The sequence below is a fragment of the Delphinapterus leucas genome, chromosome 6 (genome assembly GCF_059928025.1).
Source record: "Delphinapterus leucas isolate spDelLeu-1000000601 "Yukka" chromosome 6, BTC_Dleu_Yukka2, whole genome shotgun sequence".
Taxonomy (NCBI): domain Eukaryota; kingdom Metazoa; phylum Chordata; class Mammalia; order Artiodactyla; family Monodontidae; genus Delphinapterus; species Delphinapterus leucas.
Window position 1 is genome coordinate 60,832,762 of NC_143134.1, and position 244,731 is coordinate 61,077,492.

General features: G+C 38.9%; 1 protein-coding gene across 2 annotated transcripts; it reads left to right on the forward strand.

Moving 5' to 3' along the window:
- Positions 1 to 59,542: 59,542 nt before the first annotated feature.
- FREM1 (FRAS1 related extracellular matrix 1) lies at positions 59,543 to 237,772 on the forward strand. 2 transcript variants are annotated; one of them, XM_089913219.1, is made up of 37 exons: positions 59,543 to 75,891; positions 80,740 to 80,834; positions 83,545 to 83,846; positions 85,440 to 85,636; positions 89,958 to 90,281; positions 90,680 to 90,788; positions 108,918 to 109,049; positions 111,149 to 111,493; positions 117,292 to 117,434; positions 128,955 to 129,151; positions 129,867 to 129,957; positions 131,291 to 131,458; positions 135,012 to 135,220; positions 138,105 to 138,198; positions 141,323 to 141,575; positions 151,246 to 151,425; positions 155,210 to 155,395; positions 160,660 to 160,856; positions 164,322 to 164,544; positions 169,126 to 169,270; positions 174,024 to 174,165; positions 176,737 to 176,932; positions 180,903 to 181,167; positions 188,953 to 189,367; positions 194,994 to 195,195; positions 195,913 to 196,057; positions 204,771 to 204,900; positions 207,463 to 207,535; positions 213,667 to 213,816; positions 215,283 to 215,521; positions 216,234 to 216,281; positions 216,554 to 216,718; positions 216,900 to 217,028; positions 217,096 to 217,098; positions 217,466 to 217,578; positions 225,969 to 226,054; positions 227,859 to 237,772. In XM_089913219.1, exons 1-37 carry the CDS (start codon positions 75,652 to 75,654, stop codon positions 228,056 to 228,058), a joined length of 6,531 nt encoding a protein of 2,176 aa, XP_089769345.1. In that variant the 5' UTR covers positions 59,543 to 75,651; the 3' UTR covers positions 228,059 to 237,772. The 2 variants fall into 2 exon arrangements, with proteins under 2 accessions (XP_089769345.1, XP_089769346.1); XM_089913220.1 differs by lacking the exons at positions 59,543 to 75,891; positions 80,740 to 80,834; positions 83,545 to 83,846; ... (19 more) ...; positions 180,903 to 181,167; positions 217,096 to 217,098 and having other exon boundaries at positions 187,706 to 189,367.
- Positions 237,773 to 244,731: the final 6,959 nt, after the last annotated feature.

The window sequence follows — 244,731 nt, forward strand, 5'->3', positions numbered from 1 at the left end:
CACAAGGGTCTTTTAAAGTGACTGTTTGATCATGGAGTCCTAAAGATTTAAGTTGAGAGGCAGGCAACCAAGATATGCTCAGTATAAGTTGAAAAATTGGGGCCTGATTTACTGTAGGACTTTGCCTGAATTGAGCCAATGGTATAGGGAACTGTTACTGTTCCCTCAGTCTCTAGACTGACTTACTTTATAGACCCAGAGCCCTTTGAAAAGGAGGCAGGCACACTTGAGGAAGACACTTCAGTAATATCACAGGCACATAAGGGGACTCCCCTTCCCCAGTGGGACCTGTAGACATTTTTCATGGTCACTGCACACTGAGGCTAGGCAACTACCTCAAACTTCTAGGAATTACTGAACACCGACTTTGCAACAACACTGGTACCTGGAGACACAGGATGCCATTGTAGCGGGAGTTCACGGAGTCTGCGTTTAGGAGATAAATGGATTTTTAACCAGGATATCTCTCAGCGGTCTCAGTGGAACCCTGATTATCACTCATGGTTTATTTTCTAGTTTCTGTGTGGTAGTTTAAATAGTGACCCTCAGCAGATAGTAGAATCCTCACTTTAGCTCCCAGACTCTTCCAGTAAAGGCTATTATGGTCTAAAAGACCAAAGGAAGCATGTGGTATTTCACTTGCCTAAAAAAATAATAAATCAAAAGCAATACTACCTTCCTTGGGGGAACCTCAGGTATTAGAACCACCACCAAAGATGTGAAAAGAGTGGTGCGGTCTTACCACATCCTCATTTTTTATTTATTTACTTACTTACATTTATTTTTTTCAAAAAAATTTATTGCAGTATAGTTGATTTACAGTGTTGTGTTAGTTTCAGGTGTACAGCAAAATGATTCAGTTATACATATATTCATTCTTTTTCAGGTTCTTTTCTCATATAGGTTAACACATAATATTGAGAAGAGTTCCCTGTGCTATACAGTAGGTCCTTGTTGGTTATCTATCTTATATATAGTAGTGTGTGTATGTTAATCCCAAGCTCCTGATTTAACCCTCCCCCGCTGCATGTTTCCCCTTTGGTAACCATAAATTTGTTTTCAATATCTGTAAGTCTGTTTCTGTTTTGTAAATAAGTTCATTTGAATCATTTTTAAGGTTTTTTTTTTTTTTTTTTGTGGTACGCGGGCCTCTCACTGTTGTGGCCTCTCCCGTTGCGGAGCCCAGGCTCCAGACGCACAGGCTCAGTGGCCATGGCTCACAGGCCTAGCCGCTCCACGGCGTGTGGGATCCTCCCAGACCAGGGCACGAACCTGTGTCCTCTGCATTGGCAGGCAGACTCTCAATCACTGTGCCACCTGGGAAGCCCCATTTGAATCATTTCTAAAAATTAGATTCCACATATGACTGATATCATATGATATTTGTCTTTGTCTGACTTACTTCGCTTAGTATGATAATCTCTAGGTCCATCCATGTTGCTGCAAATGGCATCATTTCATTCTTTTTTCTGTCTGAGTAATATTCCATTGCATATATGTACCACATCTTCTTTATCCATTCCTCTGTCAGTGGACATTTAGGTAACTTCCATGTCTTGTCTATTATAAGTAGTGTTGCAATGAACACTGGGGTGCATGTATCCTTTCAGATTATGGTTTTCTCTGGATATATGCCCAGGTGTTGGATTGCTGGATCATATGGTAGTTCTATTTATAGTTTTTTAAGGAACCTCCATACTGTTCTTCATAGTGGTTGTACCAATTTACGTTCCCACCAACAGTGTAGGAGGGTTCCCTTTTCTCCATACCCTCTCCAGCATTTATTGTTTGTAGACTTTTTGGTAACGGCCATTCTGACCAGTGTGAGGTGATACCTCATTGTAGTTTTGATTTGCATTTCTCTGATAATTAGTGATGTTGAGGATCTTTTCATGTGCCTATTGGCCATCTTTATGTCTTCTTTGGAGAGGTGTCTATTTAGATCTTCCACCCATTTTTTAATTGGGTTGTTTGTTTTCTTGATATAGAGCTGTGTGAGCTATTTGTGTATTTTGGAGATTAATCCCTTGTTGGTCACATCATTTGCAAATATTTTCTCCCATTCTGTGGGCTGTCTTTTCATTTTGTTGATGGTTTCCTTTGCTGTGCCTAAGCTTTTGAGTTTAATTAGGTCCCATTTGTTGTTTTTTTAAATTCTCATTACTCTAGGAGATGGATCAAAGAAGATATTGCTGTGATTTATGTCAAAGAGTGTTCTGCCTGTGTTTTCCTCCAACAGTTTTATATGGTCCAGCCTTACATTTAGGTCTTTGATCCATTTTGAGTTTATTTTTGTGTATGGTGTTAGAGAATGTTCTAATTTCATTCTTTTACATGTATCTGTCCAGTTTTCCCAGCACCACTTATTGAAGAGGCTGTCTTTCCTCCATTGTATATTTGTGCCTCCTTTGTCATATATTAATCGACCATAGGTGTGTGAGTTTATTTGTGGGCTTTCTCTCCTGTTCCATTATATATATTTCTGGTTTTGCACCAGTACCATACTGTTTTGATTGATTGAGCTTTGTGGTGTAGTCTGAAATCAGGGAGCCTGATTCCTCCAGCTCCGTTTTCCTTCCTCAGGATTGCTTTGGCTCTTCAGCATCTTTTGTGTTTCCATACAAATTAAAAATTTTTTTCTTCCCAGTCTGTGAAAAATGCCATTGGTAATTCAATAGGGATTGCACTGAATTTGTATATTTTCTTTGGTCCACATCCACATTTTAAATCTCCTGTTTGGCCAATGCCACAGACAGAAGGATTTTGGAGACTAATAATGGATTTTCTTAATCTTAATTAAGAGATGACTTCAACTGCATCCTGAATATAATGGCCAATGCCACAGACAGAAGGATTTTGGAGACTAACAATGGATTTTCTTAATCTTAATTAAGAGATGACTTCAACTGCATCCTGAATATAGTTTCCTTACCTGGAACAAATTGATTCTGTCTTGGCTACTGGATTTAACAATTGAATTGGCATTTCTCTCCAGTATTCAATTAGTAGAAAATATCAGGAAACATTTGCTTCCAACTGGAACAACAATAAACTGCCTAAATCACATCACGTGATACCAACTTCATGACTTTATGCCACTCCACAGTGGTCTTGGGACCTTGGCCATTCCCACGTTTCAACAAGATGTTATGGTATGCCCACTACACTGATGATGTCATACTGGTAAGACCTGAGGTGCAGGAAGTAATGAACACCATGGATGCTTTGGTAATACACTTATGTGTTGGTTGTGAGACAATTGTGTGTCAAAGGGTAGGAAACAAAGTCCTAAAATATACAGAGCTTTCTTGTTTATACTTTAAATCCTCTCCGCCTCATTGACCACTGTAGAATAAGATCACCAGATGTGTGTGGGCAGTGACCAGCATCATGCAGTTACAACCTGACAGTGCCTCAACCTGGGCCTCAGGCACGTGCCTCTTACTCCTTACACTGGAGATTGTCTCACACTCTTACCTGGGATACCTGCAGGTGCCACTGTGACATTCATGCATATGTAAGCTGTTAGGGTGAGGGAGTTATGGCTCCATAGCAATGTGACCCTGGATTAATTCAGTTGGCCACTCCTGCCTAGGACTTTGACTCTTCCAGGCGTAGCACAGAGATGCAGGGACAGCCAGAGATTATTCATATGGTAGTGGAGGTAAGAGTCCTGCGGTGTAATGATGAGTGTTCAGTGTTGGCACCCCCAGTGGTAGAGTCCAAAACAGTTCCTGTGGAATGAATCTGGCTGTGTCTCACTTGGCTACCTTCCTTGGTTCCTGACCATTGTTTCAGCTTTGTTTTTCAGTCTTCATGTTGATTCTATGAGCTCTCCAGTACTTGTTGTTTCCAACAACTTTTCTGCTTAAGTAGTTTCTGCTGTTTGCCACCCTGAACCCTGACTCTGTAAAGTAAGAGAGTTAGACTAAATGACCTCTGCAATGATTACCTCATCTTTTTTTTTCCAGTCTATTATTATGCTGTTCCATTTCATCAATGGGTATGCTTTTGTGAAGTTTTTTTAAGAAATAAAAGCATCTGAAATGAATATGATGTTGTAAATCAGCTATACTTTGATGATAGTTAATGAAGAATTAGAAGTTATGCTCTAATAGGCTTAAGTTTTTAATTTTTCTTGGGGTTGTCTTTTGAGAAGATGTGTGTAAAAAGCAGAGAATTTGTAAATATCAGTATGATTCTTAACACTCATGAGGCTTTTTTTACTGGACGTTTTGAAATAATTTTATTAATTAAAACCCAACTGGGTGATTTATTTTAGAATTAATGGTGTGACATTTTATCAGGAGGTTAGTTCTGGTTGTTAATGACCACAAAGGCAGAATGTAAAACTTTCGACAAGAAAATTTTGTGAGCAAGAAAAAAGCAAGATTTTGTTGTTGTTGTTGTTACTATTGTTATATACTATTAACTCAATTTAACGCTTGGTGACTGAAGGATCTGATGTTTGCTGGTCTTTTCACACATGAAGATAGTATGAAGGATCTGGTTAAAACAAGAGAGAGATGTGGGGAGGCCCAGAGGAAAGATCACAGCCAGGTGCTACAGCTTGAGGTGATTTGAAGTCTACATGGGGAAAGCTAGAGAGAGAGGCAACCCTTTGGATGGTAGCTGAGGATACATTTTGGAGAAATGGAGATGTAGGATGGGGATTTTTGGAGAGAAATACTTTGTGTGTGATAAAAACAATCTCCATCTCCCCCAAGAAGTCATAAATTCCATATTGCTTACTGATGCCTGTGGGTGGAAGTCTCTTTATTTTAAAGGAGATAGGAGAAGTGTAGGGTGAAAATAGAGACAACATGCAAAGGTAGTCAACACTTGGATTACAGAAATCATATTTATAAAATCCTGTAAATGTCATTTTTCACTGTCCTTAACTGAGGCTCAGTTGAACTCTAGTAGGATTCTTGCTCAGAGGCTCTTTCCTTAAGATACATCTATTTTCACAGATTTGGCTCATTTCCACCAAGAAAGGAGTAGCATTTCCTGAGGTCCTACAATGCACTAGTCACTAAGCCAGTTGCGTACCAAGGTCGGGGAGGAGCACAGTGGGAGTTGCCTGCCTGGGTGAGAGAAGTAGCTGATCACTGAGCTTCTTTAGGGTTGTCTGTGGATTATAATAATAAAAAGCAAGTAAATTTTAGTTGGTTTTATTATTGTTTTAAAATTCTCTGCAGATAATGTACCCCCTTTTGACTTGCACCTGGGTGCACATCTCCCAGTACCCCTTTGGTATGCCACTGCTCTCTATATTATCTGTTTTACCACTTAGAATAACTCTACAAGGCATTGTCACCCTATATTATAGATGAGCCTTGAAGAGATTAAGAACTTCATTGGAGACAAGAGCGGAGTCAAGATTTCAACCCAGCACCTTGGCATGAAAACCTTTTCTGTCCCCAGTACATTGCCCTGTCCTCCTCAAGGCAGCCCGGACAGTATATCAGGGGGCGGGTTTTCTTCTAGCCTAGGATTTGATAGATGACCACTCCACTTTGGGCAATGGGCAAGTACTCATTGTGTCCCTGGTGACAAAAATAATTTGGTTATCTTTGGTCTATAAAGCTCTTAGAATGTCAGCTTTGATTGTGAAAAGGACTTTATAAAAGTAGTGACTAAATTCGGAGCCACAGGACAGGAAAGCTGTCCTACTTCCTAATGCATTTACCTCATCCTCAAGAAATAAACATACATAGCACTGTAGCTTGTTTATGATTAAAGGCAAGTGTCTTGCATGAAAAAGTTGATCTTTTAAAAAAGAGCTTAAAGCAATCCAACTATCCTGATGAAGTATCAAAAGTAATTTACCCTTGGTTAAAATGTGCCCTTTATATATGCCCCCAGTGAAAGGATGGATGCACGAGAGCAGTAAATTAAGAGTTCAAAATACTTGGGAATGTTTGCTTTGAACCGAACTAAACATTAAGCAGCAATAGAAAAAAACGCTTCTTAACTGCTTTTGAATTGCAGCCTTCTTTTTCCTGTTTTCCCCATTTTAGGCCTCCTGTCTTCAATTCTGAATATTTATTGTTAAAATATACTTACCAAAGATAGATTAATTCTTCTTTGCAGTTTTCTTGGTTAAGTGTTTCTCTTGCTTATAGATTAACAGGCAAAATATTTTTGACTCAAGTCTGAACAAGACAAACATATGGATTATATTTGTTTTGAAATAAACATGGCTTTAAGGCTTGTCTGTGGCAGTAACAGCACAAACAGAGGGAGAGAAAAATACATTCTGGCCTTTTCTAACATCAAAACACTTAGAAATATTTGGGGTCAGTCATAACCCCAGCAGCACAGATGTTTTCATTCTTTGAGTTATCCTGCCATTCAGCCAGAATCCTACAACTCTAGTCAGTTGTAGGGGATTGGTTGAAAACTTTCCTGCTCACTTTCCATCTGCCTCCTACCCCCTGGCCCTCCTTATTTTATGGTGGAAGTTAACTAGAGCTATCAACTTCTTAATCTAATTTCAGATTAAATTATGCTGCTGCCCTTAGTATCATATTTGTCCAAGTGTGATCTATAGACCCCCTGCATCAAATGACCCAAGGAGCGTATTAGAAATGCAGAGCCCCAGGCTCCATGCCAGTCCTAACGAATCCATACCTTCATGGGTAGAGCTCAGGGATCTGCATTTTAACCGGATTCCCAAGCACACCAAAGTTTGAGATCTACTGTTCCAATCACTTAGTGTTAGCTAAAGGTTTCCTCTTGTTAAATTGTTAGCCTATTGAAATCCTTGGGCTGTTATCTCCGTAACAACAGTTTTAGTACTGCTTAAGCTTTCTCTTCCACTAGTATTTATTGATCCCCTACATTTGTGCCAAGACTTTTCATGTTCATGATTTCAGGTAATGATAAATTGGCCAGTGAAGTATTTTATTCCACAATAAAGATGAGGAAACTGAGGCTCCCAGATATTAAGTGACTTGCTCACCGAAGTTTACACAACTAGCTAACGGTGGAAGTAAGATTTGCATCAGGTTTGACTTCATAGCTCAACTTATATTTCTATTATAGCTGTTCTTTTGGTGAAATACAGGTGTTTATTGAACTTCTACTACAGACCAGGCACTGTTCTAAATGATGGAGATGGAGTGAGAGCAGGTGAGACCCCCAGACCACATTCCAGTGGGAGGAGACAGACAGTAAAAAGCTCAAATGCACATAAATACCCGCATTAAAGAACACGTGACAAATGGAGATTCTAATTCAGAAAAAATGTCATTCTTATAATCTTTATTGTCACATAAAACTAAATAAGACATTATTAGTGTTTAGGGCTAATAAAGTTCTCAGTTATATCTAGCAGACAATGTAAGAATTGCCCATAAATGTTAATTAATGAGAATTGTTACCAAGGAAATACATAATCTGGAAATTCACTTCTATCTCATCAGTAATCGTAGTTACCAATCAACTGGTCAGACTGGAAAGAATTTTCAAAGTTTTTAAGCACTTAACCATGTAACACATCAGGCAAACATTCTTCACCAATCACCTTGAGCATCTCAGCCTCCAGAAATGGATTTGAAAAAGGACAGAAGTAACTGTCTCCACGCTTGAATTAGTCATGGAGTCACATGGGCTTAATGCTCATTATATTTTGAAGCAAGCTTGAACAAATGCCTTTCTAGCACTCACCAGAGAGCACTTTTATTTATTTATTTTACCTCATTTGTGGTTCTGTTCCTCCTGAAAGCGAAATTAAGATGAGTGGCTAGTGAGAGGGAGAGAGAGAGATCTCCCACATGTTTCCTTGAATCCAATGAGGTTGCCTGAAAACAAAGCACTTAAATTCCCTTCACCTAGTTCCCGGCTGAAGTTCCTTCTTTGAGTTTCACTTCTCCATGCTGTTGAGGGAGTCCATGTAAGAAATAATCAGTTGAGGACTCTTTCTGCCTCCTCTCAAAATGGCTTTTGAGACATTGCTCCTTCTGTTTTCCTGAGCTGCTCTAAAGAGTTATTGGAACTTAATGCTCAGAGCAGTTTTGTTGTCTGACGAACTCTGCCTGGTATGTCTTTCTCTTTGTGAACACCTGCCTAAACCTTTCCTTCAGCTCAGTCCCCTCTTACTTGCCGTCCCCCTTCTAAGGAGCTAATCATCCCACCTGCCTACCCAAGCTCTGCATCTTGAACACAGCTTCTGCAGCTGAGATTTTCACAGTTTCCTTGTCTATCTTCTTCAGCGTTACCCTGAGTTACCGTAAGGATCATAATCATGACTTAGCCATCTCTGAGTTCTTTGCATTCATCACAGCAGGAGCCACATATAACATTTTTTGAATTCAATCCAATTGGTGTAAGTTTGAGAATAGGATTAGGCTTTGAATACTGGGAAGAAGTTCTGATAACTGAGAGCAACTGGGAAGGTATAGAATCTGTCCCAGATGTCACCAAGGGACCTACAACTCGGTGGGAAAGGGGGCACAGCACAATCAGGGGGTATCTAATGGAAGAAATTGATCTCTTTCTTGTGAATACTGCTAGACGGTTGAGACTGCTCAACAAACTGGTTGCAGTCAGGGTGGCTGTAAGTTACTTTATTCTTCTTGCTGCAGTGGTAAATGGGATTGTTTCCTTAATTTCTCTTTCTGATCTTTTGTTGTCAGTGTATAGGAATGCAAGAGATTTCTACGTATTAATTTTGTATCCTGCAACTTTGCCACATTCCTTGATGAGCTCTATTAGTTTCCTGGTAGCGTTTTTAGGATTTTCTATGTATAGTGTCATGTCATCTGCAAACAGTGACAGTTTTACTTCTTCTTTTTCAATTTGTATTCCTTTTATTTCTTTTTCTTCTCTGATTGCCATAGCTAGGACTTCCAACACTATGTTGAATAAAGGTGGTGACAATGGACATCCTTGCCTTGTTCCTGATTTTAGAGGGAATGCTTTCAGCTTTTCACCATTGAGAATGATGTCAGCAGTGTGCTTTTCATGTATGGCCTTAATCATGTTGAGATAAGTTCCCTCTAGTCCCACTTTCTGGAGAGCTTCTATCATAAATGGGTGTTGAATGTTGTCAGAAGCTTTTTGTGTATCTATTGAGATGATCATATGATGGTTTTTATTCTTCAGTTTGTTAATGTGGTGTATCACACTGATTGATTTGCTGATATTGAAGAATCCGTGCATCCCTGGGATAAATCCCACTTGATCATGGTGTATGATCCTTTTAATGTGCTGTTGGATTCTGTTTGCTAGCATTTTGTTGAGTGTTTTTATGCCCATGTCCATCAGTGATATTGGCCTGTAATTTTCTTTTTTTGTGGTATCTTTGTTGGGTTTTGGTATCAAGGTGATGGTGGCCTCATAGGATGAGCTTGAGGGTGTTCCTTACCCTGCAACTTTTTGGAAGAGTTTCAGAAGAATAGGTGGTAACTCTTCTCTGAATGTTGCATAGAATTCACCTGTGAAGCCACCTGGTCCTGGACTTTTGTTTGTTGGAAGTTTTTTAATCATTGTTTCAATTTCAGTACTAGTGATTTGTCTGTTCATATTTTCTGTTTCTTCCTGTTCAGTCTTGGAAGGTTGTATCTTTCTAAGAATTTGTCCATTTCTTCTAGGTTGTCCATTCTATTGGCATATCGTCGCTTGTAGTTGTTTCTTATGAGCCTTTGTATTTCTGTGGTGTCAGTTGCAACTTCTTTTCCATTTCTAATTTTATTGATTTGAGTCTTATTTATCTTCTCAAAGAACCAGCTTACTACAGTGTATTTTATGCATAGTTGAAGGCTAAGGTCCATCACTGGACTATGGCCTCTCCAACACAATGCTTGGGTAAGATGGGCCACTAGCCCCAGTTTTCTGGATGTTTCTGAAGTTGCCTCATCTTTGAAGTAGCTGGTGGAAGAGAAAAAGCTATCTGGAGCTTAACCTCCTTGCTGTACCTCAGTTTCCCTCTATATTCCATCTCCTCCTCGATCCAGGAAGGGTGGATATTTTTGTGCCTCTCCTCCCTGATAGGCTGGAACTTTGCCTCTCTCATTTTCTCCTCCTTCCTAGCCACATGGCTTGTTTAGCTTTTATGGTAAAAGGGGATCAGGAAGAAAAACTAGCTTCTCCATAAAGGAAAAAAAATTAGGAAGCAATTAAAAATATTTGCTGTACTGTCCCTGATTATAAATCAGAAGCTCCTAGAATAGGTAGCCTATTGAGTCATACCATTAATATTTACCTTACTGGGAACAAATGAACAAAGGTATTTTCTTTGAGAGTTGGTTTTGATAGAAGGAGGGGAAAAGAAATGTTAAAGTCAGAAGTATCTATGACCAAGAAAAGTGCAAATGAGAGGTTAGGGAGATAAACTCACCCACTTCCTGCTGAAGATACCAAATGTATCTGACCCTACTGGTAAAATTCATGTTTTCCTCCCTAGATTCAGATGTGGGACAAGCCTTATTCATTTATAATATTTATTTAGGACAGTGCTTCATGCTGAGCTGTTTGAGAATCCAGTTGTGTTTTATTTTCTGGTATTTTGAGCTAAGTGAGGATTTTTCATCCCCTAACATTTCAGTGATAAGAATACTTTATTTTCCAGACACAGGATTTTACAGACATTTCCATTCTGTGCATTGCCTGGTCTGGCTTTTGTCTAGAAAAGACAGTCCAGTCAAGCCCTTGCCAAATGAGAGATAACGATGGAGACTTTCTTTATGCCCCTGGGGTAGCACTTTGAGAAGAACTAATGGGGGAAGCGTGGTGTGTGTGCGTGCGTGTGTGTGTGCGTGCGTGTGTGTGTGCGTGTGTGCGTGTGCGCGCATGCACGCGCGCGTACATGAGATCTTTGGTTTCTCCATTCTTTAAATCTCAGTTTAATACTTTAGTTGGGAGTAAACATGGGAATTTCCTGGTTCACCCATAGGAAGGATGAGAAGCCTGGGAAAGCAGAGTCTTCATATGTTTAGGAATAAGTGAAGTCCTAATAGCTGCTCATAAAATGGGTGGGTTATTTTTCCTGATGGAGAATAAGTGATTCCATTACTGGTACAAATAACAGTATAGGTAGAAGTCTGGCCTCCACTGCTTCACTCCAGTGGGTAAAGGCCATCTTTCTCTGGGAGTGAAAGGGAATAATCAATTGCTTTGGAAAATGTGGGGTCATGGCCATTACCTGGTGGATGAGAAAGGCGTGGTCTTTGGGTTCAGACCTGGGTTCCAGTCCAGGCTCTATTACACACTAGCTGAGTGACTTTGGGCAGGTTACTCACCTACTCTGAACTTCTGTTTCTTCATGAGTACGAAGGCAAAAATAGTACATACCTCACAGAATTGTAAAAAGGGGATAGTTACAGAGCCTGCTTCCTAAAAGGGCTTCATTGAACACCTTTCTGTTGTGGATGCTGCTTTTCTTTGCAAAGGAGGAAAGCTAACATCCAGAAAATTAGTGAAGACAAACTCCCAAGAGCTGATTTTCTCATAATAATCATCTACAGTAAATGGCAGGCGACTATTTTCTCAATGCAAGGAGTTTTATTCTATGAACTCTCCTCCTCGATAATCTTAGAGGTCTCTCTGAAAATTTGGTGTGTCATGTCTCATAGAAGTTAGTTTTAAGAAAATGCTAAAAGTTTCATATTGTGCTAAAGGGGAAGAAAATGAGAAACACTGGGCATGTACATAACAAATGGTGTCTTAGTTCAAGGACTGAGTGGTTTATAAACAACAGAAATTTATTTCTCACAGTTTTGGAGGCTGGAAGTTTGAGATCAGGGTGCCAGCATGGCTGGGTTTTGGTGAGACCCCTCTTCCGGGTGGCAGTCTGTCATTTTCTCATTGGATCTTCCCATGATGGAAGGCGGCGAGTGAGATTTCTGGGGTTCCTTTTCCATTCATGAGGGTGTTGCTCTCATGATCTCATTACCTCGCAAAGGCCCCCCTTGCTAATACGATCACACTGGAGTTTAGGATTTTAACAATGAATTTTGTGGGGGGCAGGGGTACACAGACATTCAGTCCACAACAAATGGTGATTTTGTACCGAATTTGCCCACATTTGGTAGTTTCTCCTTGGAAAGGAAATCACCAATAATAACAGGCCGTCTACTACATGCTAGGTATTTTCATTACACATACCCTCTTTCTAATCAATGTGAAATACATATAAGAGTTATTTTTAAACATTTGCCTGTGACCCTTAGCAAGAAATACATTTGAATTATGTGTGTGTACATATGTAACATAATTATATATGAAGTTAAAGCAAAAATTTCAGGAAACAATACTCTTATGCCATGAAATGAAGCCTTGATATTTTCTATTCTATACCATTTCATTTGGTTAAAATGTTGATTGTAACTCAAACTGGTGTTATGACCTGCTAATGTGTAGCAAATTGCATTTTGAAAACCCCTGCCCTACATTCTAGGTACTGCTATCCACGTATTGTTTTTTATAGCGGAAAGGACGTTCCAAGAGTGTGTAAGGTATGCCTGAGGCCACATGGCCGGGAGGTGTCAGAGTATGGATTTGAATCCAGAGTTCTGATTCTGACCTCCATGTAGCTTATACCATACAATGCTGCCTTTTGTGGAATTTTCCTCTCTTCTTTTGTGTGTGTGTATGTGTGTGTATTTACCTCCCAAACACACTTAGCTATTCAGAGACCATGAAGCCGTTTGTTAAACCAATCCTGGAAGCTATTAAAATAATTCCACTAGACACAAAAAGCACAGTCTCTATAACTTTTCTCCTTTGCAGGGTTCTCACTAAACATGCTCTATATGCAGAAAAACTGGTCTCTTTATTTATTTTCTTTCCAAAGGGATGCACAAGTTGCTGGTTTAAACTGAAGAGAAAAATATCTGCTTTGTGTTTGCCTTTTATTTTGCACCCACTTGGCCTAGAAAAATGAACGAAACCGACACCAAAGTAATGAGGGCAATGTTGCACCCCTGGATTCATTCTGATGATGTTTTACTAACACCTTAAAGCAAATCAGAGAATATGACACACCCACATTTTATAGCCTATCATGATATTCCAGTACCATGTTATTTTCTGGAATTCTTAAATATAGTAAGGTTTGCATATACAATGTGAAGAATAGCTAGTGTGTTTATTTAAAAAATATTTTATTTGAAGAGTCTGGAAAGACCGTTACATGGCCTTTCCTCATTTGCAGTTAGATGGAGAGACTTACCTTATCTGTGTGATTTTTCATTAAAGAGCTGTAAGAGTCTGACAAGCGAAAGCCCACCAATGCCTCACAGACAGCAACTGCCTTGATAACCCTGTTATGTCTAGACCAGAGCTAAGCCTGGTTAAGTCAGGCATATATTTTTTTTTTTTTTGCAGCACGCGGGCCTCTTACTGTTGTGGCCTCTGCTGTTGCGGAGCACAGGCTCCGGACGCGCAGGCTCAGCGGCCATGGCTCACGGGCCCAGCTGCTCCGCGGCATGTAGGATCTTCCCAGACCGGGGCACGAACCCTTGTCCCCTGCGTCAGCAGGTGGACTCTCAACCACTGCGCCACCAGGGAAGCCCAGGCATATATTTTGACATTCTAATTCTAAGCCTTCTAATTGAAATGGCCAGAATGTATATGTGATTACTGCAAAATACTATAGTTTGTTTTAAAAAAAGAACAAAAAAGAAATGAAAGAGATTGCAGGCTTTGATATAACTCAATAGCTACTAAAGATTGGACTACTGCCCAGAAGACCAGAAAAATCTCCATTATGACTGGTCATTCATTCAGTCAATGAATATGTATCAAGTATTGGGACTTCCCTCGTGGCGCAGTGGTTAAGAATCCGCCTGCCAATGCAGGGGACACGGGTTAGAGCCCTGGTCCGGAAAGATCCCATGTGCTGTGGAGCAGCTAAGCCCATGCGCCACAATTACTGAGCCTGTGCTCTGGAGCCCACGAGCCACAACTACTGAGCCCACGTGCCACAACTACTGAGCCTGTGCACCACAACTACTGAAGGCTGCATGCCACAACTACTGAGACTGCGTGCTGCAACTACTGAAGCCCTTGTGCCTAGAGCCTGTGCTCCTCAACAAGGGAAGCCACGGCAATGAGAAGCCTGTGCACTACAATGAAGATCCAATGCAGCAAAAAAAACCCCAACACACTATGTATCAAGTATTTACAATCAGCCCTTCATATTCCCAGATCCTGCATCCATGGATTCAAGCAACCATGGATAGAAAATATTCATAAAAAAAAATTACAGAAAATTCCAAAAAGCAAAACTTGAGTTTACTGCATGCTGGTAATTATTTACATGATATTTACATTGTATTTTCAACTATTTACATAACATTTACATTGTATTAGGTATTATAAATAATCTAGAGATGATCTAAAGTATATGGGAGGATGCACCTAGGTTATTATGCAAATGCTATGCCATTTTATATAAGGAACTTGAGCATCTGTGGATTTTGGTATCCACGGGAGTCCTGGGACCAATCGCCCATGGATATTGAGGGTTGACTGTACTATGTGCTGTATTTTGTGGCAGGCTGTTTATTCTCAAGGAGTGTATTCATTGCAAAATTAATTTCTTTATGCCTCCTCTGTTCAGAAAGCATTTTGGGTGATTGGGAGCTTCTTCTGAGCACATTTCTGGTTCTGATGAAATGGCATCTCATGGGAGGTCACTGGAGGCAGAGTTGAGGTTATAGCAGAAGTGGAGTTGAGCAGTCTCCTTTCCTCTTATCTCGTTTACTGGGTAGTTGTCTCCGTGCATGAGGGTGAGAGCAGCGACTATTAAAATTCACTTTGCTCTGTAGAGTAAGAGCCCTGTTCTTAGACCTTTAGAGTTCAGAGAGGTTTGGGAAGGGATCCTGAGTAAGTATGGCCTTCGGGATCTGTGTATGTGTGTATTTTCATTCATTCATTTATCTGTAAAAAAGAGACAAACAAAATTAAAAACCAAAACAAAACACCTCTACCCTCAGGAGCATCTGTTTACTTTTGACATGGTGGTACTTAATCCAGGAGCCATGTTCCTGGGGAAAACTAGTTGTTTCATATGCTTCTTTACAGACTTTCGGTTTCTTTGGAATAAAGAATTCCAGGAAACAATGGGCTACAAGTAAGAGAGCACAACAGGGCTTTTTAAAGGTTCACTGAACTGACCATTGTGTTGCAATTGACTTTTAGGGCCAGAATCAAGAGTTCTTTTAAATAAATTTTATTGAACTTCTGCTTTGTCTGAAATAGATCCTACATGGGCAAAATACCTGGAACACAATAGAAGCCTAATAAATATGTTTTGAAAAAATAGATGGATGGTTAATTCTTGGTCCCAATCTCAGTGAAGCTTGAAATCTAGTGTTGAAAACAGACACTGATTTTCAGTGAATCATTTATTCAACAAATATTTATTAAGTGTCTACTATTTTTTTTTTTGCGGTACATGGGCCTCTCACTATTACGGGCTCTCCACATTGCGGAGCACAGGCTCCGGATGCGCAGGCTCAGCGGCCATGGCTCACGGGCCTAACCGCTCTGCAGCATGTGGGATCCTCCCGGACCGGGGCACGAACCCGTGTCCCCTGCATCGTCAGGCGGACTCTCAACCACTGTGCCACCAGGGAAGTCCTGAGTGTCTACTACTGACTGGTACTTTTCTGAGTTCTAGGCAACAAGATTATGTTAACAGTGAGGAAAGTATTACCTTTGAGACCATTAACCAACCTTGAAATTGTAAGTTGAAACCTTAGTGTCATAGTAATGTCTATAACAGATAGCTATTGTTCAGTGATTTTTATGTACCAGCTACCATACAAAATGTTTTACATAATTATCATATGTTTTACATAATTATCATATGTAATCCTTATGACACTCCTGGGGGGTACTGTTATACTATTTTAATTATTATGTCATTTTTACTGTTGAGGAAACTGAGGCTTAGAGAGGTGAAGTAACTTACCCAAAGTCATAAAGCAAAGAAGCAGTGAAACTAGGATTTTAATCTTTGTGGGATTTTTCCATTCCTAATAATTTTTTAACCTAAAAGCTAAAAGTAACTCTTTGCAATTAAAAAGCAGTCTCAAAAAAAAAAAACCCTAAGAAAAAAGTAGTCTCATATTCTTTTACTGAAATCATTCTGTAAGTGAGGAAGCAACACTTTAGTTGATGGTTGATTCTGCTCCGTCTTATTAACATAGGAGTCCAGGCCAGTGCCCGCATTTAGAGACCTTGAGTAATACCACATGAGTTTTATTAATGACTGCTCTTTAGTTAAACTTTATGAGTCTATGTAAATCTCATGACAAATGAGACTGAGCCTTGTTTTGAAATATTTCCTTTCTTTTTTTTTTTTTCAAGTACTTAAAGGCTTCTCCTGCCAAATCTGGAGCTTTTAATTAAAAGTGCAGTGCCCTGGAAAGGATGAATTCTCTCCCCGGCCCTGCTCAGACCTACAGTTTATGGCCTCATTGGAGGAGAAAGAGCTTATGCAGCTGTAAGAAGAGTGAAATGGTGGTCAGAGAGAAATAGCTTTTGCTTTCCTTCATTTTCTACTCATCTGATCCTCAAGCACCCACGCCAAATGCTAGGGTGGCTGCAGACTACTGTTAGGTATTGGAGTTTAGTCAGATCATAGGCTGAAAAAACTACTGGTACAACTACTGGGGAGAGTATCTGTGACTTTCAATAGTCTTGCTTCATGAGAAACAGAGAGAGAAGATTAATAATATTTATAATCCTCTGTGCTGGGCTGATAATTATTTCCTTGGGTTACACTATCTGAAACCATTTACTCTACCTCAATCCCTCTTTCCCTATCAAAGGGCAAAAAAAGAAAGGTCCAGCTGAGTTTTACTTATTTTTATTTTTTAATATATTTAAAATTGAATTGTAGTTGATGTATAATATTATATAAGTTGCAGGTATACAATATAGTGATTCACAAGTTTGAAAGGTTATATACTCCATTTTATAGTTATTGTAAAATATTGGCTACATTCTCTGTGCTGTACAATATATCCTTGTAGTTCATTTTATACGTAATAGTTTGGACCTCTGCCTCTATATTGCCCCCCCCGCCCACCTTGGGGATTGGTCAGAGTGGCACAGGTACCTCTGGCTCCTCTTCTCCATCTTCTCTCTCTCTTCCTCTTCTGGTCCTTCTGTCAGTCCCTTTCCACCATTCACTTAGAGCAAAACCTTTCTTTGTTTGATGCCTAAATGTCTAGTTTTTATAAGTATCTACCTCATGCATTAATGAGAATGCAGTGAAATAAATAAGAAGTGAAGAACTTAGAAAGAATTCTGAAGATGTCAGTCGCAGGATTGACATTGTGGGTGGAAGTCCTGTGAATTTGCCCAGAAACCTGGACTTAGTCTGATGCCCTATTGTCACTGTCTTGAAATTATTAATAATTTTTGAATAAAGGGACCCACATTTTCATTTTGTAACTGCATTCCACACATCCTGGAGCTGGTTCTGCTTAGCGGTAAAGAGGCAAGACCATGCTCTTCCCAAGTGCTGTCATTTAACGCAATGATTGTTTTTGACAGTAACATGACTTAATATACTAAAGATTTACCTTTGTGAATGTGTGTTAGCACACCAAACTTCCTTTCCCTCTGTGGCCACTACAAGAGAGCTAAAAAATAATTGCCTTGTGGTATGTTTGACATAACTGGCTTTCACATACCACAAAGAAATTTGAGCTCCTTTAAAACTGAAGGATCAGCATTGTTAGGGGATTTACAGCATTTTCAAAAAGCATGCCCCCAGGTTCACATGCTTTCCTGATTCCCAGCACAGAGGAAATTCTGTAGAGAAGCAGTGAGAGCCCCTGCTCTCACCTTATAAAAAGAACCACTGTGGAGTGTCATCTTTATTCATGAATTCATAAATCCCACAAATATCTTTTGGGTGCCTATGAGGTGCAAGACACTCTCTTACCCACTGGGGTTCTAACCATGAACAGGACAGACCTGGCCCCTGCCCTCCCCAAGCCCCCAGTCTAGTGGGAGAGATCAGATGTTACAAGAGGTGCTGTGAGGAAGAGGTATTGAGTGCTGAACCAAACTTGGGTTCGCTCCCCTGTGTGCAGTAAAGCCAATCTGCTGACACCAGGTTGTGGTGAAGGAAAGTGCAGCGTTTATTGCAGGCACCAAGCAAGGAGTCCGGGGCAGCTAGTGCTCAGAACACTCAAACTCCCTGATGGGTTTCAGGAAAGCATTTTTAAAGACAAGGTGAGAGAGGGGAGTCCCAGGGTAAGTCATCAACTTGTGCACAATTCTCTGATTGGTTGATGGTGAGGTAACAGGGTGGTGTCATAGGGTTAACATCAGTCCTTAGGTCTGGGGGCTACATGTTCATGGTCATCAATTAGTTAATTTCTTCCATTTGGTGGTGGTTTTAGCAACTGTAAAACAACTCAGGAAATGTGCATCCGATACTATTATCTAGGTACTTCAGAGAGGAGCTACAGCAGAGGGTATGGGTGAGGGGATCTGTCCTGGAAAGGCCCCATATGGTCCTGCTCAGGTACACTATAGGAGTACATGAGGAAACCTAAAGCAAGTAGGGAATCAAGGGGGACTCCTGGAGGAGGGGACTTCTAAGTTGATACCTGAAAGATGAAAGGACAAGAGGAATGTGATCCCCTTAGAGCTGACTTTAGGGACAGCTGGCCCAGGGGAGTGACAGGACCTTGTATAGCGCTACACTAAGCATGGTTTTCAGGTCAAGTTGAACTGAGTGTTCTTTTTGCTGCTAACTAGCTGTGTGACCACATAGAAGTTACATAACTTCTCTGAGCCTTTATTTATCATCTGTGAAATGGGCATAATTATGGTACCTACTTCACCTGGGTGTGGTGAAGATTAAGGAGCTAATTTCTCCAAAATCTAGCAGAGTGCTTGGCAAAATTTAAGTGTTAAATAAATATTGGCTATATTGTTTCAAGACATATTAGCTGTTTTCCTGGCATAGCAGCTGTTACTTTTATGATTAAGATATGAAGTTCTAAAGCAATACCACAGAGACTTACTAATAAGCTTGGCTTCTTGTCATTTATGGTTTGGGCACACATTCGCTGCTTTTTAGAGCCTCACCATATCTGAGCAGCATTTCTACTGCAAAGAAGGGGTTTTCCCTTGTCAGTGGGGAAATGCAGTGGCCAGGGACCTCAATGAGAGGGTCAGTCAAGACATGAGAGCTGCTGTCCTGCGGGAGCCAGAGGTCTGAATCTCATTCACTGTGCTCAGTTGTGTTGCAAACAGGAAATGATGTGGTCATTCTCAAAGGATTAAAACCAGGGATGCTTTTTAATATGGGTATTCAAGATGTTGAGGTCATAGCCCTGAGAAAGAACTGGGAACCCTCATAATCCCTTTGAAAAGCATTGGTTTTATGCAATTTAGTTGTGGTTTTAGCATATGGCATCTAAAGGATGCTGGAAACATGAACGTCAGTACTCACCCCTGTCACCTGGTCTCCTGATTATTACCATCTGTCCTCACTTCATTGATTCCCTGTGACAGAGTCATACCTGCTCCATGATGGCCTAACCAGGTCAGCTGGAACAACAGCAAAAACCATGACTGATGTTTGTGGCGCTCTGCCTAACAGTCTGCTCATCAGAGTTGATTTCCTCCCAGAAATAGGATGCAGGACTGTTTGGTTTTTCTGGCCTAAGGTTTACAAAAGTTCTAAGAGTAGGGCCAGGAACCTTTGGCTCTGATCTGGATCATCTACTTTGCAGAATTTGTTCTGAAATATCAGTTTCAGTTTTTTTTTTTTGCGGTACGCGGGCCCCTCACTGTTGTGGCCTCTCCCGTTGCGGAGCACAGGCTCCGGACGTGCAGGCTCAGCGGCCATGGCTCACGGGCCCAGCCGCTCCGCGGCATGTGGGATCTTCCCGGACCGGGGCACGAACCCGTGTCCCCTGCATCGGCAGGCGGACTCTCAACCATTGTGCCATCAGGGAAGCCCCAGTTTCAGTTTCTTGAAACACTTTGGACTTTCTGTCCATAGGTTTGTTTTTTTTTTGCTTCTTACTCATCTACTGATAAATAATCAAAACCTATATCCAAAGCACTCTAGAAAAAGGAAGCTCTATTCTCTGTGATCAAGGAGTTACAATCTGATTGCAGAGATGGAGCAAGCCTGTATGAATGGTAATTTGTCCATCTGTGGCTGATATATGGGCTATTAAATCCCTCAGTTAATACAGTGGAAGATGGAATTCATGCTGCAGCTTTGATTCATATGTAATTCTAAGATTTCATTGGTCAAGAATCCAAGGGTCTGAGGGAGAAGGCTGATTCACCACCTTAGTAAAGCTGAGTGATTTAACAATGATACTGCTGCTGGTAATAACATCTGGGTTATCTGTTACTTACCCAGTGCCCATCTCAGCTGTTATATGTGTAATCTTCCCAACAACACATGTACTATTATTACCTTTTCACAGAAGAGGAAGTCATCTCAGAGAGACTGAGCAATTTATTCAAGTCCACACAGCAAAAAAGTGGCAAAGCCAGGGTTGGAACTCATGTCTACCAGTCAGTGATTCATGAAACGTGTTTCTTCCTGTCTGTGTGATGTTGTAGACACCTTGAAGACAGCATTTCCTTTTCTGTAAATGGGATAAAAAGACAATTGGGGGGCTTCCCTGGTGGCGCAGTGGTTGAGAGTCCGCCTGCCGATGCAGGGGCGCAGGTTCGTGCCCTGGTCCGGGAAGATCCCACATGCCGCGGAGTGGCTGGGCCCGTGAGCCATGGCCGCTGAGCCTGCGCGTCCGGATCCTGTGCTCCGCAACAGGAGAGGCCACAACAGTGAGAGGCCCGCGTACCGCAAAAAAAAAAAAAAAAAAAAAAAAAAAAATTGGGTTGTTGTGAAGATTAAAAGAATTGATACATTTAAAAGGGCTTGGAAAACTGTAGAGTGCTATCAATATATAACTTAATATTATAAAGAAAACTTACATATGATCTCCCAAACTCATAAAGTGAGCTGGTTTATGCCAAAGCAGGCCTGGGCTCCCTCCCTTAGAATCTGTTGGTGACACAGCTCTACACATGTTCAGCAACTTCTGTGATATTTGCCACCAGATGAATAGGTCACTGGTCCCATTTGAGAAACGTTTATTGAGCTCATTTGTGTGTCAAGCAAAATGCTGGTTGCCTGCTATGTGATGGGGCAGACCTGCTTTCCTGGAACTTGTAGCTTTGTGGGGGAGGTTAGGATTAAATCCATAAATTTGCATATATATATATGAAAAATTTGATGACTTCTCCAAGAGGGAAAAATGCCATTTTTTTGAGAGAAAACCAGGAGAATAGGCCTAATTCAAATGGGCCAGGAAGTAACTTTTGAATAAGTGATGTATAAGCTGAAACTTGAAGGTTGAGTAGAAGTAAGTTGAATGCGGAGCAGGCAGCATAATCCAGGCATAAGGGCAAACCTGAAGGCCCAGTGTAAGGAAATAATAATAATAATTATAGTAATTATAAAAGCTAACATTTAGTGAACTCTGATTTGTGTGCCAGCTACTATACCAAGTGCTTTACCAGTATTATCTCATTTCAGCCTCACATGCCCTCTGGGGTAGATGCTATTTTTATTCCTGTTCTACAAATGAGAAAACTGAGACTAAAGAGATGAAGTATCTTATCCAAGGTCATATAGTATGTGAGTCCTGGAACCAGGATGATTACAAGCTCACATTCTAAGCCATGATCTTGGTTCAGCTAAATAAGGAAAAGTTGGTCAGTCCATCTGTTAGGGCTCAGTTGCAGACAACAGAAACCACCTTAGCTAGTTTGAGGAAGGAGAGATTTACCAGGTACTCAGTGGTTTACAAAATCACTGAAGGAGCTGAAAGGGAAGCTCCTGGGCTTAGAGTCCCGGCCAAGCTTGCAGAGACAGCCTCTTACCCCCAGAACCACAGTGTTACTTCTGTGATTAGGAAAACTGCTGCTGCAGCAGCAAATAAAATCTGGAAGCCAGTGACTGCAGAACTGTGCTGATTCTGGCCCAGTTTGTACCAGCAAAAGGGATTCCTCATCCTCTGCCCCTCCCCTGCTTAACTGGGCCCTCAGGTCAAGTCTCACACAAGTGCTTGTGATTGGCACAATGAAATCACATGCTGGTTTCTAGCAGCAAAGGGGATCCAGGAACTGCAGTCCTTAGCTTTCCTGACATGCGTTGCAGGGAGGCATGCTCAACGGGAGTGGGCTCCCGTCAGTGGGCAGTCAGTCCATGGGCTCCAGCTCACCAGTGGGGCTGGACTGCAGGAGTGATGGGAAGGGTAGATGGGACCACATCACGAAGGCCTTTGGGCTATGTTAAGGAATTTATATTCTATGTAGAATACAAGGGGGAGCAGGAGACTGTCAAAGTCAGATAATTTTTTAAACAGACTAACCTGGCTGATGTGTGGAAGGTGGATTGGAGGAGACAGGAGTGAATGCAGGAAGATTATTTACAGGCTGTAAGATGGAAAGAATTGGACAGATTTGAAATATGTTTTGGATACTGAATCAATGTGGTATGGTGTTGAGTTAGATATGGGAAGATGGGAAAACCAGTTTTCAGGCTTGAGAAACTGGGAGGATTGGGGAGAATTTGCTGAGACAGAAAAGGCTGGGGAGTGACTTGCTTATTAGGTGAGTGTTGGGGGAAGAATTGGAGAATCAGGAGTTCTGTTTTGTAGATCTCAAGTTTGAGATCTCTCTTATGCCAGTGGAAATGTTAAATGATCAGTTGTGAATGACTCTGGAGTCCGGAGAATCAGGACTAGAGATAGAAATTTAGGCGTCATCAGTATATTTATTTAAAGTCAAGAGACTGGATGGAATCACCTACGTACAGAGGATGGTGCAAGAGGAGAAGGGAGCACAGGGCTGAGCCCTGAGCCATTCCAGCTGTTATACGGTTAGGGTAGAGGAGGTGGGACCAGCACAGTAGAATGAGAAACAAACACAGAGGTAGGAGGAGAACAGAAGAAAGTGGGAGAAAGTGAAGGAGAGTGTGACTTTTTAAGAAGACAGTTGTTCATTGGACTAGACAGAATGGAGGGCTTTGGTGACTTCTGGTATCTTGGAGAGGGCTGAAGAGTAAGTTGAGGTAAGGAAGTGCAGAGAAGGTTTGTAGGCAACATTTCTGAGAGTCTCAGCTGTGAAGGAGAACAGCTGATGTGCTTAGGGGACTGTGAGGCCAAGGGCAGTTTGTTTTGTATGTGCTTTGAACTCAGTAGAGAAGGGGTTCCCAAGTCCCCAGGCCGCAGACTGGTGCAGGTCTGTGGCCTGTTAGGATCTGGGCCGCACAGCAGGAGGTGACTGGTGGGCCAGCGAGTGACGCTTCATCTGCCGCCCCCCACGCTCGCATTATCGCCTGAACTATCCCCCCACCCTGGTCCATGGAAAAATTGTCTTCCACGAGACTGGCCCCTGGTGCCAAAAAGCTGGGGACTACTGCACTAGAGCATGGAGGATGCTATGGGAATGATCTTATGGAAAGGAAAGAGGAGGATACTGCTGGATGGGGTGCAGCAAAGTGAAAAAGTGAAGTTCTTGAGAGGGAGAGGGGGCTGGGATCCTGGCCCACAGTGCGAAGTGGCCTTTGATAGTCTCTCTTAACAGGAAGCAATTAACAAAGGGGAGCCACAGTCTTGAACGAGCCAGGGATTTGGTGGTGAAAGCATGTTGGGAGGTTTGTCTGTTGGTTTCTGTTTTCCCACTAGCGCAGGAGGCAAGGCTGAGGCATCGGTAATTTGAGGAGAGCATCCTGGTCCCTCTGTCTGAAGAGACAGAGCTGGAGGTCTGGTTCAATCCCAAAGGCTGCTTCCATGTTCCCAGCCAGAACACTGTGACCAATGGATCATTCTGGTATCTGGCCCTGATAAAAGGATCTCTACTCCGAAATGAGTTATCCTTTCCACCTCTGGAAACCAAAACTACCCAGCAAAACCCAGTCATTTCCTTACCATAATAAAGGAATTTAAGTTCTCTTCATCAGGCACATCAGTACATGTGTAACATGTATTTACTGTGGACACTGGGTACTTGCACTTGGATGGGAGAAATAGGAATAAACAGAACAATACAGAGAAATCCTGGGGTGGAAGGGGGGTGAATGCTGGGCTTCTAGAGAACAAGAAGGAAACCCAACCCACTTACTTCCAGACATATTTTGGTCCCCAGTTTCTGTGTTCTTTCCAAAATCTCCATCCCCATTATTCACAGCTTCCTTCTTTCCTGGTGGGGGAACTCCTTCTCTGAGGGTGGTAGAGAAACTCACTAATGAGAAATATTAGAATATTAAGAGCAGAAGACAAGCATTACAGAGAATCTTCTGGCAGTGGATCCTAATGGAGGAAATGCTGTATATCCAGGTGGAGAATAAAGAAATCACACCCCCTGAAGCAGTTAAAAGGAGCAAGTAGCCAGACTATACAGGGTGTGGGTACCCTGTCCTGGCCCCAGGCAAGATGTCAAAATGACTGTTTCCAATCAGAAGTTCCCAAAATATTGATACTATGATTTAATGCCTGTTAGAAGGCCCGTGTGAGTTGTGATTGAGTATGAAATGGGACACGTGATTTGCTTTATAATCCATCTGAAGCCCTTATAAAGGCCAAATGTTTTGGAGAATATTTTAAGCTCTGGTGAAGGTCACAAGGCTTTAATTGGCAGGAAACTCAGGAGAACTTTATTAAAATAGCGGTTCTTGTGTAGCTCCCTGAACTAGAAGAAATGGTACAACAAAGAAGAGGAGGAGCACAGGTAATTATATTTCACTTACTTTTTCCAGTTCCTTTCTTTAATTTATTAGTCAGTCTTTCTTTAGAAACTGCTTTTGCTATTACATTAGCTGTTGGCTTGTTACCTCAGCGATTCGTGGTCAGAAGACATCTCACTATCTCACTCTGGATAGTTTCACTGTTTTTCCTCCTTCCTCACCTCTACAACATTGGGTGTCAACTTCTCTGCCCCTTTCCAGAAGATTTGTCATTATTTTGTACGTGGACTTGGGAAGAAAAATCCTATTTTTTTTTTTTTTAGTGCTTTCTTCCCTCTGTCTCCTCTAATTATTGTTGTTGGACATCTCTCTGGGTTTTCTATTTTTTGCGTTTTCCCCCCTTTACAATTCACTTTGAGTGTGTTTCCTTTGAGCTGAAATCCCCAGAAGCTGGAGGACAGGTGAGGTGGCATCAGCTATACCCTTTCATTAAGGGTAAACTAAGAACTGGGGAGCAGTGCTCATTTCTCCAGCCTCCATCAGGAATGGAAAGGGTTCCTGGGAGCAGGTGGAAGCTATTCTCCACCAGATGACTCAAGGTCACTGGGATTTCTCCTTACCCTTCTGAACTCAGGGCCTCACAACTCCCAAACTTCCAGTCCATTTTTAGGGTGTGTGAAGTTTCCTGGAGGCTGAGTTGGTAATCCTTGGTCCTCTGATGCCTGTGTAACCCCACTCACTCCACCCCATAGCTGTGTAATGTTCAGGACAACGAGGGAACAGAGGAACGACTGATTGGTTCAGGTCCTGGGGCTTGGTCTTCAGTGAATTTTCTCATTGCTTAAACCTCTGAATGTTTGTAAAGTAGGGTGTTTGTGCATATGTATGTTTTTTAATAGCAGTATTATAATTACAAATTTTGAAAATGGGATATCTTCACGGTTACAAAGGAAGGAAGCCAGGATGGTGGTGTGTGTGCAATGCCGCAGTCAAACTCCCTTCCTGAACTTGGTCACCTTTGAGAAGCTAAAGTGGGCTCTCAGTAACAGTTGAAGCAAGAGCCTTTGTTTTTCTCTAAGCCCGTTCCTCGGATTCCCTAAACTTTCCCCAAAACATGCCACAGAGGACACCACTTTTCATTTGGAAAAAACAGGTTTGGGAATAAATATTGCTGGTTAGGAGAAACAGAGACCTTCCTCTAAAGAGGATGTGGTAATGTGAGAACAAATTCATTTTCTCTAATTGCATTTCTTTGAAGAAACTTTTGCTACAGGTAGGGGTTGGAGGAGAATTTGCTGACTCACCCAAGAGACAGAGTCTGGGGCTCTGGTGAGTGTGGCATTATGGCTTGGGCATCCCTGGTCTAGGCTGTCAAGGCTTAGCTGGGGACATAGGGTCCCAGGGAGCATGGAAGAGGGTTTTTCAAACGTAGATGCTCATGCCGTGTGGTTTTCTGCCTCTCTCTGTGGTCAGCATTATGCTTAGTGCACTCAGACCCTTAGGTTGCAGGATGTGGCCCTGAACCCTACCTTTGCTCAGGGAAGGAAGGAGCCCTGTCATTGCAGGAATTTGTATATTTGGCTCTGCTGGGTGCTCAAGTTCACTCAAGGAAGGACTCTCTTTCCTTGCGTTATCTTCACACACACACACACAAGTGCCACTTTCTTCCTTAGGATCTGGCCATAGGTAGGCTTGTTCTTTGTGAGTTTCAATATTCCCTTGGCCCACAGAGGCAACTCCAATATCTAGTGGGCCTGGGCTGGGCACAGAGATGGCCGTTGTTTAGTCTTTGAGCTGTAGGTCTTCTTGTCACTTCTCTTTCATCTAAGGATGAAACCTGTGAAACAAATGCCTCGTGCTATTGTAAAATTTACTCTTTGATGGAGACTCTGGCAGGACCTGGGTGTCAGGTTGTGCTTTCCTTCCTATGTGCCTCTCCTTGAAAGGCTCTGCTTTTTAAGGACCAGCTCTAGGAATTGACATCTTCAGCCATGGTGGCCCTGGGACCTCATGGAAAGGAGAGATGAAAGATAACCCTGTTAGAGACAGGGGTTGAATAGTAGAACCTTACCTTTTAAAGTTCCCATTTTGTTCTTCCTGCCTCTACATTGATGCTGAAAGACAAAGAAAATGAGAGGCTGGGACCCATTATTCACTCTCCTCTTTCTAAGCAGGTAGAAGACATTCATTATGGAATGAATGATGTGATGTTCATTAATGAATTATGTGACTTTCTGCATTGATTTAATTGTGACTCTTTCCATGCTATTCATTGTTAAAGTGGATAAAAATATTTTCTACTGACCTTCCTGGAAAATTCAAATGAAGAAGGGTTTTCTGCATGTGGTCCTGATTGGTATTTCAGAGAGTGGTCCTCTACCAGAGAAAGATAGAATCTCAGGTCTTCAGCAACATGTATGTTCCTTTCTATAGGATTCTGCTTTCTTAGCACAGGTGGAGTAGTATCTGATCTCAGGGGCTCAGCATTGCTCACAGATCAGCTCTAACAAAATGGGGAGGCTTGGCTCACAGACACCTAAGATGAGAAGATGGCTGATGAGCCATTTTGAGGACCCGTTCACCTCAGGTGTTCTGAACTCTCCTAATAAGCCGTTCAATGGCCCCTGAATCACAGTGTTTGGGGTTACTCTGGAGCCCTCTGCCACATGCAGGTGGATGGTCTGTGAGCTTTGGAAAGAAGCCCTGGTCCCTGTTGCCTTTTCCCAGCTATTCTCCTTGACTAGATGTCCTCATCTTTCCCTGGAGTTCCCATTTCTGATGTCATTCTGTTTCAATGATTGATTTAGAAAAACGCGAAGGAAGAGAAAAAGAAACAAGAGTCAGTCTCTTCTGTGAGATGGACCTAGAGTTCCTCTACCTGATTGGTGTCATGGTCTTTTTCAAACATGGAATGCCACTGAATTCAGTAGCAATACAGAAGGAAGACCCTGACCCCACACAAAACAAAAGCCCCAGGACTCACTAAAAGGCAGAAGAAACCAGCCAACGTTCTGCATCATCTGACGTGCATTGCTGTCTCAGGTGATGGGGCACAGAGAATGCGTGCTCCAGTCTGAGTTCCAGGCCCCCATCAGAAGGCTACGGGACAGTCGCAGAGGGCTCCTGAGGACAAATGAGAGGCCAGCCCCTCTGCCACCATCCAGCCTAGCGCATCCCACCACCAGCTCATGGCTGCTAGATATCTCCACCCTCCCCTGGTCGTTCCTGTTTTCCTCAGCATACTGTAAATTTATATGTATACACCTGAACACACAAAAAAATTAATCATAGTCAACCTAAGAAAGTAATGGAAAGTTTTATTTGAGCCAACCGGAGGATTATAATCCAGGAGATGGTCATTCAGAAAACTCTGAGGACTGTTGTTACTGTTAAAGGTCAAGGCACAGTTCTATGAGTTTTGGAGACAAAGGGTTATATACCAGAGTAACATATTGACAGTTTGCGTAGTCCAACAAGGCAAGTAGTGGGTTATTGTGACCCCTTACAGGATTGAGACAGGAATGTCTTCTCTTAAGGAGCTACCTTGCTGGTGTCAGGAGGAAACTGCTTTTGTTTTTGGCGAGCAGACTTCCCTGTGTCTCCTAAGTTAATGTATGATCAGATGCACACTGCACACTAAAGGGCAAGGGGTAGTGGCTCAAATGGGCAGAGGGAGGATTTCATGTTTAAAAATGTTCTTGTCCTGCTTTAAAATAATTTTATTTCATCACACCTTAGTGTAATTTTCTCTCTGCTCCACCTGTAATCCAGTTACTACTTGGTTCCCTTTTACTCCTTCAAAATACAGGTTTGGACACCACCATTTCCACAGCCTTTGGAGGTCTGAAGATCTCTCAGGAATTTTTACTAATTCCCAGGGACCGATTTTTGTTTTCCCTTTTATAAAGTTCATTATTAGACGGGAAGAATACTATAGACTCTAGGGTTTGAAAAAGTATAACAGGTGACAGATGAAGAAACGTGAAATTAGAGATAATATTTTTATAAAACCTTTCATTAATGAATATTGTCAATCATTAACACTATCTTTTAAATACAATTATTACATTTATATGGTATTGTGACTTTTTTCCTGATCATTTTTACACTCATTATCTGGTTTGCTTTCACAACTATTCTATATTATAACTACTATTATAATTACTTTCCTCATCTTAAAGTTGAAAAAGCAAAGGACCTTTGTCAAAGATGTTATAATATTCACAAAAGTATATACATATATATATATACACACAGACACACACACACATACATGCACACATACACTCAGAAGTGTATTCTAATATATTGGAGACATTCAGAAAGTCCTGATTTGGTTTTGCTGTTGATTATTTAAGATCAACTATGTCTACAAAATTTATTTAATACTGTTTATTAAGTGCATGCAGTATGAACGGCATTGTTCCAGAGACTATGGTAAATATAGAAAGAATAACGTAGCCTCTGATATCAAGACTTATATAACTTAATTGGAGAGAAAGCCATATGAATATGTGATTTTAAGGAAAGACTAAACAAAATAAGTAGCATAATAAAATATTAGTCCAAAATTAGCAATTATAGGGAAATTAAAGTCATGTTATCTTAGTTGACAGGGATCGTTGTTTTAAAAACTTTTCTTGGGAAACACAATACAGTTATGATCTAATCATGTATAGAATCTACAGTACATTTTGTTTGGAAATAGATCCTACACATTAGATTTATAAGGATCTTGTACACATCTTAATAATGGCTCTTATTACTTTCCTGATTTCTTCAAAGTTTTTTTCTTTTCACTATAGCAGCCAACATCTCCGATACTCCTCACCTCTCCAAACGTTTTCATTCTCTGCATTTTTTTATTTAGAAAGGCAAAACCCTTTCTTCCAAAATATTAAACTTCTTGAAGATTTAGATATTGTTGCTTTTCCCTGGGTTAGGGGTAAAAGTAAATATTTGCAGGTTGTGCAAAGAACTAAGAACGAACTGCTTGGTACAGATGGAGAAATGTCAAGGATTCATTCAGTTCTTCCTGGAAGAAGGTGGACATGCATATTTACAAATAGAAATACATATTGAGTGAAGTGGGGATTTCTGGCAAGTCTCCATTTCCTTTTTCATATGTTTTCTAACTCAGTTTGCAGACTCTGTTTTGCAGTGAAAAGTATCCACCCAGATTCCATCAAATGCTAGCAGTTCTGAGTGCCCGCAAACTCCAATTACTATGGGAAATTGTATGCGATGGGAGAGACTCTGGCTATCTCTCATTCAGGTGTTCAGTTGGTATATCTTAGTCTTTTGTTTTTAGATTTTCTCACTGAATGATAAAACAGGAGCGTACAAGCTCCTGGAAGCAATGAAACCCTGCATGTCATGAAAAGGATTGTAAGCTCAGATCACATCCATTATCATGGGTAAAAAGTCTTTGATACTGTCTGTGTAATTCCTTCTGTGTAATTACATACACGACTCAGGTTTATGGTATATAGAGATTGAATTACAATCCTTGGCTACATGCTTACGAGTTTTTGTTGTCTCCATCAGAAAGAAATTTTTAGAGTCTATAACTCATGAACTACATATTTAATAAGCGCCACTAATGATTCTTTCAATTTGTTTGTGTGCAGAACTGGCTCTAACTGACTGAACAAGCTATTTTTGCTCCAATTTCTTTATACTTGTTGAAATAGACAATTGTTACTAACTTAACCACGGGAAGAATAATTTCATTTGTATTGCGTGAAAAATATTGACTGGTTTCTAGTTTTATTATAGGTGTTTTCCAGTAAAAATTATTAAAACATGTAGATAATGCTTGCCAGTGCTAACTCAATAAGTAGAAAATAATTAGGATTATCATTAAGCTAGAGATCTCTACGTGTGTTGAGCAAATTTGGAGGCTGCACTGCTATACCCTCTATAACACTAGAAGCTATCTAGCAAATCGTAGGTGTTGTAACAGATTTGTAGTGTAGAAAAGAGTTAGTGCAGGGCTTCCCTGGTGGCGCAGTGGTTGAGAGTCTGCCTGCCGATGCAGGGGACATGGGTTCGTGCCCCGGTCCGGGAAGATCCCACATGCCGCGGAGCGGCTGCGCCCATGAGCCATGGCAGTTGAGCCTGTGCATCCAGAGCCTGTGCTCTGCAACGGGAGAGGCCACAACAGTGAGAGGCCCGCGTACCGCAAAAAAAAAAAAAGAGTTAGTGCAAAACTGAGTGAGAGGATGACATAAAGGGTAGGTAAAAGCTTAGCAAGTCAGAAGGGCTCTGATGAACCCACAAAAATTGTATTAAACTTTTTCAGGGATTCTTCTACTGATGGCATTAAAAGAAAAAAAAAAAAAAGAAACACGCAAACAAAACAAACCAAGAAAATCCCCCAAAGAAAAGACAAAAATCATCCCATATAGCCCCAATTCCAAAGCGGAAAGAGGTATCCCTTGGTTTGTGGCTACATGATTCCAGTGTCTGCGTCTGTGGTCATGTCACCTGCTCCTTTTCTGTGTCTATTCTTCCTTTGCCTCCCTCTTATAAGAGCTTTCGTGATTGCATTTAGGACTCACCTGGATAATCTCTCTGTTTCAAAATTCTGAATTTAATCACACTTGCAAAGTCTCTGTTCCCATATAAGGCAATTCATTCACAGGTTCCAGGAATGAGGACCTGGATGTCTTTGTGGGTCTTTATTCAGTCTACCCACCCCCACCTCTATCTTTATTCTTTTTCTGAACACTAAGTAGTTGGATTGACTCTTTACTTACCTCCTCTCTCCTATTTTCCTCATCTGTCTTTGTGTTCTACCTTCTGTCTTTCTTATTCTCAATTATATTTTCTAAACCTTCTTTTGAAATTTTAATTTCTCCTGTCATATATTTAGTTTCCAATATTACTTCTTGCTTTCTTAATACTCTTTAAAATATGGCATTGTGTTCTTATTTCATGGGTGTAATATTTCCTCAAATGTCTTGTGGATTTTTGGCTATCAATTTCATTCATATTTAAGAGTGAGGCATCTAAAGGTCATTTCTGTCTATGGTTTATTGACAGGTAAGAAGGTGCTAAGACTTCATGGGTAGTTACTTTTTACTCAGCTGTTAATCTTCCCTAGAGAAGAAACCTCCTACATCGCACATGTAAGTTTTCATTTACTCTGTAAGTCAATTGTCATTTGTCCATTTATTTGCCATCTTCTAGATTTTGTATTCATCTCTCATCTGGTGTCATCTTTAAAAAAGTGAGATAAAATTCACATAACATCAAAGTAACCATTTAAAAGTATATAATTCATTGGTATTTTGTACATTCACAGTGTTGTGTGACCACCACCTCCATCTAGTTCAAAATATTTTTATCATCCCTCAGAGAAACTCCGTACCCATTAAACAGTCATTCCCCATTTCCCCCATAACCACCCAGCCCCTGGCAGCCACTAAGCTGCTTTTGGTCACTATGGATGTACCTTTTTAGATATTTCATGTAAATGGAATCATAAAATATGTGACTTCTGTGACTGGCTTCTCTCGCTTAGTGTTAAGTTTTCAAGGGTCACCCATGTTGTAGCATGGATTAGCATTTCATTATTTTTATGGCTGAGTACTATTCAATTGTATGGCTGTGGCACATTTTGTTTATCCATTCATCAGTTGATAATCTTACTATTCTGTTTGGCTGAGTGGACTTGTGCCACTTAATACTTTTATTGACATTTTTGTAGGATTTGGGAAAGAAGCAAAGAAAAATGTATGTGTTCCAATCTGCCATACTTAACCCAAAGTGTATGCCATTGTTTTAAACTAACAATACAGACATATTGTGCTTCTCTTGAATAACACACAAATAAAAAATTGAGGTTGTACAAAACAACCTGGAATGGGCATTGTCCTCTAACAGACCACAGCTGCAAGCAACAAATAATGACTCATACTGGTATTCCTTATCAAAAATTCATATTCATATTCTTTAATATACTAGAGTTGGCTTTTCAAATAGCCCCTTTAAAATACTTTATTCTTATTTCTTTGTTTTTACTTTTCAGTTACATGTAGTTATATGTTACGTCATCATTAATTTTCAAATTAGGGAGGACTGGCTCTAAAACTGGTCGCACCCAAGAAACTTCAGTTGCTAGAAGAATCAGACTAATTTAACAGCCCCACTCACCCTCCAGCATAATTCTGGATCATAAAAATAGGATGGATTCTAGATAGAAACTGTTAGATTCATTTAATTGGAAATATGTTGCATAATGATTTTAAAGATTTTATATATATTGTGTCCTTTATAATTCATTGTCAAGACAATACTGTAACAATAATGATAATCGAATACCCAAAAATCAGCCACAGTCTCTCAATTACAACAGATTAAGAGTTTTTAACATTCCCATCTAGCTCTTAGTTATTAACATTCCTAATGCTTACATAATTATAATCATTTAGATAGATATAATTCAATATTCTGCTTTATTTCACATATATTATATCATAAGCATTTGTTTTTATTGCTTTAAAATCTTCATAATCGTCATTCAGTGGCTGAATTATATTTCATTATGTGGGCATACCATAATTTACTTAATCATTCTCCTAAGATTAGGCATTTGGGCTATTATGAGTTCTTTTGAATAACTGTGAGACTTGAATGGAAGCAGTTAATACACAGCTAGAAGGAAAGTGGTCCTATTTATAGCTCTTAGACTTTGTCTCAGACAAGCCTGGGTTCTCTTGTTTTGGCTCAACTGCTAGCTTTGTGCCTTGAGTGAGTTTCCTTTTATTTATTTTTGTAATTACAGTACTCGATTGAGGTCTCTTTTACATACAATAAAATGCACAGATCTCAAATGCCTAACAATGAACTTTTACATATGTACACACCTATGTGACCACATAAACCCCTCCCCACCAAGTGTAACCACTCTTCGATTCCTGGCACCGTGAATTAATTTTGTCTTTCAAAATTCATATAAATGGAAGCACACAATATGTGTTCTTTTGTATCTGTCTTATTTTCTTTGAAATGTCGTTGAAATTTTTCCATGTTGTTGTGTATATCAGTTTGGAAGTTTGTTCCTTTTAATAGCTGAGTAGTTTTTCAGGGTGTGGGTATCCCACAATTTGTTTATCCTTTCTTCTGCTAATGGACTTTAGTGTTGTTTCTACTTTGGGGCTATTATGGATAGAATTGCTCTGGTTGCTATGAACATTCTTGCACAAATGTTTTTTTAGATACAGGCACTCAGTTCTCTTGGGAGTCTATCTAAGAATGGAATTGTATTATAAAGTAAGTATAGTTGGTGAAGTTGACAAACATGGAACAACATGGTGCAATCACAATACTGAATGGAATGGAAAATATGCCAAGACCTGACTTGAGTAAATCTTTCAATCTCTCTGAACTTTAGTTTCGTCAGCTTTAAAATAAAAATGATAATACCTTCCCTGAAGAGTTGCTATGAAGATTAGAATATATGTGAAGAGTGTAAAGCACCTGGCATAGGATCTGGGGCACAGTAGGGATTCACTAAATGGGAGCTATGTTGATGATGACGGTGGTGTTTGTGTAGTGGTGGTGGTGGTGGTGACAATGAAGAAGATGATGGTAATATGATCTCTTTACAGGCACTGTTGAGTAGACTTGTTGAATTAAATATAGAGCTGACCTCTTTCTCTAAACCTTGAAAGAAAGTCTGAAAACGTTCAAGAAGGTCCCTCTTGCATTATACATCGGCTAGACCTTTGGTTCTTAAAAAGATGCCAGCAGCCCATCCCTGAGATTCCTCTTTAATTTTCCGGAGACGGGGCCCAGATGTTCCTCTGGTGGCGTTAATCTGCTGTTAGGGCTGAGGACCACTGCTTAGCAGAAGAATTAATTTATAGCTCACCGTGTCAGACTTTGCCATTCCTCAGTTCTTCGAGGTAGCAGACTGACTGTGTTACTTTTACACTCTTCTCTGTGCTGACCACTTCACCCTTGTCACCTCTGAGACCCTGAAGCCATCTCTGAGATTTATGTCTTATTGGTAAGCTGCCTCTCCTCCTTTTCTCTTGCTTCTCTTATGAATCTCAAGCTGTTGATTTTAGAAGATGTGCCTTTGTTCCCCATTTGCTGTTTGGCCTCAATATGCAGTCTCAGTCTTCTCAGATGTCACCTTCTCAATATTTTCTTCCTATTTCTCCCGATGTTTTTACCTTTTCATTTAAAATAAACACAAATATGGCAAACTCCTGCAGCCTCTGGTAGCTGGCAGCCTGCAAACCTGGCTGTTCCCACCTTGGAGGTACAGATTATCCTGGCAGACTGTTGAAAGTTGTTGTGACTTAAGGAGCAGCTGGTTTTTCTTCTCCTTCTTTCTTTTTTAAAATATTTAAACCTTAGTTTATTTTCACTTTCAATTGTCAAATTAATGTATGTTTACTGTGGCAGAAAATTTGGAGAATTAAGTCTAAAGATCCAAAAACAACAACAAAAATAATTTGTGTAACTTTGTCCCTTATATAGTCAACATCCAGTTTCAGCTCCAGCGACTCCTACATGTATGGCCCTGGGTTACTTCTCTTCCTGAGTCTGTAGCCTCATATGTTAAAGAGGGAGGATAACAAAAACCTGATAGAAAAATGGGAAAAGACATGAATGATAACTCACCAAAAAACAGATAAAAATGGCTACTGAACATATGAAAAAACATTCAATTTCTCTTATCTTCAATAAGATAAATGCAAATTAATGGCAAAAAGTTTAAGCCTTGACAACACACTTTGTCGGTGAGGTAGGGGACAAACAGGCACTCTCAGATACTGCACACCCTTATAGAGAGGAATTCGGCAATTCTTAAACAGACATATACATATATGTTTACATTTTGATCCAATAGTCCTACTGCGAAGAATTTACTCTGAAGATGTATCTTCACAATATGAAATATACATGCACAAGATTACTCATTGCAACATTATTCATGATTGCAAAATATTGAAAATAAGCTAAATCCTCAGATGTAGGAAATTTTTATTGAATAAACCGTGAAACATTTAAATTAAGAGGAACCATGCAAGTCTAAGAGAAAAGGATAAATAACTCCATAAACAGAAATGAAGTAATGTCTTGTGAAAGACGCAAAAGGCAAGGGAATACTATATATACAGTGTACTACCTTTGTGTAAGAAATGTAGGTAATAATAAAATATACATTGCAAGAAGGATAAATCGGAAACTAATGAGACTGATTACCTACGGGGGTGGATGGGAACAGAGTAGAAAGTACAGGACAGTGAGTGACACTTCTTTGAGTATATTCTCTTGTGTAGTTTTGATTTTGGGCATCATGCTGATGTTATTTCACCCTCAAAAAATTTGAATCAACAAGAATGTAGGGGAAAATAACCTTAAAGTGGAATATAAACAGAAGTAGATGAACGCAATTTTCAATAAATTAATATAACCGCTTAGAAGGGTGAAGAAGAGCTAAATCGAGTAACTTTGAACATGGTATTTTGGCTATTGTTAGTCAAAAGACATTTTTTTTTTCTTTTATACATTTATTTATTTATTTTTGGCTGTGTTGGGTCTTTGTTGCTGCTTGTGGGCTTTCTCTAGTTGTGGCGAGTGGGGGCTACTCTTCATTCCAGTGCGCAGGCTTCTCATTTAGGTGGCTTCTCTTGTTGTGGAGCACAGGCTCTAGGTGCGCGGGCTTCAGTAGTTGTGGCATGTGGGCTCAGTAGTTGTGGCACACAGGCTTGGTTGCTCCGCGGCATGTGGGATCTTCCCCTACCAGGGCTCGAACCCACGTCTCCTGCATTGACAGGCGGATTCTTAACCACTGCGCCACCAGGGAAGCCCCCAAAGGCATTTTTGAACTATATTTATTAGGTTACTTTTTTTTTTTGCATTGTATGGGTTTAGCAATTCTGAAATTACTTTCTGTATATGGTAGGACTGAGCAGTTGAGTAAATATATTGATGATGCTGGCAGCCAGACTTCTCACAGTTGGGGAAGAGGGATACAAGTACGGAACAGGGGAAGGCTGGGAAGAACACTGTGGTGATTGGTGTTGGACTGCAATTAGAGGTATCAGTAGGAATGTCTATATATCTATACATATACATATGTGTTGTTTAAGTCTGTTAGACCGCTATAAAAAATTACCATAGAGTAGGTGGCTTGTAAACATCAGAAATTTCTTTCTTACAGTTCTAGAGGCTGGGAAGTCCAAGATCAAGGAGTCAGCAGAGTCAGTGTCTGGTGAGAACTGCATCCTCATAGACAGCTGTCATCCGACTTTAATCTCACATAGCGGAATGGACTAGGGAGCTCTGTGGGGCCTCTTTTATAAAGCACTAATCTCATTCATGAGAGCCTCACCCTCATGATCTGAGTACCTCTCAAAGGCCCCACTTCTATCATCACTTTGGGCATTAGGTTTCAACATAAGAATTCTGGAGGGAATACAAATGTATGTAATCATACATACATACATATTATACATATGTAAGTGTATTTATATATACTTAGGTATTTATATATACTCACGCTATTTATATATACATATATAAATAGTGTATATTTACACATATGTAGATACACACATATGTGAATGTATACACACGCATTTCTTAAATACACACTGAAAAGACTTAGAAGCAACCCCTGCCCCCAACAGATTTTGGTTTTCAAATATCATACCACATTAAAAATAGTTAGTGCTTCTTGAATTAATGGCCAATTCCAGGGCCAGGGAAGAGAAACAGGGCATGGGACATATTTTTGTCTAAAAAGTAAGGATGTACTTAAGGAATAATGGGAACTTGTATTACTCAGGGTTCCCCAGAGAAACAGAACCAATAGGATTTATATATTTATATAATATAAAATTTTGTATATTTATTAGAAGGAATTTAAGAATATATTTGGTAGTATATTTACTGTAAAGAATTAGCTCATGTGATTATGGAGGCTGGCAAGTCCCAAGATGTGCAGAGTGAGTAACCAAGCTGGAGATTCAGGGGAGCTGAGGTGTAGTTCCAGTCCAATGGCTGGCAGGCTTGAGACCTAGGAATAGACAGTGTTTCAGTTCGAATCCAAAGGCAATAAAAAGATGATATCCCAGTTTGAAGACCACCAGGCAGGAATTATTCTCCTTACCTGGGAAAGGGTCAGCATTTTTATCCTATTCAGGCCTTCAAGTGATGGGAGGTGACCCACTCACATTATGGAGGGCAATCTGCTTTACTCAGTCTACTGATTTAAATGTTAATTACATCCAAAAACACCCTCCCAGAAACACCCAGAATAATGTTTAACCAAATATGTGAGCACCCTGTGGCCGAGTCAAACTGAAATGAAAATTAACCATCATAAGAGCTATGAAAAAAGAAAATAATGAGAGCAATGGATTATAATTCATTGAATAAAATATAGATTGTGAGTCCATAGAGACAATAAATAAACAAATAAGTAAAAGAAAAAGCAAATCTCTTCATTAAATGAGAAAGCCAGGAATGATGGAGGTAGCTCACTGTTTTATGACCATTATAGTAAAAACTGATTCAGACAAATATCTATAAATATTACAATAGTAGGTGAAAGTTTGTTGAGGTGATGCATATATACATACTCTCAAAGAATCCCCCTATAAAGAAAGGTAACTATAGTGGAGAAATCTGGCTGACACTACCTGATGGTTTCAGCCTTATCTAACATCTCCAATTATGTGATAAATGGACGTCATGTACCTCCTGATGTGATGCACTGAGGACACAATATCACATATATAGCATTCTTGCCAAACATGAAAGAAAAACAGATTGTGGGGAAATCTACACAATACATGGCCCATGCACTTAAAACATGTCCATGTCATGAAAAACAAAAGTTGAGGAGCCGCTTCAGATCAAACGAGACTAACTCTTTGGTCCAAACATCTGAATGCAGTGAGTGATCCTGGATTGGATCCTGGATCTGAAAAAAAAAAAAAAAAAGTGCTTTGTAGGGGACAGTATAGTGTATAGTATGAATGTGAAATTTTCTGACTTAGTAGAAATTATGGGGACAATATAGTGTATAGTATGAATGTGAAATTTTCTGACTTGATCATTATACTGTGGGTATGAAACAAAATGCCTGTTGTAAGGAAACACACAGTGAAGTGCTTAGGAGTAAGGGGGCATGATGTATGCAACTTACTCAAGTTGTTCAGAAAATGTATATGTGCCTACGGAGAGAGAGACAAAAAGAGAAAGATAAAGCAAACATGGCAGAATGTTAATTGGTAAATCCAAGTGAAGGGTATAGAAGTGTTCTTTGTAATATTCATGAAAGTTTTCTTTAAGTGCAAAGTTATTTCAAAATAGTTATTAAAGACAGAATAAGAGTACCTATACTATTTTTATAAGGACTAAATAGAATAATCTATAAAAGTATTTTAACACAGGGCCTGGCATAGAGGGGAAAACTCAATTAATTGCTAGATATTATTAAACTAAAATGAATATAATATCACCATATTAATATTTTATTAATATAGCAATTGATAGTCACTATCAATCTTAATATCAACATATATCAAAACACTTGATATCAATATTATATTAGTAGTTGATCAACATATATATTTACTATGTTGATAATAGCATTGATACATTAATATTACTACTACTAATATCAATATACAGATATTTACTGTTGCAGTAGCTAATTTTATTAAAATAATATTACAAAATAATTATGCTTTTTCACTTAAATTATATCATGAGTAATTTGATTTTTAATGATGTGTGATATTTTATTGTTTGTATATTTCACAGTGAAAATCTTTTCTAATTTTGAATGTTTATGTTGTCTCTACTTTTTAAATTCTTTTATAAGTAACATCTTGCTTATAAATTTATAAAATAATTTATAAAAAGTAATATAAATTTCTGTCCCTCTTCCTGATTGTGTAGGACAGGGAGTAATATTGCAAAGTCAAAGGGACAGACATTTTAAAAACTCTTTTGTTAGCTGCCAGAGGCTTTCCAGAAAGATTTTCCCCCCTTTCTCTTTCACTAGCAGGATATAAATATGTCTCTTTTATCAGTCCTCACCAACATTGCATATTATCAATTATCCTCCTTTAGAAGGAGCTTATTTTTAGGAATTAAACTGTTTCTGAGTGGTAGAATTTTGTTAGTTTTTAAAACTTTCCATTTTATACTTCTGCTTATTGCTTGACATTTTCCTAAGAAGAATTACCAAAAAAGAACCCCAATGAAATAATTAAAAAAAAAAAAAAGATGAGCTTAGTAGGCCAAAGTAATAATGGGACCAATGTAGATTGTATGGTTTCTATATTCACAAGGAAAATCATGCTGTCACCAAGGAAAATTAGCTTCACAGGTGACTAGACTTGAGATAGATTCCCCATGAGGACAATAGGTTTTTGGCATCAGATAGGCACGGGTTCAAATCTTGATTCTCTCATCTACTAGCTTCTCACTTTGGGCAAGTTATTGGACTTTTCTAAGCTTTTGTTTTCTACTGGCAAAATAAGAATAAAACCACCTACCTCATAGTGTTTTGGGGAAGTTTAAGTAATGTGGGAAAAATGCTTGGTAACTTACTGAATGCTTTATAAATATTAGTTTAAAAATTTATCATGCAGTTGACAATGTTTTCAGTTACAATCTTGTAATAAATAAAATAGTGGGTACTGTAAGCTTATAGGCAGTGTCTCTTAATCTGAGTCAGGAGGAGAATATTGCCAAAGTGTAACTCAGAAAGTGAATTATCTGGGAGGTTAAAAGTTGTCCTGGTATCAGGATCCATGACTCCAGTGATTGTAGTTTAATAATGCACTGAACCAAAGGTCTGCAGGTCGGATGACCACATCCTAAATGTTTAATTATCTTCCTGCACTTGCCCAGGAGAGAGACCACCAAAAAACAACTTCTTGCTAATTTGATGCTGACCTAAGACTTTTAGATAGGAGAACATTGATTTGATTTGATTCTGAAAGTAACAAAACCCACGGCTTTGCTTGTATCTAAAAATGCTGTAAAATGGTACTTAGATTGCTTAGGAATCAAACATGTTAGAAAAGATATGGCCATTTCAAGTTTCTGTAAATCAACATTGCCTTGGGGTTAGATTGTGTAATATATTCCACCACCAAAAGACCTCTTCAAAAGGCGATTGTCTATTTTTAGGTGGCTGGAAAAAAAAATATTTCCCCTATCACTAGGTTATCATTGTAAAGCTGGATTATCAGTTGTAAAAGTGCTCTTAATTTAAGGTTTAAAGGGAATGGATGTTGAAAAATTAAGTTTCTATTTATCTTTCCAGTAAACAGCCATCATAAAATACATTCCCCTGCTTCTTGATAATTAGCAGATGCTACTAACCCCTCACAAAATATGCCCCCAAAGCCTTAGCCAATGGAGCAGAATCTGCCACAAATGTCAGAGGATATTTACCTGGCCCAGATTTATGCTACACATTGAAATTAAGTCTAATATTAAGGGAAATAATCTATTTGATTAATATTTATGCATACTAGTGAATAATTTGAAAACACATGCTACAAACTTCTAAGGTAGAGTGGTAAGACAGTGTGTCAGAAATATGCACTGATGCATAGGCGTAGAAATGGAACTTGGTTTGAAAAAGAAATTCCATCCCTCTTTGGATAGTGCCTCTTTTTTGAATTCCCTTTTCAATCTGTGGAATAGGGTGCCATTAATCTACACTGATGATAACTTGTTTTAAATGTCGAAATAAACTCAGTGATACCTGAAAATACCAACGTGAAGGGCCTCTCTTTGTGGGAAGCTATGGAAAGAGATGGAAAATTTCATCAGCGTCTCTAGTGAATTGCCTCCCTCACTAAATATCCAGGAGCATTTCATTATGGTGGTAGTTTGGGGAGTGTGCAAAAGCAGTGTAGTTCACGGTTTCAAAGCTTGCATTATCTTCAAATTCCCCAGTGATCAAGTGGCCCAACTGGTGACTGTGGTGGTTGGCCTTTTGAAGAAGGGAATTTATGATTATTTTTGCTGAAACTAAATTACTTCTGAAATGTTGTGACTTGCTTGGGGGAGAGTACAACTTGGTGTTGACCGGCCATTCCCTTGCAAATATAAGAGCACTTCATTAAGAGACTGAGGGGTTTCTCCCTTCCCACTCTCTTGTTTTGTTCTTGGCAAGTTGAGTGTTGCATCATTCTGTTATAAAAACAGCTCCAAAGCACCAAAATTTGGCAAATTCGTCATCTTCCTTTGTAATCATGATGGGGATAGTTTGGGATTACTCTAGTCAAATTTGAGAAAGTAGTTTCAAAAGAAAAATTATTACCTCACTTTCCATTCCAGCCCTCAAACCCCACTCCTTCTCTCTAATTCCAATTTTAATTATAATACCAAGATGACTAATACCATCTGAATTTTTTCTAATATAAAAGTTGGAGATTCACACTTCACATGTTTGACATTTATTTGGAGAAGTCAGAAAAGCTCCATGTTAGTCCAAGGTATTGACATATTTTAAAAGTGATTGATAATTCGTTAATAAGTGTTAAAATTGAAGAGACTGTCTTTCCACCATTGTGTAGTCTTGCTTCCTTTGTCATAGATTAATTGACCATAGCTGCGTGGGTTTATTTCTGGGCTTTCTATCCTGTTCCATTGATCTATATTTTTATGCCAGTACCATACTGTTCTGATGACTATAGCTTTGTAGTATAGTCTGAAGTCAGGGAGCCTGATTCCTCCAGCTCTGTTTTTCTTTCTCAAGATTGCTTTGGCTATTCAGTGTCTTTTTTGTTTCCATACAAATTTTAAGATTTTTTTGTTCTAGTTCTGTGAAAAATGCCATTGGTAATTTGATAGGGATTGCACTGAATCTGTACATTGCCTTGGGTAGTATAGTCATTATGACAATATTGATTCTTCCAATCCATGAACATGGTATATCTTTCCAACTGTTTGTGCCTTCTTCGATTTCTTTCATCAGCATCTGGGAAGACTGGACAGCTACATGTAAGAAAATGAAATTAGATCATTCTTTAACACGATACACAAAAATAAGCCCCAAATGGATTAAAGACCTAAATGTGAGACCAGACACTATAAAACTCCTAGAGGAAAACATAGGCAGAACACTCTCTGACGTAAATTGCAGCAATACCTTTTGTGATCTGTCTCCCAGAATAATGCAAATACAAACAAAAATAAACTAATGGGACCTAATTAAACTCAAAAGCTTTTGCACAGCAAAGGAAACCATAAACAAAATAAAAAGACAACCCACAGATTGGGAGAAAATATTTGCAAATGATGTGACTGACAGGGGATTGGTCTCCAAGATTTACAAACAGCTCATGAGGCTTAATATCATCAAAACAAACAACCCAATCAAAAAATGGGCAGGAGACCTAAATAGACATTTCTCCAAACAAGACATACAGATATCCAAGAGGTACATGAAAAGATGTTCAACATTACTAATTATTAGAGAATGCAAATTAAAACTACAATGAGATATCACCTCACACCAATCAAATTGGCTATCATCAAAAAACCCACAAAGAATAAAGGCTGGAGAGGGTGTGGAGAGAAGGGAACACTCCTACACTGTTGGTGGGAATGTAACTTGGTACAGCCACTATGGAGAACAGTATGGAGGTTCCTTAACTAAAAATAGAGCTACCATATGACCCTGCAATCCTACCCCTGGGCATATATCTGGAGAAAAACATGATCTGAAAGGATACATGTACCCCAGTGTTCATTGCAGCACTGTTTACAATAGCCAGGACATGGAAGCAACCTAAATGTCCATTGACAGAGGAATGGATAAAGATGATGTGGTATATATATATGATGGAATATTACTCAGCCATTAAAAAGAATGAAATAATGCCATTTGCAGTAACATGGATGGACCTAGAGATGGTCATACTGAGTGAAGTAAGTCAGGCAGAGAAAGAGGAATATCATATGATATCCCTTATATGCGGAATCTAAAAAGAAATGATACAAATGAACTTATTTGCAAAAGAGAAACAGACTCACAGATTTAGAGGATGAACTTATGGTTACCAGGGGGAAAGAGTGGGGAGTAAGGATAGTTAGGGAGTTTGGGATCGAGATGTACACACTACTATATTTAAAATGGATTACCAACCAGGACCTACTGTATAGCACAGGGAACTGCTCAATGTTATGTGGCATACCTGGATGGGATGGAATTTGGGGGGAGAATGGATACACGTATATGTATGGCTGAGTTGCTTTGCTGTGCACCTGAAACTATTACAACATTGTTAATCGGCTATACTCCAATATAAAATAAAAAGTTTAAAAAAAGAAAAAATCTTAATGATTATGAAGCTTAATTAGAAGAAATTTTACAAAATAAAAAATATGGAATAATGAAAGAAAAAATGTTAAAATTCTTTTATATTTAAGAATATTTGAAGCCTTTCTATCAACCTTGTTGTTTACCTATGTTAAAGATTCTCCTGGCTCTACCTGGTTCAGCCTCTTCAATTTATTGGTATTCCTGTGAATATGGAAATAATAGAACTTGTCTTCATGATTTGAATCTCTTGTTCACCTAACCTCAAATTGAAAGTAAGATCCTTGTCTGCTTAAAGCCAGACAACCTTAGTCAGCAAAGAGGATTAAATTTTTCTATTTATATGCCATTTTTTGTTGATTCCTTAAATTAGAAGTTGACATGCCATTAATCTCAAGTAGAAATAGAAGCATCAGGCATCACTTAATCATTCGCTTAGGAAATTAATCATATTATAGGGGAAAATCCATCAAACTATGCAGAACATTAGAGAAAAAATGAAATTATCAGTATATCACAAAACAACCAATGGCTGATTTTAGAAAATAATTGCAAAATCTGACTTTTTAAATTTAAAAACTCACTTGGTTTTCATAAGGTATTTAACTGCTATCAGTTTGCTGTGTTAAAGAGACAGCTTGCATTCTTTTTATCCAATATATAAGCTTAACATGTAGTCTGTCTCAGAAGATATATATTTGCTTCTAACCCAAATTAGACCATACTTACTTCTAGTGAATGCAAAGACAAAATGGACATCTGATTTTTTTTTTTTACCCTTGAAGGATAAAGATACTTCCAGATAATTCGCATCTTTGAAGATACTTTCAGGTTTGGTAAAGGTAGGTTTTAGAGAAAAGATGATCTTGATTATTTAGAGACTATTCAGATACAGTTCTTTCCTTCTGTTACATGGAAAGCACGCTAGATTGGGAATCATAAACATCTACATTCCAATCCCAGTCCAGCCAGTTGGACTCACGGCCATGGATCCATCATGAATTTCTCTAGGTCAGTTTCATCATCAGTAAAATTGGAAGGATAATGCCTTCTCTATTACCTCAAAGTTTTGAGGATTAAATAAAATCATGAATGTAAATGTGGAATCATGAACCATGCACTATTTATGGAGACAGGAAAAAATATATGCCCAATATTCTTTGAGGAGAAAGTATAAACTCTATATTCTTTAATTTATTCCTTGCTTTGCAGAAGCCCTATTTTCTTTGATTCAATGTTGGCTAATGTAATCACAGCTAAAGCCAGGCTCTTGATCCAGGACTTGTTACATAAGGAGATTGGGAATGTTTGCAAGACATTGGCTTAGATCAATAGTTCTCAAACTTTTTGGTCTCGGGGTTGCTTTACACGCTCAAAAAATTATTGAAGGTCCTGGGACTTCCCTCGTGGTCCAGTGGGTAAGACTCCACCCTCCCAATGGAGGAGGCCCGGGTTCGATCCCTGGTCAGGGAACTAGATCCCACATGCATGCTGCAACTAAGAGTCCGCATGCTACAACTAAAAGATTCTGCATGCTGCAACGAAGATTCCCAGGTGACCTGGGGCAGCCAAAATAAATAAAAATAAAAAAAAATTATTGAAGGTCCTAAAGAGCTTTCATTTATTTGAGTTATACCTATATTTAGTATATTAGAAATTAAAACTGAGAAATATTTAAATACCTATTAATTTCAAAGGAACAACAATAAATTTATTATATGTTAACATAAATAAATATTTTGGTGGAAAATAACTATATTTTTGAAAGCAAAAAAACCCTGCAAAAGTGGTGGTGGTTTACATTTTTGCAAATCACTTTAATGTCTGACAATGCAAAACAGCTGGATTTTCACAGCTGCTTCTGCATTCAATCTCTTGCAACATCACATAGCCTCTGGAAAACTATGTTTTATACTCATGAGAGAATGTGAATGAATAAGGAAGAGAATATCTTAATATTATAAAAATAATTTTGATATCATAGAGGCCCTGAAATGATCTTGGGAACCTCCAGGTATTCCTGGCTACTTTTGAGACTGCTGGTTTAGAAGATACTTAAAAACAAACGTTCTTCCTGTGTTGTGATGAGGGTAAATCCTATTAACATGATACCTGAATCTGATTTAGTAATCAAAAACATTTTTTCTAGGCTGCTGTTTAAAGACCCATTAATGATAATCTCCTATGAATTTAACAATTATTCTTTTTAAAAATTGAGAGGTAATTGAGATATAACACTGTAAGTTTGTGTACAATGGGTTGACTTGGTACATTTGTGTTTTGTGAAATGATTACCACTGTAGTGTTAGCTAACCCTTAACAATTATTCTTATAGCTAAACATACTAATTTGTTTTCGGGGAACTGAGTTTTCTGTACTTCACTTGTATATAAAGGAATTAAAACTATCTTTTTATTGTCAGAGAACTATCGGTACTTCTCTGACTTTTTTCTCTAGTGGCTTTTTGTATAACTGATGACTAGATTATAGACTTATTTATCCAAACAATTTAAGAGGAACAACTTACTCTGATACAAATGTAAAATGGTATTATTATTGTGAGTGAGACCCAGGAAGGTAAGAGATTTGCCTCAAGTCACACAGCTGCCTGATGGGAAAACTACAATAGAACCTGATCTTCTGACACCTGATTTAGCGCTTATATCACAACTCATTCTTAACTCTGTTGGAACTCTTTTAGTAGAAGCAGGGAAATGCCCCCGGCTTCAGACCAGTCAGACCCCTTGTTTGTATGCTCCCATAGTGCCTTTTACTTCCCCCTTCATAATACCCATCATGTTCTAATTTCTAGTTCACTGTTCACCACCCACCAGATGGTGAGCTTCATGAAGGCAGGGTTCACATCTGCCTCTTTCACTGCTATGTTCCTGATATGTAGCAGACTCTGAACAAATTTTTATGGAGTGAATAGCATTGTGCGGAATCCACAGAATTTAAAGTCAGGTTAGGTTTGACTGGACTTGGAAGTTAATATTGTTATTTAAAATTCTGCTTAAAATACTGTAGCTAAAATATACATTATTTTATGACATAGCAATTTCAGACCTGAAATATACCCAAGAGAAATTAGTACGTAGGTCCACCTAAAAACAGGTACAAGAATGTTCACAGCAACTTTATTCATAATGGTCCCAGCCTGGAAACAGCCCAAAAAAGAGAAATAAATTGTTGAATATTCATACAATGCTATAATATACTGTAATAAAAAAAGAGAAACTATTGGTGAAAAACATGGATGAATGTCACAGAACTTACGCTGAGTGAAAGAAACCAGACACAATATAACATACACTATATGATTCCATGTATACAAAGTTCAAGAAATGGCAAAACTCATCTATAGTGATTGAGGCCAGAATAGTGGACACCTCTGAGTTGGGGAGGAGGGTGTTGACTGGACAGGGAAATGAGGGAACCATTGAGAGTGCTGAAAATGTTCTCTGACTTGATCTGGGTGGTAGTTACATGAGTGAATGTGAGCATGTAAATTCATCATGCTCTATACTTAAGGTGAATGTACTTTACTATATATGGATGGTCATTTTGGTTGTTTCCACTTCTTGGCAACTGTGAATAGTACTGTTATGAATACACGTATGCAAATATCTCTCAGAGATCCTGCTTTCATTTTTTTTGGGGGGGTGGGGTATATATCTAGAGGTGGGATTGCTGGACCATGTGTTAACTCTATGACTAACATTTTTGTTTTTGTTTTTGTTTTTTTGCGGTACACAGGCCTCTCACTGTTGTGGCCTCTCCCGTTGAGGAGCACAGGCTCCGGATGCGCAGGCTTAGCGGCCATGGCTCACGGGCCCAGCCGCTCCGCGGCATGTGGGATCTTCCCGGACCGGGTCATGAACCCGTGTCCCCTGCATCGGCAGGTGGACTCTCAACCACTGCGCCACCAGGGAAGCCCTGATTAACTTTTTTGAAGAACCTCCATGCTGTTTTCTATAGTGGTTGCATCATTTTACAATCCCGTCAACAGTGCATAAGGGTTCCAATTTCTCCATGTGTAATTCTTAAAGACTTTCTTTCCTCCTTGAGAGATTCTCTGGGGATTGTGACCAGAGGTACCATTTTTTTTTCGACACTTTTGAATTTTAAAAATATGCTTATTAGATTTTATTTTTTAAAGAAGTTTTAGGTTCACAACAAAATTGAGTGGAAGGTACAGTGATTTTCCTTATACCTACTGCCCCAACACATGCATAGCCTCCCCCATTATAAATATCCCTCACCAGAGTGGTATCAGTATCACCCAGAGTCTATAGTCTATGTTAAGTTTCACTCTTTTTTTTTTTAAAGATTTATTTATTATGTATTTATTTATTTTATTTACTTTTGGCTGCATCAGGTCTTAGTTGCAGCATGTGAGATCTTCGTTGAGGCATGAGGAATCTTTTGTTGCGGCGCGCGGGCTACTTCTCTAGTTGGGTGCGTAGGTTCCAGAGTGCATGGGCTCTGTAGTTTGCGGAACTCGGGCTCTCTTATTGAGGCGCACAAGCTCAGTAGTTGCGGCGTGCAGGCTTAGTTGCACCGCGGCATGTGGGATCTTAGTTCCCTTACCAGGGATTGAACCTGTATCCCCTACATTGGAAGACGGATTCTTTATCACTGGACCACCAGGGAAGTCCCACAAGGTTCACTCTTGGTGTTGTATGTTCTGTGGGTTTGGACAAATTTATAAAGACATCTATCTACCATACAGAGTAGTTTTGTTGCCTTAAAAATTTTCTGTGTTCTACTTATTTATCCCTCCTTTTCCCTATCCCCTTATTTTTTATTGTCTCCATAATTTGGCCTTTTGCAGAAGTCCTGCAGTCGGAATGATACAGTATGTAGCCTTTCAGAATGGCTTCTTTCACTTAGAATCATGAACTTAAATTTCTTCCCTGTCTTTTCATGGCTTGATTACTCACTTCTTTTTTAAGCCCTAGAGATCTAATGTACAATGTAGTCAAAAGAGAAAATAATTTTGTATTATAACCATCAAACTTGCTAAGAAACTAGAACTTAATTATTCCAACCACTAAAAGGAAAAGATAATTATATGAAGTGATAGCGGTGCTAATTATCACTACAATAGCAATCATATTACAATATATAAGTCTAACAAATTAACATGTTGTACACCTTCAATTTACGCTGCATTATATGTCAGAAATATTTCAATAAGAAAGGGCTCCTATTGCCTCAAAGATTGAAACGGATGTCTCTCATGGTGCCTGACTGTCCTGCCCAGCTGCTTCCCCATCCCTATTCCTTGTTCCCATTCGGAAAATCTTTCCCCACTCTACCTTGTCCTGTTGAGCCCCTAGATCCATTCAAGGTATTAAAGAATTGTCTAGATTAAATGAATTAATAAATGCATGTAAGTAAAAATGTACATTAGGGATACATGTTCAATAATTATTAGTGATCCTTAATCATATCTCAGTATATAACATCTCTATATAGTTTTGTTTTTCCAACTGCATTGTAAGGTTTTTGAGAGCAGACGCTAGGTCCTACTCATCTCTGTTCCTCCCAAGATTAGCACGCTGCCTACCTTATACCAAGGTACAGTAACTCTTGTTGAAGAGAATTTAACAGATAAGCATGTTCTGGTTTCTGTGAGACATATTTGTGTGACGTTAGCCTCATCTTTCTAAACAAGTCTTGGATTTAGTTAGTAGATTTATGCCGTTTACTCCTAAGATGAGAAAATCATCTTTTGCCTGTGGGTGTGTTTTGTTACTTTCAGTTTACCCCGCTTAGACTAAGCTGCCATGAATTTTTTAAATGTAATAACTGGGTTTTTTTGACTTTTTTTTTTTTTTTTTTTGCGGTACGCGGGCCTCTCACTGTTGTGGCCTCTCCCATTGTGGAACACAGGCTCTGGACGCGCAGGCTCAGCGGCCATGGCTCATGGGCCCAGCCGCTCCGCGGCATGTGGGATCTTCCCGGACCGGGGCACGAACCTGTGTCCACTGCATCAGCAGGCGGGCTCTCAACCACTGCGCCAACAGGGAAGCCCTATTTTGACTCTTTATGTTACAAAATACATTGTCTTTTGAGACAGTGGAGTTAGACTTTTTTTCAGAATCAGTAAGCAAAGACTCCCAACTGCTTGAGTTATGCTTGGAAATATAAAATTGTTCTTGGTGCTAAGCTTGTAAAGAGCAAATCACTCCCAAATCTCACAAAGATAGTGAAATGTAAAACATCTTAAAATTAAATTGTTTATGCTGCTTCTGGTGCATTTCCCCCTTTGCTGTAAAAGGTGGAGATAAAAAGGATTCTTGATGATTTTTTCATGTTTTTAATGTATGTGTGGTAATCCTAATGTCTGTTTACTTTTTTCTTATTTATTAAAGTATATTTGATTTACAATGTTCTGCCAATCTCTGCTGTACAGCAAAGTGACTCAGTTATACACATATATACATTCTTTTTAAATATTCTTTTCCATTATGGTTTATCACAGGATATTGAATATAGTTCCCTGATGTCTGTTTACTTTAATGCTAGCATTTGAAGCTGTGTTCAAGTTAATTATTAATGAGAAAAATGCAGCACACTGGAATGAAATGAGTCAGTTTATTGTGATTCCTGTCTCAGTTTAGTGGACAAATGTGGAAATGATAATGCGATGAGTAAAATTTTTAGTCTAAAGTTTCCATTTCCACAAGCAATAGCCTTGAATATGGAGGATGGGAAACATTTTCTCAAATAGATTCCATGAAGCACATGTAATCTGAGTATTAGTCCTCATAAAATAAAAGAACCTGAATCTTTCATTCTTTCAGATCTCCAGCTGGACCACTGGCTCCAGACATAAAACAAAGTGCTAGGAGAAGGATTTCTTTTTTATTAACAGCTGTACTGCTGAGTGTGTACATGTGTGTATTTGGAAAAGGCTGTCCTTTCAGTGTCTCTCCTGTCAGGACACTCTCTTCCAGTACCCTCATTCAGAAGATTTCTTTAATATATTTTATAAGGAGATTCTTTTAGAAATCTTTTATAAATATCTTTTAGATTTTTAAAAAATAAAGTCTTTTTTAAGAAAAAGTTTTAGAAGTATAAGGTTTATTTTCTTCCTTTCCAATCCTCATGCCTCATTTTTTTTTTTTTTCTTGACTTATTGTATTGGCTAGGGTCTCCTATCCAATATTGAACTGTGGGCATTATAGCAGGCATTTTTGTCCTCTTCCCTCTTAAGTGGTTACTAAAAATTTACCATTAAGGATGAAATTTCTGATAGAGGCCTTTGATTTGGTAAAAAGATTTCCATTCTATTCTTAGCTGGCTAATAGTGTTTTCTGGTTTGTGTGTTTAGTGAATCAGTGTTGACTTTTACTGAATACCACTTTTCTGCATTTATTAAGATGATCAGATGGCTTTTTATCTCCTTCAATATATTAAACTGCGAGATGTTTTTATTTTTGAACCATCCTTGCAATCATGAAATAAACCCTATTTGGGTACAATATATTGAACAACACATAGGTAGATTAGCTTTGCAAATGTGTTATTTAGAATTTTGCACTTATGTTTAAAAAAGTGATCTTGGTCTGTACTTCTCAAATTTCAAGCAGAGTGCATGGCTCTTCTTCCTTCCTTGCTGGGGTTTGTTTCATTCCCTGTTATCCCCTAGCCACCCTGAACTTTGAGGTCTGCAAGTCTCTGTCTCTAAACACACTTGCTGGGTTGTGTTTCTGTTCTTTTCTGGTACACAGGGGTGTTGATCTTACTTTAATTTCACTGACTTCTAAAAAAATTTTTTATTGGAGTATAGTTGATTTACAATGTTTACTTATTTGTTTTAAGTTGATCTATTTAAAGTGTGAGCCCTTCCACTCCCGGCCAATAGTCTTCTTTGTTTCAGCATTGCTTCCCATAGCCATCGGGTTTTATAGATTCTGTAGAAAACCATCTTCACAATGTGTTGGATAACACCTCTGTGCTTGGTGCCATCAACAACATTTAATAGACCCAGTCCTAATATTTTTATATGGGCTTTTGGTGAAGGTGTTGGCTGTGCTCCTTACAGAATGCTATATTCTACAGCAGTTCAACAAAATCATTCATGTTTACAATCCAAAAAGGTATGGTCATCTCCAACACATGACATTTTATATTTTTCATATCATGTCAACCCTAAGGTTAGAAATAGAATGATTTCTTTAAAATGTGTTTCATTTCAGCACTAAGTTCAACAGTACATGCTTTTAGGGAAAGAATTCTTTGTTGTTTCTATGGCTAGCTCTTTTAAAATATTCTGGCTTTGCATTTCAACTTGTTTAAAGATTACTTTAGTAAAGTTGATAATTGTATTATTTCAACAGCCCCTATCCATCTGTGGAAGATATAAGAGAAAGACTGTATTTATATAAGCAGGCACTTCAGATTTCAAGATATTTGGGCTAACCTAAGTCTAGCTCTGTTTATTCTAGAATATGTTCAGCACAAAGTTAGGCCAAGCATCATGTATATAATTAACTTAATGAAAATTACATTTCTTGCAGATATTTTGAAACATGTTGCAATTTAAGTTTTGGGGTTTTTTTTTTTTTTTGCTTAGAATGCTGAAGTTATTTTTTCCCATAGAAGTGGCATGAAACATTTATTTCTGTTTCTAGATGAATCCATAAACTTTATTTAGCCCAGATGTTAGAAGAAGCACATCAACGCAACTACCTACTATCATTCCTTTTTTTGTTGTTGTTGTTGTTTTTTGTTTTTTGTTTTTTTTTCGGTACTTGGGCCTCTCACTGTTGTGGCCTCTCCCGTTGCGGAGCACAGGCTCCGGACTCGCAGGCTCAATGACCATAGCTCACGGGCCCAGCCGCTCCGCGGCATGTGGGATCTTCCCGGACCAGGGCACGAACCCGCGTCCCCTGCATCGGCAGGCGGACTCTCAACCACTGCGCCACCAGGGAAGCCCTATCATTCCTTTATCAAAAGAGTTTTGTGGGGCTTCCTGCCAATGCAGGGGACACGGTTTCATGCCCTGGTCCGGGAAGATCCCACATGCCGCGGAGCGGCTGGGCCTGTGAGCCATGGTCACTGAGCCTGCGCGTCCGGAGCCTGTGCTCCGCAACGGGAGAGGCCACAACAGTGAGAGGCCCAAGTACAGCAAAAAAAAAAAAAAAAAAAAAGTTTTGTGTCTCAACTAATAGCATCTAGAATCATCTTCATTTCTTTTCAGGTGAGATATTCATAAGCTGGGAAATTTTTTTTTTTTAGCTTTATTCTAGACATAGAATATTTATTTACAGATAAAAGGATAGATAGAACAAAAATTAACATACTATAATAAAATTTTGAAATAAATAAAATAGAATTTTACTTGGAAGAAAAGAAATTAAAGCTATGCTGAACTTTAGATAATTAACTTCCTTACCCCATGACATGTTCTATTTTTTAAATTAAATTAATTTTTTTATACAGCAGGTTCGTATTAGTCATCCATTTTATACACATCAGTGTATGCATGTCCATCTCAATCTCCCAATTCATCCCCCTCCACCCCCCCCCCCCACAGCTTTCCCCCCTTGGTGTCCATATGTATTTTCTCTACTTCTGTGTCTCTATTTCTGCTCTGCAAACTGGTTCATCTGTACCATTTTCTAGGTTCCACATATATGCGTTAATATACGATATTTGTTTTTCTCTTTGTGACTTACTTCACTCTGTATGACAGTCTCTAGATGCATCCACGTCTCTACAAATGACCCAATTTCATTCATTTTTATGGCTGAGTAATATTCCGTTGTATATATGTACCACCTCTTTTTTATCCATTCGTCTGTTGATGGGCATTTAGGTTGCTTCCGTGACCTGGCTATTGTAAATAGTGCTGCAATGAACATTGGGGTGCATGTGTCTTTTTGAATTTGAATTTGGTTTTCTCAGGGTATATGCCCAGTAGTAGGATTGCTGGGTCATATGGTAATTCTATTTTTAGTTTTTTAAGGAACCTTCATACTGTTGTCCATAGTGGCTGTGTCAGTTTATATCCCGCCAACAGTGCAAGAGGGTTCCCTTTTCTCGACACCCTCTCCAGTATTTATTGTTTGTAGATTTTCTGATGATACCCATTCTAACTGGTGTGAGGTGGTACCTCATTGTAGTTTTGATTTGCATTTCTCTAACAATTAGTGATGTTGAGCAACTTTTCATGTGCCTCTTGGCCATCTGCATGTCTTTTTTGGAGAAATGTCTATTTAGGTCTTCTGCCCATTTTTGGATTGGGTTGTTTGTTTTTTTTAATATTGAGCAGCATGAGCTGTTTATATATTTTGGAGATTAATCCTTTGCCGGTTGATTCGTTTGCAGATATTTTCTCCCATTCTGAGGGTTGTCTTTTCACCTTGTTTATGGTTTCCTTTGCTGTGCAAATGCTTTTAAGTTTCATTAGGTCCCATTTGTTTATTTTTGTTTTTACTTCCATTACTCTAGGAGGTGGGTCAAAAAGGATCTTGCTGTGATTTATGTCAAAGAGTGTTCTTCCTATGTTTTCCTCTAAGAGTTTTATGGTGCCTGGTCTTACATTGAGGTCTCTAATCCATTTTGAGTTTATTTTTGTGTGTGGTGTTAGGGAGTGTTGTAATTTCATTCTTTTACATGTAGCTGTCCAGTTTTTCCAGCACCACTTATTGAAGACACTGTCTTTTCTCCATTGTATATCCTTGCCTCCTTTGTCATAGATTAGTTGACCATAGGTGCGTGGGTTTATCTCTGGGCTTTCTATCCTGTTCCATTGATCTGTATTTCTGTTTTTGTGCCAGTACCATATTGTCTTGATTACTGTAGCTTTGTAGTATAGTCTGAACTCAGGAAGTCTGATTCCTCCAGCTCTGTTTTTTCCCTCAACACTGCTTTGGCTATTCGGGGTCTTTTGTGTCTCCATACGAATTTTAAGATTTTCTGTTCTAGTTCTGAAAAACATGCCATTGGTAATTTGATGGGGCTTGCATTGAATCTGTAGATTGCTTTGGGTAGTATAGTCATTTTCACAATATTGATTCTTCCAATCCAAGAACATGGTATATCTCTCCATCTGTTGGTGTCATCTTTAATTTCTTTCATCAGTGTCTGATAGTTTTCTGCATTCAGGTCTTTTGTCTCCTTAGGTAGGTTTATTCTTATGTATTTTAATCTTTTTGCTGCAATGGTAAATGGGAGTGTTTCCTTAATTTCTCTTTCAGATTTTTCATCATTAGTGTATAGGAATGCAAGAGATTTCTGTGAATTAATTTTGTATTCTGCTACTTTACCAAATTCATTGATTAGCTCTAGTAGTTTCTGGTGGCATCTTTAGGATTCTCTATGTATAGTATCATGTCATCTGCAAACAGTGACAGTTTTACTTCTTCTTTTCCAATTTGTGTTCCTTTTCTTTCTTTTTCTTCTCTGATTGCCGTGGCTAGGACTTCCAAAACTAAGTTGAATAATAGTGGTGAGAGTGGACATCCTTGTCTTGTTCCTGATCTTAGAGGAAATGCTTTCAGTTTTTCACCATTGAGAATGATGTTGGCTGTGGGTTTGTCATATATGGCCTTTATTATGTTGAGGTAGGTTCCCTCTATGCCCACTTTCTGGAGAGTTTTTATCATAAATGGGTATTGAATTTTGTCAAAAGCTTTTTCTGCATCTATTGAGATGATTGTATGGTTTTTATTCTTCAATTTGTTAATATGGTGTATCACATTGATTGATTTGCATATATTGAAGAATCCTTGCATCCCTGGGATAAATCCCACTTAATCATGGTGTAAGATCCTTTTAATGTGTTGTTGGATTCTGTTTGCTAGTATTTTTTTGAGGATTTTTGCATCTATATTCATCACTGATATTGGTCTGTAGTTTTCTTTTTTTGTGTATCTTTGTCTGGTTTTGGTATCAGGGTGATGGTGGCCTCATAGAATGAGTTTGGGAATGTTCCTTCCTCTGCAATTTTTTGGAAGAGTTTGAGAAGGATGAGTGTTAGCTCTTCTCTAAATGTTTGACAGAATTCACCTGTGAAGCCATCTGGTCCTGGACTTTCAGTTGTTGGAAGATTTTTAATCACAGTTTCAATTACATTACTTGTGATTGGTCTGTTCATATTTTCTATTTCTTTCTGGTTCAGTCTTGGAAGGTTATACCTTTCTAAGAATTTGTCCATTTCTTCCAGGTTTTCCATTTTATTGGCATAGAGTTGCCTATAGTAGTCTCTTAGGATGCTTTGCATTTCTACAGTGTCTGTTGTAACTTCTCCTTTTTCATTTCTAATTTTATTGATTTGAGTCCTCTCCCTGTTTTTCTTGATCGTTCTAGCTAATGGTTTATCAATTTTGTTTATCTTCTCAAAGAACCAGCTTTTAGTTTTATTGATCTTTCCTATTGTTTCCTTTGTTTCTGTTTCATTTATTTCTGCTCTGATCTTGATGATTTCATTCCTTCTGCTAACTTTGGGTTTTGTTTGTTCTTCTTTCTTTATTTCCTTTAGTTGTAGCGTTAGATTGTTTATATGAGATTTTTCTTGTTTCTTGAGGTAGGCCTGTATAGCTATAAAAGTCCCTCTTAGAACTGCTTTTGCTGCATCCCATAGGTTTTGGATTGTCGTGTTTTCATTGTCATTTGTCTCTAGGTATTTTTTGATTTCCTCTTTGATTTCTTCAGTGATCTCTTGGTTATTTAGTAGCATATTGTTTAGCCTCCACGTGTTTGTGCTTTTTACGTTTTTTCCCCTGTAATTGATTTCTAATCTCATAGTATTGTGGTTCGAAAAGATGCTTGATATGATTTCCATTTTCTTAAATTTACTGAGGCTTGATTTTTGACCCAGGATATGATCTATCCTGGAGAATGTTCTGTGTGCACCTGAGAATAAAGTATAATCTGCTGTTTTTGGATGGAATGTCCTATAAATATCAATTAAATCTATCTGGTCTATTGTGTCATTTAAAGCTTGTGTTTCCTTATTAATTTTCTGTTTGGATGGTCTGTCCATTGGTGTAAGTGAGGTGTTAAAGTCCCCCACTATTATTGTGTTACTGTCAATTTCCTCTTTTAGAGCTGTTAGCAGTTGCCTTATGTATTGAGGTGGTCCTATGTTGGGTGTATATATATTTATAATTGTTATATCTTCTTCCTGGATTGATCCCTTGATCATTATGTAGTGTCCTTCCTTGTCTCTTGTAACATTCTTTATTTTAAAGTCTATTTTATTTGATATGAGTATTGCTACTCCAGCTTTCTTTTGATTTCCATTTGCATGGAATATCTTTTTCCATCCCCTCACTTTCAGTCTGTATGTGTCCCTAGGTATGAAGTGGGTGTCTTGTAGACAGCATAGATATGGGTCTTGTTTTTGTATCCATTCAGCAAGCCTGTGTCTTTTGGTTGGAGCATTTAATCCATTCACGTTTAAGGTAATTATCGATATGTATGTTCCTATGACCATTTTCTTAATTGTTTTGGGTTTGTTTTTGTAGGTCGTTTTCTTTTCTTGTGTTTCCCACTTAGAGAAGTTCCTTTAGCATTTGTTGTAGAGTTGGTTTGGTGGTGCTGAATTTTCTTAGCTTTTGCTTGTCTGTAAAGCTTTTGATTTCTCCATCAAATCTGAATGAGATCCTTGCCGGGTAGAGTAATCTGGTTGTAGGTTCTTCCCTTTCATCACTTTAATTATACCATGCCATTGCCTTCTGGCTTGTAGAGTTTCTGCTGAGAAATCAACTGTTAACCTTATGGGAGTTCCCTTGTATGTTATTTGTCATTTTTCCCTTGTTGCTTTCAACAATTTTTCTTTGTCTTTAATTTTTGCCGGTTTGATTACTATGTGTCTCGGTGTGTTTCTCCTTGGGTTTATCCTGTATGGGACTCTCTGCACTTCCTGGACTTGGGTGGCTATTTCCTTTCCCATGTTAGAGAAGTTTTTGACCATAATCTCTTCAAATATTTTCTCTGGTCCTTTCTCTCTTTCTTCTCCTTCTGGGACTCCTATAATGCGAATGTTGTTGCATTTAATGTTGTCCCAGAGGTCTCTTAGGCTGTCTTCATTCTTTGCATTCTTTTTTCTTTATTCTGTTCTGCAGCAGTGAATTCCACCATTCTGTCTTCCAGGTCACTTATCCGTTCTTCTGCCTCAGTTATTCTGCTATTGATTCCTTCTAGTGTATTTTTCATTTTAGTTATTGTATTGTTCATCTCTGCTTGTTTGTTTTTTAATTCTTCTAGCTCTTTGTTAAACATCTCTTGCATCTTCTCAATCCTTGCCTGCATTCTTTTTCTGAGGTCCTGGATCATCTTCACTATCATTGTTTTGAATTCTCTTTCTGGAAGATTGCCTATCTCCACTTCATTTAGTTGTTTTTCTGGGGTTTTATCTTGTTCCTTCATCTGGTACATTTTATCTTGTTCCTTCATCTGGTTCATAGCCCTCTGCCTTTTCATCTTGTCTGTCTTTCTGTGAATGTGGTTTTTATTCCACAGGCTGCAGGATTGTCGTTCTTCTTGCTTCTCACAAGCTAGGAAATTTTTAAATTTTATCTGAGAAAAGATTGTCTGTCACACTGTTTCCTGTTATCATTAAGGCTTTATTTCTTATTTTTCAAGATCAGTACATGAATCATACACTGTCACTATATTTTGTGTGTTTAGTAAATCGTGTTTGTTTACTTATAAAGAACCTAGTGATTCTTGGAGAGGTTTCACCCATTATTCTTCGAGCAAATGGAATGAATCAAGAGATTCTTGAAGATTTTAAATTTCTTGTGACTTTGAGTAAGGGTATATGTACCTTTCCTTGCTAAAGTATCTATAAAGCATGTTTTAAAATGAAATAATTGTTTTCTCTCTCCTTTTGAATTCTTTTTCATTTTTTTCTTTGCTTTATTCCTTCTTCACATAATCTGCTTCCCTTTCTTTTCCATTTTCTTTTCTCTTCCTCTCATTTTTTCCAAGAGAGAGGGTAGTATGTGGTGACCTTGTTAAGGGAAACCACAATCTAGGCTGAATTGGATTTACAGTGCCTTGTACTTCTGGTTAAGGTTTAGAATAGCCAGACGTGTCTTGATATAAACATTTTCCCCAAAGCAAGATAATACTCCTACTTCTCTATTTATGGTCAGTTTAAAAGTTAGCCCAGATACTATGCCATTATTATTATTTTTTCTGGTGGAGATGAAATACAGGAAAGCATTTTATTATGCAGTTGTTAAGGAACAAGACTTTCACCCACCCACGGAATCCTGCCCAGTTTCACTGAATGAATCTGTGCTGAGAGGACATGTCTTGACCTGTGATAGAGCTGAATCAGTGGGGTCATAAACTATATGCAAATGAAATGAGATTAATAGAGGTTTTTCTGGATTTTTAAAAAAGAACCAGACACATTAAAAGCCTTATAAACTGAAGAACTAAGGTGGTACTTAAAAACAGCCCCCTAGAATCTCCTCTTTTCCTTTAAAGGCTGTGACCAAATTTCAGAGGGGCCAGGTCTCCTCTCTCCTCCCTTCTGAATGCTGGACATCTTGTCTGAATTTGAATAAAAATCTTTCAGGATGGGAATTTGTTCCAAGAAAGGTTCAGGAAGAGTTTGAAGTTTCTGGAAAAAAACTTGTGTGAGTATGAGTGTGGGTGGGTATAAGCAATGTGTGTGTGCACCTACGTGTATGTGTGTTTGCATGCACATGGGTGTGAGGGTGTGCACACGTGTGCCTGTGAACTCGTTTGTATGTGGGTGTGTGCGTGCACGTGTGTGGATGCCCGTGTGTGGTGTGTTTGGGTGATTGTGTGTATGGGGCGTGGGTGTGTGCCAATGTGTGTGTCTGTGAGCGCGTGTGCCTGTGCACTGAGGGCGGGAGAGGCAGCTTCAGCTCAGCCAGTGGCGGAGCAGTTAGTACAGAACTAATAGTGAGAAAGGAAGCTGGGGAGAGACTAGGAAGAGACGCAACCAACCTTATTAACGAAAGCTCAGTTTTGTCCCTGCGGACCCAGCCAGCAGAAGGGACTGGAGAGCTTGGCTCTCTGCCAGGGAGGTCGGGCTCCCTGCAAGCAGTTGCAGGCATCCTTGATCATGCCCTTCTCCCAGGGAGCCCTGAGCTTGGCAATCGGGAAGTTTTCAAAGCCGCAGAAGCTGCAGCCCCGGAGAAGACCAGCAAAGACAGTGGAGTGTGTATGTGACCTTCAGTTTTCTATTTTCTTGTTGGGTGGGTTAATGGATTTTTAGTACAAAGAAAGCTAAAACTCAGCTGACCTGAAAGACTGGAATTTCAGCTCTCTTTCCCTCCCTGGGCTGTTTTTCCTCCCCCTTCCTCTCAAAGCCCTTTAAACCAGAGATTACCGGGTCAGTGACTCTTATCCTGCCTGCCTGCGCCAATGGTTTCTAGCTCTTTGGCTTGGCAAGGAAAACCACTACCTGTAAGTATCTGCTTTATGTATTTCCTCTCATCTTGACTGTGAATGTTCAGCTAGAATGCCCCAGAGGTTATCTGTGTGGTAGCTTCACTCGAGTCTGCTTGCAAAAGTTTAATTCTCATGTAAACTCCCAAGGTGGCAAATTGCGGTGTTAAAAAGCCATATGCCCCAAGTGGGAGGCTCTTTATTATGTAACACAACTTTATAACTCTCTTCTGAATCCATCCCCAGTAGCACTCATAAACATTTTTACATTCTGTAATTGTCCCCCTCAAATCAGAATATTTCTTTTCAGCGAAATGAAATGGCAAAAAGAAAAGATGCCAAAATTAACAAAATAGATAATATTCTCATGGTATAAAGATATAGAAATTTGGAGGAGGTGATTTTTGGATACCTTTGCTTTAGTTTAGTTATCTTTGGATATGTATTTCTTAAAGCATGGTTTCTGTTTTTATGGGGATGAGAGCCGGTGTTGGAGAGGTAACGAATCGCATTGTTCTGAAGTTTCTGACCGATTTTTAAGCTCTTTCTTCTCATTCCTCGGATTTGGTCCAGAGACTTTGGTGCTGTAGTAAATAGTTTCCTTTAGTTGTCATCTGGATCCCCCAAATAATTTTCAAGGCATTTAATTTTTGTTTCTTTTTTTTTTTAAACGATGGTGTGCAGTCTTCTTGTGTGGTGTGAATTAGAAAGCTTCAAAAGAGCATTTCCGAGGGCTGGTTGGAGTTTATGGCCTGGGAATCTTGCTGGAGAGATTAACCTTTTCAGGACTGTTTCACAGACCAGAGCTAGAGATCCAAATGCTTTTCAGGTTTCTGCTCCACAAAACTGATACCACCATCCGCTGCTCCGGTTAAAGCTTGAAGATTTGCTTCTTAGTCCCCCGCCTTCGTGTGATACAAGTGCCTTCAGCATAACACTAAGAAAATGTTAACTACTCTTCCTCTTTCTCTCCATCCGAGGTCCTCATAACCCAGTGTACCTAAGAACCACTTGGGTGCTTGGTGTAAGGCAGGTGCTTAGGCCACACCCCGAGATGAGTTTACATTTTGGGTAGAGCTGAGAATTTACCCAGGTGATTCTGCTGCAGGCGTGATCACACTTGGATGAGCAGTGCTCTGCATCGTCCGTCCTTGGCAATTAAATTCTTGTCACGTCCTTGGTTAATGTTAAACCTCATACCTAAATAATAAACTTGAGTTTGAGCTGATGTTGAACATAAGTTACATGAAGCATGGTTTGGCATGCTTGGCCGGCAAACCAGAACTTTTAACCAGCTCTCCCACCAAACTCTTTTTTTTTTTTTCCTTTGCTCCCCCTTTCCATCCTGCCTCTCCATTCCCATGAGTGAGAAAGGGAGTCAGGGAAAGGTACCCCAATTCCATGTGGCTATGTGGTCTGACCTGCTCTGCATGGATAAGCTATGTTTGTCTTGGAAACTTTAAACCCAAGGGTATTCTTAATTCTTTATCAACTTGCAGGGGATACTGTGCTCCTGGGGCTGAGTTGGGCTGAACTGAGCTGGATTATTTCTGGGGACCGTTCAGGAGCAGTTTAATTCCTAGAAATTTGTTTTGATGGGACCAACCCACAAGGATCGGGAGAAATAGGAAATGATACCTCCATCATGTTGAGGTCCTCGTTTGACAGCATATGACAGTAAGAACTCAGCTTCCATCCTCATCCCCAATGACATTGAATGGCTTGTATATTTATAGTAAAAAGAAAATAGGATGTGGTCACCAGTGCCCCTTCCTTTTTTTCCCTCTCCTCATTCCAAATATTTGTAGGTGCCTGCTACATGGCAGGCTCTGTGTTAGTGCCAAGGACTTAGAAAGATCAGTGTGTATAATATGGATAGACGCTGTCTTCTTGGTGTTTCACATCTTAGGTGTTGCTAACCAATCTTGGATGAATCACCTATTCTTTTTATTTATTTTTTCACATTTTACAACATCTTTATTGAGATATAATTTCTATGCCATGAAATGCACCATGAAATTCATTATAAAATGTACAATTCAGTGGTTTTTGTATATTCACAAAGTTGCACGACCATCACCACAATTTGTTTTGAACACTTTTGTCACTCCAGGAAGAAACCCTATATTAACAGTCACTCCCCATTCCTCCCCACCCCCTCCCCTAGGCAACCCCTAATAAATCTATTTTCTGTCTCTATAGATTTACCTATCCTTGACTTTTCATATAAATGAAGTCATGTAATACGTAGTCTTTTGGAATCACCTATTCTTGCTAACCTTCTCTTCCTCTGTTAATATAACAAAAGGGTTGAATTCAGTGAGTTTTGATATCTTTCTAGCTCTGACATTCTGACATTGATGGATATAGCTCAGTTTCACTGTTTGCTTTGACAGCAGGCCCAAAGATTTGGCTTACAGCTTTTCTTAAAAATTTAAAAAAATACCTTTAAGGTTTTTTTTCTCTCACAAGGAACCAAGACCACTGATCTAGTGAGTTAGACAAATGCCACCTTTCAGAGCACACAGTCATTCCACACAATGGGATCCTGTAACTCTCTAGAAAGGCTTTTTCCCTGGGCCAGGTTACATGGGATGGCAGCCTCTTATCTTGTCTGAATCTGGTGTTGCTCCCCCTTTGGAGAGCTGGGTGGTCTGAACAGGGCTTGCTGGCTTCCATACTTGCACAGCTTGCTCCCTGACCCTTTCATTCAAGTGATTTAATAGCTTTTGTACGACTAGGTGAGAGGCTCAAACAGAGACCTTTGAGGGGCTGGAGGAAAAAAAAAAACAACAACTCCCTAATGAAATCTCGCCTTTTGTCTGTACTCGAGTTTCTCTTACTGCAGTGACTGGGGCAACATTTCAAAGGGTTCTAAAACTTGGCCATCAAGATAAGAATATCAAAATATAGCTGTGATCTATGTATTTTTCTGACAAACATAGCCTCCAGCTGTCTGAAGATACTGTGTTTGGATGGGAAAGTGCTCACTGGAGGACAGAGTACAGGGATCTTGCAAAGTTAGGATATCTTTGACAAAACGTTCTTGGCTTCTCATTGGTAAGCTTAATGGAGATGGCAGAATAGACTTTGGTTTCCCTTTTATCCCTCCCTATTTCTGGGTTTGCTGATACGGCGTCAATTTACTCCTTTGGTGCATCATCAAAAGCTGCTAAGATTGTTTGTCACTCTTCACTCTCAATTTTATCCTTGAAACCTTCCTATCTGGCTTCCTTAGCGACGCGGGCAGGTAACACTCCAGGACTCACTAAGCTCCAAGTCCTTCCACTAGCGCAGTCCACTTCCCTGGGATCCCATCTCTGCATACTATCAAGTGTTACCAGCTGCTCAGTCCTTATAGATGCTCCCTGAATCCTTCTCTTACAATAAATAAACCAGGGCTTTGCCTCATGAGGTCACACTCAATGCCATGGTATTTTCATTCCAAAGTCTACATTTCTTGTTAGCACAAAAATTCTTAATAAATTATTGATAATTATTGATATAATTCTTATAAATTATTGATATAAGCCAAAATCATTAAGTAGTTAGGATAATTTCAGAAAGGATCAGAATTCCCAGATGAGGATTCATCCAAATGTTTAAAAGTTGTTGTTTCCTATCAAATCCTGTTCATTGCCTAGATTTCCTTTTTTTTTTTCTGTGAAAGTGATTCTTCTCATAAAAACAACACAGCAACAACAGAAGAGCAGTGCTTTAGTTGTTTTATATAAATCTTCTCTTTTGTTATAACGTGATAGGATGAAATAGTTTGTCAAATAGGCATTAGTGATTTTTTTGAAATCAAAAGGTAGTGTTGATAGGAGAGCCCTATCAAATTTTGAATCAGAGTGTGGTGTAGTAGAAAAAAAGAATGGCCTTTGAATAAATTTCAACTGGGTTCCAACCCTAGGCTGTGATGTTCTTTGGTTCTGTGACGTTGGCCAAATTACTTACCAGTTTCCTTGGGAGTAAAACAAATACATTTATACTTACCTCACCAGGTGTTTGGAAGGGCTAAAAGACATTTGGAAAGCACCCAGCATGGTGCATGACATATGATAAGTTCTCAATAAATATTTCTTTTTTAGGAGAGGACTAACAGGTGTGAAGCCTGGAAAGAATCAAACGTGTGGCGAGCCAGGCAATTTATAGGTGAAAAGAAAAGGGAAATGGGAAATAGAACTTTCTTCCAGACCTCATGGACTGGGCAGGATAGATCTCCATCCACCACTTCCTCTGCCTATAACTCTGGGCAGCAGCCTTGTACTCCCTTGATTCCTTCTTCCAGATTAAGTGGAAGCATGAAACAAATCCATGAGCTCACACACTACCAAAGGGATTTGTTAAGGAGAAAACAAAGGCAATGTGAATATCATTCTGTCCTTTTCTTCCTGACCCTTCAGAACTGGAGACTTGTATAGCCATTGCACAGTAAATATCTGAGAAGAATCATTTTGTTTCTCTTGGGATTTTTCTCCACTGTAGCAAGCGGCCTAACCTCAGGGGAAAGTATTTGTTTGAGATTTTGAAACTCTGCAATTGCCCCATGGTCAGCCTACGAGCTATCACCAAGTGGAAAGACACAGCCATTCAAGCATGTGGCGTGAGCTCTTGCTCTCCCTCTCTGTCTCTGTCTCTCTCTGTCTCTCACTCTTCTACCAGTTTTTCTTTTAAGTCCAAAGTTTGCATTGGGGTAAGTCAGTCTCTCAACTGATACGTATTGATCTTCTCTGTGCCAAGCCCTGTGACCAGGACTGGAGATGTTTGAGTGAGCAGAACAATTATGGTTGTTATCGTCAAGAAGCTTACAGACTAAGGTCAAAGGCAGACATGTATAAATGACTGCAAATAAACATTTAAATGCCTGTAGGTGTGCAACATGTGGTAAGGGGTATTGCAGGATTCTATGCAAGCAGTTAAAACTGGTCTGGGAGGTTGAGACCTGAAGGATGGGTAGAATTTAGCCAAATGGAGTGGTAGGTGGGAGAGGGGAAAAGGGCATTCATGGCAGATGGGACAACATGGATGAAACATGTAAAGGCCTAGAATGGGCAGTGCCGCGAGTTTAAGGAAGGAACGAAGACCTGAGTGACTAGCTTGTCCGTGGCAAGGAGGAGAGTCGTGTGAGAAAAGGCTGGAGAGGTGGCAGGGGACAACCATACAGGGAAATCCAGTCTCACAGTTAAAAGGGACCCCAGAAAGCGCCTAATCCACACTCCCTCCCTGAGACAAAGACCCCTTCCTGTGTCTGTACCTCAGCCCTCACCATTACTGGACAGCTCTGAAGGAAAGTTCTTTCTGAGGGGAAGCTGAGATTCACCCATCCTTCCTGTTTCTGCACACGGGAACCACAGAATAAAGTCACTCCTCCTGCAGGTGTTTGAAGACAATTTTCTTTTTTTTCATAAATTACTGCCCAAGTAAATCTTCTCTTTCCCATATATTTGCAATTGATTTTTTGGGATGTAAATTTATATGTTTGTGCTTGTTGAAAGTGAACTTGCTGGCTTCAGCCCATCATTCCAACCTCCATTATCCAGGACGTCGATCTTGATTATGCCCTCAGTGGTAACAGTTAACCTTCCTGGATTTTTGCTGTCTGTGAATCAGATAAGCTTGTTTCTATATCTTTGTTTAGGAATTTGGAAAATTGTTTAACCAGAAGGAGCCAAAAATGGAGCTATGGGCACCACTCAAGATGTTACTCACAGAAATGTCCAGGTATAAATGAGAAGAGCTCAAAGATGTTAATGTGTGTTGATAGTCTTGTTTTGACAAGAATGCTAAAAGCACAGTTCAACTATCATTGCTGATTTCATTTATTGATACATGTGTTGAATGTGTATCACATGCAACAGACAGTTCTGTCCTCCTGCTTTCAAAACACTTAGTCACACCATCATGTAGGATATGATAAATGCCCCATGATGGGTTTCAGTAAAATGTGACTTTTCTGCAATCGCAGAAACCAAATGGAATGATCAGGTCTTGGGGCATCTTGGAGGAGGCATTTCACAAGGCATTGATATGTGAGAAAGATTTTAATAAGGATGGAAGCAAAGACATGCAGGGGGCAGACATGAGCAGGGGCTTACAGGTGGGAAGTGTCAAGCAGGTCACTGTGAATGTGTAACTGAGGTTACGGGAGAGGGAGGGCTGTGGTTTGGGGCTACATGAGCCTAGAGGTGATGGCCAAAGACCATGGGAGTGGATATGTAGTGAGAAGCCAGTTGAGGTCAGATTATTAAAAAATGTCATATTTTCAATGATACAGTGTAACCAAGAGAGGAGAAAACAGAGGGTGGAAAGAAAAGGAAGAGAAGATGAAAGAGAAAGAAGCATTGGTGAGGTAGAAGGAGAAGCAGGGAGTATACTGAGTCCATAAACTAGGGGAGAAGAAATTGTGCAGAAAGTGTGGGTGTAGCGCATTGTTGGGCGCTATAGAGATCAGAGAGGATTGTTGGAGAAAAGTTCAATTTGCTGTAACAATTAGGAGGTCACTGGCAGCCTTTGAGACAGCTGTTTCAGTGGACTGGGGGCAATCAAAATCAAGGGTCCTTTTAGGAAATACAAGGCTGGTGAAGGAGTGGGTAGAGACAGCGTTTTAAGGAGATAGGATAGTTGGTCAAGACGAGGTATATAATGGGAAAGGGGAAAAGAAAGTGTTTGATGAGAATTAATAGTTAATAGTCACAATAACAATGTGCTTAGATGTGCCCACCCTAATGACCTCATTTTCATTTTCATTTTCCTCCTTACAGACTCTATCTCTAAATATAGTAACATTCTGAGGTACTGGGGGTTAGGAATTCAATATATGAATTTGGGGGGAACAAAATTCAGCCTATAACACCATACCAGCACATCAAGGCCTCCTCCTGGCGTTAATTAGCTGATCTTCCAAATTCTCTAGACATTACTGCAGCAAAAGAAAATAGAATGAAACCTGTAGCCACACAAACCCACATTTAAAAATCAGTTTCGTTTCTGCTTTATAGATGTTAAAAAAAAAAATCAGTTTATAGTGCACTCTGGATTTAGAGTTTGTCTTCAGGATGAGGTGACAGAGAAACTTCCTCAAGCAGGACTACCTTTGCACTTTCTGGGTTTTTTAATTTAAAAAAAATGGTTTTCTGTAAGTTTGCAAACTTTGGGCTTAAAGGTTTTCTTTCTGCAGGAATTCTTAGAGCCTTTAGTAAGCTAATATTACATTGTAAATCTTTAAAAGAAGATTTTGGCATTCTGTGCTTCACATATATTTGGATATAGAAGGCTTATGCAGAAAACTTTTTAACGTCTCCAACATGTGCATTTAAAAAAAATAGTTTGCAAAATGTGGCCTTTATCAGCCAGATAGACATTGAAGTGTTGAAAAATCTAGGAAAGGAGACCTTCTAATGAGTTTGTGTGGTGGTCAAAGATTCATCTTTGCAATCTTGCCCTAGATGGTACAGCCTGAGGGACACTTTCTCTCCACAGAGTTAAAATTAGGGTGTAAATTAGTACCATCTTTCCAAGTAGCATGCATCAAGAGCCTCAAAATAAGTTTTATACCCTTTGATCTTATGATTCCACTTCCAAAAAACTATCAGAGGGAAATAACTAGAAAAATAAGCTGATTTAATGAAGGATTTTTTCATCACAATCTATTGACATAGTAACTAGTTCAACACAACAATGGAATGACTCTAGAAATCCATGTAGAGGATGTAGTGCACAGATGAAAAGTAAGATCACAAGGGACGTTTAATAATACGGAAAATGGTTAGAATAGAATGTAATGTAACTGGAAAAGAATGGTACACTACTCTTTTTGTAGTGCGGTTCTAATTAAGTTTAAAAACTGTAGATACATATACATACTTAAGAAAACCGAAGGGCATTTTCTTTGGGTGTTGGGAAAGTGTAATTTTTTCCTTTTCTTTATGTTTTTATATTTTTATCCTTTAGTTAATGAGCATGCATTTCTTTTATACACATAAAAGGAAGTTATTTTCAGAAAAAAACAGGTAAATAGATAAAATGAAGGATATGGACTAGTTGATTTCTGAGTTTTCTCCTAAACCACACATCTGTGATTTAGATTACATTTTAGAAAAAGTTTCAGAGTGAAGGAAGCAGAATGTTATAAACAAAATCAACATGTGTTTTATTAATTTAATAGACTGGAATTTTGAAGTGGCTTGTTTGCCTCGAGGCCTTTAAACTGTGCTTGTAGTGTAAGAAGTTGGAGCACTCAGATGCTGGTAGGCAAGATATCTGCATTAATTATATGTTCTTAAAGTAACAGCTACTTCCTTGAGAGAACATTGCCTCCACTGAAATATTTTTTTTTATAATTTTATTTATTTATTTTGCCTGCATTGGGTCTTTGTTGCTGCGTGCAGGCTTTCTGTAGTTGCGGTGAGTGGGGACTATTCTCGGTGCGGTGCACGGGCTTCTCATTGTGGTGGCTTCTCTTGTTGCGGAGCATGGGCTCTAGGTGCGTGGGCTTCAGTAGTTGTGGCTCGTAGGCTCTAGAGAGTAGGCTCAGTATTTGTGGCTCACGGGCTTTGTTGCTCTGCAGCATGTGGGATCTTCCCAGACCAGGGATCGAATCCATGTCCCCTGCATTGGCAGGTGGATTCTTAACCACTGAGCCACTAGGGAAGACCGCCTCCAGTGATACTTTAACTCCTGCCAACAGCCATCAGTTGCTGTCTGGGACCATAAAGGAAGTTGTTAAGTGTTTGCATACTGTAGGAAAAAGACTCCAGGGATAGTGAAGGAATTGTAAAGAGTATATGATTTTGTTGTAATGCAAAGTGGTATAATATAGCAGTTAAATGCACAGGTCCTGGGGTCGGCAAATATGGGTTATAAGACTCTGGAGTCAAGCTGATGACTTTAGGCAGGTAACTTAAACCTCTTTGTACCTCATTTTCCAAACCTGTAAAATCACTGTCTACTTCCTAAAACCGTTATAGGAATTAAACAAGATAATGTATGTAAAGTCCTTTGAACAACACCTAATCCATAGTAAGCACTTAATAAATGTTCGTTTTTATGATGATTATGATGTCACTTCCTTAAGTCACTGTTTATCTATAAAATCAGAATAATAATAGAAACTGCTTTATAGGTTTGTTGTGAGAAATAAATGAAAACAAATATATAAAGAATATAGCCCAGTACCTGTATACAGTAAGTAAAAAGTACTAGTAGACATAAAATGAGAAAAGGAAGATACAGTCAGCCTTCCATATCTGTGCATTCTACATCCGTGGATTCAGCCAACTACGATTTAAAATATTTGGAAAAAAAACTCCAGAAAGTTCCAAAAAGCAAAACTTGAATTTGCCTGGCAACTATTTACACAGCATTTACCTTGTATTTACAACTATTTACATAGCATTTACATTGTATTAGGTATTATAAGTAATCTAGAGATGATTTAAAGTGTGTGGGAAGATGTTCATAGGTTATACACATAAACACTTCGCCACTTTATATAAAGGACTTGAGCATCATCGTGGCGTTTGGTATCTGTGGAGGGTTGGGGGGTTACTGGAACCAACCCCTGTGGATACTGAGGGACAACTGTACTATAAATTGTTAAGGAAAATCAATCTTAGAAGTCACAAGCTATTTTTTTCTTCTCCACGATTCTATTCTCCCCGGAAATCCTGTGTTGGGTAAGATCGCCACGGATTCTCCACCCCTGTGGGGAGCATTGAACAATTAAAGCTCCATAAGAGGTGATGAGCTTCTTGAAAGAGAAGAACCTGTTTTGTATTTGTGTGTTCCCAGGGCTGCTTTTACAGTGAGACTGTCAGCATAGAGGAGGACAGAGCCCTTCCCCAGGGTGCCAGAGACCTGCTTCTCCCAGGCTGTGCTGCTTCCGGCTGTGACCTTGGGCCAGCCTTAGACTGACTCCTTGTTGCTTATGACAAGGTGCAGTTAGACTTCTCTGTCTCTCTCAGGGAAGGAAAGTCAGAGGAGGCAGTGGATCTGAAGTCCTTGGTAAAATCTAAGTCTTAATTTCCTCAACTACTACACAAAGAAGAGAGCCACTTTCTCTGAGTTTAGACAGTTAGTTGTTCCCTTGGGGGACAGTTCTCCTCATTTCCAGTTCATTGCTCTTGGGTGAATCAATTTATGTCACATATGATTCAGAATCATTTCAGTTATTCTATGGATAATTATATGCAGCCATGAGTTTATGCCTGAAACTTTTACATTTGATTCATATGAATTATTTTGGAAATCAATTTGAGTGAAAATCATGATGATTTAAAAAATTCATTATAAGTAATTCCACGATGGCTTCTCTGTTTCTTCTGACTGGTGTTTTAAAGATTTTAATGTAGAATACAAGTCAGAAAATCTTCACGGGCTTTCTTACCAGTCTAGTCAAGGATATCACAATCTCTCTGTGTTTGAGTGGGTGGGAATGGGTTGATCCTGAGTTGGCTACTTTTTTTTTTTACTCAAAATGCCACTTCTCTATTAGTTTATTTTCTTTCTTAAAGACTATAGGGTACTTGTAGGATCTGAAGCTGTGAGTCATGAGGTAATAGCTTCAAGCACAGGGAAGATAAAATGTTCCATTGTTTACATCATCTTTGGTTGATTGGTAATAACTACCTGGAGTGCTGAGAAGAGTATCAGACCAGTAGGAGTTCTGCAAATAGCAGAGCAAGCCAGCAAAATGTTATGATAGATTATTGATATCTTTTGTTTTTTTAAATTAATTAATTAATTAATTTTTGGCTGCGTTGGGTCTTTGTTGCTCCGCGCGGGCTTTCTCTAGTTGCGGCGAGCGGGGACTACTCTTGCTGTGGTGCGTGGACTTCTCATGGCGGTGGCTTCTCTTGTTGCGGAGCACGGGCTCTAGGTGCACAGGCTTCAGTAGTTGTGGCTCGCGGGCTGTAGGCACGTGGGCTTCAGTAGTTGTGGTTCACACGCTTAGTTGCTCCGTGGCATGTGGGGTCTTCCTGGACCAGGGCTTGAGCCTGTGTCTCCTGCATTGGTGGGTGGATTCTTAACCACTGCGCCACCAGGGAAGTCTGATTATTGATATCTTGATATCTGTGCTGGGTGCAGGATGGGGAAGGTGCTTCTCTTGTGTCATGTAGCTTCCATTGTAAAATTACACAGAGGAACAATAGTAAATATGATTCTCTTCAGGGCACATCGTTAACATTGACCATCAAGAAGTTCCATTGCAGAGAGAGCCTGGGAGGACAGCTGGGATCCTGCTTTTCCTGTTGTGCACAGATTACCTAAGATAAATGACAGGAGTACCATGTTTATATCAGCATGAAGAATACATCCTCCTGTGGTTAAACTGAACGTGTAATTATGAAATGAAAACCAGCTCAGCTCTACCAGATGAAATGTTACTGAATCATTTTCTTCTGTTCAGGAATTTACTAAGAAAGAAAGAAATTTACTAAGAAAGAAAACTTTTTGAATTTTTATAAGGAAGAACTCAGAGCAGGATGGTTTTCCACTTTCCAAAACAGCTTTTCACATTTTTGTTGGCTTGTAGAGATATCCTTCGAATACATGATTTCCACATGAAGGAAAAAGGCAAGGGTGGGAAATGGCCTGTAAGAGCATAACTGATTTGCAGGATGACGTGAGGATTGTGAAATGCTGAGAAGCAGCTGAATCACACGAGCAAGCAGACAGGATTTGTTTCTATTGCAGCATCAAATTAAGTCCCATGTGGCTAAAAGTCAGTTGGTTTACAAGCTCCCTTGTAGAATCTGGCCACCTTTCCACTTCCCCTTCCAAAGCTCCCACTGATTCTGCTGACGCTGTGGCTGCCCACATCAGTGATGAGAGCAAGCTACAGACAGCTGGATTCTGAGGATCTGACTTGGCCCTATGTGGGGATTAAGCAAACAGAGTTCTCAAGATGTGTTAGGTTTCCCACCAGGGTGTTGTCAAGTAAATGTTGGCTGCCTCTGGACACTGTAATTTCGTACCAGAAACAAGACAATTCTGTCATCTTCTTTGGTGGAGATAAAAAATCCATCATCATCTGAAGTCTTGTTTGACTTAGAATCCTGATTTCCATTGCTGTTGTTCTGTGTGGTTTTTGGTTTTTTGTTTTGCCTTTTCCCTCTCTGTTCATCCAAATCCTTTTCTCTTTCCCCTCCACTGCCACCTTCTTCATGTGAAAAATCAGAGCAATATTTTCCGTGGAATGTCTACATACTTGGCATTTTCTAACACCAACAGAAAAATGCAAGCGCAAAATTAGAATGTAAATAAAACACAAATAAAGCATACTCTTTTTGATCTTTATGGCACCTAATTTGGTAGCCCAGTTGATTGAAGGCTGAGTTTTGTTTGATTTTGAACTTAGAAATTGTTACTCTTGCACTGTTTACCTCCCAGCAGGGTTGCTTCAGGTTGTTTCTGAAATATTAGCATTCAGTTTCTTACTTCGACCTCCTGTTTTAAGACTGTGAGGAAGAAAAAGAGAAATTTTGAATGTCGTTAAAACACACTTTGACTTTTACTGAACCTAATTCTGCCCCCTTCATCCAGGACCAGTTCCTGCCATTCTGTTTTTCTCGAGACAAGCTTTACTCTCGTATTCCTTTGACATATTTTGTAATAATAACATTACATTTATATGGAGCTTTGTAGTTAAAATTTCCACATGGACTATTTCATTTGGCCTCACAGGAGAACTGGAACAGGCAAGACGGATGGCCCCATTTTTGAAAGAGAAAACAGATGTTCAGAAAAACCAGGGTTAGAATCCAGATCTTCAGATTCAGGTGTTCCCTTCCCATATCACTGTGGCACGGGAAGCCACAGAAATAGATTTCCTTTTCTTTCTCTCTTGTCTCTTCCTGGTAGATGAACATTAGAAGCTTGGTCTTTGACCTTATCAGCTCATTAAGGACTTACTATGCTATAATTAGAGAATGAGCTATTTCCCCATCTGCTGTAGGTAAGAAGTTAAAATATTTACCTGATTTGTGACTAAACAAAATTAACAGAAAAACTTGAAGAATAAGGTGGTTATTAACAGTGTAAAGTTATACTGGTTTATTATGCCCATTGGAAGGTCTTGCATTTTCATGATTTTAATGATTTCTGCATATGGATACTGAAATATTTGTCAGAAGGTGTAGAAAAAAATGCCGTCTTTCCTGTTTAACAGTAGGTTAAACAGGAAAGAAGTTTACATTCTCTGCCATGTAAAATTCTGGCAGAGTGGACTGGTGTGGTGACTTGACTTTGCAAATGTCCCAAACACCCAGGCTCCTTCTGGCTCACAGCTCTGCTAGCCTGAGGTGTGGCTTTCTTTTTTATGTGCAGGGCAGCCTCCTCAGTCTGGGTAACAAGAGGGAGAGAAGCATAAAGATAAATCCATGAAAAAAAAGGAAGAACAAGGTCGCTAGGGAGTGAGGGTAGACAAAAAACAGGTCCCAGGACTGGACCCTAGGCTCCCCAACATGAAAAAACGTCAGGGATTCTAGGAAGAAGCAGCAAAGGAGAAGAAGGGAGATGAGAAGAATGCCTGAGAGTATAGAGTCCTTGCAGCCTTTACGGGTTAATTTAATTCATTGAAATCTCAGAAAGCCAAGTTTTTTCTCTTATCTCTCAGTTTTGGGTGATGCCTACCCACCCTGTTGCTTCTCTTCTTTGTGAAAGCGCTGCTTTTTTGAATGATCTTAGATGCCAAAGGTGAATGGAGACAAGTTGTGAAAGTTCAACAAGCAGGTTTGCATTCTTGCCCAAACAAGCCAACCTAATTCAGCCTGAGCGTGGGCAACATGGTCAGTGGGAGGATGGGACTGTTTTATTTGGGGACCGACACCATAAAAAACAGGCTGCTCTGTGAAGTGTGCACCCGCCCGCCCCCAGGTGTTAGGTGACACGTCATGCACTGTCTCAAAAGTGAAAGGTTTCAAACAGGGACAAGAGAATGAGCCTTCCCTTAATATATTAGAGGTGGGCAATAGTGGCATTTTTGTCTACACCTTCTGACAAACATTTCAGTATCCGTGTGCAGAAATCATTAAAATCATGAAAAGGCAAGACCTTCCAATGGGCGTAATAAACCACCATTATGGTCTATCATGGATAACCAATCGTGGATATGATTGGTTCACCTAATCATGTCTTGGAATTAAAGATATATTTCAATACCTTGCGCTTTGGATAAAATCATTTCTGTTCTTATGGGACACAGAGAAATAATCATGAAATTCTAAGTGGTTAAAATAGAAAAAAAGACTCCACTTGTGCGAATTCTATACTTTCTGTGTAATTAGCATTGCAGATTATGTATAAATGCACGTGCGTCTGCCGTGTCATTAGCTGTGTATGTTGAAGCTACGTTACTGGATTCCTAGCCCTTGTTACACCTAAACAAAACCCCAAATGATCACTTAGAAAAAATATCTTTTCTCCAGTTTCCACTCAAGCGTTTCTTAGGTGTCTTCATTGCCCAGCAAAGTCAAAATTGTGCCCATGTGACAAATTATTAAGCCTTTTTTTTTTTTTTTGAGTGGGTTGCACTGATTTAGAATTAATCATGTTTTCAAACAGTGGGCAAGTAATTCTATCAGCTCTTTTGCACAAATGAGGTTACAATCCTCATTTATCAAGTGAGAAGACAAAAGCAAAGAGTTCAACAACTTTCTCTGAACGCAGAGGAGCAAACGCTGCCCGTGGCCGTGAGGCGGGCTGCCTCCTGTCGGACCACACAACTGACGTCCCGGTTGGGACCCGTTGAGTCCGGAAGCAGGAGTTACCGCCGGGGAATGAAATGGCTGCATTGCCTTTCAGATGCCCCTGGAGGTCAAGTTAGTTTATTTGTTTTTAATTTAGCTGAAATTACAGGCTGGTTGAAAGATTCCTTTGTCGGTGGGGGTCTTCTGAATAAGCCACATAAACCTTTTTGTTTCTCTCTCACTTTCCTCCAACTCCTCGTCCCATTTGCAGGATTAAAAAAGCACTTGGGAGGCACATTAATCTTGCCGGGCGTTGTCAGGAGTGATCAGCGAGTTTTATTAAAAGCTCTGGGACTGCCTGAAAGACCTCCTTGTCTGAGTTTGAAATGAAAGGGACGTGTTAAGATCTTGGGGCACATTGTCGGGACCCCTTGCCCTGCCCCTTGGACTATGAGCTGACACCCCCGGAGAAGGCACAGAAGCCCTCCTTTGTTGAAGGGATTTCACTGGTGGATGGAAACGAGTTGGCCCCTGTCGGCATGAGCTCTCTACGCTGGGGTGGGCTCGGTGCCCTGCTGCTGCTGCTCAGGCTGCTCCCAGGCTGGGCCAGCCCCACCCTCATCCGTGTTAACCGAGGGGTCAGGGTGATGAAGGGCAGCTCCGCCTTCCTGTCTCAGGATGACCTGAAGTTCGCCATCCCCAAAGAGAAAGATGCCTGCAAAGTGGAAGTTGTGATGAATGAACCAATAACCCAGAGGGTTGGGAAACTCACTCCACAGGTAGGTCATATCTGAGATTTGCTATCTAGTAGTGTGTATGAATGAGAGTGTGTGATAATGTTGGGGGGTGGGGAGAGAGAGAGAGAGAGGGAGGGATGGAGGGAGGGAGGGAGGGAGGGAGGGAGAGGGGGAGAGAGAGAGAGAGAGAGAGATCAAGCTCTTCCTTCAAGCTACCAGAGGTGAGTGTTGTAAGGTGTTCAAATTTGAAACGGTGGAGTTGCAGTTAGCGGGCATAATACTGCACTGTTTTTTCTATGCAAGGTGAAACCTGTTAAAAAAATTTTTTTTGAGGTATAATGACATATAATGTTAGTTTCAGGTGTACGAGGTAATGATTTGAGATTGGTCAAACCTGTTTTTTGAATGTTCTTGGGTGACTGTGGATTACAGCCTTGAAACCAACAGGAGTTACTCCTATTTATGTCAGCCCCTCTGGAGGAAGGATGGTTCGAACAGATATGGATGGATGCATTTTTAAAATTAGTAATGCACCAAATTGACAAGTCTTTCCCATTTATCCTCTCTTATTGACGAAATCTTGTGTAAATATTACCTGCTCTTTGACCTTATAAAACAGCTAATCAGCCAGGAAAAGGCATAATGGTAAGGGAATCACATCTTATTTTAGGTACATGGCCACTCTATGAGAATCTTAGGGGAGAGAGAGAAAAAAACAGAACGAGGGGGAGAGAGAGAGAGAGAGAGAGAGAGAAGTAAACGAGAGGGAGAGAGAATGAAAACGGGTTGGAGTGGGCAATCTCCTGTGTGGTGTGATATGGTCAGTCTTTATGGGACTATTCCTGCCCCCAAATTATCTCACCCATGGCCAGAGTGCCTTTGGATAAGATATCAGGGTTTCAGGACATCTTTAGGACACATTTGTGACTGCAGAATACCAAAAGTTAAACACAAAGACATTTTAATCTATTACCATCCCTTGAACGTTCCCTTGAGTAAGGGAAGAGATCTGGAAATGATATATGAAGACACTTCATTTTAAATATTCATTGTTCTTCAAAAATGTCTTCATAAAATTTTTTTTTCCCTTTAATCACTACCATGGAGACCTTGTCATTTAAGGATGTTCTGTGCTCAATCCTTTTGTAGGGTGGAGTCACCCTCTAATTCACTGGGTTTAGGAAGGTCTGTATTATCATACATTTGCTTAAAGAGCTTATCTTTATACACAATAGAAAATTGCTTCTGGTCTTATTACTTGTTCCTACTGTGGTTTAACTTTCTTCTCAAGGAAAACAGTTTTCAGAATATTCAATGCTGGGTATGGCTGCTGCTCCTAGCAAAATACAGCATTTCTGTTTGCTGAACTGTGAGCATTAATGTTCTTCCTCTTCCTCTCTATTTGGCTAAAAAACTATTCTATCGGCTTATTCAAAAGTGGTATTAGATGTCATAAAGATGAACTAAAGAGACTGAGATAGATGCTAGCTCAAGTTGACATCTCTAGACATTTCCTTTACTTCCATTACAGTTATAGTCTGATTCTGAAACACATCAGAATGCTATGGCAGGCTCTCACATTGGGAGTATGGCTCATGTGACTGTGACTAAATGTCTCCCTCCGGTTTCCTGTGAGTTTTTCCTTTGTCAGTCAATGAGCTTCAGATGGGCATCTAAAAAAATGTTAGTATGTGCTCATGGACCCAGGTCACCCTGGTTTTCCCATTTGTGTGGTAAGTGCAACATCTCCCCACTTTCACCCAACATAACTTATGCTGGAAAATGTGTTTGATTGGCACCTATAAGTTAGGGATAAAGGAGACGCCTGGGATAGCTCATGTCTGGAGCCCCAATGCTCTAAATGCGATGAGTAGGTGACACGAATAGGCTCAGCAGCAGGCCGTGGAGCCCTAACTACAGGCACGGGGGTCAAAAGCAAATCCTTGGAGTTTTGGGGAGCAGCAAAATAGGACCCGAATCCTAGATGTCTGGGATCCCTGATAGAGCAGAGACCCAGGGCTATATGGAAAAAGGTGGATGCCTTATAAAGACTGATGAACTGATAATTTGGTAACCCTTCCAAGCAATATATTAAAAAAATGTGTGCAACATTTATTTAGAAGTAAGGCTGGATATATTTTGTGAGATAAGAAGAGAGGAAAAATTCCTCCTTATAGCGCACTGGGGTAATCTATGGTCCAGCTGTATTAAGCTCTGGCCCCAAGCATGCAAAACCAAAGGCCTATTATTCACCAGATTCTCCCTCCTTAGAAAGCATTTTGGGGAGGATCTCCTGTTACTTAAACCAGCCTCTGGGGATATCCTCTCCCCATCCCAAATAGCCTATGACTTCTAAAGTGCTTCATATAGCACTTTCTATGAGAGTAATGAAAAATAACATCATTTTCAGTGATATTTTAATAGTCTTCACTATGTGGCTAGCTCTGAGGCACTGGAGAGCAAAAAGGGATCCACATGACTAGAACTAGGTAAAACATTTATTTGGTCACAAGGATCAAGTGTTGTGATAGATCTCTAAGTTGTCTCATTTTCAAACTTTCTCTGATTTTCTGGCAAAAATCCATTACTAGAAAGACAATGTGGAACAGAAACAACATATCTGTCTGATTTAGGGAAGTCTGCATTGCAAGGCAAAGGGGCAGGGCTCCAAACATCCCCAAAGGGTCCTCTAATGTGCTGATTAAAAGATAATGTTTAGTGTATGTCTATCCAGAGGTACATCTGACATCTCAAACAGATTTATATCATCTAAAGTAAATATGTGATATATAGCTGCTAACAGTTATTCTGTGGAAAGGAGTCCATTAAAATGTGGAGTTTCGTTGCCTTTTGGTCAAATATGAGAACTGGGTACTATCATGAAATCTGTATGTCCGGAAAACTTTGTTTCTCAAACCACTTGGTGATCCTATTTTTTCATTATGATAATTTCAACAAAAACAAAATCCCTAAGTGAAAACTGCTTTTTTGCAATATGTAGCTGTACTAAATTCAGGTTGATGCAGTTCTCCCCAGGGATTGATTTCTTATGGAGTTTTTGAAATTAAACACAGCCAAGCATAGCCAAGCCAATTATGCACACACAGACACACACACACATACACACACATCCTAAACATTACTCTTTAATAGAGCTTACTAGTAAGTTGAAAGCAGGCTTATTTGGGCCCATTCCTAGCGAGATGACTGTATTAACAGCACCCTGCTGTGTAATGAACCGTTTCATGTGAGTTGTACAGAAAATGTTTTGTTTAACATCTGTTCAGTCAGTGTTTTCATTCCATTACTGAAGTTTGTCGTAGGACCAACAGGTTCATTTTCCTATTGGCTATTTGGAAAGAGATTTCACTTGGTGCACACGAGTACCTTCTGTCTCGATAACCTTCTCGAGATAGTCAATTAGAGAAGGTTGATGGCAATATGTTTTCCTCATGTTTTAGGACAAGACTTACCCACTCACAGTACTTCTCACCCCTGACCCAAAGCAAGAAATTTCCTGGGTGGAAAAGCACCCCCGTTTAGTACTGAGCTCACTCTTTTGAATAGGAAATGCAGAAGTAAGAAAATATCTCTAGTTTGAACCAGTTTGCTGTCATTAATGAGTAATGAGTTAGGAATGTGTGACAATTTAATTATAAATTGTAATTGAAAAGCAGTTGAAGTGGAAAAAAACAAAGCTAGACAGTAATTAGAAAAGGATTTAGCTCTCCTTTGTTTTAGTTAGTAAATTTATGGAATTATGGTTGTCGCCTTTTATAAAAGGAAAACATATTATGAAACATAAAACAGATGTTTCTTTTAACAAAGCAGATTGTCTCTTTGTTACAGTGACTATCTGTCAATGATACGGGAAAGGTCTTTCCTTTATCTCCTTCCTTGTTGTCAATTAAAAAGAGGAACCAAAGATGTCTGTAGGAAACGATCATTTGTATTAGTGAGAAAGTCTTCTCAGGGAGGATTATGTTGTTTGTAAATGTTTGAGGCTGTAACAAGGTACAGGCTAAATAGCATGAACTCAACAATGATGATATGTGAATACCTCGAGGGTATTTCTTAGAACTCTACCAAGTCAGATCGGGCATAATGAGGGTCATGGTGTGAATGGAAGAGAAAACTCTTCTTTTAAAAACTATGACTCCCAGAATATAACAATTAGCAATCCTTAGTGGTTCTGAGTGAGGTGATACAGTTAATTATAATTTTGTTTGAATAGAGAAAATTGCCTTGACATTGTTATTTGTCTCATCAGTCATTTCTGCTATTACGTTACTAATAAAAGCAGTCTTTTGCAAGTAAATGAGAAACATCTGTGGGTCGTGTTTGGCTCTGATCGACCACAATAGTGTCTGTAGTAAGTGGCTTCATTTTTAAATATAAAAACACTATTCGGAAAGGAAAGCAGTAAAAGGAGAAGAAAAAAATACAGAGCTAATACAGCGTGTTTGTATGTGGGGTAATGCATGCCTGTTTCTACATACACAGAGGTAGACCTCTCTGACTCAGTTGCTATGGTGTTGGTAAATAACATTTTGAAAAATGGAACCATATTTTAAATGTACTATACACTGGAAAAAGATAGTTACTTAGAGATAATCACTGCTTAATTTATCTGCCTGACCTGCTTGGATTTTCATAATTTAGATATTCTCAAAGCAAAACACAGCTATATAAGCAGGATGGTCATAGGCATGGGGGTGGGTAGAGGTGGTGATGGTTAAAACACACACACACACACACACACACACACACACACACACACACACAATGCTAAGAGACCATAATTTCTTCAGGCAGTACTTTACTGCTGGAAAAATTAAAAAATGTACCAGTTTTCTCACAGATGTGTATCCATTTCTTCATGTGAACTAGGTCTTTGACTGCCATTTCCTTCCCAATGAAGTAAAGTATACTCACAATGGTTGCCCAATTCTTGATGAAGACACAGTGAAGCTTAGACTTTACAGGTAAGCAGCATAGAAGCATTGTTCATTCTTAGCAGATAACCACTCTGTGTACTTCTTTTTCTTTGGATAGATGATATTATGATGGGAGTTACTAGATTTCAAACAAGTAATTTGCAGTAGGAACTGGAGACCTGAGTGGGTGAGGCAAGAATTGTAGCAACCTTTCAGTTACTTTTATTTATATCATCTTCCTTGGGGCATTTCTGTGGCAAATTATTAGCCCTCTCCTGTTTCCCTTTAGAGTTTTTGTATGGGTATCTCTGGTCATTCAATTCCCCACTTATGATAAAAAATGGAGATTATAAACTACAAATTGTTAATGAGAATTAGGAGGAAAATATATTCCAAAAGTGAATGAAATTCTTCTTTTTGATTATCAACTGCTTATTTATTAGAAGTGCAATATCTTCTAGTTTTCAACATATTATATTTTAAAAAGGTTCAAAAAATCAATTATAGAGTTGGACAAAGTGACCATATGACCCAGCAGTTCTACTCCTAAATATACATATATACATAAGAGAAATAAAAGATATGTTTACACAAAAATTTATACACAGATGTTCACTGCAGCATGTTTCATAAATGCCAAAAAGTTGAAACAATCTAACGGATGCATGTGTAAACATGATGTGGTATATCCATACAATGGAATATTATTCGGCCATAAAAAGGAATGAAGTACTGATACATGCTACGACATGGATGAACCTTGAAAACATTATGCTAAGTGAAAGAAGTCTGACACAAAAGGTCACATATTGTGTAATTTCATTTATATGATATGCCTAGAAAAGGCAAATCCATAAAGACAAAGTGGATTAGTGGTTGCCAGCTGTTGAGGAAGGGGTGAATGGGGAGTTCATGCTCATGGGTGTGGATTTTTATGGTGGGGGGGCTCATAAAAATGTTCTGGAATTAGGGAGTATGGTGGTTACATAACCTTATGAATATACTAGAAACCACTGAATTATAAACTTTAAAAAGGTAAATTTTAGTGTCTGTGAATTATATCTAAATAAAAAGTTAATTTAAAATTACATAGCACAGGGAGATCAGCTTGGTGCTTTGTGACCACCTAGAGGGGTGGGGTAGGGAGGGTGGGAGGGAGACTCAAGAGGGAGGGGATGTGGGGATATATGTAAACGTATAGCTGATTCACTTTGTTATACAGCAGAAACTAACACACCACTGTAAAGCAATTATACTCTAATAAAGATGTTAAAAAAATATAAGCTCATGGTTATGGTATTGCTCACTTTATAGAAGGAACTGAGAATTCAGTGTAGGTGGAGTAGGCCTTATATAGTTTTTTACTTGGTTTTTGTTGCTTTTAAGAGTATTTGGCTAAAATACGGCAGCATGAATTTCCCTTAAGTACTAGACTAATATGAGTCTAGAGTTTTGTAGCACAGTGAATCATCCTATAAACACTTATGACCATCTGCTATAGGTTAGGCCCATGCTAGACATAGGAAACAAAAACATGAGGAGACATAGACTGGTTCTCATGGTCTCATGCAAAAGATGGGTCGCTAACTGTGATTCAGAATGATAAGTGCCGAAAGAGAGGGGTGCACCAAATGCTGTGCTCAGGAAATGCGATGGCACCAAAGGGTTCCTTAGGAAGCTATGCAATCAGCATACAAGGCTGTTTGATTTTCCTAAGACTTTAAAGTTAAAAAACAAATTAGCTTCAAAGAGCTTGCTGGGAAGGGCTGGAAAAGCTAATGAATTCTAGCTGTTCCTACTTCTTTCTTCCTTGAGTTTCTGAGGGATGGGGAGGGTAGAGGAGCACACATGAAGAGCAGAGTTAGAGGACCTGTCAATTTCCCTGGTCTTGAGGATTTAGAATAGAATATTCAGAGGAGTTGGAGGCAGAAAACCAGAGAGCATGTTTATTACCCTCTTACCTTGTCTCTAGCCCTTTTGGCAAGCTACTTGACCTCCCTGTGCCTGTTTCCTTATCTGTAAAATGGGATTAACAACACTTACGATAGATTCCTGTGAAGACTGAATGATATACTCTTCATAAAGAGTTTAGTATCTGCCCGGGCCATCGTGAACGCACATCAGTTAGGAGCTGCATAATTGATACACACCCATCACCCATTAATTTTCTCCCTTCAGTAAAGAGTGACAACCCATATCTGCTAGTCTCTGTAAGTATCCAGAAAACATAGTCACTAAGGGAATGAAGGGAATAGAGGTAACCATCACTGAATACCCTTTATATGCCAGGCGCTGAGCAGAGCACCCCAACTAGACTGTAAATGACTATTCATGTAGTGGCATTTCTGAAGAGCAAAAAGGCCTTGATGCCTCAGAAACCCCTCACCCCCTCACTCCTGAATTAAAAGTCAATCCATAAGTTATACATGCTGGATACTCTTAAGTTGCACACATGCTAGAGAAGGGACTCTGAGCTCATAGCAGTCATTAAGTACCAGTGTCAATGATGGATATGAGAGAAGGTGTTAAAAGAAGGGTCATTGGAAAGGGAAGTAACGGAAAAAGGAGTTGTCACCAAGGTAAGGAGAAGAAGGGAAAAGAAGAGAGAGGTTGGGAGTAGGGTATAAAATAAAATCCACACTCTACCTGATACACTGATTGTGTGAGAGCCAATCTTTAAGCTTCCAGCCAAGTTAGTACACAATATCAGAAGTACCTGGGCACCAATAATATTGCCTTTGCTCTGTTCTGTCCACAGATTGACTGAGACAGACACCTTCACGGAAACCTTTATCCTGCGGGTCTATCTCCTGGAACCAGACTGTAACATCATCCGTATGAGTGACAATGTACTGGAGGTGTCTGAATTCTATGGCCTGTCCCGAGCCATTGATAAAAACCTGCTCAGGTTTGATTATGAGAGGACGGCTAGTCTGGAGTGTACAGTCAGGCTGGACCCTGTGGGAACTCGGCTGCCAGCTCATGGCCAGCTGGTTGTGGTGGAGCCCTGGCCGGAAGAACCTCGTGGAGATCAGCCACACAGTTTTTTCCCTGAGTCTCGTATGATATGTTTTAATACTTATCTGGATGTTACTAAAGCTGACAGATCTGTAAATGGTCATCTTCTACCATGACAAAGATTTTTACTTAATATAATTTGTAGCTGGTTGAAAAATGTAAGTTAGTGGTTAAGAGTGTAGACTTTGGAATTGGAAAAACCCGGGCTTGAAAACTGCCTCTGCTATTTATTCCCTGTGTGCTTTTAGGCGAATTATTTAACCTGTCTAAGTCTCTGTAAAACAGACAAGGATAGTGGCTGTTCCATAGGATTGTATAAAGATGGGAGTGAATGAGATCACACACAAAGTGCTTAACACAGTGTCTGGCTCATAGCAAGTGCTCGGAAACTGTCAGCTGTTATTATTAATAGTAGGTAGCAGGGCTTCCCTGGTGGCGCAGTGGTTGACAGTCCGCCTGCCGATGCAGGGGACACAGATTCGTGTCCCGGTCTGGGAGGATCCCACATGCCGCGGAGCGGCTGGGCCCGTGAGTCATGGCCGCCAAGCCTGAGCGTCCGGAGTCTGTGCTCCGCAACGGGTGCGGCCACAACAGTGAGAGGCCCGCGTACCGCAAAAAAAAAAAAAAAAAAAAAGTAGGTAGCAATGGCAGTGGTAGCAAAAGTAGCTGGTGAATTTACTAAGTATTACTAGACTTGGAGCAGGTTTGAGGTAGAGCTGGTGGGCAGCAGCCATGGTTTAAATCAGGAAAAGTTAATGGATAACGTTCTTTCTGTTATTCATTTAATTATCACATTTTGGGCACCTCCTAGATGCATAATAGCATTCTAGGCACTGTGGGAAGAGCAAAAAATATAAGGGAAAATCATGGTCACAATAATACCTTGAATTTGGACAGAAATTTATAGCTGAAAACATGCACAATAAGTCATCTCATTTGGTCTTCACAGCCTTCACAGGGTAGGAAGTAGGATACCCATTTTGTACATCAGGGAAATGTGCAAAAGGCCACTAGAAAAATAAGTGGCCTGTGAGTATCATATACTGTGCAGGAGTGAAAAATGCAGTTGGACAGAGACAAAAGACTATGTATTGGAGAGATGACTGTGGTTTTCAGTGGGAGACAGCAGGTTGGCTCAGGTGGTCAATGAATATTTGAAGAAAGGTTTAGTAAAAAGATTAAGTCGACCTGAAAAGGTTTTCAGGATTTGAGTGTGTGACAAGCACTAAGGGGAGTGAATTTCAGTGAGTAGAATATTCTAGCAGAGATGGCATGATGGTACCATGGAAGTGGATGCTGTAAAGGAAGACCAGAGCAGGACAGTGGAAGGCCTACAATGAGCCTATTAGTCAAAGATGGTCCAGCACCAGAAAATGCATTTTATATATTTTTTCTCTTGGTCACTTTTGGTGGTTAAGAACCTGATTGGATAATTGGTCAACTGTTCTTTTCAGTAAAGGCAATGACAGGTTTTCAAGAAAATGACAACCTACTCAGTGAATGATTGGAGGGTACATGTGAGTAGTCTTTGGGCAGTGAGAGGGAATGAGTACCCATGGGAGGGAGGATGGGTTTTTAAATTTTAGAATCATTAATGTACAAGTGACTCTCTTAATTCACTGCTGTACATTCTAGAACTGGGAACAGAACTGAAGTGTCCTGGTGGCAGATGTCCCCTGGGACTGAAGAAAATAGGAAGTCTCAAAGTGAGCTGTGAGGAGTTCTTGCTGTCGGGGCTTCGATATCAACATCTGAGTCCCCCTTCTCCGCACATTGATTACATCTCCATCCGACTGGACCTCACAGATAGCAGGAGTAAAATCATATACAAGGTAGAGTCTGTGGGGTTATGTGTCTGTGTCCCCAGCTGATCCACAGCAAGAAAGCCAGTTCCACAGGGGCGCTCGTGCTGGTTCCTGTATGGTTGTGGGTAGAACAGCTCAGCGAACTGCAGACTTGTTCTGCCAGTACGTGCTTGAAACAGTAGCTTTTGTATATAGTATCAGTACATAGTTTCCCTTCTCTGGCTCTCTTGTAGCTCTATCATCACTGAAGCAGCTTAGAAAGGACCTGGGTCAGGTTACATGCTAACTTTCTTCTCCCGTTCCCTTCAGTATTCTTCAGATTGCCATTTCTGCGTTTGTAACTCCTACTCTTTGATGCTTCATTTACTCCTTTATTAGACCTCCTTTCATCTGTTAGAGGAAATCAGAGGGTCCACCCACCCACTCTGCAAGGCCACAGGAATCTGGGAGAGAGGGGGAGCTCAGTCCTACTTTTATGGCTGTGGCAGATGATATCATTTTCACTCTTTCAGACTTTGAGTTGGAGGACCGGGTTGTCAAGGAGACAGCCCCCCAAGGGCTTCCTGCATCTTCCAATCTCTTTTACATCCTCCTGCCTTTTCTTTCCTTTGATCTCTTCCCATGGAAACGATGACAGAAAGTGAAATCAGCCTATATAAGAGATTTGACATGCTATTCTCTTAATTCATGTATGCTGTAACTTGTTTATTTGGGAAGCTGGGGTGACTGTGTACCTGCTGAAACAGCTCAGATTTTGTGCTGATTTAAGATGATCTGAGATGACATTTGTGGAAGACCTCCGTCTTTCACAGGCTGACTTCTCACTAGGATTTCTCCTAACAGACCCAGTCAAATATTGAACATTATTACCACAGGAATTAATAAAACACGGAATGATAAGGAAATGAGTAAACAGGATTATAGAATTTTATAATTGAGATTTGGAAAAACCGTGAGGTAGTCTGGTCAAACTGATCAGGTAAATCACTTGGGGAGCTTTGAAAGAATAGATTTGAGTCTAACATTAACAGTTAAGAGCATGACTTTGGGCCCAGGTTGCCTGGGTTCAAATGTTAACTAGCTGTGTGGCTTTGTACTTTATGCCTCATTTTAAAAATCTTAAAATGGGCATGGTAGTACTTCTTATTGAGAGGATTAAATGAGATAATGCTTATAAAGCACTTGGCACAAAGTTGGACACGTAATAACCTCTATACATATTTTGCTAGTGAAAAAACTGATCATCAGCCAGGTTTGGAAATAATTGGCTTAGCCCAAGCCCCTTGTTTTATAGTGGTAGCCAGAGAAATCGTGAACCTCGCGAACCTTGACTATACATGCCTGGCTGAGTCAAGACTAAACTCTACGTCTCTTAACGACTAGTATGTGTCTTCTGTTTGTTTTGAGGTCAAGCTCCTTTCCCTTTTAATGCTTTTTTGTATCTGTAAAAAAAAATTAGAGCCATTTTTCTTCCTAATTGATTTTTCTTCTTTTTCGTCTGTATATTGATAAAGGGTTTTATGTTTTCAGATCAGTTTTATTAGGAGTTTCCCCTTTAAAATGACCTTCCTGTATTACTTAGAATTAACCTATTCCATAGTCAATTTGGCATGTCACAAACAGATATAAAAGTAATATGCTCAACAGCAGAGGATTTTTTTTTAAAAGCACAGAAAGAAAAATAAGAAAACAAAACTAGGGGTATTTCCACCATTTTTATATATATACACCCTTACACACACATACACAAACACACACACAGAGTGAGTGGGGAGGCTTGCACACCAGAGTTAGTTTATGGAACTGAATTTATACTATATTTGAAGTTTTGTATCTTGCTATTTTTTAATTTTTATGCTGGTATAGTCCTTCCTCATCAAGTGACTAAATGACTGTTCACCCGTAATTTCTTATAGATTTAAAAACATTTTCCTGTTTATTTTTGCCTTTTTATTCTGCCTGAAATGAATTTTATCATATTGTGAAACACAGAACAGTTTTTTCCAAGTAGCCAAAATTTTCAACACTATTTGTTGAATAATGGACATGTTTTTAGATGAGTCTTCTGTTGTATAGAAAGATATTATGTGTCTATTTCAAGGCTAGCTCTTTTGTTCCTTAGATTTGCCTACCTATTCTTGTGCCAGTACCATATTATTCTAAATATAAAAGGTCTATAATAGACTTTAACATTTTACAGGCAGGTCCTTCCTCATAGCCATGAGTCCTTCCTCTTCAAAATTTTCTTATCCATTCTCACCTATTCTTAGTTCTAGGCAAGTAATTAAATATTTGTTAGTTTTTTTAAAAAGCCCCTAAATATTTTTTATCAGGATTGGATTAAAACTATAAATTATTTTGGGAAGAATTGGAATATTGGAACATTTCCATATTGAGTTGTCTCATCCAGACAAAAGTTATCTAACTTCATCGAGGCAAATGATATTTGATATGTTTCTGTAAAGTTTGTAGTTTTCTTCATGTCAGCTGTGCACACTTAAGTCCAGTCCTAGACAATTTGTTTTTGTTAAATTATTATGACTAGTCTTCTTTTCCTCCACTATTTCTTCTCATTGGTTACCAATGATAGATAGGAGAGCTATTTCTTGGACTAATCTTCTTTTGTCTAGCTTCTTTCTTGAATTCAATTATTCTAAAAATTTTTCAATTCTTTGGGCTTTTAAAGACCATAATTACATCTTTCACTAATGATGATAATTTTTTCCTTTCTTTTTCTATAATTATTCCTCTTTTTTCTACTGTTTTCTCCACTGGTTTGGCCAGAATGGTATTAAATATAGTGATGCTTATAAGAATCTTTGTCTTGTACATTTTATCACTGTCAGCTGCCCACACTGTCCTTTTTAATGTTTCTTGCCTTGAATTCATCTCTCTTTGAAATTCTTATGGTTACAACTGCAAACTTTACATGATAAGTTAGGATCATCCTTTTACTTTTAATCTTTGTATATAATTTTAAGTGCCTCTCTGGTGAGGCAGATATAATTGGATGTTTAAATTTCAGAATATTTGTCTTGAACAAGAGAATATAGGCTATATTTCTGTAATAATGGATATCTGTGGGGTTTTTTCTGTCATCTTGTTTTCTGCTTTATTGCTAGTTAAAAGAAATTATCTTGCACTCTAGTTTATATTTTCTTAGCCTTTATCTTTACTTATTTGAAAAATCTTTATCCCAATTTAAAATTCATTTCTAAATTTAAAAAATTCTTTAACCTATATTTTTAACATTTAAAGTGAAAAATGAAGTCTTTTACCTCCTTCCTATATATTATGAGCATTGATCCTATTTATCCTTTCTCACTGCAATTACTCACCAGCAGGCTTGGTTAATATAATCTGCAGCTTTAGTTCCAGTTTGTCATTTTTATACCTTATGATTGCTTGCATCATCTTTTATTTCAAGTACACTCTTTTGACATTTGTATCCATTTTGTTAGTATGTTTCAAATAACATTTATTTAGGCTTAACTCTAGGTTTAATTGGTCTTATTGTTCGGCACCAGTCCTTTCATACTGTAATTTCCCCATTCTTGTTTAAATTATAAATCTTCAAATGTTTTTCAATGGCTCGTGAAGACTAAGTAGTGTAAACTCTGTGCTGTCTCAGCATATCACTCCTTTGTCTTTATAAATCACGCAGTGAGAAGGGGGTGGGGTTGTCTTCTTCTGTTTCTCTCTTTCTTTGTGCCTTGCTGACTGGTTTCTGAATTTCCAGGCTGGGGGGTGGGTGGTTTGGAGAAGTTTGGAGAGAGAGGTCTTATTGGATCAGGCACTGATGGAATATGACTTCATGCTCTCTGAGTCTGGCAGATGTTTCAAGCTGCTTCTTAGTCTCTGGGCAATTTCATGGTTCCTCTGGAGATCCCCCATTGCGAAGGCCTCTCATCTTGGGAGAGTACATTTCTAGCCTTATTGGTCAATTGCAGTTCCTCCCGACACTCCTAGGATATGATTTCCACTTCCAGGTTCTTTCTGCTCAGATTCTTTGGCTTCTCACAGAGGCACCCTAAAGGTCAGGGTCCAGGATGACCCTAGACCAACCCGCTGTCCCATTTGCTCCACAAGAGAGCGCTCGTATATTCCTTCCTGCCGCAAACAGGGACTAGAGACTGATCCCAGCACAGATACTATTATTCTTCTGCCTCTGGCCACTGAGCTTCCTAAGGTATGGGCCCAGCATTAGTTCTCCGTGTGCTCCACCAGTAAAAGACACATATTTAGGCTGGCGTGAAGGAAATTTGTGTTAAATATCATACTATTTACCCTGATTTTATAGCATCATTTATATTGTTTCCCCCTTCATCTTTTCTTTCTCCTTCAAAAGTCAGAGAGTGTGTGGTTACCCGTCTATATCAGAGCTGGCATCCCTAATCAGATTCCAAGGGCTGCATTCATGGCCATGTTTATTCTGGAAGTGGATCAGTTCATCCTGACCTCTTTGACTACATCAGTTCTGGACTGTGAAGAGGATGAGACCCCCAAACCCTTGCTGGTGTTCAACATTACTAAAGCCCCGCTCCAAGGCTATGTGACTCACCTGTGGGATCACACCAGACCGGTGTCCTCCTTCACCTGGAAAGACCTAAGTGACATGCAAATTGCCTATCAGCCACCAAACAGCAGCCATTCTGAGAGGAGACATTATGAGGTAAGAAGGAAGAGAGACAAAGCTGCTAGCCTATTTGGTATTCATAGAGTCCTTGAAGAGGCTCCACCAGTGGAGAACCACTCCTTTGAGAGAGGCTCTAGTAGTCTGATGCTGGACTGACATAGTCTACTGAGCAAATGCAGGGAAACATGTCTAGCATATTTGCTTATTATGGGTTAAGAACTTCTTTCACAGAGAGGAAAAGTTAAAAACACTGATAAACTAAGGAACAAGACCTACAGCCTGAAAAAGTGAGATTAGGTTGTCAAAAATGAGATCAGGCAACAGCAGAAACCTGAATCAGGTTTGCCTCCATCCGTGGTGTATAGCCCAGAAATAATGGTATTTTATATTATAAATGGTCAATGTGTGGTTCATATGCAATTGTTTGTTTACAGGTGGAGTTGGAAGTATATGACTTCTTCTTTGAAAGGAGTGCACCTATTACTGTCCACATCTCCATCAGAACAGCAGACACAAATGCCCCGAGAGTGTCCTGGAACACAGGTAAAGTGCAATATAGGAGTCAAGCAACATAGTCTTGAAGGGAAGGCAAGAAAGTATATGGGTCAGGAAAAAAAGGTAGCTTTATTCCCATTTTACACATGAGGCAACTGAAACCAGACAGGTTAAGGGTATCAGATAGTTATTTTTTTGGTTTTGTTTTTCCTGCTGTCAGGGTGAGAAATTTAAATCCAGGATTCTTGTGTCCTGAAACTAAGTTCTTTCCTTTAGAGGAGATAAGCCAAAGATCCCTTTCCACTGATTGAGGCAAAAAAGTGACTATTTGTGATATTGAGCATAGTTGGACTGGGAGAGAAAAGGTCTCCAACTCAAAATTGTTCAGAAGCATCGAAGGAAGGCGTAGACTGTAATCCATTGTCTTATTGTTAAGTTGGGTTGCATGGCAATGAAAATGCATAAATAAGAGTTTAAATTGCTTTGTTTTATTTTTTTAAATTGTTTAACTGACTTACAATTTTATATTAGTTTCAGGTGTACAGCATAGTGATTCAATATTTTTATATATTATACTCCATTTAAAGTTATTATAAAGTATTGGCTGTATTCCCTAGGCTGTACAATATATTCTTGTACCTTATTTATTTTACACATAGTAGTTTGTACCTCTTAATCCCCTCTCCCTATCTTGCCCCTCCCTGCTTCCCTTTCCCCACTGGTAACCCGTAGTTCTGTATATCTGTGAGTCTGTTTCTGTTTTTTCATATTCATTTATTTTTTAGACTCCACATATAAGTGATAACATTGAGTATTTGTCTCTCTGTGACTTATTTCACTAAGCACAATATGCTCTAAGTCCATCCACATTGTGGCAAATGTCAGAATCTCATTCTTTATTATGGCTGAGTAATATTCCATTGTATACATAAACCACATCTTCTTTACCTATTCATCTGTTAATGGACACTTGGGTTGCTTTCATATAGTGGCTATTGTAAATAATGTTGCTATGAACATTGGGGCACATGTATCTTTTCCAATTAGCGTTTTTGTTTTATTCAGGTATACCCAAGTAGTGTGATTGCTGGGTCACATGGCAGTTTTATTTTTTAGTGTTTTGAGAAACCTCCATACTGTTTTCCTTGGTGGCTGCACCAATTTACATTCCCACCAACAGTGTACAAGTGTTCTCTTTTCGCCACATCCTTGCCAACATTTGTTATTTGCATTGTTTTTGAATGATAGTCATTCTGACAGGTGTGAAGTGATATATCATTGGGGTTTTGATATGCATTTCTCTGATGACTAGCAATGTTGAGCATCTTTTCATGTGCCTGATTGCCATCTGTATGTCTTCTTGGGAAAAATGTTAATTCAGGTCTTCTGACCATTTTTTTTTAACATCTTTATTGGAATATAATTGCTTTACAATACTGTGTTAGTTTCTGCTTTATAACAAAGTGAATCAGTTATACATATACATATATCCCCATATCTCTTCCCTCTTGCGTCTCCCTCCCTCCCACCCCTCTAGGTGGTCACAAAGCAGCGAGCTGATTTCCCTGTGCTATGCGGCTGCTTCCCACTAGCTATCTATTTTACATTTGGTAGTGTATATATGTCCATGCCACTCTCTCACTTTCTCCCAGCTTACCCTTCCCCCACCCCATATCCTCAAGTCCATTCTCTAGTAGGTCTGCCTCTTTATTCCTGTCTTGCCCCTAGGTTCTTCATGACCTTTTTTTTTTTTTAGATTCCATATATATGTGTTAGCATACAGTATTTGTTTTTCTCTTTCTGACTTACTTCACTCTGTACGATGGCTGAGTAATATTCCATTGTATATATGTGCCACATATTCTTTATCCATTCATCTGTGGATGGACACATAGGTTGCTTCCATGTCCTGGCTATTGTAAATAGAGCTGCAATGAACATTGTGGTACATGACTCTTTTTGAATTATGGTTTTCTCAGGGTATATGCCCAGTAGTGGGATTGCTGGGTCGTATGGTAGTTCTGTTTTTAGTTTTTTAAGGAACCTCCGTACTGTTGTCCATAGTGGCTGTATCAATTTACATTCCCACCAAGAGTGCAGGAGGGTTCCCTTTTCTCCACACCCTCTCCACCATTTATTGTTTGTAGATTTTTGGATGATGGCCATTCTGACTGGTGTGAGATGATATCTCATTGTAGTTTTGATTTGCATTTCTCTAATGATTAATGATGTTGAGCATTCTTTCATGTGTTTGTTGGCAGTCTGTATATCTTCTTTGGAGAAATGTCTATTAGGTCTTCTAACCATTTTTGGATTGGGTTGTTTGTTTTTTTGTTATTGAGCTGCTTGAGCTGCTTATAAATTTTGGAGATTAATCCTTTGTCAGTTGCTTCATTTGCAAATATTTTCTCCCATTCTGAGGGTTGTCATTTGGTCTTGTTTATGGTTTCCTTTGCTGTCCAAAAGCTTTGAAGTTTCATTAGGTCCCATTTGTTTATTTTTGTTTTTATTTCCATTTCTCGAGGAGTTGGGTCAAAAAGGATCTTGCTGTGATTTATGTCATAGAGTTTCTGCCTATGTTTTCCTCTAAGAGTTTGATCGTTTCTGGCCTTACATTTAGGTCTTTAATCCATTTTGAGCTTATTTTTGTGTATGGTGTTAGCTAGTGTTCTAATTTCATTCTTTTACATGTAGCTGTCCAGTTTTACCAGCACCACTTATTGAAGAGGTTGTCTTTTCTCCACTGTATATTCTTGCCTCTTTTATCAAAGACAAGGTGACCATATGTACGTGGGTTTACCTCTGGGCTTTCTATCCTGTTCCATTGATGTATATTTCTGTTTTTGTGCCAGTACCATACTGTCTTGATTAGGGTAGGTTTGTAGTATAGTCTGAAGTCAGGAAGACTGATTCCTCCAGCTCTGTTTTTCTTTCTCAAGATTGCTTTGGCTATTCGGGGTCTTTTGTGTTTCCATAAAAATTGTGAAATTTTTTGTTCTAGTTCTGTGAAAAATGCCAGTGGTAGTTTGATAGGGATTGCATTGCATCTGTAGATTGCTTTGGGTAGTGTAGTCATTTTCACAATGTTGATTCTTCCAATCCAAGAACATGGTATATCTCTCCATCTGTTTGTATCATCTTTAATTTCTTTCATCAGTGTCTTATACTTTTCTGCATACAGGTCTTTTGTCTCCTTAGGTAGGTTTATTCCTAGATATTTTATTCTTTTTGTTGCAGTGGTAAATGGGAGTGTTTTCTTAATTTCACGTTCAGATTTTTCATCATTAGTGTATAAGAATGCAAGAGATTTCTGTGCATTGATTTTGTATCTTGCTGCTTTACCAAATTCATTGATTAGCTCTAGTAGTTTTCTGGTAGCATCTTTATGATTCTCTATGTATAGTATCGTGTCATCTGCAGTGAGAGCTTAACTTCTTCTTTTCCGATTTGGATTCCTTTTATTTCTTTTTCTTCTCTGATTGCTGTGGCTAAGACTTCCAAAACTATGTTGAATAATAGTGGTGAGAGTGGGCAACCTTGTCCTTGTTCCTGATCTTAGTGGAAATGCTTTCAGTTTTTCACCATTGAGGATGATGTTGGCTGTGGGTTTGTCATATATGACCTTTATTATGTTGAGGTAAGTTCCCTCTATGCCTAGTTTCTGCAGGGTTTTTATCATAAATGGGTGTTGAATTTTGTCGAAAGCTTTCTCTGCATCTATTGAGATGATCAGATGGTTTTTCTCTGTTTATTTGCTAATATGGTGTATCACATTGATTGATAGGGGTATATTGAAGAATCCTTGCATTCCTGGGATAAACCCCAGTTGATCATCATGTATGATCCTTTTAATGTGCTATTGGATTCTATTTGCTAGTATTTTGTTGAGGATTTTTGCATCTATGTTCATCAGTGATATTGGCCTGTAGTTTTCTTTCTTTGTGACATCTTTGTCTGGTTTTGGTATCAGGGTGATGGTGGCCTTGTAGAATGAGTTTGGGAGTGTTCCTCCCTCTGCTATATTTTGGAAGAGTTTGAGAAGGATAGGTGTTAGCTCTTCTCTAAATATTTGATGGAATTCGACTTTGAAGCCATCTGGTCCTGGGCTTTGTTTGTTGGAAGATTTTTAATCACAGTTTCAATTTCAACACTTGTGATTGGTCCGTTTATATTTTCTATTTCTTTCTGGTTCAGTCTCTGGAGGTTGTACACGTCTAAGAATTTGTCCATTTTTTCCAGGTTGTCCATTTTATTGGCATATAGTTGCTTGGAGTAATCTCTCGTGATCCTTTGTATTTCTGCAGTGTCAGTTGTTACTTCTCCTTTTTCATTTCTAATTTGTTGATTTTGAGTCTTCTCCCTTTTTTTCTTGATGAGTCTGGCTAATGGTTTATCAATTTTGTTTATCTTCTCAAAGAACCAGCTTTTAGTTTTATTGATCTTTGCTATCGTTTCCTTCATTTCTTTTTCATTTATTTCTGATCTGATCTTTATGATTTCTTTCCTTCTGCTAACTTTGGGGTTTTTTGTTCTTCTTTCTCTAATTGGTATAGGTGTAAGTTTAGATTGTTTATTTGAGATGTCTCTTGTTTCTTAAGGTAGGATTGTATTGCTATAATCTTCCCTGTTAGAACTGCTTTTGCTGCATCCCATAGGTTCTGGGTCATGGTGTTTTCATTGTCATTAGTTTCTAGGTATTTTTTGATTTCCTCTTTGATTTCTTCAGTGATCTCTTGGTTATTAAGCAGTGTGTTGTTTAGCCTCCATGTGTTTGTATTTTTTACAAATTTTTTCCTATAATTGATATCTAGTCTCATTTCAATTTTCTTAAATTTACCAAGGCTTGATTTGTGACCCAAGATATGATCTATCCTGGGGAGTGTTCCATGAGCACTTGAGAAGAAAGTGTATTCTGTTGTTTTGGGATGGAATGTCCTATAAATATCAACTAAGTCCATCTTGTTTAACGTATCATTTAAAGCTTGTGTTTCCTTATTAATTTTCATTTTGGATGATCTGTCCATTGCTGAAAATGGGCAGTTAAAGTCCCCTACTATGATTGTGTTACTGTCCATTTCCCCTCTTCTGGCTGTTAGTATTTGCCTTATGTATTGAGGTGCTCCTGTGTTGGGTGCATCAATATTTACAATTGTTATTTCTTCTTCTTGGATTGATCCCTTGATCATTATGTAGTGTCCTTCTTTACTTCTTGTAATAGTCGTTGTTTTAAAGTCTATTTTGTCTGATATGAGAATTGCTACTCCAGCTTTTGATTTCCATTTGCATGGAATATCTTTTTCCATCCCCTTACTTTCAGTCTGTATGTGTCCCTAGGTCTGAAGTGGGTCTTTTGTAGATAGCATATATATGGGTCTTGTTTGTGTATCCATTCAGCCAGTCAGTGTCTTTAGTTGGAGCATTTAATCCATTTACATTTAAGGTAATTATCGATATGTATGTTCCTATTACAGTTTTCTTAATTGTTTGGGTTTGGTATTGTAGGTGTTTTCCTTCTCTTGTGTTTCCTGCCTAGAGAAGTTCCTTTAGCATTTGTTGTAAAGCTGGTTTGGTGGTGCTGAATCTTAGCTTTTGCTTGTCTGTAAAGAGATCCTTGTTGGGTAGAGTAATCTTGGTTTTAGGTTTTTCCCCTTCATCACTTTAAATATGTCCTGCCACTCCCTTCTGGCTTGCAGAGTTTCTGCTGAAAGATCAGCTGTTAACCTTATGGGGGTTACCTTGTGTGTTATTTTTCCCTTGCTGCTTTTAATATTTTTTCTTTGTATTTAATTTTTGATAGTTTGATTAGTATAAGTCTTGGTGTGTTTCTCTTTGGATTTATGATGTATGGGACTCTCCGTGCTTCCTGGACTTGATTAACTATTTCCTTTCCCATATTAGGGAAGTTTTCAAGTATAATCTCTTCAAATATTTTCTCAGTCCCTTTCTTTTTCTCTTCTTCCCTGGGACCCCTATAATTCGAATGTTGGTGCATTTAATGTTGTCGCAGAGGTCTCTTGAGACTGTCCTCAATTCTTTCCATTCTTTTTTCTTTATTCTGCTCTGCAGTAGTTATTTCCACTATTTTATCTTCCAGGTCACGTATCCGTTCTTCCGCCTCAGTTATTCTGCTATTGATCCCTTCTAGAGAATTTTTAATTTCATTTATTGTGTTGTTCATCACCGTTTGTTTGCTCTTTAGTTCTTCTAGGTCCTTGTTAAACGTTTCTTTTATTTTCTCCATTCTATTTCCAGTATTTTGGATCATCTTTACTATCATTATTCTGAATTCTTTTTCAGGTAGACTGCCTATTTCCTCTTCATTTGTTTGGTCTGGTGGGTTTTTACCTTGCTCCTTCATCTGCTGTGTGTTTCTCTGTCTTCTCATTTTGCTTAACTTACTGTGTTTGGGGTCTCCTGTTCACAGGCTGCAGGTTCATAGTTCCCGTTGTTTTTGGTGTCTGCCCACAGTAGCTAAGGTTGGTTCAGTGGGTTGTGTAGGCTTCCTGGTGGAGGGGACTAGTGCCTGTGTTCTGGTGGATGAGGCTGGATCTTGTCTTTCTGGTGGGCAGGTCCTTGTCTGGTAGTTTGTTTTGGGGTGTCTGTGGCCTTTTTATGATTTTAGGCAGCCTCTCTGCTAATGGGGTGTGTTGTGTTCCTGTCTTGCTAGTTGTTTGGCATAGGGTGTCCAGCACTGTAGGTTGCTGGTCGTTGAGTGGAGCTGGGTCTTTGCGTTGAGATGGAGATCTCTGGGAGATTTTCTCCGTTTGATATTATGTGGAGCTGGGATGTCTCTTGTGGACCAGTATCCTGAACTTGGCTCTCCCTTCTCTGAGGCACAGCCCTGACGCCTGGCTGGAGCACCAAGAGCCTGTCATCCACACGGTTCAGAATAAAAGGGAGGAAAATAAAAGAAAGAAAGAAAAAATATAATAAAGTTATTAAAATAAAAAGTTATTATTAAAAAAATTTTTTTAAGTATTAAAAAGGAAGGTAGATAGCAACCAAACCAAAAAACAAATCCACCAATGATAACAAGTACTAAAAACTATACTGAAAAACAGAACAAAAAAAAAACAGACTGACAGAACCCTAGGACAAATGGTAAACGGAAAGCTATACAGACAAAATCACACACAGAAGCATGCACATACACACTCAGAAAAAGAGGAAAAGGGAAAAAAATATATATATCGTTGCTCCCAAAGTCCACCTCCTCAATTTGGGATGATTCGTTGTCTATTCAGGTATTCCACAGATGGCAGCATACATCAAGTTGACTGTGGAGATTTAATTCGCTGCTCCTGAGGCTGCTGGGAGAAATTTCTCTTTCTTTTCTTTGTTTGCACAGCTCCCGGGGTTCAGCTTTGGATTTGGCCCCGCCTCTGCGTGTAGGTCGCCTGAGGGCGTCTGTTCTTCGCTCAGACAGGACGGGGTTAAAGGAGCTGCTGATTCAGGGGCTGTGGCTCACTCAGGCTGGGGGGAGGGAGGGGTACGGATGCGGGGCGAGCCTGCGGCAGCAGAGGCCGGTGTGACGTTGCACCACCCAGAAGCGTGCCGTGCGTTCTCCCGGGGAAGTTGTGCCTGGATCACGGGACCCTGGCAGTGGCGGGCTGCAGAGGCTCCCAGGAGGGGAGGTGTGGATAGTGACCTGTGCTTGCACACAGGCTTCTTGGTGGCGGCAGCAGCAGCCTTAGCATCTGATGCCCGTCTCTGGGGTCCGCGCTTTTAGCCGCGGCTTGTGCCCGTCTCTGGGGCTCTTTTAAGCGGCGCTCTGAATCCCCTCTCCTCGCACGCCCGGAAACAAAGAGGCAAGAAAAAGTCTCTTGCCTCTTCAGCAGGTTCAGACTTTCTCCCGGACCCCCTCCCGGCTAGCTGTGGCGCCCTAGCCCCCTTCAGGCTGTGTTCACGCCGCCAACTCCAGGCCTCTCCCTGGGATCCGACTGAAGCCCGAACCTCAGTTCCCAGCCCCGCCCACCCCGGTGGGTGAGCAGACAAGCCTCTCTGTCTGGTGAGTGCTGGTTGGCACCGATCCTCTGTGCGGGAATCTCCCCGCTTTGCCCTCCGCAGCCCTGTTGCTGCGCTGTCCTCCGCAGCTCGGAAGCTTCCCCCTCCGACACCCGCAGTCTCCACCCGTGAAGGAGCTTCCTGGTGTGTGGAAACCTTTCCTCCTTCACAGCTCCCTCCCACTGGTGTTAGGTCCCGTCCCTATTCTTCTGTCTCTGTTTTTCCCTTTGCCCTACCCAGGTACGTGGGGAGTTTCTGCCTTTTGGGAGGTCCGAGGTCTTCTGCCGCGTTCAGCAGGTGTTCTGTGGAGTTGTTCCACATGTAGATGTGTTTCTGATGTATCTGTGTGGAGGAAGGTGATCTCCACATCTTACTCTTCCTCCATCTTGAAGCTCCTCCTTCTGACCATTTTAAAATCAGATTGTTTGGTTTTCTGCTGTTGAGTTGTGTGAGCTGTTTATATATTTGTATATCCAGTAAGTTGTCTTTTCATTTTGTTGATGGTTTCCTTTGCTGTGCAAAAGCTTTTAAGTTTGATTAGATATCATTTGTTTATTTTTGCTTTTGTATCTGTTGCCTTAGGAGACAGATCCAAAAAAATATTGCTATGATTTATGTCAAAGAGTGTTCTGCTATGTTTCCATCTAGGAGCTTTATGGTTTCCAGTCTTACATTTAGGTCTTTAATCCATTCTGAGTTAATTTTTGTATATGACATGAGATATTGTTATAATTTCATTCTCTTACATGTAGGGGCCTGGTTTACTGTAGGACTTTCCCTGAATTGAGCCAGTGGTATAGGGAACTGTTACTGTTCCTTCAATCTCTAGACTGACTTACTTTATAGACCCAGAGCCCTTTGAAAAGGAGGCAGGCACATTTGAGGAAGACACTTCAGTAATATCACAAACATATAAGGGGACTCCCCTTCCCCAGTGGGACCTGTAGACATTTTTCATGGTCACTGCACACTGAGACTAGGCAACTACCTCAAACTTCTAGGAATTATTGAACAGTGACTTTGCAACAACACTGGTACCTGGGGACACAGGATGCCATTGTAGTGGGAGTTCACGGAGTCTGCATTTAGGAGATAAATGGATTTTTAACCAGGATATCTCTCAGCGGTCTCAGTGGAACCCTGATTATCACTCATGGTTTATTTTCTAGTTTCTGTGTGGTAGTTTAAATAGTGACCCTCAGCAGATAGTAGAATCCTCACTTTAGCTCCCAGACTCTTCCAGTAAAGGCTATTATGGTCTAAAAGACCAAAGGAAGCATGTGGTATTTCACTTGCCTAAAAAAATAATAAATCAAAAGCAATACTACCTTCCTTGGGGGAACCTCAGGTATTAGAACCACCACCAAAGATGTGAAAAGAGTGGTGCGGTCTTACCACATCCTCATTATTTATTTATTTATTTACTTAGATTTCTTTTTTCAGAAAAATTTATTACAGTATAGTTGATTTACAATGTTGTGTTAGTTTCAGGTGTATAGCAAAATGACTCAGTTATACATATATTCATTCTTTTTCAGGTTCTTTTCTCATATAGGTTAACACATAATATTGAGAAGAGTTCCCTGTGCTATATAGTAGGTCCTTGTTGGTTATCTATCTTATATATAGTAGTGTGTGTATGTTAATCCCAAGCTCCTGATTTAATCCTTCCCCCCTTCTTTCTCCTTTGGTAACCATAAGTTTGTTTTCAATATCTGTAAGTCTGTTTCTGTTTTGTAAATAAGTTCATTTGTATCATTTTTAAAAATTAGATTCCACATGAGTGATATCATATGATATTTGTCTTTCTCTGTGTGACTTACTTCACTTAGTATGGTAATATCTAGGTCCATCCATGTTGCTGCAAATGGCATCATTTCATTCTTTTTTCTGGCTGAGTAATATCCATTGCATATATGTACCACATCTTCTTATCCATTCCTCTGTCAGTGGACATTTAGGTTACTTCCATGTCTTGGCTATTATAAGTAGTGTTGCAGTGAACATTGGGGTGCATGTATCTTTTCAGATTATGGTTTTCTCTGGATATATGCGCAGGTGTGGGATTGCTGGATCATGTGGTAGTTCTATTTATAGTTTTTTAAGGAACCTCCATACTGTTCTCCATAGTGGTTGTACCAATTTACATTCCCACCAACAGTGCAAGAGGGTTCCCTTTTCTCCACACCCCCTCTAGCCTTTATTGTTTGTAAACTTTTTGATAACGGCCATTCTGACCAGTGTGAGGTGATACATCATTGCAGTTCTGATTTGCATTTCTCTGATAATTAGTGATAATTTGCATGTACCTATTGACCATCTTTATGTCTCCTTTGGAGAGGTGTCTATTAGATCTAATGCCCAGTTTTTGATTGGGTTGTTTGTTTTTTGACATAGAGCTATGTGAGCTATTTGTATATTTTGTAGATTAATCCCTTGTCAGTCGCATCATTTGCAAATATTTTATCACATTCTATGGGCTGTCTTTTCATTTTGTTGATGGTTTCCTTTGCTGTGCAGAAGCTTTTGAGTTTAATTAGGTCCCATTTGTTTTTGTTTTTATTCTCTTTACTCTAGGAGGTGGATCAAAGAAGATATTGCTGTGATTTATGTCAAAGAGTGTTCTGCCTGTGTTTTCCTCCAACAGTTTTATATTGTCCAGCCTTAAATTTAGGTCTTTGATCCATTTTGAGTTTATTTTTGTGTATGGCGTTAGAGAATGTCCTAATTTCATTCTTTTACATATAACTGTCCAGTTTTCCCAGCACCACTTCTTTTTTCCATTGTATGTTCTTACCTCCTTTGTCATGGATTAATTGACCATAAGTGTGTGGGTTTATTTCTGGACTTCCTATTCTGTTCCATTGATCTATGCGTCTGTTTAATGTGCCAGTGTCATACTGTTTTGATTACTATAGCTTTGTAGTATAGTCTGAAGTCAGGGGGCATGATACCTCCAGCTTTGTTCTTTTTTCTCAAGATTGCTTTGGCAATTCTGGGTCTTTTATGGTTTTATGTTAATTTTAGGATAATTTGTTCTAGTGTGAAAAATGTCATGGGTATTTTGATAGGGATTATGTTAAATCTGTAGATTGCTTTGAGTAGTATGGACATTTTAACAATATTTTTCCAATTCATGAACATGGGCTACCTTTCCATTTCTTTGTATCATCTTCAATTTCTTTCAGCTTTCTGTAGTTTTCAGAATACAGGTCTTTCACCTTCTTCGTTAAGTTTATGCCTAGGTATCTTATTCTTTTTGATGCAGTTTTAAAAAGGATTGTTTTCTCTTTATGATTATTATTAGCTTATAGAAAAGCAACAGATTTCTGTATATTAATCTTGTATCCTGCAACTTTACCGAGTTCACTTATTAGTTCTAATAGGTTTTTGGTGGAGGCTTTAAGGTTTTCTATATATAGAATCATGTCATCTGCAAATAGTGATAGTTTTTTTGTTTGTTTGTTTGTTTTTTTGCGGTACGTGGGCCTCTCACTGCTGTGGCCTCTCCCGTTGTGGAGCACAGGCTCTGGAAGCGCAGGCCCAGCGGCCATGGCTCATGGGCCCAGCCACTCCGCGTCATGTGCGATCTTCCCAGACCTGGGCACGAACCCGTGTCCCCTGCATCGGCAGGCACACTCTTAACCACTGCACCACCAGGGAATCCCAATAGTGACAATTTTACTTCTTCCCTTCCAGTTGGATGCCTTTTATTTCTTTTTCTTGTCTGGATGCTGTGGCTAGGACTTGCATTACTGTGTTAAATAGAAGTAGAGAGAGTGGTCATCCTAGTTTTGTTCCTGAGTTTAGCAAGAAGCCTTTCAGCTTTTCACTGTTTAGTATGATGTTAGCTGTGGATGTGTCATAAATGGCCTTTATAATGTTGACATATGTTCCCTCTGTGCCAACTTTGATAAGAATTTTCGTCATGAAAAGGTGTTGAATTTTATCAGATCCTTTTTTTGCACTTATTGAGATGATCATGGGATTTTTGTCCTTCCTTTTATTAACATGGTGTATCATATTGATTGATTTGTGGATCTTGAACCATCCTCGCTTACCTGAAATAAATTCTACTTGATAATGTTGTATGATCCTTTTAGTATATTGTTGATTTGGGTTTGCTAATATTTTGTTGAGGAATTTTGCCTCTATATTCATCAGAGATATTGGCTGGTAATTTTGTCTAGTTTTGGTATCAGATTAATGGTGGCCTTGTAGAGTTAATTTGGGAGAGTTCTCTCCGTTTCAATTTTTTAGAAATAGTTTGAGAAAGATAGGTATTAGCTATTTTTTTATATATGTTTGGGAGAATTACCCAGTGAAGCTGTCAATCCTGGGCTTTTGTTTACTGGCAGTTTTTTTTTATTATTTAAAAAAAATTTTTTTTTAATTTCTAATTCAGTTTCACTACTGGTGCACAGTCTGTTCAGATTGTCTATTTCTTCCTGATCCAGTCTTGGAAGAGTGTATGTTTCTAGAAATTTATCCTTTTTCTCTACGTTATGCAATTTGTTCGCATATAACTGTTTGTATTATTCCCTTATGATTTTTTTCTCTGTGATATCAATTATTTCTCCTCTTTCATTTCTTACTTTGTTTATTTGAGTCCTCTCTATTTTTCTTGATGAACCTGGACACAGGATTATTGTTTTTGTTTAACCTTTCAAAAAAACAGATTTTGGTTCCATTGATTTTTTTTCTATTGGTTTTTTTTTTTGTCTCTATTTTTATTTATTTCCTCTTTGATCTTTATAATTTTCTTCCTTCTGCTGACTTTGGGCTTCCTTTGTTCTTCTCTTCTCTAATTCCTTTAGGTAGTAGGGTAGGTTGTTTTTTAAGATTTTTCTTGTTTCTTAGGGTAGGCCTGTATTGTTGTAAACTTCCCTCTTAGAACTGCTTTTTCTGTGTTACATAGATTTTGGAAAGTTGTGGGTTTATTTTTTTTTTTTTTTCATTTCTCTCAAAGTATTTCCTGATTTCCTCTTTGATTTCTTCATTGACCCATTGGTTTTTTTAGTAGCATGTTTTTTAGTCTCCACGTGTTTGTGTTTTTCTCATTTTTCTTCCTGCAATTGATTTCTGGTCATACCATTGTAGTTGGAAAAATGCTTGATATCATTTCTATCCTCTTAAATGTTCTGAGACTTGTTTTGTAGCCTACCATGTGATCTATCCTGGAAAACATTCTCTGTACACTTGAAAAGAATGTGTATTCTGCTGTTTTTGGATGAAATATCCTGTAGGTATCTGTTAAGTCCAACTGGTCTAAAGTGTCATTTAAGACTATTATTTCCTTGTTGACTTTATGTCTGGATGATCTGTCCATTGATGTAAGTGAGGTGTTAAATTCCCCTAATATTATTGTATCATTGTCAATTTCTCTCTTGCTGTCTGTTAATATTTGCTTTATATACTTAGTTGCCCCTATATTAGGCATATTTGTTAGCAAATGTTATATCCTTTTCTTCTGTTTATCCCTTTATCATTATATAATACCCATTTTGTCTTTTGGTAAGACTTTGTTTCAAAGTCTATTTTGTGTGATATGGGTATGCCTACCCCCTGCTTTCTTGTCATTTCCATGAAGATCTTTTTTCTATCACCTCACTTTCAGTCTGTGTGTTTTTAGCTCTGAAGTGGACCGCTTGTAAGCAGCACATGGATGGATCTTGGGTTTTATTGTGTGTGTGTTTTTTTTTTTAAGCCAATCAGCCATCCTATGTCTTTTCATTGAAACATTAAGTCCACTGGCATTTACAGTGGTTATTGATAGGTATGTACATATTGCCACTTCGTTACTTGTTTTCTGATTCTTTTTGTTGTTCCTCTCTGTTCTTTTCTTCTTTTAGTTGCTTCCCTTGTGTTTGATGATTTTCTTTAGTGGTATGCTTGTTCCTTTACTATATATTTGCTTTTACTAGTGGGATTTTTCCTTTCCTACAGATTCTTACTTCTTGTTGTAGCCTGTTCTTTTCCACTTAGAGAAGAACCATTAACATTTCTTTTAGAATTGGTTTAGTGTTGATGTACTCTTAGTTTTTGCTTATCTGAGAAGTTCTTTATCCCTCCTTCAATTCTGAATGATAATCTTGCTGGATAGAATATCCTAGGTTGTAGGTTTTTCCCCTTTCAGCACGTTAAATATATCATGCCACTTCCTTTTGGCCTGCAAAATTTCTTCAGAAAAATCCATTGGTAGCCTTATGGGGGTTCCCTTGTATGTGATTCTTTGTTTTTCTTTTGCTACCTTTAGAATTCTCTTTTATCTTTTGCCATTTTAATTATGGTATGTTTTGGTGTGGTTCTCTGATTTCATCTTGTTTGGGATGCTCTATGCTTCCTATACCTGGATATCTGTTTTCTTCTTCAGGTTTGGGAAGTTTTCAGCTATAATTCCATCAAATAAATTTTGACCCCTTTTTTTTCTCTCTTCTCCTTCTAGGACCCATGTAATGTGAATGTTATTATGTTTGATGTTGTTCCAACCGTCCCTTAAACTGTTTTTATTTTTAAAAATTTGTTTCTCTTTTTGCTTATCTGATTGGATGTTTTCCATTATTCTATCTTCCAGAACACTATGTGTTCCTCTGTATCATTTAGTCTGTCATTAATTATTTCTAGTATGCTTTACGTTTCAGTTATTGTATATTCAGTTTTGACTGTTTTTTTTCATATTTTCTAGTTCATCTATTCCCTAGTTCAGTTAACATTCTTATTACTAATCTTTAAACTCTTTTTCTGGTAATTAATTCATCTCTGTTTCACTGGTTGGTTTTTCAGGTTTTTTTCCTTCTTTCGTTTGAAATAAAATCCTGTCTTCTTGTTTTGGTTAACTTTCTCTGTCTCTATAAAATTAGGTAAAAGTTACCCATCCTGGTCTTGAATGTGTGTCCTTGTGTGAGAGCATCCCTGTACAGTCTGTGTGTTCCCAGTGGATTTCACGGGAGAGCTTGATCTGGTGTGAACATAAGTCATGTCTTTCCCCAGAGCGTGCTGGCAGCTATCAACTTTGTAGGGGTTGGGGCTGGAGATGGAGGAGCTAGAGCCAGAGCCAGGTGTGAGCGGGAGCTTCTCCTCTGCTCAGTGGCCAACACCGCCCTGGAGCTGGAGCAGAAACCCTGGGTTGGGCTCAAGCCAGCTCCCTCCCCCACAACTGTGCTCTCTCCTCAGCTGTGGCAGCCCTGGTTCTAGTGGGGAACTGTGTCTCAGAGCAAGAGGGGTTGGAAAGGGTGCCTGGCATGGGCCAGGGCACGCACTGAGGCAGTTGTGGGAAACCAGCCAGAGTCCTGGGCAGTTTCAATCTGCTTTCTCTCTCTTGTCATGGGAGTGAGCGAGAATGTGTGTGTTCTTCATGAGCAGAGTCTAGATTTCTTACAGCCCTGTTGTCAGTGCTATTGGTTTTCAAACCTTCTAAGGGCACTCGTCCTCCCACTGTTGGACCCCAGGGCTGGGGTACCCAGTATGTGGTTCAAGCCACTCCCCAGGGATATCGCCACCCTTGTAATCCCCCTCTCTTCTGTGTCCCCTCCTAGGGGTGCAGGTCCCAACCTGATTGATTCTCTTCCTTTCCTACCCAACTCCATGTGGATCTTTCTTATAGCCTTGGTTGCATAAGGGTCTTTCTGTCAGTCTCCAGTCCATTTCCAGTGAGAATTGCTCCACATGTAGATGTATTTTTGATGCATTCACAGGGGTGGGAGGAGGACAGGAGGTGAATTCTGCATCTTCCTACTCTGCCATCTTGACCTCCTCCTGCTTTATTTCTTTTAAAAGAAGGCTTTGCACTGCCTCTCATTCCTGAGTAGATTTAAAATGCAATGTATATATTTAGATAAATGTAAATGTGAAATGTAAATGAAGATTTTTTTTCCTTTCCCATTAATACCATCAAGAGCATTCAAAACATACCTATAAACAGTGTTGGTAGGTTCAGTTAACACAGAAAATATCTGTGTGATTTAAATACTCAGGTGGCAGCTTAAACCGATTACCTCTTGTGCTTGTGTGTGTGTATCTGTGTGTGCTTGCACATGGGTAACATACCATGTGTGTGTATTTGTATGTATGTGAGTTTCAGTAGAGATGGACAACGTTGGTTGGGCATCCTTGATTTATGATCTGGCTCTCTGTACTACTCTACCTCTGTTTGAGGGATAATGAGAGAAAAGAATGAATTAGTGATCTAAAGTTTAGTAATAATCAAATATTAATTACGTTATTGCTTGAGTGTAGAGACTTAATGGTCTGCATGTGTATGTGTGATCTGTGAAACCAGGCTTGTTAAGAGCTCCAAATCTGGTTTTGACTAGTTTGGACACCAGAATTCTTTTTTAAATGAAATTTTATTTATTATGAACTTAAGTTCATCATTGAAAACTTGGAAAGCACAATAAGTAGGATAAATAATAATGAGTTAATAGTAATGAATAAATGAATGAAATAATAATGGGTGAATAAAATCACTCATTACTCCACCATGAAGACATAACCGCCATTACTATCTTGCTATATGTTCTCACTTGCTCCCCTCCTGCATCCCATGATGCCTTGTCCTGTGCTATACTGTGCACTCTTGGCTTCAAAACCCTTATTACCAGTCGCAGAGGTTCTTCATATGTGCTTGTCCTCGCTCTCTCCCTCTTTCCCTGCTTCCCTTCCTTCTACCCATCCTTATTTCTCTCTCCCCCACTACCTCCTTCCTCCCTCCCTCCCTCCCTCCCTCCCTCCCTCCCTTCCTTCCTTCCTTTCTCTCTTTCTTTCAATATGCCATATGTCTTAGCCCAGGTACCATAGCAAACAGCCCCTTAGGCAGATTACATGCGCTAACGCTTTACTGAAAACTAGAGTAAGGGGAAGGGAAGTTGGGGGTTTGGGGGCAGCAAATAAAAAGGTGGTGTGACTGAGCTGGTCATAGGTTTACAAGAAAATAAAGCTGATTGCTCGATAGTGCTGATATCTCCAGTAGGAGATGAACCCACTCTCTGTGGGAAGAGTCAGGGGTGGAGTTGAGAAAGTGTGAACAAACACGTGTCAGCTCCTTCCATCTCCTCTCTCACCCTGGTCAGTTTGCCTCACTGGATGTTAACTCCCCACATGCCTGGGTTGTGTTACCTGGCTCTTCTTAACGGCACTGTACAAACTCCTTGAGTCCCATGGTGTGGGACCTGGCCATGGTCACAGGGAAGGTCACGCCAAAACCTCGTCTGGTGGGCAGTTGAGGGCAGCAACATCAGATGAGGCAGTGGTGGCAGCCAGGGCTTTACAATGTGGGGACTGTGGGAAGCCTATTGGAGCTGCTGCAGCTAGAAAGCAGGCACATGGTCAGCATCAGGAGGAAGGGGAGCTGGGTAGATTTGAGGGGAAGCATTAACTGGGTCCACCAGTGCACTGTCTTTAAATTTCATCACCTTGCTTCTTTAAAAGGCTTTCTCCTTTTCGAGAGTCTCTTCAGTCTGTTGGCCCCCAGCTCTACTGGGTAATGGGAATGGTTGACGATGCTGCCTGCCTCTAACGGCAGTGTTCAGTCTGGAACCTGTATTCTTGCTCTGAGCAGCACGCATTCTCTCCCCATTTTCCCTCCAGCGTGCTGGGTCCAAGGAGAAGGTTTTATTTTTAATTTCTTTAGTTATAAAAGTCCCTTCCTTATTAGAGTCTAGATTAAAACACAGCCCTCATTATAAAGTGTCAGACCTTTCCTGTCTAACATCATTAAATATTCCCTAGCACAGTAACTCTGTATTTGTGTATTTAACCACTTGAATTCTCTATCCCGTGGGATACTTATGCTCTTATAATTTATGTGTAAAAGCACTTCTGACTCTTGCCCACTTGAAATATGTGAATGCAGCCTTTGAAAAATTCCTTGTGGACCTTTTTGAACTAGAGACCACTGTGAGCATAACATCTGTTATTTCCTTCTAATATTTATTTTTGGCACCATCATGCCTCTAAAGGATATGTCATAAGGAACCAGTTGTCAGGTTGGAGTCAATAGTACTAATAGTAAAAATATTACTTAAAATAAACACTAAATTCCAGTTTCTCGAGAAGCTTTTGAAGATACAGTTTTTACCTAGTTTTGTGAGTGAAAATTCTTTAATCTTGTCTTAAAGTAGGCATCTTGGCATGTCATAGAACTTTCCAGGACACTTTTTGTGCTTTCTCTTGTAGGTCTGAATCTCCTAGAGGGACAGTCTCGGGCCATCACTTGGGAACAGTTTCAGATTGTTGACAATGATGACATTCATGCTGTCCAGGTAGTCATTGTGGATGGCCTGCAGCATGGACAGCTTACTCTGAGAGGTGAATGAACAAACTTTGTAACTTAGAAAAAAACCCAAGTATTTTCTCCAAAAGCAAATCATATTTAACAGGATATGTGTAGTATCTCTTGAGCTTCATTTCTAAATGAATTATCATAAGCTCCAGATCCGGAGATCTTGAAACCATTGGCTTTTATATTAGGATGCTCAAATCAATGGATGACATTTTGTGAATGGTCTTTTGTACTTGAGTCATTGTTTAAATCTCAGATTTGCTTTCTGGAGCCATGTAGGGCTCCTTCTAAATATACTCCTTAACTGATTGTCTTATCCCAGTTCAAAGACAAAATATTTCCTTTTCATTTCTCTGCTTCAGAGAAATGCAGTGAAAAACAGAAAAACTTATGTTTTTTAATTAGTTAGTAATAATTATGCTATTATGTTATTAGTAGCAGTTGCTGTGGTTTAAAAGAAATGAATTTATAGTTATACGGATGGTAGTTAACAAGGTAATGGCCCTAATAAAAATATCCATACTTAATGATAATATAGTCCATTTCTTGTAATGAGCTCAGAGGATTTAATTCTATTATCCTCTTAGTTTGCCAAACTGTAAAGTAGAAAGAGAGCTCTTATTTATCATTGTTTGTGATTAGGAAATTCTGAAAAAAATAAAATCAAAGATAAAATGATAAATTCTCTTGCCTAATCCCAAGACAATGGGAGTTTAGCTTAAGCCGGATGTATTAGTTAGGATGGATGTTCAGCTGCATGTAAGGAAAACACAACTACAGCAGCTTAAAAATTCAGGAGTCACTCTCTCCTTGTGACAAGTTGCACAGAGGTAGGTATTCTGTATCCATGATGCCAGCGGCTCTTTTCTGCTCTGTCAGTGGTCACAGGATGGTGCCTACACCTCTAGGCTTTTAATCAGTGTTAGGGGAAGGAAGAAAGAGAAGGAACAATAAAAAAAAATTAGGCCATCTAAGTTTGCTCTATTTTACAACTTTTCCTAGGAGCCTGATACAATGAAGTCTGATTATATCTCTCATCAAGTTACATACTATCCCCCTAGGTGCAACAGAGTCTGGGAACCTGAGTATTTTTAAATAGTCATATTACCATTCTAAATAAAACTAGGATTCTTGTACTGAGGAAGAAACAGAAAGTTCCTGTTGGGCAAGTAACTCATAGTGTTCATTATACTCATGTTTAATCCATAAAACCATATGGAGTGGGGAAAGAAATAGGACACCTGCCATCAAGAATTGTAATAGTTTGTGCAGAGTGAAGCTATGTTTATCAGTACTATAGAAATGAAGTGGAGAGTCATAGCCCATAATGCAATGATGTTCTGGCTCAGAGGAAGAAAATAGTGTAGACATTTATTAAGCATTTACTTTGTGCCAGATTGTACAAAGCATTCTACATACTTTATCTCACATCAGCTTTATGAAGCAAGGTACTATTATTACACTCACTTTGCAAATGGGAACCTGAGACTTAGAGAAGTTGACTTGTCTGTCTGGAAAATGGCCGAGCTGGGATTCGAACCCAGGCCATTTGCTACCAGAGCTCTAGCTCTTGCTCATTAAGCTAGTGATTCTCAAACTTTAGCATGCATTAGACTCCTGAAGGGCTTGGTAAAACATAAATTGCTGGGACCCACCAGAAGAATTTCTAATTCAGTAGGTCTGGGGTAGGACCTGAGAACTTGCATTTATAATGACTTCCCAGATGGTGCTGATGCTGCTAGTTCGAGACCACGACTCTAAGAAGTGCTGTCAGATGATAATAATGAGTCGAAGAGCAATTAATACTTATTGTAGGTACACTGTTTGAGTTCTCTCATCCTTAAGAGGGAATGTTAGGTAGGTATTATTATCTCTGTTTTATAGATAAGTCTCAAATAAATTAAATACCTTGCCCAAGTCCACCCAGCTAATAAGTATTACAGCCAGTATTCAAAACCAGGTCTTTGGAGCCCCAGAACCCACTAAACAATCTATGGTTTTTCCAGGCGAGGGAAGCATTGGCTGCACCACTTTCCATTTCACACCCTCTCCTGCAGTGCTGCTTTCACTAACCTGCTGCCTCCACACCTTTTTCATTCCGCTCCACCTCTGTTCTTTCCATCAGGGGGGAAGGGGTTTCTCTTCACCGTGGCTGACCTTCAGGCTGGAGTCGTTCAATATCATCATGATGACAGTGACTCCACCAAAGACTTTGTGGTCTTCAGGATATTCGACGGCCAACACAGCATCCGACATAAGTTTCCCATCAACATCTTGCCCAAAGATGATAGTCCACCATTCCTCATAACCAATGTTGTGATTGAACTGGAGGAGGGGCAGACCATACTGATCCAGGGTTCCAAGCTGAGAGCTTCAGACATGGACTCCAGTGATGACTACATCTTCTTTAATATCACGAAACCCCCGCAGGCTGGAGAGATTATGAAGAAGCCAGCACCAGGACTGATAGGTAAGTTCTGGGCAGTTAAGATCATTTGTGTTAGAATTTGTGCTAAGGGGGACATCAAGTTTATGAGGTAAGATTCTATTATTATTATTACCATTTCGTAGATGGGAAGCCTGAGATTTAGGTTAAGTTGATATATCCATATGGAATCTAGAAAGTTCCAGAGCTGGGCCTCAAGATAACCATTACACTGTGAAAAATTTAGTCTGCTGTGCAAGGTAAGAGAACAAATAAGGTTGAAGAGATATGTTTGACCTATTCTAGATTATTGATAAAGAAATTTCATGAATAACATTTATTTACATTTTGTTAGAATAATTTCATAACTACTTTTTGAAGTAGGTAGGTCAGGAGCTTGACAAAATAGGTATCAAGCAGTTTTACTTAAGACTGTTTCTTTTTTTAAACATATTTAATTTTATTTTTAATTAATTATTTAAAAATTGAGATATAGTTGATGTACAATATTATATGTTTCAGGTGTATAACATAGTGATTCACAATTTTTAAATGTTATAATCCATTTATTGTTATTATAAAATATTGGCTATATTTCCCATGTTGTACAACATATCTTGAAGCTTATTTATTTTATACATAGTAGTTGGAACCTCTTAATCCTATATGCCTATATCGCTCCTCCCCCTTCACTCTCCCCATGGGTAGCCACTAGTTTGTTCTCTATATCTGTGAGTCTGTTTCTTTTTTGTTATATTCACTAGTTTGTTGTATTTTTTAGATTCCATGTGTTAGTGATATCATACATTATTTGTCTTTCTCTGACATTTCATTTAGCATAATACCCTCTAAGTCCATCCACATTGTTGCAAAATTTCATTCTTTTTAATGGCTGAGTAGTATTCCATTTTATGTATATGTGTGTGTGTGTGTGTGTGTGTGTGTGTGTGTGTGTATACACACCACATCTTCTTTGTCCATTCATTTGTTGATGGACACTTGGGTTGCTTCCATGTATTGGCTATTGTAAATAGTGCTGCAGTGAACATTGGGGTGCATATATCTTTTCAAATTAGTGTTTTCATTTTTTTCAGTCATATATCTAGGAGTGGAATTGCTGGGACATATGGTAGTTCTGTGTTTAGTCTTTTAAGAAACCTCCATACTGTTTTCCACAAAGGCTCACCAATTTACATTCCCACCAACAGTGTACAAGGTTCCATTTTCCCCACATCCTTGCCAATATTTGTTATTTATGTTCTTTTCAATGATAGCCGTTCTGATAGGTGTGAAGTGATATCTCATTTGCAATTCTCTGATGATTAGTGATGTTGAGCATCTTCATGTGCTTGTTGGCAATCTGTATGTCTTTGGAAAAATGGTTACTCAGTTCTTCTGCCATTTTTTAATCAGGTTGTTTTTTTGCTGTTGAGTTGTATGAGCTGTTTGTATATTTTGGATATTAACCCCTTATTGGTCATATCATTTGCAATATTTTCTCCCATTCAATAGGTTGTCTTTTTGTTTTGTTGATGTGCAAAAGCTTTTAAGTTTAACTAGGTCCCATGTGTTTATTTGTGCTTTTGTTTCTTTTGCTCTAGGAGACAGATCCAAAAAAATCGCTATAAATTATGTCAAAGTGTGTTCTGCCTTTGTTTTCTTCTAGGAATTTTATGGTTTCAGATCTTACATTTAGGTCTTTAATCCACTTTGAGTTTATTTTGTTTATATGGTGTTAGAGAATGTTCTAATTTCATTCTTTTACATGTAGCTGTCCAGTTTTCCCAGCACCATTTGTGGTTAGGAAAAGAGACTGTCTTTTCTCCATTGTATATTCTTGTCTCCTTTGTCGTAGATTAATTGCACATAAATGCATGGGTTTATCTCTGGTTCTCTATTTTGTTCTATTGATCTATGTGTCTGCTGTATGCCGGTATCATACTGTTTTGATTATTGTAGCTTTGTGGTACAGTCTGAAGTCAGGGAGTGTGGTTCCTCCCAGCTCTGTTCTTCTTTCTCAAGATTGCTTTGGCACTTCAGGGTCTTTTGTGTTTCCATACAAATTTTAAAATTATTTGTTCTAGTTATGTGAAAAGTGCCGTTGATATTTTAATAGGGATTGCATTGAATCTGTATGTTGTCTTGGGTAGTATGGTCGTTATAACAATTTTAATTCTTCCAGTACATGAACAGTGTATATCTTTCCATCTGTTTGTGTTGTTTTCAATTTCTTTCATCAGTTTCTTAATTTCAGATACATTTTAACAACTCTGCATTTGTACTCTCCTCCCCTCACAGCTACTGTTTTTGATGTCATATATTACATCTAATTTTTTGTATATCCCTTAACTGCTTATTGTGGATGTGGATGATTTTACTACTTTTGCCTTTTAATCTTCCTCCTATCTGTGTGTGTGGATGATTTACTACCTTTATACTGTGTGTTTGCCTTTACCGATGAGCTTTTTGCTTTTGCAGTTTTCACGTTTCTAGTTGTGGTATTTTCTTTTTCTCTTAGAGAAGTCCTTCAACATTTCTTGTTAAGCTGAACTCTTTTAGCTTTTGCTTGTCTGTAAAGCTATTGATCTCTCCATCAAATCTGAACATGAGCCTTGCTGGGTAGAATATTCTTAGTTGCAGGTTTTTCCTTTGCATCACTTTAAATATATCGTGCCACTCCCTCTGGCCTGCAGAATTTCTGTTGAAATTCAGGTGATAGCCTTATGGGTGTTCCCTTGTATGTTACTTGTTGCTTTTCCCTTGCCATTTTTAATATTCTCTCTCTATCTTTAATTATGCCATTTTATTTTTATTTTATAGTTTTAAAAATATTTATTTTATTTACTTATTTTCCTTATTATTATTATTTTTGGCTGCGTCAGGTCTTAGTTGCAGCACATGGGATCCTTGTTGAGGCACTCTGGATCTTTTCATTATGGCGCGCGGTCTCTTCATTGCAGTGCTCGGGCTTCCCTCTAGTTGTGGCATGTGGGTTTTCTCTCTCTAGTTGTGGCAAGTGGGCTAGAGGGTACGTGGGCTCTGTAGTTGTTGTGTGTGGGCTTGGTTGCCCCGTGGTGTGTGGGATGTTAGTTCCCCAACCAGGGATCGAACCCGCATCCCCTGCATTGGAAGGCTGATTCTTTACCACTGGACCACCAGAAGTCCCAATTTTGCCATTTTAATTACAGTATATCTTGGTGTATTCCTCTTTGAATTAATCCTGTATAGGGCTCTCTGTACTCCCTACACTTAGATATCTGTTTCCTTTACCAGGTTAGGGAAGTTTTCATCTATTATGTCTGCAAATATGTTGATAGGTTCTCTGTTTCTTTTCTTTCTGGGACCCTTATAATGTGAATATTAGTGTGCTTGAGGTTGTCCCAGAGGTCTCTTAAGCTGTCCTCATTTCTTTTCATTCTTTTTTCTTTTGTCTGTTCAGCATCAGTGATTTCCACTACTCTGTCTTCCAGCTTCCTGGTCATTTCCTCTGTATCATTTAGTCTACTGTTGAGTCCTTGTACTGTATTTTTCATTTCAGTTATTGTATTCTTCATCTCTGTTTGGTTGTTCTTCATATTTTCTAACTCTTTGTTAAAAAGCTTCTAACTTCTTGTTCTATGCATCCATTCTTTTCTTGGGTTCTTTGATCATCTTTATCATCACACTACCCTTATCTCTTTCTCAGGTAGATTGCCTATCTCCGCTTCACTTAGTTCTTCTTCTGGGGTTTTATCTTGTTTGTTAGAAACACATCTGTTCCTTTGTTGCCTTATTTTGCCTAGGTTGCTGTTTTTATTTTTATGTATCTGGTAGGTTAGTTACATTTCCCAATCTTGGAGAAGTAGCCTTTTGAAGGAGACATCCTGTGTGTCCCAGCAGCACATCCCCCTCTCATCACCTGAGCTATATGCTCTAGGGGTTCCCCCAATGAGGACTGAGTGTGTCCTTCTCTTGTGGTGGGCTGACTATGTAGGCAGTCTTGTAGGGTTGATTTGCCCCCTGTCCAGTTGGTTGCCAGGCCCTGCCTTGTGTAGAGATTGCTGACTGCTGGTTGGTGGGACCGGGTCACAAGGTGGTGCTGACTACAGAACCCCAGGGGGCACTGGGGCTAGTGCTGGCTCATTGTTGGGTTGAGTCAAGGTCCAGGAGACTCCAGGGCTGTTACCCACCCACTGGTGTGTTGAACCAGGTCCTGGTGCTAATGCTGGCCTACTGGTGGGTAGAGCCAGGTCCTGGAGTCTGCTTGCAGGGGTCCTAGAGCTGGTTTTGGATCACTGGTGGGTGGGACTACTTCCTGACACAGTTGGGTGCAGGGTCCAGGGAGTCCTAAAGCTTCTGTTGGTCTACTAGTAGGCAGGACCATGGTCCAGTTGGTCCCCGTGCAGGTTTTGGCCTATTAGTGGGCAGGTCGTGTCTGCAGGCTGCATATCTGTGGCTGTCTTTCAGCTAGTGTCTGCCCCTTGGTGGATGAAACTAGTCTGGAGGGTAGCGCAGGCTCCCTGGAGAGTGGGGCTGGGGCCCAGGCTATTCTGGAGCTGGTACCTGCCCAGTGGTGGGTGCAGCTGGATCCTGAGCTCTCTGGTGGACAGGGCAACGTCCAGAAGCAGCTGTTCATGCAGGAGGTCTTATGACAGCCTGTCTGTTGGTGGGTAAAGCTGTGTCCCCACCCAGTTAGTTGCTTGGCCTGAGGCATCCCAGCACTGGAGTCTACAGGCCTGTGGGCTGTGTCGGGGCTGGATCTTCACCCTAATAAGCTAAAGAGAAGATTCCACAATGGCATTTGCCAGTGCCAGTATCCATGTGGTAGAACAAGTTCCCAAAATGGCTGTTGCCAGTGCCTATGTCCCTAGGGTGAGCTGCAGTTGCCTCCTGTCTCTCCAGAAGATTCTTCTAGATCAGCAAGTGATTCTCACCCAGGCTTCTATCAAATTACTGCTTCTTCCCTGGGTCCTGGAGCATGAGAGATTCTTTATGTACCCTTTAAGAGTGAAGTCTCTATTTCCCCCAGCCCTCTGGGACTCCCAAAAGTCACCCCACTGGCCTTCAAAGCCATATGCCCTGGAGGCTCACCTTCCCAAGTGCAGGACCCCTGGGCTGGGGCTTGGACCTCTTAGTCCTTTGAGAGACTCTGCAGTTGTCATTATTTTCTTGTTTGTGGATGGCGCACCCTGCGGTATGGGACTTGACTGTTTTGTGACTCTGTCCCTCCTACCCGTCTTGCTGTTCCTTCCTTATACCTTTAGTTGTAGAAGCTCTCCTCTGGTAGGTTCTGGCCTTTTTCACTGATGGCTGTTCCACAGATAGTTGTGGCTTTGGTGTGCCCATGAGAGGAGGTGAGCTCAGGGCCTTTCTCCTCTGCCATCTTGGCTGATGTTAAGACTATTTCTTGAAAATATTTTTCTAATGCTCATTTTTCTATATATTAAGGCAGATGTAGTAACTTTAATTTTTCTACTTTATTATTTATAAGCTTTGATAAAAGCATTTAATAATGATTCCGTGGACGAACTACTATACATAAAATAGATAAGCAATAAGGATTTACTGTATAACACAGTGAACTATATTCAGTATCTTCTAATAATCTTTAGTGGAAAAGAATTTGGATATATCTATATCTATCTATCTATCTCTCTCTATATATATATATCTGAATTCCTTTGCTGTATACCTGAAACTAACACAGTATTGTAAATCAACTATACTTCAATTTAAAAAAAGGATTCCTTGGGTACATACAACATACTAGACTGAGAAAACTTCTGGAGATAAATCCAATATCATTATACCCCAACAGCTGGCAGACTGTTACAAAGGTATGTGATATTTTGTGGACCCAATAGGCTATCCTGTCCCTGGCTTCCTTCAGATGGATCTGTTCAATGGCATCATTTACTATCGTCATTTTGGTGGAGAAATCTTTGAAGATTCATTTGAATTTGTCCTGTGGGACAGCCATGAACCTCCAAATCTCTCAGAGCCACAGGTAAGAGTCCATCTCTGAACTCTTTCCCAAAGTCTTGTCCACAGATATCAGTTCTAGAAGATGTAATTAGAAACTACAGGAAAACAGATTTCAAAGCTCCAAGTTTGAGAAGCAATGGAGTAAGCAAAATTAAGTCAGTTTCTTTGCAACATAATTGCTCTCTTACTTTTCCACAGAGTTATGTAAATTACCATGAATGCAGTGTTTCCAAGGTTATTTAACCATCAGACCCTTCTATAAAGAGCACCTCACAAAATTTGCTTGCTTCATAACAATAACAACAAAAAAACCCACTGACTTATTTTGTGTGTTGTGGTTAAAACATAGGCTCTGTAGTTAGACTGTCTTTGTTTTTGTCCTGTTCTTGACATTAACTGACCTGTGACTCAGTTTCTTTATCTGTAAAACAACATCCTTATAAAGTGATTGTGAGGGTAAGTGACGTAATACATGTAAGTATTGAGAACTTTCTGGCACATAGTAAGTACTCAATAAATATATCAGCTATTATTTATCATTGCTTTTGAAGAACTAAGAGTTTTACTACCACTCAAGGATATTATTTAAATATATAGAATACAAAAATAGGCTTAAGGAGCCATCATCCTATACAAATTACAGATGAGGAAGGGTCTGGGCAACTCTAAAGGGGTAGACTCCTTGCAAGAAGAGGATGATTGGTGGTAAGGATGGAAAAAAAGGCTTCTGAAAATAAGTGGTACCCACTACATAATAGTGTCCCTATTGGTTATATAATATCATCTCATAGTGTCATGGTCACTGACATTAGCCAATGCATAGATGATTGAGCTATTCATCTGTCTGCCAAGATAAAGGTAACAAATGGAAGCATGACGTTTAGAGCCCAGAAACTGAAAGAAGTAGGTGCTCCTATTAAGAGGGAATGGAAAATGAATCAGAAAATTCTCAATTCACCTGCTTATTGACTGAAAAGAAATCAATTCCTTTATAAATAACAGCCTCCTCTTTTCATCAATGCGTAAAATTATGCCATTTCTAGATTACATTTTTGCTTGAGACCTTAGATGATTTGATAATCCAAAATGGAAACTATTAATAGGATTTATTTCTAAATCTTTTGTTGTATCCATTCAAACTGAGCTATGTTTCTGACTAGAATACTGTATCGTTTTTAGCAAACTATAGGCCTTTTTAAAAACAGAAAATTCAGGACTCCTTTTTCCTTTTCTGCTATTGTATATTTTATAGGTCATATTTTTCATACCCACAAACATAGATGTCAGTTTCCTCTACAGTAAAGACCACAGTAATGAAAACTTTATTGAAATAAAATTATTTTTAAATCTTGGCAAATATGTCAGGCTGAATTCTATAGATCCAGTTATTCCCCATGACGGATGGGCTTCTAAAGAAGTCATAATTATATTTTTCTCTACTTTTATTCATCTTCTTAATCTATGTTGGGGGGCAGGGAGGGAAGAAAGAAGGGAAGGGTGGAGAGAGAGAGAAAGAAAGGGAGGGTGGGGAGTGGGAGGGAGGGGAAAAGGAGGGAGGGAGAGAGGGAGAGTGAGAGAGAGAAACAGAGAAACAGAGAAACAGAAAGACTTTTTCTCTGTTTTCATGTACCGCCTATTTTTTGACTCCTAAATATTCTCCATCTCAGACTTGTGTACCAACATCTCTACCTGACATCTCTACATTCATTTTATTTATTTATTTATTTTTTCTATTTGGAAGATTTATTTATTTTTTAACATCTTTATTGAAGTATAATTGCTTTACAGTGGTGTGTTAGTTTCTGCTCTATAACAAAGTGAATCAGCTATACGTATACATATATCCCCATATCCCCACACTCTTGCGTTTCCCTCCCACCCTATCTATCCCACCACTCTAGGTGGACACAAAGCACTGAGCTGATCTCCCTGTGCTATGCGGCTGCTTCCCACTAGCTATCTGTTTTACATTTGGTAGTGTATATATGTCAGTGCTACTCTCTCACTTCGTCCCAGCTTACCCTTCCCCCTCCCCGTGTCCTCAAGTCCATTCTCTACATCTGCATCTTTATTCCTGTCCTGCCCCTAAGTTCTTCAGAACCTTTTATTTTTTTTACATTCCATATATATGTGTTAACATATGGTATTTGTTTTTCTCGTTCTGACTTACTTCACTCTATATGACAGTCTCTAGGTCCATCCACCTCACTACAAATAACTCAATTTCATTTCTTTTTATGGCTGAGTAATATTCCATTGTATTTATGTGCCACATCTTCTTTATCCATTCATCTGTTGATGGACACTTAGGTTGCTTCCATGTCCTGGCTATTGTAAATAGAGCTGCAATGAACATTGTGGTACATGACTCTTTTTGAGTTATGGCTTTCTCAGGCTATATGCCCAGTAGTGGGATTGCTGGGTCATATGGTAGTTCTATTTTTAGATTTTGAGGAACCTCCATACTGTTCTCCATAGTGGCTGTATCAATTTACATTCCCACCAACAGTGCAAGAGGGTTCCCTTTTCTCCACACCCTCTCCAGCATTTATTGTTTATAGATTTTTTTGAGGATGGCCATTCTGACTGGTGTGAGGTGATACCTCATTGTAGTTTTGATTTGCATTTCTCTAATGATTAGTGATGTTGAGTATCCTTTCATATATTTGTTGGCAGTCTGTAAATCTTCTTTGGAGAAATGTCTATTTAAGTCTTCTGCCCATTTTTGGATTAGGTTGTTTGTTTTTTTTGATATTGAGCTGCATGAGCTGCTTATATATTTTGGAGATTAATCCTTTGTCAGTTGCTTCATTTGCAAATATTTTCTCCCATTCTGAGGATTGTCTTTTTGTCTGGTTATGGTTTCCTTTGCTGTGCAAAAGCTTTTAAGTTTCATTAGGTCCCATTTGTTTATTTTTGTTTTTATTTGTTTTTATTTCCATTTCTCTAGGAGGTGGGTCAAAAAGAATCTTCCTGTGATTTATGTCATAGAGTGTTCTGCCTATGTTTTCCTCTAAGAGTTTTATAGTGTCTGGCCTTACATTTAGGTATTTAATCCATTTTGAGTTTATTTTTGTGTATGGTGTTAGGAAGTGTTCTAATTTCATTCTTTTACATGTAGCTGTCCAGTTTTCCCGGCACTACGTATTGAAGAGGCTGCCTTTTATTGGCATATAGTTGCTTGTAATAATCTCTCATGATCCTTTGCATTTCTGCAGTATCAGTTGTTACTTCTCCTTTTTCATTTCTAATTCTATTGATTTGCGTCTTCTCCCTTTTTTTCTTATGACTCTGGCTAATGGTTTATCAATTTTGTTTATCTTCTCAAAGAACCAGCTTTTAGTTTTATTGATCTTTGCTATTGTTTCCTTCATTTCTTTTTCATTTATTTCTGATCTGATCTTTATGATTTTTTTCCTTCTGCTAACTTTGGGTTTTTTTGTTCTTCTTTCTCACATTGCTTTTGGTGTAAGGTTAGGTTGTTTATTTGAGATGTTTCTTGTTTCTTGAGGGAGTATTGTATTGCTAAAAACTTCCCTGTTAGAACTGCTTTTGCTCATCACATAGGTTTTGGGTCGTCATGTTTTCATTTTCATTTGTTTCTAGGCATTTTGTGATTTCCTCTTTGATTTCTGCAGTGATCTCTTGGTTATCTAGTAGCGTATTGTTTAGGCTTGTTTAGCCTCCATGTGTTTGTATTTTTTACAGATTTTTTTCCTGTAATTGATATCTAGTCTCACAGAGTTGTGGTCGGAAAAGATACTTGATACGATTTCAATTTTCTTAAATTTACCAAGGCTTGATTTGTGACCCAAGATATATCTATCCTGGAGAATGTTCCATGAGCACTTGAGAAGAAAGTGTATTCTGTTGTTTTTGGATGGAGTGTCCTATAAAAATCAACTAAGTCCATCTTGTTTAACGTATCATTTAAAGCTTGTGTTTCCTTATTTATTTTCATTTTGGATGATCTGTCCATTGGTGAAAGTGGGGTGTTGAAGTCCCCTACTATGATTGTGTTACTGTTGATTTCCCCTTTTATGGCTGTTAGCATTTGCCTTATGTACTGATGTGCTCCTTTGCTGGGTGCATAAATATTTACAATTGTTATATCTTCTTCTTGGATTGATCCCTTGATCATTATGTAGTGTCCTTCTTTACTTCTTGTAATAGTCTTTGTTTTAAAGTCTATTTTGTCTGATAAAAGAATTGCTACTCCAGCTTTCTTTTGATATCCATTTGCATGGAATATCTTTTTCCATCCCCTCACTTTCAGTCTGTACATACAGACCCCTAGGTCTGAAGTGGGTCTCTTGTAGACAGCATATACACAGGCCTTCTTTTTGTATCCATTCAGCCAGTCTGTATCTTTTGGTTGGAGCATTTATTCCATTTACATTTAAGTGATTATTATCGATACATATGTTCCTATTACCATTTTCTTAATTGTTTTGGGTTTGTTATTGTAAGTCTTTTCCTTCTCTTGTGTTTCCTGCCTAGAGAAGTTTCTTTAGCATTTGTTGTAAAGCTGGTTTGGTGGTGCTGAATTCTCTTAGCTTTTGCTTGTCTGTAAAGGTTTTAATTTCTCCGAACCTGAATGAGATCCTTGCTGGGTAGAGTAATCTTGGTTGTAGCTTTTTCTCTTTCATCACTTTAAATATGTCCTGTTACTCCCTTCTGGCTTGCAGAATTTCTGCTGAAAGATCAGCTGTTAACCTTATGGGGATTCCCTTGTATGTTATTTGTTGCTTTTCTCTTGCTGCTTTTATTATTTCTTATTTGTATTTAATTTTTGACAGTTTGATTAATATGTCTCTTGACATGTTTCTCCTTGGATTTATCCTGTATGGGACTCTCTGCTTCCTGAACTTGATTGACTATTTCCTTCCCGTATTAGGGAAGTTTTCAACTATAAACTCTTCAAATATTTCCTCATACACTCTCTTTTTCTCTTCTTCTTCTGGGACCCCTATCATTCGAATGTTGGTGCACTTAATGTTGTCCCAGAGGTCTCTGAGCCTGTCCTCAATTCTTTTCATTCTTTTTTCTTTATTCTGCTCTGCAGTAGCTATTTCTACTATTTTATCTTCCAGGTCACTTATCCGTTCTTCTGCCTCAGTTATTCTGCTATTGATTCCTTCTAGAGAATTTTTAAGTTCATTTATTGTGTTTTTCATCACTGTTTGTTTGCTCATTAGTTCTTCTAGGTCCTTGTTAAAAGTTTCTTATATTTTCTCCATTCTATTTCCAAGATTTTGGATCATCTTTACTATCATTATTCTGAATTCTTTTTCAGGTAGACTGCCTATTTCCTCTTCATTTGTTAGGTCTGGTGGGTTTTTGCCTTGCTCCTTCATCTGCTGTGTGTTTCTCTGTCTTCTCATTTTGCTTAACTTACTGTGTTTGGGGTCTCCTTTTTGCAGGCTGCAGGTTCGTAGTTCCCATTGTTTTTGGTGTCTGCCCCCAGTGACTAAGGTTGGTTCAGTGGGTTGTGTAGGCTTCCTGGTGGAGGGGACTGGTGCCTATGTTCTGGTGGATGAGGCTGGATCTTGTCTTTCTGGTGGGCAGGACTGTGTCTGGTGGTGTGTTTTGGGGTGTCTGTGACCTTGTTATGATTTTAGGCAGCCTCTCTGCTAATGGGTGGCATTGTGTTCCTGTCTTGCTAGTTGTTTGGCATAGGGTGTCCAGCACTGCAGCTTGCTGGTCATTGAGTGGAGCTGGGTCTTAGCGTTGAGATGGAGATATCTGGGAGAGCTTTCGCTGTTTGATATTATGTGGGGCCTGGAGGTCTCTGGTGGACCAGTGTCCTGAACTTGGCTCTCCCACCTCAGATGCTAAGGGTGGCAGCCGGCCAGAGTACCCAGATCCTGTCAGCCACATGGCCAGGTACGTGGGGAGGCTCTTGCCTTTTGGGAAGTCTGAAGTCTTCTCCCAGTGTTCAGTAGCTGTTCTGTAGGAGTTGTTCCACATGTGGATGTAGTTTGATGTATTTGTCGGGAGGAAGGTGATCTTCATGTCTTACTCCTCCGCCATCTTGAAGGTGTCCCCTCTGGCTGGTGGGCGGCTGCAGCCAGCCGTCTCCAGGTGGCGGTGAAGTCGGGCGGCTGTTCTCGTTGGCTCCGGCAGACCTCTGCATTCAGTTTAAACTCAACATGTTCACAAGACATTTAGCATATTTCCCTGAAAATTTGCATGAAACCACTATAACTAGAATCTTTGAAGTCATCCCTACCCCCTTTCTCTCGCGTATCTGCATAACCAGTTGGTCAGCTAATCTTAATAAATCTACTTGAGAAATTTCCCTCATCTGTCTCTACTTCCCCACCCCACCGTCATTGCTTTAATCTCAGCCTTCATCCTTTTTGGACTAGATTATCCTCCACATCTGTCATATGGTCTCTTAAGAATAGACGAGATTAGCCACATCCTTTTGTTTTGTTTTTTTTTTTGCTGTACGCGGGCCTTTCACTGTTGTGGCCACTCCCGTTGCGGAGCTCAGGCTCCGGACGCAGGCTCAGCGGCCATGGCTCACAGGCCTAGCCGCTCCGCGGCATGTGGGATCTTCCCACACCGGGGCACGAACCCGTGTCCCCTGCATCGGCAGGTGGACTCCCAACCACTGCGCCACCAGGGAAGCCCAGCCACAGCCTTTTAATTGAGGACAATTAAAACTCATTGTTGCAGTAGCAGTATGTTTAGTAGAGTACATCTAGTGTCCATTTTTTCCCAGCTCTCCCTCTTCTGATGTGTGGCAGCTTTAGCTCATTCAGACTGTGGACTGGCACTCAGCTATAGAATCACCTGCTCCAGGAATCATCCTCTGATGCTCCTATTCCATACCTGTTTCCCCAGGCTTGACCATCTGGTCCTTTTATATAATCTGATATCAAATTACTATGTGAGGCCATTATTTTATTGGATCAACTGTGAGCTCATTTATGACAGGGATCCTGATTTATTCATCTCTCTGTCTTCAGATCTTGGTATCTGACTCAGAGTAGAACCTCCAGAAATGTGTGTTGGTTCCAGAATAAACTCTGGTTCTTTCAACTTTTATTGAAATGAGGGGGAAATAAGAAGACCCAGACATGTGGCAGGGACTGGGGAAGGAGTAAGATGTGGAAGTAATAAGTGTAAAGCTTTAGTTTTCAGAGTTTTCAGGAATTAGTTGTGTGCATAACAACAAAACAAATATTTTGTATGTGTGTGCGCTGTTAAGAATTACTGTGTTGTAAAACCCTGATATCATCACTGAAGCTCCAGTTTTTAAGGGACTCAAATGATCAGCTGGTCTGTTTGATGACTGCATCTTCAATGTGGATGAGTATCCAGTCATGTCTTACAAATATAAATGTATTTAAAATATTCAACAAAATCTGTAACTTTCAGCTGTTCAACTACAAGTACAGATGAAATGGTTACTTGATGGGAGCTTTTGTGATCAGAAGGTTCCCCAGTCACTGAAGATTAAACTCAGGCCCAGGATTGTTTTGGCCATACTCTGAGAACACCTCCTTTCATAGGGGCAGAAATCAAAGATCTCAGGTGAGAATCTATTTAAAACAGGAAGGAAGTTACACAAGTGGAGATGCGTCTTCTCATCTTTTCCATCTAGATACTCCTACTGAGAGATCTACCTGCACATCTACAAGATGTTAGCAAGAACCCCCCTCTCTTTCTACCTTGGTTGCCATGACTGTCATCAAATAAAGCCTCACCTACTCAATTTGCTTTTGAAAAATATTTTCTTAGGTTATTACAGAATTGTTTGTATCACTACCCAAGTGCTTATTAACAGAAGACTGGTTTAAAAAACTATATCTATACGATGAAATACTATCAAACAAACCAACCAAAAATACCAGTAAATCCATGGAAAATATTCTGTATCTTAACTGTGGTGGTGCCTTGACAGGTATATAAGATTGTCAAAACTCATCAGATTATATACTTAAACTGAATGGAGTTCATTGTATGTAAAGTAGTCCTGACCAGAAAAAGGAAAAAAAAGAAAAATGTTTTCTTCTTTATTCCTCTCAGTAGCGGGCTTTATAGAATTTATACCTTAGATTTTAACCCGGGGGAGAGTAACGTTAGCAGTAAAATGGAGAGCGAAACCTAAGGATAGAAGAGAAATGGAGAAAGAGGACTAAGAAACAGGAAGAAAGGGGCAGATGCCACAAAGGCCTGGGGGCAAAGTGGGAGGAAGGAGTGCAACATGACCAGAGGAGAGAACAGGCACCCAGAGTGGGCATTTATCAGAAGTCAGACCGGAAAGGGGAGTGGGCAAAACTAGCATTGGAAATAACTCCTGGGGGTGAGAAATAGCACTGGATCATCTCAAAGGAAGATGCAAAAGAAGGAATCAGGCAGAAAGCAAAGCTCAGTGCAGAGAAGGGATCAGGAACCCAGGTCTACAAGGAAGGCAGATAGTAGCCAGTGGAGTACCATATTGTGAGCTGGATTCTGAGGGTCAAGTTTAGTGGTTGTCGTTTTATATACTGATTTATTACTTTATGTTCCAGTTCCCTGCAGATCTGTCTGTGGGTGCTTGTGGCTGTAAGTAGACTGGATGCATGTAGGGAAGGCAACAAGCAAGAGCCCAGTGCCTAGTATGGGCCCTAGTTTTCCACTTTGTGGGAATGGGTATTTAATTAGGTCTTTTTTACAACCAAATTTCAGTAAAAATGAGAACACTTTATTTCTCTATGGAGTTTGTTAAAATAGGATCTTTCTCACCTGCAGAACACAGACACAATAATTATTTGGACATGCATAAATACGTAAAGTCACATCAACTTAAGCGATCAGAAAGCATGTTGAAAAATGTGCCCACCATGAATCACTACTGGGGTATAGAAAAGCATGCTTGTACATTCTTTTTGCACAGAGAACACACTGGAGAATAAATTAGCATAGAAAATGGTCTCTTTGAAGGCACAATAACTATTGTTTCCTTATTAAATCTAGTTTTTCAATTAAATGGAGCTTCACTGATCCACACCATGGCTGGGATGTCCCATAGAGAATTTCTGAACTTTAGAGATTAGCAAAAAACTGTAACTGGAAAAAAATCATGACACAGATTCCAGGAACTGGAGAAATGACTGTCATTGTGTTCCTTTGTTTTGATTACTGAGTTTAGTTTCTAATTATTGAAATGCTTCATAATGGAATAGTAAATATGCTGTGTGCTTTTGTAAAAGTAATGAAGGATGGAGACGGAATTAATTTATTGAGTACCTACTACCAGGTACTCACTGTGCTATCAGCTATCTCATTTGATCCTGACAGCACTTCACTATAATAGTCATCCTTATTATTCCCAGTGTAAAGAGAGAAAAACTGAGCCCCAAAAGGGTTAAATTATTTGCCCCAGGCAGCAAAGTTTGTAGGTGGCTGAGCTGATGTTCCAGTCTTCTTCGTATCATAGCAAAAGCTTAACCATGTTTTAGTTTTTGCTTTGTATGTTAACTTAAAGAAGAAATTCTCTTCATTTTCAAATTGGTTATTGTGAACACCGTTATCTTAGAAAAAATTGGCATTGCTGATCTGTACTTCAGTGACAATATTAAAATAAATCAAAACCAGAGTCAGAATACTTTCATGCATCAGGCTGTGCAACGACTCACGATGCCAAGCAAATGTACCATTTCAAGAGAGAGTAATTGCTTTCTCCCAGCCAATCATGGATTATTGTAAAAAAAAATAAATGTGATGGTAAAAAGCTGTTTGGCAAAGTCTCCTTTCCCTCTTGCAAGATCCAAACCTATGAATGTTTGAGAAAAATTCTTAACATCGCAAACAGGGCATGTTGACTCATTCAGTGAGGAAACACCTATAAAGTGCCTCCTACCTACAAAATACCGTGCCAGATGTGGTGGAGCTATAGAAATGAACAAAATATTTGTTGAGCACATAATATATGCCAGACATTTTATCTTCATAGTGATATTTGATCCTCATAAAATTCTGTGAGGTTGTTGATATTATGCTTAATTTACAGATAGGAAAATTGACACTCAAAAAAGTTGAGTGAACCTGTTCAAGATCAGTAACAGCTACTAAGTGGTTTACCCAGGACTTTAACCGTCTGTTCACTGCCAAATTCCATGTGGTTTGCACTATACTATGATCCTCCTCGTGGAACTTTCAGTCTAGGAGAGATTTACATGTAAACTACTAACTAATAATACAAGACAGTGAAATAATGATGTTTATCAAGGGATAACCAAAATTCAGGAAAAATTAATTCCAACTGAGAAATTGGAGAACGTTTCAAGAAGAACCTTCAAGGGTAAGAAAGACTCAGGTTGCTGGAGAGAGCAGGAGAAAACCATTCCAGACTGAAGGAACAACAGGATTCAGAGCATAGAGGCATGTTTGAGGACTAGGTCTGGGTCCACTGAGTGCAATCAGGATGCTGGATTAATGTTGAAAGGTCATAAAAGATAAAGTTGAAATAAAGAGTGTGTTTAAACTGTGAGGGGTCTTGAATACCATGCTAAGGAGTTTGAATAATTCTATCCCTCCTGGGGGGGTTAAGATTTTTTTTTTTAACTTTCTTTTTTAAAAAATTTTATTGAAGTATGGTTGACTTACAGTGTGTTAGTTTCAGGGGTACAGCACAGTGATTCAGTTATTCATATATATGTGTGTGTATATATATATATATATTCTTTTTCAGATTCTTTTCCCTTAGAGGTTATTGCAAAATAGTGAGTGTAGTTCCCTGTGGATACAGTAGGTCCTTGTTGGTCATCTATTTTATATATAGTAGTGTGTATGTGTTAATCCCAGCCTCCTAATTTATCCCTCCCCTGCCTTTCCCCTTTGGTAACCATAAATTTGTTTTCTATGTCTGTGGGTCTATTTCTGTTTTGTCGATAACTTCATCTGCATCTTTTTTTAGATTTTTGAGGAAGTGAATAACCTGATTTGACTTGTATTTTTTAAAAGATAACACCAGAGGTATGAAAAGTCAAAATGAGTTATTGGAGTTAGGGCTGATGGAAAGCATTGTGATGATGTAAGGAAATTATGAAAACTGGAGCAAAGTTAGGAACAGTGTGAATGACAGCTGTGGGACTAGGCTGTGGTCACTGTTTAGAAAATTTTGTAAGTACAAACTCTGGGACTTGGTGATGTGTTATATGTGGGTAGAGAAAGAGGAACCAAAAGTAATGTCGAGGTTTCCAGGATCTGTGACTGAGTGGAAAGAGGAAGAGAAAGCCCAGGTTGCTGGTAAAGGGAGGTGTAGAAGTAAAACCAGGAACATATTTTGTGTATTATATGCCTATTCTATAGCACCCATGACTGCATTAACTATAATTGTGATAATCATATTCTTAAGTTAGAATGAAAAATGGGTGGAGAATGTTCCATTTTTCACGTTCCTAATAACTCCCCAATCTTTTCACTGGAAGTGTTTTACAAAATGGCACGTTTTGAAAATCATAACTGTGACTGGATGATAGTGGGGTGGCTTTCTTTGGTGTCTTTTTGGTATTTCAAATTAATGGTAAAGATAATTTCTTTCCAGGTGGTGACAATCCATATCACTCCAGTAGATGACCAGCTTCCAAAAGAGGTTCCTGGAGTTTCTCGACATTTGGTTGTTAAGGAAACGGAGGTGGCCTGTATCACTAAGAAACATCTACATTTTGTAGATACAGAATCATATGACAGGGAGCTGCTCTACACAGTAACCACTCCTCCATTTTTCTCCTCTAGCCGCAGGTATCTCTACGAAGAGTCATCACCTGGGCTATTAGTTGAGGGTTGCGTTCTAGGATTGAGTTGAAAGTGTCAGTGTATACTACTGTGGTTCACTTGCTTTGTTGGTCACACATGAACTTATATTCAATTCAGCATTCTAATCTCAAACTTGTCTCATACCTCCCTTCAAAAGCTGTATTAATTGGCAAGTGGCCTGCAGCTTGTAGTGTCTTCAGCTTAGGGAGGCTTAAAACGGTCTTTAATCCCTTTTTCTAAAGAGAATATTTTTTTTCTCTTTAGTAAAATGTACTGAGTCTTCATCGCTTTATTTTTAGATATTGCAGCCCACAAAAGTGGTCATATTCTCTGATTCCAATCCAGAAAATATCATGAATATACCTTAGGTTTGTATTATCTACCAAAGGATAGTGAGGAAACGTTTTTAGGATGAGGATCTAACTACATCTTATTGTAGTGAGATTCCCTTTCATCATGTCGGAGCAGAAATTCTGTACATACTTTCTGCAGTCATGATGAGAATGGCATTCATGATACTAGACTTAAGGCTAGAACCTCCCCCCGCCTTGATATAAAGAGAGAATATAAAGATGGAACATTTGATTTCTTCCTACAGTGAGTACTTTTAGCTTCAGAAAATTTGGTTGTGGGCTACTATTTGATTTAATTTTTCTTACTGGGAAAGTTAGCTGATGTGTTCTCTTGTATTTTTGTTTAGACACTTGGATGCTGGGAAATTATTCATGGTAGACAGCATACCAAGGCTAACCAAAAACCCTGCAGCTCCAGGGTTGAAGTCATTCACTCAGGTATGATGCTATGCTCAAATGTTGAAAAACATGATGGAAGTGTCCTCTGAGAAGGTACAGTGCTCCTAACATTGCACTTGAGAGTATTGGCCTTTGACATCTGTCACAAGCAACAAATACTTGATGTCTGTATTCTTTCTGCTTGCACATTTCCATTAAGCAAGTGACATGTAACATTTGAAAATACTGATCAAGCTGGATATGATTGTAAAATCTTGTTATAGTTCAACACAGTCTTTTGCATCAGTTTAGGTCCCTGGCTTAGGGCTCTGATTTAGGGACCTGGTGCATATGTTTTTACTCCATCAAAGTTCATCCAATATCCTACCATCTTAGTTTCTTAGGGCTGCTATAGCCCAGTACCACAAACTAGGTGGCTTAAAAGAACAGAGATGTATTGTCTTACAGTTCTGAAACTAGAGGCTAGAAGTCTGAAACCAAGGTCTCAGGAGGGCCACCATCCTCCAAAACCCTGTTTGGTCGGGGGGAAGTGGGGTCTTACCTTACCTCTTTCCATTGTCTAGTGGTTTGCTGGCAATCAGACATTCCTTGACTGGTAGATCATCACTCCACTCTCTGCCTCTGTCACGTCATGGCTGTGTTCTCCCCGAGTCTCTCTCTTCTTATAAGGAATGAGTTATATTGGATTAAGGGCCCACCCTACTCCAGTATGGCCTTACCTTAACTAATTACATCTGCAACAACCCTGTTTCCAAGTAAGGTCACATGCTGAGGTACTGGGGGTTAGGACTTCAACGTATCTTTTTTTGTGGGGGACATAAGTCAGCGCATGCTATCTACTGCTTTCCAAAGTCCTTCATTAGCCCTCTCCCTGCTCCTGTGGCCTCTGCTCTGCAGACCTGACTAGAGGCATAGTAATGACGAGGGCTTAGGCAGCAGCTACCCCTGAGCTGCTGAATCTCACTGTAGTTACGGGTGTTATTAAATGAGTATGTCAACCTATGTGCTAAGTACTATTATTTTTTTCATTTTGTAGGTAAGGAAACAGAGACCTCGCAAGTTTAAGTAGCTTGACCAATATCACACAGCTACTTTGTGGCAGAGCTGGGTTAAAATGCAAGTCTCCTGTCTTTCACAGGGTTGCCTGGCTTCAAGCACTTGACGTAGTCACTTAATTTCTTTGTTCTTTTCCCTCCTGCTTTTAGAAAATGCGATTTGTAAGATAGAGCTTTTTATGATCTTCAAATGAATGATGGTGGCATTTACAATGTTCCCTATCAGTGAATGAGACGGGTATCTTAGACTTAGGTCTCTAAATGTCTCTCATCCTGGGAAATTGGCACCCACATGTCCGTCTTCATTTGCTTTGCAGCATGCTGTGAACTATATGAAAGTGGCCTACATGCCACCCATGCAAGATATAGGCCCCCACCCCCGACACGTCCAGTTTGCCTTTTCCGTCAGTAACCAGCACGGTGGCACTTTGTTCGGGATCTGCTTTAACATCACGATTCTTCCGGTGGACAATCAGGTCCCTGAGGTAGGCGTAATGCTTGATGTGAAGGATGAAAAGGCGGGGAAGACCTAAGGGAAGAAAGATTTTGAAAGACTTACTCAAAATGCTAACTTCTCTTTAGGCTCCTTCAAAGAACTTTTTATTTTCCAGCTACAGTGTAGGAAAAGAAAGCATGGGGAGGGGGAGTCCTTCACCTCCTATGGGACTTTCTATCTAAAAGATGAGATTTTCTAGTTGCTGAATTTGGCATTATTTTCAAAGCTTTATCAAAATCTCTTTCCTTTCCTTTCTGCCGAGTTTCATGTGTTGATCAGGTGAAGGGGATTAAATTAGGAGTCTCTTAGCAACCAGATAGGCTTATTTGCTCTCTCCGCAGGCCAGCTATGCTGTTCTGTCATCTAAATAAGCTCTTTAATTTTCTAAAATGAATTAAGATGGACCCTTGTATCCTATGCTGTTCCACTCCCCAGTGTTTGTGTAAAGCTTTAAAGCACTTGGGTCTCTCATTATAAATCAAACTACAAAGGCGATGCTACCTTGTGCATCTTATCTGCGAGGCTGGGATTCATGGTGAGAATTTGTTCCCTACCTGCTCCCTCCCCATCAGAGCACTAGAGTTAATGAGGGTGGCTATTCCTAGGTTTGCTTTTTCCCTCAAAAGTGGAAAGTGTGATTACCCATTCATTAGGAACCAGAGGGGACTAGAACGCACATGTGTCTCATCCCTAAGGAAAGAGGCCACCTTCCCAGGCAGCCACCTGGAATATGGCCAGGAAAGCACGGATGCTCCTTTTCCTTTGCTCTCCTCACCATCTCTACAGCTGCCCAAAGTTGTGGAGCAGAGGTCTCACCCTGCAGGACCAAGGGGCTTACCCAAACCACACAACTGTTTTGATGAGTCTAAATAATATTTGAAAATAATGAGTTGCCAACACTTAAACATCAGGAGGTTTTGTATCAAGTTTGGATTTCTGGCTTCTCTTGAAAATTTGGAAGCTCTGGCAACACTGAGTCCACTTCCCTACCCCCACCCCGCAGCAGCTGAACAGGGCACATTCTCCAGTCACCCAAGTCCCCACCCAACTCAAGACACCCATTTACATCACTGGCTTGACCCCGCCAGCCTCTGAGCTTGCAGTATTTGGTAGAAGATGGGCCCAAGAGCTCACAAAAAAGGAACGTAAACTATGTTCTTTGCCTCCTTCCCTGTCAGGGACCAGATCATGTTCCCTGTATAAAAAATAGCTTAGAATGTCTCTTAATTTTTAATTTTTTTATTTTTTTTTTTGCGGTACGCGGGCCTCTCACTGTTGTGGCCTGTCCCGTTGCGGAGCACAGGCTCCGGACGCGCAGGCTCAGCGGCCATGGCTCATGGGCCCAGCCGCTCCACGGCATGTGGGATCTTCCCGGACCGGGGTACGAACCTGTATCCCCTGCATCGGCAGGTGGACTCTCAACCACTGCGCCACCAGGGAAGCCCAGAATGTCTCTTAATTTGATTAGATTTTATTCAGACCATCCTTTTCTATGTATGAGATACATGCCCTGAAATAGCCCAGCATCTAAAGAAGCTAATGTGTGTTATAGAACAATCACAGAGAAACAGTTTTTTATGCCAAGCTGTCCAGCCTCTTGCTAGAGAAAGATGATCTGTGGTAAAAACCAGAAAGGGTGAAGTGAATAGTTACCTCCATCATTTGAAGGTAAATGGAATAGTTACGAGGACTTGGGGCTCAGGAGGCTTAGTGGCTTCTGTCTTTTTTCTACAGTGGATGAGACAAATGAAATAGTACTGTAGAGAACTGAGAATAGTAGAAATAAAATTAAATGAGTGGCTTCAGTGAACCTAGTCATGGGAGTGGTTCCCTGGTGTGAAAATCCACAGTTATCGCTGGGCTAAGTGATAACCGTTAGGGGATCTTGACACCATGCTGACCTGAAGTTCCAGAAATCCAAGCACTGGGTTCAGGCAGGGACTAGAAAGTGAATAATTAATGGGGGGGCAAATTAGCTTTTAGTTTTTTAAAGTTGTCCTGAAATACGTATATATTTTAAAATCGTCTAATGAGGCAAAGTATATTCCTTGAAACTTAGCATCTTGGGTTATTAATCGATGCAACCCAGGACAAAATGAGGTTGGCGGACATGGACCATGTTTCAGTGGTAATAATCCTCTTTAAATAAGAACTCCATTTATTTCTTTCTCCTACAGACAGTGAAAATGTAGGTTTGGCAAAATCAGAGTAAAGCACTTAGGAAGGGTGCGGGTGAGTGGCTGTAGGGAGAAAAGGCTCTTACTTTATGTCATCCTTTGCTGGCAGAAGTAGTTTATTACAGAATACAAGGCAGCTGTCCCAGGGAGCATGGTCTCATCATTTCCATGATCCAAGGAGCTGCCCTTGGGGCGGCTGTGCCCTGGTGGGTGGGAGGATGGAGCAGGGCTCTCGGTGGAGGCTGTGATTTCTTGCTCACTTCCCTTTCCTCTGCCCATTTCTCGGGCCTCCGTCCTCTTTACCAGCTCTTGCCTTGGGGAGTGCTCTCCTTTCTAGGAGTGGCAGCTGCTCTGAAGAGAGTAGCTGCTTCCTCGGAGAACCCTGTGTCCTCACGTTAGCAGAGCGCTCACCCCAGATCGTGTGTGAGGAGCCCTCAGAGCCCATGACTTGGTAGCCCAACTGTATCTCCCTGTTTTTGCTTCTGTGTAGTAAAACAAATATGAGAAAATGATAGGTTAGACAAAGTTAGCAGATTTTCCTACTGTAGGGTCTCGGAGTGCTGCATACACTTACGAATCTTATAAACCTCCAAGGTGAAGGTACCGCATGCGACTATTTTCTAGATGTGTTTGACCATGGAACACTTCTTGCCAACTCCCAATGTGATGATAAAATAGCCCAAGCCCTTCTAACTTGCCTTTTACTTTCAAGTAAATTTTTATTGAGCGGTGAGTTTTTCTGTTAGAGAAAATTATCTTTATGGCTTTAATATTTAAGTCTAATGCTTGAATAAATCTATTTCCTATGAAATCTTCAATTTCTAGTCTTTAATTTCCCTGTTCTACTTCCATATCTAAAACACTCACTACCCTGATGCTTAAAAGCTCCAGTCAATTTCCCGAGTCTTTAAGAATTTTTAGGGTGTAAAAAGAGATGGATTCTTTCTCTAGGGGAATTTGATGTAGGTTTTGTTCATTTTGTAGATTAAGGTACATATGTGCCGAGCAATGGTAGGTGTGGACACGATGAGGAATGTTATTATTTTCTCAGTTTAGCACCAGTGATGGTAAATCTGACTGCTGCCTCTACTCTACAGGGTCTGAGATCAGTGAAATGCAGATGCTTTCAGGTTTCTAGATCTGCCTTGTTTCTTTGTGTCCATCAATGTTTAAAATTGGAAGCATTTAGTAAAAAATACTTTTCAGCCAGGATGTTCAGCTATGAACTTGTTCCCTTTAGCACATTCTTGAAAGTTTGATTGACATGTGAAAATGGTGCTGGAAGTTTTCTGTTGGTTTCATGAGCTCTGTCTTCAGGTACACCTCATGGAACAAGGCTTTAAATGTTTCCTTCCTTCTTTCTAGGTATTTACCAACCCTCTGAGAGTGGCTGAGGGAAGTCAGTGTGTCATCAGCACAGAGCATGTCCTGGTTTCTGACGTGGACACCAAACTGGACAACATCCACCTCACCCTGCAGAGACAGCCTCAGCACGGAAGGGTGGAGCTGAATGGATTTCCTCTAAACACAGGGGCCATATTTTCTTGGGGAGACCTCCAGGCCTTAAAAGTTAGGTCAGAACATTTCCTGGCTTCTTTGTTTTACATGCTTTGGCTCCCATCTGAATCAGTTGTGAGGCAGTGTAAGAAGTTTGTCCAATTCTTTCAGGGGTAGCAACATGCCACCTAATACTTTTCCAGGGTCAGTTGAAAATTAGAAATGACAATCCTTTAGTTTCCCCCCAAGGCATTTTCTTTCCCTCTGGCTTGCTGTACTGGTAGGAATGACATTATGAATATTTGAGCAACAAAAATTCGATTACCATGAATATTAAATTTGCTGCAACTGCACATATCACAAGGGGTAACAATCAAACTAGATGAATAGAGTCTGAAATAATCTATAAGGCTAATCTACATAATTGAACTTGGTTTCAAGAAAAGCCTATTTCTTAACCCTGGCAACTCTGGGATAGAATTCTGTTGATCGAAGTCTTTGGTGTGAATTTTTAATCCATTCTACCAGGGAGGGGATTTGAGGGCAAATAAGTAGGGTAGGTTGGGTAGGTAGGACATGGAATAGTACTTGGGTCTCTTACAGTCAGGGGTGGAGTAATCCCTGTCTCATGGTCCTACAGTAGTTCCCCTCACCTTGAGGACTTTCATTTCTTCTACCTAATGCAGTTATGTAAAAAAACTTTTTCTTTAAAATCTAGTAAAACACCTTCTCTGTAAAACAATGCAAGATACTCAAAAGCAGTGGTCAGGTAGACAAACATACTGGTTAATTTCTCACTTGTACAAGTTCAAGTTATAAATGGGAATTTTGTCCTTTTTGATAAAGTGTAGTAGAAGGTATGAGGCATCAAATGCTTAGTTCTACATTTAGAAATTGATGGAAGGAGGATTTGTGTACAGGAAGATCATTTTCATCCAACGGTTTAGTTACACTGCTTTATTTACAGTTTCCAATATCTTAACCTCTTTTCACTACTCTTATCCTCATTAAAATTTCCTTTTTCCCCCAAGATCTCAGCTCTTTCCTACCTGTTAGAAAGAGAGCTTTGTTTAGGTAATTCTTAGTAGGGAATGAACAATGGATAGAAAAAAAAAAAGTACCAGTGTTTGCCAGCACGTATATTTCAAGCATTCTTCTAGAGACTTGCAATTATGGTTTTTTTTCATTAAACTTCACAGCAATCAAACCTGACAAGGTAGATGGTTCTATTCTCATATTATAGTTGAAATAACTAAGACACGAAGAGGTTAAGGTCACTTAGCTAGTGTGTGCAGGACTCTGGTTTTGAAAGAAGTTCTGTTTGGTTCTATAGCCATGCATTTGGATGTGTACTCCTAGACCTATTTGGCCCTTTTAGAGGCATTAGCATGGTAAGTATATTTGAATTAGCACATTATCACATATCAATCCACTTTTGATGAAGATATCAGGGAATATGACAAAATAAAGCATAGGAGGCAGTGTTGGGAGGGAAACTGGGAGTAGGAGGTGGGCTTTCTCCACCACTGGAATCGAATCCCTAGCTAGTGTATGGGTGAGTCTAGTCCTGAGTAAAACACCTTTTAGCCCTGGAATTTTTTCATATGTAAACGTTACATATGTTCAATATACAATACAATTTTTTTTTGCGGTTCGCGGGCCTCTCACTGCTGTGGCCTCTCCCGTTGCAGAGCATGGGCTCCGGGTGCGCAGGCTCAGCGACCATGGCTCACGGGCCCAGCCGCTCCGCGGCACGTGGGATCTTCCCGGACCAGGGCACAAACCCGTGTCCCCTGCATCGACAGGCGGACTCTCAACCACTGCGCCACCAGAGAAGCCCTAAAGCAACTTTTAATTTCATTTCCTAGAACTTATTTCCATAACTCAGTGTCTTGAACGGATCACTGATAAGCTAAAAATTTGACTCTATTCAACAATTATTTAGAACTTACTGTGTATCACTACAGTGGACTGAAGAGTAAATGGAAAGTCTAGAATTAGACAATTCATTTAAGAAACTTGACTGAGAATTAAAAGGAAATAGGGTCAAGGCAAGACCAAGAAAAAATATATATATACATTTTTTGTAAATTTATTTATTTAGTTTTGGCTGTGTTGGGTCTTCACTGCTGCGTGTGGGCTTTCTCTCGTTGTGGCGAGAGGTGGCTTCTCTTGTGGAGCACGGGCTCTAGGCACACGGACTTCAGTAGTTGTGGCATGTGGGCTCAGTAGTTGTGGCTTGCAGGCTCTAGAGCGCACCTTAATCATTGTGGCACATGGGCTTAGTTGCTCCGTGGCATGTGGGATCTTCCCAGACCAGGGATTGAACCTGTGTCTCCTGCAATGGCAGGTGGATTCTTAACCACTGCACCACCAGGGAAGTCCCAAAAAAATACTTTTAAGTCTAGAGAAATTCAAGAATCTTTATAGGTTCAGAGGAAAAGAGTTAGTAAATGGCAAGGGGGAAGTGGCAGGAGAGAGGCAATGAATAATCCAAAGATAAAGTTTTAGGGCAGAGCTGAATCAATCCAGAGCACAGGCAGAAGGAATAACCTTAAAAGTGGGGGAGGAGGGAGAATTACCAAAATCCACGTAGTGTCCGACTTTTACCTGTCACTGCTCAGTCTCAGTGTCCCCTTTGCCCCCAGCAGTGTTTTCGGTAAGTAGGCAGAGCTACACCCACTGGTTCCCATTTTTACAGTGACAGTTTGAAGAGCTGCTTTTTGATTTGGGGACAAGTTATGAATGCATAAACACATTTTTCCAGGGTGGAGCAATTTTACATTTAAGGATACTTGAGTACGGTAGTTACATATGTGACTTCATGATTATGCTGGGGTTTTGGTTATTTATTTATTTGTTGAACATATGGCCAAAACCATGGAAAAGCTCTTGTGACAGGAATCTCAGTGCACTCTCACAGTGGCCTTGAGAGGTTAGTGACAGCTGTCATCCCCACAGGTATCAGCATGATGGATCTGAGATGCTTCAGGATGACATACTACTGGAGGTCACAGATGGCATAAATGCAGCAGAATGTGTGCTATACATTGAGGTACGTAGTAAGTTTCCTCCATGGTTCATATAGAAACAAACCTTCTAGTTTGGAAGCCTCTTGGGGTCTCTGATAGAAATTGAAGCACATGGACTTCAAAGCAAGAAGGTGTCTGCTTACATCTTTGATTATGTCAGGACAGGCAATAGAGAGCAAAGTTATATTGGTGAAATGGGCATATGAGTTTCTTGTGCCAATCAGTTTAAAGGTAGAACTACTCTGACCTCAAACCCAGAGACTTAATTTAAAAAGCAGTCATTTCCATGTATAAATTATTTCTAATATTTTTGATCTGTAACGTCCAGAAATATTTATTTAGCAGTTGGACAGGTTAGGCTAGCATTGCTGGGCTTTTCCCTGTTGTGTGCAAGGAGCCATATCTATATGTGCGATGTGACCCTTTGTGAATTCCTGTACTATATATCCCTGGCCTGTTTGAAATGATAATTTTCCCCCTTTTGACAAATGAAGGAAAATCTGCACATAAAGGTTGTGTACATGCTCAAAGGCCTGATGGGAACCCCCGAGTTTCTCTGTTGGGTGACCATCCATGTCCACAAGCATAACTCATAGGATGCAGGTATTTATAGTTAGTGACAAAGGAAGGTCAGCAGAAGACTTACCACACTTCCTGAAGATCCACTAATTATTCTTACCGTACCAAATTCTATTTCTGTTTCAATTCTGTCAGTTCTTTGTAGTATGAAATTATTATTAATGGCCATAATAATGTGTTTGTAAGATATTTTACAGTTAATAATTAAGAATGATCACATCATTCTAGTGTTTTAAGAAGTACACAGAAAAGGAATTATCCCCATCCTATAGCAAAGGTCTGAGAAGGTTCAATGACTTGTCCAAAGCCATAAACTTGACCATGTAGACCTGGGCTGGCATCTCCACTCTGGTACTCAGGCCAGCATTCTTTCCTCCTCACCACTGCCCAGATCTAAATTAACAGGTGATTGTAATTACCATGCTCGCTAACATTTCCTGAGCACTTATCCATGCCAGCCACAGTGCATAGCCACTTCTTTTCATTTTTTCCAGTTAGTTCTAATGATGGTCTTGTATCTAGATGAAAAGCAGTACGTTATTTCAGCCTCAAAAAGGAGAGTTTTCTTTATTGGCAGACTTTTACATATAAAGAAAGCTTTGCTGAGTTAATTTTTTTTCCTGAAAAGCAAATTTATGGTGAAAACCCCAACTCTGTCTTCTGTCCATGACCATCTTCTCATTAATGACCCTAAGCAGTGAATTTGGGGAAAAGAATTTGTGTATTATTACTTTTGAGACAAAAGGGCATAGCCTTTGGAAACCAATCAGAGCTTCAGGAAAGTTTTAGACAATTATGTGTGATTCTTTTTTCATTCAGGAGGAATGTTTTTAATTCTATTGCCTTTGGACTTTTTATGCATTTGAAAGCTGAGGATATTTTGTGAACTGCTGCAAGGTGATGATCATGAATGTATTGGTGAGATTGATCAGATGGAGTCAAGAACAATAATAAAGAAGGTCTTCACTGAATCTACGCAGAGGACTTGAACAAAGATATTGTTTCCTAATAAGCCAATAGAAAATGGAATAGAGTATTGCATACTTTTCTATCTTTAGTTAAATAAATAAACCTGGGTTTCCATCACCCCATCTCTCTACCTGTTAAAGGAAAGTGTCTTCATAATTTCATGTATATTTGTTGTCAAGTTGTTAGCCTGTTGAAACAGTAGGGTAACCAGGGCATATATACGTAGTTACATTCATTCATTCGTTTATTCCATAAATACTTAATAAGTGCCTGCTATATGCCAGGTCCTATGCTAAATTCTTGGGCTGTGTTGATGAACAAGATAAATAAACTTCCTCTTCTTTTAGAGTTATGGGCAAGGGATGAAGGCAGGCTTTAAACAGATTATCACTGAAATAATTAGTTAAAATGTGGATATGTTCTACACGTGAACAGGGTACTAAAAGAGAGTAAACAAGGGAAGTTTCTTAGTGAGTCTGAGTTGTCAAGAAGTTTTCCTGGAAGAATCCATATGTAACCTGAAGGAGGAGGTAGCCAAGCAAAGAGCTACGGGAGAACATACCAGGCAAGGGACAGACAGAAGATGCAAAGACGGGGGCAAAGGCCTGACATGTGTGGAACACAGTGTCTTGGGGGTAGAAATGGACAGGAGTGGCAAAGGAACCCCATAGCATGAGATGAAGCCGAAGACATCCTAGGAGAAGCTCTGGGAAGCCATTGAAGGTTCCCACAGTGTGATGACTTGATGAAAGCCATGTTTGAAAAAGATCACATTGGCTAAAGCGTGGGGCAAGGAGATGTAGGGGTGACGGTATTCACAGGCCAGACTTGATAAATGAATGTGCAGCACACACCGAGTTGTGGTCGTGAACTCAGAGGAGGACTGTCCTTCATTCCTGTTTAGAAGACATACTTTTTCACATTTCTACAAAATCTTTTAAAATTTGGACAGCCAGTGTGATCCAATGTTGCTTTTTTTCCCTTTCTACTTGGAAATTTATTTTCATGACGGTGAGAGAAAAATGCTTTATCAAGTCGAAAACTGGCATTGATTGAATGGCTGTGGGGTTTCAGATTTAACTCAAAATGTTTGAAATGCAGCTGCTGCTTATTATAAGTCCAAAGAAACTTCCTGGGTGGCAGGAAGTTGAGAGTAGAGGAAAGCCTTGTAGTCATCAAGTAATTTGAAATATAAATAACTTTGATGTGGTAAATGTAAATGCTCAGACCACAAGGACTAGATTTCCTGTAGAATATGGGTAAATTTAGCAAAGGAGGATAGGGGCTTGGGTGAAGGATGCTTTATATCACATTTATATTTTGTCTGTCTTGAAACAAACGAGAGCTTTGAGTCCCAAACCATAACCATACTCTCCCATTCCTACCTAAAATGTCTCTCATGTGGGTCATTTCTTGCAAGTTGGTTCATATGGGGAAAGTTAACAGATACAGATGGCTTGGCCAAATTCCATGGCTATTGTTTCACGTGTCTGGAAGATTGAAAATGCCTGTCATTCCAGTTATGAGCTATGAGTTACCAGTTGGGCAATTTGTCATTGCTCTTTTTTCTTGAAAACATGCATTTTTTTTCCTGCTTAGGTGTTGCCTGTAAATGATGAGCCACCGGTCCTAAAGGCAGACCTCATTCCCGTGATGCACTGCTCAGAGGGTGAAGAGGTGGTCATTACCTCTGAATACATTTTTGCTACTGATGTGGACAGTGATGATATGAAACTGATGTTCATGATTGTTCGAGAACCTCAGCGTGGGACAGTGAGGAAAGCTGGGGTCACAGTGCGTCAGTTTTCTCAGGGAGATGTTATGGCAGGGGCTGTGACGTACAAACACACAGGTAAGTGACAGTACTGTGACTAGTCTGAGAGTGGGGATGCAGCAACATGACAGAGTCTTAGCCCACTCCTTGCTGTGGGCTCTGATAATCTAACAGTCTTAATGCTTGCTTCCATTAAAAGAGTGGCCGCCCATCTCCCATTTTCAAGCATGATCACCATATTCAGAAGTATTTCTTGATCTCAGTAATATAATGAATTTCACAGAGTTGAGAAAGATCAAGTGTTATTGCTGCTCTGCTCCTGATGCTTCCACATAGACCGTCAATTCACCCTGGCTTGTCCTCATTCCTGTTTTGGTCAATATGAAGAAGATTATTTGACCATCTCAGCTTCTGGCTCCCTAAATCATAACAGAAATGCCTGAAGTAGGCTCCCTAAGATAATTATCTTATTAGCTGTAAAAGTTTCCTGATTATCAGCTAGCTCCTAAGAAGAAACCGGTCTGACCTTTGAGTTCTTGAAAAGCAAAGATCGTGTCTTACACTTTTGTGTAACTTGTCCACAGCACATGACAGTGGTGGACATAGATGAGAGATACAGTAAATGCTAGTTTATTAGCACTGTAGTTACATTTCTGGCATTGCATTATATTGTTATCCGGATGGCATTTGTTCCTTATGTAAAATGTTCATGTAAAGAAGATGTGAATTCAACATCTGATGTCTGCGAGGCACAGTAGTAGGCACTGTGGCTTTACAAAGGAGTATAACCCAAACCCTACTATGAAGGACTTTTGATTTAAAGGAGTAAGACAGACACATTCCCATGAAAAGATGACAGCGTGACACATCTGCCCATCACCACATCACCACCCCTCCCACATCTGATTTCTGGGTTGGGGGCACTTCCTCAGTAATAATACATCTACTTCCTCTACCTAAGTTTTATCACACTCCATTACAATTTCACGTTTACTCATCCATATGCCTCTCTAACCTGGAAGTTCCATGGGGGAAGTATGGTTGGGTGTGGGAGGCCAGGTGAGTGATACAAGAAATAAGAGGTATCAGAATTCAAATCATTTTCTTATTTGAAGAGACAGAGAGAGAGAGAATACAAGCAGGGAGGTGGGAGGGAATTCAAGGAGGGGGATTGAGATAGCAAAGGATTCATTTGGACATGGGAGAAAACATTTTGAAATAATATTTTTATGTGTACTTTAAAAAACAGTGATTCATTGGGATACCAGTTCTTAATCACTCCACTAAACATCTTTTTTCTTTAAATGCTATCTCTTTATCTTCTTCTTTATGTTAAGTCTTAGGAAAGGTTTCATTGGCTCTTTCCTTGTCCTGAGGAGCTTAGCCCACTTGTTCGATGTCTCTCAATGTCTCTCAAGAGTTTACAGCTAGGTGCTTCTTTTTAATTTCCCCAGTAGTTCTCAGACTAGCAGAAAAGTGATCCAAAGACCAGTGATTGTTGATTTTTACATAATTTTAACATCTTTGGCAGGCTCACACAGCATAGATAAATTAGTGGTGAGATGAATCTGTCTTCTCTTCCTGCGCTTTGTTCCAGACGTTAAGCAACAGTTGTACATATGTATAACTCTCTTCTAGTGTGGTGGCCATAGAAGAGAGTGTTGACACATTTTTTTCATAAGACCTAGTGGGACACTGGGGCAAATTGTTTCAGATAGACTTTTTTGTTAATAAATTAACAGAGGGGCAGAGTCAAGATGGCATACTAGGAGGACGCTGAATTCGCGTCTCCTCACAACTAGGGCACCTACTAGGCACCAGTGGGACCACGGAAACCTAAGGGGATGGGAGGAACCCCCAGTGACTGGGTAGGATGCGAGGTATGGGGGAAGTGAAGGGGGAGAAGAAGTGGAGGGGGGATGGGACTGGAACCCCTGCTGAAGGGTGGCTGGGGGAGGGGAAGGGATCCCATGCCTGAAGGGGAAAATTGGGGGACCATTGGGAGGGCAGAGGATCAAAAGGGAGCGTGGCCAGGTTTCCCCTGCCCACTTGGGCCCCCAGGAACCTGCTGAGATCCGGGGCCTGATCCTCTGCCCACCTGAGGCCCCCTCCAGCTGCGCAGGTCCTGAGGGAGTGGGAGGGAGGGAAGGGGGAGCAAAAGTGGGATCGGCAGCCCTGAGGGGCAGCTGGGGGAGGGGAGGAGTTCTTACACCCAGCGGGACCCACCCACAGTTAGGGGTCCAGCGGCAACGGGGGAGACCCTGGGGGAGATGGTGGGGGAGGGGAATGGAGGAATGGAAGGGAATGGAGCCAGTGCTTTCCCTGTCCACTTAGGCACCGGGGAGCCTACTGGGCTCTTGGGCCTAATCCTCTGCCCTCAGAGCCTCCCTCCTGCTGCTCAGAGCCCAAGCCCCGCCTCTACACCCCCCACCCAGGGCCCCACCTCTGCACTCGGAGACCCCCTCCAACGCGCTGGGTCTAAACTCCACCCACACACCCTGACCCAGGGCCTTACCTCCAAACTCCAGAACTCCACACTCCAGAGGCCCTCCTTTCCACGTGCTGCCTCTCCCCTTCCGAGCAGGTCCTAAGCAGATGCCCCGCCCCATGCTTGAATGTCTCCCTGCCTAGGCCCTGCCCCTAGGGCCTTTTCTGGCTACGTGGGCCCTGAGCCTAGGCCCCACCCCACACTCAAACGTCACCCACCCACCCGCCTAGGTCCCACCCCACCCTAAACCACTCCCCTGCCTAAGTTCCACCCCCACCTAAACTCCACCCCCATAGCCAAGGCTTTTTTTCTCTTTTAGATTGGGGTCCTGTTTTACGATGTTGATTCATTGTTGTTGATTCTTTTATATTTTTCCTAGTAAATCTTTTCTTCTAATTTTATTTTATGCTTTACATTTTGTTATTGTTCTCTCCTTTTGGCTCGTTCCCCCCCACCTTTTTTTCTTTTCTCTGTTGTGGTTTTATTTTACCTTGTTGCAGGTGTTTCGATTATAGTTTTATTTTTCCTAATATATTTTTTATCATTCCAATTTTATTTTGTTTTTTATTCTTTGATATTGTACTGCTCCTTTTTTTTTTTTTTTTTTTTTTTTACCGTGCCATGAAGCTTGTGAGATTTTGGTTCCCAGGCCGGAGGTTGGGCCTGAGCTCCTGTGGTGGGAGCTCCGAGTACAAATTGCTGGACTAACAGAGAACCTCACACCCCAGGGAATATCAATCTGAGTGAGGCCTCCTGGAGGACCTCATCTGAGCACCAAGATCAAGCTCTGTCTGCCTGCCTGCAAACTCCACTGCTGGACATCTCAGGCCAAACAACCAGTAAGACAGGAATAGAGCACCACCCATCAAAAAAAAAAAAAAAAAAAGACAAAGAAGGAGACTACATAATGATCAAGGGATCAATCCAGGAAGAAGAAATAACAAGTGTAAATATTTATGCACCCAACATAGGAGCACCTCAGCACCTTAGGCAAATGCTAACAGCCATAGAAGGGGAACTTGACAGTAACACAATCATAGTAGGGGACTTTAACACCTCACTTTCACCAGTGGACAGATCATCCAAAATGAAAATAAATAAGGAAACACAAGCTTTAAATGACATTAAACAAGATGGACTTAACTGATATTTATAGGACATTCCATCCCTAAACAACAGAATACACTTTCTTCTCAAGTGCTCATGGAATGTTCTCCAGGATAGACCATATCTTGGGTCACAAATCAAGCCTTGGTAAATTTAAGAAAATTGAAATCCTATCAAGTATCTTTTCTGCCCACAGTGCTCTGAGACTAGATATCAATTATAGGAAAAAATCTGTAAATAATACAAACGCATGGAGGCTAAACAATACACTACTAAATAACCAAGAGACCACTGAAGAATTCAAAGAGGAAATCAAAAAATACCTAGAAAAAATGACAATGAAAACACGAAGACCCAAAACCTATGGGATACAGCAAAAGCAGTTCTAAGAGGGAAGTTTATAGCAAAAAAATCCTACCTCAAGGAGCAAGAAACATCTCAAATAAACAACCTAACCCTACACCTAAAGCAAATAGAGGAAGAAGAACAAAAAACTCCCCAAAGTTAGCACAAGGAAAGAAATCATAAAGATCAGATCAGAAATAAATGAAAAAGAAACGAAGCAATATCAAACATCAATAAAACTAAAAGCTGGTTCTTTGAGAAGATAAACAAAATTGATAAACCACTAGCTAGACTCATCAAGAAAAAAAGGGAGAGGACTCAAATCAATAGAATTAGAAATGAAAAAGGAGAAGTGACAACTGACACTGCAGAAATACAGAAGAATCATGAGAGATTACTACAGGCAGCTATATGCCAATAAAATGGACAACCTGGAAGAAATGGATAAATTCATAGAAAAGCACAACCTTCCAAGACTGAACCAGGAAGAAATAGAAAATATAAACAGACCAGTCACAAGCACTGAATTTGAAACTGTGATTAAAAATCTTCCACAAAACAAAAGCCCAGGACCAGGTGGCTTCACAGGCGATTTTTATCAAACATTTACAGAAGAGCTGACACCTATCCTTCTCAAACTCTTCTAAAGTATAGCAGAGGGAGGAACACTCCTAAACTCATTCTACGAGGCCACCATCACGCTGATACCAAAACCAGACAGAGATGTCACAAAAAAAGAAAACTACAGACCAATATCTCTGATGAACATAGATGCAAAAATCTGCAACAGAATGCTAGCAAACAGAATCCAGCAGCACATTAAAAGGAACGTACACCATGATCAAGTGGAGTTTATCCCAGGAATGCAAGGATTCTTCATTATACACAAATCAATCAATGTGATACACCATATTAACAAATTGAAGGATAAAAGCCATATGATAATCCCAATACATGCATAAAAAGCTTTTGACAAAATTCAACACCCATTTATGATAAAAACTCTCCAGAAAGTAGTCATAGAGGGAACTACCTCAACATAATAAAGGCCATATATGACAAACCCACAGCCGACATCGTTCTCAGTGGTGAAAAACTGAAAAGATTTCCACTAAGATCAGGAACAAGACAAGGTTGCGCACTCTCACAACTATTATTCAACATAGTTTTGGTCACAGCAATAAGAGAAGAAAAAGAAATAGAAGGAATCCAAATCGGAAAGGAAGAAGTAAAACTGTCACTGTTTGCAAATGACATGATACTATACATAGAGAATCCTAAAGATGCTACTAGAAAACTACTAGAGCTAATCAATGAATTTGGTAAAGTAGCAGGATACAAAATTAATGCACAGAAATCTCTTGCATTCCTATAAATTAATGATGAAAAATCTGAAAGAGAAATTAAGGACACTCCCATTGACCATTACAACAAAAAGAATAAAATACCTAGGAATAAACCTACCTAAGGAGAGAGAAGACCTGTATGCAGAAAACTATCAGACACTGATGAAAGAAATTAAAGATGATACAAACAGCGGAGAGATATACCATATTCTTGGATTGGAAGAATCAACATTGTGAAAATGACTCTATTACCCAAAGCAATCTACAGGATCAGTGCAATCCCTTTCAAACTACCAATGACATTTTTCACAGAACTAGAACAAAAATTTCACAATTTGTATGGAAACACAAAAGACCCCGAATAGCCAAAGCAATCTTGAGAAAGAAAAACGGAGCTGGAGGAATCAGTCTTCCTGACTTCAGACTGTATTGCAAAGCTACAGTAATCAAGACAGCATGGTACTGGCACAAAACCAGAAATATAGATCAATGGAATAGGATAGAAAGCCCAGAGATAAACCCACGCACATATGGTCAACTAATCTATGACCAAGGAGGCAAAGATATACAATGGAGAAAAGACAGTCTCTTCAATAAGTGGTGCTGGAAAAACTGGACAACTACATGTAAAAGAATGAAATTAGAACATTCCCTAACACCATACACAAAAATAAAGTCAAAATGGATTAGAGACCTAAATGTAAGACCGGACACTATAAAACTTTTAGAGGAAAACAGGCAGAACACTCTATGACATAAATCACAGCAAGATCCTTTTTGACCCACCTCCTAGAGAAATGGAAATAAAAACAAAAAACAAATGGGACCTAATGAAACTTGAAAGCTTTTGCACACCAAAGGAAACCATAAACAAGACGAAAAGACAACCCTCAGAATGGGAGAAAATATTTGCAAACGAATCAACAGACAAAGGATTAATCTCCAAAATATATAAACAGCTCATGCAGCTCAATATTAAAGAAACAAACAACCCAATCCAAAAATGGGCAGAAGACCTAAATAGACATTTCTGCAAAGAAGACATACAGATGGCCAAGAAGCACATGAAAAGCTGCTCAAGATCACTAATTATTAGAGAAATGCAAATCAAAGCTACAATGAGTTATCACCTCACACCAGTCAGAATGGCCATTATCAAAAAATTTATAAACAATAAATGGTGGAGAGGGTGTGGAGAAAGGGGAACCCTCCTGCACTGTTGGTGGGAATGTAAATTGATACAGCCATGGAGAACAGTATGGAGGTTCCTTAAGAAACTAAAAACAGAACCACCATATGACCCAGCAATCCCACTACTGGGCATATACCCTGAGAAAACCATAATTCAAAAAGAGTCATGTACCAAAATGTTCATTGCAGCACTATTTACAATAGCCAGCACATGGAAGCAACCTAAGTGTCCATTGACAGATGAATGGATAAAGAAAATGTGGCACATATATACGATGGAATATTACTCAGCCATAAAAAGAAATGAAATTGAGTTATTTGTGGTGAGTGAATGGACCTAGAGTCTGTCATACAGTGAAGTAAGTCAGAAAGAAAAAAGCAAATACCGTATGCTAACACATATGTATGGAATCAAAAAAAAAAAAAGTTCAGAGGAACCTAGGGCAGGACAGGAATAAAGACGCAGATGTAGAGAATGAACTTGAGGACATGGGGAGGGAGAAGGGTAAGCTGGGACGAAGTGAGAGAGTAGCACTGATATACACACACTACCAAATACATAGCTAGGGAGCAGCAACTGCATGGCACAGGGAGATCAGCTCAGTGCTTTGCGGTCACCTAGAGGGGTGGGATAAGGAGGTTGGGAGGGAGACAGAAGAGGGAGGGGATATACTTATAGCTGATTCACTGTGTTGTACAGCAGAAACTGACACAACATTATAAAGCAATTATACTCCAATAAAGATGTTAAAATAATTAATTAACAGAAATACTGTATTCAGAAAGGTGTTTTGTTATTTGAATATTATGTTTTCTTGTAATGTTCACTCAGTTACTCAGTTGGTAGTAATTTAGTGCTCTTCTAGGATGAGTAAAGAGAACTTCAGTACTCTAGGATCTAAAGTTTCAGTGGCCCTGCTCTTTCCTCCATACATTGGTTATAAAGATCACCAGAGAACAATTGTGTCACCATTATTTTACTTCATCAATTGATTTATTTTATCTTATTTCTACGATTATGAAAACAGTACACGCTCATTGCAGAGAACATGAAAAAATATAACGAAGTTTTGAAAAAATTACCTTATTTACCTTTCAAAGAGAATCACTGTTAACATTTCAGTGTTACAGTATTTTCTTTTTTATAATCATAATTTTTAACATAGTTGCAATCATGTTATATGTGCCGTTTTGTAGATTCCTTTATTCATTTAGATAATCACCTAAAAATGTTTATTAAAATATTTAGTAAATTTTATATAATTATTGTAAACATGTTTTACTAATTGAATAATATTTTATGATATAAAATTACATTATTAATTTTCTATTCTCCAAACATTATATATGAGGTCATTAAAAATTTTTCTTTCAAATAGCAGTACAGTTAACTATTTTAAGTATAAATTATATCTTTAGACTGTATTTCATTTCAAGGTAAAGGATTCTTCCACCAATGCTGTAGCCTTTTTAGAGGTTTAACCCTCAGCCAAATTTTCCAGCTCTTTCTGTAAATGTATCCTATGCTTCCATTATATTGAAATTACAGTTATTGAAGGTATTATGTTTGCTTTTTTGATTAAGCTGTTTTCATTTCCTAGATTTTTCTACTTCTCTTCTGGCTCCCTCTCCCTACACGTCCTCTCTCCTCATCTCCCAATTCTCTACCTTATCTGCCTTATAAACTACTCATCCTTTAATGCTCAGTACAAAGCCAGCAAGGCCATCTGAAAAGACTTCTCTGACTTTCTCTGGTGTGTGTGCCTTGCCCCCTATGCCATCATCAGCCAATATTCTCATCCTCGTTCACCCTCAGCACCTGGTACATAATCAGGCTGAGATAGATGAATTTTCCATTTAATAGGTAAAAAATGGCTTAATAGTAGCAATTTCATATGGTTCCACTTAATACATACACATATCTGTGATGTTCTAACTGAACTGCATTTCTTTCTCTACCATTAGACTGTGTCAGCTCCTGACACATAGTAGGTCTTTGGACATTTGACATTCTTTTGAACTGTCTTTTGACGTTTTCAACACGTCTGCCTTTTTCTCTGCTGAGGCACCCAGAACACTAATTTTCATATAACAGGCATTAAGTATATATTTATCAAATGAATGATGAATAAACAAACTTTATGCCAATTTGTTTTTTATAATTATGAATAGATGAGACGTGTCTTTTTAAAAAATTTTCCTGAAGTTGAAGGCAGATTGTTTAGTTTTAGTTCTCTCAATTTCACTGTTTTTTAAAAATAAATCCAGTTATCTCATCCTTTAATCATTTCGTTGCTTAATAATATCATCTCGAGCTTTTCCTTGTCATTTTTTTCAAACAGGTAGAATAATGCCAAACACAATGCTCTGTAGATTTAACCAATGTGTCTTGTGAAAAGAGATGACACCCCTGATCTTTCGTGTCTTAGACTCATCAAAACTTCAAACATAATTGCTTCCCTCTTGGCACTTTCAGAGTGATGCCTGAGAATTATCAAAAGCATATCTGCAGAACTTTCCTGTCCCCTGGACAGCAAGCATTCCCACCTCTATGCTGTTAGCTAGTAATCCAAGAGCAGATTGTTCTGTTTACTGGTAAACTATCTAGTCCTGACATTTTCTTCCTTCTTCCTCTCATTGCCTAAGTTGGGGCCATTTTGAATCCCATAGCTGTAAGCTCTAAAGAGTAAACAGAAAATGAAAATAAATGCCACTTCTTTTCCAGGTGCTGTTGCTATTTTCCTAACATCTTGGCTATTATGTAATGAGGAAAATACTGAAACAAATCACAAAAATGTGGATTATATTTGTATTTCACCTATTCTGCTTCTTCTGTAGTGAATGGTTGTTCATTTAAGGTGGTTAATGGAAATGGGAAGACAATTACCACAGGGAAAAGGGTGCCTTCTGTTCTCCCTGAGGTTGGTCCTAACACTAATAATTATGAGAGAAGAGTAAAGCCATCACGAGTCAAGCTTCGTGTCTATCCCTTATTCATTTATGAACTGTCAGACCCTTGTTAGCCCTGTTTTGCCCCTCCATATGGTGATAGATGGCTGGCAGGGATTTCACCAGAGGCAACAGATGGGCAAGCATTTTTGTGTTATTTTTATGACTCTATTTAATTGCATAGATAAAATTGAGTTTTACCTTTTAACCACATAAATTCCTTCCCTTGCCATTTTATGCTTGTAGAGCAAGTGTGAGTGGGTTTCCTCTTGGTATTCTATGTTTTTAAAAGTCAGGCTTAAACTCTAGTTGTGTCTTCCAGGTGGTGAGATTGGCCTGGTGCCTTGTTTTGACACCATAACGTTGGTAGTTTCGGACACAGAAGCTGGCCCTTTTGTGAATGGACCTCATCCATCTGTTCCTCGTCGTGAGTCCTTTCCAGTGTATGATCTCAACATCACAGTGTATCCGGTGGACAACCAATCACCTTCAATTGCAATAGGTGACAATTTTTTCTTTTAAAGTTCTATTATTTCACCTAGTGTCATACCCATGGTCCAGTGAAGTGATGCACTTTACATATAGTCAAAATAGAAAACCACCATACAGAATTGCTTCCAATAATTGCCTCAATACAAATTTGTGGAAACCCCCTGATCTATGAAAGATTACAGGGCAAAAGAATTTACTTGTTTAAAAATTTAGATAAATCTGAGGGACCTTCAAGATGGTGGAGGAGTAAGACATGGAGATCACCTTCCTCCCCACAAATACTTTGGGAATACATCTACATGTGGAACAACTCCTATAGAAAACCTACTGAATGCTGGCAGAAGAACGCAGACTTCCCAAAAGATGCCCTCAGGCGACCTACACGCAGAGGCGGGGCCAAATCCAAAGATGAACTACAGGAGCTGTGCTAACAAAGAAGAGAAAGGGAAATCTCTCCCAGCAGCCTCAGGAGCAGCGGATTAAATCTCCACAACCAACTTGATGTACCCTGCATCTGTGGAATACCTGAACAGACAACAGATCATCCCAAAATTGAGACAGTGGATGTTGTGGGCAACTGTAGACTTGGGGTTTGCTTTCTGCATCTAATTTGTTTCTGGTTTTATGTTTATCTTAGTTAAGTATTTAGAGCTTATTATCATTGGTAGATTTGTTTATTGATTTGGTTGCTCTTTCCCTCTTATATATATACATATATATATTTTTTTCCTTTTTCTGTTTTTGTGAGTGTATGCTTCTTTCTGTGATTTTGTCTCTATAGCTTTGCTTTTACCATTTGTCCTAGGTTTTGTCTGTCCGTTGTTTTTTTTTTTTTTGCATAGTTTTTAGCACTTGTTATCATTGGTGGATTTGTTTTTAGATTTGGGTGCTCTCTTCTTTCTTTTTATTACTTTTTTATTTTTTTAATTTGTAATAATATTTTTTATTTTATTGTTTTCTTTCTTTCTTTTTTTTTTTTTTTGGTCCCTTTTCTTCTGAGCCGTGTGGCTGACAGGGTCTTGGTGCTCCGGCCAGGTGTTAGGCCTGAGCCTCTGAGGTGGGAGAGCTGAGTTCAGGACATTGGTCCACCAGAGACCTCCTGGCTCCATGTACTATCAAATGGTGAAAGCCCTCCCAAACATCTCCATCTCAATGCTAAGACTTAGTTCCACTCAACACCAGCAAGCTACAGTGCTAGATACACCATGCCAAACAACTAGCAAGACAGGAACACAACCCCACCCATTAGCAGAGGGGCTGCCTAACATCATAATAAGGTCACAGGCACCCAAAAACACACCACCGGATGCGGTCCTGCCCACCAGAAAGACAAGATCCACTATCATCCACCAGAACACAGGCACCAGTCCTCTCCACCAGGAAGCCTACACAACCCACTGAACCAACCTTAGCCACCAGGAGCAGACACCAAAAGCAACGGGAATTACGAACCTGCAGCCTGCGAAAAGGAGACCCCAAACAAAGTAAGTTAAGTAAAAAGAGGAGACAGAGAACACACAGCAGATGAAGGAGCAAGGTAAAAACCCACCGGACCAAACAAATGAGGAAGAAATAGGCAGTCTACCTGAAAAATAATTCAGAATAATGACAGTAAAGATATCCAAAATCTAGGAAATAGAATGGAGAAAATACAAGAAACGTTTCACGAGGACATAGAAGAACTAAAGAGCAAACAAACAATGATGAACAACACAATAAATGAAAGTAAAAATTCTCTGGAAGGAATCAATAGCAGAATAACTGAGGCATAAGAACAGATAAGTGACCTGGAAGATAAAATAGTGGAAATAACTACCACAGAGCAGAATAAAGAAAAAAGAATGAAAAGAATTGAGGACAGTCTCAGAGACCTCTGGGAAAACATTAAATGCACAAACATTCGTATTATAGGGGTCCCAGAAGAAGAAGAGAAAAAAAAAGGGTCAGAAAATATTTGAAGAGATTATAGTAGAAAACTTCCCTAATATGGGAAAGGAAATAGTCAATCAAGTCCAGGAAGCACAGAGAGTCCCATACAGGATAAATCCAAGGAGAAACATGTCAAGAGACATATTAATCAAACGATTAAAAATTAAATACAAAGAAAAAATATTAAAAGCATCAAGGGAAAAGCAACAAATAACATACAAGGGAATCCCCATAAGGTTAACAGCTGATCTTTCAGCAGAAACTCTGCAAGCCAGAAGGGAGTAACAGGACATATTTAAAGTGATGAAAGAGAAAAACCTACAACCAAGATTACTCTACCCAGCAAGGATCTCATTCAGATTTGATGGAGAAATTAAAACCTTTACAGACAAGCAAAAGCTAAGAGAATTCAGCACCACCAAACCAGCTTTACAAGTGCTAAAGGAACGTCTCTAGGCAGGAAGCACAAGAGAAGGAAAAGACGTACTATAACAAACCCAAAACAATTAAGAAAATGGCAATAGGAACATACATATCGATAATTACCTTAAATGTAAATGGGTTAAATGTTCCAACCAAAAGACATAGACTAGCTGAATGGATACAAAAACAAGTCCCATATAAATGCTGTCTACAGGAGACCCACTTCAGACCTAGGGACACATACAGACTGAAAGTGAGGGGATGGAAAAAGTTATTCTATGCAAATGGAAATCAAAAGAAAGCTGGTGTAGCAATTCTAATATCAGACAAAATAGATAGCTAGTGGGAAGCAGCTGCATAGCACAGGGAGATCAGCTCAGTGCTTTGTGACCACTTAGAGGGGTGCGATAGGGAGGGTGGGAGGGAGACACAGAGGGAGGGGATCCAGGGATATATGTATATGTATAGCTGATACACTTTGTTATAGCACAGAAACTAACACACCATTGTAAAGCAATTATACTCCAATAAAGATGTTAAAAAACTATTTAGATAAATTCGTGTGGAGAGAGAATGCAAGTGTGTGTGTGTGTATGTGTGTGTGTATCTGTGTCTGTGTATGTGCACACACTTGGGAATGAAGACAACATTGCAATCCTCAGATATTCTGGTTTTATTTCACGTGGGAAAATATCATTTGCCTGCTGGAGAGCCAATAATTTATTTTATCCATAATAATTTCTATTAGAATTGAATGAGTATATTAGTGAGACCATTTGTATATACTTGACCTTATTTGCTTTTTAGAAAGTCATCTCTTCATAGGCATTGTGTTTATGTTCTGTGTCTCAAAAAAAATGCAAACATATGTATGAATGTTATTGTAATTTGCAAAGTATCTCCTAAGCAATGTTCTGGGGAGGAAGCATTATCCCTGCAGAATAATTAAGCACCAAGGCATGAAAAAGTGTTCATTATGAGCAATTCATAATAGTTCTCAGGTAATTAACGCTCTGACAAACAGAGGCAACAACTGATCTTGAAGAGTACATAAACCACATTTAGTGACTTATTAAAACAGTTTGGCAATTCTTAGTTTCATTTGTCACTTCTATAGACACAAGGGAAATCAGAGTTCCTTGAGAGTGACTAAAGGGCTGTACTGAAGCATTTAGTATTTCTGCTCTCTTTCTATTATTGTCTGGCTTGCTTATACAAGAAAAAAATATAATTCCGTTAAGTCAAATTAAATTCCCCCCATTACCCCTGCATATATTCACTGTAAGGAGAATTATGCCAAAGGAAATGAATATCTCCCATGGAAGTATATTTGCATGTAGGATGCTTCTATGAATTGGAATTTCAATCACTCCCTTTTGTTCTCACTATTCTGATTAGAGGATTTCACGCTAAGTCATAATTGTGTTATTATTTGTATGCAGGTACCATGTTCTTTGTAGATGAGGGTTTCTCAGCAGCCCTTACTGTTAACCATTTGTCTGCCACTGATGCCGACACTGCAGCAGATGACTTGGAATTTGTTTTGGTTGCTCCTCCCCAGTTCGGCTACCTTGAAAACACATTACCTTCTGCAGGTTTTGAAAAAAGCAATATGGGCATCAGCATAGGTAAGTCATGGCTTTGTGTCCAGCAATAATTAGCCTATGTTTGTGACTGATTGGTTAGATCATGTTTAATAACTGGGTTAGGACTTCAGAAATGTTCAAAGTACTGTATATACTCAAGGAATTATTATTATTACCAATGCTTTTGAGTATTATTGTTTTTCGTTCTAATTTTTCATTTAAAATTTCCCCATGTATGGGAGTTTACTTCAAAATAAATGGAGGTTTCACTTATGAAAAATATTAGAATAAATATTGAAGAAATAATGTTTTTAAAGGCCATGATAGCAACACAGAATTCTGTGATAGAATAAATCTGGTGGAGCTCACTGGTCTCATTATCACAGTTTTTTTTAAACACTTTTAAAAGATATGGGCAGAAAAGATTAGGAAACATACCATGGAAATGTTGAAGGTAGTGACATTAATTTTGAAACCAAAATGCCTCTCAGATACTGAAATATCTCTGGTATTTCAGGCAAAAAGAAAACAACCAAAACAAAAACAGACACCAAAAACACAATTGTCCAAAGGCACCACTTTAGAGTTATTCTCTAAGCACCTTTTGGGGTACATCTATCTTAAATATGAGAGAATCTGGGTTTAAGATTAATTGCATTAATAGAGTGACTGAATGGATAGAAAAATAAAAGACCCAACTACATGCTGCCTACAAGAAACTCACTTCAGCTTCAAGGACATACATAGGCTTAAAATGAAGGGAAGGAAAAAGATATTCCATGCAAATGGAAACCAAAAGAGAGCAAGGGTAGATATACTTATAACAGACAAAAGAGACTTTAAGCCAAAACTGTAACAAGAGACAAAGAAGGTCATTACATAATGATAAAGTCTTAATTCATCAAGAGGATATAATAGCTGTAAATGTATATGCACACAACATTGGAGCACCTAAATATATGAAACAAATACTAATAGATTTGAAGAGGATAATACACAACAATACAATAATAGTAGGGACCTCAGTACCCCAATTTCAACAATGGATAGATCATCCAGATGGAAAATCAATAAGGAAACATTAGACTTGAACTATATGTTAGACCAAATGAACTTAACAGACATATACGTACATTCCATCCAACAAAAGCAGAATAAACATTCTTCTCAAGTGCACATGAAACATTCTCCAGGATAGATCATGTGATGAATCAACCAACAAGTCTTAGCAATTTAAAAAGATTGAAATTGTACCAAGTTTTTTTTTTGACTGCAATGGTATGAAATTAAAATCAATAACAGGAGGTAACTAGAAAATTCACAAATATGTGAAAATTAAGCAACACACTTCTGAACAACCAATGGGTCAAAGATTAAATTTAAAAAAGAAATTTAAAAATCTTAAATAAAAATGGAAACACAACACACTAAAATATATGGGATGCAGCAAAAGCAGTGCTAAGAGGAAAATTTTATAGTGATAAATGCTACATTAAGAAAGTAAATCAACTAGAACTAGAAAAACAAAAACAAACTAAGCCCAGGTTTAGCAGAAAGAAGGTGATAACAAAGACCAGAGCAGAAACAGAGAACAGAAAAATAGAAGAGATTAATGAAACTGAATTGATTTTTTTAAAAGATAAATGAAATTGGCAAACTTTTAGCTAGACTTAACAAGAAGAAAAGAGAACCCAAATAAATAAAATCTGAAATGAAGGAGGAAACATTACAACTAATACAGAAATACAGAGGATCAGAAGAGACTACTCTGAACAATTATACACCAACAAATTGGACAACATAGGAACATAAAACTTACCAAGTCTGGATCATGAAGAAATTAAAAATCTGAACAGACCAATAATCAGTAAATAGATTTAATCAGTAATCCAAAACCTCCCAAGTAAGAAAAGCCCAAGATCAGATGGCTTCACAGGTGATTTCTACCAAACATTTAAAGAAGAGTTAGCACTCATTTTTCTCAAACTTTTCCAAAAAAAAGGAAGAGGAGGGAATGCTTCCAAACTCATTTTACAAGGCTAGCATTACCCTGATACCAAAGACAGATAAAGATACTACAAGAAAAGAAAACTACAAATCAATATCTTTGATGAATATAGATGCAAAACTTCTCCACAAAACAATAACAAACTGAATTCAACAGCACATTAAAAGGATCACACACCATGATCAAGTGGGATTTATATCTGTGATGCAAGGGCAGTTCAGCATATGCAAATCAATAAATGTGATACACCACACTGATAGAATGAAAGACAAAAATCCTATGATCATCTCTATAGGTGCAGAAACAAACATTTAACAAATTTCTACATCCTTTTAAGATTAAAAACTCTCAACAAATTGTGTATAGAAGGAACATACCTCAACATAATAAAGCCCGTATATGCAGAACCCACAGCTGGCATCATAGTCAACAGTGAAAGGTTGAAAATTTTCCCTGTAAGATAAGGAACCAGACAGAGGTGCCCACCCTCATCATGCCTATTCAGTATAGTACGGAAAGTCATAGCCAGAGCAATTAGGCAAGAAAAAGAAATAAAGGGTGTCAAATCAGAAAGGAAAAAGTAAAATGTTTCTGTTTGCTGATGATATGATATATAGAAATTCCTAAAGACTTCACCAAAAACTGTTAGAACTAATCAACAAATTCAATAAAGTTTCAGGGTACAAAATCAACATACAAACATCAGTTGTATTCCTATACATGAACAATAAGCTATCCAAAAAAGAAATAGAGAAAACAATCTCATTTATAATAGCATCAAAAACAATAAAATATTTAGGAATAATTTTAACCAAGGAAGTGAAAGATTTATATGCCAAGAACCGTAAGACATAGAATTGATGTCTTGATGAAAGACGCTGAAGAAGACACAAATGGAAAGACATCCCATGTTCATGGATTGAAAGAGTTAATATTGTTAAAATGTCCATACCACCCAAAGCTATCTATAGATTCAGTGCAATCTCTATCAAAATCCCAATGGCATTTTTTACAGAAATAGAACAAACAATCCTAAAATTTGTATGGAACCACAAAAGACCTCAGATAGCCAAAGCCATCTTGAGAAAGAAGAACAAAGCTGGAGGCATCACACCTCCTGATTTCAAGCTATTATTACAAAGCTATCGTAATCAAAGCAGTATGGTATTAGCATAAAAACAAACACATAGATCAATAGAACAGAATAGAGAGCCTAGAAATAAACCAATGCATATATGGTCAATTAATTTTTAATGAAGGAGCCAAGAATATACAATGGGCAAAGCATAGTCTCTTTGAGAAGTGGTGTTGGGAAAAATGGACAGCCACATGCAAAAGAATAAAACTGGACTATCTTACAACACAACAAAAATTAGCTCAAAATGGATTGAAGACTTGAACATAAGACATGAAACCATAAAACTCCTAGAAGACAACATAGGCAGTAAGCTCCTTGACATGGGTCTTGATGATGATTTTTTGAATTTGACACCAAAAGCAATGGCAAAAAAGCAAAAATCAACAAGTGGGACTACATTAAACTAAAATGCTTCTGCACAGAAAGAGAAGCAATCAACAAAATGAAAAAGTTACCTATAGAAAGGGAGAAAATATTTGCAAACCATATATCTGGTAGGAGATTAATATCTAATATATATAAATTACTCATACAACTCAATACAAAAAGCCCAAACAATCTGATTGAAAAATGGGTAGAGGACTTGAGTAAACATTTTTCTGGAGAAGATGTACAAATGGTGGAACAGGTACATGGAAAGGTGTTCATCATCACTAATCATCAGGGAAATGCCAGTTAAAACCACAATGATATATCATCTCCCACCTGTTTGAATGGCTGTTATCAAAATGGTAAGAGATAACAAATGCTGGCGAGGACGTGGAGAAAAGGGAACTCTGGTGCACCATTAGTTGGGAATGTAAATTGGTACAATCACTATGGAAGTTCCTCAAAAAATTAAAAATAGAACTTCCGTATGATTCAGCAATTCCACTTCTGGGTGTATATCCAAAGAGAATGAAAACAGGATATCAAAGACATATCTGCACTCCCATATTCATTACAGGATTATTCATAACAGCTAACATATGGAAACAACCTAAATGTCCATTGATGGATGAATGGACAAAGAAAATGTGGTGTATATATATATATATATACACACACACACACATACATACATTAGGATATTATTCAGCCATGAAAAAGAAAGAAATGTTGCCATTTGCAACAACATGGATGGACCTCTGAGAGCATTATAGTAAGTGAAATTCATCAGACAGATAAAGACCAATACTGTACGGCCTCACTTATATGTGGAATCTAAAAATATTGAACTCATAGAAACAGAGAGTAGAATAGTGGTTGCCAGGTGCCGAGGGTAAGGGTGAGGAGATGCAGGAGATGCTGGTTGAAGGCTACAAACTTTCAGTTATAAAATGAATAAATTCTGGGTATCTAAGGTATAGCATGATGACTATAATTAACAATACTTATTATACACTTGAAAGTTGCTTTGAGAGTAGAGCTTTGATGTTCTCATCATATCAACAACAGCAAAATAGTAATTATATGAGGTGAATGATATGTTAATTAACCTTATTGTGATAAACACTTTGTGGTATAGAATGTTTCAGATCAACACGTCATACACCTTAAACTCACACAATGATATGTGCATTATATCTCAGTAAAGTTGGAAGAAAGAAAGATTAACTGCATTAAAGTTTATGCAGTTTCTCCTGTGACTCATACACAACACAGAGCATTTTTATCTTTTGATTTAAGGCAATGTCAGAATACCAAAATAACAGGTCAGTTAATTCCATTCCTTCCTGCCGGTTGATATGTAGTCAAGTAGGCAGATGATTGATGGACTCTTGTTTTGCCTTTATATGAAAGAGATGGTTCCTTTCTTGTTCAAGCATGACAAGAACTGCTCACACAGGAACACTGGTTTTAATCAAGGGAAGGAAAGTCTCTCTGACATTCGTTCCAAGTATATAAGGAATGGTCATGAAGTCCCTATAATCCTAGTTAGCAGTTATTGCCCTTCCGTTCTCCATGAAAATTTTAATTGTTCCTTATAATTTATGGATATCTGTTTTTACGTTGATGGTTATAGTGATTATAGCAGCCCCTGAAGCTGATTGTTAGGTCAACTGCTATGACCTCTTATTTCCTCTGCTGAGAAATAGGCTATCGGATTAAGGATTAAGGACCAGTAACTTGGAAAAAAACGTTTTTCTTATTTATGTGCTCCATCTTGGTGTGCTCTAGCTTCGTTTCAGTGGAAAGACATGAAGGCTTTACACATTAACTATGTGCAGTCCAGGCATCTGAGGATGGAACCAACAGCCGACCAGTTCATGGTGTATGTCACTGATGGGAAACGACGCTCCTTGGAGATACCATTTTACATTATAATCAACCCCACAAATGATGAAGCTCCTGATTTTATAGTGCGGAATGTTACTGTAAGAAAGATATCAGAATTTTCAATTTCTCTTTTATCATTTTCTAATTTTTATTTTCACCTAGCCCATTTACATTAGTCTATGTGCACTTAACACTTTAAGTTGATGAGAAGTAGAGAAGGCAGTAACCTGTTATGTAATGCAATCACTTGAAAAGTATTTTTCTAATAATAGTGATGTTGGTAATGATAATAATAATTGCTAACATATAACAATTGTATGGTTACAATTATAGTTGCATATATAGAGAATGTAGTACTTACTAGGTTGTAGGTATTATTCCAAACCCTTTACATGTATTCATATTGAATCCTCGCAATAGGCTTTTAGAGTGATGGCATTATTATTGCCATTTAATAACTGCAAAAAATGAGGCTTAAGAGGTTAAGTTAGTGGCCCAAGATCACAGAGCTTGGAAGTAAGTAGCAAGTAGGGGATTTGCACCCAGGTGCTCTGATTCCACAGAGTGCCCTCTTAACCAGTGCTATAATAGGAAGGGCTCTTAATTCATGAATCACAGGCATCTTTTTTTATACAGCTATTTATAAAGATATATGAAATGAAAAAATACAACTTGGACCATTATTTTTATGCAGTTTGAAAATGTCTTTATATTATATAATAATATTTGTTAGTTTTATTTAAAAATTCAGACATATACTTAAAATGGCCCAGCATATCACTGCTGAGACAACAACTGTTGTCTTAAAAAATAATAATAAATATCTATGGTTAAATAAGTTAGAATGTTGAGAAACATACACAGTGAAATATGAAATTCTCCCTCTTCAACAGCCCCTACCCATAGTCACTCCCCATCAGTTGAGGTTTTAGTAATTAATTTCCACAGAAATAATTTGTGCACATGCCAGTGATATGTGTGTGTGTATATGGTTTTTCTGTATGTTTTTACCTACAAATCAGGGATCATACTATACCCTACTCTCTACTTAAAAAAAGAAACCGTAATTACGTATATTGTAAACATTTTCATATCAGCATATAATCCTTTTTAAACAGTTCTAATGTTTATACAGTTATTTAAAACAGACATGCACATAGCAAATCCTGATTAAATGAATGAGCACAGGCTTTGGAGTAAGAGGGACTTGGTGTAGCTGTTTACTAGTTGTAGGGTCCTGGGTAAGTTATTTCTCTTTGTTTCTGTTTGCTCATCTGCAAAACGTGTATCAAATCTTCGTTTAGGGTAGCCATGACAATCATGATGGCCAGGCACATAGAAAACCCTTAATAAATAGGTGTCATTCATATTAGTCTTGTTATGTGTGTCATCTTTTTTCAGACATTGACCAAAGCACATATTATCTATTTTGAAACCATTATCTTGCCTTATTTTGCACTAAAAATCATCAAACTCTAAATGCAAAAGTCTTTATTTGATTTTAATTTTCTACTGAATCTTAATGGTATATGAAAGCCACCTCAGGATGAGACTTAAGAGCCAGTTCCTGCTTTTCCTCTTCTGTTGGCACATGGATTTCTCCAGAGAGCACTTCAGTAATTATGAGAGAGAGAAAAGAATTACAGATGATTCCTTCTATACCTACCTCTATTGTCTTGTATCTGTCTAGGACTGGGGTTTCTGAAATAATTAGGCCACTGGGAATTTGTCTCTTGCTCTTCTCTGAAAGCAATCGTGCTTTTTTTTTTTCCTGTGCATTCCTTAGAGAAGCTGTTGAAGAGTAACAAATATGGAGCCCCATGTGTTATTGGCAGAGCTGGCTTTAAGCTTCAAGTGATTTTTTAAAATAGTCATATTTATTTTGCCTTCTTGTGAAAAAGTGTATTTATTTTGTAGCTAGCTGGGCTTCCATCAAGTTGTGCTGCAACTTGCAAAGAGAAAATTGCGGTTTTAGTTTAAGTTATTATAATCCATTTCAAAGCTGTCTACTAGTGAGTTTCTGTATTTTATGTCTCTTGATCTAAACCTATTTTTTATAATCTCAATAAACAATTGAATGTGCAAAAAAGAATCCCACATTTTTTCAATAAAATTTCCCAGTCATCTTGTGAATGAATTTAGCATTTTGTAAATAAGAAAGGTTGCCATACAGTGATTCCAGGAGCCCCAAGCTTTATAAAGACAGATAATTAGAACATCTTTTTAAGTTGCTTTATGAAAGTTTTTGGAGAAAAAGGCAAATTATCATCAAAGATGATTCCCTAATTCTATCATTGTATATTAAATTATGATGCCATCTCAGTTTTTAATAAGAAAACCAGCATAATTTTAGCCCAAATATCAGATATTATGGTTCTTTTTTATGCACGTTCAAGGAAGAGTGGTTGCAGAAATGCTGTCTTCAAAGTCCTTAAGAGAGGCTGAAGGGAAAGGCCATTTTCACAAATCTAAACCGTATGTCTTCTTCAAAACTAAAATGTCCACTCAGCCACGAAGACATTCCTGGGCTCCTCCACTCTTTTGCACTTCTTGTTTATCCATATTTAGTAGCACTAGATATTTTCTTCCTTGTGTTATAGTTATTGATGGACAGGCCGTCACATTCTCATCTGACTTTGATTCTTTAGAGTATTCGTATTCCCACAGCATCCAGTGAACTGCAAATGCCCAATAAGCACATGTTAAACTTATACACTCATATTATTTAGATCTTGCTATATTTCACAATAGGAAACAGAAATACTTCTTTGTTCCCTTGCTATGAGAAAAAGAAGATAAAGATGACTAAGCACCGTGTCAGTGGTACTAATGGTAGTGATGGTTTTAAATAACTAGATCCTACATGAAATGAAAAACATTCAGTTCTCTTTATGCTTAAAGGATTATGAAACCTGAAGTGGGGTGCAGGGTCGTTCAGGAAGATTAGAGGTGTGAAGACTGGGAAGAGATGAGGGACCCAGAATTAAAATATATTCTGTCGTGCATCCAGAAGCATCCTCTCAACTGTTGTTGACTGTAATTGAAATATAGAAGGTTTTACTACAATGACAAAAGTTAAAAACACCTAATACCCGCAGTGTGCATAGCAGATATTTGTGCCATTTCTAAAACAGAAACGTAAGAATTATGAAAGCAACAAGGTCCAGGAGATTAAAATAACAGGTTAGGATCTGAAGGCAGGGTCTATACCTGGTGACTTCCAGAAAGCAAGCATCCTTTTGGTTGCTTTTTCCCCCAACCTTTGAATTATGAAATATATATATGAGATTCTATGTATCTCTCCTTTAGTCCTTCATGTAAATAAAGTGCTTTGAAATCTTCAAAAGAAAAATGTGAGAAAGATTAATAGATTTGTTCTTGTCTTCAAAGGTCATGTTGAACCAGCAATTTCTTTTTAGGACTCATTACACACGCATCTCATGGAAAATTTGCATGGGTATCTTAAAATTATATAGGATATGTTAAAATTATTTTTTGAGCAGTTTGCCAAAAGAAAGACAGGTTTTATTTAGCATGCAGCTGACTTTCCTGTTTTTGTTTAGGTGTGTGAGGGTCAGATGAGAGAGCTGGATTCTTCCATCATTAATGCTGTTGACCGGGACATTCCCAAGGACCCCTTGCTGTTCAGCGTCACTCAGAAGCCACGTCATGGCCTCCTCATCAACGGGGTGTTTAGCAAAGACTTGCCTCAGTATAAGCAATCACCCAACCCTGGCCAGAAGCATGAACTTGTTTACAACTTTTCTATGGAACTTCTCAAGAATGGTATATCACGCTTCATTTCACTTTGTTGTTGTTGATTTCATAATTTAACCCAGGAAAGATAATAATAAATCACAGAAAGAGGAAGTGAAGAAATGGCATTCACCTACATTCATTATCCCTCAAGGGTTTTCTCTGGGCTCTGGATTAATGCAGGGCATGAAGCCCCAGCTAGAGATAGTGGGTAATTGAGAAGGAAATAATATGTTTTCCTTCACTTTTCGAGCATCAATAAAAATGGTATTTGTGATTTTTGGTAGTTTACCCCAAGCTTTTTTTTTTTTTTTTTTTTTTTGCGGTACGCGGGCCTCTCACTGTTGCGGCCTCTCCTGTTGCAGAGCACAGGCTCCAGACGCGCAGGCTCAGCGGCCATGGCTCACAGGCCCAGCCGCTCTGCGGCATGTGGGATCTTCCCGGACCGGGGCACGAACCCGTGTCCCCTGCATCAGCAGGCGGACTCTCAACCACTGCACCACCAGGGAAGCCCTACCCCAAGCTTTTAATGTCATAATAAAAAAAATTTCTTTTTAAAACTATTGAGATCGTGGAACTAAATTGAAGAGATTTGTCTGCCCAAACATCCATATTTGAAACAAATATAGAACAAATATAATAACTCATTATTCTCTGAGGAGATAATTTGCCCTTTAAGGAAATGACACATTGGAATAGCAGCCTGAATTATTCTTTCATTACTCTTTCTGAAAAATGGATCTTATTCCATTTAACATATATATATAAATGCTTTTAAATATTTGAGAAAAGTGTGTTGGCTCTAGAATCGCTGCCTACTTGCATTCTCCTTCCTGCCCTGCCTTCATGTATTCTGTTTACCCTGCCTGAGGGGTCCTTTCCTCTCCTTCCCCTGGCCACCCAGTACCAGCCTTCAGAACCAGTTCACTATCGACCTCCCTGTGGAGCCCACCTGCACACTCCAAACTCTTCCTTCTCTGTGTTTGATTTATCTAGCACTTGTTCCACATTTTTTTCTGTCTTTAAATTTTTCCTTTCCCCAACTAGAGCTCTCTGCCCCAAAGTTTATTTTGCAATAGTTGCACAATATCATATCATGTTTGAATTGAAAAAGCTAATTAACATACTTCTCAGTTTTATCAATTGCAAAGAAAGAAATTCCAGAGCTTAAATGATGGTATTACCAAATGAATAACCCTGTGTAGGAAATAATACAATATATTGTTACAATATTTTTTTCAAATTTAAGGCCAAGGAAAAAGAAATAATAAATCAAATTTTACTCTCAGGAAAGTCAGTTTTTTGGGACTTCCCTGGTGGCGCACTAGTTAAGAATCTGCCTGCCAACGCAGGGGACATGGGTTCGATCCCTGGTCTGGGAAGATCCCACATGCCACGGAGCAACTAAGTCCGTGTGCCACAGCTACTGAGCCTGCATGCCACAGCTACTGAAGCCTGTGCACCTAGAGCCTGTGCTCCGCAACAGAGAAGCTACTGCAATGAGAAGCCCATGCACCACAACGAAGAGTAGCCCCTGCTTGCCGCAACTAGAGAAAGCCTGCATGCAGCAATGAAGACCCAATGCAGCCAAAAATAAATAAAATAAAATAAATAAATTTTTTAAAAGTCAGTTTTAAAAAAATAATATTCATTGTTTATTATTAAGTTAAATAAGTATTGTATGCATATTGTGTGAAGTTTGCACTACACGATCATTTTGAAGAAAAAAATTTTTATCTAAATTAATATTTTGGTGACATTCTCAGAGATTAGATTTTCACCTGTATTTTATTTTTGGTTCATTTATGGCTACATTAAAAAAAAAAAACTTTAGTATGTTCTAACCTCTGCCTCCACCAAACATACAGAACTTAAAAACTACCATATTATGTAATCTGTTTTTTTCTTATCAATTATTATAAGCATCTTTTTACCTTTTAAATATTGAGAACATGATTTGTGATAATTACAGTGTTTCATTATATGGACATACTGCAATGTAATTTTATACAACTATCTCCTATTTTTAAATATGCAGATAACTTCATATTTTGATATTATAAGTTACATATCAATAAACATATTTTACATATATTTATGTAACATAAATCTTGGTGCCCATCTCTTAATATTTCTTTTGAATAAATTTTTATAATGAGATTGCTCGGTACAGAAAAGTCAGCATTTATAGTACTTTTCGGGAAAAAGAATGCCATTGCTACCACGTGCCTGGGTATGCCTTTTGTCCTAATCAATAATGGATATTATTTTTAAAAACCTTTGCAAACTTGGTGGTCAATTAATAGTCTCTCATTGTTATCTTGATTTGAAGTTCTTAGATTGAGTGAGATTGAACATATTTTCATGTTTATTGACCAGATATGTATGTTTCATCTTTTGTGAATTTCCCGATAATGTCCATTGCCCATTTTTCCCTCAATTCGTATTGATTAATAAGGGATTGGTAAATACTGATGCTTTGTATTTTTGTCACATTACAATATGTTTTTCCATGTTTTATTTGCCTTTAATTCATGTTTTTAAATACAGAAGTCAAAATTGTAGGTAGTAAAATTTATTGTTATTTTTCTTTATGTATTTTTCTTTTGTTTTTATATTAGGAAGATCTTCTACATCCAGGAATAAAATATTTTCTTCCAAATCTTTTAAAACAGCTTTACTGAGATATAACTCATGGGCCATAATATTCACCAATTTAAAGTGTATAATTCAGTGGGTTTTAGTATATTCATCATCACAGTCGATTTTAGAACATTTTTGTTACCCCCAAAAAGTAATACCATACACATTAGCAGTCACTCTCATCCCTCCCTCCCCAAAACCCCGGGCAACCACTAAACTATTTTTGCCTCTATAGATTTGTCTGTTCTGAACATTTTACATAAGTGAAACCATATAAATGGAATATGTGATCTTTTGTAACTGGTTTGTTTTATTTAGCATAATGTTTTCAACATTCACGCATATTGTAGCATGAGTCAGTACTCCATTCCTTTTTATTGCCAAATAATATTCCATTGTATGGACATACCGCAATTTATTTATCCATTCATCAGTTGATGGACATTAGGGTCACTTTCACTTTTTTGACTATTATGAATGATGCGGTTATAAACATTCATGTACAAGTTTTTTGTATGGGTATATACTATATTTTCATTTCTCTTGGCTATATATCTAGGAGTGGAATTGCTGGGTCATATGTAACTCTATGTTTAACATTATGAGGAACTGCCAAACTGTTTTCCAAAATAGCTGTATCATTTTACATTTCTACCGGCAACATATAAGAATTCCATTTTCTCCACATCCTCACCAACGTTTGTTATTGACTGTCTTTTTAATTATAGCCATCCTAGTGTGTGTGTGTGAAGTACTATCTCATTGTGGTTTTGATTTCCATTTCCCTAATAGCTAGTGGTGTTGAGCATCTTTTCATAGGTTTTTTGGCTATTTATATATCTTCTTATATCTTCTTTGGAAAAATGTCTACACAGATCCTTTGCCCATTTTGTAACTGGGTTGTCTTTTACTGTTGAGTTGTTAGAGTTCTTAATACATTCTGGATACTAGATCCTCCCTTATCAGGTATATGATTTGTAAATATTTTCTCCAGTTCTGTGGGTTGTCATGTTGCTCCCTTGATGGTTTCCTTTGGAGTTCAAATTATCTATGTTTTTGTTGTCGTTTTGTTTTGTCACTTGTGCTTTTGGTGTCTTATCTACAAAACCATTGCCTAACCCAAAGTCACAAATGTTTTCTTTGAACAGTTTTTCTAGCTTAGCTCTTGGTGTTTAGGTCTATGACCCATTTTGAGTTAATTTTTGTATATAGTGTGAAGTAGGGATCCAATTTCATTTTTTTGGCCTATGGATATCTGGTTGTCCCAGCACTATTTATTGAAAGACTACTCTTTCCCCATTGAATGGTCTTGGTGCCCTTGATGAAAATCAGTTGATCAGATATGTATGAGCTCATTTCTGGGCTCTCTTCTATTAGATTCATCTGTATCTACTCTGTGCCAGTACTACCCTATCTTGATTACTGTACTTTGCAGTAAGTTTTGAAAATGGAAAATGTGAGTCCTCCAACTTTGTTTTTTTTTTCCCAAGACTGTTTTAGCTGTTCTGGGTCTCTTGCATTTGCATATAAATGTTACATAGGTTTTTAAAAATAGTTTTATAATTAAGTTTTGATTCATCTAGAGTTTATTTTGGTTGTTGGCTTGAGGTAGGGATCTAACTATGAATTTCCCTATGTAATGAACTAATTTTCTGTTTCATTTAAACACTCTGTCACCATTGTTCTCCTGCAGTTTATTAAATTATATATCCTTTCTCACTGATTGTAAATAAGACCCTTATCAAATACTAACTTATTTAAATAGGAACTTTTATTGAACGAGGAGGGGTGCTCTTACTTCATAAAACAGTTTGGTTTATGCATTTATCAATGCAACCTTATTGTATTGATTAATGAGCTAATGCTAATACCAATGCCTTGGAGGTTAAAACAAATTTTCTGTGACGTGCTTTGAAGTGGTTCGATCATAAAAAAGATTTACTTTCTCTCTTTTTTCCCTTTTTCCAGGAATGAGGTTGATGTATTTGCATGATGACTCAGAGAGCCTTGCTGATGACTTTACAATCCAGTTGTCGGATGGGAAACATAAGATACTTAAAACCATTTCTGTAGAGGTCACCCCAGTTAATGATGAGAAACCAGTGCTGAGCAAGTAAGCTACCTGAAAAGAGTCCCTTTCAAATTCTGTATAAAATTCTGAGGTCTGGAAGACTAGATGCAAATGGAATGTGTGTCCTCAAGAGAGAAACAAGTCTTTGACAGCTCCTGCCTGTTACAACTTGCCCCACCTAGTCAGGCACCTAGAACCTTTGGTGCAAATATTAGTTAATATAACTTCTCCTTAACAATTCTCAAATTAGCCTTTTAAAAATTAATTTTTATTGGAGTATAGTTGCTTTACAATGTTGTGTTTCTGCTGTACAGCAAGGTGAATCAGTTATATGTGTACATACATCCCCCCTTTTTTTGATTTCCTTCCCATTTAGGTCACCACAGAGAATTGGGTAGAGTTCCCTGTGCTATACAGTAGGTTCTCATTAGTTATCTATTTCGTATATAGTAGTGTATATATATCAATCCGAATCCCTCAATTCATCCCACTCCCCCTTCCCTCCTTGATATCCATAAGTTTGTTCTCTACATCTGTGTCTCTATTTCTGCTTTGTAAATAAGTTCATCTGTACCATTTTTCTAGATTCCACATATAAGCAACATTATACGTTATTTGTTTTTCTCTTTCTGGCTTACTTCACTCTGTATGGCAGTTTCTAGGTCTGTCCACATCTCTGCAAGTGGCACTGTTTTGTTTCTTTTTATGGCTGAGTAATATTCCATTGTATATATGTACCACATCTTCTTTATCCATTCCTCTGTTGATGGACACTTAGGTTGCTTCCATGTCCTGGCTATTGTAAATAGTGCTGCAATGACCACTGGGGTGCATGTATGTTTTAAAATTATGGTTTCTCCACCTTTCAGTTACTTGATTTTCCTCTAAAAGTTTTATTTAGTTGTCAATAATTCAAAATAACCAAACATACAATATAGAATGAACAGTGTACTAAATATTTAAACACATGCATGCACACATATCAGAGTGTAATTAATACACAGATTCAATTAAAGTGTGGTAATATTAACTGCAGACAGTCCTCACTGTGGATTTGGTCAAACTTTGAACTAAGAGTGACTGAGGGAAATATATCACTGACACTTCTGTCATCATCTTGGTATTTCATTGTCTTCCAGTCCTCTACTGTGTTCCATAGGGATCAATGCCCCCTTGCCACCTGTTGTCAAAATGATCACTTTTTAAAAATTCTGTACTGATATTACTAATTGCAGACTTTCTCGGTGTCTCCCTCTGTAGCTGATCAGAGTTTGGTCGTAGGGTAGAGTCTTCATCAATTATATTTCTATAGCTCTAGCCATTTCTCTTATTATTGGAAACTGTACAGAACTGTCCAAGGTTAGAACTTGAGGAAGTCCGACTCTTCTCAGGTGCTGGATGGAGAGAATTGTGTGCTTCTTGGTACCTCTTTGACCATTTTAATGGTGTAGCAGTGAGGGGCATTGAGTAGACAGTCCAAGTCTTTATCAGGAAGTGAACAATTTCCTGAAGTGTGTAAGCTCCCAAAGTCTCGTCCACTTTGCAGAAAACAGGACCTTAAACAAATCCCTTCCTTATTCTGCCAATTCTCTTGCTGTTCCCTATGGGCCACCAAGGCCCTTGGAAAGCATTATGGGAAATACTGGAGATAGTTCTTTGGAGGATTGCATCTCAGATATCAGTTTGACAAGGAATATTCAATAGAAATTTCTATTTCCTTATTCTCTAGCTGGAATCTTGGATTGGTAAATCTTGATTTATAAAAATGAAAATATGAAGGATATTGTGGTATTATGAAACCTCCTTTCTGATGACCTCATTTTACCTAAAAAGGAGGGAGAGAGGTGAAAACTGGTGTTTATTAAGTGCTTACTATGTGGCAGTATGTTGGCTCCTTTCACATATAGTTGTTCCTTAAGTCCTCACCAAAACTGTGTGAAGTAGGTATCATTATCCTCACTGAGACAACTGAGACCAGAAAGGTAAAATAACTTAACAAGGCACTCATTCAGTCCTATCTGATTTACTATTTCTTGCTATGTTCTTGCTATTAAACTTCCTGGCATAGCTTCATCTACAGAATCACCAAAGCTCCTCTAACTTTGCCTCGAAATTCCTCCTTCTTCTTTCTTTTCTTTTTTCCTTTTCTTCTTTCCCTTCCATATGTGTCCTTGGGCATATCACCTCTCGCCTTCTCCCAGAACTTGCTCCATTATTTTTTCCCTACTGCATCTTCCATCTCTCTCTTTTCATTCCTTCTGCTAATAAGACACAGGGATATAGTTAGTGGTGAAGGGAGCAGATTCTGGAGCCAGACTGCCTTGGTTCAGCCACTTATCGGTGGTGTGACCTTGAACGTGTTACTTAACCTCTCACTACCTCTCTGTCAACTTCTTTGTAAATGGCGATAATAGCAGTATCCTCTTCATGTGGTTTTTGAAAGGATTAAAGGAATTAAAATATGTAAAGGTACTTCAGAGACTATACCTATTAAGTTCTCAAAAGTGTCAGTTATTAGCATTATTCCAAGCAGGTATTCTCATTCTAAAACTACAACGATGACCCAGTCCCTCATTTATTTCAGTGCCAAACTATTTGGAGGAATAGCTTGTGTTTGCTTCCTCTATTCCTGCCCACTCTCCAACCTCCCTTAAAAGTTACCCTTGGATTTCCCACCATATCTAATGGCTCTTCTCATCTTGCTGGACCTTGCTAGGTCATCTGACACCATTCCTTTGATATTCCTTTTAGATGCTGTGCTTTTGGCTCCTGGGGTTACACCCCCTTAGCCCACCTCTGATTCTAGTTGCAGCTATGATGGAACGTACCCTGCACGCTGTCTGTGCCCCATCTAAGTGCCCGTAGTGCTCTGCTTTTTTGCCTCTGGGCTTTCTCTGAAGTAGCAGTGGCTCATTCAGCCCATGTCCAGGCACAGGGGAGAATACTTTGAGGGCAACCCTCCACCTATGAAAGGTAGTGGAGAAGATAAGTATCCCAGCCTCCTATCCTTCTGAAGCATAACTTGAGGCATATTCTACATGGCTCTTCAAAGGATCCCCAGCAGGACTGAGCCCCATAGCAGTAACTACACCCTTCGTTGCCTTTTCCTCCTTTCCTTCCTCACTCCTCCCTCCCTCTCGCTTGTTCCTGAGGTCACTTCCCAAATAAATTACCTGCACCAAGATCTTTGTCCCTTTCAGGGTAACTCAGACTATGACATACTTTCTTCTCTCTTGGACCCTCTGAAATTTAATTCTGACCCTTTCTTTCTACCAGACTCCTTATCATCTTCATTGTATTGGCTTCCTGTTTTGATTCACCTGTTTCTATATTAAAAGCACCACTGGGGGGACTTCCCTCGTGGTCCAGCGGTTAAGACTCTGTGCTTCCAAAACAAGGGGCCCAGGTTCAATCCCTGGTCAGGGAACTAGATCCCGCATGCCGCAACTAAAGATCCTGCCTGTGGCAACAAAGATCCCGTGTGCCACCACTAAGACCCGGCACAGCCAAATAAATAAATATTAAAAAAAAAAAAAGAGAGAGACCTTTCCACACAGTCATGTGTTTAAAAAAAAAAAAAAAAAAAGCACCACTGGGAATTCCCTGGCGGTCCAGTGGTGAGGACTCCATGCTCTGACTGCCAGGGGCCCGGGTTCGATCCTTGTTTAGGGAATTAAGATCCCACAAGCCATGTGGCGCGACCCAAAAAAAAAAAAAAAATGCCCACTACTAATCTCCATAAGCCCTAAACCATCATTTTAGCCTTCTAAAATGATAGGATTAATATTCTCTAGTAAAGAGGTGGGCAAAAGTCATCTCCTATGGCCAGGGAAGATGTCAGTTATGAGTAGGCAAGAAAAACCTAGTAAAAGAGGTTAGAACTGAGGTGCTTGGGCTATGGCTTGTCAGCAGAGGAGTGGAAGGCTGTTGAGAATGACCAGTTGATGCTACACAAATGTCCTTAATCTAAATCCCAAGGAAACTTCCCAGTTTTTCTCAGAAACAAAGTGTCAAGTTGGACACAGGCCATGTGTGATGACCAAAACCAAGAGCTAGAAACACAGGTGAAAAGAAATCTCTTCTTCTCTTTGGTAGGACCAGGGAAAACAGCCATATTCGCTGTGAAAGCAGCAGCCCTTTATAGGAGACACAAAACCCATAGCAGCAGCATTTATGGTAGAAGCAGCACCTGCTCTCTGTCCCAGCCTTCTCTTCAAGATGCCAGGAGCTGACCGGGCAGCTGTAGCATTTGGAAAAGATGAATTACTGTGAAGAGAACACTAGTTACCCAGAACATCACCAAGGAGAGTAATGTAGAGGGCTACAGATTACCTAAATATCATCAAGTTCATAATGGTCTATCATAAAGGGTACCAGAACACCCGTGAATAAGTCATTTCATTTCTTTAAGTTCCTGTCTGTAAAATTAGAACAATAATACCTAGCCCACTTACTTCATGGTGCTGTTGTTGTATCAGATAAAATTTTGGAAACAAAATCAGTTTATAAAATAAATTTTAACAGAAAATTATAAAGTTCTATACAAGTAGACAGAAGTATGTAATTACCTCGTGCCATACTCATTGTTGCTGACTAATTGTCCTTAGGACTTTCACATGTAAGGTGAAATGAAAGCATATTTTACAAATCTGACTCATCATTTTCAGTACTTTGGATATTGAATATCATTTCTTAATTTTTTAAGTTTGAATGCTGTAATAGTCATCATGAGTGTCCCCTCCTAAGGTGTTGTCTTCTATTTTTTATATCAACCCAGACATCTTCCTTTTTACAGGAAAGCTGAAATTACAGTGAATATGGGTGAAACTCGTATTATTTCTAGTGCAGTTCTCTCAGCCATAGATGAAGACTCCCCCAGGGAGAAGATTTACTACGTATTTGAAAGTCTTCCCCAAAATGGGCAACTTCAGCTTAAGGTTAGTGGCCTTTTTACTTTTATTTTTCAAAATGAATGTAACAGGTATAAATTTTCTAAATGCACAGATTCCTATAACTGAATTTATTCTGTAATAGCCATATTTTGCTCAGAGGTAGAAAATTTAATTTTCCTAGTTTGGGGAGAACTCACACTATTCTAAATTTACTTCCTCAATTCAGGGTAAATTCAACCAAAATTAGGGTTCATCATTGCTCCTTCCCCATTGGGACTGTACCTAAATTGGAGCATAGGGAGTTACTGGGGTAAAGCAAGTTATCTAGTTACTGATAGACTTTATTTTTTAGAGCAGTTGTTATGGGTATCAACAAACTGATTCTAAAGTTTATCTAGAGAGGCAAAATACCCAGAATATCTAACACAATATAGAAGAATGAAATTGAAGGGCTGACACTCCCTGACTTCAAGACTAATATACAACTACAGTAATCCAGACAGTGTTGGTTTGGTACAAGAATAAACAAACAGATCAATAGAACAGAACAGAGAGCCCAGAAATAGACCCACACAAGTGCAGTCAACTGATTTTTGACAAAGCAGCCGAGGTAATGCAATGGAGAAAAGATAGTCTTTTCACAAATGGTGCTCACCAGTCTGATTCAGACTTTGCGTGTGTGATGTCCAAGAATCAACCCAATACAAATTATAGATCAGCCACTTGAGAAGGTCACTTGAGTATTCCATCAAAATGTCTGTTTGAATGGTGGATTAAGGCTAGCAACAGTAACCACCAGCCATCTCCAATGTGATTATTTGACTGAATGCTTAACTTTTAATGTAACGTAGGTACAGCCTGAGAAAAGCAGCAAGGATTCATTCTGTGTAGAACAGCTTGATTGTCTTAGATTGTGGGCACCATAGAGAATCAAAGTGAAGAGCAATCACAGATTTAAATTGAGGTGCAGCTGTGTCCTTATTTCATTTCAAAGAGTAATGAAGCAGAAATGCAGTGACAGCTCACACATTTGGGTGACATGGGAACTGAAGTGTTTTGGTTATGAGAAAATCCAGATGGGTCCATGTTCCCAATATGGCGCCACCGAGTTCTCTCCCAGCTCTCTAGGGCTTTTCCAAGTCTCTCCAAGACCAGGGACCAGGCCTCCTGCACTTTCTCACGCATCCTGGTTTTCTGGTTGACTTTCCTGCGTTTTCCCCACCTTGAGACTGAATCTTATTTTCCTTCTCTTTTGGGGCTTGCAAATGATTTTGTTAAGTCAGAGCTCACACTTGGGAATGCAAGTGGGGAATTAGATGGAGATGACAGAGAGCAAAAGATATCATCTTCTGTATTTACTTTCTGGGAAAAGATTATAAAGAAAAACATTAAATAGAATTGCAGGCTGTTTGGTTTAAAACCTGAAAGAAAATCTGTTTTAAAAAATAAATTTACAAACAGATCTTATGATGCAGACAAAGAATGTGCTTAATTATTATAATATAATTAACTTTCACCCAGTGAGCACTGGGGCAGAACATACCTGTGTGCAAACATCAGATGGGCACAAACATTAAAGAGGAGGGAACTTTATCAAATAGAATGACAAAGGGAAGTGGTAACACAGTGAGGGGAGAGAAGGCATGTGGAATAATGTGACAAAGGAAATTTTTAAAAAATCGTTTAAATTTCTGTTATAGTCTCTTAAACCAGACAGGAAAAGCACAAGATAATATCATATAGTAAAATTTTAAGATGACATTTTGCTTGAATTACTTCAAATGACTTTTATGAGCCCTTCTTAGGGAAAGCTATGCATTTTTAAGAGAAAACAGTAGAATTATTAATGAGACAGATTTATTATTATTATATTTTCTAATAGTCTCAGTTGTCAGCTCTCCCTCAGCATAACGACCTCTTTTAATTGAAAATGCCACAATTTCTGCACTGAGTTCTGTACAGAATATATGCTTAACTAATGCCAGCTTATTATTAGAAGAGCATGATACATAACACATATATGATATTTGCAGTTGTTCTCGTGCTGACTCAGGGTATAAATGTAGGGAGTGATAGGGACTTTGATCATTTTTGGTCTTTTGGAAGCCTAAAACTGTGGACAGTAAATACACCCATTCTATTTATGCTTTATCTACTTCAGATAAGCCCAGTGACAAACCAGTTTGAAATAATAGGTTTTATTAGTTGTACAGTGATAAGAACTAAAAACAAAAAAGGAAACCCCAAATGAGACACATTTAATTTTTAAAGAATCAATTCCAACAGCTCGATTACCCACCTGCTCTCAATAATTGAAATACTTAATCAGCTATGATTGCTTGTGTTAAATACCTTGGAAATAGCACTGCAGTTGAATTGCCACATGACTTTGTCAAAAATCCGTTGGTTAAAGCTCGTTTTTTCCCCAAGGCCTGAAATTGTTTTAATATATTTCTTTAAATGGAAAATATGATGCAGAATGGCAAAAAATTAAATCTAGAGTTTTCCTGAAATATCATTTATATTGGAAGTTTTCAGAGGATATGGAAGATGTCCACTGACACAACGTGGGGGGAAAAAAACCCTGGGCAGCTGACTAATTCTGACACCTTTCAGATAGGGAGGGACTGGGTCCCTCTCCATCCTGGCATGAAATGCACTCAGGAAGAAGTGGATCTGAACTTGCTGAGATACACACACACGGGCGCAATGGATTCCCAGAACCGAGACAGCTTCACCTTCTACCTCTGGGATGGTGACAATAGGTCCCCTGCATTTAATTGTCACATCACCATCAAGGATATGGGAAAAGGTAAAGCATTTCTATCAGGGTTTATTGGAACCAACTTTTACAACCAGAAGTGAGCAGGTGTAAGCCCTTAAAGCTTTTCCCCTCCCTGTCTTCCTCTCTCCCTCCCTCCCTCCTTCCCTCTCTCCCACCCTTTCTCCTTCCCTCCTTTCCTTTCTTCCTTCCATCCTCTATCTTGAAATTCCATCATTTATGATTTGATCCTTTGACTCCTCACTTGCTTTGCCTGTGATCTGTGAGGTTTATGAGGGTAGCCAATTCATTTGTTATTTTCAGTATTTCAAAAAGCCTATTAAAAACCCAGCCTTGCCCACAGGCTGCACAGGCTACTTTAACTGTCAGGGTTTTAAGCTTTAAGTAAAATTTTACCAAATCAATGTGATGACTCTAGTTTTATCTTCAGGGATTGAGTTATTACTTGAAAACAGAGTTTGAAAGGAAAAATATTTTCAATACAACAATAATAAAGGAAATACAAATAAATGTGTCTTAAAATAAAAAAATAATAGGAAGGAATTTTGTTATTGTAAAGGTTGGAGGTTGTTTCTCTGTTCACTTTGGAAGTGCTGACAATACTCTTCAGGGACAAGGGAGAATGCTGTAAGATAATTATCTTCTTGAATTAATTAAAGACCATTTGCATGATAGGACTCAGCAGCACATAAATGGCAGAAGGAAGAGATTGAAAAAAAAATACTGGAAAGGAATCTCGGCAAGGGAGAGTGTAAGCCCTTGATTCCCAACATGTCACTCACTACCCCATACTTTTCCTTAGAGCTTATGTGAGGAGGGTAAAGATCCTGTCTCATTCATCTGTATAGTCCAGGATCTGTATATTCCTAGGACCAAGCATAGTCTTAGATCCTCAGTATGTGCTTGATTGACAGAGTGCTTTCTTTTTTGCCTTGGCTGCCAGGAAGCTCAGAGCTAAATTAAATTGGATGCTTAGGTACAGTAAAAGTCTTACTTCATATGTATGGTAAAATTACAGTTCTGAATTTTTTTAAGACAAATTTTAAGCTAGCTTGATTGATTTTCAGATGTTTATTTTGGGGCTGTATAATAATATATTTTATTTGCTTGTTTCCTTGAAGATGTCTAATAAGTGACTCTCAGATAAGCTACTTGTTACTGTACACATTTATTTCTCTCTGCAAAAGTAAGACTGCATTCATCATAAGTATCTGTCCAGGCAAAACGTAATACAAGTAAAATGCACCTAACGTATTAGGGCAGGTTATCCTGTCATTGCCTTACCGAGATGCATTCCCTAGCATGGTGGAGGAGAGTTCTGTTCCAAGCAGCCACCTGGGGATTCTTTCCAGCTAGGGGATCGTTTGTCTCGGAAGTCCTCGGAGTCACTTTGAGAGTGAGATATGGAGGATAATGAGAGAATTTCATGGGCTAGGCTTGGAGGTAGGGTACCTGTGGCTGGACTGCAGTCACGGGCCACATTAAGGAGTCTGGGCAGTAGAAACTGGAGCAGTGCATCCAGGAAGAAAAGGCATTGAGGCTGGTGAGTGCCTCACTAGTCTCTGCTACAATTGGCACGTGATTATTTTCTAAAAGTGTTTGTGAAAACTTACATCAGGTAGATACATTAACCTGTTAACATTTTCAGAAGTTCATAATTTCTTTTCTTTTTTAAACATAGTGGTGTTTTATCTCTGTACAGTGTTCTCTCCTTCCCCTCCTCCTTCACTGTTGCTGTCCTTCCTTCCCTCCTTCCTTCCTTCCGTCCTTCTTTTCTTTCTCTCTCTTTCCTTCCTCTCTCCCTCCCTGCCTCCCTCCCTTCCTTCCTTCCTTCCTTCCTCCCTCCCTTCCTTCTTTTCTTTCTCTCTCTCTCTCTTTCCTTCCTCCCTCCCTCCCTCCCTTCTTGCTCCCTCCTCCCTTCCTTAGCATCAGTTTTCTCAGTTTGCAGTGTAACTTTATAGCCATAATTGTTCATCTCTAAACTATACTGAATTGTTAGGCTAAATCAACACTAATATAAGCATATTGAACACTTGGGTTATTTCCATTTGGGAGCTATTATAAATAACATTATGCCTTCCCATTGTGCTGTGTCTTCTGATATGTGCAGTGGCAAAAATGACATGGACATCTTTGAGAGAAGTTGAGAAGGACATTGTCTATAGTTGACCCTGATCCATACTCTGTCATTACAGTGCTGAAAAGTTGGGTTCAGGCAAAACCTAGATGCTCTTCCTCCACTCAGCTGTATCTTCTGCTCCTGGTGAAACTTCCTGTGCATGATTTTTGTTTCCCCAGCCTTGTTCATTCTTCTTACTTCCTTGATATATTCATCTTGACTCCCTCTGAAGAATCTGGGGCTCAGGTTTTGATTTAAAATTAGGTTGGTCATTGATTCTTAGGTTGGACATAAGTTGCATAGCATTTTGAGTTAAAAGCATAGTATACAAAAAAGACCAATTTGATCATCTAAAACAGGGTTTCCCTGTCTCGGCAATATTGACATTTTGGAAAGCATAAGTCTTTGTTGTGCATTATCAGATTTTTAGTAGCATCTCTGGTCTCTACCCACTGGAAGCCAGTAGCACGTCTCAGATAGGATAACCAAAATGTCTCCAGATGTTGCTAAATGTCCCCTGGGGGGCAAAATTGTCCCTCATTGAGAAACACTGGGGTAAAATTATACCTCCTTGATGTTTTATTTTCTTATAGGACTAAATATCTTTTCAAGATTTTATTGACTGTATTTTTAATTCAGAAATGACTTGGCATTTATTTTACACCATTTCCTTTTGGATATTCACCGTTTTAGTGTTAATTTTCAAGAATTCCTTATATACTAAAGAAAGGAAGCAAAATAATAAAATGTTTGAGTTTGTGCTCTTGGGTCAGATGTTAAGCTCCACCTTTCATAATTGTGTAATCATTAGCAAGTTGGTTAACATTTCTACACCTTAGTTTCCTCATTTATAGCCTGAGAAATATGACAGTACCTTAACCCTGTAACTGTACAAAGTAGAAACTCTATAGTATTTTAGTTGTGATCATTTTTTTAATGAACCTCAAGTGAGCAAAATTGGATTATAATCCTTAGTTTGTGAAACACGGTATCCTTTGTCTATGTGTGATCCTCTTCTCCTTTGCTCATTCAGACACTCATTCATACAGTCTTTTAAACATAAGAACACCTATGTAGCCACCACACATACAAGGACTGGAATATTAACAGTATCAAACATCTACCTATGTGCTCTTTCCAACCTCCAGTGGGAACCATCATCCTGAATTTTGTGTTAATTTTCTTACTTTTGTTTATAGTTTTCTGGGACTTGCTCACTCAGCTAATAAATGTTAATAAGCTACATCTTGTGTGGTTGCATATAGCTCTAGTGCATCTGTTTTGCTACTGCACAAAATTCAGTTGTATGAATAGACCACAGTTTGTTTATACATTCACCTTTTGAGAAGGCATTTGGGTTGTCTCCATTGTTCTCAGTTACAACCATTCTAGCACAGATCTCCTGGGTACAAGTGCATGTGTTTCTCTCCAGCATGCAGCTGGAGTGGAATCCCTGGGTCAAGGCATAGGTGAGTATCCAACTCTTTACAAAATAATTCCAGATTGTGTACCAGTTTACCCTCCTACCAGACTCATATGCAAGATTCTACATCCTCTTCAACACTTGGTATCATCAGGCTCCTACATCCTTGCCAATCAGAGGGTTACAAGATGACAACTTACTGTGATCTTGATTTATATTTCTGTGACTATTCATGAGACTGAGCGTCTTTTGTGCCTTTGTTGGCCATATTGTTACGCTTCTTTGTGATATCTGCTCGTGTCTTTGGCTGAATTCTTTTATTAATCCTTGTTATAGAAATCTTGCTATGTCATATTACTTTTGACTTCTGCACAGTTTGACCTTTGCTTTTTACCTTCACCTTGGACATTTTATTTTTAAAAATTTGGTTCTTGACCACAACCTCTTCTGCCACGCAGGTGATATTGTCATCCGGGCAAAACCACTTTCGGTGTCTAAAGGTGACAGAGGTTTCCTGATGACCACCACCCTCCTTGCTGTGGACAGAACAGACAAGCCTGAGGAACTTCTCTACGTCATCACCTCCCCACCGCGATATGGCCAGGTCGAATACGTCCACTATCCTGGGGTCCCCATTACAAGCTTCAGCCAAATGGACATAGCAGGACAGAGAGTCTGCTACGTACATAAGAGCACGGCAGCTGCCCACAGAGACACGTTCAGGTGAGCCCCGAGGAAACTTTTCAGAACTCCTTCTTTGGATTAGTGCTTAGAAAGACAAAGGAGGGAAAAAAATGGGTCCTTTTCCAGCTCTGGTGTAAGTATGCTCTTCATCCACTCCCTCGATGGATGAAAGGGAAAGGTGCACAATTAAAATGACAGCAGCCAGCCAAGAAATTAGGGCTCGTTGTTTAAAAATAAACACCTAAGCAGATCTCAGTGCAAGCTGTTCCATGAAGAGACATGTGAAGACCTGAGGATCCCCGCTAATGAGAGCTGTGGAAAAGTAATTTACCTCTTTTTGAGTATGTTTTTCTATCTGAGGGAAAGGAATTTGCTAGTAAACATTTGGCATAAGCAGACAGTGCCTTTTGACACAATGTGTTCTGGTAACTACATCATAAATCATGTTGCCATAAAATGGATCGTATTTCCCCATAGAAACCGTGTTATAATTGGGGGCTGTGCACCTGTTCAAGGATTCTGTATCAAATAAATCACTGGAAGGAATAACAATCTGTTGAAAAGGCAAAGATACAACATTAATGAAGGTCTACATTCATTTAAAGTACTGAAATCTGTTTCTAGTCACAGAAAGCAAGAAAAACTGCAGAGGATCTATCATTTAGCAGTTTTCAAAGCTGGCTGAACTTGAGTTTCCCCAAGGACCTCAGGGCTGGGATGAGAACCCGGAAATCTTAGACTAGCCTTTGGGGGACCATGGTACACATCTAACCCTGAATTTTACCAATTAAGAAGGAGGCCGTGGGGCTTCCCTGGTGGCGCAGTGGTTGAGAGTCCGCCTGCCGGTGCAGGGGACACGGGTTCGTGCCCCGGTCCGGGAAGATCCCACATGCCGCGGAGCGGCTGGGCCCGTGGGCCGTGGCCGCTGAGCCTGCGCATCCGGAGCCTGTGCTCCGCAACGGGAGAGGCCCGAGTACCGGGAAAAAAAAAAAAAAAAAAAAAGAAGGAAGCTCTGAGAGCATTGATTCATTTTCCATACACGTAGGACTTCTGGCCTCCAGTATAATTTTTACCATGTCAGAAAACAACCTTCAAAAGAATGCCATAAAATAACATAAATGTCGCAGACTCCTGTGTTATTTGAACGGCTCCCATAAACTATCAATTACACTGATATACCCGTGTCCAAATACCACTTTCCTCTATCATATATCTTATTTATCTAAATTCAATATGTCTGCTATGATAAACAGTGTTTAAATGTCAGTAAAGATGATTTTGCTTCCCTTTTTGGCATTTGGAATGATGATTTGAAAAGATGATTTGGATAGTTCAACTGTTAAACAAAAAAATCCAGGGGAGTTTGAACTAATACCTTCTTTTTTCCCTTGACAAGTGTTCTTAACAAGCAGATAATCATTTGGTTGGTAACTCTCTCAATAACCAATTCAGTGCTTGAGTGTTGCTCAGTATTAACTGAAACATCAGAAGTGGGGAACACTTTTCCCACTGGTTCTTTGGCTTGGGAAGGCATAGGCCTGGGGTCAGTTCCTGCCTTCATTACATCACATCTCTGGTTCTCCTCAAGTCACACATTCTCCTGTGCTCTCATTAACTCTTCCATGAAAAGGAATGATGCTCGTATTAGCTGCCTCAGAGAGTTGCTGAGGGGTTTAAATGGGCTTGTGTACATAAAGTACTGAAAACAATACATGGCACGTAGGAAGAACAAGATAAATATTGGTTTCTATTTTTACTGTTACTATTGTTGTTGTCATTCTTGTTGTTATCATTGTTTACTATATTCTTTCCTTGGCCCCATTTTTATCATTGTTTACTATATTCTTTCCTTGGCCCCATTTTTTTCTCTCCATTCTTTACACCACTAAGATTAATCTTGGAGGAAAGAAGGTATAAAGAGCAATGATGATTCTTTTTTTCCTATTTGTTAATGGAGGGTGGATGCTTCTTGGCTTAACCTAGGTATACCAGATTCAGGGCTTTTCGTTTGATACCTATTTCTGGGACTTCTTCTTCCTGTCCATTCCTGCTTCCCCCTGTCAACGCCTATGGGAGAGTCTGTTGAAGACATTAATGACTGTATTGGAGAAACCAGAGATCCTACTGGTGAAGCCAAAGAATGAACATGTAAAGATGTTGAGAAATAACATTTAGGTCTTAATCAGATGGTAGTGATGAGCTGAAAATGAAAAACAAAATCCCTGATGTGAGGATTGGTGATACCATAACAGTTTCCTAATTCACATGCGTAGACAGTCATACTAGATGGTGTTTTAGAAATCATTCACCCCAGGAATGCCTAACTTTCTAGATTCTGAAGAGACTTACCTGAGAGGTTTAAAAAATTCAAATTCTTGGGCCTTACCGCAGAGAGGCGACTTTGGTAAGTCCAGTTTCAGGCCCAGGAATCTGTATTTTTAAAAGCTCTCTAGGTGATTCTGATGCTATTGGGACTAGCCATCTCCAGTCTGGTCCAGTCCATTGTTCCAAGTATGTTCTGAGGAGTTTGAAGATTTACAGGAGGCTTCTGAGGGCCTCCCAGAGACAGAAAATGAAGGGGCTGAATTGGTGGGACTCTGCAGCTCACATCCCAGTTTTCTGAGATAACTTTGTTTGGTTTAGTTTTTTGGTGGTTTGACTTTTAGTTTGTTTTGCACACTGAGCTTCTGGGCAAGGTTTTCTTTTAGCAAAAAATCTGTGGTTCTATTTCCTAAAATGAGTGATTAGTACCATCAATGATACAAAGATGCAGAATGATGTGGGCTGGTACAGGAAGGAGACAATAAATAATAGGGATTCAAGAGTGGGAAACTACTCCCTTTTAATTCTCTCTATCCTTCTGTTTCTAGAAGGAAGTCTCAGGCCTGTGCTCATATGTACTTAGCAGCTCTTCAATATTAACTGTTTTCCATTTTTGGCAAAGAGTGTACAGGCCTCAGGCTCCAAGCCATGGGCCAACAATATCTAGCTAGAATGAAAAACAGTTTGTTTTCCTGTATTTATTTTTATAGTATTTGTAGTGATTAAGTTTTTATGAGTGAAAACTTTGAGCTTTTAGTATTTAAAAGGTTTCTTTTCAAGTACATTTACTTAAGCAGAAAAGTGAGTTGATATAAAACAAAACAGTAGGTAATAAGAGTACAGGTAATACTAGAAAATGGCAACAATTGTGATGATGGTGTTTGAATGACTTAAGATTAGGGAACAGGTCCATAGAGAGACAGTAAACAAACAACAAGGGTTGAAAAGCATTGATTTAATCCAATCCCTTCATTTATATATAGGAAAGCTAGTATTGCTTGAACACCTGTAATGCGTCAGGCAGTGTTCTAGACCCTTTTTGGTGTGTATATCATTTCCCTTAAGCCTTACACCGCCACCTGGAGAGAGGTGTCTTGCTCCCATTTTATGGATGAGAAAACTGAGTTTCCAAGAGACAAAGAAAGTCACCTAAATTGACATAAGTAAGTATCAGAGCTGAACCTGGGCTGAGATCTCATTTTGGAGAGGTCTTTCCATTATACCTGGTTGTACCAAAAATTTGTGGACAATTTGTACTTGTGGGAAGGAACCTTCTCAATGTGTCATTCTGATGTTTGGCCAGCAGTTTTACATATTTATAGTGGAAGAGTCTAGCATCTGCTGAAGACCCTCCTTTTAATCTTGTCATTTCACTAACCCAATCATCGACTGCTGTGTTGTTTGTCAAGTGGCGCTCAACCAAAGCTGAAAGCCTGTTTTAATGAAAGTGTGATTATGGTGCTTTTTAAAAATTAAATATATGCAACCAATCTAATCACCTAAATTTATGTTGCTTGCTGTTAAATCTGGCAAGGAATTTGGCTGGGTAGAAGAGATAAATTCTGCCGCAGAGAATTTTCCCCCTTCTCTTTTTAATGTAAGCTATGGCAGCATTAATTAAACGGGGGAGTTTCATGGTCAGATTTTTACCTTCTGCAAAACTATTTTGTGAATCATAAATTTCTCCTGTATTGTTTGGTGCTGCTGGCCTGGAAGAAAGATTTGGCATCGCATTCTGGGACAGATGACACCAAGTGATTAGCAAGCTGACTTCAGCTGCTAGCAGCCGGGGACTAAAAGAACATGCTAATGTCCTCCATTTTGACATGCCGGCTGGACTTTTTTTTTTTTTTTTTTTTTTTCTGAAGAACTGGCTCTATTTATGATTCCATTTTTATCTTTTAAATGCCATGACAGATGGCAGATTCTTCAGCCAACTCTATTGCCAGGAAATGCAGAAAGCTTGAAAGCACCATGGTAATGGTGAAATCAGACCAGGCAGGCACCCCAGACAAATCTAAGAGTCATTCCCCAAATTTCATGAGACAGTGGTCATCTTGGCTATGTCTCTTCTCAAGGGAGGGGGGGGTAATAAAGGAAATGGGACCCACAGAAGGAGCTGCTACCTCGATACCACCAGCTTCTTAAGCTTGGAGTGGATGCCTTAACAGCAATGGCACTATTGTTTTAGAACTTGAAAATATGTTTGGAAGGTTTCTTTTGAGGGGGTGGTAGTGTAGCATTTGTAAGATCATCTGGTCAACCTTTGCAGACACGAAGCACTGACCTTGTCTCACTGGTTCTGCTGGGCTTTTTTTTTTTTTTACTGGGAAGCCAACCATGACCATCCTCCCTGTCTCTCTCTCTCTGATAATGTTCTCTGCCTGTGAGTAGTTTTCATTGTTACTGGTGAAGGTGGAATGATGTGTGTGATCCAGTCCTGTTGAGACATTGTGTCCTTTTCACCACTGGCTTCTTAGCTTTCAGTCAGTGCAGACAGCTGCCTTGGGGTCCCAGCTGGGAACGCTGGCCTCAGTAAACATATTTCTTACTCTTACATGGTCCCTCTCCCGCTCGCCCTCATTCCCATCTGTCTGATGGCAGGCTGCCGATTTCCGACATGGTCAAATGCCCGTCAGAGGCAGGGAGGAGTCTGCGATGGACCACCTGGATCAGGAGAAAACTTCAGTGCCCCCCACACGGGTCACACACACACGGATAAATGCGGCCGCCTTGAGACTGAGCTTGGAGGAGCTTGTTGGGCATTTTTGGAATTCAGTCTCCAGAGAAGAAAGTCAGAATCTGATACTCAAAATGACTGCCTCTGATGAGCCTGTGGCAGTCGCTGGGCCTCCCCCTTCACCTCCTTGCCCCTGATGGCTGCCTCTCCCCTTCCTTCTTCTTCCTTCTCCACCAGTATTTGACCTGCTTTTAACGGGGCACAAAGACTTTAATTCCACAATTAATGCTAATACTAGAAATACATGTCCTCTGGCTTAAATTTTTGCTCAACTCTAAATGGCTAATTTAAAACTCTCCACAAGAGCATGTGTTGATATAGGGATCTGGTAGGGAATAGACAGCCACTTTTATTGTGAAAGAGGGCAAAGTTGGAAGCATGAAACGTGTTTCTGGAGGGGTTAAGTGGAAAAAGAGAAATTGCAGGCCCTGAGGGAATGCCTAGTCTCCTTATTTTACCTCTGGTCAGATGATAGGCTCCAGGGAGGAAACATGAAAAAGTTAACAGGAAAACAGTGGAATAAAGGCATAATTCCACGAAAAGCTTCCCCTGAGAAACAGACCATGATTTTTGTACCTAAAAAATGTATATCGCTTGATCTTTGAAACTGTCAAGGTGACTAGTAAGTAAAAAGTTGAAGTACACACACAAATTTTTTTCTAGGTGTGCTTTTTTTCCTTTTTTAAAAAAATGATGAATTTTGCAAGCACTTCATGATCCAGCAATGAAATTGCCCTCTTTGCTTAGAATATATTTATCCAAATGTATTGTTTTGTTTTAAGGAAGCTATGTGATTTTGCTCAATCTACAATTCTAAAGTTAATTCAGTATTCTTTTCCAAACTGTAAAAATAATGCTGTGGACAAAACCAGGTTATATTCTTTACAAGACAAGGTGTGTGAAATGTCAAAAATGTGCTTTATCTGTAGTACTTCACTTAGCAGTTTTAACTTTTTAGACAAGAATTTCTATGCATCACATCCTATTTTCCTTGTAGGCAGTCTTATCAACTAGATAATTAGAAAGCTCAAAATTTTTAGCCTAGCCTTCAAAGCAAAATCTGTATCAGCCAAACTCGTCCTTTACTTTTTGTTCAGCTGCTTTTTTTCCCTGAGTCCTTCGCCTCAGGCAGGCTGGCTGATACATGACGCCCACACAACCTGGTTTCAGGTTCCCTCATGTTCAAAAGCAAAGCATCAACCCTCCAACCCTGAAGGATAAGACACATTTTGTAAAGAATGAAAAACTTGGTAGTCGCATTTGTCAGATTAGTAAAGTAAAGATAAACCCCATATCTTCTCTAGTTTTGAAAAAGAACCTCCTAAGTAAATTATTATATAATTTAATGTTATATGCCACTGCAACAGTTTTAGACCTGTTTACATCCATGGAATATAAGAGTATCTCTCTCCCCCATGAATATTTCAAGCACCTGGTACATGGAGAAAAACGAATAGACACAACTCTGTGATTATTTCAAAGTACATTTCTTTGGCCTACGGTGAATGTGTCAGTTCCATCTGAGTAGTGATTTCCTAACTTGTTGGAGTTTTAATAGTGCATTCTGTGGGCTTAATTTCACGATGGTCTCAATTGTCCTTCAAATAGAAATTACATGTTGAAATGTTCTAAAGATCATTTCAATTAGTTTAATTTTGAGATTGGCAGCGCTGGGTGGAATGTGATTTAGTGATCAATATAATCAGAAACACGTTATGGTATCACAGAACCTGCGATTGTAAGAAAGATTTTGCTCACCTTGGATTTGTATCATTTCAGTTCTCTCTTTGTAGGTCTGCGGTGGCACTCAGGCACCACAACTCTTTCTTAGTGGACTGCTGAACCAGCATTTATTAAAAACTCTGTAAGAGCAAAAGGTGTGAGGTCAGAAAACCTGGGTTCTGGTCCCAGCTCTGTCTCCTACCTGCCTTATGATCTCCTGCCACGTTTCTGAACCCTTGTGTTCTAATTTTCTTTTCTTTAAAGCAGGGGAATAATCGTTGTCTAATGGCTCTCCCCCATATCTTGTCAGGGGCAAATGTGGAAGCTCAAAGAAAAGTATATGAATTGAGTGAATTAGCCAAATTTAGCCCACTCAGCATTTTATTGGATGAGCTTCCAATGATCAGTCTTAAGAGTTTAGCTTATTATAGCACAGGGAGATCAGCTTGGTGCTTTGTGACCACCTAGAGGGGTGGGATAGGGAGGGTGGGAGGGAGACGCAAGAGGGAGGAGATATGGGGTATATGTATATGTATAGCTGATTCACTTTGTTATAAAGCAGAAACTAATATGCTTTTGTAAAGCAATTATACTCTAATAAAGATGTTTAAAAAAAAAGTTTAGCTTATTAAATTCTCACCAAAAAATACAGTTGGCAAAAGTCTATATATATAAAATGAGGATACTCTTCAAACTAGTGCAGTGGATCTGAAAGGATGTGAAATTCCTATTTGGGGCAAGGAATTACACTAAGTACTGACAAGCCTGAGAAATATCATCGGCATACTCTGCCCCATCATGTGAGCTACCATCAATGTTGATGAAAAAATACTTTGGGAGTTAGAATGGTCCATTTGTGCATTACCTAGTGATTGGTTTAATGGATAGAATAGTGTCCTCCTGAAAGATCCGCCCTTGAGTTTTCATTTTCGTCCCAACACGACATATCCTTTAGTAAAGGTGTGTATTGTTATCATTTCATTCCAGTAGATGGTGACACAAGAATCCATGTTGAAGGCTGCCTTGCCTCTCTTTGCCAGATTCATCGTGAGCAATGGACTGCAGACCAAGCCCGGGGTGTTTGAGATCACGCTGGAGACTGTGGACACAGCCTTACCCGTGGTGACCAGGAACAAGGGGCTGAGACTGGCTGAAGGGGCCACGGGCCTCCTCACCCCTGACCTCCTTCAGCTGACCGACCCTGACACTCCAGCGGAGAACCTCACCTTCCTTTTGGCCCAGCTTCCACGACACGGCCAGCTCTACCTGCGGGGGACAGTGCCGCTTCCACACAGTTTCACTCAGCTGGACGTGGACAGCGGGCATGTGACCTACAGGCACTCGGGAGGGCACTCTCGCACTGACCGCTTTACTTTTGTGGCCACAGATGGGACAAACCAAGGCTTTCTTGTGGATGGGAGAAGGTGGCAAGAACCTGTTTCATTCACCATCCAGGCAAGTATGACAAATACATGGTCCTTGGCCAGAGATGTGGAGAGAACGACTTCCAGGAGAACTGTTGCCTTATTTCCTTCTTTCTTTCATTCACATGTGTAGTGTGTGTCTACAGTGTGCCAGGCACTAAGGAAGGCACCAGGCATGTTAATACGAACAAAACAGTTGTGCTCCCTGTGTACGGGCTAATGACTGGCCTTTGGAGTCAGTGGTGGTACAGAAAGGACCACAGAACATGGGCTTTGGAGTCAGACACACCTAGGTTGGAATTTCTGTTTTAAACATTTTAATAGCTGTGTGACCTTAAAAGAGTTCTTTGACTCTTCTGATTCTACTTTGCCTTCTTTGAGAAACAATCCTTATGCATTATGGTGAGAATTAAATAAGATTAGGTATCCAAGGTACTAGCATATTGCCTGAAATACATCAGATATTCTATCTCTTGTGATTACTGTTACAACATCTAACTACACTATTATGTTGATGCCTTTTGGTCTGTGTTATCTACTGGCATTTTAATGGTTTTCAAGTAAACACATGGAAACTTACGAAGCAGCATCAATATTACACATGTATTAATGGTGGGGATAATAACGGTAGCAGCTACAGTTTTTGGAGTGTTAACTATAGGTCGGACCCGCTTTCCATAAATCTCGTTTAATTTTTATAAAAATCCAATGAACTAAGTTTTATTACGTCCATTTTATAGATGGTCAGGAATTCAAGTTTGGTCAAACACATAAAGATCTCAAGTCTTTTTGATCCCCATGCCATGTCCTTTCTGTGGTACTACACTGCCACAGTTGTGTTGACTGTTACGATGGTTCTTGGAGGGCATAATGTGTGTTTCTTTTTTAGTCAAAACACATCAAGTATGTTCTGGCTCTCAAAGCCTTGAATCCAGTCTCCTTGGATATAGTTCACCCTGTTCTACACACTTCCACCAACAGCAAAAAAAGATGTAAATCTGTCTCTTAATTCAGGATACATTCTGATTATGTAAAATAATAATAATTTTCCCTTGCTCTTTCATCTCTGTCTTAGAGTTCTCCAGAGAAACAGAACCAAGAGGATGTATATAATTTATACACATATAGATTATGAGACAGAGAGGGGGGAGAAAAAGAGAAAGGGAAAGATTGCTTCAATTGATTTATGTTCAGGAATTGGCTCACGCAATTGTGGGGTCTGACACATCCAAAATCTGCAGCGCGGGCCAGCAGCCTGAAAATTCCAGCAGGAGTTGATGTTACAGCCTTGAGTCCCAAGGCAGTTTGGAGGCAGAATTCCTTCCTCTTCAAGAGACTTCAGTCTTCTCTTAAGGCCTTTAAGTGATTGCGTGAGGCCCACCCACATTATAGAGGATAATCTGCTTGACTCAAAGGCAATTGATTGAAATACTAGTCCCATCTAAAAAACAAAAAATGCCTTCACAGGAGCATCTAGCTGGTGTTTGACCAAACAACTGGACATCAAACCCGGCTGAGGTGACATATCAAATTAACCATCACAGTCTTTATCTAAGGTGGGATCTGAGGAGGAAGGTGGGGAGTTATGATCACATGGAGTGGATACAAGATGAATCTTTGGCATGAGGGAGGTCCAGAAAGTGGAATGAAATTATGATGTACTAGGAGAAAAGAGAAGGTGTTGGTAATATTGGTACAGGATGTAAGAAGTACTTTGTACATAGTAAAATTACTCTGTTTCTTTTTAAATTATGTTTTACTTGTTGTTAGTTTCATCCCACTCTTCAGTCTGTTAATATCTTTTTCTTGACCCCTGACCCCCCACACAATGTAGAGAAATGTCACTGTACTGCCCAACCTGGAATAATGTTCTGGTCTATTTGGTTGCAAATTTGTAGGAGTTACTAATTCTGAGTGAAGGCATAAGAGTTCCGCACTACACTCCAGAACAGAGAGGGAAAAGGGGGTACAGTTTGAAGAGAGTACCAGAACTTAAATCAGGTTTCTCCCAACACCAATAATATCTTAAAGAACATGGTTATCATAGGAGAGTTATCTCTTGGAAGTTGTAGAATTTACTGATAGGGAAATATGCAATACATGTTGTAAAGGTTTTTCATTAACAGTACAAGGGTTTCCTTGCCTTGTGTGTTAAAAAGCAAGCAAGCAAACGAACAAAAAACCTCACAAGGAAGGCCTCAAACTTTCTCCCACAATTCCCCTGAACTTCCTGGTGTCTCTGAGCCAAGAAGTCAAACAATTTAGGAAATGACTCACCCCTCCAGCAGTGCAGGAGAGTGACCTCCTCAGTCTCCTGCTTTTAAGAGCTTTTTCTGGCAAGACAATAAGACGTCAGCCACCACTGAGGGATAAATTGGTCCAAATAGGTCTACTAAGCATGGGTGCACTACTGTTAGGGTCCCAACCTGGCTAACTGAGGGCAAAGCTACTGGATTTAAACACAAAACTGATACCAGCAAGCACTAATCTGACATTCATTTTGTAGGAAATCATATCTATCCGACCAAGATTCTGCAGTCTTTTTTTTAACTGAAGTATAGTTGATTTACAGTGTTGTATTAATTACTGCTGTACAGCAAAGTGATTCAGTTATACGTATATTTACATTCCTTCTTTTTTAAAATATTCTTTTCCATTACAGTTTATCATGGAATATTGAATATAGTTCTCTGTGCTATACAGTAGAACCTTGTTGTTTATCCATTCTGTATATAATAGCTTACATCTGCTAATCCCAACCTCCCACTCCATCCTTCCCCCAGCCCCTCTCCCTTAGGGAACCACCAGTCTGTTCTCTATCTCTGGAAGTCTCGTTCTGTTTCGTAGATAGGTTCATTTGTGTCGTATTTTAGATTCCACATATAAGTGATGTCATATGGTATTTGTCTTTCTCTTTCTGACTTACTTCACATAGTATGACAATCTCTAGTTGCATCCATGTTGCTGCAAATGGCATTATTTCGTTCTTCTTTGTGACTGAGTAGTATTCCATTTTGTGTGTGTGTGTGTGTGTGTGTGTGTATACCACATCTTCTTTATCCATTCATCTGTCAATGGACATTTAGGTTGTTTCCATGTCTTGGCTATTGTGAATAGTGCTGCTATGAACATAGTGATGCATGTTTCTTTTTGAATATAGTTTTGTCCAGATATCTGACTAAGATTTGCAGTCTTGGTGTAATGATTCCTGTAATCTTTCTTAAAAGGAGACAATGGGAGTGGGGGTGAGGGAGAAAGGACCAGCATCACTGCTTTCTAAGGTTTAGGCAAGTGTGAGATGATTTTTAGTAAATCCAACACAAGTGATCATAAGGATGTAGCCTTTTTAAAAAAATGTCTTATACTCCAATATTTTAAAATGCTTCTGTTATACTGATCCAAAAGACCTGCTTTTGAAGAAACTAGAAATTTAATAAGACTAGAATAGATTTTAACACAAAGTAGGACTGAAGACACAACAGGGGACCATGTAACCGGAGTGTAGATATTAACAATTTTTTAAAAACAAATGAACACAACAGGCATTTATTCATTTTGTAATACTTTTATTTTTAAGGAAAATATAACATTAAAAAAAATCCCTATACTCAAGTATTTACCAACTTTGAGGATTACTTACATGGCTTGAAGTATTTGTATTTTTCCTCTCTTGACATTGACCATCCTTCCTACTAGTCACCTTGGAGCTTCTCCCCCAATGGCCATGATAAGTGTTTGACCCTCCACCTCCCACCCAACCTCACAGCTCTGAGGGTGCCATCCACACTTTTTTAGGAGAGGAGAATGGCTAACTTTTGAAAATGTTTGTTGCTATTTCAGCTTATAAAATAATTGTTGTAAAGAATTCATAAACTACAGAAAAGGACAAAACAATAACCCTTCATCATCCTACTGCTGTCAGTGGCTTCCTTGCATTCTTTAATTGCAATAAAAAAAGGATGATATTATATGTACTATTATGCATATTGCCTGTTTCCACTCATAAAAATTTCCTCATGTCATTAAATCTTCCTTGAAAACACAGTTTTTAAAGGCTGCATGGCACTCAATCTCAGGCAGAGGTGTTTTATAAATCCCCTGTTGGACTTTTATGTTTTATAGAATTTTTTGTTAATTGCTATTACAAATTATATTTTAGTCAACATCCATATATATATATATTTGTGTACATATGTATTTCTGTAGGATACATTCAAAAACTGAAAATTTTGGATCACAGTATGTGCACATTTTTAATATACATATACATCTAATTTATCTCCAGAAAATTTTCACTAATTTGCATTTGTACCAGAAAAATATAAAAATATCTGTTTTTCCAAACATTTACCAACATGAGGTATGATTACGTTCTTTAATCAAAAAGCAGCTTGCCAACTTAAAAGGAAAAAAAATATTTGGTTGTTACAAAATTCCATACAGAAATACTCAAAGGAGGAGAGGTAATTTTTCCTCATCCCAAGACAAATGAACAGGTTTGTGCAAATGCTCCCAGAATTTTGTCTGTGTCTGTATGAACATATATATGTATTTGTTTTGATCAAAAATGGTAGTGTAGTTGTCTCCTATTCCGCAACTCGCTGGGTTTTGTTTTTTGGTTTTTACCAGTTAACGTTGAATTGTGGGAATTTTTCGTTACTAGTTTGTCCTGCCTCCTTTTCTTATTAATAGCTGAATAGCAGTTTATCACATGATCATACACAAAAATATATATAGTCTTATCATTGACACTCTTTGGTAGAATTACAAGAGGATCATTTGAGGTAAATAAAGTTAAAATTTGAATGATTAGGAGTGAAGGGAAGTACAAGTGTCCTTGTACCTCTTTTGTGGTATCAGTGATGAATTGTGCTAATTCATCCTAAAATGTTCCCTCTGTAACCTATAAGAGTCATTTTGAAGAGGGACTGAGCTGCATAGGATACCTGAATGAGGCCCTTTGTAGTGTTTGAAACTATATATCTCTTTCACTCACGAGTAGTTGCCCATCACAATCTTCACGGATTGAGTCTACCTGTTTAGTTACCTGGTTCTCACTGTCAATAAAACAAATATGCAGGTGCCTATAGATAAGCACCTTTCACTTTTTTTTACTGAGGTATTTTTATTTCTACTCGACGTTTTTGCTATCTTAACAAAGACATGACAAAAATGTTCAATGCGTTTGTAAAACCTTACGTTTTCTTCTGTAAGTCACCAAACACTGGGAAAAAGGGGAAATCCTTCTGTAGAACTAATATTAAGTTTGCAATACAATTCTTGGGTCAGTTTTAATGTATTCAATCAACAAGTATTTCTTGAGCTTCTGTTATAGCTGGGCCTTGTGCCAGGTGCAGGGAATCGTTGGGGAGAAAAAGACATGTATCTGCCCTCAGGGAGTTTAGGTCCTAATGGGGTAGTCAGACGGTGGACAAATAAATAAAGCTGGGTCGAAGTTTACAGTAGAAAGTTGGCCTCTCTTCCAGGCACTATGATATTTGCTGAGAATATTGTGAATGAGATAGTTTTCAGCAGAAATTAACCAATAAGGCATCTGAAATTCAGGAGCGTTTGTCATCGTTGAACCATTAAAGCCCTGTGTTGCTTGGGGATGAGAAGCCTTTGTGTAACACTGTGTGTAACTATTGATCGTGCAGGTGGACCAGGTGGACAAAGCAGCCCCCCACATCACACATTTGCATTCCCCTTCTCAAGTGGGGCTCCTGAAAAATGGTTGTTATGGGATTTACATCACTTCCCGCGTGTTGAAGGCATCTGACCCCGACACTGATGGCAATCAGATCATCTTTAAGATTTTACGAGGCCCCCAACATGGACATCTGGAGAATACAACAACAGGTACTGCCTTCCTTACTCCTTGTAATTGCTCATTTTAAAATACCCAGTGGCTAGCAATGCTAGACAGTAATTTAATTAAGTGCAGGCCCATTTGGTAAACACTCCCCAGGGCTTCCTGATAGATGCAGTTTATAAATCAATATAGGTGCTAAAGAGGGTTTGAAGCTGAGTTTTCCTAAATTCATCTTGAGTGGGAGAACTAAATACTAATACACAGTTGTGTATTGTTTACAACTTTTTTTTCAATAACCAGATCGGAATATATTGACAGGAACACACATTGTCAGGACCAAATTCATATTTGTGACTCATTTTTTTCTATCATGAATTCCAAGGTGATGTAAGTTCATTAAAAACAATTTTTTTGATGTAAGTTTTCTCTGGATTGTATCTTATTTCTGCTTTATGAAGACAATGATCACAATATGTCACTAAACAGGATGGCACAGAATTTTAGATTTTATTACTATATCTTCCTACTCCCTCTCTATTTTCATATTTAAGGTACAATATTTCTGAGACAAAGTAATTTGGAAGCCTAATTTAAGTTCATTGAATTTGAATTTTAAGATAGATACATTTTATTAATTTCTTTAAAAAATATACTTTGGCTATTTTTAAAGAGGAGTTTGAAATAAAATAGCCATAAAATTGTATCAGCTCTTACTTAATATTTTGTTTGATTAACAGTGAAACTCATTTTCTTCTTTTTTGTAGGCGAATTTATCCATGAGAAATTTAGCCAAAAGGACTTAAACAGTAAGACCGTTCTTTACATCATAAACCCATCTTTGGAAGTAAATTCAGATACCATAGAATTTCAAGTCATGGACCCCATGGGGAACTCTGCCACTCCTCAAATGTAAATTCTTTTGCTTATTCAATAGTCCTGCATATAATGTCCAGAATGTATCTTATTAGGAAAGCGAAATGTTATTTTTTAATCAGAATCTAAGAGGACAAATTGATAGATTATTTCACAAGCTCATAGAATTGATTTTGGAGAGGGAAACTTCTATTACTGCTTGATAATGGGAAAGCCAGTGGCTTCACAGAATATGGAAACGTTAAAAAGTTAAATTCATTAACTTAACTGGGTCATTCATTTCATGCATGCATTTACAAATGCATGTCCTTTCACACCCACAGAGGTTTCTGTCTTGACGATTCACTGGCATCCAGGACTGAGCTTGTAGGCTCATGTACAAACCATGCAGCAAGAGGTCACTCTAGGACCGTGTTAGTAACCACAGTTTCCTAAATCTAAATCTCTAAAATATCTAGAACTGGGAAGAATGAGGAAGTCAGGAAATGCTAGCAAAACATCTTCTCTTCCCAAAAACCCAAGCAATAACTAGTGACTGCTTTTGTAAGTCAGTAAACCTACCACAGGTATGGTGAAGACAGTACAAAGAGGAAAACAGACTTGGGGAGATATTAGGTGATACTTAGAATTTGTATAAAGTGTATGTCTTTCAGAATAACCAGAGTAACAAACCCTCAAAATTAACAATATTCACAGACCATAGTAATTTCACTCACCAGGTCCCTATTCTAAACTTTTTTGGAAGGTATACCTTGAGTAACTTACCAGCTGTCAGATGATCACAGAAAGGTTAATCATAGCCCAGTTGTCCACGTGCAGTGTTTTTTCTTTCTTTTTAAGTTTGATACCCTTCCCAATCACCTCAAAGGAAAGTTGTTCATTTATCCTAGTTTTAGTATTTACCTTATCCTAGTCAAACTATGTCGCATAAGTGAGGACAGCTCCTTTACGGGGCTTTTATGACAGAATATGGACAAAGGAAGAAAAGAAAAATTGAGAAATTCACCTCTGCTCCCTTCATTCTTGCTTTTTCTTTCTAATCCTGAATTGTAGTCCCAATATCTGCCAGCAGAGGTCTCTGTAGTCATTGTTAGAAAAACACGTCTTTAACAAAACATGTTCCCAGGGTCCCACCTCTATTGCCTGCAGTACCTGGTCCAGATTTTTACCGAGTGGCTACTATAGGCCAGGTGCGCAGTACAAGAAGCTGGGAAATAGTTATGAGCAAGGAAGTCCTGTCCCCTGACATTAAAATACAATCATGGCGCTATAAAAGTAAAACAGCTGCCCACCTACCATTAAAATGCTCTTGCCTCGGGATTACAATCTTTGTAGAAAATATATTACCTACTTGCAATTCAGACAAACGTCTTCCAATTTTCAAGGAAATTTTTTTTTTAAATCCTGCTCCAAAAATATTAATAAATTGATCTCACTTGCTTTTTAATAGTTCAACTAAAAAACCTAAGAATATTGATCAGACTTGCTGCTCATCAAATGTTGACTGCTGGTCTTCCACATGAGAACACAGCATAGGTGCCAGAGAATTTTTTTCCCAAAATAGAGCTAGATTGATACTGCTTCACCTACATACCCTTTTCAGTCCTCATTGTTACCAAGGGCATTGTTTTTGAAGATGATTTATGATTTTAAATAATCCTCAAATTTATTGCAGAATCACAGAATTTATAACCTTACTTGAGGCTTTTAAAATAGGCTCCTACTTGTACTGGATACCTTTTTTCAGGTACTTACGCTGGAGTTGTTTCTAATTCAGCTTGTAATGATTGGAACCAGTGGAATATAATGTAAAATATGCCTACTGATGGTTAATCCCAGATAACTTTGATTTGATCTGACATATATTAAGTTGTCTCCTCTAGAGTGGGTGGGGGGAGGAGGAAACTACTCAGCGCTTATCTGTATAAATTTTGAAGGATATAGTTGGTCCTAACCTCATTTGTAAGTAGATGTTTTTTTGGAACAAGAAGAACTTTTTTTTCCCAGCAGGAAACAAATGTTGTGAATAGTGGTCTGTCTTCCCATGACAACCAGCAGGAAGCTACTTACACATACATTATAAATCACAGGCATTTACAACGTAGGTTTCTGCTCTAGTTCATTGCTCTTCGTTTAATCGTCAAAACCACCTTTAAGTTAGGTACTATCATAATCCAGAATTTACAGGTGAAGAGTCTGAGGCAAAAGGAGATAGGAAGTGACTTTTCCAAGCTCATACACCTAAATAGTGAAGGAGTTAAGATTTAGGTGCGGAAAGTATGGTTCTTGAGTCCATGGTTTTCCTCACTGCACTAAAGGACTTTTTGCCCACTTTTAATGAGTGTGCGGAAACGGCCTATAAAGCAACAGACTCAGCTCCCTTCTTACTCTCCAGTCTTTGGCCACCAAAGCAACAAGAAAGGGGGAATACTTACTCCTCAAGACCTTAAATTACGTTTACATTTCAATATGAGTGTGTACTCCATGGCTAAGGCACTGGGGGTTATGGGATAGATAATACACAATAAACCACTGGACTGAGAGCCAAAGAACAGGGTTTGAGCTTTGGCTCTCCCACTGACCTGGGTCAAGTCTTACTTACCTTAGTTATCTCATCTGTAAAGTGGGGGCAGTACTACAATTTCTTCAGTGGAACGAATGAGGTAAAACATATGTAAGCATCTTCTATACTTAAAGTCATTAACAAATGTGACCTGTGGTGGTGATTACTATTGTTGTTCATTCACAAGGGGGCAACAATTGACTGAAGAAGGATCCCAGAGACATTTGGTGGCCAGCTCAAGCCCACCTCTAGTTAGAAATTGACTCTGCGTTGATTCACAAAGTGAATAATCCATATGCTTGTTAATCAGCTAAATGCTGTGGAACTTTGTGCTCTTTTCTGGCTTAGACGGTATTAATAGATTAATATTCTGCATGTTTAAAGGGGTGAGACCTTCTATAACACAGCTGAAGAGACGGGTGGGTGCAATCTGGAGCAAAATGGAGGCTCTTTAAAGAACAAGAAGGACCCATGTTCAGGGGGAATTGTCCCAGAATCTTGATTGCTAGTAAGTTTTTGCCATGGCAGCATTTCTATAGAATATCATTCCTGAAGGGTCAATAGATACTCCGTGAGAAATAGTGTTTGCAAATCTTAATGTAATCAAGTTATTGCTAGCTAGCTTGCGTACTGCTTAGTGCATCAAATGTCAGAGTCACGAAGATGCTTGTATGCACTGGGAATCTGCGAGAGAGGGGTATAGTATACAACATATCTCACTCAACCTGATTTGACTATAGAACCAAGACCACTCTACCCCAGAATAGCTCATGAAACAAGTTTTTCAAGGGATACATTTGGGAGACATTTTATTGTAAATAGAAGTTATTTTAGAACACTGAAATCCATGGAAATTTGCATCAAGATTTAGATTTGGTTAAGTGCCAAAATTTCAGGCACTGTGCTAGGCGCTTTTACATATGTTGTCCAATTTAATCTACAAAACACAATCCTCTGAGGGTGATAAGGAAATCAGGCTCAAAGCATTTAATTGGCCAGAAGTCACTAAGTGAATGAATGGCAGAGGCCACAGTGCACCCTGACCTCAACGTGAGTGCTCATCTTATCGGCTCACGCCTTGGCGTGATTCACTCATACGCCCACGACAGTTCTCTAGTCCGATGTGAATCTCAAGGTGGTCTGCATACCACCCAAACTCAGTTACACAGGACCACGTAAAACACCTCTGCAGACCACAGAATATAGCTGACTTCTGACCAAGCCAGTTTCTTAACATGCATTCAGGGTTGACCTCTTTCTTGTGCCCACTGCAAAAAGGTGAACTTCAAAAGAAAAGTTGACCCTTGCTGAAGTTCTGCATAACTGAGTAGCTGCTTCATGATTCTAAGCACTTTGATTCTTCTCCTGCCTTTGGCTACCCTCATTCTAGCTGTTCTGTTATTCATCCTTGGCCTTAAAAGAGAAGAGCCAAAGAAATCAAAAAAGAAAAGGAATTTCTAGCAGGCGAACTTGGCAATGCTTTAGCAGCTTTTATGAAACACATTGTAGGGGAAGAGTTTGAAACTCTTAGTTAGGTTCGGCTTTCATGTTACCTGCAAGCCAGAAGTTAAAGTATTTATCTCCAGACTAGATCTAAGAAACCATAGAGGAAGGGAAAGGAAATAGCCCTTATTAAACACCCACTGTGTACAGGTGCTTTATACATATTAACAAATTTTAATTTGCATCATTTGACGTGAGTATGATTCCCCTCATTTTAAAGATAATGAAAACTGAGGTCCAGAGAGACTAACTGACCATAATCACACACTAATAAGTGGTTGTGAGATGTGTCTGACTCCAAGGCACTTGTTTGGGGTACTAGCTGTGCTGCTTCCTGGCTAAACACTGTTTCCCCATTATCATGTGAGAAAGACAAATATGAAAGTGCAGGTGTTCATAGCATTTTTACTGAGCTTAATAGCATCCCCTTTGAGTTGATGTCTTAGATTGAACACTTGGAAAAATATTTTTTACCATTTCGATTTTCTTAAGTCATGTGCTACTTGATTATAAGTGAAGATCTAGTTATAAGAATAATTTAATCACAATTTTAGCTACTATAAAACCTTTCACTGAGAAGCTCAAAGTACTTAATGAGTATTCATTAAGGTTCATTTAACCTCTTTGAAGTACAGACTCATTATTATTGCACCTTGGGAAGTGAGGAAACTGAGGCATAGAGCAGCCAAGTACCTTTTTTACACACCCTTGTTAACCTGGATTAATGTCCCATATCCCAAAGTAGAGTTTTAATCCCAACTGGTTCTTCTGGTCCATTGTTCCTTCATATAAATGAACCGAGTAGCCACAAAATAAAATATCAGAAAGTATATATTTTTGACTCTACTTCAACACTATTGACTACTTGGTCCAGACAATTCTTTGCTGTGGGGCAGTGGTGGAGGGTGAGTTGGGTGTCCTATACATTGAAGGATGCTTAGCAGCGTCCCTGGCCTCTACCCGCTAAATAACCAGCACCACCCTCCTCCCATTGTGAAAAACAAAGCTGTCTCTAGACATTGTCTAATGTTGAGAAGCATGCACAGGCCTTAGAAAACAAGAAATCATGCTTTATGATAGAATGCTCTTTTACCAATGCCACCTTTCTCTCTAGTCCAATAGGAGCTAAAGAATCCAGAGTGAGTCAGGGCTAGAAAAAACATGTGAGGATCATCTAGTCTAGCTTTTTTTTCAGACTGTGTGAAAGATGTTAATAGGGCTGGGGAGAACAAAAGTTTCAGTGGTCAACTTAGCTTTTCAAACAGGAAGCTAAACAAGGTTCATTATTTCCTTTAACAAATACTTATTGAGCTCTTACTATGTCTCAGTCACTCTAGAAGGGACTTGGTGCTACATCAGTGAACCAAAGACCCTTGTTTACTTGGAGCTAAGTACCTAAGTACTTAGCTAAGTTCCTTGGTACCTAAGTAAATTAAATAGTATGGTATACACGATATGTACTTTGGAAAATGAAAGTTGGTCAGATTAAGGGGGATCACAGACACTGGATTTTCGGGACGGATTGCGATTTTAAATTGAGTGATTAAACAGATTTTCTCGTGCTTGACTTAGAGAGGGACCAGAAGTCCCATCCCGTTTAATTTCTACTCCTCCATCCCGTGTCTTTCATTCACGATAGTTGTTGGGAACCAAAATTTAGCTTATACATTAAATAAAATGTTCTATTGTTTTGAGTCCCCACAATCACTTAGGGAAGGTTTCTCCCCTGGGGATGACTTTCCCCATGAGGGACATTTGGAAAGTTCTGGAAACAGTTTAGATTGTTGTAACCAGAGGGGAGTGGTGTGGCTAAATCTGGTGGATCTCATGAGTAGAGGCCAGGGATGCTGCTAAACTTCTTGCAATGCACAGGACAGCCTCCCACCACAAAGAATCATCTGGTCCCAGATGTCGATAGTGTCAGGTTTGAGAAGCCGTGACCTAGGGCCTTAAGGAGTGCTCGTGTCCTGCTAAGTGACTTGAAGTGATTGCCTGTGGGCTTCACAGAAAGTGTATCTATAAACTTAATTTCTGACCTTAGAGTGAGCTTTACTTTGTGATAATAGAAGGGAGGGATCATTAAAATGTGAAGATTTGAACCAACTCTTGTCTGCATGACACCTCGCAATCCAGAGCTTCCCACATTTCTTTCATGGGGGTCCTGCACCTGGTTACCTACATGATACCAAGCATACGTCTGTGTGGCTTCTTTCAGGGAGAATTCCCAAATGATTGACTACATCTCTTACTTTTCTTTCAGGTGTTTGTGTAGAGTTTTAGCAACTGCAGTCTCAGTGTAGAAAGATCTTCTTCAGTACAATACTGCCGAAAACAAAAAACACATTCAAAACATGTGTCACACATATCCTCTAGGTAGGCAAGTGCTTCGTGACTTAAGTATTTTTCTGGAAAATATATAGCCCGGCTTAAATTTCATGGCTTTTCAATAGATCTTTATTATTTGTAGGGAGTAGTTTTAAGAAAATAAAGTAGAACATTGTGTAATGACAGTCTTAACCTCTAAGCATTATGAAGCATTCTAATGGTGTATCAGGGTTATGCATGCACTTTCCCAGACACCAAGACCCTTAATGCTTTGAAGCTGAACAGCACTCTGCATGGTCCCCTTATGGATCCAGATCAGCAATCAAACCACGTTTCACTTTAGGCCTTGGGGTCACCTGGACCTGCAGAGCGACACTGCTGAATTTTTGCTGGTCATGGTTAGCAGTAGCAATGAATGGATTCTTAGAAGGTTGAACATTGAAACTCATTTGAACCTTACTGAGACTTAGCTGAAGCCCATCCCTGTGTATCTATTTCACTCCTTCCCATTGTTCCCCTTTCCTCCTCTTTTATCTTTCTGTCTTTTCCCCCAATCCCTCTCGCTGATTTTGTTCTCCTTTCTCATTTATCTGGATCCTTTAGGAACTCTTTGCAATGTGTTATTTCTGTTAGCATTTATAACATCCTTGTTGCTTGTTATCTTGTGATTCTTTAAGCATAGTCACTTATTTTTTTATTTCTTGATTTGAAATCAGTTGCATCAAAGACCCACGAGGGGTCTTTGAATACTATTGAATATAAGGATCCTATTTTCATGTCAAAATTTTGTGAAGCCCAGCATGCCAATAATAATAAATTTCATATGTATTGATTGAATAAACATTCATACAAATTCATTCCACACTCCCACACGCCCCTTGTCCCACTGGCCCAGGGTTGGTGGAGTAGGAGACAGTGCTACTGAGTTTGTTTCGCTCGTGAACTTAATCTATAGGATGTGACTGTGACCCATGACTGGTACAAGGACATACAGTGATTATTAGAGGATAAACTTACTCTCTAATATGAATGATCTACAGGAAAGTCTGGAGAGCCCTGTGAAATTTGTGAATTCTATGCTCTACATAGTAGCACCCAGAATTTCTAGTTCTGAAAGGAAAAGAAAATTGTAAAGTAACTTTAAAAGTCTAGAGGAAAGAGCCTGAATCTAAGTGAAACCCTGGGAATATAGTAAGGCAACCACTGAGGGTTTTGTGAATGGAGACTGAAAGGGAAATGAATAAAACACAAGCAATGGAAGTGGGTTAAATGATCATAGTGAAGATTGCTTATGTCTTTATTGCTGAAAGGTTACAGGGGGTAAAGGATGTAAGAACATATTTGAAGAGAAATGTTCAGGTGAAACATTTCAAGTTTTCTCACCTCAGAAAGGGAAACACTTCAGGGTAAAGATAAAATTGTAGTCCCCTGCTTGAGGTCAGACTGCAAGAGTCATGAAGAACTTCAGTTGGGAAGAAGAATGGTAGAGAAGGAATAGTACATTTGGTTTCAGATTTATACTGGGGATTCCATCTCTGCTGTCTGTTAGCTTTGTCATAGCTTTTTGCCTTCGAGGTAGTGATTTAACCTCTCTAAGCTCAGTGTTCTTTTCTGAAGAAAAGAAAAGAAAAAGTCCCTCTCCATGCCATGAGGATTAAAGAAGTCAGTTTCCATCAAATGTCGGGCTTACTAAATATAGCGTGGGAAAAAAGACCACCCTGTATTTAGCAAGTTTATTCAGTTGTATAGCTGCATCCAAGGTACATATTAGCAAAGCCCTTTTATACGCACAGAGGAAGGGACAGATAATGCTTTAAAACACATGCACATTCTAACTCCTAGGCACATCCTCAAAGATATCTTGTTATTAAACTGAACCCAAGTTCAGAGAAGACCTGTGCCTGGAAATGATCTTGTTGTATCAATGAAGGAGGCCAAAAGATAGGAGAGAAGATTTCATATCAGTGTCCTTTCCAAAAATGAACTTCTCCTTGAACTTAACACCTGCTCCTTTCCCTTCTGAAGATGCAAGTAGGAGTCTCTTTTCTATCACTAATAATTGTAAGACCTCTGATAGACTTTTAACCTTATTTCTGCATTTATAAATGGAATTCTTATCCGTGCTCTACACCACAGCATTGTTAAGAGCAATAAATGAGACAGGGACAGTAAAAGTTCTTTGTGAGCTAAAACGTCCCAAACAAGTGTAAGGAGCTTGTAGCATTAGTGTAGGTTGATGAACCACTTCTGTCTCCCAGTGTGGACCAGTGGTTCAGCTTCCTACCCAGCAGAGGAGCCCCCCAGGCATCCGTTATGCATTTCTCATGATTTTCTTTCTTGTTTTCCTTACATGCATAGCTTGGAACTGAAGTGGTCTCATATCGAGTGGTCACAGACTGAATATGAGGTCTGTGAGAATGTGGGCGTATTGCCCTTGGAAATTACCAGAAAGGGATATTCCATGGACTCGGCCTTTGTGAGTGTAAAGGTAACAAGTCTGTCAATTTTCAAGCTAAAACCTCGGTTGCTGGTTGGTGCCTTTGATTATTTCCTTAGAAAAATTCAGAGTAACTAAGGAAATTTCAAACTGCACGAGTGTTGCACTATTCCCGAGAGTCTAAGTACAAAACCTCCTTGTCCCTCCATCACTTACCTAGGTGCATTAGCTCCTAGATAGGATATTTCTAACCCATTTTTAGTTTTTAAATCTGGTCTTTAACTCTTGAAGTTTGATTTCACAAGGGAGATCTATCCAACCTAGTGAACTTGGGCCAAACTCTGCTTTGGAAAGGAGAGTTGTAGGCAAATGTAAGTCCCCAAATGACTTTCTCTTAGTATGCACCAGGACCATTTCCTATGGTCTCAGTGGATGAAAAAATCAGGGAACACACCTATCGTAAGCTTCACCCAAGTCACGCAAAATTAAGAGACCATGTATCAATACAGGTGCCCTGAAATATAAGGAATTTTCAATAATTATTTTTGGACTAGTCACCTGCTATTTCTTTACACTGCCATGGGCCGTGAAGCACAACCTATGGCTTCTAGAATTGAAAGATTTTTTTTAGGAGTCACTATAAAAATTGCACTTCAAGTGAACGAGAGCATGAAAATCCTGTACATACGAATGCTGGTGAATGAGCCTGAAAGACTCCCCTCCTCAATCTAAGGAAAAAAAGCAGTGATACTAGCTTCTGGGAAAAAAATGCCATCTCAGTTAAGTCTCAATTACAATGATACGTTCAAATCACCCTCACAACCTCGTGCACATAAATCCTACTATATCCAGACTCAGTATTTATCTTTCTAGTGGGCATAGGGTCTTCTCCCCTGATCTGGGGCGTTGTATTATTGTTAAATCATCAGATAACTGGGTATCCCCTCTACCTTCCCAGTAGATAGTTTATGGAAAAAGAAAGAACCCGCCTGGATGGTTTTCTAATATTCTTCTGGTCCTCCATGAAAAGCACCATATGCTCCAGCCTGGAGTTTGGGGCCACAGAACCATTCACCATGCCAGGTAGAAACAACAGATGCGGTGTGACGGAACCTTTTGTCTGCTTAAGCTGAGTTCGCACACAGTGAAGCTCCCGCTGAGCCTGCAGGCCTTTCGCAAACAGCCCGAGTCCTTCGGGGACCACTCTGCTTACAGCACAGCCTGCTGCTTTAGCCTGGAGCCTATTGGCTGCTTGGCTGGGAGGAGGGAGAAGAAAGCACTCTTACCCTACGTTGTTTGCCCTGGTTTGAATCACACACCTGCACCGGACTCATTTCTGCAGCCACCTTGACTCAGCCCATTCCTTTTCCCACGTAGGATTCTGTAAGCTCAGTGGTGGTAAATACTAGGTAATTGCACGTGCAAGAACCACATGGGGAAATGTAACTCCCAGCATATGATGGGTACAGGTGTGCAGTGGGCTGCCTTTCCACAGGGAAAGGTTGTTGGGGAGGAGCCTTGGCATTGTGGAGAAAGAAGAAATGGGAGCTTAGGAGGCAGTACTCTTCTTGAGCAAAATGTTTCCACTGCAGACCACTGGCACATGTTAGGGCCTTTGGTTAGAAATGCAGATAATGTCTGAGGCCAAAGAAATAGGAATTTGCCAGTTTTTACTTGTGCCCTTCATCCCTTTGTAAGAAAGTGAAGGAATAGAGTAACTCACTTTCCCGAACATCTCATTCAAGGACCTCTTTTTCAAACCAGCTGAAGCTTCTTTTTCAAACTCCTTTTCAACGATATTTCAAACTAAATATGTGTTCTTCACACATATTTAGGCTCCTCTGGGGGAAGTTAAGGGCACGAGATGTCAGAGCCCTTAAATCACCTCTGTTCTTTAGCCCTGGGGGATGGGAAAAAGGGGTCAGCCAATTGTCTCTTTAGACTGGACCAATTTTTTTTTTTTTTTTTACAACTTACTTGAAGGAGCTTCTGAAGCCCTTGGTTCTGGGTGTGGATGGCCTTTGTGTGGCTGTTCCCCAGGACTGTCATCCCCACAGAGCCCTCATTCATGCCTGTGAAGAGGAATGGTTTCATCCAGATGCAAAAATGGACCAGACTTGTTTTAGTTCATCTGGTCTAAAGGCTTTCAGTGCCCTGAGCTCGCAGGATACCTCCAAGCTGGCTGACAGATCAGCACCCCGGTTGTCAGCAGTACCCGCTTTTCCTTCTATTCACTGCCCTTCTCCCTTTCCTCCAAGGCATTATTTTAGGACCTGGTTGGGGTAGAGGGAAGGCCATGAAATAAAATGATATTTGCAACAAAGAGAAATATACTGTTTAAAATTCACATTACTTTCTCCAATAACCAAATCATTTATAAAGGAGAAGATAAAAATAAAGTTTTATGTTTACTTCCATTGATATTAGTCTAGGAAAAAGTTAACTTTAAGGAAGATGGGTCAAAAATGATGTATTAGAATAAAAAAACCACTTAATGTTAAAAACAGATTTAAGAGCATGAGTTTAGTCTAGTATGAGATCAGACTAGATGTTTTTCTATTACAGAATATTTATTTTTATTAAAAAAAAAGATTTTGTTTTTCCCCTCTTAAGGTTAACCAAGTGTCAGCTACAGCTGGAAAGGATTTCACTGTGACTCCATCTAAGCTGATTCAGTTTGACCCAGGTACGTTTTGCGTCTACACTTTGTTTCATGTTTTTGTAAGAAAGTCTGGAGATGGTGGAAAAGACAGACTATTATGCAACTTCAGCCAACTAGAAACTCCTCAGGGCACAGGATCACCCCTCTCCCAGAGAGATGAGTTTGTACTTGAGGCTTTGCCCCTCATATTTTATGTTATTACTAGTGAGTATTTATTTAAAATGAGAAGAGAGATCATGACAAATAAAATATATAAAATATTAAGGCAAACATCCAAAAATCCAGAAAAAATGCCATTTAAAAAAATTATTCAGAGGTCTGACACAAAGCTGGAATAATATAATTGCCTCATATTTTAATGGAAATTTTTTGAATGTTATAGTCATGTGGATTCCTAAAGGGTCATTTCTAAATTATTTCTCTTGGAATAGGCTGATATGAACAGATTCCAGGGGAAATTATTATTTAATTAGATAACACCTGTTTTGTTTTAAGCGTTTGGAAAAATTTTGCTAGGTGCAAAAGGGAATACAAAAGCATGGGGCCTGTTCTCAAGGATGTTCTATCCTGTGAGAAATATAGACATGAAAACAACTCACTAATAGAGTACATTGTGACCCCAAGGCTGTGCCATTGTTCTGGCTAAGGAAAATCCTGGAAGACTTCCTAAGGGAATTGGTAGCAGAAGAAAGGGGACTTAAACTGCAGGACAGGCATACATTTGGCTAACTGTGCCTTAAGCACCAAGGCGGGAGCCATGCCCCCTTTCCCTGGCTTCTGTAGATGGGAACCAGTAGCTCTCCCTCACTGCACTGCATGGTTGTCTCTCTTTCCCTCTGGTATGGAATGGACCTAGATCACCTGTCCAGGGACAAAAGGAAAAGGCCTTGAGAAGCAGCCAGGGCGTGTGGCTTTCTGCTCCCCTGCAGAGGAGGTGTTCTGCATTCTGAGAACAGGCCATCCAATCAAGACTTTAGCCATTGTCTGCCACTGACACATGAAGTTTTGGGCAAAGGCAAAACAAAATGGCCTGAATACCATTGCCACTCCAAAACTGACAACCTTAATATTAAACGTAGAGGAGACTTCCCTGGTGGCGCAGTGGTTAGCACTCCACGCTCCCAATGTGCGGGGCCTGGATTCAATCCCTAATTGGGGAACTAGATCCTACATGCATGCTGTGACTAAGAGTTCACATGCCACAACTAAGGAGCCGGTGAGCCGCAACTAAGGAGCCCGCCTGCTACAACTAAGACCCAGCACAACCAAAAAAAAAAAAAAAAAAATTAAATGTAGAAAAGAAATGCCTTTCTGCAGTTCACCACAAGTTGTACGATGTTTAGTGACTCTATTAGTTTGCTGGGGCTACCCTAATAAAGTATCACAAACCTGATAGCTTCAAAACAAGAATTATTTTTCTAATAGTTCTGAACGCTAGAAGTTCAAGATCATGATGTGGGCAGGGTTGATTCATTCTAAGGGCTGAGAGGGAATCTGTTCCATGCCTCTCTTCCATGCTCTGGTGCTTTGCTGGAGTCTCTGGCCTTCCTTGGCTTCTGTTGCATCACCCGATCTCTGCCTTTATCTCCATAGGATGTTCTCCTTGTTTGTGTCTGTGTCCAAATTTCCCCTTTGTATACTGACACCAGTCATAATAGACTAGAGGTCCACTCTACTCTAGTATGACTCCATCGGAATCACATCTGTAATGCCCTTATTGCCAAATAAGGTCACATTCTGAGGTTCTGAGAGTTAGGACTTAAACATAGGGATTTTTGAGTGACACAACTCAACCTATAACAGAGAGCCTTACATTTGACATGCAACAATCCCGATATTGTTATTGGCCTCCTTCCTGTGATATTTAAGTTTCTGACTTGCATAATTTTGTCCCTCAGACTGACCACCCTTGATGAGAAGAGCTGTTCCTGTTATGTATTTGAAGTTTACCCTCAGGTTGCTGCAGGCTCTGGTTCTGATCAACCCTAAGATGAAAGGATTTGATGCATTGGCTCTGTGCTCTTTATGTACTTCATGTTAAGGCAGGTCCGGCCTTTCCTCTTTTCAAGAGGCAAGAGTCCTTGTCATATATCACCTTTATTATTTGAGATCTGTTTGTCACAAGATCAGGAGTGATTTTGGCTTTTGGTGGATTTTGAGCAGCCCACCAGGTTCTCTGTTTGGATTGATAGGAACTAGAAGATATCACACTGGAGGAGCTCCTGGAAGCTAACTTTTGCAAGTCCCACTGGGTGAGGGAATGCCCATTTGCTTTCAATAGTTTACATCCTGCTTCCAGTAGATACTAAAGACTTCTGAGGGTCTAAATCGTCATAATTTCAGAGATTATTTAGACTTATTTTTTGGCCATGCCATGCGGCATGCGGGATCTTAATTCCCTGACCAAGGATTGAACCTGTGCCCCCTGCAATGGAAGCACAAAGTCTTAACCACTGGACCACCAGGGAAGTCCCTAGTTAGACATTTTAAGAAAATAAATAAATATAGCTTATAAATGAAAAATAAACAACACTTGGGTGTTCATTGCTTTGGAACTTATTAGCCAGAAACTGTTTCATAAGCTGATGTCTTCCTATAGAGAATGTTAGAATTCCCCGTGTCCACAGGTCCTGTAAATACTTATTTACTCCCATCTTGTTCATCCTTGCCTCTTTCAGATCTGGTGTCTTCATCCCCATGCTCACCCCTTTCACCCAAAGCAATCTGTTCATTTCTTTAAAAACAGCAGCTTCCATGATTGGTGAGGAAACAGAGAGTGAGAAATCAAAGGCAGTGGACTATCATAGGGTTTGAGAGCTCTTGGAGAGAGCTGAAGAGAAACTGAGGGACTTTTCAATCTAGTGAGCTACACTCAAGTAAGCTTGCCTTGCAGCTTTGTACCAAACCAAAAGCTAACCCTGACTACTTTGCCTTCTGCTATTGTGAATAATCTTGAGTCAAAGTGCAAATATTCTTAAGAAAATGATTGTTTTCCTTTAAAATAAGTGTTCTTCAAAGGTTTGCTGCATTCTTAATTGAGACTTCATTGTGCCTGAGTCAAAATGTTTTCCAAAGAACAGCTCTCTCACGTGGCATTTGCTGAAAAACATTGAGAATATGTCTTTCGATAGTGAAATGTGTTTTGCAGGAAAATATCCAGGAATTAACTCACTCTGTAAAGTGGGCTATGTCTGCATAACCTGACACCTCTCTCTCCTCTTCAGCACCTTTTGTTTCATGGGAACAGGGGGCCAGTTCATGCCTTCTGAAATTGTTTATAATCACCGTGATTTCACAAATACTTTGCACCTTGAAGGCTGGAGAGGAAGGAAAAAGAAAAACTAAGAAAGTTCTGATTTCTAATCTCATTAACCTAAAAAAGGATGTCCTGTGTGCATACGTGGTAGACATATAAACAAAGTTGAAATGCAGCAAACTGATCAAAAGTACTTAAATGAAACTTGGAATAGATCTTCTCTAACCAGCTGGTTCTACTTCATAAGGTTTTACAAAAACTTTAAGGTTTTTTGGGGGGTGGGTGGGGCAGTGGGGGAAAGGGGTACTATAATTTATTAAACAGTTCTTAAAATAAGAAGGCAAATGGTTGGGGCTTGAGGAAAAAAAATTTTTTGTATTGGATTTTTATTTGAATAACACTTAACTTTATGGGCTTTGAGAGTCAAAACAGCTCTCTGAATATGAAAACCTTAGTATTCATATGCCTTCTTCATTGTCAAGTCTCTTTTCTCTCCATGCCAATTTATTACAACAGCTGCCTGTGTGGATTCCCAACTTCTAGCCTCTCTGCTTGTCTGCCTGGGCCCCTAAATCTTCCCACGTACCACTTTCAGGTTCATGTTTTTAAGACATCCATTTTCAAGAGCCTTCCCTGTTGCCTGTGGTTTAAAGTCTGAGTCTGACCCACCTAGTGTCGAGGTTTCTCTGCAGTCTGGCTATACCTACCACCTCTCTTCCCTGGCGTGACCTCTCTACTCCAGCCGGGTAATCTGCTCAGCCCTCCTGATCAAGGTCTCTGCTTTGCTATCTAACTGACTTTGCTTCTGTTGTTTTCCCATTTCCTCCCAGGTCCTTCCAACTCTGGAGCCCACATACATGTAGTATTTACCATCTATTCTGTACCTTTGGACAGCTAATTATACACAAACTGGAATAATTGACTTTTCTGGTATTTACATCTTGTCTCTTCAAGAAGGTTTTAAATTCCTTTATGTCAGGGCTTCCTTATGTTATACCTCTAGTATTCTCCCTAGCATCCACCAAAGGCAAGCACATAATACAAAATATATATTTTGATGGACTGATTCATCCAGCCACGAGGCGGGAGTTATGTAGTTTATATTAAATGCTTAAATTTTGTCTTTGTAAAGACTATGAAAGTAATTGATTTAAGAACTCAGTGGAGGGACTTGCCTGGTGGCGCAGTGGTTAAGAATCCGTCTGGCCATGCAGGGGACATGGGTTCAATCCCTGGTCTGGGAAGATCCCACATGCCACGGAGCAACTAAGCCCGTGCGCCACAGCTACTGAGGCTGCGCTGTAGAGCCTGCGAGCCACAACTACTGAAGCCTGTGTGCCTAGAGCCCGTGCTCCGCAACAAGAGAAGCCACCGCAATGAGAAGCCTACGCACCGCAACGAAGAGCAGCCCCTGCTCGCCGCAACCAGAGAAAGCCCGCGCGCAGCAACAAAGACCCAACGCAGCCAAAAAAAAAAAAAAAATCAATGAAGGACTAATACATGTTACAACATGGATGAGACTTGAAAACATTAAAAAAAAAGTTCAAAAAAAAAGAAAAACTCAGTGGATACTGAAAGCTTAACAACTTACCTGCCAGCCTATTTTTTTTAAATAAAATTATTTCAAAGACCCTTAATTTTTCTCTCTAAGTGCAGGCAAGAGTAGGATAAGTGAACAGTTTCCTCTTTCCATTGGATTCTGTTGGGGATTGATGAGACTTAGATTCCATGATGAACTCTATAAGCAACATACCTTCAAGAAGGAGGCCATCATCTAGCTAGCACAACTGAGAGGCATAAATCTGTAGAAAACAACCTGCAAGGAGAAAAGAATCCGATTTTCAGATGAGAAGACTAGAAAAAAATGTTTAACTGCTTATATAGATGGGTTTATGGGAATAAAATCACTCAAATAGCCAATGAGTAAATGACACAGAATAAAGTTTCAAAACTTAGTCCTCAAAGGTTAAACCATAAGTTTATCTTTTTCCCCTTAAAACTGAGCCATCTTTCTTCCCTAAACAATACTTTCTTTCCTTCCTGCCAACTCTTCTAAATAAACCCATGGGGGATGTCCTGCTATCCACGTCATGGAAACTGGTCAAGATTTGACAATTTCAAAAGTTTCTTCCCACTTTAATATTTTGTGTTTTTGGGGTTGCTTTGTGTCCCATCTTGGTGGTGACAGGATAGCTGGGGATATGTTTGTAACATCAAAGCTCTTTTGCATTAAGTTCGCAAAGTTACTGTGAACCAAGCTTGATTGTAACTCCATGAACAGAGGCAGACAGAAAGAAAAAAAAAAAAAATTGGCTCCGTCTATTTCAAGAACCCCCCCAGCCTATAAATTCTCTGTAGGAGGATATCAAACTCCTGAGTATTACATCATCAGAAAAAGCATTTGTGGGCGAGAAGGATCTCAGGAAGTAGGGCAGCCGAGGGAAGCAGCTGTCGTTAGAAATCAATCATTTCTGTGAATAGCATGAAGTACCATCCAATAATCACTTCTGACTGTCTGCATCAACATCTTAAGGTTTTTCAAACTATTAAGATTTAAAGATTGCAGTAGTTGTTTATTCTTAAGGAGAGAAGGGGCAGGTCAGGAAAAAATTGTCTTAGATCTCAACTGCTCACCATTTTTTGTTCATCCCTTGCCTAATGCAGCTTGCTTTTTTTGTTACAGTGTTTGCATTTAAAGGGAAACATCATTGTCCAGGAACAAATGTGGTCTCTTAATATTATTTAGGAGAACAGCACGACTTCTCCGAGTTGGTAGCAGTACAATAGCTCACTCAGGCTACTGCAGTCTAGCTGTAGACATGTTAATTAATATATTTCTCTGACAGCTAGGTGATTGAAATAGCAATTAAAGAGTAATTAAAATGTTTACTTCTTGTAGGAATGTCAACTAAGATGTGGAATATAGCAATTACCTATGACGGATTAGAGGAAGATGATGAGGTCTTTGAAGTAATTCTGAACTCCCCCGTGAATGCGGTTCTTGGCACAAAGACAAAAACCACAGTGAAAATTTTGGACTCAAAAGGAGGTATTCTTTTGATCCTCATCTTGAAATCAGGAGCAGTCCTGGCACTGTAGCTGCTTGCTTTCAACAGCCAGTGTGCTTGATAACACCTTCAAATCAAAATGCTTAATTTCTTGTCAAGAAAGCAACCTCAGTCGTGATGTAGGCCCTTTATTCTGGTTTCTGCTTCATGTGGTTTTCCTCCTGCTAAGAACGACCGTTTGAGAAAAGCAACAAGTCAGAGCTTCGTTGTTTTTTTCCTCACCCGTTTGTTGTTCTCACCAAGGGGGAACAATGTCGCTGAGAATCTATCGACAATTATTTTCCCCCCAGAGTTTATAGGGCTGTAATTATCTTCCTCTGTTAGAGAGAGCTCTTAATGCCTAAAATCTGAGTCCCCACTGTAGCATGACCCCGAAAATTCTGAGAGGAAGGAATTGGAGAAAAATAGATGTGAAAGATGCAGCTGGCTTGGGGATTCAGGAGCAGCTGGAGAATATTAATTAATAACCTTGGGTTGCACAGCCAAATAGGTCCTGGATAGTATATGCTAAGGAACAACGTGTGAACTAAATAAAATAAAGAGCAGCCCAAAGTCTTGGTGCTCTGACGTTTTTCCTGACAAATACCTTCTACTTATTTGTCTATTTAGCAGTTGACAAGTGTCCAGTTACTATGCTTGGTCTCACCTTCCTATTTTGACACGTCACACCCTACAGGCCGTATGTTTTTCTTACCTGAAATTTATTATCTCCTCTTTCTCATCCTATAATAAAAACAGACACTATCCTCTTTCCTTTACCATAGCATCTCTCCCATACCACCTTACCTCACCAAATTCATTTCTTTTTCAGTAGAATTTTCTGGTCACATTAAGTACATAAATACATAAAATACACACTTTACGCGTGAAGTGTAAAGTATCCAGACGAGGATGCTAGGTTTAGACTTTTTTCATACTAATTGGCAATATTTCTAATCAAAGGAGCTCCATTAAGATTTACTGGATCTTTTCTGTAACAGTTAAATGCTCATTTTTATAACTGTTAACTTGATTTCACTGACATCTTCAAACAATTCCAGTTTCTCCCTCTAGGAGATTGGGGAAAGGATGAACACTTTAAAGTGTTTGTGCAATGATACTTGATCAGGGAGTAAACCCGATAATATGGAGGAGTTCTATAATATGAAGGGAGGCTATTGCCCAAGTAGATGGGATGATTATAAAATCACGACAGTGTTTTTCATCTGTGGTTCATGAAATCAATTTCATGACTTATAGTCACCCTGTAGATGTGCAGAAGGGCACAGCCTTTCTGGATGAACACTGATGAAGAGTAAAGGGGTTTCTGGCAAATGGCAGAAAGGCAACATCTGGTGGGAAAATCATCCGTCTGAGTTTAATGACAAGCTGCTCCAGGGACTTTCTCCATGTGATCACTTATCTGTTTGTGTAAAATGAACTGACCTGCCATTTTGTGTGCCTCCAGGACAGTGCCATCCTTCATATGCCTTCAATGCAAACATGCCCAATGCGTGGGAGAAGGGCATTTGGAGCCTGCTCTCCCCAGAGGCTTCCTCAAGCACCACTTCTGGTTCCTTTCATCCGGAAAGAAGACCCCTTCCATCTTCCAAGCAGCTAGCGGTCGCCAAGGGAGACACCCTGCGGGACTTTGATTCTGAAGATCTTTCTCTCATGAAGCTTAGGACCCAAGGGAATGGCAAAAGCGTAAGGATGGGGACCTCTTTGGTTTTGATGTGTTTTTGATGTGGTTTTGGAGTGCATACTGAAAGGATCAAAAGATCTTAATAAGTATTCTGAAACACTGTGGAAGCTGTTCTGGTTCTCACAGTGACTGAGGGCCATGGTGATTTTCACGGCTCCTTAGACCATCATGAAGTGCCTTTTGTATACAAATATCATAATGCCGATCTACTTCATTTATTGTACTGACTGAGGTGATAGATATTCTGACTCATCCATATGATTTCTGCTTTGGTTCCTTTTGTGATCAAGACAGATGGGGAATGACCAGTGACGCTGAAATAGAATGAGATTAAATGATCTACTTGGGTGTGGAAACAGTGGCTTTGACATTATCAGCCTAGTTTTTTAACCAGGCACACACTCATGGGTGTATGTATGTAACTCATGGGTTACATATGCATATAGTACACACTGGACCTCTGTGTACTATAGATGTACCAAAAAAATAAGGATGTTTTTTCTCTCTAACTGGGACTAAGAATAGATGAGTCAACATTGATAAAGTGCCATTAGGTCCAGTGATTTTATAAAAATTCCAATGATTTAGGCATGGAAAATCTTAAGAAAAACATATGTTTAAAATTTTTTCAGTCATTAAAAGTATCTTCTTGGAAGGGTTTTACCCTATTATTCAAGTCAATTTTTTTCATATTTTGTTCTCTCTTGATTTCAGGTCCATCCATCCTCTGTTTATAGAAATGGAACAGACATCATCTACAATGTAAGCATAGTCTGAGAGAATTGCTAAATGTCTTGTATTTATGGATACAAAATATTTAGTGAAACTACCTTTCATAACTGTTATATTTATGTATTTCTCTTAAAAACATGTTTTGAAATTTGTTTTAGAAGCTTGGGTGGCCAGAAAAAAAATACACCTTTTATCTTTTTGTTTTGATCCAATTTTTGGATTGCTCATTTTTGCAACAAATGTTTTTGTTTGCTCTCTTGGTGTTTATTTTTTCTTTATTGTTGTTTGTTGATTTCCTCAAGTATCATGGAATGATTTCCCTGAAACTGGAGGATGACAGTTCCTCAACTCACAAAAGTAAGGCCAAAGTATCCATTGTTAGTCATCCACAAAAGACAATCAAAGTGGCAGAGCTGCCTCAAGCAGATAAGGAGGAATCCACAACCGGCTCACACTTCCCCCAACAGGTATGAAGATCTCTTCACTTCCTATTCACTTTACAGCAAGCTGTGTTCTGGGTCATAAAACAGCCTTCAAGCTTGGGGATAGTTGATGCAACACAAATGCTACTCAACAAATGATGACCTAAAAGAGGTACAAGTGTGATCAACTTTTACATCAAGTCTGAATCGCCTTTCTTTGCTATAGGACCGTTTGCCCTCATTTCCAAAGAACTGCACACTGGAATTAAAGGGACTCTTCCACTTTGAAGAAAGCCTCCAAAAGCTGTATAAGTGCAATGGAATTGCCTGGAAATCTTGGAGCCCTCACACCAAGGTGGGACACAGGCCGAGCAGCCAAGTACCTGTACTTGCAGCATGTCCCATGATAAGCTGAGAGAGAGGGAGTGCCCTGTCCACTCCTGCTACCTCGGCCTGCTCTGTTACACTTCGAAGGTGAAGAGGAAAAGATGGCCAGTTGGTGTTTTAAAAATCACAAGACACATTAGTTAAGCAATACAATTTGAAAAGATGTTTACTTATTTTATTCAATTATCATAATGTCAAAGTGTAAAATTAAAACACTGCTGACTTTACCAGTGTGTTCCATAAAAAGCCATTGCATTTCTCAAAGTAGAGGATTGGGATTAAGGCTGACTTCCTTTCTGGTGACAAAATTACTCACATTAGGGGACTCATAGGACCCTCTATGCTGAGAACAGACTCTAGATTGTAAAGAACATTATAATGTGAACATGGACAACTATTTTTCAGGTGGAAGATAAATCATGCCCAGCTGGGTGGCACCATCACTTAGGCTACTGCCACTCCTTGATCACAGAGCAGAAGGGCACCTGGATCATAGCCGCCCAAGCTTGCAGGGAACAGTAAGAAACCCTGTTTCACATTTGATTGATGTTTCTTTGCTGATGTTTCTCTGTTTTCTCGTGGAACTGCAATGTTGCTTCATTCATTCAAGCGTTGAGTGTCTGATATCTACCTGGCTTTGTTTTAGGATTTTGGAGGGAGCTCTGTAGTTCAGAATGGATTTGGGCTGACCTTAATAATGTATTTTGACGTAGCTCTTTTATGATAAAACTGTGCCATTGCCACAGTTCTGTTTTTTTTTTCACATCTTTATTGGAGTATAATTGCTTTACAATGTTGTGTTAGTTTCTGCTGTATAACAAAATGAATCAGCTATACGTATACATATATCCCCATATCACAGTTCTATTTTTTAGCCTCTCTATCTTAAACTTTTGGAGAAAGTCAGAAGGAGATTCTCTGAGTCAGCAGTGTTGCAGATTCTACATTTATTAAATAGTAATTCCTGCCCACTGATTTGAAAATATATAGCAATGAAAAGTCTTATGGCATCAGGCCTATAACAATGTAAGAGGCATTGATGATTATGAAGCCAGACGAGTTGGACAAAGGGTGATTGGATAACAGAACACTCAATGAAAGATGACTCGTGGTCAGATAATGACAACAAAATTTATCTAGCTGAGGCAGACTTTAAAAATGCATATGTAACTATCTCTGACCCTCCTTTTTTGCCTCCCTGGATATTATCCAAAGCAATGCAATTAGACTAATATGTTCCATGGCTAGAAATTGAGACTAGATAAATTGCTGGTGGATATCAGTCAGATTTTGCACTTCATCAAATTTTAAAAGTTATGTTCATCTAAAGACACTATTAAGAAAATGAAAGGTTAGACCACATTTGGGAAAAGCTCATCTCAAATCATGTATCTGATAAAGGTCTGAAATCCAGAAAATATAAACATCTCCTACAAATCAGTGACAACCAGATTTTTCTAAAATAGCATATACACTACCAAATGTAAAACCGATAGCTAGTGGGAAGCAGCCACACAGCACAGGGAGATCAGCTCTGTGCTTTGTGACCACCTAGAGGGGTGGGATAGGGAGGGTGGGAGGGAGGGAGACGCAAGAGGGAAGAGATATGGGGATACATGTATATGTATAGCTGATTCACTTTGTTATAAAGCAGAAACTAACACACCATTGTAAAGCAATTATACTCCAATAAAGATGTTAAAAAAAATAGCAATTGACTTTGAGATTTCACAAGTAAAGAGAGACAGTTGGTCAATAAAGACATGAAAAGGTGCCCACCACCATTAGATGCCAGAGAAATGCAAATTAAAACCACAATAAAATACCACTTCACACCCACTAGAATAGTTAAAATCACAAAGACTATGTTGTAGAGCAAATGGAATTCTCATTTATTGTTGGTGGAATTGTAAAATGGTACAACCTCTTTGTAGAACTGTCTTGCAGTTTCTTATAAAGTTACAAGCATCTGCCCTGTGACCTAGCAATTCTACTCCTAGGTATTTACCCAAGAGAAATAATAATATATATTTTTAAAAAAAGCACTTACAAGAATTTCATTAGTAACCTTTTTAATAACAGTAGTTTGGGTCATTTGTCTTCTTGTTATTGATTTATAGGAATTGTGTATATTTTCTCCATCAAAAAGGGAATAGACAAATTTTCTTTTCTTGATAAATTAATTTTTTTCTTTAGAATATAGAAATATTATTTTACAAATTTATTTTTTATGGAAGTATAGTTGATTTACAATGTTTCAGGTGTACAGCAAGTTACATATATATATGTATATATATTTATATTCTTTTTTTCAGATTCTTGTCCATTATCGGTTATTACAAAATATTGAATATAGTTCCCTGTGCTATACAGTAGGTTCTTATTGTTTATCAATTTTATATATAGTAGTGTGTAGCTGTTAATCCCAAATTCCTGATTTATCCCTCCCCCCCTCTTTTCCCCTTTGGTAACCATGAGTTTATTTTCTTTGTCTGTGAGTCTATTTCTGTTTTGTAAATAAGTTCATTTGTATCATTTTTTTTCAGATTCCGTATGTAAGTGATATCATATGATATTTGTCTTTCTCTGTCTTACTTCACTTAGTATGATAATCTCTAGTTGCATCCATGTTGCTACAAATGGCACTATTTCATTCCTTATTATGGCTGAGTAATATTCCATTGTATATATATACCATTTCTTCTTTATCCATTCATCTGTTGATGCACATTTAGGATGCTTCCATGTCTTTGCTATTGTAAATAGTGCTGCTGTGAACCCCGTGGTGCATGAATCTTTTCACATTAGAGTTTTTGTCTTTTCCAGATATATGCCCAGTAGTGGGATTGCTGGGTTATATGGTAACTCTATTTTTAGTTTTTTAAGGAACCTCCATAGTGGCTGCACCAATTTACATTTCCATTAACAGTATAAGAGGGTTCCTTTTTTCCCCACCCTCTCCAGCATTTATTATTTGTGAGCTTTTTGGTGATGGTCATTCTAACCAGTGAGAGGTGATACCTTAGTGTAGTTTTGATTTGCATTTCTCTAATAATTAGCAATCTTGAGCATCTTTTCATGTGCCTGTTGGCCATCTGTATGTCTTCTTTGGAGAAATGTCTATTTAGGTTTCTGCCCATTTTTCAATTGGATTGCTTGGCTTTTTTTGATACTGAGCTGTATAAGCTCTTTATATATTTTGGAAATTAATCCCTGTCAGTAGCATCATTTGCAAATATTTTCTCCCATTCTATAGGTTGTCTTTTCATTTTGTTTATGGTTTCCTTTGCCATGCAAAAGCTTTTAATTAGGTCCCATTTGTTTATTTTTGCTTTTGTTTCCATTATTCCAGGAGACAGATCCAAAAAAATATTGCTGCGATTTATGTGAAAGAGTGTTCTGTCTATGTTTTTCTCTAGGAGTTTTGTAGTATCCAGTCTTACATTTAGATATTTAATCCATTTTGAGTTTATTTTTGTATATGGTGTTAGAGAATGTTCTAATTTTATTCCTTTACAGGTAGCTGTCTGATTTTCCCAGCACCACTTATTGAAGAGACTGTCTTTTCTCCACTGTATATTCTTGTCTCATTTGTCATAGATGAATTGACCATAAGTGCATGGGTTTATTTCTGGGCTTTCTATCCTGTTGCATTGATCTGTGTGTCTGTTTTTGTGCCAGTACCATAGTCTTTTGATTACTATAGCTTTGCAGTATAGCCTGAAGTTAGGAAGTGTGATTCCTCGAGCTCCATTCTTCTTTCTCAAGATTGTTTTGGCTATTCAGAGTGTTTTTTGTTTCCATACAAATTAAATTTTTTTTTTTGTTCCAGTTCTGTGAAAGATACCGTCAGTAATTTGATAGGGATTGTACTGAATCTGTAGATTGTCTTGGGTAGTATGGTCATTTTAACAATATTGATTCTTCCAATCCAAGAACACAGTATAAGTTTCCGTCTGTTTGTCATCTTCAGTTTCTTTCATCACCATCTTATAGTTCTCGAAGTACAGGTCTTTTGCCTCATTAGGTATTCCTAAGTATTTTATTCTTTTTGATGCAGTAATAAATGGGATTATTGCCTTAGCTTCTCTTTCTGATATTTTGTTGTTAGTGTATAGAAATACAACAGATTTGGGTAATTAGGTGGATCAATAAAATAAAAAAGATATTGGGCGACTAATACAGGGTTGTCAAAATGAAGACATCAACAATATTACCTTAATTGCCATTATTTCATAAGAAATGTTTTTTGACACCAAAAACCTAGAAGATCATAATCTCAGAATAATGGTATTAAGAAATACCTAAATAGGTATTTTGTTCTGCAGTAAACTATTATAAAATCCAGTATAATAGTGATGGAAATTTTCTATCTCCCCTATTAATTCAAGAGGATTAGTGATCGTATATAGCAGATCAAACATTATGTTATAAGCAGTTTCAGAACTAACTTTTTCATATCATTGTGAAGTTAATTTTATAAACCTCTGGTTTCAGGGAATTGTTTTAACTGTAGTACTGAGACCTTTTTTTAGATGTAAAACTGAGACAGCTTTCAGAACAAGAGAAAGTTTTCAGGGGGCAACTGGAGTTTTTCCATCATATTTTAGAGAGTGACATTATGTATCTATCAGTAATATAAACTATTTTGACTTACATGTTATGTATTTACCATACTGGTCCAGAAATTAAAGCATTTATCAAATACCATTTCTGACGGTATTCCAGGGTGTGTAAGAGATAAAATATATTTGGTGTGAGATTTTTATTTTTTTTTCCTAAATTAATCAGTTTATTGTTAGGCAGATTGTTCTTTTTTTTTTTTAAATAAATTTATTTATTTATTTTTGGCTGTGTTGGGTCTTCATTTCTGTGCGAGGGCTTTCTCTAGTTGTGGCAAGTGTGGGCCACTCTTCATTGCGGTGCGGGGACCACTCTTCATCGTGGTACGTGGGCCTCTCACTGTCGCGGCCTCTCTTGTTGCGGAGCACAGGCTCCAGACGCGCAGGCTCAGTAGTTGTGGTTCACGGGCCCGGTTGCTCCGCGGCATGTGGGATCTTCCCAGACCAGGGCTCGAACCCGTGCCCCTGCATTGGCAGGCAGATTCTCAACCAGTGCGCCACCAGGGAAGCCCGAGATTTTTAAAATATCATAAAAAGCTTCTAATTTTCAAATTTTAAGTGAAAAATGGGTATGAATATTTGACCTGATGGCTTTTGTATGATACTTCAATATGCATTTTATTTCAAAAGGACAATAAGAATGATGATCCCAAGAACAGTTAATACTAGTTACAGGCATTCCAGCAAATGCCTAGCAGCAGATTAAAAGAAAACTAAAACAAAAATAAAAGATCTGCACATTCTTTTGGATCAGTCATTTTAAGAGGAACACTTTTGGACGACAAGGCCACCTCCTCAGTATATTTTTCTCTGAACCCCAAGACCTCCCCCGTCATTCAACATGTTTTCATTCATTCTATGGGCCTCTCTGCTTCCCTTCACCCATTGCTTTTCAGGTTCATTTAGTCCTCTTCTCCAACCTCTTTCCCTTGAAAAATAAATATTCCTCTGGGAATTATCGATTCCTTCTGTGATGTAAAATTAATAGTTTCAACATTTTATAACCTGGCTATTTACCTTCTCATGAATATTTTTAGGAGATGGTTTTAGATTCTATAATTAGAATTAATATGCATCTAGAGTGTTTTTGTTTGGTCTCAGGGACCATTTTTCAATTCTCGGTTATGTTTCTTCAGGCTCCCTTGCTACCTGATGGTCCTTTACATATGGTCATTTACAGCACCCGTGTTTCAAGAAGAACAGCAAATTTTACTCTATCCTTTGTCCTTAATCAGATTGCTAACTCAACCCAATCTTTATCTCCAATCTCCTTTGCTCCCCATTGGTGTTTTATTATTTTTCTAGCCCAGAGGAGCCAGACTTCTAGATTAGGTATTTCTTGAATTTACATACTGTAATCTCATCTGCTCATTTCCTTAGGCAGTCATTGTACATTTGGTAATTCTATTATTATAGATCATTATCTATGAAACCATTTTGCTTTCCCACAGGAGTGTCTGGAACCCCTGCTGACCTATCCTTAAAGATTTAGTCTAAAATACATCTATATTTAATCAAAAAGTTTCAAAGAAGTAGATGTTTATTTCTGTAGCTGAAAAAATTAAGGTTTCTCTTTTTAATACTACACTTTGAATGCTTTCAACTGTCAGAGCTGTCAAAAGATTTTTATTTGTGTGTGTCTCTATATTTTATTTTTATATCTCTATAATATATACATATCTATATAGTTAATATTCTCTATTTTATTTGTATATGGGTATAAAACAAAATGAATGGTATTTTTATAAAATAATCAACATACAAATGCCTAAATATTTTTTTTGTAAATAACTATGGTCTAACATTTTACGTAGCCTAAACACAGCTGTTTTCCCCTCTTGCTCTTTTGGGACTTTTTGCTTCTCATAGCATCAAAAAGGAAATCAAACTTGTACTTGACCAGCTAAAATGGATTTTACACAGTATCTTTTAAAGACAGTTTCAAGGATCTTAAAGCAGGAGGAGATGTTAAATATCCTTGAATAAAACCTGTTCCTTCCTGATAAAGACACTGAGGCGGAAGTTACATCCATAAGGAAATTGAGGACAGAGCAGAAAGTGGAACCCAGGTGTCCCATGTTCTGTCTAATACACCACATTGACTGAAGCAGCCCCTCAAGCCCTCCCTCAGTCTATATTTTATACACACTTCATATTCCATGTTCTAAACCCGCAGCACCTCAGAATTACCATATTGGATGTGAGAGAGAGGGGAGAAAAATTGGCTATCATATCTGCTGTAACTGTCAGATAGGAGCTGACAGTAAGTCAGAACCAAGTCACACAACCCAAATCCGGCAGCCCAAGGACATTCAGAAAAGTGGGGAAGAGCCTACCTATCTCAGAAGGCCCTGAAGTCACCACTGCATCATACAAAACTAAACTACTGTACTAGTAGGAAAAAAATCATTAAGAGACAGGTTAGATCATGTTCACTCCACATGATCTGGAAAAGCAGAGAAATGAATCTAAAGTTTGGAAAGATATAGGCAAAATGAAAAAAAATTCAACAGTCTAAACTTGTGACAAGTATGTATTACTAATGATGTTTCCTGCTTTTTAAAATATCAGTAGATATTAACCAGGCAAGAAGATCAAGGTGATTTTGTTTGTTTCTTTTTTTTTTTTTGAGACTTTCTGTATTAGAAAAAGAAGAAAAGGAAAAAAAATAATTATTTATTGGCTTTTTACTTAAAGCATTTTAAAGAGCTTTTAATGAACACTGTTGGGGAATTAGATAGAATCAAATATTGCTTATAGGAATAATTCAGCTAGCTGAGAAAATAATTCATAAGGAATTTTTATGCCTGTTAAGAGTGTCTGTCATCAGAAAGACAAGAGATAAACACTGGCAAGGATGTGGAGAAAAGGAAACCTTTGTAAACTGTTGGTAGGATTGTAAAATGGTGAAGCCACTATGGAAAACAGTATTGAGGCCCCTCAAAAGTTAAAAATTGAACTACCATATGACCCAGCATTTCCTCTTCTGGGAATATGTCTGAAGGGAATGAAAATACTATGTCGAAGATGTATCTGCACCCCCATGTTTATAACAGCATTTTTTACAATAGCCAAGACATGGAAATGACCCAGGTGTCCATCAACAGACGAACAGATAAAGAAATCGTGGTACACGCATGCGCGCGCGCACACACACACACACACACACACACACACACAGGAATATTATTCAGCCATAAAAATAAGGAAATCCTGCCAATTGGGACAACACGAGTAGACCTTGAGGGCATTATGCTAAATGAAATAAGTCAGACAGAGAAAGACAAATACTATATGATCTCACTTACATGTGGAATCTAAAAACAAAAAGACATAGAAAAAGAGATCAGATTTGTGGTTACCAGAGGTGAGGGATGTGAGGTGGGAGAGTTAGATGAAGGTAATCAAAAGACATAAACTTCCAGTTATAAGTAAATACAGGGGATGTAATGTATAACATTGTTAACTATTTTAACACTGCTGTGTGGTAGATTTGAAAGTTGTTTAGAGAGTAAATTCCAAGAGTTCTCATCACAAGGAGAAAAGCATTTTTTTTCTTTCCTTTTCTTTTCTTTTTTTTTTTTGGTAACTGTATGAAATGGTGGGTGTTAACTAAACATATCTTGGTAATCAAAGTTCACTATATATGTAAGTCAAGTCATTATGCTGTATACCTTAAACTTATTAAAAATAGAATTATATTTTGGGGAAAATGTTTATATATATTTGTAAGAACAGGTGCTTTAACTTCTGCACAACATACGAAGGTTTGACAGTGAGGCTGAGCCTGTTTCTCTGGGTGGGATGAAAGAGTCACAAATATTGGGGTATTTGACTAAACATGCAAAGCTCAAAATGTCGTCTTCAAGTAATTTTATCCGTATAGTTTGGGTTACCTTACTGGCCAAATTAACTGGGAAATTGCCAAATTTATGCCACTTAGAGATAAACTTCCCATGAGAAGAGTCATTTTTTGGCATCAAGTAATTAATCTATATAAGTAAGCAGTTGCTGATTTTCTCAAAAGATGTTTAAAACCCATTAAATTTGTGCTTTAAAGCCCAGATATTATAATACAATATCACTTTCTTTGCTGTCACCTACCCCACCCTGCAGATACTCATTAATATAAAAAAATAGAGTATTAAAATCTTGGAAAGTTCTTTCTACATACATAGCTTTTTTTCTATTTTAAACTATCTTTGATTTCCATTATGCATTTCACATCAGCAGAAATGTTGAACTCCTTGTCACTGATACTCTCATTTTCGTGTGTTTGCACCTAGTCACCTGGGCAGCCTTGTAACTGTCCTCTCCAGGCAGCATATGCAATGGCTTTGGGACATCAGTGGAAGAAAGCCCTTTTGGATAGGCAAGTATCCGCACTGCCCTGAGGGGGAAGGCAAGAACGCGAAGAGAACGTCTCCCTTCCATAGGCCAAATAATTGTGGTTTACAATAATAAGCAATGGTTAGACAGTTGGACAGTCTGTCTTTTAAAACTCATCTTAATTACATAACTTTCATTTATAGGCATCTAGCTCCAAAAAATAATGTAGAATGTGATTCAATTTATAAGTAAGAGAATTTTTAAAATGTTATTTCTAAAAGTAAAAAATTAGAAACAGTTGTAAATAGGGGATGGTGAAATAAATTATAGTATAGCCATATGAAAGAATATTTAATGCTTTTGTAAGGCATCAAATATTAAAGACATGACAAAATACCTTATGTTTATGAATTCATTCAATGTTGAATGCATATTGTATATAAAATATGTAATGCACTGCATTTGTGGCAAGGTGCTAAGTGAAAAAGCACTGTCTACAGCCATATGAAGCATGAAATAATTTAGAATAAAAAAGAAGTGTATATATGTGTGATATACATATATACTTATATGTATAGACGTAAAAAGAAATAAGCCAAAAAGTAGAAATTTATTTTGTATGTCCAGTTAAGAATTATAGATGATCTTAATTTTATCCTTTGTTTTCTGAAGTTTTAATATTTTCTACAGTTTTAACAGTAATACAAATCTTTTCAAGCCAGTTTAGAAATAGAATTCTCAGGGTGCACTGAAGTCACTATTCTTACCATCTCTCCTTAAAGGTATTGTATTTCAGGGAATTATAATAAACGCACTCTTGGCTTCTCAAAATCTCTGTAATACTCAGTGAGCGTCTAATTCTGAAATCATCTGAGAGTATTAAATTAAGGCTGGAAGATAAATTTTCTCTATGTCCACAATGACTGATGTCAAGGCTTTATCCCCAAAAAGTCCTTGGGCATAGCATCACCTGATCAATAATTCAAAGAAACAGTCCAGAGGAGACAGTCATTCCCAACCAAAAATACTTCATTTTATTCTACCCCAAAATATAGAATGAGAACCAGTGGGGAGAGGGTTACATGCTATGTAACAAAGACTGTTTTCATGGTCAAATTTGGTTTGGGAGCTGCCAGGCCATCCTATTGCAGAGGATTCTTTTCTCATGCTATTATTTTTATTTCTATTCTGAAAGACAGGAGGAGGAATGCTTCTTTAAGAAAAATTACAAGAGCTTTACAACATTGAAGTGTAATTTTCAAAAAACTGCCAGTGGGAGTAGAGAGACAAGTTGAGAAAAGCTGCTTTTTATTAGAACTGTAGCAGATTGAAAAAACCTTAAGCTCCACACTAAAAATAATACTTAGTAAGCTACTTTCAAATATGAAAATCGAGACATTTAAATCGTGAGGAAGAAGAATAGACAAGAATGTGATAGGAGTTCTGCCTGTAGGATACTCTGAATAATAATTGCCATTTACTAAACACTTATATGTCATGAGCTTTATATGAGTTATCTGTTTTAATCCTCAAAACAGGCTTGGATATATTTAGATATACACTTCTGAGTTGAGAAAACTAAAACTCAGAGAACTCAGAGAGGTTAAATAACCTACCCAAAGATGTTCAACTAGCAAGTGGTGGAGCTAGGATTTGGGTTCCAATCTGCCTGACCCCAAAGCCTTGTGTTCCCACTTGTGTCTTATAGGATTCCCAGGTCCTAGTCCTTGTTTTAGAACGCAGGCCTACATTTGTATGTGATTACTTAACTTTGAATAACAGGTTGATATGATATCCAATTGTAAATGTAATAAAATCCTATGGCACACTTCTTTGGTTCACATTAGGTTTGAATGACCAAGTGCATGCTGGCCACTGGGAGTGGATCGGCGGTGAACCTGTGACCTTCACCAACTGGAGGAGAGGGCCTCCTCAACGTTCAAAGCCTGGCAAGAACTGTGTTTTGGTTCAAAGACAAGGAAAATGGCAAACAAAGGACTGTAAGAAGGGCAGATCTCACAATTATATGTGCTCCAGGAAACTCTAAATGTAACTGGCCCTACAGGTGCCCACTTGGGATTTCTTACCTATTTATTTCCAGGATTTGTGCACATGGCTCAATAGAAAACAGGGTGTCATGACTGACTGGTACATTTTTTTTTTTTTTTAATCATAGTGTTTGAAGGATTCTATCTAGTAAAGAAGAAACACAGTTAAATAGTTCCAGGAAGATTGATAAATGAATGTTACTTATAGGAAGAGATCAAATTTTTGCATCTCAATACCTTCCAAAATAAAACCCCAAGTATTATATGGCACAAGATTTGATTATTCTGGGGACCTCACTACATATTTCAGTCAATACGAATTTCATGGTCCTTGGATGTTTTTGGTCCCAATACCTCAAATGAGTCCATTCTGAAATCTATATTGCAGGTGCTTCTACTACTTCAATCTGAGGGAAGCTCACCCTGCCAGTTCATTAAGTCAAGGTTGAACTGCAAAGGGTTGCTTTGTCCCTTTGGAGCCCTTTCACATGTGAAAGCTGAGAGGCTGTGGATAAAAAGGAGAATTCTCTGTGGTGAAAAAGGAAGGCTTTAGATGGAAGAATCTGGCAGATGGAAACTCATCTGCAAAGCTCTAGTTCAGGTAAGAATTCAGGGGCTACCTGTCCTTCAGAGGTCTACCCATCACCACTCACAAGACAGATCTCCTTTTCTAATAAGAATGGTTCACCATTCCAAAGCAAATGATTGGGTTTCCCCAGCTTTACAGGGTCATGAGAAATTTGAAGTAACATGAGCCTTTCTCTTCATTCATGTTTATAGTACTGACAGGCATTTCCCAATGACATTTGGAATAAAAAGCATATATGAATGATGATTAACATATGGAAGAAAAATATGACTTTCTCAAAAGTGTCCCAATGAACTATGCTGATGAACAAAGAAAAGTAATACTGAAAACAGAGCTCTTGAAAGCCTATCTTCTCAGAAAGGATTTTGATACAGTTTTGAGCCCTTAAATATTTAATATTTGTAGAAATGCCATGTTAACCTGATTCTCTAATGAAAAGGTACCTTATTAATTTATAATGGCTGCTGAGTGAAACATTTTGTAGCAGTGATGCATGTTGCAGCCTTGCAAGGACTCCCTTCTGAAATCAAGGTTTAATTACAGGAAATTTAAAATTAATTTCTAAACAATTTACTCAAATTTTCCTCTTTTCATAATCCCTGAATAATATGGTTATGCCACATGTGACTTGCTATATGAGCACCAGGGTCACTTCTGAATCAAAATGGAGTTATTAAGTGGACCAAAGTTTTGGTGCAGGTTTTATTATAAAAATACCCTGAGAGAAAGTAAAAGTGACTGAAGAAATTCAGTCCCGTTTCTGGTTATAAAACATGACAAGCTTGTTTTATTTGTGCTCATTTATCAAGATTTTGATTAATAGAAATATTTACAAAAAGATGTTGGAATGAGATTTAGACATTCTACGTCTTATTAAATTCCAACATCTTTGTGGAGTCGGGAGGCTCCTTACCTTAGATATCTAGGCTCTGGACTGCTGTGATACACAGGTCTCCTGTATGACACAAGTAGTTTCTGGTGTTTAACCAAAAGATGTAAAACCCATTCTCTGTGTCAGTTCAAATCCCTTCTGATCCACTTGCTTCCGCAATGTGGAAAGGTGGGATGCTGAATAAAGAAATGAAGAGTTGTTTACCTAAAGGGCTATATCCTAGGAGGGAAAGTAAAAGTTCAAGGAATAAGGAATATATTAGAACTATAGAACTATATTAACTATTTAAAACTAGAAATCCAGAACCATGGCAACTATGTAGAACCTGATCAGCATGGTAGATTTTATTTTACATTCCTGCCATGACAATGATATTTAAATGTAATTGCAAACGTTAGCACAAAGAGAGACTGCTTTGATTTTTATAGCAAATAGAAATACTAGAAGAATATTTAAAATATTCTTGATCATGGAAACATTAATTCAGGCAAGTGTAGGTGCTGGGCAATATTCATCATGACCTTCATCTCCTTCTCATGATTGGGCTTTGACTGATGGGGAAATAGAAGTAAATGATGGTCATGGTTCTTTCCACCTTGATTGGTTACTGTCATCCTTTAGGTTCTGGTGGGAGTGGGAAGGAAGGAAATGGAGTGATGGTAGAATGGCAATGGGAGGTTATAGGAAAGGAGAAGAAAGGGGAGAGTGGAGGAAGAGATGAGGGTTGATTTGTAGCTGAGAAAGAGGGCATCAGAAAGAAGGACCTGAATGCCACCCAACTCTTCTCCCCAGACTTGAATACCGACTCAGGAAAAGTCTCAGTTAATCCAAGGGCATTAACTCAGCTCAATAGTGTGTAGCTTTTCAGAATCTTGTACCGTTGGTCTTCAACAAAAACATACATATATATATATATATATATATATATATATATAGTATATATTTGCTAAGCATAAACTTAAAAAACATATGACAATCACTTCATCTCCTTCCAAGGAGTGGTAAAAATGAAGTAGGTGACATTTACTTACATTTTTGTTTGTGTTTATTTTTAAGACAGCCAAAAAGAATATGCACATATTTTCATTAACACTATGGTTCTGTGTAATTTAAACCATAAGCTGGTGCTGATTAATTTCTGCGACAAAGCAGCTTATTAAATATACTGTATCTAGTGTTGTATAAAAATTAATAAAACAAACTTATGTCTAGTTCTGAATCACTGTCCCTTTAGTGTTTAACATTTTTTATTTATTCTAACCATTGTAAGAAGAAACGGAGAAGAAAAGTCAACATGTATTTTTCATCCTTACTGTTTGGATCAGCCTTTCATTATACAGCTTCCATCCATCCATCCATCCACCATCCATTCAACAAATATTGAATATGAAGTGCCAACCCTGTACCTGATAGTGTTCTAGATACTGGAGATGTGGAGTGAATGAGATAGGAAGGTAAAAGTATAAACGCATAGTGCAAATATGCAAATTTCTAATAGTTCTTTTTAAGCATGGAGCTTTTTTTCTTAATCAGGGAGGAAGTCACGATGGAAATCATTGATTACATTATCCCTTTTCAGAACTGGAGGGAAAGCCACACTGATACAAACAGCTCAGGCTGTCTTTTGTTTTATTTCTCAACTGATTAAGAAGCTGGTGTTAACTTCCTGAATATATAATCTGGTCAAAGTGTTATTGATAGCAGCTGTCTCAGATTTTCTGTCTCCAGATCAAGTTAGGAACTAAAGTTTTCAAATCTAGGTAATTAATTTTGTAACAATTATTTTTTTCCAAGAAGACAAGAAGTGTGTGTGTGTCTTTGAGATTCCTGGAGTAACAGGAATGAAAATGAGAGACCGTTGATGTCATCTCATCTAATATCCCTTTTGTATAGCAGAGGAGACTGAAGTCCTCAGAAGTAAAAGTAGGAAGAGATCAGCACTAAAGCTACAGTCTTCCAAATCGTAGGCTGGATCTCTTCTAATTATCCCATGTGTTTATTACCACTCTGAGCAAATAGTTTTATTATATTCAAGTAAGATATCTTTCAATGATGATTATGATCAAGTTAACCATATACTTGAAAACATTATTGTAAGTGAAAGAAGATGGACACAAGGCTGCATACTGAGTGATTCTGCTTATATGAAATGTCCACATTAGTAGATTAGTGGTTGTCAGATGGTTGTTGGAAGGGGAAATTGGAACTAACTGCTTATAGGTACAGGGTTCCTTTTTGAGGAAATGGAAATATTCTGGAATTAGATAGTGCTGATGGTTGCACAACCATCACTGAAGTGCACACTTTAAAATAGTAAAGGCTCGCACAGAGCCCTCAGCCACGCTGAGGTCTAGGCCACTGCACAGCTGGGCTGTATCCAAAGGGCCACCACCACGTGAGGCATGCATCCAGAGATGCCCTTGCTGCCCTCAGAGCCACCCGCAGCTCACAGTGACTGCAGGAACTGCCGTCACCACCACATATTTGTCACTTTCAAAGAATTACAGTACTGTACAGTATGCCTCTCTCTTGGAATTGGAGAAACCGCGTTATCAGCCCATTATCACAGTAGGTGGACCTTCAAGATGGCAGAGGACTAAGACGTGGAGATCATCTTCCTCACCACAAATACATCAAAAATACATCTACATGTGGAACAACTACTACAGAACACCTACTGAATGCTGGCAGAAGACTTCAGACTTCCCAAAAGACGTGTGGCTGACAGGGTCTTGGTGCTCTGGCCTGGTGTCCCTCTGAGGTGGGAGAGCTGAATTCAGGATGTTGGACCACCAGAGACCTCCCGGCCCCACATAATATCAAACAGCGAAAGCTCTCCCAAAGATCTCCATCTCAACACTAAGACCCAGCTCCACGCAACAGCCAGCAAGCTCCAGTGCTGGATGCCCCATGCCAAACAACTAGCAAGACAGGAACACAACACCACACATTAGCAGAGAGGCTACCTAAAATCATAATAAGTTCACAGATACCTCAGAACACACCATCGGACGTGGCCCTGCCCACCACAAAAACAAGATCCAGCCCCACCCACCAGAACACAGGCACCAGTCCCCTCTACCAGGAAGCTTACACAACCACTGAACCCACTGGAAGCAGACACCAAAAACAATAGAAACTACAAACCTGCAGCCTGCGAAATGGAGATCTCAAACACAGTAAGTTAAGCAAAATGAGAAGACAGAGAAACACACCGCAGGTGAAGGAGCAAGATAAAAACCCACCAGACCAAACAAATGAAGAGGGAATAGGCAGTCTACCTGAAAAAGAATTCACAGTAATGATAGTAAAGATGATCCAAAATCTTGGAAATAGAATGGAGAAAATACAAGAAACATTTAACAAGGACCTAGAAGAATGAAAGAGCAAACAAACGATGAACAACACAATAAATGAACTTAAAAATTCTCTAGAAGGAATCAATAGCAGAATAACTGAGGCAGGAGAATGGATAAGTGACCTGCCAGATAAAATAGTGGAAATAGGTACTGCAGAGCAGAATAAAGGAAAAACAATGAAAAGAATTGAGGACGGTCTCAGAGACCTCTGGGACAACATTAAATGCACCAACATTCGAATTATAGGGGTCCCAGAAGAAGAAGAGAAAAAGAAAGGGTCTGAGAAAATATTTGAACAGATTATAGTTGAAGACTTCCCTAATATGGGAAAGAAAATAGTCAAGTCCGGGAAGCTCAGAGAGTCCCATACAGGATAAATCCAAGGAGAAATATGCCAAGACACATATTAATCAAACTATCAAAAATTAAATACAAAGGAAAAATATTAAAAGCAGCAAGGGAAAAGTAACAAATAACATACAAGGGAATCCCCATAAGGTTAACAGCTGATCTTTCAGCAGAAATTCTGCAAGCCAGAAGGCAGTGACAGGACATATTTAAAGTGATGAAAAGGAAAAACCTACAACCAAGAGTACTCTACCCAGCAAGGATCTCATTCAGATTCAACAGAGAAATTAAAACCTTTAGAGACAAGCAAAAGCTAAGAGAATTCAGCACCACCAAACCAGCTTTACAGCAAATGCTAAAGGAACTTCTCTAAAGACAGGAAACACAAGAGAAGGAAAAGACCGACAATAACAAACCCACAACAATTAAGAAAATGACAATAGGAACATACATATCGATAAATACCTTAAATGTAAATGGATTAAATGCTCCAACCAAAAGACGTAGATTAGCTGAATGGATACAAAAACAAGACTCACATGTATGCTGTCTACAAGGTACCGATTTCAGACCTAGGGACACAGAAAGACTGAAAGTGAGGGGGTGGAAAAGGATATCCCGTGCAAATGGAAATCAAAAGAAAGCTGGAGTAGCAATTCTCATATCAGACAAAATAGACTTTAAGATAAAGACTCTTACAAAACACGAAGAAGGACACTACATAATGTCAAGGGATCAATCCAAGAAGAAGATATAACAATTGTAAATATTTATGCACCCAACATAGGAGCACCTCAATACATAAGGCAAATGCTAACAGCCATAAAAGGGGAAATTGACACTAACAAAATCATAGTAGGGGGCTTTAACACCCCACTTTACCAATGGACAGATTATCCAAAATGAAAATAAATAAGGAAACACAAGCTTTAAATGATACATTAAACAAGGTGGACTTAATTGATATTTATAGGACATTCCATCCAAAAACAACAGAATACACTTTCTTCTCAAGTGCTCATGGAACATTCTCCAGGGTAGATCATATCTTGGGTCACAAATCAAGCCTTGGTAAATTTAAGAAAATTTAAATGCTATGAGCAGTTCTAAGAGGGAAGTTTATAGCAATACAGTCCTACCTCAAGAAACAAGAAACATCTCAAATAAACTAACCTTACACTTAGGGCAATTGGAGAAAGAAGAGCAAAAAAGCCCTAAAGTTAGCAGAAGGAAAGAAATCATAAAGATCAGATCAGAAATAAATGAAAAAGAAATGAAGGAAACAATAGCAAATTTCAGTAAAATTAAAAGTTGGTTCTTTGAGAAGATAAAGAAAATTGATAAACCACTAGCCAGATTCATCAAGGAAAAAAAGGGAAGAGACTCAAATCAACAGAATTAGAAATGAAAAAGGAGAAGTGACAACGGACACTGCATAAGTACAAAGAATCATGAGAGATTACTACAAGCAACTCTATGCCAATAAAATGGACAACCTGGAAGAAATGGACAAATTCTTAGAAAAGCACCACCTTCCAAGGCTGAACCAGGAAGAAATAGAAGATAAGAACAGACCAATCACAAGCACTGAAACTGAAACTGTAATTAAAAATCTTCCAACCAACAAAAGCCCAGGACCAGAGGGCTTCACAGACAAATTCTATCAAACATTTAGAGAAGAGCTAACACCTATTCTTCTCAAACTCTTCCAAAATATAGCAGAGGGAGGAACACTCCCAAACTCATTCTCTGAGGCCATCATGATGCTGATACCAAAACCAGACAAAGATGTCACAAAAAAAGAAAACTACACACCAATATCACTGATGAACATAGATGCAAAAGTCCTCAACAAAATACTAGCAAACAGAATCCAACAGCACATTAAAAAGATCATACACCATGATCAAGTGGGGTTTATCTCAGGAATGCAAGGATTCTTCAATATATGCAAATCAATCAATGTGATACACCGTATTAACAAATTGAAGGAGAAAAACCATATGGTCATCTCAATAGATGCAGCAAAAGCTTTTAACAAAATTCAACACCCATTTATGATAAAAAATTATCCGGAAAGTAGGCATAGAGGGAACTTACCTCAACATAATAAAGGCCACATATGACAAACCCACAGCCAACATCATTCTCAATGGTGAGAAACTGAAACCATTTCCTCTAAAATCAGGAACAAGTCCAGGATGCCCACTCTCACCTCTATTTTTCAACACAGATTTGGAAGTTTTAGCCACAGCAATCAGAGAAGAAAAAGAAATAAAAGGAATCCAAATCAGAAAAGAAGTAAAGCTGTCACTGTTTGCAGATGACATGATACTATATATATAGGATCCTAAAAATGCTACCAGAAAACTACTAGAGCTAATCAATGAATTTGGTAAAATAGCAGGATACAAAATTAATGCACAGAAATCTCTTGCATTCCTATAAACTAATGATGAAAAATATGAAAGGGAAATTAAGGAAACACTCCCCTTTACCACTGCAACAAAAAGAATAAAATACCTAGGAATAAACCTACCTAAGGAGAAAAAAGCCCTGAATGCAGAAAACTATAAGACACTGGTGAAAGAAATTAAAGATGATACCAACAGATGGAGAGATATACCATGTTCTTAGATTGGACGAAACAACATTGTGAAAATGACTATAACCCAAAGCAGTCTACAGATTCAATGCATTCTCTATCAAACTACCAGTGGCATTTTTCACAGAACTAGAACAAAAAAATTCACTATTGGTATGGAAATACAAAAGACCCTGAATAGCCAAAGCAATATTGAGAAAGAAAAACTGAGCTGGAGGAATCAGGCTTCCTGACTTCAGACTATACTACAAACCTACCCTAATCAAGACAGTATGGTACTGGCACAAAAACAGAAATATAGATCAATGGAACAGGATAGAAAACCCAGAGATAAAGCCATGCACATATGGTCACCTTATCTTTGATAAAGGAGGCAAGAATATACAATGGAGAGAAGACAACCTCTTCAATAAGTGGTGCTGGGAAAACTGGACAGCTACATGTAACAGAATGAAATTAGAACACTCCCTAACGCCATACACAAAAATAAACTCAAAATGGATTAAAGACCTAAATGTAAGGTCAGACACTATAAAACTGTTAGAGGAAAACATAGGAGGATCACTCTTTGACATAAATCACAGCAAGATCCTTTTTGACCCACCTCCTAGAGAAATGGAAATAAAAACAAAAATAAACAAATGGGACCTAATGAAACTTCAAAGCTTTTGCATAGCAAAGGAAACCACAAGCAAGATGAAAAGACAGCCCTCAGAATGGGAGAAAATATTTGCAAATGAAGCAACTGACAAAGGATTAATCTCCAGAATATACAAGCAGCTCATGCAGCTCAATATCAAAAAACAAACAACCCAATCCAAAAATGGGTAGAAGATTTAAATAGACATTTCTCCAAAGAAGATATACAGATGGCTAACAAACACATGAAAGAATGCTCAACATCACTAATCATTAGAGAAATGCAAATCAACACTACAATGAGGTATCACCTCACACCAGTCAGAATGGCCATCATCCAAAAATCTACAAACAATAAATCGTAGAGAGGGTGTGGAGAAAAAGGAACCCTCTTGCACTGTTGGTGGGAATGTAATTTGATACAACCACTATGGAGAACAGTATGGAGGTTCCTTAAAAAACTAAAAATAGGGCCTCCCTGGTGGCGCAGTGGTTGAGAGTCCGCCTGCCAATGCAGGGGACACGGGTTCGTACCCCAGTCCGGGAAGATCTCACATGCCATGGAGCGGCTGGGCCCGTGAGCCATGGCCGCTGAGCCTGCGCATCCAGAGCCTGTGCTCCGCAACGGGAGATGCCACAACAGTGAGAGGCCTGCGTACCACAAAAAAACAAACAAACAAAAAAACTAAAAATAGAACTCCCATACGACCCAGTAATCCCACTACTAGGCATATACCCTGAGAAAACCATAATTCAATAAGAGACATGTACCACAATGTTCGTTGCAGCACTATTTACAATAGCCAGGACATGGAAGCAACCTTAGTGTCCATCAATAGATGAATGGGTAAAGAAGATGTGGCACATATATACAATGGAATATTACTCAGCCATAAAAGGAAACGAAATTGAGTTATTTGTAGTGAGGTAAATGGACCTAGAGTCTGTCATACAGAGTGAAGCAAGTCAGAAAGATTAAAACAAATACCGTATGCTAACACATATATATGGAATCTAAAAAAAAAAAAAAAGGTTCTAACGAACCTAGCAGCAGGACAGGAATAAAGACACAGACGCAGAGAATGGACTTGAGGACACGGGGAGGGGGAAGGGTAAGCTGGGACGAAGTGAGGGAGTGGCACTGATATATATACACTACCAGATGTAAAATAAATAGCTAGTGGGAAGCAGCTGCATCACACAGGGATCAGCTCAGTGCTTTTTGACCACCTAGAGGGGTGGGAGAGGGAGGGTGGGAGAGGGAGGGTGGGAGGGAGACACAAGAGGGAGGGAATATCGGGATATATGTATACATATAGGTGATTCACTTTGTTATACAACAGAAAGTAACACACCATTGTAAAGCAGTTATACTCCAATAAAGATGTTTAAAAAACGGTAAATTGTATGTTATAGGAAATATTTCTGAAAAAACGCTAGTAAAAATCACCACATAAAAATGTATTTTAGAGAGCTATAAGTGTGTTGATGTATTAGCTGTGTGTTTACGTAATTCATCCAAGATACTTTTTCCAGTCTTTGCCCCAAGTCTCTCTCAGGTTTTTTATTTGTTAATACAGTTGGTTAAGGGAAAGAAAATACTGATTCGACATATTTTAAAATTTAAGGTACTGCTTTATTGATCTTCCTCCTCTTTCCCGCCATTAATCATGGGACAAGAGTTACTGATGGCGGAGTGTGTCTGTAATATCCAGAATGCCATGATTTTCTTAAAATTTATTTTATAAGTCTTCAGAAAGTATTGCGCAGGAAATGAATAGACTATCCCCATAACTTACACATATAACTGTTCATTTTGAACAGTTTTTATGGGTCTTATATTCTGCTAGGCAATAAAGTTTAGTTTATCCTAAGACAGAAAGGAACAAAAATCAACCAACACTTCCATTAAAGGCCTTATGGTAACCTGCAATACTTTTTCCAAGCAATGAAGTATGAGTTCACCTTTCACTTCTATCCGCATCTATATTTTTGCTCCCTACAGGTAATCACTGCTAACTTATCCTACAGAAGAAAAATGGAAAACAATACACTGTCCTAAAACTAGTCTAAAAGGAAGCTGCAGTGGCTATGTTATCAGAAAATTTTAGAGCATAGAGTATTTACCAAGGATAAATAAGGTTATTTTATAATTTAAAGGAGCCAGTACATCAACAAAACATAATAATCCTGAATAGTCATGCAGCTAATAACAAAATTAAAAATAGAGGTGTAAGGAGACATAGACAAATCTCTAATTATAGTTGGTAATGTTAATACCCCTCTCTCGATGATTGATAGAACAAGTAGGCAGAAAATCAGTAAGGATAGAGAAGTATGGATACTGTTAACCAAATTAATCTAGTAGATATTTATAGAACACTCTACCCACAGACAGCAGCATATACATTGTTTGCAAGTGCACGTGGAACATTTACCAGGGCAGACCGTATTCTGGGACACAAAATGAGTCTCGATATACAAAATATGTTCACTGGCCACAATGGAATTTAATTAGAATTCAGTAACAGAAATATCTCTGGAAAATCCGTAAGTGTTTGGAAACGAAATTATAGACTTCTTTAATGCTGGATTAAAGAAGAAATCAAAGGGGAGCTTAAAAATTATGGTGAACTGAATAAAAATGGAAACACATCAACGATTGTAGGATACCATGCAGTACTTACAGGGAATTTTATAGCACTAAATGCCTATATTAGAAAGGAAGAAAGGTATTACCCTCAGCTTCCACTTTAAGAAAATAGAAAAAGAAGAAAACATAAATAAGGAAATGAAAAATATTAGATCAGAAGCTAATGAAATAGCAAAACAGGAAATCAATAGGGAAAATCAGTGAAACCGAAGCTGTTTCTCTGAGAATATCAATGAAATTGGTAAATCTCTAACCAGACTGATCAGGAAAAGATGAGAAGAGGACACATGTTGCTAATATCAGGAATGATAAGTGACATCAGGTGACAGCACTACATATTCTATAGCTACTAAAAGAAAAATAAGGGACTATCATAAACAATTTGTATCAATAGACAGCTTAAATGGTCAAATTCCTTGAAAGAGACAAACGACCAAAGCTCAATCAAGAAAAAATAGGTAACTTGAAAAAAGCCTAGAACTCTTACAAAAGTTGAATTTGTAGTTTCTCACAAAGAAATTTCCAGGCTCAGATAGCTTTACTATTGAATTCTGCAAATATTTAAGGAAGAAATAGTACCAAATCTTTATAAAACTCAGAAAATCACAGAGGAATGAATACTTTCTAACTCATTCTGAGGCCAGTATTACTCTGACAGCAAACCATACAAAAGTATTGTAAGAAAAGAAAACTTCAGACCAACATCCCTCATGAATATAGATGGAAAAATTCTAAAAAATTTTTACCAATTAAAATCAACAATACATACAAAAGGATAATACATCTTGACCAAGACACTTAAGAAAATGACAAGCTACAGACTAGGAGAAAATATTTACTATGCATATATCTGATAAAAGACTTGTATGCAAACCATATTTTTTTAAAACTCCAATATAGAGAATATAACACCATATTATATTTCTCTAGTAACTAGTGATGTTGAGCATCTTTTCATGTGCCTCTTGGCCATCTGTATGTCTTCCTTGGTGAAATGTCTATTTAGGTCTTCCGCCCATTTTTTAATTGGATTGTTTGGTTTGTTTTATATTGAGCTCCATGAGCTGTTTGTATATTTTGGAGATTAATCCTTTGTCGTTTCATTTGCAAACATTTTCTCCCATTCTGAGGGTTGTCTTTTTGTCTTGTTTATGGTTTCATTTGCTGGGCATATGGCTGATTCACTTTGGTGTACAACAGAAACTAACACAGTATTGTGAAGCAGTTATACTCCAATAAAGATTATTTTTTTTAAAAAAGACTATATTATTAAGAAATGAATAATAATTTTTTTAAATGGGCAGAAGATTTGAACAGATACTTCACCAAACAAGATATATGGATGGCAAATAAATACATGAAAATATGTTCTCCTATTGTTCAGTCATTAAGGAATTATAAACTAAAGCCACAATGAGGCAGTATTACACTCCTACTAGAATAGCTAAAATTAAAAGGGCCGACTGTACTAAGTGACGGTGAGGATGTGAAGGAACTGGAGCACTCATACACTGCTGGTGGAAATATAAAATAGCCCCACCACTGTGGAAAACAATTTGGTGGTTTAAAAGTTAAACTGTATATGATCCAACCATTCCACTCCTACATATTTATACAAGAGAAGAAAATACATATCTCCGTTCAAAGACTTGTACATAAATGTTCATAGCAACTTTATTTGTAACAGCCAAAACTGTCAACAGCCAATTGTCTATTATCATGTGAATGGATAAATAAATTATAGCATATCCCTGCAGTGAAATACTATTCAGGAATAAAAACAAATGAGACATTGCTACAACATGGACGATTGTTAAAATACTTATGCTGAGTGAAAGGAGCTTGACAAAAAAGAATATATAGTGTATATGTACTCCATTTATAGAAAATTCTGGAATGTGCAAACTATGTTGACAAAAAGCAAATCAGGTGTTATCTGGGAATAAATGAGGAGGACAGGAAATGGCAGAGGAAGGGATTGCCAAGGGACAGAAGGAAAGTTTTACGAGTGATGGATATGTTCACTATTTTGATTGTAGTGATAGTTTCACAGATATGCACGTGTATACATATATGCACATATATGTCTAAATCTATCCAACTGTACACTTTAAGTACATTTTGGTTTTTGTTTATCATTTATCCTTCAATAAAGCAGTATAAAGAAAGAGAAACAATGAAATAATCTCTACAACACAGTGGAAATTTTTCAAAAGAAAATGAAAGCTATATGCATGAGGATATCTTTATTTCAGGGCAATAAAAAGTTGGAGCAAAGTTATATTTAAATGTCCAATGACAGAAGAATGCTTAATGGAATATTATATTGCCTCCATTAAAATAATAATTCTATCCCATAATGTTAAAGTAGCAGAATTTAAAATAATATATACACAAGTTTAATAGCTATATTGCAATAGGCAAACTGACCACAGAGAAAAGCATGAGGTAGTTTAGATCTCAACCCCACCACTGACTAGCTATGTATCCTAAACTTAGGTTTCTTATCTAGAAAGTGGGAGTAATAATAACTTCCTAAAAAATTGTGAGAATTAAATGTGAAACTATGAAGAATATGCCTAGGACAGAGTAGGCATTCAATAAAAGGTACCTTTGTAAAAGTTGAAGAGCTATAAAGTGTGTGTGTGTGTGTGTGTGTGTGTGTGTGTGTAATGCACAGTACTTGGAAGAGGGTGACAACTTCAAGCAATGTTGTCCTTACCAGTAAGCAGGGAAGGAGGAGCTGGGGAATAAGACAGTTGGGGTTTTAAAGTTGCATTTTCCGGTAAGAACTTTCCCATGTATTAGGATATTTTGTTGAATATAGAAATGTTTCCATTTCTTGGAAAAATCCAGAAGACTGATTTCTTTCTTTTTAAAACCTCAATATGCCTTGCTTTCAGGCATGATCTATGATACACAAATCTCATTGTAAAGAGAGACAAGTTAGGGGATAGTTTTTCCCCTGACAGAAAGGATTGTTTGTTTTGCTAAAGGATTGTTTGTTGCTAAGGACTTGGATGATAGTTGTTTTCTAAGAATGGCTCTGCAATGCGGCCATATTTTCAAAATTCCCTTCTACATACAGAAGTAACACACTTGCTCCATATATTGAGTGTTCATCAGGCCTCCAAATGAATATGTAAATGGTGCTAGATGGAGAAAAATGTGGTTTGGGGTGTACAGGAGTCAGGGAGGATTCAGACTAGAAGCTGAAGCACAGAGAAAGCCAGCTGAGACTGGCTCCCAGTAAATCACCTTCTTGCCTACAGATTTCCCACCCAGCAGAATCCTTAGGTCATTTTGGTGACTAGCTGCGAATAACAGGCTTCTAAGAGTTTCAGATTTGAATCAAGAGTCACATTTGAACTTTTGCAAATGTGACTAAGGTGTGCCCAATTTTATAGCAAACTTGGACCCAGGGTCAGGTACACAATAGAAGGCGAGACTTACTGGAAGTTTCTGCTTTGCTTTTGCATTTTATTGTCATGAGTTTTCACAGTTTGTCTTATACCACCTTGTTACTTAATTCCCACACCTTGGAGGGAAAAATGTGTAATATTTTAATATTTATATTACAGATACTTAACATTATGTTTCTGCATAGGTGTTGCCAAGATAGCAAAGCCAACCTTTATTTATAGAGGGTAGAAAATATAAATCTGTCTAAAATCTTTTGTGAAATAAAGGTCTTAATATTTCCAGAGTTGATTTTGGTGCCTACTCTTGGAGAGGCTTAGAGAAGCGTTGTCAATACAACGTGCCATTGTTTTAGGTTTCCTATCCACGACTTGCTTTTTTCCCCAACTTCCCTCTCTTTTGGCAACTTCTCCTCGCATTCTGTCCTACATTTGGCCCCGAGACAGTTGAAAGCTTTGCAAGTTGATTTTCCATTCCCATCTGAATTTTAGCTTAGCCGTGGAACTGTTTTCCATGTGTTTTTAATCATTTGTCCATGTGTTATGAGCTTATAGGGACAATATGTTTCCCCCAATCTGCCTGCATTGTATAAGCAGAAACTGGCAAGGTGGCCAGTGGGGGAACAGTTTTCAGAAGTTGCCCCCTACATTCATTTCTGTTGGTGATACACCATCCCCATCTTCCAACTGGAGGGAAACAATTTACAAGCTGCATAAAGTTAACTAACACAGAGTCCACTGGCCTGAGTTGCCTTTTTTCAAAGTATAATTATCTTTCAGAAGAGATTTGCCTGGGAACCGTGGCTGGTATGACAAAGTTCAAAGACCTACTCTGAGACTGTGGCCAGGCTGGGAAATAAAGTTTTATTCTGAGTCTTCCGAGACTCAGTGGAAATTTGATTTTAAAATAGGGTCTAAACAGAGAATTAAGGATAAGTTCTCCAGGACAAAGAGATACCTCTTAGAAAGTAAAGCACAACAAGGACCCATGTCAGAAGTTGCTGTCCAAAATTTTTCCTGGATTTGGTATGTTAAAGCAAACATTCATTTTTTTAAAAAAAGCAAACATTCATTAACCTAAGTGCAGAGCAAGGAGCCAGGAACAGGAAAGAAACAAAAATACATTAAGCAAAATCCCTGTTCTCAAAGTCTGTGTCAGACTGCTGTCAATGCAGTCTCCGGCAAACACAGACCCTGCCTCCAAGGAGCCTTCTCCCCTGGTTGGGAAGACACGCATGCAGCCAAATTAAATCAATGCTGAGGAATTGCTAACTGGCAGAGTAAAGAAGGGACTTGGCTTCCGGGTTATGGGAGAGGTGACTCCCTGTAAATCCTCTACTCCCCAGAAAGCTGGCTGGATGGCAGATCTGCTCTTGGAGGTTAAAATTTCAGGTTTCTCGTAGCTCTTTTGCCTACTCTGACCTCCCTTTCTTTCTCCATTTTATGTAGGACCAAATTCATGAGAAGTGAGTTTCATGTTGCAGAGAGTTCCAATAGCTACACGGAGGCATGGGTGATCCTGGGAAGAAAGATTTACAGGAGGGCTGCAGCAAAAAGCTAGACTTCGGTGGGTTGATATGTCAGTGGACGTCAGAAAGTAGAGTTTGGGTTTGGACAATTCTTTCCAAAGTTTGCCTGGGAAGGCAGAAGACAATACTGAAGAAAAGAACCTGGAAACCTTTATGAAATCAAAGAGACATTTTTAAAACTTGAAAACAAGCACACACTATATAAATGCTAATAAGAGGCAGCCAGTGGAGTGAAGGGAGTTTGATGATATGGGTATGGGATGAGACTATTAATGAAGTAGGTTGGAAAGGGTGGATTTCAAGAGCAGAGTGAAAAGGAGGAATGAATTGTTGTGGTTTGATGATAAAGTCAAAGGAAACGCTCCCATCTGATGGCTTCTATCCTTCTCTGTGGAAGAAGGGGTGAGTTCATTTGCTGAAAATGTTGAAAGAGGCAGAGCAGTCAAAGGTTTGAGATTATCAGAGAAGATTTTTAAATAATCTACCTGGAAAATGAAGAGAGAGTTGACTAGAGTCATGCAAAAGACTGCTGGGCAGAATTGAGGGTTCAGTTAAGATGGGAGATAATTTATATGGAATCAATTTTCGCCATTTTGTAATTGTCTCTGCCAGAATTCCATAGCCCAGAAGTGGTCCAGG

Coding starts and splice junctions, on each gene's coding strand:
- FREM1 (XM_089913219.1), top strand. CDS start 75,652: ATGAGCTCTCTACGCTGGGGTGGGCTCGGTGCCCTGCTGCTGCTGCTC. Junction 129,152..129,866: donor TTTTTCTCCTCTAGCCGCAG/GTATCTCTACGA, acceptor ATTTTTGTTTAG/ACACTTGGATGCTGGGAAAT. Junction 195,196..195,912: donor TCTGGAGAATACAACAACAG/GTACTGCCTTCC, acceptor TCTTTTTTGTAG/GCGAATTTATCCATGAGAAA.